This window comes from Dermochelys coriacea, chromosome 3 (assembly GCF_009764565.3).
Source record: "Dermochelys coriacea isolate rDerCor1 chromosome 3, rDerCor1.pri.v4, whole genome shotgun sequence".
Taxonomy (NCBI): Eukaryota; Metazoa; Chordata; order Testudines; family Dermochelyidae; genus Dermochelys; species Dermochelys coriacea.
Window position 1 is genome coordinate 3,588,468 of NC_050070.1, and position 266,610 is coordinate 3,855,077.

Here is a 266,610-nt window from a genome sequence, read left to right on the forward strand (position 1 = left end):
TACCCTGGTGAGCACCAGTTATGGCGAGCGGGGCAGAGAGGAACCTGCATGCCAGCTCACCAGGGTGCAGAGTTACTAAGGGCAGCATGGATGAGTTCCCTGGTGCTTTGGAATCTGTGACTCCCCCTCCTGCTGGACTCGCAGACGGAAGGGCTGCAGAACGGCCTGTCCAGGAACTCTGAGGATCAGGAGGAGCAGATCATGGCCCGGAGCCTCGGCATCACAGCCTGGCTGGAGGCCAAGTGCCCTTTGCCATGGACCCTAGCAAGTTTGTAGGGGCAGGAAGTGAAGAGGGAGCAGGAGCCATGCAGCTCTCTCTGCTCCCACTGCGCCGCTTTATTTTGCACATGCATGCACACTGGCCATGGCTGGGATACGGTGCCTTAGAGCAGTGGTCTCCAAAGTGGGGTGTGCAAGAGGATCCCAGGGGGTGCACGGACGGCACTCTGCCGTTTTTTTTCCTCGGTGGCAGCTCTGCACGCCTGCAGCAGGTCTTCCCTCCTTCTTTCTTCAGCGGCACACCTGTGGTAAGTCTTCCTCTCTCCTTTCTTCGGCAATACCGTGGGGGTGTGCGATCCAAAAACTTGGGAGACCACTGCCGTAGAGAGTTGGGATCCTGAAGAAAGAGAGGGATGTTGCTGGTGAGGTCGAGAGAAGGGGTGCGTTGAGGAGCAAGAAGATGTCAGATGGGAGGGAGCGGAGCAAGAGGAGGGCTGCTGGGGAAAGAGTGAGGAGGAGCTGGCTGATGTGGGGAGGAGGGAGCAGGGACTGTGGGTGGGGAGGAAAGAATCAGGGGTGAGGGCTGGAAGTAACTGGGACTTGGTTGGGCCACTGGCCGAAGTCAGGTTCTGGGGAGGCCAGAAGGAAGGGGCTGGAGCCTGCTGGAGAGAACAGACCTGACCCTTGCGTGGGGCCTCTGAACACAGCCGGAACCTCACTACAAACCATCTAGGGGCCAGTGTAAGGACACGCTCTCGGGCTTCTGGATAGACTTGAAATTAGCAGGCGGCCCCGGTAGACACCAGAAAAAATGATCAGGCTCGAAGCAGGCGGGAGAGGGGCCGATTCTGAGCAGCGACGCTGGCTGGGCGCGGCCGCGACGTGGACCCTGGACCCCTAGGCCAGAGCAGGGGTAGAGAGAAGGGCCGGGAGCTGCAGTCGGGCCAGGGGAGCCAGGCCCCTGGAGCTGCAGGGAGGCCGAGAGGGATTTGCAGGGTGCACGGGGCAGGCCACGGAACCGGGATCCAGGCCAGCTGCAGGGAGGCTGGGGGCAGCGCGCGAGTTTGGAGGGACGGGGGCGGGGCCGGCTGGGCAGGGGGGGGGGCCGGGGCGCGCGCGGCTGGGCAGGGGGCGGGGCCCGAGCGCGCGCGGCTGGGCAGGGGGCGGGGCCCGAGCGCACACTCCCGAGCTCGCGCTCCGCCCCCGAGGCCGCGCGCCGCGTTGCTTAGCGACGCTGCGGCCTGGCGCGGGGCCGCCATGAGCCGGGCGGCCCTGGCCGAGGGGGAGCCCGAGGGGCCGGGGGAGGCGCGGGCGCGGCTCCCGTCGCTGAACTCGGAGGAGCAGGAGGAGCGGATCGCGGCCCGGCGCCTCCGCATCGCGGCCCGGCTGGAGGCCAAGCGCCGGTGAGAGCGGGGGGCCGGGACCCCCGAACCGGGGCGAACCCCGAACCGGCCCCGGACCGCCCCCCGCAACTCCAAACCAGCCCCCCCCCGAACCGCCCCCCAACTCCGAACCGGCCCCGCCCCCCCGAACCGGGCTGAACCCCGGACCGACCCCGCCCCCCCAACTCCGAACCGGCCCTGCCCCCTCGAACCCCGAACCAGGTCGAACCTTGCCGAACCCCGAACCGCCCCCCCAACTCCAAACCAGCCCCCCCAACCCGGCCGAACCCCGAACCGGCCCCCAACTCCAAACCAGCCCCCCCCGAACCCAGCTGAACCCTGAACTGCCCCCCAACTCCAAACCAGCCCCCCCCGAACCCAGCTGAACCCTGAACTGCCCCCCCAACTCCGAACCGGCCCCGCCCCCCCGAACTAGGCTGAACCCCGGACCGCCCCCGCCCCCCAACTCCGAACTGGCCCTGCCCCCTCGAACCCCGAACCAGGTCGAACCTTGCCGAACCCCGAACCGCCCCCCCAACTCCAAACCAGCCCCCCCGAACCGGGCCGAACCCCGAACCGGCCCCAGACCGCCCCCCCAACTCCGAACCAGCCTCCACCCGAACCGGGCCGAACCCCGAACCGGCCCCCAACTCCAAACCAGCCCCCCCCCCGAACCCAGCTGAACCCCGAACTGCCCCCCCAACTCCGAACCGGCCCCGCCCCCCCGAACCGGGCTGAACCCCGGACCGACCCCGCCCCCCCAACTCCGAACCGGCCCTGCCCCCTCGAACCCCGAACCAGGTCGAACCTTGCCGAACCCCGAACCGCCCCCCCAACTCCAAACCAGCCCCCCCGAACCCGGCCGAACCCCGAACCGGCCCCGGACCGCCCCCCGCAACTCCAAACCAGCCCCCCCCCGAACCGCCCCCCAACTCCAAACCGGCCCCGCCCCCCCCGAACCGGGCTGAACCCCGGACCGACCCCGCCCCCCCCAACTCCGAACCGGCCCTGCCCCCTCGAACCCCGAACCAGGTCGAACCTTGCCGAACCCCGAACCGCCCCCCCCAACTCCAAACCAGCCCCCCCGAACCCGGCCGAACCCCGAACCGGCCCCGGACCGCCCCCCGCAACTCCGAACCAGCCCCCCCCCGAACCGCCCCCCAACTCCGAACCGGCCCCGCCCCCCCGAACCGGGCTGAACCCCGGACCGACCCCACCCCCCCAACTCCGAACCGGCCCTGCCCCCTCGAACCCCGAACCAGGTCGAACCTTGCCGAACCCCGAACCGCCCCCCCCAACTCCAAACCAGCCCCCCCGAACCGGGCCGAACCCCGAACCGGCCCCAGACCGCCCCCCCAACTCCGAACCAGCCTCCACCCGAACCGGGCCGAACCCCGAACCGGCCCCCAACTCCAAACCAGCCCCCCCCCCGAACCCAGCTGAACCCCGAACTGCCCCCCAACTCCGAACCGGCCCCGCCCCCCCGAACCGGGCTGAACCCCGGACCGACCCCGCCCCCCCAACTCCGAACCGGCCCTGCCCCCTCGAACCCCGAACCAGGTCGAAACTTGCCGAACCCCGAACCGCCCCCCCAACTCCAAACCAGCCCCCCCGAACCCGGCCGAACCCCGAACCGGCCCCAGACCGCCCCCCCAACTCCGAACCAGCCTCCACCCGAACCGGGCCGAACCCCGAACCGGCCCCCAACTCCAAACCAGCCCCCCCCCCGAACCCAGCTGAACCCCGAACTGCCCCCCAACTCCGAACCGGCCCCGCCCCCCCGAACCGGGCTGAACTCCGGACCGACCCCGCCCCCCCCAACTCCGAACCGGCCCTGCCCCCTCGAACCCCGAACCAGGTCGAACCTTGCTGAACCCCGAACCGCCCCCCCAACTCCAAACCAGCCCCCCCGAACCCGGCCGAACCCCGAACCGGCCCCCAACTACGAACCAGCCCCCCCCGAACCGGGCCAAACCCAAACCTGCCCCCCCATACTGGGCCGAACCCCAAACCGCCCCCCGAACCAGCCCCCCAAACCAGCCTCTCTGAACCCTGAACTGCCCCCCCGTCCCAGGCCGAACCCCGAACCACAAACCGCCCCTCCCGAACCCAGCTGAACCAGCCCCTCCGAACAGGGCTGAACCCCAAACCGGCCTCTCCCCCCTGAACCCGGCTGAACCCCGAACCGCCCCCCTGAACCCCAAACCGCCCCCCCAAACTGGGCATGGGCCTAACCGCGAACCATCCCCCAAATCTTTCTTGTCTGAAAGTCCGGAGGAGTGGGAAGGGGGCAGCCTGGGTGCCCAACTGCGGGTTGGGGGTGGTGGAGCCGGCGGTCTATCCCTGGGAACCCAGGGACAGATTCTTCCCCCTCCTGGCGCTCTTGTCATTTGCTAGCCAAAGTTATTGCTCGCGTCCGAGTGACGGGCTGTGGGAGCAGCAGCCTTAGAATTAGGGGACGGATCCAATCGAAGACCAGCCTTCTTTGCATTGGGTCAGATGGGCCGGTGCTCCTCTGAAATCACTGCCAACCGTCTTGCAAATGAGATCTGGACCCAAACACAGAGCAATCCACTGGAGCTCATAGGCAGGAGCCTCCTCACGGGGCACTGATATGGTCTACCATGGCAGTAACCCTGTCGTCCTTGCTAACCTCTCATGCCATGATGTGGGGGACCCAGTTATCTCCTGTCAGAGTCTGAGAGCATCTGGGTCCCTCTTCCATCCGAGCACTGCGCTCACTCGCCCTTGTGGGATCTTACAGGATCACAGAACCAGGTGGTATGGCTCCAGGGAGATCTTTAAGCTATGGAAGATGACATGTTACTAAAGAGTTTCTCCTCCCGGTGTCCCCACACAGGGAGGCCCTCGGAAAAGATCCAGATGCGAAGAAGGCTGAGGCAGAAGAACTGAGCAGGAGTCACAAGCAGATAGAAGAAAGCAGACAGGTTAGAACTAAGCTATGGCGATATAGATCAACATAGGCAAGTCAATTAGGGCTTCTGAATCACATTTGGCTCTGGACTCCTATTCGGGTAGCCTTTGATGTCACAGCCCAGAGTAAACCAATGGATCTGTGTGTTTTGACATAGCCTGATCACACAGGCTGCTCAGTTGGGGACTAATGTTTGAAAAACATGTCCATATGCCAGGGAGATCTACAACCATAAGCTCATGAGAAATGTTCCATCTGAAGCACCCAGCTTCTTCTACCTCTTCACTTTTAGGAGCTCCTGAAAACAGCCTCCTATTTTCAGCTCTGCAGCTAAAGCCTGGCCAACGCACAGTATACTGAGCTTCCAAGTACAACATGTGTTGTGAGGTGCCCTCTCATCACACTAAGGGCGCAGCGAAGCTAGGACGCACTGTGAAGGACAGGTCCTCATGGTGGTCACAATGATTCTTCGAGATGATGACCTGCGTAGAGTTGCCCAGTGGGTGACACGCATGCCTCGGACGCATCCGGTTCCTTCCTACATAGCGAGAATCTGTTGTAAGTCTCTGACCTAGAGAGGAAGGAGGGTGGGACATGTGGGTCCATGCTGGGAGTCATCTCGAAGACCCACAGTCACCAGGGGACATGAATCTTCTTTTCTTCTTCAATGGAAGCAGCAGGTGCACAGGCTACTTGTATTTAGGTACCTAAATATGTATGTAGGAGCCAGACTTTAGACACCCTGGCTTGAAAAATGCTAGCCAAGTAGTCCTCCAGTGTAACGAGTTTGGGCCCCTTTGCCTATCATTTTGCTCTGTCATTTTGCTGCGTTCACAGAGGCTAGCTAAGCTGCTGAATGATGGTACGCAGCTAGTGACAAATATCCAGGTGGCTGCAGATGCAAGGGAGACCTGGAGGAGGGCTGAGGAAGACGAACTGAAGCGACAGAGGTAAGAGATCCCACAGCTCTGCTGTGTCACTGGCAGGAAGATCTTTGTTCCTGTGCTAGGCCCTAAGCATCCCCTGAAAGCGCCAGCTTGGGCCGCCCACATGCCAATCAACTGGGGGCTGCTTTGGCAACTCACTGGCAGGCGAGAACTGCGCTTAATTTACATAAACGAGCAAGTTGCAGCCACCCTCATCTGTAATATGCAGAGGTGGCGTGGAGAAGCTGCAGATCCCTGCATGCAATGCGGCCTGCCTGATTGGATCTGGATGGAGCATTGCATGCTGGTGTGTATAGCTTCCCCAGCCCGCACTCGGGCACAGAAGGTGATGATGATTCCTTGTGAGAGCCCTGTGGCCTGCAGGTTCTCATTTAGCCACCACCCCTGGTTTAGAGGAGCCAGCACTGGCCTCTTCTCTTTGGGATTGAAGTAGAGAAGCCTGGTTGTTCAGCCCCATCTCCCTGTTGTCGGACTTTCCAGTTGTCATGAGCAAACAAGTCCAGCATTGCTGAATGGACCCTTGCCTCTTAAGAGCCCTCAGTCATTTTCGTGGCACTCCACAGGAACATACTGGGACCGGAGAGCAAGGGGACTGCTATGAAATTGTGAGCCTTTCACTTGTGGGTCACTTTGGGAGGGGACTGTGTGCAATGGTTTTGTTTTGGGCTAGTTCTTAGGTGACGTGTGTCCATCTCTCGGCTGGCAGCCTTGCTGGAAGTCTCATTAGGAAAAGCAAAACCCCTCAGTCCCCGGTGATGGCCCACTGGCAGGGCATGTGTGTGAGGGAAGCGTGTGCTGCTGCTGTGTGTGAACTGTACCTGCTCCATGGATGAATGGAGATCTTGGGTCCCTAGTGTTGCAGATCCAGCACCTTCTGCTAATGCTAACCTTACTGGATCAGTGACTGCTGTTGGAGCTTGGCTTCGTGGCCAAGCCCATTGTCAGCAGTGGTAATGGTGTGGGGTGTCTGCTATGCTGGCCTCCTGACAGACCCAGCTAGCCAGACAAGCATTTCCACAGCCAATTTGTTCTGACCAATTTTTGCTTGTGTAATGTGCTCCCTTTGAATCCAGTGTATTCCCAGGGCTCTGATACGGAGACCAGTCCTGAAGCCATATTTGTAGTGTCCTCTGTATACTGGCTGCAGAGTCATCTCTCTTAGTGCATGGAGTCTTTTCAGATCAGAAGATGGAGCCTATCGTCAGGCTACAGAAAAGCTTGTTGCCCCACTAAGATCTTGTCTACCCTTTGGTTTAAAACTGATTTAGTCCCTAAAGCTGGTTGTCCATGAAGACAATAACATGGCTGGAAATCTCCGTGTGGATGGGGACAAGGGCAGCTGCTGAATAATCCACCAGTCTCAGTTCCATTATCTGCCTTGTGCTGGCTGCTCTCTGCAGGCTCGAGAAACTGGAGAATGAATCCAAGACTAATCAGGACAAGTTTGAAGAGATCACCTCGAAATGGGGCTCAGCCAAAGAGAAAACCATCCCACAGGACCTCTGGGACGTGCTCAACCAGCAGCAGCAACAGTGTGCTCTGCTCATCGAAGAGAAGAACAAGCTCATCAGTGAACTGCAGCAGGTAGATTGCCAGAGCTGGTGGTTGTATGTGTGGACAGCTTTGGGGCATAAAGGGTCTTGTTGGAGCATGTTAATATTAGAGGGACATTGTCCAAGAGTAAGAAACCCAGAACTGGCTGTCAGTTTTTCCAGGGCACTGTGCTACCCTACAATAACAAATCCATATACAGACTCAGCATTCACTTATGTCCTGGCAGTAACAGACCAGGACCCAAAAAATCCTGTTCCATACTTTTCCCACCCATTCCCAACAACCCTCCAAGTTCACACCCAGGCTCCTTCCCAGCAATTTACTTCCCTCTCCCTCAGCTCCTCCGTTACCCCTGACTCCCCCAAGCCTTTGTGCTGCTGCTGAGGGGTGTGGGAAATACGGTTCTGGATTGTAGTTTAAATGAATTATTACTCAGAGCTCTGTATTTATATGCCTAGTAAGGAATTTATTTGTCAAAAAACATTTACTGAGTCTTTTTAGTTGTCTGTATTGTTACGGATGTACTTGCTGACAAGTATTTTGAAATAACTGACCAAAAATAATTGAAACTGGTTTGATTATATTGTGTTATTTTGACAGATAAAATATGCAGAATTTTGCAGAATTTAAAAATATTGTGTGCAGAATTTTAATTTTTTTGTTGCAGAATTGTTGTTTTTTGGCACATAATTCTCCCAGGAGTAATCTCCCTGCCAGTGCATGATTGTTCCTATAGTTTACTCTTGGGGCTTTCTAGTCCTGCCCCCTTTAGTCCAGACTAGGGTTAAATAGCTCAAGCATTGGGGCTTCCTTCTCCTTGCTAGCAAGTGTAGTAGATCTTCCCATCATCTCTTCTCTCTCCTAACCACTGTTCTGTTCCTCAGTTCTCTTCCCTAGTCACTTTCCATAACGTCTGAAGGGGCTGATGCAGGGTATTGATTATTAGGTTCTCTGGTTTGTGATGAACCTCTGTAGAGCAGCATTTATCAGTTCAGTGTCTGCTCTTCTGCAGGAGCTGAAAAGCAAAGATGACCATTATGTGAAGGATCTCAAGAAGCAGTCAGACGACATTAACCTGCTGGTGGAGAGAATGGAGGAGCAGATCAGAAACCTAATGAAAACTTACCGTCGGGAACTCACGCAGATTGAGGTAGCAAATGGCTTCATAGCAGGATGGGAGCAAGCAGTGAATTATTCCCACAATAAATCCACCAGGGAGTTCTCCTTAATGGAATTATCTCCGGCAAAGGGGTCTTTTGCTCATTACGCTGGCATTTCAGCAACGCTGGGTTGTGGGCTGCAGTCAGATGTTTATGTGGATCAGAGTTCTCACTTTGCTAGGTAGAAATAAAAGTGGAGATGAACTGAGCGCTGTGGGTCCAGGTTATGTAATTATTGGGTCTTTTCCTCTCTAAGTTACTGGGGATCCAGTGCAGCCCAGGTCAGTAGAGACTGAAAGTTGCTTCTGTTGATGGCTGTTCATTCCCAGATGTTTAAAGCCAGAAGGGACCATTCTGATTATCTAGTCCAATCTCTTGTAGAATGCAGGCCAGAGAATTTCACCCAATGGTCCATGAGTTTTGGTTGAGCTAGAGCGTTTCTTTCAGTTTAATGTAGCGGCTTGTTGCGTGAACCAGATTTCATCCTCGCACCCACGCTAAACTGTTCAGAGACATCTTCCTACAAACTGAGAGAGCCAACAGCCCACTGAACCCCAGACCCAGTTACACCAGCCTTTATACCTGGCAACTGCTGGGTCCGGGTTGCTGTTGGGGCAATAGGGAGCGCACGTTGTCTCATGGTTAGAGCAGCACGCTTAGAGTCCCGAGGACTGGTTCTCTTTCCAGCCCTGCCACTGAACCCTGGTGTGACCTCTGGCGCAGGGAGAGGATGCTGTGCCTATGTCTGGGTGGCACCTGGCGGCAATCTGGAGCTGGCTTCTGTCATGGAAGCCTTTTGCTGTTGCTCCCAGAGCTTGACCCGATAAACAAGGCTCGTTTAGCATGGCAGAGCTGTCAGCAAGCAGGGAATGGGCCTTGCGTTGTGCACGGCAACCTGCTCACTGCACTGTCTCCTTCTCAGAAAGCTTTCGAGTTGGAACGGCGAGAGCTGCTGAGCAGCAATAAGAAGAAATGGGAGCAAGCCATGCAGGCCCACAATGCACAGGAGGTAAGGGCCCCAGGGGGAATTGTGATCAGCGAAGGAAGGCTCCTGGGCCAGCAGCTGCTCCTAGGCACTGAGCAGTAGCACGTCTCAGTCCCTGTGCTCGCTCTTGACATTGGAGAGCCTGGGGTCAGAAGGGGCCAGGTGTGGGCAGAGAGCAGGTGGGACGAAGCCCAGTCCTTGGCAGGGCTTCACTCTGCCCCCCCTCTGGTAGGGTTCATGCTTGCTATAGGGCAGCCGTAACTCGGCAGCCCAGCAATGCAGGATCAGGCTGCCCTGCACTCCTTGTCCGTATTGCTCCGTACCTTGAAGAAGACATGGGAGGCAATTTTCCTGCTCTGCTCAGCGCTGGTGAGACCTCAGCTGGAGCACTGTGTCTGCTGGGCGCCATATGTTAGGAAAGATGTGGGCAAACTGGAGAGTCCAGAGGAGAGAGACAAAACTGATCAAAGGTTTCGAAAACCTGCCCTGTAGGGAAAGGTTAATAAAAGTGGGCCTGTTTAGTCTTAAGAAAAGAAGATTGGGGTGGGGAACCTGATAAGTCCTCAGATCTGTTCAGGGCTGTTATAAAGAGGACAGGGATCGATTTGTTCTCCATGGCCACTGAAGGAAGGACAAGAAGTGATGGGCTTTATCTGCAGAAGGAGATTCATGTTAGTTATTAGGAAAACACTCTAACTCTCTGTGTAGCTAAGCTCTGGAATAGGCTTCCCAGGGAGGTTGTGGAATCCCCATGACTGGAGGTTTGTAAGAACAGGTTGGACAAACCCCTGTCGGGGATGGTCTAGGTTCACTTGGTCCTGCCTCAGCACAGGGGGCTGGACTAGATGACCTCTCGAGGTCCTTTCCAGCCCTATGTTGCTATGACTCTGTGATTCTATATCTCAGAAAGTAGGGCTGGAAGGGAGATCAAGAGGGCATCTAGTCCAGCCCCCAACGCTGAGGTAGGATGAAATATACCTCAATGTGAGGAGGAGTACTAGACTACGTTGTGCTAGTACACACAGGATTCTCACTTCCTTCTGCCCTGCCCCCAGTCACTTCTGCCCCTTCAGCCAGGGCTGGGTGCTTTGCTCTTACTATGGAGGCCAGGAAGTTGGGAGAGCCACCTTGGAGCTTGGAGTCTGTGCAGAGACAGCGAGATACCTTGGTGATGGGCAGACTAAAAACGAATGAACAGAAGGGGGATCCCATATATGGTTGGTCTTTTTCCACTTGTTTTTTGTTTGATTGGCTGTTAGGCCACATCCTCAGCTGGTGTAGATCTGCTGAGCTCCCACAGACTTCAGCGGAGCTGTGCAAATTCACACCAGCTAAGCTCTGGTCCTGGTTTTGTCCACGAACTCCTTGCTGCACTGGGGCTTCTTGGTGGCTGTGATGTGTCTGGTGAAGAATCACAGTAGAGCAGGAACAGCCGGCGTCACTTCAGACGCCTGAAAGGAAAGGGATGGAATGGGTATCCAATTAGCCTGGCTAACAGCATGTATCGGGTGGGCAGGCATTCAGGGACTAGAGCAGGTGGCTGGCCCTGTACCGCCTAGTCCACTCACACCCGCATTACACCCTGCATGCACTGGGTGTCAGGGAAAGACCTAGTGTTGGTGTCTGAAGTAAAGACTGCCTGGTGTTGGGCACAGGGAGTGACACTCCTGCCTGGTTCGCTGATAGCCCAGGGACCATTGTCCCCACTAGGCTGCTGCCTGGGAATGATCCATATCCCTCCTTGCTTTGGACTTGCCAGGGCAGCTGGGCTCGGGAAGGCTGAGCAGCCAATCAGAACCCTGGCGATTCTCTGCGGTCCTTTGACTCTCCGCTGGTCTCCTTCTGCCCTCAGCTGGAGAACTTGATCACCCGCATGCAGACAGTGGAGGAGTACGAGAAGCAGCTGAATCAGCTGCGGGTGCAGGATGCCAAGGAGTACGCTACCATCAAAATCCAGCTGGAGAACGATGTACAGGTGGGGAGAGAAGGGGCCCCGGGGAAGCAGAGACACAGGACCCCACTGAGTGCATAGAGCGACAAGGAGAACACAGCGACAGCTCTGTGGCTGTCATGGGGAAGGTCTAAGCTAAATGGCTTTTTAGGAGGTCTAAGCTAAATGGCTACATTTCCGTAATTGCACAGCTTGTACTGAGGCGGGAGAGAAGGGCAGGAGAATCAAACACTCTCAGCCTTTCTGGGGCTTGGCTTCAGGGTTCAAAAGTTAACAGTAGCAGCCGTCCCCCGCAGCTGGGCTATTCCTAGGGTTCCTACCTCATGATTGCTCAACCTGCCCGCTAGATCCTCTCAGACAGTCACTTCCAGCTCTCTTATATCCAGAAGGAGTAATGAGCCACATGTATTAGTGAGTTAGCAGTGCTTACTTGCGATCAGCACCTGCTAATAGGGTGGGGGTTTCAGGCAAACACTGCCTGCCTGTTACAAAGATAGAAACCTTCATGCATGTTACCTTTTATCTGATTAGGCTCAGGAAGGCACTTCCCTCTGGATAGATTATTTCAGAATTATCTGTGATTGTGGCTTCCTGTGAAGCCACTGGTACTGGCCACTCAGCCGAGAGACTGAACTAGCTGGATCCCTGGTCTGCCCGGCACAGCAATTTCTGTCTTCCTAAGTAATCACCATTCATATTGCAGACCTTGTGACTGAGAAGTAAAATAACCCTCTTCTTACCAATGCATCTTCAAGTGCTTGAATGACAACATGTCCAATAGGAGGGAGGCAGAGAGATTCTCACACCTGCACCTGGATTGTGCAGCTTTAGCTCAGACAGTAGATGCTGCCTCTTGCCTTGTGCTGCCATGACAGCTGAGGGCCTCTTAACACTCACGCTGACATCGCTTAGCTGGGGGCTGCTGGCAAGGAGTTTGGAGCCTGTGACTCTCCTTGCCAGCTGATGGAACAGGGCCTAGAGGGCCTGGGGCATGCCTGTCCATGCTGCTACCTGAGGGGTTGGCATGGGGGTGAGGAAGGTGATGCACTCTTTCTCCATGGCACTGAGACGGTGCGTGACAGGCTAAATTAGAGGCTCTATAGCATGTCAGTACAGTGAATGTCTGTAGCCCCTTTCTATCAAGCAGGGCTTTGTACAGGGCTCGCCCTTTAGAGAAGGAGCTTCACTGTAAGACTTCTGCACTGTCTGCTAGAGCCTGGGGAGTCCGTTCTAGGCCCCCTCTTTCGAGAGCCCCAGGGCAAGCCATGGGATGGCAGGGAGGGCTCTGTACTTGCAAACCTTCCCTTGGATATAACAGAGGATGGCTTTTTATTTTGTGTGGAATCACAGATCCTGGAGCAGCAGCTGCAGCAGATGAAAGCCATTTACCAGCTGAACCAGGAGAAGCTGGAATACAACTTCCAGGTGCTAAAGAAAAGGGACGAGGAAAACACCATCATAAAATCCCAGCAGAAACGGAAACTCAACCGGTAAAAGATCAGCCCAGTTTGTGTGGGGTTGGGGCAATGCCTGCAGCCATACTCAGCACTCTCTGGGTCACTGTCCATGTTCTCACTGCAGGCCACAGCTCTCTCCCTTCCCCCACAAAGACTGAATATAATCCCATTTTGCACAGGGGCTCTGTGAACAGAGTCCTTCCCGCTCCGGGGTGCTGCAGCCACTGGGCTGGGGCGGGGATTAGGAGTGGCCCATGTTCAGGTGCTAGGACATGGTTGCCCTTGTATGTCTGGCTCTGGATGTGTGTATGGATTTATTTACTCCTGGGGGAATTCTGCACAGGTACATAATTTATGTCCCCTGCAGATTTCTTTGCTTCCCCACAGAAAAATGACTTTCTGATGGGGAAGCAAAGGGAAGCCACAAGAGCGGTCATGCAACCTTCCCAAGCAGTATGTTTCGGGTGCCCAGGGTAGCCGGCAGAGAGGTAAATCACTTGGGGCAGAGGGCGGGAATGGGGAAGACCTGGCTGGTGGCTCCTACCCTGTGCTGGCTGGGCTGGGGAGGACGGGACTTCCTCTTCCCCTGCACGGCATCTGGGGCTGGGTCAGACCCGCCCCCAGATTTCTTCCCCAGCTGCAGGAAACTCTGTAAATTCCCCTCCCCCCACATTTCCTGCACCCATCACTCCTCAGCTGCAGTGGGAGGGATCCCTGTACAGGGAGCTGCTACCCCATCCGCCCAACTCTCATGCATCCAGAACCCTCATACCCAGACCCTCCCACTGAGCCTTACCCCCCTGCACTCAGAACCCCCCACCTGATGATCCCCACTCCCCCTGCACCTGGACCACCCCAACGAGCCACCCACACCTGGATCCCCACCCCACCGAGCCTCAACCAGATGCACCTGGATCCCCACCCCACTGAGCCCCACTCCCCCAGTATCTAGCTCTCCACTGAGCCCCCCCAGGCCCCCCACCAAGCTCTATCCTCCCCCATACCCAGACCCCCCTGCTGAGCCCCACCCATCTTCACCTGGACCCTCCTGCAGAGTCTCATGTTGCACCCAGAACTCCCCAATGAGCGTGCATTGAGATCCCCCCGCACCTGGATTCCCCATTAAGCTGCTTGCACCCAGATTGCCCCACAGAGAACCCTCTCAACCCACACCTGGATCTCCCTACTCTAAGCCCCTCCAGACTTGGATCTTGTCTTGCTGAGCCTGCCTGCCCACACCTGGTGCACCCGGCACAGAGGGGCAGGGCTGTGGGGTGTTTCTGGGCAGATCTGGTCCTTGCGCTGTGTCACAGTTGGGTGCAGCCTCACTGCTGAGTCTGTGTTCCGGGATGCAAGGGGGAGCTGCACAGTGATCTCCCACCTCTGTGCAGCCTGTGGCCTGTGCTCCCCAGAGCCATGCTGGAGCCCCCACATTTATTTGACAAATAAAATTTGCAGAATTTTGCAGAATTTTAAAATATTGTGCACAGAATTTTAATCTTTTTGGCACCGAATTTTTAATTTTTTGGCACAGAATGCTCTCCGAAGTAATATATTGTTGTTAACAGCCTGCTCTCCTCCTCAGGCTGCATGATGTGCTCAATAACTTGAGAATAAAACTGGCCAAACAGATAAAGCAATTCCAGGAGGAGAACCAGAACCTGACGGCAGATTACAAGCGCATAGTGGAGCAGTACAAGGATCTGCAGAGAACGATGAGGTATGGTGTGTCCCAGAGACAGTCTCTCTTTGAGCAGGGCAAATTCACTTGGGCACTGAAGGGCAGCTTGGCGGGACCCCCAGGGCCTCATCAGTTAGTCCAAAGAGAGCAGATAGTAGCCACTCTCCCCTGGCTGCTTGGCTCAAAGTGCAGCATTGCTGGGGGGGCCAGTAGTCTCTGGGATCTGCTCCACTGTCTTAAAGTTAAAGGCAACTGCAGGCCCCATTGTGGTCCTCAGCGGGCAGCTGTGGGGAGAGAGGTTACTCTCCGAAGCCTGTGACTGAGCACTGTCAGGGGGCTTCTGACCCACAGAGGCACCCCATTGCTCCAGAGCATGGCATGTGGCATGGCACAAGCCTGACTCACAGGCAGAGGCCTTCCCCCTCTCGGCAGACACTTTGCCGTCATTGATGCCCAGAAGTTCCTGGAGATCTGGCTGATGAACGAGGAGGAAGCCAAAGGGCTGATGTGGAAAGCTCTCGAGGCCGATCGCGTCATTCACACCCAGCAGCTGGGGCTCCCCTGGGTGGAGCCTGACTACTGGTTCCTGGACAACATGGGCCCCATCGTGCACCGCAAGGCAATCAAATCTGCCAGCAAGGTGGCCCAGGAGATGATGGCATTAACAGGTGGGACACATGGTGGCTGAAATTCCCCGAGGATATCAAAGCCCTTCCCATGCTCTCACTGCTGACACCTCCCTGCACCCCATCTCGGAGGAGGAGGCTGAGGCCCAAAGGGGTTCAGCGACTTTCCAGGAGGACTCAGTGAGTTCCTTACTAGGCAGGGATAAACCCCCTAGCTCCCAAATCTCAGTGCCCTGCTCTGCTTTGCCTCTCCAGGGTGTGGAGGGAAAGCAAAGGGACCTGTTGTCATTGTAAAACCCCTGGGACCGCCAGAGCAGATCTCTTTCTAATGACATGCACCTCTGCCCGCTGGCCGAAGCTGGGGTGGTGTCACAGCCAGCCCTGCACGTTCTCTGCAAATCCAGTTTTAAAATGGAAACTCCTCTGCTCCCAACCACCCCGTACCCACCTGCTCCTCATTGTCTCCAGTTCCTAGAGGCCAGTGCAACATCAGATGCACCTGCTGCTTGCCAAGGTTTGCATCAGCTGCTGAAGTGGTAACCACACGAGGTGGCCTCCAAGCATCTCCCCTTTCACAGCCCTCTGACTAGATTGCTGTGCTGATTCCCTGGGGGTGGTTACCTGTGCCAGGTGAGGAGTGCAGCAGGCAATGGGTCTTCTGAGCTTCCCTCTCCCCTTGTGCTTCAGAAAGCAGCCAGCAGGAAGAGGAGGAGGAGGCGGCGGCTGTGGTGGAAGGAAGAAAAGAGATGGTGGAGGCTGGAGAGGAAGTTAAACCTCCCCGGCACATCTTGGTGAAGTCTGTCAAACACATCCTGGAGCTCCTGTGTGACGAGTCGGTGAGTTGGGCTGGCCAGCTCCGACCGCAGAGGGCTCTGCGCTGGAGAGGATGTCGGCCCTTAGCCGGGCTGCTCCTTCTCAGAACAGCTCCTTGGATCTGAGGATTGTCTTCTTTTCCTGAGCCCGCACTCTGGCTTCCAATGGGTTCAAACGTCATCCGAGCCAGGGCCAGGTCCCCATGCTTTCTACAGCAGCACCTGGCACAGTGAGGCCCTGACCCTCTGGGTGCTATTTTAATGCTCCTAATCATCCAGCTGTCTCAGTGGAGGGGTCACCATTCAGGGCGACTCAGATCCTTTAGCTGGGCGTTCGCATGGGGAGTAGACAGGAGTGTGAGTGCTATTGTGTTGCCAATGTATCTTAGCCCCATGCGGGGCTTTCAGGGTCTGATCTGCAACCTGCCCGTGCAGCATCTCTTGCTGCAGAATGTGTGTGTGAGGGGAGATGCTGATACATGCTTGGTGCCACCTGCCTGCCACACCTCAGGGGAGGGGGTAGAATGGGGCTGGCGCAATATGGGATGCACTGAAATAGTAATTGGCTAAGCTGCATTTGCAAGAGCTTGTAGGGATCTAAAAATGTCCTTCCGGGGAGTGTCCTATGGATCGGCAGGGTCAGACAGCTGTCGCACCATGGCACGAGCCCCATGAGATCCCCCTGCCAGGGTAAACACAGCCCTGCAGCCCAATGCCCTCAGCTCTGCCAGCTGTCAACAGCAACTCAGTGAGCGCGAGCCCTGCTGGAGACGGCTCGGGCCATTCGTTAGTGGTGGCACTAAGCTGCAAAGCAAGGGGTCCGCATACTTCTGAGTCGGTGACACCTTCCACATCAAACAGCTGCTGGCGGGGGTGTCACAGCTGTCACGCACGTACCAGATGTGGCCGGCTTAGAGCTTCCGCCCCAGAGGGATACCCGGGATGTTTTCCCCCAAGTGCATGTTAATACGCTGCCCGCCGTGGCTGTCACCAGCTCCCGTGAAGAGGGTTATACCTGGTGCCACCTACTGGCACTGAACAGTGTAATTCAGTTTGGCATCTCCTTACATCCTGTCCCAGCTGACGCCCATCAGACACACTAGAAAGTGATTTCCAAGTGCACGGGGGACGTGATTTCTGAGGTAACCAGGCCCAGTGCCCCACGCTTGTCCTGCTGTTGTGTGAACTCTAACCCACCGTGAGATTGGGCTTTTCCACACCCAAGTCTGCAGCAGGTTAGGGGGTGTGCAGCGGGATTCAAATCACCATTGCAAACGTTATTTAAAAACCTCTCTTAGTTCGCCCGGGGCAGGAGGTTCTGAGCTGGGAGCTGTGCTGTATTCTAGATCCAGATGAGAAATGGTCCCATCCCTCCGGATCACTTGAGTCCCCGTTATTTGAGCGTTGAGGTTAGCACAAAGTAACTGTGCTGTGGCTGGTTCTGCCCATTGGGTGAGTTAGCAGTTCGGGGATCCTAGTATGAATTGAAACTCTCGCTCCTGCGAACTCAGCGTCTTTTTGTGATTTCCTTCCAAGGGCTTCCTGATAGAGAGCAAGCTAGTGGGACTCCTGCAGCCCCTGGAGAGACACGAGCACTCCCTGATGAGGCTGGACGCAATCTTTGCGGTTAGTGGGGCGTCTCGCACAAAACATATGGGTTAGGGGCACTGCAGGAACACACCCCAGAACCATCCCCAGTGCCCGCGGGCTGAGAGCTTTTGACGGATGATGCGGCTCCACAAGGGCGGACCTGCTGAGACATTGCCTTTAGAAGGGGGGGAGGGAGGAGGGGCATGGTCCATGCACATGTGACTCCCCGTAGGACTCAGCGGGGTGATCTTGTGTGCTCTGTTCCAGGAGTTTAGCTGGGGAAGGTGTGGGGGGAGGCTCCCTTCCCAAGGGGGATTGCAAGGCAGAAAGAGTAAGAGAGATGGGATGTGGCTGAAGCCAGTTCCTTCCTTTGCCACCCCTAGTGCTGTCAGCTCCCACTCCCCTGGCACTTGCTCCCACTGATCCCCCATCCCCAACACACTTCTGGGCCTTCCGGCTCCCACCCTGTCCTGTGTCATTCCCAATAGAGCCCTCCATCCCCCCTGCAGATATCCCTGCTGTTGTCACTAAGACTCCACATCTCACATCACCTTCCCGCCGGGGCCTACCCTCTTGAGGTCCTTTGTGGCAACCACCCTTTTGCCCAAAGAGAGCTGGGCTCTTCTCCCCTTCTTTGGGAAGAGGGATGGGTTTGGAGCCGTGTGGCGTACCCTCTTTCCCTGGGGAAGCATGTGCTGCTGCAGGGCTCCCAGCGTCTGACATCCCACTGAGAGAGACCAAGAGCTTGACCTGAACCTGGTCTTTCACTTGCCCCAGCTGAGCTCTCCTGCTGGTACCGCGCCAGCCCCCTTCACATTGGGAAGGGAAGGGCTGTGAATTTAGTTCAGGCCCACAGGCTGCTCCTCTAAAGGAATCGGGAAGGGTCCAGAGCAACATCTCGGAGTCGCAGCTGCCACCCAATCTGCTGTTTCTCTGCCTTTCTCCAGGCCCTCGAAATTGACAATGAAGACGACGTGTATACGCTGGTGGATTTCTTCTTGAAGTTCAAAGCCCAGCAGGTTGTCTCCAACCAGGTACGATGAACATGGGCATCGTGGGATGAGACCCAGCAGCCCCGGGAGGAGATGGGGCTTGTAAAGCCCCCCGCGGGGGGAGGGAGTTGGTGTTGCTCTTACCAAGAGAACCAGCGTGGTCCAGAGGCTGCAGCCATGACACATGGAAATGGGTGAAGTCTGTTTCCACCAATGCTGAATTTGGCCCCCATGCCCCTGTGCTTTGTGCCCAGTGAATACAAATGTCAGTCATAGACACTAAACCAGGGCTCCAGATGGCTGGAAGCCTCCCGAGTTTGCAGGTTAGGGTAGAGGTGCTATGGGCTGGGGGGAGCATTACCGGGTTAGCTGTGGCTGGAGTTCACTCACGATGCGTGTGGCTGCTGTGCAGAGTAAGGAGCGGCCAGTGGAGGAGGGCCCTGAGGAATTTGCTGTGGATGCAGCGAAGGACGATCAGGTATCCGCTGCCCCGAAGGAGGAAGGCATGGCCCATCAGAGGTCAGCAATGTCACTGTCCTCTTTGCTCTTCCATCACGATGACGTCCTCAAGGCCCTCAAAGCATTTGTCCGGGACTTCCAGAAGTCGAGGTGAGCAGAGCTCGTTAGCTGGGAATGGGGTGGGGGGGCTGGGCCACGTAGGCTGGTTGGGAATACGAGGAGTAGGAGAGAACGGGCTGCAGGAGTAGCCCCATGATCTGAGCGTGCGAGCTGGAGGAGGGGCAAGGCACGGGAACCGCGGGAGTGAGGCTGGGGAGAGCGGGAGGCGCACTAGGCTGGGGATTGGCTGTGAATGCACTGGGCGGGTGTGCTGGGCTACGGCGGCTGGGCTGGTCCGCTCAGCAGCGGGAAGGTCCCCGCCGTCTCCGCCAGGAACAACTGGTTTCTGTAGGCGACGTTGACAAGAGGTAGGGCAGGGTGGGTTCCCCACAGTGAGTGGAGTTCATTCTGCCTGGGACAGCTGTCCGGTGGGGAGCAGGTTGGATTGGGTGGGGTGAACATGGTGGGGCAAGGAGGGGCAGGCAGACGTGAATGAACAGTTGTGGAGGAGAGGAGCCAGTTGCTGGCAGCAGGGAGCTGGGAGGCTAATGCCAGCGCTGCCCCAAGCCATGGCCCCTCCTTTCAGACCTGGCTGGGTGACCGAAAGGGTGGGCCGAGCAGTGCCGTGAGCCCAGGGCTCCTCTCTCTGTCCCTTAGGGACAAGCGACCGCAGGCGAAGAAGGTGATGGAGGAACGGGACAACTCCAAGGACTCTGAGTATTGGGAGGCCCTGGCTCATGTCATCCCAGAGCCAAAGCTGAAGGTTTGGGACGCGCTGGAGGCTGCATTGGAGAAATACTAGTAAGTGCCCCAGCCAGGGGCCCCCAGCCATCCCACCCTCGGGTGTGAAGGCACCAGGCCTGGCAGTGCTGATGGGGCTTGTCATTAGACCTGCGGCAGAGCCCAGCAGCTTGCTGGGACGCTCCTCTGGGCCGCTTGCCCCCCGCCCCCAGCTGCCAGTGCACACGTGGGGGGCTTGTCTTCACGTGCCCTGAGGGCTCAGCCTGGGGGAACCTGCAGACGGTGCCTGTACAAAGGGTTACCTGGCCATTAATGGACTCGAGTGGAGTCCAGCTCCCAGTGGGGAAGCGCTGGTTCCTGGCCCCAGAGACCCCCTGCTGGGCGGTGGCTGGAGGTAGGGTGACCCCTGGTGGTGGGATAGTAGAAGATCAGTTTCTTGTATCTGGTTGATTCATGTTGGGCTCATGCCCATCCTTGAGTGCCCTGTAAGTGACCAGAGCATGACTCTGCAGCGCTGCCTCCTTTGACGGAGGTTTTCCACCAGTGACATTCACAGCATCAGCCGCTCGAGCACGCAGAACGCTCCCCCCAGCTGAGCTTCCCAGCCCCTGGGCCCCCTGCAGTCAGGAGGGACCGTGCTATGTCAGTGGCGTTCTCCGGGGTGCACTCAGTCGCTCCTGTGTGGCCACGGAAGGCGAGCTGGGATGAACACGGGATCTAACTGAAACACTGGGGCAATTTGTGGGCAACACAATCAATTTAGCCAGGCTGGGGCATCGCTCATCCCCTGTGTCATGGAGTCCCCAGGCGATGCTCTGGAGCTGCTCCCTACGAAGCCAGTCAGGACTCTGGGGAGTCTCCTCTCTGGGAGCAGCCTGTCTGCAGGACGCACAGCTCACCCGGCTTCCCCCTTCCTGGGTCTGACCTCAGAGCATTCAGCATCCTTTGCCTCCCCTGCGCTTCCCACAGCGAGTCCGCCCAGGCGGGGTCCTGGGGAAGCCAGAGGGTCCTGTCCCCCAACTCCGCAGTCAGACGTGACTCTCAGCCAGCCAGTAAAACAGAAGGTTTATTAGATGACAGGAACATGGTCTAATACAGAGCCTGTAAGTGCAGAGAACAGGACCCCTCAGCTGGGTCCACTTTGGGGGCCAGTGAACCAGACAACCCCATCTGCACTTCACTCCACGTCCCCAGCCAGCCCCAAACTGAAACTCTCTCCTGCTCCCCCGCCCCCCCTCCGGGCTTTGTCCCTTTCCCGGACCAGGAGATCACCGGATTCCTTTGTTCTCCAACCCTTTAGCTCTCACCTTGCAGGGGGGAAGGGCCCAGGCCATCAGTTGCCAGGAAACAGGGTGTCGGCCATTCTCTGTGTCCAGACCCCTGCACACACCTGCCCTCTAGGGCTCTGCAACGATCATACACCCTTATCCCACCCCCTAGATACTTAAGAACTGCATAGGGGAAACTGAGGCACCCCCACAATCTTCAGAGGAAACATTAAGAACGGTCACGCTTCATCACACCCTGCTCTTGAGAAAAGTGGGGCCACAGCTATATGTGTGAAATACGAAGGACCTGTTAAAAGCCAAGCCCCCAGTCCCACGGGGAGGAGCTTTGCCGGCGGGAGGTTTGACTCATTTCCCTTCCTCTTTGTGAAGCTATGTTCTGAGCCAGCGGTCGAAGCTGCTCACCGATCTTGATGGACTCCAGCAGCAGAACACGGAGCTGCACATGCTGCTGAATCAGTACCTCACCTCCAAGGTGAGCGGGAGCTGGTACCTCACTGGGCCTAGGGCCTCCGGGCAGCTGCACTCGCTGGCCGTCGGAGCACGACGTGAATGCTTATTGCTAAGGCTGCCAGACGCCCTGCATGGCAGCTGCCCCCATGGCCGGGAGCAAGGGTGAGGGGAGGTGATGCAGGGTGTAGCCGGCCCGGCTGACACCTCACAGGCTGCAGGCAAGCAGAAGAGGTGATTTCTGAGTGGTGGGAGATGGAACAGGCTGGTCCTTGGGGCTGCAGCCAGGGCCTACCCATGCATCCTCTGCCAGCCAAGGTGGGCAAATGGATAGGTGGAGAGATGCCAGGGGGATGGGCATAGGGCCAGGAGGGGCTCTGAAGGCCAGCAGAGGGTTGGGTAGTGGGGTGGACCCAGTACCGACCTCTCCAGGGGGGGTGAAGTGATCGTGTGTGTGCAGAGAGAGGATGCCATTGGGACAAATGAGCAGAGCAGGAGGGGAGAGAAACCAGCCCTGCAGTGTTTGGACTGAGATGGGCAAAGGGTCCTAGGTCCCTGGTGTGCATGTTCCCCCCGGCGCCCCAGCCGCTGGCAGGTTGCGGGGGGGCATGCAGTACGTCCCATATTGTTCCAGGACGTGAGTATTCAGGGCTGGGAATCCGGCACCCTCCCAGACGCAGCACTCGCTGTCCCCGGAGAGGAAAGGTGGGACTGAGCAGGGGACACTCACTGTCCCTGAGCCCTGCTGTGCGGCAGAGTCACCTCCCATGGGAGTGGGGAGTCCCAGTACTAGTCAGCCTGGACCTGGCCAGGGAACAGAGTAGCTCTTCTCCCCATTGCGGCTCGGAAGCGGAGTGTAACGCCAGTGGGCAGAGCATAGTGGCACCTCGTCCCCACCCAGAGTGAGGGCCCCGGGGACTTTTCCAAGCCAGTGGGTGTGGTGTGCCCCTGAGAGCACCGTCACCCTCACTGTGGCCTCGGCTTGTCCTGGGGCAGGTGAACCAGGAGCTACTGATTCCACCCACTCGCGTGGTAGAGCTGATGACGCCGTGACGCTCAGGAGGCCGGCAGCCAGCGTGAGGTCCCTGCCGTACGCCCCTCCCCACGAGCCTGCGGTGCTGGATCCGGGGCATTCCCTGGGTGGCAGCGGCTGGAATAAACCCTCCTTTAAAACAGCCAGGCTGCAGGTGTGTGATTGCTGAGGAGAGACGCTGCCCTCTGGGAAGATGCCAGGGCTGGCTGCCCTCTCTCATGGAGCAGCAGGGCTCAGGCTGGCAGCGAGGTGCCCCTCACTGTCTCTGCTACCTTGACGCTGTGTGAGCGGGGTTGGCCCATTTCCCTTCCCGCCGTCTCCCATCTGTTTTACGTTGGAGCAGTCAGTGGCTGACGGGGTACTCACACAGGGAAGATAAGGCTGATTACGTCTGGCTCCCCAAAACCCTGCCCAGCCACCCCAGCCTTAGCCCATCAAGCACCAAGCCCATCATCCACCTTTCTCTGCCTCTTTTGATCAGCCCTGCCCCGCATGCAGCAGTTACCATGAGCCTCCCCCCATCCCGCCCAGCCCTGGGGTCAGCCCTGGTCTCCCTCAGTGGGGCTGGGGGGTGGCCATGTGCGGGGGGGGGGGTGTTATTAGAGAATGCTAGGCTGAGCGGTGGGCCGTGCAGTGGACGCCAAAGGTCACGTAGGTTCAGTGCGGACAACACTCCTCAGCCCCCTGCATGAAGTAACAACCGCAACCTGGAGATGCATACAGTGCCCGGGCATGTGCTGTGCAAAGCGAGGCACAGCTCTGCAGGCAAGACATGACGCACGTGCCTTGCACGGCTGGGGAGAGCACGTCCCTGCTTCACTAACTGACATGGCTCAGACCCGCGGGGGCCCTTCCCTCACAAGAGCTGAAAGGGCACCAGTGACCAGGGGGCAGGGCAGTGTGGGTGGGTGCACCTGTGCTTAGTTACTACTGGGCATGCGAGAGCATGATCAGCTGGGGAAACTGAGGCACTGAGCGTTTGTGACATGTCCAAGCTCAGGTGCAAGGGCAGCAGCAGAGCCAGGAGTTCTAGCACCAGTCCCTGGCTGGGTCTGAGTGCTAAACTCGCCCCGCCCTTCAAACAAAGACAGGCTGGATGCGCCTCTTCCCAAAGCCTGGGCCTGCCACCAGGCCAGGGCTACCCCCAGGCGCTGTGCTGGTTAACGGGTCCTGCTCAAGTTAGACTGGTACCGTCCCCCCACCCCCGCTCTCTCCCCGGGGGGACGTAGGTTGTTCTAGCCGACTGGTAGAGCTGGGCCTGCAGGGAACGGGGGCCTATGCTATGCCCGTGCTTTATGTATAAAGCTGTGTCCACACCAGGGGCCGCCCCAGCCTAACAGCATCAATCAAATCACCGCCCGCCTCCATGCTACAGGACACTGGTACAAAGTGGGGGCGGGAGGGGGTACGTGCAGGCCACAGCCTGGGTATCAGGCACATGGGCCTAGTTTGGTCATTAACTGCGTGAGCCCCGTGATTTGTGAATTCCTGGCTAAACAGCCGCCTGGCTCGCTGAGATCCGGGCACTGGGGCGGGGGGCACTTTGGATTCACGTGACATGCTACAAGTGTAGACGCTACCTACGCTGACAGGAGGTGGGCTCCGGTCCCCACAGCTTGCGTCTCTCACCCTAGGGCTGGCGTCTTCCCCATGCCCCTGCACGATGGCGCTACGGCTCCCGGCCATGCTAGTGGCGCCCAGGCCCTAGTCTGCTGCAGCAGGCGGTGGAAACGCAGCAGGGCCCGGTGCTGAGCCAGCTCCACCCCCCACGTCCAGCTGGGGCAGGGCCTGCCCAGTGCCCTGCTCCCAACCGGTTCCCATTCAGCGGCAGGGCCTGGGCCCAGTGCCTGCTGCAGGGGCCAGGGTTCAGGGCTGGGCCATGCGCTGCTCACTGACCCCCGCCCCCACCAGGTAACCATGGAGCTGCTGTGCTGAAAGGAAGGGGGGGGAGGGAGCCCCACCAGCACAATTGTGCAGGGGCGCCCCCCACCCCGGTCCATTGAGGCACCCAATCTGGGCACGGGGAGGGAGCGTGAAGTAGGATCCTGTTTCCCAGGCCTGTCCTGACCACTAGGCTGTGCTTCCCCCCCCACCCCCCACCGGTGCACGGTGCAGTTGTGTTGCTGGAATTTGAGGGGCATCCGTCTGCCACCACGTCTACGCAGTGAGTGGCTAAGCCATGCTCCAAAGGGCAGCTGGTGCCTTAGGCATGGGCCCTGGGGTGCTCCAGGCCCACAACTGGGACGTTTCAATTTTCTTTCCTCCTTTTTATTGTCAGATGAAACACAAACATCCTAAAAACAAACGAAAGAGGCTCCCCCCCACCCCCGAAATGGCCTCGGGCTGGCTGCTCTCGTCCCAGCAGCGAACTGGCTCAGCCCCAGGACCAGAAATCAGTGAACACCAGACGCACGCGTTCTTGTGCCCAGGTGGGAAGGGCTGAGTGTTGGGGGGGGGGGGGAACAGCTGTAACACATCAGGCCAAGCATTAGGAGGGCTTGGGGCCAGCAGGGCCCCTCCCAGGATCCCCTGCGGTGACTGGTCCCGCTGGGTTGCGGTTACTGGCCATCGGCGCTAGAAAAAGGACCGGCTGGGTGGCCCTCCAGCCAGCACTGACGGGGTTCCCGCGCAAGCCATGCACCGGCCCAAATGGAGCGGCTGAGGGCGGGAGGCTGGAAAACGGGCCCAGGCTGGGTCCCACCCACCCCCCACGACGAGGGCAGGCAGCCTGGAGAGCTGGCCGCTCCTCACGGCCTGGGCACGTTTCCCCCGGCTCTGCTGCTGCTTTCTCCCCCGCCTGGGGGCAGGACGGCCAGGGCCTTGGCCACGGGCAGCCTCAGAGCCCGCCTGGGGGCTTTTCTGGAGTGTCCCACGGCTCCTCTCCTCAGGCTGTGACCGCTCGGTGTTCAACGCCCCCGTTCTCCCTGGCACCGGTGCCCCAGGGTGGCTCCGGCCGAGGAGGGTGTGGAACAAAACCAGAGCCGCATGCCCCCCCCCCATGCAGGCCAGCCGTGATCGTGGGAGGGTGCGACTGGCCTCCTGGGGCTCTGGCAGCCAGAACCGGGGCAGGGCTAAGAGGCTCTTCACGGTGGGGGCTGGACGCCGAGGGAAAGCGCAAAGGGAGCCCGGGGCCCCAGGCCCAACTCTTCCTTCCCCCGGCCTCAGGCGAGACATACCCAGAGGGAGCCCCGCAAGCAAGGCGGAGCCGCGGGCGTCCCCCGAGCCCAGTCCCGGCGTCGCCCCAGCCGGGCCGCTGCGCATGGCGAGCGGGTGCGTGGCCCCGGGCCCGGGCGGCCTCAGGCCCCCAGCAGCTTCTTGACCATGTAGCCGGGCATGGAGTAGAGGAAAAGTCCCACCATGATGAGGAGCAGCAGCGCCAGCACGATCTTAATGATGAGCCACTTGTAGCGGGTGCAGATCAGGTACTTGACGGACTTGAGCGGGTTGAGGAACCAGATGAAGGAGGTGTCGGGGCGGCTGGCCAACGGGCAGAGGCAGCAGGAGGCGGGGGACGGGACGGGACGGGGAGGAAGAGATGCACAGCCCAGGTTAGCAGCGTTGGACACAGCCAGGCCCCTGTGTAGGGGAAGGGCCTTCTCCCCACCCCACGGCCAGGTCTTTGTGCCTGCGCCTGCGGCCCCCCCTGCCTTGGGCCGAGCCAGCTCCCCTGCCAGTTCCCTCCTCCCAAGGCTCAGCGGCTCGAAAGTGGTTCCCAATTCCCCACTGCGCCCTCCTTGCCTTAGCCCAGCTGCTCATCAGCCCCGGGAGACCCAGCTGGCCGGTCTCCAATGAGTCGCATCTGTTCCCTGCCCCTCCTGAGACTGACCAGGGCCCCTGGCAGCCCGGCTATGCCCCACCTTAGTCCCCTCCCGCGCACCCAGCGCCTCACGGGCCCCTCCAGTGATCTCAGCCAGCAAACATGCCCCAGGTGTTCGGGGCGGGAAGTACCATGAACAAAGGGGATGGTGCCCTCAGGCCCCCAGAAGCTTCTTGACCAGGTAGCCCGGCATGGAGTAGAGGAAGACGCCGACCAGGAGGAACGCAAGGAGGAGGAGGAGGAGTTTCAGGAGGAGCCAGCGGTACGTGTGCCAGATGAAGTAACGGATGGACTTCAGGGGGTTCAGGAACCAGATGAAGCTGGTGTCGGGGCGGCTGGGGGGGTGCAGGGGGGCGGCCGGAGTGATGGGGAGGAGGTGAAGAAAGGCAGGAAAGAAAGATTGACAGACGGACAGAGAACTGGATGTGTATGGGGGGAAAACAGCCCGTATCATGGGGTGTCCCCACCACCTCCTTGCCCTGTAGCATCAGCTCCACGCACCTAACTCCCCTCTCCACTGCCCACCCCCCATCCTCAGCCTCAGCCTACACCCCCCCTCAGGACCCTGCGGGCTCAGGCGTGACGTTCGACTGTTGCCCCTCGCCACCCCGTCACTTACTTGGGTTTCTCCAGTGGGTCGGGCTCGTTGCGGGCCAGCCCCGCGGGGGATTTCTCTGCCTCCTCCACTGTCAGCAGGTGCAGCTCAGCCTCCACCTTGCCCTGGGGGGAGCACAGAGCTCCTCAGTCCCGACCCGCAGCCCCCCACTGGCCTGGTCCCGGGCTCCCCACCCCCAGCTCTGCCAGCGCCCCTCCGTCCCGACCCGCAGCCCCCTGCTACCGCAACCCTGGGCTTCCCCACCCCCAGCCCTGCCAGTGCCCTTCCTCGGGGTGAGTGATGCCAGGCCCACACTGCGGTGCTGCATTCCCCAGTGACCTGCTGCCCGGCATCCTCACCGTGAGCTCCAGTTCGTCATTCTCATTCCTGGCCACAAAGGGCCACCAGCCCTTCACCCTCTTCTGCTTGAAGATGGAGACCAAGGGCAGGTCGCCCTCGTTCGTCACCATGTCCATGCTGCATTGCTTCGCCGTCTTGGCGCCGCGCGGGAAGCGGTTCAGGTCCAGCTCGATGGCCCCTGTCGGGGAGAAAGAACAGCAGCCTTCCCAGCATGCTGGCACTGCCGCCGGGTGCACGGCGCTGGGGTGGGGGGGTCAGCTGCAGCTCCAGGGCCAACACCCAGAGCCTCATGGGAAGTGCCAGAGGAGCTTGAGCCAGCTGGTCCCTTGGACCTCATCCCCTGATCTCCATCTCCTCTGAGCTCCTGGGGGTCTCCCCTGCCCTGATAGATCAGCATCTCCTTTGGTGGCTTCTTCTCCCTCCCTGACCCACCAGGTTCTCGCCTGGGGCTGCCTCCCTTCTCTCTATCCTCTCCCGCCAGCCTCGCCTGCCCGGCTGTGGACAGCAGAGAGTGGATCCCCAGATGGTGGCCTGGCGCTGCACGGCTGGGTGGCTTTCCCTGCCCCACCACAGCCTCATGCCCAGGCCTGGCAGCGCGTCACCCCTCCCCCACAACGTGGGGCCAGACCCCCTTCACTACACACCAAGGAAGTCGTCAGCCGAGAAGTGGTCGGCGTCCCAGACTTGCAGGGTGAGGCGAGCCGGGATCTTGTACTCAGTCTCGTCCCAGGAGAACATGGACTCCTTCTTGGAGATGACAATCTTCTCCTCTGCCATCAGGTAATCGAAGGGGAAGACGTAGCGCCAGTTGAAGTTGCCCTCGCCGGTGAGCGAGTGGTAGTGCACGTCCGTGTCCTGCTTGTCCTCTTGCTGGCCCTTCAGCCACCTGCAGGGACCAGACAGTTGGGCAAGGGGATGGGGCTGATCACGGGGAGTAACGGGACAACCAGACACACACACACACACACACACACCCGTGCCAAGGAGCTGCACCTCAGCTGCGGCACGTGGCCCAGAGACGCACACAAAACGGGAGCAATGACCGCAGCAATGGGCTGGAGGACCCGACGAATGGGGCAGATCGCGTGGAGCTCAACAGGTGAGCACTAAGGGCAGGGACCCAATGACTCTCTGGAAGGGCCTGCAGGGTCCACAAGCCCAGGAGAACCTGGGTGGTCTAAGGGGACCTGACGAGGAGGAGGGTGAATGAGATTGAGGAAGGAACATGTAAGCTGGTACCAATGATTGTCTCCTGGTGGGCAGATGTGCGGGACTGCGCTGCATTCCTAGAGAAGGGGGGGCACCTACATGGCTTGCAGCCAGGGCAGAGAAGGGTGCGTGCATGTGTGCATGTGCGTGCGTCTCTGTTCCTCCAGCAGCACTGCCAGCAAACAGATTCAGCAGTGAGCTGGGACCTGCCAACAGCCCGGCCCTGGGGGACACTGGCGCAACCATCGGCTATGCTGTCCCCACACAATGCGTCTATGCACCTCTGCCCCCCGGAGAGGAGACCCCCTGGGATATGGGATGATGCCACTCCGCCTGCAGGGACTCTCTGAGGAGCCTCAGGTTATCGTTAGCAACTCTTGCTTCAGGGGACTGCCCCTTTGGCACAGAGGGGCACCAGGTGGCTGTGGGCAGGGCGGGTTTGCAGATTCACAGAGCCCAAGGGACCACTGTGATACTCTCATCTGACCGCCTGGATAACACAGGCCAGGGCACGTCCCGAGAAGCCTACCTGCAGCGTCTCCTTTAGAAAAACATCCAACCTTGACTTAAAAATTGCCAGGGAGCAGGGAGTGCCCAGGCTGAGCACAGGGAGTGCCCATGGAGTGGCCGAGATCAGCCAGAGCAGCTCTCAGCAGCTGCTCACCGTGTAACGGCAACTGCTCTAACTGGGCGCCAGACGCAGAACTAACCAGCCACCGAAATCGTCAGGCATCCCACCGGGAATTAACGGTGCCTAATCGGGCCCCAGAAAGGGAATGAACGTGGTGTTGCCACAGACACTAACCAGACACCATAGTCCGGGCTCCGTGCTGGCACCATGCCGGCGTGGGGAGTTGCACTAACAGGCCCTGGAAGCAGAATTCACCCCCAGCTGCTGGGACGTATCATGACAAGGAACCCAGCGGAGTCTGGAACTGGAGTTAACTTGGTGCTGGAGCTCAAGCTGAGTGGGCTTGGGAGGAGCCAGGGGCCAGACCTGGCTGAGCCCCCCGAGATCCTCAGGCTGTGGGTTTGGGTGGGGTGCTCCCGAGGGGCAGCGATGAACGCCTGGGACACTCGGGACACGTTGTGTCCCTCTGCACAGCCCGCAGGGGAGGGGGCCGGGCGGCAAGGTGTTGGCCGTTACCCCCGGACATAGATGTCAGACATCTTCTCTCCTGCCATGAAAGCATCATCCTCCAGCAGCACCTCGTCCGTGTTCCAGATCACCACCCGCAGCTCATAGCTAGGCGGCCGGCAGGGCGGGAACACAGGGACAGACCACACCGGGCGCGGAGCAGACACGGCAAAGGGAGGGGGGACACAGACAGAGGCAAAACAAAGAAGCAGAATGTCTGTTATTCACCCCCATGGCCCCCCAGACCAAGCGCCAGCGGGATCCCGGAGCGAGGCTGCAGCGCCGCGAGATGCTCACGCGCACGGAGGAGCCGGCTCGCCGCGCTGTACCTACCCCCTGACAAAAATGTCACTGGATTTCTCCCCAGTGAAGAAATCATCGTCCTCCAGGATTACCTCATCTGTGTTCCACACTATCACTCTAAGCTCATATCTGGCAGGGAGGAAGGGAGACAAGGAGGTGAGACGAAGCGGGTGGGGAAATCCGGGGCAGAACGGCACAGACCCGGTGGGGCGCTGGGATCGGCTCCCCGGGACAAGACCCCTCTCCTGGGGGGAGCTATGGTGCAGGGCCAAAGAGGAGGGCTCAGCCGTGAGGGCTCAGTCCTCCCAGCTGTTTCAGACCAGAAGGAATCAGTAGGATCAGCTAGTCAGACGTCCTGCCGATCGCCAATCGCCGCCGGCCAGGGGACCTGGGCAGGCAGCCCACTCCTGGGCTTGGGGCAGCTTGCTCCCAGCTGTGGGGCTGGAGCAGGGCAGCCTGTTGCTGCATCAGCTGCTGGCACCTGGGCCCACAAAATTCACCTCCACATGATTCAGCTGAAGTCTCTGGGGCTGCACCAGGGCCCAAGGGGAACTGAATTGCCCCTCCATGCTCAAACCAGCAGCCTGGCAGCCCACATGTTCCAGCAGGGCCCTGCCACCTTGCTCAGCTGGGGTCTGGGGAGCTGGGAGGAGCCAGAGCCCATGGGCTGTGGGTTTCATACCTAGGGAGCCCCCACTCCTGTAGGCTCATTTGGGCAGGGGCCCGTCCGAAGCCCCTAGCATTCTGCTGAGTAACATAATAATTAATAGTTGAGGGTTCCAGCAGGTGTGACCTGGGGTGGCTCCTTGCAATGGTTCCTAGCCAGGAATGCTGACCCACACCAGCTGATGATAATACACATCACACCCTGGGCTGCAACGCCCCCGGGGCTGCAGCCTCATCGCTGATGGACGGGGACCCGCGGGGTTGTTAAAATGCTGGCCTGGCTTGATCCGCAGTCTCTGTCTCACATGCAGGCCGGGCACATTCACACCCACACGCGTGCACAGAGAGGGTGGGGGCTTTGCTGGGACTTTCACATCACTCAGGTCTGGCCTGGCCACAAGTCGCGATCGGGAACAGACGGCAGGGCCCCGGCTCAACTTTCCCGGCGGCGGGCGGGCGGAAGGCGCTTTGGCGCTGGAAGCTGTTGAACGCCTTCCCTGCCCCCACCATGGTGAGAAGGGCCCAGCACTGGTTCACGGGGTTCTGCTGATCACCGGTTCCTCCATCACCCTCCCTGCCCAGCCTCTCTGTCCCCGCTCCCGCAGCTGGATCATGCCCTGGTCCTTAGCTTTCCTGCTCCCTTGGTAGACCCAGCCCAGGGCCAGCAGAAGGAGCCTCATTGATTTCACTGGGCTTCGGATCAGACCCTTATCTCTCCGGCCGTGGAAGCTCAAGGCCCTGCAGGCGCTAACTCGGCCTCGGTGCCCCGCTGGGCCCCGCACACCACCTCTCTGTGAGCAGACAGTGGGAGCAGATGGAGGACATCACACCTCAACTCCCAGCCACCTCCCAAATCAAGGGACCAGGAGCATGGGCTGGAGGGATCGCTCCTTGCGGGGCAGGGGAGGGAAAGAAAGACAGATCCATCCAGCTGAGGGTTTCCTATAGATCTCAGCCCAAACCAGGAGCTGGTTAGGAGCCCCAAGGTGGGCCCTGCAGCCCTCCCGTTAGCGGCAGCATAAGGGGTGACCGACGTGGGGCCTGAGCTGGTCCCAGGCTACCATTAGGTTCGTTACCTCTTTGGCTTCCTGGGAGAGATATCGATGGCAGGGCCAGGTGCTGGCATATCCATGGGGAACATGTCCACCCACATCTCCAGCCGGCCCTGCAATGTGGGGAAGACCCAGTTAGCTCCCTCTGCTGTCTCCTCCCCTCCCTTTACGGGGTTCCTTCCCGCTCCCATCTGGCAGTCACCAGCCTGACGGTGACAGTCGCACGGAGACAAGGCCATAGCAGAACGTGTTTGCAGAGAACTTTGCCAGCTTGGGGGCTCAGCTGCACCCCCTTCCCCCCACAGAGTGTCTCCTGCCCGCGGAGCAGATGAGAGGCAATAGACGAGGTACCGAGGGGACATGGGGTACTGTGGGAAGGGTGGGAAGAGGTGTGGCCATGGGATGCGGATGTAGGGTGGAGATGGAGGGGAAACAAGCGCACGAGGGTAGAGAACAGGGTCCGGGGATGAAGAAGGCAGCCAGAGCCCTACAGCTGTGGGCTTGGGAAACACAAGGGAACAGGGCCTTGGGGAGGTATGGAAAAAGGGGGGAGCTAATCAGACAGGCAGAGATAATTGCTATTATTGCTCCCCCGGGGTGATTTTTTGTGGGAAGGGTCTACCCCTGCAGGATTCACCTGCTGCGGGGATGGGATGGGGCTAGTCCGCTTGGCCTTGGATTTGCCTTGCACGTGGGAACCCGAGGCTCAGCAGGGCTGGCGTTCCCCGAGGGTTAGACAGGGTGCTGCGTTCACCTCTTCGTCCCACCACCCGCCACCGAGCCAGTGACCCCGATGCCAGGAGAGCGGACGGTACCTGTTCGATGCCGGGCTTGTCGGGATTCAGCAGCGGCCGTGTCTCCACGTGCTCCGGGACGAGCTTGCAGCCCACCCGGGGGATCTCCTCCCAGTGGCGCAGGACCGCCAGGGCCAGGTGCTCATCCGTCTGCTTCTTCTGACCTGCGTGCGCAGAGCCAGCGCTGAGCCGGGCCGGCAGGGCCAAGGTAAAGCAGCCGGGCCACGCTGTCCGCGGCCAGCCTGAGGCAGGAGAATGCCACCCCCCGATGGGTAGGGGCATGGAGCATGGGCTGTCTCACCTCTTGGGCGTGACCAGACCCCTCCCCCCAGCCAGGCCAGGCCGACCCCCACCCTCCGTCTCCCCATTTGCAAAGCAGGCGCTCGATTTTCCGGCACGCTCCTGGCCTGACCTGGGGGGTGTGTGTGCTCATAGCTGTGGAGGCGTGTGCAGGTGCCTGCCAAGGCCGGCCAGGGGGTAGCTGCAGAGAAACCCCCCCGGCGCAGGAATGGCGGTGCTGCCGCCCCAGATCAGACACTGAGCCACTTTTCACGTAGCCGCTTAAAGCCAACTGACAGGCAGCGGGGTGGGGGAAGCGATGCCGGGGGAGTGCCACACCCTCGGTCCCATTACCGTTTTCATCCTCCATCTCCCTGGGGCCGGTGAAGACCCGGTTGGCGACTTTCACCCGCCCTCCAGGTCCGTAGTAGGGCCCATCCACCTTGCCCTCTTTGCACAGCTTGGAGAGGATCTGCGTGGGCTTCCCGGAGTCCCGCCACATGTTGTAGCCGTGGCTGTGAACAAAGGGCTGGGGTCAGGGAGAGCCGCTGCGGATCCAACCACTTCCAACTTGCCCAGGGAGAAGGGGCCTGCCCCGCTCCTCCAGGGCTGGGAGGAAGGCAGAATCGCACCGGCTGGAGCCAGGAATCATATGGGAAGGGACTATGCAGACCAATGTCCCCGACTCTCCCAGCCCTGAGCTCCCCACACATGGATCTGCCAACGCCCCTCAATCCTGAACTGTAGCCCCGTGTGGTCCCTGCCCTGGGCTCCTCATACACAGCTCTGCCAGTGCCCCCCAATCCTGACCCATAGCCCCCTGCTGCCCCAGTCCTGGGCTTCCCCACCAAGCTCTGCCAATGCCCCTCAGTCCTGGCCTTACGTGTCCCCTCTTTGGGCACCTATGCACACTTTGCTGATGCCCCTGAGTCCTGCCCTGCATTCCTGCTATTCCATGTGGGGTGCCCCATACAGGAGCAGACAGGGCCAGGGGGTCAGGAGCACACAACGCGTTTCCACGTGCCCTGCTGGGCTGGGGGGGTGGGTCTGGGCCCGGGGCTGTCTGTCTGCCGGGGGACAGTTTCATTCCCACGCAGTCGGGGCAGTGGGGTGGCAGGGCCCGAGGCGGGAGGAGTTTCCATACATGGAGTAGGTCTGTGAGATGCCGCAGGTGGCCCGGTGCTTGCTGTAGTATCGGTTCTCCAGGTCGATCTTGGTCTCCCCGATCAGGTCGTCAGAACCCACCAGGTCCCAGTCGTACACGGCCACGGTCAGCATGGACTCCATGGGGAAAGTGGCCTCAATGTCAAACGACCTGGGGATCGGGGAGGAGAGAGAACGAAAGAGCATTTACCCCTGGGCCTCGGTGCAGGCCCCACCCTTGCTAATGGCCCTGGCTCGCCTCGCAGCCTGCTCTGCCCCAAGGCTCTGCCCCACAGTCTGCCCTGAGGCCCCGCCCCCACTGTGCCTGCACTCCACCCTGAGGCCCCGCCCCTGCTCCGCCCACAGTCTGCCCTGAGGCCCCGCCCCCACTGTGCCTGCACTGCACCCTGAGGCCCCGCCCCTGCTCCGCCCACAGTCTGCCCTGAGGCCCCGCGCCCACTGTGCCTGCACTGCACCCTGAGGCCCCGCCCCTGCTCCGCCCACAGTCTGCCCTGAGGCCCCGCCCCCACTGTGCCTGCACTGCACCCTGAGGCCCCGCCCCTGCTCCGCCCACAGTCTGCCCTGAGGCCCCGCCCCCACTGTGCCTGCACTGCACCCTGAGGCCCCGCCCCTGCTCCGCCCACAGTCTGCCCTGAGGCCCCGCCCCCACTGTGCCTGCACTCCACCCTGAGGCCCCGCCCCTGCTCCGCCCACAGTCTGCCCTGAGGCCCCGCCCCCACTGTGCCTGCACTGCACCCTGAGGCCCCGCCCCTGCTCCGCCCACAGTCTGCCCTGAGGCCCCGCCCCCACTGTGCCTGCACTCCACCCTGAGGCCCCGCCCCTGCTCCGCCCACAGTCTGCCTGAGGCCCCGCCCCCACTGTGCCTGCACTGCACCCTGAGGCCCCGCCCCTGCTCCGCCCACAGTCTGCCCTGAGGCCCCGCCCCCACTGTGCCTGCACTCCACCCTGAGGCCCCGCCCCTGCTCCGCCCACAGTCTGCCCTGAGGCCCCGCCCCCACTGTGCCTGCACTGCACCCTGAGGCCCCGCCCCTGCTCCGCCCACAGTCTGCCCTGAGGCCCCGCCCCCACTGTGCCTGCACTTTGCTCTGAGGCCCCGCCCCTGCTCAGCCTCTTCCCCCCAAGGTCCCACCCCCCACTCACATGGGGAGGGGGCAGAGAGGAGTGAGCAGTGGGTTCGGGGGAAGGGTGGAGTGGAGTGAGCAGGGGGCAAGGCACAGAGGGGGTGGCGAGGAGCAATCAGTGAGCAGAGAGGAGTGAGCAGGGGGGGCGAGACGGGGAGGAGAGGAGCGAGCGGGGGGCGAGGCGGGGAGGAGAGGAGAGGAGCGAGTGGGGGGGCGAGGCGGGAGGAGAGGAGCGAGCGGGGGGGCCGAGGCGGGGAGGAGAGGAGCGAGCGGGGGGGCCGAGGCGGGGAGGAGAGGAGCGAGTGGGGGGGCGAGGCGGGGAAGAGAAGAGCGAGTGGGGGGGCGAGGCGGGGAAGAGAGGAGCGAGCGGGGGGGCGAGGCGGGGAGGAGAGGAGCGAGTGGGGGGTGAGGGGAGGATGAGATGAGTGAGCGTGGCAGGGAGGAGAGGAGCGAGCGGGGGGGGCGTGGCAGGGAGGAGAGGAGCGAGTGGGGGGTGAGGGGAGGATGAGAGGAGTGAGCGTGGCAGGGAGGAGAGGAGCGAGTGTGGGGGACGAGGCGGGGAGGAGAGGAGCGAGCGGGGGGCGAGGCGGGGAAGAGAAGAGCGAGTGGGGGGGCGAGGCGGGGAAGAGAAGAGCGAGTGGGGGGGCGAGGCGGGGAGGAGAGGAGCGAGTGGGGGGGCGAGGCGGGGAGGAGAGGAGCGAGTGGGGGGTGAGGAGAGGATGAGAGGAGCGAGCGGGGGGGGCGTGGCAGGGAGGAGAGGAGCGAGTGGGGGGGCGAGGCGGGGAGGAGAGGAGCGAGCGGGGGCGAGGCGGGGAAGAGAGGAGCGAGCGGGGGGGCGAGGCGGGGAAGAGAGGAGCGAGCGGGGGGCGAGGCGGGGAAGAGAGGAGCGAGCGGGGGGGCGAGGCGGGGAGGAGAGGAGCGAGTGGGGGGTGAGGGGAGGATGAGAGGAGCGAGCGTGGCAGGGAGGAGAGGAGCGAGCGGGGGGCGAGGCGGGGAAGAGAAGAGCGAGTGGGGGGGCGAGGCGGGGAGGAGAGGAGCGAGTGGGGGGGCGAGGCGGGGAGGAGAGGAGCGAGCGGGGGGGGCGTGGCAGGGAGGAGAGGAGCGAGCGGGGGGGCGAGGCGGGGAGGAGAGGAGCGAGCGGGGGCGAGGCGGGGAAGAGAGGAGCGAGCGGGGGGGCCGAGGCGGGGAGGAGAGGAGCGAGCGGGGGGGCGAGGCGGGGAAGAGAGGAGCGAGCGGGGGGCGAGGCGGGGAAGAGAGGAGCGAGCGGGGGGTGAGGCGGGGAAGAGAGGAGCGAGTTGGGGGTGAGGGGAGGATGAGAGGAGCGAGCGGGGGGGGCGTGGCAGGGAGAAGAGGAGCGAGTGGGGGGTGAGGGGAGGATGAGAGGAGTGAGCGTGGCAGGGAGGAGAGGAGCGAGTGGGGGGTGAGGGGAGGATGAGAGGAGCGAGCGGGGGGGGCGTGGCAGGGAGGAGAGGAGCGAGTGGGGGGTGAGGGGAGGATGAGAGGAGTGAGCGTGGCAGGGAGGAGAGGACCGAGCGGGGGGCGAGGTGGGGAGGAGAGGAGCGAGCGGGGGCGAGGCGGGGAAGAGAGGAGCGAGCGGGGGGCGAGGCGGGGAAGAGAAGAGCGAGTGGGGGGGCGAGGCGGGGAAGAGAAGAGCGAGTGGGGGGGGCGAGGCGGGGAGGAGAGGAGCGAGTGGGGGGGCGAGGCGGGGAGGAGAGGAGCGAGTGGGGGGTGAGGAGAGGATGAGAGGAGCGAGCGGGGGGGGCGTGGCAGGGAGGAGAGGAGCGAGTGGGGGGGCGAGGCGGGGAGGAGAGGAGCGAGCGGGGGCGAGGCGGGGAAGAGAGGAGCGAGCGGGGGGGGCGAGGCGGGGAAGAGAGGAGCGAGCGGGGGGGTGAGGCGGGGAAGAGAGGAGCGAGCGGGGGGCGAGGCGGGGAAGAGAGGAGCGAGCGGGGGGGCGAGGCGGGGAGGAGAGGAGCGAGTGGGGGGTGAGGGGAGGATGAGAGGAGCGAGCGTGGCAGGGAGGAGAGGAGCGAGCGGGGGGGCGAGGTGGGGAAGAGAGGAGCGAGCGGGGGGCGAGGCGGGGAAGAGAAGAGCGAGTGGGGGGGCGAGGCGGGGAAGAGAAGAGCGAGTGGGGGGGCGAGGCGGGGAGGAGAGGAGCGAGTGGGGGGGCGAGGCGGGGAGGAGAGGAGCGAGCGGGGGGGGGCGTGGCAGGGAGGAGAGGAGCGAGCGGGGGGGGGCGAGGCGGGGAGGAGAGGAGCGAGCGGGGGCGAGGCGGGGAAGAGAGGAGCGAGCGGGGGGGCCGAGGCGGGGAGGAGAGGAGCGAGCGGGGGGGCGAGGCGGGGAAGAGAGGAGCGAGCGGGGGGCGAGGCGGGGAAGAGAGGAGCGAGCGGGGGGTGAGGCGGGGAAGAGAGGAGCGAGTTGGGGGTGAGGGGAGGATGAGAGGAGCGAGCGGGGGGGGCGTGGCAGGGAGAAGAGGAGCGAGTGGGGGGTGAGGGGAGGATGAGAGGAGTGAGCGTGGCAGGGAGGAGAGGAGCGAGCGGGGGGCGAGGCGGGGAGGAGAGGAGCGAGTGGGGGGTGAGGGGAGGATGAGAGGAGCGAGCGGGGGGGGCGTGGCAGGGAGGAGAGGAGCGAGTGGGGGGTGAGGGGAGGATGAGAGGAGTGAGCGTGGCAGGGAGGAGAGGACCGAGCGGGGGGCGAGGCGGGGAGGAGAGGAGCGAGCGGGGGCGAGGCGGGGAAGAGAGGAGCGAGCGGGGGGGCGAGGCGGGGAGGAGAGGAGCGAGCGGGGGGCGAGGCGGGGAGGAGAGGAGCAAGCGGGGGGGGCGAGGCGGGAGGAGAGGAGCGAGCGGGGGGGCCGAGGCGGGGAGGAGAGGAGCGAGCGGGGGGCGAGGCGGGGAGGAGAGGAGCGAGCGGGGGGCGAGGCGGGGAGGAGAGGAGTGAGCGGGGGGGCCGAGGCGGGGAGGAGAGGAGCGAGCGGGGGGTGAGGCGGGGAAGAGAGGAGCGAGTGGGGGGGCGAGGCGGGGAAGAGAAGAGCGAGTGGGGGGGGCGAGGCGGGGAGGAGAGGAGCGAGCGGGGGCGAGGCGGGGAGGAGAGGAGCGAGCGGGGGGGGCGAGGCGGGGAGGAGAGGAGCGAGCGGGGGGGCGAGGCGGGGAGGAGAGGAGCGAGTGGGGGGTGAGGGGAGGATGAGAGGAGCGAGCGTGGCAGGGAGGAGAGGAGCGAGCGGGGGGGCGAGGCGGGGAAGAGAGGAGCGAGCGGGGGGCGAGGCGGGGAAGAGAAGAGCGAGTGGGGGGGCGAGGCGGGGAGGAGAGGAGCGAGTGGGGGGGCGAGGCGGGGAGGAGAGGAGCGAGCGGGGGGGGCGTGGCAGGGAGGAGAGGAGCGAGTGGGGGGTGAGGGGAGGATGAGAGGAGTGAGCGTGGCAGGGAGGAGAGGAGCGAGCGGGGGGGCGAGGCGGGGAGGAGAGGAGCGAGCGGGGGCGAGGCGGGGAAGAGAGGAGCGAGCGGGGGGCGAGGCGGGGAAGAGAGGAGCGAGCGGGGGGTGAGGGGAGGATGAGAGGAGCGAGCGGGGGGGGCGTGGCAGGGAGGAGAGGAGCGAGTGGGGGGTGAGGGGAGGATGAGAGGAGTGAGCGTGGCAGGGAGGAGAGGAGCGAGCGGGGGGCGAGGCGGGGAGGAGAGGAGCGAGTGGGGGGTGAGGGGAGGATGAGAGGAGCGAGCGGGGGGGGGCGTGGCAGGGAGGAGAGGAGCGAGTGGGGGGTGAGGGGAGGATGAGAGGAGTGAGCGTGGCAGGGAGGAGAGGAGCGAGCGGGGGCGAGGCGGGGAAGAGAGGAGCGAGCGGGGGGCGAGGCGGGGAGGAGAGGAGCGAGCGGGGGGCGAGGCGGGGAGGAGAGGAGCGAGCGGGGGGGGCGAGGCGGGAGGAGAGGAGCGAGCGGGGGGGCCGAGGCGGGGAGGAGAGGAGCGAGCCGTGGAGCTAGGCGAGGAGGAGGGGAACAAGTGGGGGGGCGAGGTGGAGAGGGGGCGGAGAGGCTGAGTGGGGGCGGGGACACAGTCCAGGCAGTGTTGCCCCTTCTGAGTGTGGGCCCGGTGCCACTGGCACCATTGTAAACCCGGAGTGGACAAAATGGAGACAGGAAGCCTGCCTTTGTCCCGCTGCTCTGTGGGGGATGGGCCAGTGCCTAGAGCCCCGGGCTAGCCCTGGGCTCTCTTCCTGACCCTGCTTGCCTTCTTCAGGCTCCCACCGTGCATCTGAACTAGCCCTCGCCCAGAGATCTCAGCTGTGGCCACTAGGTGCTACAGTAACGCCCACAATAACACCGCAGTGCCTTACTTCCCAAAGATGGGGTTCAGCTGCTTGGAGATGTAGTTCTCCTTGTCTCTGATGTCTGTCTTGCCCAGCTTGATGGCGATATAGGGATCAGCTTTCCCGTTGATGTCGGCTGGGTGCAGGTCAGTGGCCTGTGAGGAAGACGCGAGACACACCGTGTCCCCTGGGCACACGTGGCCCACACCAGCCAAGTGTTCGCTTTCTGCCGTGTGGCTGCAAGTCTCTTGCTGTTCAAACCTCCCCTCCCTCCATTTCCTCCAAGAGAAAACTGACAAACTGCAACTTCACTTCCCTCCACCCCTCGGAAGAACGTAACCGGGTCAGCCCAATGGTCCATCTAGCCCAGTATTCTCCCTCTGGTCGTCAGAGGCTAGGGACACCCAGAGCATGGGGTTGCATCCCTGACCATCTTGGCTAATATCCATTGGACTGGTCCTCCAGGAACTGATCTAATTCTTAGAATCATAGAACATAGGGTTAGAAGGGACCACAAGGGTCCCCTAGTCTAATTCCCCACCAAGAGGCAGGATTTGTTGTGTTTAAACCATCTTTTTTGAACCCAGTGATACTTTTGGCCTTCACAACATCCCTTGGCAATGAGTTCCACAGGCCGACTGTGCGCTGTGTGAAGAAATACTTCCTTCTGTTTGGTTTAAATCTGCTGCCTATTCATTTCATTGGTTGACACCATGGTTCTCCTACAACTCTCGCAGCCTCCTCCCGGCACAGGTGCAGAAGTTTCTCATCCACTCTCCTCCTATAACACCTCCACTTGCCCCAGTGAGCCCATCCCAGATCATCTCCTGAGCTACCTCATGCCCAGCCTCATCCCCACCCTCCTCTTCTTCGTAACCTCTTGCTCTCCTCTGGCTCTTTCCCCTCACAATATGACCACGCTCTCTTCGATTCGTAGATCCCAAGGGCAGAAGGGACCGAAGTGATCATCTAGTCTGACCTCCTGAATAGCACAGACCTTCCCCCAAACAATTCCTGTTTGAACTAGAGCAGAACTTTATGCAAACCAGCGAGTCTTGATTTTAAAATGTTCAGTGATGGCGAATCCACCACGGCCCTTGGGAAATTGTTCCGATGGTTAACTATCCACCGTGTTAAAAATGTACATCTCATTTCCAGTCTGAATTTGTCTAGCTTCAACTTCCAGCCCTGGGATTGTGTTAGACCTTTCTCTGCTAGACTGAAGAGCCCATTGTCAGATATTTGTTCCCCAGGGATTAAGCTCTTTGAGTCTATCACTGTAGGGCAGGTTTCTAATCCTTTAATCATTCTCATGGCTCTTCTCTGAACCCTCTCTAATGCATCAACATCCTTCTTGAACTTTGGGCACAGAACTGGACACAGGATTCCAGCAGGCGTCACACCAGGGCCACATACAGAGGTAAAAGAACTTCTCTGCTCCTACTTGAGATTCCCTGTTTATACATCCCAGAATCTTCAGCTGATTCCATCCCCCTCCCCAAATCTTTTTCCGAGTCACTGCTTTCATCCGGTAAGTGCGGCCTCATTCTTTGTTTCTAGATGGATACATTTACAATTAGCCATATTAAAACATATTGTTTGTTTGTGCCTGTCATGGAGTATGGGGGAGTCCGGGGCCTGCACCCCTCTTCCTGGGATTCACTGTGACTCTCAGCCAGCCAGTAAAACGGAAGGTTTATTGGACAATAGGAACACAGTCTAAAACAGAGCTTGGGGGTACAACCAGGACCCCTCAGTCAAGTCCTTCTGGGGGAGCAGGGAGCTTAGACGCCAGACCTGGGGTTCCCTGTGTTCCACCATCCAGCACCAAACTGAAACTAACGCCCCCCCCCCCGCCCCCAGCAGGCTCTCTCCTGCAGCCTTTTGTCCACATTCCCAGGGCAGAGGTGTTACCTCCCCCTCCTGGGTCAGGTTACAGGCTCTCAGGTATCCCATCCGCAGGGAGTGAAACTCCCCTGCCACATTCGCAGGTCAACACTCCCCCTCCCTGCTGCTTCACATCTCTCCCCCCTTCAAGACTGAACTGATCGGGGCCACTCTGACCAGTGACATGGGGAAGTTCAGGGCCCCCTCTCCGGAACAACGCATCCGCTCTCATGTTGGCACTTCCCTTCACATGGACCACGTCCATGTCATAATCCTGCAGAAGCAGGCTCCACTCCAGGAGTTTGGCGTTGGCTCCTTTCATCTGGTGCAGCCAGGTCAGGGGAGAGTGGTCAGTGCACACGGTGAAGTGTCGCCCGAAGAGATAGGGCTCTAGTTTCTTGAGGGCCCACACCATGGCCAGGCACTCCTTCTCGATGGCCGCATAGTGTTGCTCCCGGGGTAGGAACTTCTTGCTCAGGTACATGATGGGGTGTCTCTCCCCCTTTTCAACCTCCTGCATTAACACCGCCCCCAGTCCCGTGTCCGAGGCATCTGTGAACACCGTAAAGGGCTTGTCAAAGTCTGGGTTTGCCACAACTGGGCCACTGGCCAGAGCCTCCTTCAGCGCCCGGAAAGCCTCCTGGCACTGCTCAGTCCAGACCACCTTGTCTGGCTTCCCCTTCTTGCATAGCTCGGTGATGGGGGTGGCTACGGCGCTAAAGCGGGGCACAAACCTTCGGTAGTATCCTGCCAACCCAATAAAGGCTTGGACCTGCTTTTTGGTGTGGGGAGCGGGCCAATCTCTGATCACTTCCACTTCAGCTGGTTCTGGCTTTAGGCAGCCGCTCCCCACCCGATGGCCCAGGTAAGATACTTCAGCCATCCCCACCTTGCACTTCTCCGCTTTACAGTCAGCCCAGCCTCTTGGAGTCGGTCCAGCGCTTGTCTAACCTGGGACACATGATCCTCCCAGGTCTGGCTAAAGACACAGATGTCATCAATATACGCCACGGCAAAACTCTCCATCCCCCTCAATAGCTGATCCACCAGGCGCTGGAAGGTGGCCGGTGCTCCCTTGAGGCCGAAAGGCAGGATGAGGAACTCATAGAGCCCGAGAGGGGTGATAAAGGCCGATTTCAGCCGGGCATCTGTATCCAGCGGCACTTGCCAGTAGCCCTTTGTAAGGTCCATGGTGGTAAGGTACTGAGCTCCTCCTAATTTGTCTAGGAGCTCATCAGGCCTGGGCATGGGGTAGGCATCAGCTACAGTGATAGCACTGAGCTTCCAATAGTCCACACAGAACCGGATCGACCCGTCCTTTTTGGAAACCAGCACCACCAGCAAGGCCCAAGGGCTGGCAGATGGCTGGATCACCCCCAAAGCCAGCATGTCCCTGACCTCTCCTTCCAGGTCCTGAGCCGTTTTCCCTGTGACTCGGAAGGGGGAGCATCTTTTCAGCGGGTGCGATCCTGTCTGCACCCAGTGGACAGTCACATTAGTGTGTCCAGGCTGGTTGGAAAACAGCTGTCGGTACGGATGCAGCACCCCCCTGATCTCAGCTTGCTTGGCAGGGGTGAGCTGATCAAAGAGGGGGATTGTTTCCAGGGAGGAGCTAGCTGCTGTCTCATGGAATAGATCTTTTAAAGGGTCGTCTCCCTGCTCCTCCCAATGTCCACACACGGCCAAAACCACATTCCCCCTGGCATAATATGGCTTCATCATATTCACATGGTACACCCGGTGGTGGTGGGCCCGGTTCGACAGCTCCACCACATAGTTTACCTCATTTAGCTGATTGACAAACTTGAACGGGCCCTCCCAGGCAGCCTGTAGTTTGTTCTTTCTCACAGGGATGAGAACCATCACCGGATCCCCGGTGGCGTAGGCTCGGGCCCGCACCGTACGGTCATACCAGACAGTCTGCTTCTTCTGGGCTCTGGCCAGATTCTCCCTGGCCAGGCCCATGAGTTCAGCAAGTCTCTCTCGGAAGATCAGGACATACCCCACCACTGACTCTCCATTGGGAGTGGCCTTCCCCTCTCATCAGGTCCAGGGGGCCCCTTTCCCTCCTTCCATATAACAGTTCGAAAGGTGAAAATCCGGTAGACTCCTGGGGTACCTCCCTGTACGCGAACGGCAGGTGAGGTAAGTACTTGTCCCGGTCCTGCGGGTGCTGGTGCATAAAGGTTTTCAGCATCATCTTTAGTGTCCCATTGAACCTCTCCACCAGCCCATTGGACTGGGGGTGATACTCTGAGGCCCAGTTGTGCCGGACCCCACATTTCGCCCACAAGCACCGGAGCAGGGCCGACATGAAGTTGGATCTTTGGTCTGTCAAGACTTCCTTGGGGAACCCCACTCGGCTGAAAATGGTCAGCAGTGCATCTGCCATGGTGTCTAATTCAGTGGAAGCTAAGGGCACTGCCTCGGGGTAGCGGGTGGTGAAATCTACCACCACCAGAATGAATTTCTTCCCCGACCAGGTCGTCTTGCTGAGAGGCCCCACTATGTCCATGGTCACCTTCTGGAAAGATTCCTCTATGATGGGCAAAGGTCTCAAAGCCGCTTTCCCCTTGTCCCGGGCCTTCCCCACCCTCTGACAGGGGTCACAGGATCGGCAATACAGCCGGACAGTGGTAAAGACCCCAGGCCAGTAAAAGTTCTGTAGCAGCCTCTGCCGGGTGCGCCGGATTCCCTGGTGCCCTGAGCGGGGGATGTCCTGGGCCAGGTACAGGAGCTTGTGGTGATACTTCTGGGGGATCCACCAGCTGCCTCCTGACCCCACAGGACTCCACTTCCCTTGGGGGAGCCCATTCTCGGGACAGGAATCCCTTCTCCCAGAGGAACCTCTCCTGGCAACCTCTCCTCATGGTCCGTACCACCCTGAGGTCGGCCAGGTCCCTGAGCTTCCGCAAGGAGGGATCTTTCTGCAACTCGGCCTGGAACTCGGCGGCTGGGGAAGGGATGGGGCCCGGTTCCCTCTCACTGGCTGGGTCTGAGGCCAGAGCCTCTCTGAGCCATGCCCCTCGGCGCTCCCTCCTCACCAGGGTAGGGTCCTGCGCCTCCGGTGTGGTACCCTCCCCAAGGTCAGGCTGCAGTGCCCCTCGCCAGCTCTGGCTATGGGTATTCCCACCACCACCAGGGCATTCTGGGGGTTGATTGGCCAGTCCTCTAGGTCCCCCCCCATCAAAACCTCATTGGGCAAATGGTGGTACACCCCCACATCCTTGGGCCCCTCCTTGGGCCCCCATTTCAGGTATTCCCTTGCCATGGGCACCTTGAATGGGGTCCCACCCATCCCCGTCAGGGTCAGGTAGGTGTTGGGCACCACCCGATCCGGGGCCACCACCTCAGGCTGGGCCAGCATCACCTCTGTGCCCATATCCCAGTATCCATTGACCTTCCTCCCATCCACCTCCAGGGGAACAAGGCACTCGCTCCGGAGGGACAGCCCTATGCCCCCCCTGTAAACTGAGAATCCTGAGTCCAGAGCCTCCAGCCCTCTGGCGGAGTTGGCCTGGGGTACTCTTCTCTCCTGAGCAGCTGGTAAGCTGGCAGCCCCCCTTGCCTGGGTCATCTGCCCCTTGTCCAGCTGGGTCCCTACCCAGTTAACCCTGGGTAGGTTGGGTCTGCTCAGTCTGTCCCTGAGCCTGGGGCACCGGGTCCGTACATGGCCTCTCTGGCCACAGTGATAGCAGCTCAGGTCACGTTGGTCCCCTCTAGCAGGTCGGATGGTCCTGACGCCAGGCGTTCCCCTGGGGAGGGGGTTCTCCATATTTCCCCGCCAGGAGGTCCCATGGTGACTCTCTCTCTGCATCGTGGGGGGCCTGTTCTTTTGGGACTCCTCCCTGCTACCCCCGGACCGACTGTTCACAAACTCGTCGGCCAGCTGCCCTGCATGCTGTGGGTTCTCCAGCTTTTTGTCCACCAACCATAGCCTCAGGTCGGAAGGGCATTGTTCATACAGTTGCTCCAGTACAATTAGGTCAAGCAGGTCCTCTTTAGCTTGGGCCCCAGCTGTCCACTTGCGGGCATATCCCTGCATTCGGTTGACCAGTTGTTGGTATGTGACCTCAGGCGTTTTACGCTGACTCCGGCACCTTTTCCGGTACATCTCGGGGGTCAGCCCAAACTCACGGAGCAGGGCCTTTTTGAACAGTTCGTAGTCCCCTGCCCTCACCCCTTTCATTTGGCTGTACACCTCCACGGCTTTGGGGTCCAGTAAAGGGGTGAGAAACTGGAGCCTGTCTGCAGGGTCAACCTTGTGTATCTCGTAGGCATTCTCAAAGGCTGTCAGGAAGTTATCTGTGCCCTCCCCGTCCTTACGCTGGGCCAGGAAGCACTGATCAAAGCTCCTTACAGTCTTGGTCCCCCTTCACTCACCGCAGTGGGGGCCCCACTGCTCCTCAGTCTGGCCAGTCCTAGTTCATGCTGCCTCTGTTTCTCCTTCTCTTCCCGCTCATGCTGATGCTGCTTTTCATGATCCTCCAGCTCCATCATTTTCATCTCCCTCTCCCATTCCAGCCGCCTCCACTCCAGGGATGGGGAGTTCTGCTGGGGTCAGGGTGCCCTCGATATTCGCTAGGCTTCCCCCAGTCCCTCCCCCAGCCATAGGTAGGCAGGGTCTTGGGATGTCCTTGGCAGCAGTCTGACCCCTCCCAGACCGGTCAGGCCCCAGGTCCCATGCTGCATCCACCAGGCGGCTTCCCTCAGGGACAGGGATCGGGTCATCCAAGCGATCCCTCTCCTCCAACTGGGCAATCAGCTGTTCCTTGGTGGACCTCCCAATGCACAGCCCCCTCTGCCTGCACAGCTCCACCAGGTCGCTCTTAAGGCGTTTAGCAAACATCTCCCTGCTGGCCACTCGCAGGCCTGGGCAGCTTTCCACGGTTTCCAGGAAGAACCCCTAGGGTGCCAGTCCTTCTTGAGGTCACCACCTCTTTGCCAGGGTTGAGCTGCAGACTCCTCCACCCCTGGCACCACTTGCTGTAATCCCCCAGGGGACCCTGTTACTGCAAAAGTCTTTCTCTCTGGTCATACACTCCCAGGGGTTAACCACCTCCTGAAACCGTCTCTCTCTGAATCTTCAGCACACCTGGTCCCCGTCAATCCCCCTTCGTTTTACTGGTCCCCAGTCACTTACTGCAGGAAGCGCCATTCACAGGGTGCAGCAGATCCCACTGCTACCACCAGTTGTCATGCAGTGTGGGGGAGTCTGGGGCCTGTACCCCTCTTCCTGGGATTCACTGTGACTCTCAGCCAGCCAGTAAAACAGAAGGTTTATTGGACAATAGGAACACAATCTAAAACAGAGCTTGGGGGTACAACCAGGACCCCTCAGTCAAGTCCTTCTGGGGGAGCAGGGAGCTTAGACGCCAGACCTGGGGTTCCCTGCGTTCCATCACCCAACACCAAACAAACTAAACTGCCCCCCAGCAGGCTCTCTCCTGCAGCCTTTTGTCCACATTCACAGGGCAGCGGTGTTACCTCCCCCTCCCGGGTCAGGTTGCAGGCTCTCGGGTATCCCATCTGCAGGGAGTGAAACTCCCCTGCCACATTCCCAGGTCAACACTCCCCCCTCCCTGCTGCGTCACAGTACCCATCTTACCAAGCGATCCAGAGCAGAACAGACCTGTCCTCATCATCATTTACAGATGTATATAGAGATACTATGTAAGGAATTTGAATATATACTGGAAATATGTTTTAAAGTCTGCATCAAAGTATTAGTCACCAGCAAAGACGAAGAACAGGTTTTGCATAAGACACGAAGTAAGAAATGTGTATTTTTCTGTTGGGATGTAAATTAAGTAGCATAATCTAACACAACGGATGCTCATTTTACATATAAAGTCAAATGTTAACGAAGAGATGTGAGGTCAACAGGGAAAGCAGCACACAGGCAAAACAAGTCACAGGTGGTTATCCTGTCTGTGAGGAAAGACAATGAAATTTGGGGGTACACTGAGGAGGCAAATAAGACCCCCACCCTCATCCTGCACCTAGGAAGGAAACGGACAGAGTGTTTACATTCATGAAAAACGGATCTCAGCCAACCTTGGCTGCAGGGGACTTCAGGTTAGAGAAACTTCTTTAGACAGGAAGTTAAGCTGGTAGTTTAGTCTCTAGAAAGTATGTTGTGCTTTTGTTTGCTATGTAACTCTTTGTTTCCAATATCCTCCCTCACTGTCTCCCAAATCTCTAGTCTTTGGTAATAAATTTATTCTTGTATCACTATCAATATATCTCAGAGCGGTGGTGTTCAGCAGAGTGCTGGCTGAGCTGAATCTTTCAAGCTGTCCTGTCCTGTTCCTTTGGGGATGGCAGCCCTGCTAATTCTGTGAGTGTTCAGTGGAGAGGGTGCTGGACATGACAGGGAACGCTCAGAGTGGGCCAGGGGTTGGCATATGCACAGAGAGAGTGAGACCTGCAGAGGTCTGGAGAGCAGGGCTTGTGTTGCCAGCGGCTGGTGGATTCAGGGAGCTGTTTCACAGACAAGGCTGCCTCATGTTTACAGGCAGGTGGTGGTGAGGTGCCCCACAACCGTGGGCATTGTCACATGGGGACCTCACTAGAAACACACCCGCTCCATGATGTGAACAAATTGGAGAGAGTCCAGCGGTGGGGAGAGAAAATGATTAGGGGGCTGGGGCACATGACTTTTGAGGAGAGGCTGAGGGAACTGGGATTATTTAGTCTGCAAAAGAGAAGAGTGAGGGGGATTTGGTAGCAGCCTTCAACTACCTGAAGGGGGATTCCAAAGAGGATGGCTCTAAGCTGTTCTCAGTAGCGGCAGATGACAGAACAAGGAGTAATGGTCTCAAGTTGCAATGGGGGAGGCCTAGGTTGGATATTAGGAAAAACTTTTTCACTAGGAGGGTGGTGAAGCACTGGAATGGGTTACCTAGGGAGGTGGTGGAATTTCCATCCATAGAGGTTTTTAAGGCCCGACTTGACATAGCCCTGGCTGGGATGATTTAGTTGGGGTTGGTCCTGCTTTGAGCAAGGGGTTCCTCCTGAGGTCTCTTCCAACCCTAGTCTTCTATGATTCTATGATCTATAGTCCATAAAATCATGGTGATTGGCATTAATTACATTATCCTCCTTTAGTTCTTTATTAATCAAGTCCCGGATCCAGCTGTTCCATTATCTTACCTGGGATCAATGTCAGGCTGACTGGCCTATAACTATGTAGGTCATCCCATTTACCCTTTTAAAAAATTGGTACATTAGCTTTCTTCAAGTCTTCTGGAACTTCCCCAGTGCTCCAAGACTTATTGAAAATCAACACAAATGGCCCAATGCATTCCTCAGCCAACTCTTTTAAAACTCTTGGAGTTAAGTTATTTAGACCTGCTGTTTAAAAATGTCTAATTTTAGTAGCTGCTCTTTAACATCCTCCAGAGATAGTAGTGGAATGGAAAGAGTATTATATGATATGACTACACCATCTGTTTTTTCCCAAATACAGAACAGAAATATTTATGGAAAACGTATGCCTTTTCTGCATTATTAGTGATAATTCTACCTTTTAGATCTAGTAATGGACCTGTACCGTTGCTGGGATTCTTTTTGTTCCTAATATACTTTAAAAACTCCTTGTTGTTCTTCTTAACTCTGCTGGCCATAGATTTTGCTGTGTCCCTTTGCTTCCCTTATCAATTGTCTACAATTACAATTTATATTCATTACTATCAATTTCCCATTTTTTCCATTCATTATAGCTGTCTTCACTTACCCTGTAACTAGTTTGGTTTTTTAACCAGTACAGACTTCTTCACTGATGGTGGAATTACAGCTTTTTGGGTATCTAGTAAAGTGTTCTTAAACAATTCCCAATTATCATTCACATTTTTCTGATTAAATTCTTCCTCCCCACTGATTTGGCTCATGCTTTTTTTCAGTGTTGTGAAACTGGTCCTTTCAAAGCATCAAGCATATATATCCTGGTTCAGACTTTATTCTATTTGCACATTAAAACTATGATCAAGTCATGATCACTTGTACCTACCCTTCCATTAATTTTCAGTTCTATGGTCAGTGCCTCTTTATCTGTTAGGATAAGGTCTAATATAGAATTCCCCCATGTTGGTAAAAACACTTTTTGAGTTAGAAAACTGTCATCTAGACTATTACGAAATTCCAAGGATTGTTTTAGCACTGGCAGCATGACACTTCCAGCATGTGTCATTGAAATCAAAGTTCCCTGGGACCATACAGCATTTTTACCTACACTTTAGAGCAGCGGTTCTCAACCCGTGGCCTGTGGGCTGAATGTGGCCCAATTACCACACAGCTGCGGCCCAGCTCAGCTGTGTGCCAAAGGCCACAAGCTCCAGCCTCCTGGCTGCCCTCGCAGCTTGTTCCCTGCCCCACGCCCTACACCCCGCTCTCCACTCCTGGTCCCACTCTGTGGAGGGGTCTCTGGGTGGAGGGTGATGAACGAAGTGGTTTGTGGGCGGCACTGTGGGTCTCAACCTGCAGGCCAACTAACACTTTGTGGGCTACATATGCGCCCTACAATGATAAATAGGTTGAGATTGATCCGTGGCATTCAAGATCATCTTCATACATGTTGGCAGTGACTTGGAACCAGGGAATACCATTTTTGACATAGAGCACTCCTCTTCCTCCCCTCTTGCCCACTCGCTCCTCCTTGAATAGGTTAAAACCATTGATTTTAACACATCCATGGACTGGACCACATAGCCCATGCTGTCCGGCAGGTTACACTCACCCTCACGATGTACACTCGGACCAGCACATTGATGGGGTCATTGTTTGGAATCCCCTGGAACATGCCGAAGTTGGGGTCGTATCCAGCCTCCTTGGTGATGTCGTCGGGAAGCGGCACTTTGTAAACACACATGGAACCCTGGTGCAAGGAAAAACACATCCTGAGTGGGATTCCACCCTAGGGCTCACCCTGAGCACCAAGCAATCCTCCAGGCCACATTCTGATCGCCGTTATCCCGGGGTGAACCCAGAGCCATGGCGCCCTCGGCTCCAGACGTCACACCTCTGAGTTAAGCTGAGGTGGATTCAGAGAGCAAATGAGAAAATAGCATCAAGGATGGTGAGTCCTGTGAAAACAGTCCACAGTCTGATTGGCTAGGTCTGAGGGCCGCGGGAGTGGACGATACACTGAACCACTGAAAATCCGGCCAATAGCCTGCCTCTAGCTATGACGGTGACAAGGTAGGTTAAATTTTGAAGCTTCACCGAACTTGCAAGTATCCCTGTTTTATGGAATCGGAATGAGGAAAACAAAATCCAAGTGAATGAAGTCTGCAGGATGGCTGGACTGTCTAAGGCTGTCTCTTCCATTGACCTAGCTGCGTTTATTCTGGGGGTTAGGTTGGCATAGCAACGTAGGTCAGGGTGTGGTTTTTTCACACCCTTGAACAAGGTAGCTATGTCAACGTAACTTTTAAGTGTAAGCCGAGTCTCAGCATCTGCAGGTGAAAGCGCTGAGGGAGAGCTCCATGAAACCTAAAGCAATGGAAGGAGAGGAGAACATCTACTGATGAGCCAGAGAATCCAGGACACACCACAGGATCTGCTGCTTTCCATGTCCCTGAACTTACAATATGAGACAGGTTGAGCAACTGCCGGCCAGTTTTTTCTGATGGAAATTCATGGCAGTAATTATGAAAATTGCCACTGGAACTGGTTGGAAAATGTTTGTGGAAATCGTTTTCCATCAGAAATGTCTTGTTTTAATATTTGCAGAACAAAAAGTTTTGATGTTTTTGTATCAAAATTGAGTTCGATTTAAAAAAAAATGTAAAAGGGCCAATATAAAAATGAAACAGTTTGAACATATCTGAACAAAACATTTCCATCGGCCAGACACACACTTTTTGTCAGAACTTTGGTTCACAATAAAAATTTGTTGTTTCCTCCCAACTAGGGATGAGTTCCTCTCCCCCTTCCCAACAAATCTTACCACTTTTGGCAAGACAGAAAACCTGTTTCCCAACCAACCCTGCTTGTAACGGACTGTGATTCAATACCTGTGTGAAATACCTTTGAGAGAGGGCCAGTCTCGTAAACCCTTCCTCGCTCGAGTGAGTCTTGCAAAAGCTAATAGCCCCAATGGCGTCAACAGGGCTACATGTCTGAGTTGAGAACAGACCAATGGAGGAGTCACAAGACTGGCCCATAATCTGGGAAGCCTGGGGAAGGGAAGGATTTGCTGAGGGATACACTCTGGGTCTGGGCACTGGCTTTATGTGGCCGCCAGCCCTTATGGATACTGCAGGAATTAAAGAGACACATCACTGACTGACTGAGGCAAGTTGTGACCAAGGGAGGGTTACCCCAAGGTGGGCAGGGCAGGCTGCATGGTTCCACCCCTGCACTCTCCAGAAGCAGCTCTGAGCCCAGAATAGTCCTGCTGATACATCCGCTGGAGGTCTCCCATCCGTGTACTGATCTGTCTCAGCCCAGGAGAGCTTACTCAATCTAACGGGCTAACATGCCAAGGGAGCAGGGTTGAAGGCACCGTAGCAGGGTTCAGTTGGGTTCCCTGTGAATTGATTTCTATTGTATCTGATCCATTTCCCTGCCTGCAGGAGAGTCTCCCGGCTGGGCCAGACTCACCTTGAACCTGCCCACTATCCGCTCTTCCTCCGTCGTGGTTTCATCGTTGTCCCCGATCTTCCCCCGGAAGAGACTGAATGTGTGCAGCCAGTCTTCAAAGCTGTCAAACTCCATTTCCAGTTCTTTGTTGTAGACCTATGAAGGAGGCATGGAAAGTCATGGGGCGCACATTCCCCATGCCAACAGCAGCAACCCAGACTGGGAGCCCAGAGCGCCCTAGGGCAGTGGGCTCCCACATCCCATTAAATGCCATTGGGGATTGGGCACCTAATGCTAGTAATTCCCAGCCAACAGCAACAATGTGTGGGATGACTCACTGAGCCACTCCCGAGCTTCCCAGGGAACTGCAAGGCCAGACATGGCCACAGAAAGCAGAGAAGGAAAAGCCAGATTACAGCCCAGCTCCTCCCATAGCCAATGCAGGTCTGCTTCCTGCAGGACCTTTCCCGGGGCTTTATCCAGTCCCCTTGTAACTGGAGCAAGTGAGGGAGTTTGCCTCCATTCCCTTGGGAGACTGTGCCACAGTGTAACACATCTCACTGCTAGGCATGGCAGAGCCCCGAGAAACATCCTGTGTTGAAACTAGCCTTGGTTTCCCCATGACCCGCACAAATAACGAGAAAAACGCAAATGGCAATGACCACTGGGCTCTATTCTATTTGGGTTCTTATTTCCTCCTCCCCACATTATCTGAGCCCTTTCCAGTCCTAAGAACATAAGAACGGCCAGACTGGGTCAGACCATGGTCCATCTGGCCAGGTGTCCTGTCTCCAACAGTGGCCCGTACCAGAGCTCCATGGGGAGTGTACAGAACACCAATTATGAAGTGATCCACCCCTGTCTTGTACTTGCAGCTTCAGTCAGAGGTTTAGTGTTGCCCCAAGCTTGGGGTTGCGTCCCTGACCATCTTGGCTAATAGCCATCAATGGACCTTCCTCCATGAGCTTATCTAGTTTTTTCTTGCGCCCAGTTATACTTTTGGCCTTCACAACATCCCATTATAATAAGTTCCACAGGTCAGTTGTGTGTTGTGGGGAAAAAGTAACTTCCTCTGCTTTGTTTAAACCTGCTGCCCATTAATTTTATCGGGTGATCCTTGGTTTTTGTATTGTGGGAAAGCGTAAACCACACTTCTCTCATCCCCTTTGCCACATCCCTCACAATTTTATACCCTCCATCACATGCTCCCTTAGTTGTCACTTTTCTAAGCGGAACAGACCTAATCTTTTTAGTCTCTCCTCGTTGGAAAGCCATTCTGTACCCTTGATCACCTTTAAAAGAAAAGGAGTACTTGTGGCACCTTAGAGACTAACAAATTTATTAGAGCATAAGCTTTTGTGAGCTACAGCTCACTTCATCGGATGCATTTGGTGGAAAAAACAGAGGAGAGATTTATATACACACACACAGAGAACATGAAACAATGGGTTTATCATACACACTGTAAGGAGAGTGATCACTTAAGATAAGCCATCACCAACAGCAGGGGGGGGAAAGGAGGAAAACCTTCCATGGTGACAAGCAGGTAGGCTAATTCCAGCAGTTAACAAGAATATCAGATTTCAGAGTAGCAGCCGTGTTAGTCTGTATTCGCAAAAAGAAAAGGAGTACTTGTGGCACCTTAGAGACTAACAAATTTATTAGAGCATAAGCTTTCGTGAGCTACAGCTCACTTCATCGGATGCATTTGGTGGAAAAAACAGAGGAGAGATTTATATACACACACACAGAGAACATGAAACAATGTGTTTATCATACACACTGTAAGGAGAGTTTTAGAGTAGCAGCCGTGTTAGTCTGTATTCGCAAAAAGAAAAGGAGTACTTGTGGCACCTTAGAGACTAACAAATTAGCCTAAGTTAATTGTATCCAGTTTGCAAATTAATTCCAATTCAGCAGTCTCTCGTTGGAGTCCTAAGACTCCAGACCTAAGAGTGGCTATACTTCAACAAAAAAGCTTCAAAAACAGACTCCAACGAGAGACTGCTGAATTGGAATTAATTTGCAAACTGGATACAATTAACTTAGGCTTGAATAGAGACTGGGAATGGATGAGTCATTACACAAAGTAAAACTATTTCCCCACGGGGCCTCTCCTTTTGCCCGTCCACCCCCACGAACATGATACAGTTCTGTGGTGACCTAGAATCCTATTTTCGACGTCTCAGACTCAAGGAATATTTCCAACACACCTCTGACCAACATATTAACCCACAGAGACCTTCCTGCCAACACTACAAAAAGAAGGATTCTAGGTGGACTCCTCCTGAAGGTCGAAACAGCAGCCTGGATTTCTACATAGACTGCTTCCGCCGACGTGCACGAGCTGAAATTGTGGAAAAGCAGCATCGCTTACCCCATAACCTCAGCCATGCAGAACACAGTGCCATCCACAGCCTCAGAAACAACTCTGACATCATAATCAAAAAGGCTGACAAAGGAGGTGCTGTCGTCATCATGAATAGGTCAGAGTATGAACAAGAGGCTACTAGGCAGCTCTCCAACACCACTTTCTACAAGCCATTACCCTCTGATCCCACTGAGAGTTACCAAAAGAAACTACAGCATTTGCTCAAGAAACTCCCTGAAAAAGCACAAGAACAAATCCGCACAGACACACCCCTGGAGCCAGGACCTGGGGTATTCTATCTGCTACCCAAGATCCATAAACCTGGAAATCCTGGACGCCCCATCATCTCAGGCATTGGCACCCTGACAGCAGGATTGTCTGGCTATGTAGACTCCCTCCTCAGGCCCTTCGTTACCAGCACTCCCAGCTATCTTCGAGACACCACCGATTTCCTGAGGAAACTACAGTCCATTGGTGATCTTCCTAAAAACACCATCCTAGCCACTATGGATGTAGAAGCCCTCTACACCAACATTCCACACAAAGATGGACTACAAGCCGTCAGAAACAGTATCCCCGATACTGTCACGGCTAACCTGGTGGCAGAACTTTGTGACTTTGTCCTGACCCATAACTATTTCACATTTGGTGACAATGTATACCTTCAAATCAGCGGCACTGCGATGGGTACCCGCATGGCCCCACAGTATGCCAACATTTTTATGGCTGACTTAGAACAACGCTTCCTCAGCTCTCGTTCCCTAATGCCCCTACTCTACTTGCGCTACATTGATGACATCTTCATCATCTGGACCCATGGAAAAGAAGCTCTTGAGGAATTCCACCATGATTTCAACAATTTCCATCCCACCATCAACCTCAGCCTGGACCAGTCCACACAAGAGATCCACTTCCTGGACACTACGGTGCTAATAAGCGATGGTCACATAAACACCACCCTATATCGGAAACCTACTGACCGCTATTCCTACCTACATGCCTCTAGCTTTCATCCAGATCATACCACTCGATCCATTGTCTACAGCCAAGCGCTACGATATAACCGCATTTGCTCCAACCCCTCAGACAGAGACAAACACCTACAAGATCTCTATCATGCATTCCTACAACTACAGTACCCACCTGCTGAAGTGAAGAAACAGATTGACAGAGCCAGAAGAGTACCCAGAAGTCACCTACTACAGGACAGGCCCAACAAAGAAAACAACAGAACGCCACTAGCCATCACCTTCAGCCCCCAACTAAAACCCCTCCAACGCATCATCAAGGATCTACAACCTATCCTGAAAGACGAGCCATCGCTCTCTCAGATCTTGGGAGACAGACCAGTCCTTGCTTACAGACAGCCCCCCAATCTGAAGCAAATACTCACCAGCAACCACACACCACACAACAGAACCACTAACCCAGGAACCTATCCTTGCAACAAAGCCCGTTGCCAACTCTGTCCACATATCTATTCAGGGGATACCATCATAGGGCCTAATCACATCAGCCACACCATCAGAGGCTCGTTCACCTGTGCATCTACCAATGTGATATATGCCATCATGTGCCAGCAATGCCCCTCTGCCATGTACATTGGCCAAACTGGACAGTCTCTACGTAAAAGAATGAATGGACACAAATCAGACGTCAAGAATTATAACATTCAAAAACCAGTTGGAGAACACTTCAATCTCTCTGGTCACTCGATCACAGACCTAAGAGTGGCTATACTTCAACAAAAAAGCTTCAAAAACAGACTCCAACGAGAGACTGCTGAATTGGAATTAATTTGCAAACTGGATACAATTAACTTAGGCTTGAATAGAGACTGGGAATGGATGAGTCATTACACAAAGTAAAACTATTTCCCCATGGTATTTCTCCCTCCCACCCCACCCCCCACTGTTCCTCTGATATTCTTGTTAACTGCTGGAATTAGCCTACCTGCTTGTCACCATGAAAGGTTTTCCTCCTTCCCCCCCCTGCTGTTGGTGATGGCTTATCTTAAGTGATCACTCTCCTTACAGTGTGTATGATAAACCCATTGTTTCATGTTCTCTGTGTGTGTGTATATAAATCTCTCCTCTGTTTTTTCCACCAAATGCATCCGATGAAGTGAGCTGTAGCTCACGAAAGCTTATGCTCTAATAAATTTGTTAGTCTCTAAGGTGCCACAAGTACTCCTTTTCTTTTTGCAAATACAGACTAACACGGCTGCTACTCTGAAACCTGTATTTCCCCATGGTATTTCTCCCTCCCACCCCACCCCCCACTGTTCCTCTGATATTCTTGTTAACTGCTGGAATTAGCCTACCTGCTTGTCACCATGAAAGGTTTTCCTCCTTCCCCCCCCTGCTGTTGGTGATGGCTTATCTTAAGTGATCACTCTCCTTACAGTGTGTATGATAAACCCATTGTTTCATGTTCTCTGTGTGTGTGTATATAAATCTCTCCTCTGTTTTTTCCACCAAATGCATCCGATGAAGTGAGCTGTAGCTCACGAAAGCTTATGCTCTAATAAATTTGTTAGTCTCTAAGGTGCCACAAGTACTCCTTTTCTTTTTAAGAATATCAGAGGAACAGTGGGGGGTGGGGTGGGGGGAGAAATACCATGGGGAAATAGTTTTACTTTGTGTAATGACTCATCCATTCCCAGTCTCTATTCAAGCCTAAGTTAATTGTATCCAGTTTGCAAATTAATTCCAATTCAGCAGTCTCTCGTTGGAGTCTGTTTTTGAAGCTTTTTTGTTGAAGGATAGCCACTCTTAGGTCTGTGATCGAGTGACCAGAGAGATTGAAGTGTTCTCCAACTGGTTTTTGAATGTTATAATTCTTGACGTCTGATTTGTGTCCATTCATTCTTTTACGTAGAGACTGTCCAGTTTGGCCAATGTACATGGCAGAGGGGCATTGCTGGCACATGATGGCATATGAGGGCAGAAAAGGTGGGGGAGTAGCACTGTATGTAAGGGAGCAGTATGACTGCTCAGAGCTCCGGTACGAAACTGTGGAAAAACCTGAGTGTCTCTGGATTAAGTTTAGAAGTGTGTGCAACAAGAGTGATGTCATGGTGGGAGTCTGCTATAGACCACCGGACCAGGGGGATGAGGTGGATGAGGCTTTCTTCCGGCAACTCACGGAAGCTACTAGATCGCATGCCCTGATTCTCATGGGTGACTTTAATTTTCCTGATATCTGCTGGGAGAGCAATACAGCGGTGCATAGACAATCCAGGAAGTTTTTGGAAAGCGTAGGGGACAATTTCCTGGTGCAAGTGCTAGGGGAGCCAACTAGGGGGAGCGCTTTTCTTGACCTGCTGCTCACAAACCGGGTAGAATTAGTGGGGGAAGCAAAAGTGGATGGGAATCTGGGAGGCAGTGACCATGAGTTGGTTGAGTTCAGGATCCTGACGCAGGGAAGAAAGGTAAGCAGCAGGATACGGACCCTGGACTTCAGGAAAGCAGACTTTGACTCCCTCAGGGAACAGATGGCCAGGATCCCCTGGGGGACTAACATGAAAGGGAAGGGAGTCCAGGAGAGCTGGCTGTATTTCAAGGAATCCCTGTTGAGGTTACAGGGACAAACCATCCCGATGAGTCGAAAGAATAGTAAATATGGCAGGCGACCAGCTTGGCTTAATGGTGAAATCCTAGCGGATCTTAAACATAAAAAAGAAGCTTACAAGAAGTGGAAGGTTGGACATATGACCAGGGAAGAGTATAAAAATATTGCTCGGGCATGTAGGAAAGATATCAGGAGGGCCAAATCGCACCTGGAGCTGCAGCTAGCAAGAGATGTCAAGAGTAACAAGAAGGGTTTCTTCAGGTATGTTGGCAACAAGAAGAAAGCCAAGGAAAGTGTGGGCCCCTTACTGAATGAGGGAGGCAAGCTAGTGACAGAGGATGTGGAAAAAGCTAATGTACTCAATGCTTTTTTTGCCTCTGTTTTCACTAACAAGGTCAGCTCCCAGACTGCTGTGCTGGGCATCACAAAATGGGGAAGAGATGGCCAGCCCTCTGTAGAGATAGAGGTGGTTAGGGACTATTTAGAAAAGCTGGACGTGCACAAGTCCATGGGGCCGGACGAATTGCATCCGAGAGTGCTGAGGGAATTGGCGGCTGTGATTGCAGAGCCCTTGGCCATTATCTTTGAAAACTCGTGGCGAACGGGGGAAGTCCCGGATGACTGGAAAAAGGCTAATGTAGTGCCCATCTTTAAAAAAGGGAAGAAGGAGGATCCTGGGAACTACAGGCCGGTCAGCCTCACCTCAGTCCCTGGAAAAATCATGGAGCAGGTCCTCAAAGAATCAATCCTGAAGCACTTAGAGGAGAGGAAAGTGATCAGGAACAGTCAGCATGGATTCACCAAGGGAAGGTCATGCCTGACTAATCTAATCGCCTTTTATGATGAGATTACTGGTTCTGTGGATGAAGGGAAAGCAGTGGATGTATTGTTTCTTGACTTTAGCAAAGCTTTTGACACGGTCTCCCACAGCATTCTTGTCAGCAAGTTAAGGAAGTATGGGCTGGATGAATGCACTATAAGGTGGGTAGAAAGCTGGCTAGATTGTCGGGCTCAACGGGTAGTGATCAATGGCTCCATGTCTAGTTGGCAGCCGGTGTCAAGTGGAGTGCCCCAGGGGTCGGTCCTGGGGCCCGTTTTGTTCAATATCTTCATAAATGATCTGGAGGATGGTGTGGATTGCACTCTCAGCAAATTTGCGGATGATACTAAACTGGGAGGAGTGGTAGATACGCTGGAGGGGAGGGATAGGATACAGAAGGACCTAGACAAATTGGAAGATTGGGCCAAAAGAAATCTAATGAGGTTCAATAAGGATAAGTGCAGGGTCCTGCACTTAGGATGGAAGAATCCAATGCACCGCTACAGACTAGGGACCGAATGGCTCGGCAGCAGTTCTGCGGAAAAGGACCTAGGGGTGACAGTGGACGAGAAGCTGGATATGAGTCAGCAGTGTGCCCTTGTTGCCAAGAAGGCCAATGGCATTTTGGGATGTATAAGTAGGGGCATAGCGAGCAGATCGAGGGACGTGATCGTTCCCCTCTATTCGACACTGGTGAGGCCTCATCTGGAGTACTGTGTCCAGTTTTGGGCCCCACACTACAAGAAGGATGTGGATAAATTGGAAAGAGTACAGCGAAGGGCAACAAAAATGATTAGGGGTCTAGAGCACATGACTTATGAGGAGAGGCTGAGGGAGCTGGGATTGTTTAGTCTGCAGAAGAGAAGAATGAGGGGGGATTTGATAGCTGCTTTCAACTACCTGAAAGGGGGTTTCAAAGAGGATGGCTCTAGACTGTTCTCAATGGTAGCAGATGACAGAACAAGGAGTAATGGTCTCAAGTTGCAATGGGGGAGGTTTAGATTGGATATTAGGAAAAACTTTTTCACTAAGAGGGTGGTGAAACACTGGAATGCGTTACCTAGGGAGGTGGTAGAATCTCCTTCCTTAGAGGTTTTTAAGGTCAGGCTTGACAAAGCCCTGGCTAGGATGATTTAACTGGGACTTGGTCCTGCTTTGAGCAGGGGGTTGGACTAGATGACCTTCTGGGGTCCCTTCCAACCCTGATATTCTATGATTCTATGATTCTATGATATATCACATTGGTAGATGCGCAGGTGAACGAGCCTCTGATAGTGTGGCTGATGTGATTAGGCCCTATGATGGTATCCCCTGAATAGATATGTGGACAGAGTTGGCAACGGGCTTTGTTGCAAGGATAGGTTCCTGGGTTAGTGGTTCTGTTGTGTGGTGTGTGGTTGCTGGTGAGTATTTGCTTCAGATTGGGGGGCTGTCTGTAAGCAAGGACTGGTCTGTCTCCCAAGATCTGAGAGAGCGATGGCTCGTCCTTCAGGATAGGTTGTAGATCCTTGATGATGCGTTGGAGAGGTTTTAGTTGGGGGCTGAAGGTGATGGCTAGTGGCGTTCTGTTGTTTTCTTTGTTGGGCCTGTCCTGTAGTAGGTGACTTCTGGGTACCCAGCAACCACACACCACACAACAGAACCACTAACCCAGGAACCTATCCTTGCAACAAAGCCCGTTGCCAACTCTGTCCACATATCTATTCAGGGGATACCATCATAGAGCCTAATCACATCAGCCACACTATCAGAGGCTCGTTCACCTGCGCATCTACCAATGTGATATATGCCATCATGTGCCAGCAATGCCCCTCTGCCATGTACATTGGCCAAACTGGACAGTCTCTACGTAAAAGAATGAATGGACACAAATCAGACGTCAAGAATTATAACATTCAAAAACCAGTTGGAGAACACTTCAATCTCTCTGGTCACTCGATCACAGACCTAAGAGTGGCTATCCTTCAACAAAAAAGCTTCAAAAACAGACTCCAACGAGAGACTGCTGAATTGGAATTAATTTGCAAACTGGATACAATTAACTTAGGCTTGAATAGAGACTGGGAATGGATGAGTCATTACACAAAGTAAAACTATTTCCCCATGGTATTTCTCCCTCCCATCCCACCCCCCACTGTTCCTCTGATATTCTTGTTAACTGCTGGAATTAGCCTACCTGCTTGTCACCATGGAAGGTTTTCCTCCTTTCCCCCCCCTGCTGTTGGTGATGGCTTATCTTAAGTGATCACTCTCCTTACAGTGTGTATGATAAACCCATTGTTTCATGTTCTCTGTGTGTGTATATAAATCTCTCCTCTGTTTTTTCCACCAAATGCATCCTATGAAGTGAGCTGTAGCTCACGAAAGCTTATGCTCTAATAAATTTGTTAGTCTCTAAGGTGCCACAAGTACTCCTTTTCTTTTTGCGAATACAGACTAACACGGCTGCTACTCTGAAACTTGATCACCTTTGTTGCCCTTCTCTAAACCTTTTCAGTTCTGCTATATCCTATCTGAGATGGGGTGACTAGAACGGCACGCAGTATTCCAGGTCTGGGAGCACTGTGGGTTTCTAGAGTGCCTGCCTCATTTTCTATCCCTTTCCTAACAGTTCCTAACCTTCTGTTAACCTTTCTGACTGCTGCTAAGTATTGAGCGGAACTTTTCATGGAACTATCGACGGTGACTCCAAGATCCCTTTCTCAGATGGTAACATCGTGTCTGTAGAGTTGGGATTATTTTTCCCAGTGTGCATTACTTTGCACCTTACCAGGTGTAACGCTTTCAGGACAAATGGCTGAGCCCATGGGCCACCAGCCCCTCTCCAGGCTGGGATCTGGCACCCACCCTAGCCCCTGAGCGGCTGGCACTCACCTTCAGCTCGTCAATCTTTTGTTTGTTCTTCTTCTCAGGAGCCTCAGGTGGCTGTTGCTGCTTCTTCTTCTTGTCCTCTTTGGGCGCCTTGACCCTCTCCTTGGTCTTTGCTTGGCCCTTGGAGCCTTTCATAGGAGAGTCATCAAGTTTGATTTCTGAGTCCAAGGGGAGAGACGGATGGGAAGGAGGTGGAGATGGGGATGGGATGAACACAGGACACTCAATCATGGTGTGCATGAAAGCTGACAGCCAACAGCTAAACCTACAGCTTATGGCTCACATGGACAACCCCCATCCCAGCAAGTCAGTCGGCACAACCTCGCCCGGGGACATAACGTCCCATTTGCTGACGGACCAGTGGTTAAATGTCCTTTTGGTCTCAAGAGCTCTCACTAAGGGCTGGATTCCCTTCTCACGTGAGTGAGATCTAGGGGCAACTCCCTGGAAGTCACCATTGCTACACTGGAACAAGTGAGAGGAGAACTGACTTTTAAGTCTCAGTTGAAAGAAAAATATCTAGGGCACCTTATTTACCGTAATAGGTCTTGTCATCCCACTGCCCTTGAGCAAAGTAAGTCTCCATGCCCAGCACCCATGATGCCTTGCAGCATGGGGAACAAACCCCAGCATGGGTTGTCAGCAGGTCTGAAGCCTAGATCTTCAGCTTGCAGCACAGAGCTTGACCACTGGAGCTAAAGGAGCAATCCCATTAGGTGGCAGCAATAGTCGGCTGTTACCCTCTATGCAGAGCAGCCACGACACACACTGAACAAGTGTGTTACCCAGGCAGCCAACACAGGTTTGTTCAAAAGGGACCTGTGGACACACTTTCCCAAGATCTAAGATTCCTCCAGCCCCAGCCCAAAGTCTTTGGGGGTTTCCTTTTCCTTTGCTGTCTCCGTCTTGCCAACTTTCATGGCTTCTTTGCCGTGCAGATGAGAACAGACAGACTGGGACAGAAAAATGCGCAATACGAAAGAGGGAGGGTAGAGCATGCGGGGCGGAAGCTGACCGTGGCCAGGCTCTGCTTGGAAATGGCTGGCAAAGACAGGGGAGGGAGGCCAGAGACACCATGCCAAGAGCAGCCAGAGTGACCTCGCGACTGGGATGAAGAGACTTGGAGCCAGGGCTGAGCCCCGGGGGTTCTGCAGGGAGCAACCTGGTGGTTTTCATGGTGCAGAGCCCAGGGACTGAGCTGAGACCAGGCCCCTCCTCCTGACTGGCTGCTGATTCCATGCACCCCAGTACACCAATGACCAGCACCCAGGTACACCCAGGCCCTCGCTCACCCAGATGTCGGCCACGGGCAGAGACCACATGGCAGCTGAATCGCACTGGATGCAACAGGCCACATCCCCAGCAGGTGCAAACAGTGTATTGCCACTAATGGCAACGGGCCAGATCCACAGCTGGTGCAAATCAGCCCACCGGGGCCAGCGGAGCTATACTGACTCCCAGCAGCTGAGGGTCTGGCCCCACATGGTGAGAGGTGCTGGGCCGACGGCCTCATGACTGCAGGCTTCCTCCCCAAAGAACAGGTATAGATGAGAGCAGCACAGCAAACTTCCTCCTCACCAACCTCCCTGCCCGCAGCATGATGGGCCAGCCAGCAGGGAGCTAAGCAGTACCATCTATGGGCCCGCCCTAGAGTCCTACCCACATGAGCGGCTCTGCGGCAGCCAGCGGGGATTAGTTCCGTGAGTAAGGAAGAGTGGATCAGACCCTATAAGGGGACTGCTAAGAGACACCCAGTCATCCCAAGCATCAGTCCTCCAAGGGGAACTGACCAGGGCCCAGAACTCAGAGGTGAGAGTCCCTACACCCCATTCCTGGAGCCCCCTCCTCAGCCTGATGCATTCCCGACGTACCGACCGTTTGCTGCACAGCCTGGACCGTCTTTGGCCAGTTAGACATGGCCACTGACATTCGTAGCCAGCATGGGCTGCACTAGTTCTTCCTGCTAGTCTGAATTAATCCTCTGGCGACACATGGACGGGGCCTGCCTTTCGCAGCAGGTTACTTAACCTCAGAACCTTCATATTATTAAATAACCTAGCAAATAGGTGTGACCAGTCGGCTGGAGCAGCAATTGCAGGGATCACAACCACCCTGGGCTCCTCACCCGAGTTGTGAGAGAGATCCCATAGGGCTCGACTCCTGGAGGGGCCAGATCCACCCAGCTGGTTCTTATTGCTACGGGGAGGGGGATGGCAGGGGTGCAACTGACGTGATCAGCAATGCCTAGTGGGAAAAGCACAGGGTTGGGCGTAAAGGCTCCTGGTTCTGTTCCTGGCATCATCCACAGACTAACCGTGTGATCTTGGGAAAGTCACTTAATCGCCCCGTGCCTCAGTTTACCCATTTGTGAAATAGGGATTGTGACACCTCCCCAGGGCAGTGTTAGGGCGGACACCTTCGGGGGTGTGAAGTGCTTGGAGATCCACAGGTGGCATGCACTAAAGAAGCGCACGTCCATGTCTCAGGGCAGCCTGGCAGGGCCGGCACTGCTGTACGCTAGTCCCTGAGCTACACTACCCTGTGAATTGCCCACAGCCTCCCTGAAGGCAATGACATCACACCAGCGTAACAGGGAGTAGGGTGCAGCCCAAGGGGATATAATACATCTGAGAAACAGGCCATCCTGCTTCCAGTATGGCTGTCCTGGGGGTGAGGGCTGGACAGGCTGGGAAAGCCTGGCACGCTGGATTATTGTTAAGAATAATACTTTCCACTTCTATAGAGCCAAAGATCTCCGAGCGCTTCCCACACACCAGCCAGAGGACCCCGGGAGGAAGGGATGGGCAGAGAGACTAAGTGGCTCTCCCAAGGCCACAGAGCAAGGCAATGACTCAGACTAGACGCTAACCACTAGACTGCATTGTCTCCCTGCCATGTCACATCTACACCAGGCAGGCTGGGTCTGACAGACATCTGCGCCGTAATCCATCATCGCAAGACGATGTGTGTCAGGTTTGGCCTCACTGAAATATGTGGTGAGACCCCAACCCGCAAGCTTGGAGCCAGAGGTACAGAACTTAGCAGAGGCTCTGATTTTGGTCTGAACTTTCCGAATGCGGCGAGAGATCTTAGCACTAAGCCTGGTTTTATCAATCTCTGCGTCGCTCTGGTAGCTCGCTTTCAACAATTTACCCTCTGCAATCTCCAGTTCCTCCTTCTCCTCAGCTTCTGCTGCAGCCACTTCCTGCTGCCGGAGTTGCTGGAGAGAGACGAAACGGGCAGTGAGATGCAGAGAAGGGCAGGTACAGGAACGACACATTCTATTTCTACAAATACCTTTCAGCCTGGAGCCTGCTAGAAAACATAGAAACATAGCAGCCCTGAAATGCAGCCAGCTCTGGGGTGAAGCACAGCGACTGTATAACAGCACGCAGTCACCTTTTAGGACAGGAAGTGAAGATCAGCTAACATTGTATGGGGAGTTTTATGCAGGCAAAATATAAGCTGGAATTTGTCCAAGACTTTGGGGATGATGCTAGATCTGGGTGAATAAAACTGATTTTTCAATTCGCTGGCCATTCCGAAAAATTTTTAAAAAATTTTTTAATGAGCCAAAATTTTTTTTTAATTATTATTTTGGATCAAACAAAACAGTTTGTTTCATTTTCAAGCTTTCAGCTTTTTAATTTTTTTAAATAAAACAAGTAAATTTCACAATGAAAAGTCATTTTGAACCGAAAAATCTCAGAACGTGTCAGAACAAAATATTTTCATTTAAAAATTTTTTTGGGGGGGGTGTTTTTGTTTTTTTCCTGACTAAAGCGATTTGTCAAATTTGACATGAACTTGCAAAATATTCAGTTTTTCAAAAATCTGGGGGTTTTTTTTGACCAAAAAAGTTTCAGATGAAAAATGTCACCCAGCTCTAGCTCTTTGTGGCAAGGACTCTCTGGGTTTGTACAGCGCCAAGCACAGTGGAGGCAAAGTCTATAACTGAGACTCCTTGGTAGTACAATAATAGAAATACTAAATAATAATAGTTAACACCCATTACTGCAGTAAACAAAACAGACCAAAAAGTCCCATGGACCTTTCCTAAAAACAAGCGGTCAGAAGCTCAGTTTTACTTCTGTTCCCAAATGAGACACCAGCTGCAAACTCCTCTCTCACGCCCACAAGGCAGGAAGAGAACGGAGAGGGGGCTGTGAGGAGTGAGTTGGCTTGTGTGAGAAGGAGTAAAGGAGGCTTTAAGCCACTTTAGCATCCCATAGGCCTTTGGGCCCAGCCATAGAGCCAGAGCCAGAGCCAGAGCCCTGTGTAAGTTGTGCAAGTTTGGCCAGAGCCCTGTGTAAGTTAGAGCTGACTTGAGGCTTCTCTAAGTTATGTTCTGGATGCTGGGGTAGCTCATGATGCTGGAGGCATTTCCTGGCTGGGAGAGCCTCTACTTTGAAGGCCCCTGTATGCTGCAATGGGGAGTCGGCTCAGAGCGGATAAGAATCAGTGACCTAGAGACAAAAAGCTCAGTATCTCATTGTCAGCTTCGATGCTTCTGCAGGGATAATGCATATGTCCATATCCTCTGCTGGGAACTGCTCCAGAAATGCCCAACCTTTGCGCTTAGGGGCCAGATTTGCCAGGACCTTGGCACCGCTCTAGTGTCACCTAGCAGCCAAGCTACCGGAGCCTGTCGGGGAATCTGGCCCTAGAATGTTAACCTGAGGAGATGAAATAGCCGCTCAGCTGCGCCTGGCAGTGGGAATTCTCCCATGGGCTGGACCGCATGCCCCCTCCCTCCCTGCCCCGCGCCTACCTCCTTCATAGTCTCAATGGAAGCAAAGTACTTGGACCACCAATCCAGCATGCTTTCGTCTGGCTCCTCTTCCTCTATCTCCTCTCCCCCTCCTTTCTTCTTCTTCTTTTTCTTCTTCTCCTTCTCCTCTTCCGACTGCCGGGGCGGGAGGAGCACAACAGAGGGAGAGAAAGAGCGAGAGAGAAGAGGGGAGAGGCTTAAAGAGCCCTGCAGCCAAGATGGGGAAATAGATCCCTCCCAATCCATCCTGTGTACTGTTAGCTCAGGTAGGGGAAACTGAGGCACAAAGCAGTGAAGTGACTCATCCAGTCACACAGGGAGTCAGCGGCAGATTTGGTGCTGTGCTTGGAGACCACAGGTCCAGCCCAGTCTTGGGACATTTTAGCTACCGCTCAGAGCCCAGCTGTGAAGAGTGGAGCCCAAAGCTGCAGAGGTCAAACCCTGAGCTCGAACCCACTGGCAAAGTCTGAGGTGCTGGAAGCAGAGGTTTGGGTTGGTGCTCCTTGCTGCTCTGAACAGCATCCATTGCCAGCCCCCTGTTCCCAGGCAGCCCGCCAAGGGCCAAACCCCGCAGCACTCCTGGGGTCAGAGTCTCAGCCGGCGTCACTCCAGATTGCTCCATTGATGTCACGGAGCCCGCTGAGGATCTGCACTTCACTGGGAGCCGGGTGGGCGGGTTTGGTGGCCGTAATAACCCCACTTGGGGCTTCCATCCATTGAGGTCATGCTGGCTCTGGGCTCACTGCACCGTCTACCCCAGGGGTTCTCAACCTTTTTCTTTCTGAGCCCCCCCCCCCCCCCCCCAACATGCTATAAAAACCCCATGGCCCACCTGTGCCACAACAACTGGTTTTCTGCATATAAAAGCCAGGCATTAGGGGGTCACAAACAGGGCAATTTCCTGGGGCCCCACGCCACAGGGGCCACCACAAAGCTACCCCAGGTGGCAGGGCTCAGGGCCTCAGGCTTCAGCCCCATGCAGTGGGGCTTCAGCTTTCTGCCCTGAACCTCAAGCAAGTCTAATGCTGGTCCTGCTTGGCGGACCCCCTAAAATCTGCCCGGGGCCCCCTAGGGGCCCCGGACCTCTGGTTGAGAACCACTGGTCAAGCCCCATGGCTCCAGCTGTCACTGACGCTGCTCATCACAGATGTGCACAGGAATGGGGTCCAGTGCCCAGTGAATAGACAGGAAGGCCTCCCTTGATGTCAATTGGCTGTGGGTCAGGCCAATGCTGCGTGTGTGCCAGCTGACTCAGCCTCCCGGCCAGCCCCATAACAACAGCACCGGTGAGGGCTCTGCAGCAGGCCAAGCAAAGCCGAGGGTGGCTTGCTCAAAGCCAAGCAGAGGGCAAGGGCAAGGCAAAGCCCAGTACTTACCACGTCAACCTTCACCACCGCATCGGAGTTCTGCCACACGGAACGAGAGGGAACAGGGGAGAACATAGAGTTAGTGCAAATGCACAGCAGCGAGCCAGGATGCACCTCTGTGCTTTGCACACACATGCATGACACCCACCCACCCACAATGAGTTGGGAACAGAGACGCACGACACACACACACACCCCCCAAAGAAATGAACAAGGCGTCTGATGTCCTGAAATGAACAACTGCAATTAATAAAACTGAACAGGCACGGACACCTCGAGGGAAAGTTTGGAAGATGATCCGTTGGGAGATGCTTCTTCTCCTGTTCTGCCAGTTAAATATCACGGTGCTAGATAGCAGGGTGATGGGCTCGGAGAAATGCATGGATCCACAGAGCAGATACAGGCATTTTCCTCTTCTTCAGCTGTGCATGCCGGTTTATTATGGTAGGGTTGCTGGTGAGCGTACCCTGGTTTGTATATGTGCTGGACTGTGCATGCTGGTTTGTTATTGTAGGGTTGCTCATGGTTGCATGCCTGGTTTGTATGCGTGTTGTGCTGTGCGTGCTGGCCTGTTACTCTTTGAAGCAGAATTCCAATATCTTTGTGCTCTCAGTCCCGAACGGGGGCTCTCTGTGCAGGCAGCACTGTGTGCATCCACCCAGGCCAGCGTGGGGGCCAGCCTACGCCTTTCACTCAGGGCATCAGTTTGGTTGCACGTCCCACCAGATGGGTGGCCCCTGCTTTGGGTGGAGCACCCCCCGGGGGTCTGTAGCATTGCGAAGAAACACACCGCTCATGGAATGAGCTTGGCTGCTCGGATACTCACAGCCTCCAACTTCACCGTGGTCTCCATCTTCTTGATAGGCACCTCTGGTTCCATGTTGATGACAATTTCACCTGGGAGACGATAGTACGGGCCTCTGTTTGCCAGGGCCAAATAGCCGTTGAGCAGTTTAGCTGGACAGAGGACAGAGAGAGAGAGAGGCAGAGAAGAGCCAGTGTAGAGGAGACCCGAAGAGATCAGAGAGCAGGAATGCGAGGGAGGCGGGTGATGAGGAAGAGAGACAAGAAATGGGAACTGTCCCGGAAATAAGAATCGGGGAAAAGGAAACACCTGCCCTCAAAGGAAAACCCAACTGTCGCTGGAGTTGCTGTTAGGGGACGGGCCACATGGATGGCATTCACACCAGCAATACCAGCTAGCACACATGTGGATGAGTGAGAATTTCATGCTGGTGCACGGAGCTGGGGGGACGGCCTGGGGAACGGGCGGTTTCTACCTATCCACAGCACAGGTGCCATGTGGATGGAGGTGTCGTCCACTGCTGATGCTGCCCCATCCCAACCCAGGGGGGCTAGGAAGCGAGAGAGGAGTTCAGTCCCCTTGGCCTCTCGACTGAGGCCACTGTGGCCTCGCTAAGGAGGAACCTGCATGGCTGCACCAGAGGTGGCCTTTGCCCCTCTAATCCCCGGGGTTATTTCTTCCTCACGCGACGCCATCGGCACGCACAGAGCTTTCCTATGCGGTCCCTGCCCCGGGGCCAAGTGGAGATGCTGCGGCTGTAGGGAACTGGCCTGCACCGGCCCAGAGCTGGGTTGTGTTATCTGGGCCTGGGTGGGTTCCACAGGGATACTGACACATTTAGTAGATATCGACCCACTGAACAAGCCCGTGAATCTCCCACCCATCCAACCCCCTGCCCCTTGCTCTGACCTGATGCTTCCTCCCTGGAGCCCTGCCTGGCTCTCGGCCTGCCCTCTGCTCAGTTAGACGCTTTAATGAGCAGGGAACACCACGTCCTGTCTATCACTCTCTGCCCATCCCTGCCCGGCTCGGTAGGTGGCCGGGGGCCACACGCAGCCCAGGGAGTCTGCCCCCCCAACTGGTACCTGCAGTGTTCCAGTGCTGGGATTTCTTATCCAGGGGCCGGTGGATGAACCTCCGCAGGGAGCTGATGGCGTGGGAGCCCACCAGCGTGTACCGGCCAAAGGCCCGGCAGTCCACCACCCGGATGTTCAGGGGTGGGTGGAGCAGCTCATTCTCTGGGAGATCCTGGGAAGGAATGGTCCCCATCGCAGGGGGTCAGGGGTTATTTTGGGGGAGGGGATAAGCCTCCTTCCTGGCTCAGACCAGGATCCCATCCGAGGGTGAATGCTAATTCAGTTTCCTTCCCAGCCAAGCAGGACTCACTGCCATCAGGGGAAGGGCAGCCCTCAAGAGACCCCTGGGTTTGGGCCCCTCTCTTGGCAGGGGAGAAGAGGATTGCTTTCCAGTGGGGGAGAGCGCAGGGCCCCAAATCACGTGAGTAGGAGATGGGGCCCTACTAACCGGCCTATGTTAATAGAGGCAAAGTGCCAGTTGGTGCCTTCGTGACACGGTGCTGCGCGTCAGCGCTGCCAAACAGAGCCCCGCAGCCCTTATCGGCCCAGTGGGAAAACTGAGGCAGAGAGGGTCAGTGACTTGCTCATAGCCACCCAGGGAGTCGCTGCCCAAGTCAGGATAAGAACTCAGGAAGGAGCTGGATCCCAGGCTAGCGCAAAGGCTACTAGCCCCCCGCCCAGACCAGCTGCTCTTGCTGGACCCCCCAAGGCTCCCAATCGTAGCCCTGCCCAGGAGGGGTAGGAATGGCCCCTCCCCGGCCAGGCAGGGCTCAGCTATCCCCCCTCCCCCAAAGCAGGCTGGACTCACCACTTCAAACCACTTGACAAGGGTGCTGAAGTTGGGGTTTTTCTTGTAGTTCTGGATCAGGGCCGACTGAACACCCTTGCCGGCGCACTCGATGTCCACCCGGGGCCGGTCCACCTGGGCCAGGTTCACCCGCTTCAGGTCCCGCAGGCCCCAGAACAGGATCTGGGCCGAAGGGAAGGCGCCGAGGTGAGGAGCGGAGAACCGCCCACGGCCTGCCTCTGACATCCGGAGGTGGCACTGGGAGCTGGTGCAAGGGGCCGGAGTGCCCATGGTAAAGGGCTGTGGTGTGATATCGGCTGCCTGGCCCTGGCTGAGAGCCTCCCCCTCTGACATCCAGCAGCGGAGCAAGCTTCCCTGCTCTCCAGCCATGCCAGGGTACCCAGCGCTGAGTCTGGACCATGCCCCAAACATTATAATGGGCTCTCCTAAGTACCTCCGGTCCCAGCCGAAACAGCCCCACGTTGCCTCTGCCATGCAATTAGGACGTGGCCATTTGTGCCACTTATTGACACCATTGGGAACCCAAACACCAAAAGCCAGTGACCCAGGAAGCAGCCTGGCCTGTGGATGAGCAGCATCCCCGGGGTTATTACCTCCACTCTGTATTTACTCAGCACAGGTCGGATCCCCAAGGGCACTGGCAGGATGGGACCCTGCTCCGTCTCTGTCGGCCCATTGAGTGGAGGCAGGTCTGACTTGCCAGCCGGGCCGATCTGGAAGAGACACGACACCGATTAGGAGCCGCTCCATCGACACGCCACACAAGCGTCTGGCCAGCGCCTCCTTCGCCAGTTCCCCCGTGACCGGTCAGGACAGGAGGGTTTTACGCTCCTGCATTCGCTCCTCAGCGTGTATTGCTCCATGCCCAGATGACTGAAGCCATCCCAAGTGAGGAGCACTGAGGAGATGAGGTTCAGCTACAAGACACCCCGTCCCGACAGACATGCAGCTAAAACCCTGCCAGGCAGTTCCCCGGCATGGTGCTACGAGACATGCTCCTCTGTGTGTGGCATGCACTCACAGGGCTGCACCCCCAAACAGAGGCGATTGGCCCCCAGCTGGCTCTCAAACCTGGGACCCTCATGGCTGAAAGAGGCAACTCTACTGTTTGAGCTCCAGGAGACTTGCCCGTTGGCACCTGCCATGACAGCACCGGTGTACTAGAGTTGGCAAGAGGCAGCCAGCGGGCAGTGTTAGCACCGGGCGTCTTTACCAGCGCGGGTGATTAACCACTGGAAGAAACACCCAAGGGAAGGGGTGGGTTCGCCTTCCCTGGGCGTCTTCCAGTCCAGGATGGCTGCCTGTCCGGGAGGCGCGCTAGCCAAGCGCAAGTCGTTGGGGTCCGTCCAGGGGTGACTGGGTGACATGCCAGGAGCAGACCCCACCCCAACATGCTGCCCCCTGCTGGCCCATTCGTCAGCATAAGCCTCACCCCAGCCAGCGGGAAGCGGGGACTTGCTGAGTGAGGACTTAGCCTAGACCCACTGCTGCACCTCCACCAGGAGAACCTGCAGGCTGAGCTGGTAGGGGCTGTGCTCGCCCGTCTCTCCTGGGAGCATCTCCAGCTCACGCCCACGGCGATACACGAGTTGCATCCAGCACCCCGCGTTGCCGGCGCAGCTCCCAGTGCCCTGGGGAGGGGGCTCGCCCAGGGTGGAATTATCTGCTACCTCGCTCCGTGGGCTGGGCTCTTACCTGGAGCAGCTCGAAGGCGGCCAGCAGGTCCCCGGCTGTGGAGTTGCCCCGGTAGATCTGGTAGTACTCCAGCTGGGGCGGGAAGCGCGGGGGGCCGTAGTCCTCGTCCGACATCTTCACCACCGGCTTGGCAAAGGTGCGGCCCATGAAGTCCGCCTTGCCCTGGAAAGGCAGGGAGAGAGCTTGGGCATGTTCCGGGAGGCTACTTCCCACCCTCCAGCCCAGCCCCATGGCTCCCCCCAGCCTGGGCGGGCAGGTTTGTGCGGAAAGCTGATCGGCAAGTGGATCGAGAGGAAGAGCCGGCAGGACTCGCTGAATCAAGAGATTCTGCCCAGTTCTCCAGGGGTCTGTGGATGCCAGGATCACTTCATGGCTGGCACCTCCTTATTATACAGCGACCCCATGCCCCTGTGTGTGGGGAGCCCTGTGCTGGAACAGCCAGGGGGCTGCAGGTCAGGATGGAGGGGCCTCGGCAAAGCTGGGGGGCAGGGGTTGATAGCAGGGGGCTGGAGGTCAGGAGGGAGGGGCATTGGTAGAGCTGGGGGACAGGAGCAAACAGCAGGGGGCTGTGAGTCGGGATTGAGGGGCATTGGCAGAGCTGGGGACCAGGAGCGGATAGCAGGAGGCTGTGGATCGGGATTGAGGGGCATTGGCAGAGCTGGGGGCCAGGAGCAGACAGCAGGGGGGCTGTGGGTCGGGATTGAGGTGCTGTGCAGAGGTAAAGGCCTGTCTATCGTCTCCCTGCCTTCGGCCTCACAGTCGCTGACTCTCTCTCACATCAGCAGTAAATTTCAGCTTCTCCATGCCATGAAGCAGCCTGTAACAAGCAGCACCGGCTGTATAATTGCCCCAGCCTTGGTGTTCTGCAGCTTCTTCCTTCTGTGTGGGAGGTGGTGCCCGGGGGTATTTAGGGACGGTGCCGGAGGACAAGTGGCTCTCCACAGCCAAGACGAACACGGTGTGTGCCCGTGAGTAATCCGCCACCCCGGTCCCTGGCACTGTGCTCCAGAGGGCCGGGCCAGGGCGCTCCCTCACCACCGTGTCCTGGTCGTAGATCTCAATGACGATAATGGGGGGGTCGTCCCGCATCTCGTGGGCCTCCCCGTAGAGCTCCACGTTGTCGAAGACCAGCAGCTGGTCCCAGGTCGGGCACAGTGTCTCGTTGAGCACCTGGAGGAGCAGGAAGGGGAAATAGCACCAGGACTGTGGTTACAGGGAGGAGAGGGGCAGATGGACTCTCCTGGTACTTCCCGCACCAACCCATTGGAGATACAAGGTGGCTGCTTTAAAATTATGGCATCGAGAAGGCGGGTCCCTGAGCCAGGAAGCCCGGAGGCAACCTCCTCTCAGCTGGCAGAGCTTTTCCTGTGTTGGCCACATCGTGAAGCCTTGGCCACATCGTGAAGGCCGCAAGTGAAGGAGAAGTGAGGTCTAGTGGCTGAAGCACAGCACTGGGAGCTCCCCAGAGCTCCGACACTGACTCTCTGTCTGATCTCAGGCAGGTCCCTTAGTCTGTTCGTGTATCAGTTTCTCTCCGGTGTAAAATGGGGATCACAACAGTACCCCCAGGGGAGTTGTCAGGATGAGTCAATTGGTGCATGTCCAACGGCACCCAGCAGGGTTCAAACCCCTGATCTTTACAGCCCCAGTGCAGCCCACCCTGGCTTGAGGTAAAGGGGAATCTCCATCAGCTAGCAGCACTAAGTAAACTGTTATCCCGCTGTGGGCCAGGCCCAGAGGGCACCTCTCGCACTTTGCCAGAGTGTTATACGTCCGGGCAGCACTTGATGTGCGGTGTTTTCATTACCCCTCCCGCTTCCACCAGGTTTGCTGCAGTCTGGCGGCCCAGAAATTCAACCCAGCGAGTTCAGACGCACACCCGCCCACCTCCCCGTCCCCGGTTTAGGGGCCTGTCTCTTACCTCAGTGCACTGGCCCTGGGTGATGAAGAAAACCCGGGCAAAGGGGTCGGAGAGGCCGCTGCTGTCTGCGGCGAACAAGCTCCTGGCCTGGTACATGTGAGCTCGGAGCTGGAACACCTGCTTCTCTGGGAAGAAAGGAGGAGGTGAGACTCCCGGGCAGCTGCGTAGCAGGCACCAGAGATGTCCTGAGCCGCAGAGCTCAGAGCAGGACACCCTGGGGCATTCGGGGCAGGGATTAGCATGGACACCGGGGAGAGATGCACAACATGGATCCAAACTTCCCTGGGACCGGGGCGGTTTCCGTCTCTGGGCTAGGGCTGCTCCGGATGGAGTGGTGCATGCGGGACGGGCAGCGTGCTGGGGCTGCCTTGCAGATTTCTGCTGCACAGAACCGGCTGCGGCAGGCGTTCGGTGCAGAGCCCGCACTGTGGCCTCTCCTGACCCATGGCTGATTGGCTCAGTAGGGACGGGCCATGTGGGGCAGGAAGGGCACCAGGACAGTCTCCCCGCAGGCTTCCTGTGGGGCAGCATGGCTCCCCACACCAGGCTGCCGTCAATCCCCCGTGGCCCTGGGAGTGACTCCAGGGTCTAGCCCAGCCGGCAGCAGCCGGCAGCCCTTGCCCAGCATGGGTCCCCAGGAGCAGGACCCAAGGGAGCAGAGGGAGAGCGGGCAGCTCTTACTCGTGTAGAGGAGGCTGATGGGTGGGAAGGGCTGGAGGCCAAAGCCCTTGCTGGCTTTCTTCTCCTCGAAGCCGCAGGGCAGGCCGCTCAGGAAGTCCTTGCACTGCTTGTTGAGGCCCAGCCACAGGTAGATCTCCATCTTGGCCTGCACCGTCCAGCCGGCCGGCCCGAAGCCCCTCTTCCCGGGCAGCTGGCCACAGGGAGAGAGCTTCAGCTGGGGCACAGGGCACGCCAGACCAGACCAGACCCACGTCCTGCCCTATGGGCTCAGACCCACCTCCTGCCCTATGGGGTCAGACCCAAGGCACCATTCAGCCCCATTCTCCACCTCCTGCCCTAGGGAGTCAGACCCACCGCGCCATTCAGCCCACTCTCCACCTCCTGCCCTATGAAGTCAGACCCCCCTCCTGCCCTATGGGGTCAGATCCACCGTGCCATTCAGCCCCATTCTCCACCTCCTGCCCTATGGAGTCAGACCCCCCTCCTGCCCTACGGGGTCAGACCCACCGCGCTGTCCAACCAGCACTCACCTCCTGCCCTGTGGGCTCAGAGCCACCTGGCATTTTTCATTATCTTCCCCACCTCCCCCTGTTGCGTGTAACCTAGCAGGAGGCCTCCCACTCTTACAGCTCAGATATTGGTACCTCACCTGCAGCAGCACCCAGTACCTGACCCTCGGCTCCTTCCTGCCCTTCCCCCAGCCTCCATGCACCTCCCCTGCCTCTCTTCACCCGCCCCTCTTCCTCCTCTTTCTCTCTCCATCCCCCCTGTCTTGCGTGGGCCGTGGTGGCCCCATCCGAGCGCAGGGTGGTTACCCTCAGGAAGACGGTCTTCACTTTGGCACAGTCCTTGCCGGTCTCCTCATCCACAATGGAGTACAGGATGTCCTTGGAGGGGATGCGGGCATAGGCGATGCGCTTGCCGTTGCTCATCATCCAGAGGAAGATGTCGGGGATGCTGTGCTGTGGCTGCAGACCCCAAAAAGGCCCCGCTTAACTTGGCGGGCGTAGCCGGGCACCCTGCTCCCATCTCATTCCTGACACTGCCTGCGGCTCCAGGGGATGGACTTGTCTAGTGTCTCCCCGGGCTCACTCACCATAGGGTCCCCCACTCCCTTCTTTAGGGACGGTTTTAAGCCTCCCCTTGTGGATTCATAGATTCCCAGGCCAGACGGGACCATGGTGATCACCCAGTCTGGCCTCGTACAGAGCATCCAGGCCATGTAACTGCCCTGAGTTAATTTCGGGGGGCCTGACAGGTCCTCAGGGTCATTAGCAGAGGGGTGCTGTGACGTTATTGACATAATCTGGGACCATATAGATCATTGTTGCAACCAAGTCCCTGTAGTGGCACCAAATCTTGTATAAAGGGGTCAAATAAGGTGTCTAAAACAAGGTTATGGTTGTCTGGTTCTGATTATGCTATCTCTGGGCATGTATCATTTTTGTATTTAGAGTTATAAGTATTGACTCTATACTGTCTGTAGTTCAAACTTGTGCTGTGCTTCTGGGCGATACCCCAAACAAGTTGGCCTCAGCTCTGCCTAGCCTGCTTGATGGCCCATTAAGGACCATCAGCGACACAACTGACCCGTTGAGAGAAGGCAGACACGCCTTGGGACGCAGCGAGGCAGGCAGGGACCTGCCTAGGGACAGAACTCTGAGGTGTTTCCAGGCCGTGTGAGGGGCAGCTTGTCCTTGGGACAAAGAAAGAGACGCCACGTGGCAAGAGATTATAAAAAGCTGCTGCAGCTCCTCCTTCTTGTCTTCAATCCTGCTTCATACCTCTGGAGGGACTTTGCTACACTGAAGCTTTGAAGGAAGGACTGAATGACCCTCCCAGCTGGGGATGTTCTCCAGAGACTTGATTTGAACCTGCAGTTTATTCCACCACTGCTACAAGCCTGAACCAAGAACTTTGCCATTACTGTATGTCATTGATTCCATTTAATCAATTCTAGCTCTCATCTATATCTTTTTCCTTTTATGAATTAACCTTTAGATTTTTGATTCTAATGGATTGGCAACAGCGTGATTTGTGGGTAAGATCTGATTTGTTTATTGACCTGGGTCTGGGGCTTGGTCCTTTGGGATCGAGAGAACCTTTTCTCTTTTACTGGGGTATTGGTTTTCATAACCATCTGTCCCCATAACGAGTGGCTCTGGTGGTGATACTGGGAAACTGGAGTGTCTAAGGGAATTGCTTGTTTGATTTGTGGTTAGCCAATGGGGTGAGACCAAAGTCTTCTCTGTTTGACGGATTTGGTTTGCCTTGGTGTGCACAGAAACCCCAGCCTTGGGCTGTAACTGCCCTGCTTTAAGCAATTTGTCCTGAATTGGCACTCTCAGTTGGGTCCCACCAGAACCAGCATCATTACAGGGGCAGCGCACAGATCTCACGCCGCGGTGAGGCCTCAAGGAGCTTTAACTCTCTGGCTGTGCCCCCAGCAGCACACTGTGTGTATAGTAAAGCTGGGAGGAAAATAGAGTTTCCATCCCATGGGACATTCCAATATTCCATCCTTTGTTTTTGCCCCAAATTGACATTTTAATTTGGAAATGTCCGAACGTACCGTTTTTATTGGCTTGGTTGATAATGAATTGCCTCTGCCGAGAGCCTCAGGGGAGTTCATAGATTCAGAAAGATCAAGGCCAGAACAGACCATTGTGATCAGCGAGTCTGACCTCCCATATGACACAGGCCAGAGACCTGCCCCATAGTAATCCCCAGAACAGATTTTTTAGGACAACATCCAATCTCGATTTAAAAATTGTCCAGTTTATCCACATCCTTCCTGAATTGTGGGCACCAGATGTAATTCAATCACATTCTTCTCTGTCGGCTGAGCTCCCTGGCCAGACTACATTTCCCATGATACACTGCAGCCACGGAACTCTGACACCTCAACCAGAGGGGGCACTGTGATGCATCATGGGAAATATACTCCACCCAGGGAGCCTGGTCCATAGAGGAGAACGGGAACACAAGGCACCAAAATTAGAACTCCCATGAGGCACCAACAAACCGAAATGTTTTGACTCCCCGTGAAACAATTCTGCATAACGGGAATTTTCCCAGGGAAAATGTTGGTTTGGTGGAAGCTGCATTTTCCATTGAAAAATATTTGAATGGAAAATTCCCGGTGAGCTCTCCTACATAGGGCTGCTACAGCCCCTCTCCTGGGTGGAGTCTCATGCTGTCAGGAGCAGGGACCAGGCTGCCTCCGCTGGCCGATTTACGACAGACCTTCAGCCCTGTTCCAGGCTGGTGATTTATGAGAGTTATTAACATCATCCCCGTTTTCACAGCACCACTCCCTGCACTCTCTGAGTCCCCTCCTGAGCTCCACTCTGTTCAATAGCTCCCAGCCCCCATTCAGCCACCAGCCTCCCCACCAATTCTCCCCCTTCGGGCCAAGCCTATCAGAGGGCAGAATTGGCTGCGTGTAACCCACGTTAACACTGTATGGCTCTTTGTCCCTCTCTCTAGCAGCTGGTACATATGAAGAACTTCCTGGAGGCTAATAGCTCAGGTGCTAGCAGCTCATGCATTTACCTGCAGAGGTTCCAAGTTCAATCCCTGCAGAAGACCCAGCCGTTGCTACCTGCCCATTCAAATCAACCAATGCACTTGTGTACAGTAGGAAAGTCAACGAGGCCCAGACACCAGCGTGGGTATCATAAGAACATAAGAACGGCCATACTGAGTCAGACCAAAGGTCCATCTAGCCCAGTATCCTGTCTGGCGACAGTGGCCAGTGCCAGGTGTCCCAGAGGGAATGAACAGAATAGGGAATCACCAAGTGATCCATCCCCTGTCACCCATTCCCAGCTTCTGGCAAACAGAGGCAAGGGACACCATCCCTGCCCATCCTGGCTAATAGCCATTGATGGACCTATCCTCCATGAACTTATCTAGTTCTCTTTGGAACCCTGTTATAGTCTTGGCCTTCATAGCAACCTCTGGCAAACAGCTACACAGGTAGACTGTGTGTTGTGTGAAGAAATACTGTCTTTTGCTTGTTTTAAACCTGCTGCCTATTCATTTCATTTGGTGACCCAGAGTTCTTGTGTTCTGAGCAGGAGTAAATATCACTTATCTACTTTCTCCACACCAGTCATGATTTTATAGACCTCCCTTAGTCATCTCTTTTCCAAGATGAAAAGTCCCAGTTTTACTAATCTCTCCTCATACAGAAGCTGTTCCATACCCCTAATCATTTTAGTGGCCCTTTTCTGAACCTTTTCCAATTCCAATATATCTTTTTTGAGATGGGGGCGACCACATCTGCACGAAGTATTCAAGATGTCGGTGTACCATGGATTTATATAGAGGCAACATGATACTTTCTGTCTTATTATCTGTCCCTTTCCTAATGATTCCCAACATTATGTTCACTTTTTTGGCTGTGCTGCACATTGAATGGATGTTTTTAGAGAACTGTCCACAATGTCTCCAAGATCTTCCTTGAGCAGTAACAGCTAATTTAGACCCCATCATTTAATATGTAGAGTTGGGATTATGTTTTCTAATGTGCATTCCTTTGCATTTATCAACATTGAATTTCATCTGCTATTTTCTTGCCCAGTCACTCAGTTTAATGAGATACTCTTTGCAATCTGCTTTGGACTTAATGAACTTAACTGAGAGCAGAACACGGACACCTTTGAGGAGAAGCAGAATCCACCTGGAGTGTACTGGGCTGTGGGGCACCTTTGCCCCATACAGGCTTATAAAGCCTCAGTATGCCGGTTTCCCTGGCCCTCAGCCTAGGATTGATGCACAAAGCAACAGCCACCCACAGAGGCTGCTTGTTTCCTTCCCCCGGGGGCCAGCCAGGCTCATGCCCAGGGTCAGTGTGGAGAGATGGTTCCTGCTCACCTCGTCTGCCAGGAAGCGGAGCTTTTGCAGGAAGTTCTGCACCAGCTTCAGCTTGTCCCTCATTGTGTTCTTCTTCACCTGCGACCGCAGGGTCTTGGCTTGCTGGCCCATGTTCTCCTGCGGGTACAGTGTCCAGTGCCAAGGGCATAAGGTGAGTGAGTGGTAAAGGAACCAGAGAGAAGGGAAAAAGACAGGGCAGGTCTGCATGCAGTGAGGAGGGGTGGAAGGATGGTGCCTCACTTTTCCCATCTATAATAAGGGGATGGCGATGCCGACTTCACAGGCAGTAAATTTGTTAACACCTGTCAGATGCAGGGAGGAGCTAAGCCAAGGTACAGAGAAGGTCGCCCTAGTGAAAAGGGCTGGATTGGCAGCCCTGGAGACCTCTATACAGTGATTAGGGACAGCCTGGGAATTGACAGGGCAAGTCTCTCACCTGTTCACTGGGGGAGCACAGTTCCCATACTCCGTATGGTCCTGGAGGCTGCTGAGCAAGGGCCAGGGAAGCCAGAAGCAGTGGTGGGTCGCTGGGCTGCCAGTCCCATCTCACTGAACACCACCCACAGTTACAGATTTCCCACTTGGGTGCTGGGCTCCATATCCCATTGGCAGCGCCCAGAGTCCCCCCACCCCTTGCTTACCTTTCACCCTGCCCCACCCGCCAGATGCTCTTACCAGCTCCCGCATGCAGGATTTGAGCCGCTCTCGGTCCAGTCGGGTCCGGACGGAGAGGCTCTGGTCTTTGTTGGCGAGGGTCACAAAGCGGCTGGCGGGGGAGAGAGACACAACATCGGCAGTCATATGGGGCTCAGGAGAGGAGAGATAGCAGCTGAGGGCGTGGGATGGGCATAAGAGGGATGGATGTCGTGCACTGGCAATGTTCAGGGTGAATTTCACTCAGTAGGGACAGACCAGGATGCCTCCAGCAGGATCCCCGCTCCCTGCCAAGGATCTCTGCAGCAGGTAGATCGCCTAGCCACCCACCAGACTCCCTGCAATACAGCTAATGGGCAACTGGCTTATTGGCTCATGCTGCTGGGGGTGGCATGGCAGGGGCTGCCCTCCACATGAGGCTGTAACTCTCACAGAGCCCTGGTGACTGAGTCCTTGAGACTTTCCGCCGTGTCTCTGGCTGGGCCTCTGCCTCTTTCCCTTCTCACTTCCAACTCACAAGCATCCGCTGCTCAGCTCCTCCAGGACCCCTCGGAGCCGGCGCTCAGGGTGTGGCTTCTCCGTCTTCATCATCTCCTGCACGTCATTGAGCCCCTCCTCCTGGAACGGTGAGGAGAGAAGGAGGCCACGTGTCACTGGGGGCAGGACGGAACTGCAGCTCCCCTGGGGAGAGCCACGTTGGGAGCGAGAAGCCCCTTCCCCTCTCTCTTCTGGGCCGGGGCTGGGGAGTCGGGGTGCCCTGTTCAGTAAGCCAGCCAGCCAGGTGTAGCTGGCAAGGACTGGGGCCGGCTCGGTGCTGCTAGCTCACACAGTCAGAGGAGACCAGTTCTGGGCCTTCTCTGGGGCTTTCCCCAGCGACTTCATGCCTCCTTGGGTAGGGCTTCTGAGATCTCTTTGGGGATCCCTCACCATTAAGCTAATGAGGCCAGTCTCTGGAGCTTTTTGCTCTCCTCAGCTTCGAGCTGTAACTGGGGCTGCCCCCCATATCCTTCTGGACACCAGGGTCCCAGGCTTTGGCTCCCTATGCGGCTGGGTTCACCAGCATGGTCCCTGCGATGGGACCATTCATGCACCATGAGCAGTGGTCATGCAGCTGCAGGGTGTGGACACAGGTGTCAATGCAGGGGAACTAGGTGTGGTGTCTGCTGCCCCCCTGGGCTCCTAGTCCCCTGGGAGCCCTACCCCATCCTCGGACTGACCAACTTGTCCGCGATCTTGTCCATGATGTTGGCATTGTAGAGTCTCCGTCTTTGGTCCTGCCACCAGCTCTTGATGTAGATGCAGGGCTTCTTCTCGAAGTAAGGCAAGTGGAAGTAGTTCCTGCAGGGAAGGGAAGGAAGGATACATCAGAGCGTGAGTGCACCTGGGAGGGCACTGCTGGTGTCCTGACAGCATGAGGGCGCTGATCCCGCACAGGCTTCATGGAGCCCACCAAGGAGAGCACGGCGGATGGAGCGGAGGTCACACTAAGCGCTGGAAGCCTCTTCCAAACCCACTGAAGTCAACGGAAAGACTCCCATAAACTTCAGGGGGCTTTGGGCCAGGCCCCAGGATCAGACAGCTGCCCTGAGCAGAAGGAAATTGCTGGTTGCTCGCTTGCAAATAGCCTCATCCATTGGTTCATAGATCCCAAGGCCAGAAGGGACCATTGTGATCATCTGGTCTGATCTCCTGTATGACTCAGGCCAGAGACCGGCCCCAGAATAATTCCTAGAGCAGAGCTTTTAGAGAAACATCCGATCTTAATTAAAAACTTGTCAGTGACGGAGAATCCAGCACGATCCTTGGTAAATTGATAATTAGCGTCACTGTCACGCATCTATGCCTTCCCATCTGAATTTGTCTAGCTTCAACTTCCAGCCATTGGATCCTGTTAGACCTTTCTCTGCTAGACTGAAGAGCCCATGATTAAATATTTGTTCCCCATGTAGATACTTATAGTGTGGGATCAAGTCACCCCCTAACTTTCTCACTGCTAAGCTAACTAGACTCAAGGAGCTCAACCTATCACTGTAAGGCAGGTTTTCTATTCCTTTAAATATTCACGTGGCTCTTCTGTGATCCCTCTCCAGTTTATCAACATCCTTCTTGAATTGTGAGCACCAAAACTGGACCATTGTAATCATCTGGTCTGACCTCCTGCATAGCATCGGCCAGAGAGCTGCCCCACAGTTATTCCTGTTTAAACTACAGCAGATCTTTCAGAAAATCATCCAATCTTCATTGAAAATTTGCCAGTGACAGAGAATCCACCCAACCTTTGGCAAATTGTTCCAATGGTTAAGTACTGTCAGATCAAAAACTTCACCTGTTCTCAAGCTCTCAAGGTACGAGTGTGGACAGAGAATAGACAAGGCAGAGAAGACTTAGACTAAGGGAGGAAGGACTTCCCAGTGGTTAGAGTGCTAGCTTGAGTCTCGGGAGATTTGGGTTCAGTTCTCTGCTCCAGCAGAGATTCCCTGGACCAGTCAATTAGTCTCTCTGGGCTTGTCTCCACTGCAGTCAAACACCCGCAGCTGGCCTGTCTCGGCTGCGGGCTGGAGCACAGATCAGAAGGGACCCTTCAAAGCTGCCTGGAGCTCCACCAGCTTTTCTGCCTGGAGGGCCTAACCTGTTGTCCTGTAACCCTGCTGATGGCTTGGAAGGCAGTATCCTCTTCTCAGTTTGAAGCACCAAACTCACTCTACACTGCATTGTATTGTACCCTAATGAAGCCAGCAGGGCGGGAAGAGCCCAGACACTCTGCTTCCAAACTGCCTGGAAGGCAGGAGACCCCAAATTCTGTTTGATCTAATTACACACCACAAGGGTCCCCCCTCTTTTATCTTCCCTCCCAACCTTCAGCAACACCCCGTCCCAATGACCAGCCCGGCACACTTGCCTGTCTGTGATCAGGGGCTTCATTGGCTGAGTCGAGGAGACAGAGACCAGCTCCCCGTCATCATCGGCTTCGTCCTCGCTCGAGTGCTGGAGCAGCTCAGAGTCCTCCTGCTTGCCGTCCCCGCCCTCCTTCTTCTTCTTCTTCAGGGTGGGCTTGGCCGTGCCATCAATCTGGTTCCCGTAGTTGCCTTGGGAAGAGGCCGGCGAAAGAAAACCCTTACCCTCGCAGCCCACTGTGGGTGGGACTTGCCCCAGGCTCCATCAGTCACCACTGATTTAGGATGGGGAGGAATTCCCCCCCCCCCAGGGATCCTGGGGGAGGTCAGGGAGGTTCAACGACTGTGAACACTGACCGGGGCTCATATCCCGGACCCCTGAACATCTTCTCTCCCTCCTTGGTATTTATTTAACACCAGGATGGATTGCACCAAGTTCTCCAGAGCTAAAAACAGGAGCCATCACACCTTGAGCTTAATGACTTCTGGTCCGTCTACACCGCCACAGCATGTGTAGACCTGCCTGAGCTAGTTTGGATGGAGCTACTTCCAACAGCAATAGCAGCGAAGCTGGGGCAGCAGAGACCACTAGCCACTTACATACATAGTTAGGGTCTCAGGTGGACTTGCACAGCCCGTGCTGCCATGATTTCACCGCTATAGTTACTGGAGCTAGCCAGACAAAACTAGCTCAGGTACGTCTACACGTGCTGCAGTTTCACCTCTGATTGCAGTGTAGACAGACCCTACGTCTGCCAGCTGGGATTCCTTTGGCCCTCGATACTGCATCCTGGGCGACGGCCATTTCCTGGGATTTCATCAACTCCATTAACTGAAACCCATTTCACAAAAATACCAACCTATTGTGACCTCAAAGTTGATGGGTTTGTCCCCGATCTTCCTGTCAATCATGGTCGCTTCCAGGAAGGCTCCGAAGAGAAAGAACTCTTCCATTTTGCCAGTGCAGTTCTGCAGGAGGAAGTACAGGCTGTTAACATGGGGGCAGTAGAGACTGGCTGATGGGACTACAAGGTCCCATTCCCACTTAGCAGTTGGGAAGCCTGCCGACTGGCAATGCGTTTTGGTACCCACAGTAGCTATCAGTTCTGGGGAGGCAGCTTTGTTGGTTTCCAGTGGACTTTATTGCCAATAAAAGATGCCAGATTCACAGGCCTACAGACTGAAGGCCTGTGTTTATTCACAGCATGAGCAGTAGCAACCTAAGCTGCACTACTAATGTACCTTAATCTTGATCTGTGGAGCACCCCTCTGGTTGAGAGAGGGTAGCTTAGTCTCTCTTAGGACTTCAGGGCCATGCTGGGATTGGTTATAAGGACAGAGCTGGATGAGTAACAGGCTTCTCAGTTTGTTTGCAATTTAAAAAAAATCATTTTGGATCGGACCAAAAATGAACATTTTTGGAAACTTTTCAGGACTGGAAAGGTAAAAATTCCAAATGCTTCAGGTCCCACAAACCGGTTTGGTTTTGATTTGGAACATTTTTCAAGGTTTTTGATTTACAAAAAAGAAATAAAGGAAACTTTGAAACCAAAAGGCATTCTGAGCTGAAAAATGGAAATGTTTCATTTCAAAAAGGCTGAAACAAAAGGATGCCATTTTTCAGAATTTGTTCTTAGTTTTTTTCTCCCTCAATGAACCATTCAGTGAAATCAACACAAAATGGCACAATGTTTTGGGGTTGCCAAATCTCTCTATTTTTATTTTTTTGCCGAAAAAAATGTTTGTCGAAAAATGTCGTCCACCTCGAGATACGGAGCCTTTCACCGCTTGGTCACGGGTTCAGTCTCCGCCAAGAGGTGGTGGTGGGGGCAGGGCAGACCGATAGCTGTCATCACATGAGGGCTATTTGGTTGCCGGTGCGAAACAAGGGTCTCTGGTGACCTGTTTCTAACAGAACAGATGTCTCCAGATCCCAGAAACCGCGCCCTGGCTGGCACTAACTTTTCCTGTTGGTGGCCATCCCAATAGGGGCAGACTGCCCCTGCCCCATGCTCGCTGCACTGAGAGACAAGGGATGAACAGGCCTCGGAGGGGTGAAGCAACCTGACCATCAACTTGCAAGATGTGGCACGGGAGCTGGCTAGGGAAATGGCGGGGTTGACTCACGTCTGCGACCGGTGTGGCCTGCTCCACTTGCACCTCTGTGGAGCTGGTGATCTCCGGGTTGCTGGTGTCCAGGATCTCCACGGCGAGGCTGAGGAGCAGCCGGGCACGGAAGGAGACGCCCTCGCCCAGGCCCTCGTTCAGGTCCTGGTGCTCATCCATCAGGGTGTAGTTCCGGGTGGAGCCATACATGTTCACCCAGGCTGGGCCGAAGGTGGGCAGGAAGCCTGCAGCAAAGAGAACACGCCAGGTGAACGGGGTGAGGGCAGTGCAAACACCAGGACATGGCCTCACCTGAGTGGCATGGGCATGGAGGACTGTGTGAATGTGCACAATTGCACCAGTGCGTGCCTTCATGTGTGCCCAGAAGTGTGTGTGTGAGCACAGGCTGCCGATGCACAAATACTACTGCCTATCATCATGCTGACCAATATCACCTCACCGTTTCCTTGTGCTCCCCCACCTATCTGTCTCCGTCTGCCATCTGTCATCTTACACTTAGCTGGGCAGTTCTTTGGGGCAGGGTGGACTTTTTGTTCTGTGTTTGTACAATGCCTAGCACTGATTGGGGTTCACAGGTGCTACGGTAATACAAAGAACAACAACAAGGTGGGAGCGTATCAGATTTGCACCTGCCTGTGGCAGAACTCGTGGAAGTGACTAGTGGGCTTCGGGGCCCAGCTGGAGATGTCTTACAAGGGCCCGATTTGCAGAAGATGGGTGTGCAGCACTTTCTGAAGCGAAGTCTCTCAGACCAGGCACCCAGGTTCACTAATCTCTAGGCCGAAGGGGGAGGTAAGTGGCGCCTATGCCGTCATGTCGGCCTTTTCCAGCGGGATGGAGGATCAGCCTCCGGGCTTTACCTTTGTCCCCTTCGTTGGAGATCTTGCGCAGGTCGATGAAATGGGTGCCGATGGCCATGTCGTTGACCTTGTCTGAGTCCCGGATCTGAACCTTGAGCCGCTTGCACAGAGGGGGAAACATCTCCGTGAAGATGATCTGCTCGTTCCACAGGGGCTCATAGCTGCTCTTTTGCACTGACGTTTTCCCCTGCCAGACGGGAAGAGCGGGAGAAGGATGGTGGAGTGGCCTAGGCTAATGACCAACAGGCTGCCTTCACCTGTTGCCCCTGCCGGTGGTAACCAATGGACCATGCACTGAGCCAATGATTCTCTCCTCCCAGCATATGCAATGGGACCTTCCTGCGACTGGTGGCTATTGCAAAGCGCTCAACAAAATTGTTCATGTTGTTTGGACACAACAGAGGAACGTGGCAAACAGAGAAGCTTTGCCCAGTGATTGCCTTTCCCAGGGCATCTCCCAGTGCCACGGCTCAGCAAATAACCCGCTTACCTTCTGCCCTGCAAACAGCACCTGGACGTAGGGGTCCACCAGATCCTTGTTCTCCCCGATGAATGCCTTCTTCACGTTGGCCATGAGGCTGGTGTTCATGCGGGGCAGCCCCTCCGCGCGGTAGATCTTGATGTAGAAACGGGCCCACTGCCGCTCTGGAGGGATGCCATCTGGAAGAAGCAGGTTCCTGCAACGTGGACACAGACAGACAGGGCTGGAGGGGGTCACTGGGCCCAAGGGGAGGAGTTGGCTAGTTGTGCTATGGCTGAGGGACCGACTCTGGGGGGGCAAGACTTTCAGAAGTGGGCGCAGCTTCTCCTGCACGCTCTGTGTCTCCCTTCGGCACTGAAGAAGAACATAGATGAGTGACCACGTCTGGAGCCAAGTTGGCTTCATTGCTACATCTCTGCCAACCCTCCTGATTCGGCATGGAGACTGGCCATTTTACGGAGGGCTCCCCATGGATCTGGTCTTGCAATGCATGTGACCAATGGGCTGGATCTCATGAACGGGTTCTCATCTATATGGTCTCTGGTCTTGCTATTTATTTCCACCCTGAGATCTGTCCAGGGATAAGTCGCTTAAATGGGTGTAGTCCTGAATGGGGAACGAACGGAACGCCCCCGCCAGTGCGAACTCCCACGCACCAAGCAGACGACGCCATTTTGCTCAACCAAATGGCGTCTTCCATGTAGTGCGACCATCACGCTGAACGGAGGATGCCATTTTGAGAACAAAACGGAATCCTCTGTGTGGCAAAAGTGCCAGAATGCTGCTCCAGCCCCACAACCACACTATGTGGGTGGGGGAAACTTCCTGGCTACATCAGTGGACAGCGCTATCTTCTGGCTAAAAATGGGCCAGATTGCACCCTCAGTCACCCCCCTGCAACCTCAGGGATGTCAGATGGGGCCAGAATAAAGCCTGGGGCGGTTGCAGCAAATGGCGTGGGACATCCCTTCTAGCCTGGTTGCCAGGGGTGTTGTATAACCAGGGGGATGCTAGGTAACCAGACAGGGACCCGAGGTTTGGCTTTAAAGGCCCCAGGCACCACTCGAGCCATTTCATTGGTCTATCACTGTGGGGTGAACTAAGTTTTGAACCTCATGGACTTTTCTCCTGAGTATTTTGTAGGGATTTTCAGTGCTCTGCATCAACCCCTCTGCAGGCTTCCCACCTCTGTGTCCTTCACAGACCCAGGCCAGCAAGGGGAGTGGCAGGACAGCTTCCCTGCAGTGCCCTGACAATGAGTTTAAGCAGGGTCTGAATGAAGTCCCCCTCCGACGGCTAGTTCTGGAGGGAGAAAGACTTTAGGAGCAAACTGTATTTACATGAACACACCTACTCTGCCTGCATATCCAGCAGACAGGAGCTGCGTAGCTCCAAGTGATCAGCTTTGGCTGATGTTGGGTTACAAATCCCTTTAGTACTGAGTGCAGGGATAGTGAAATGCTGTTATCAATGTTGTTATCTTCCTTGTATGACTAAAGGGGAGCAGAACTGTGCTGAGCTTGTCCCGACTGAGAGGTCACCCTCCGCTGAAAGGAACTTACTAAGCCAGGGGCTCAAATGCCAGACCCCCGTGAAAGTAAGAGGGGTGGGGACAAGTGTTTCAGAGAGGATGTGGGGATTCCCCCCTAAACGTCCTTGGTCTGATTTAAGCTGTTTCTACCCACTGTTAAAAAATAAAGCTAAATAGGTTTCCTTGGGAGCCTTTTGTTATGTTAAAGTGCTCAAATGGGAGCTGACATCACTGGCGATGGGGCAGTGTTTCTGCCCAGCCTGCACAGAGCTGATAATCATTAAGAGATGAATGTGCAAAGGTCACAGCAGAGAGGCAGGTGGCAGCAGAAGGTGACTGATGGTCGGACAGTGAATGAGCAGCTGGCGAGGTGGCCAGGCTGCCAGGAACTCACCCACATGCACCTCTGAGCCCCGGGTGCTCACTGGCCAAGGACAACCACTGTGAGTGGGGTGTGGTGAGGGGGGCATAGTAAAGGAACTATTGGCTGTAGAACTCAAGAACTTGGGGTGGAAGGCCCGGCCCCATGCACTCTGGGGGGGGGGGAGAGGGCGTCCTGCTCACAGTTTTATGTTTATGAATCCCACTTGTGGCATTTTCCCTAATTAATGTCGGGTGACTTTTCTCCTTTCATTCAAAGTTTCTTTTCTATACTCAGACTCTGTGCTTGCAAGTGGGGAAGTATTGCCTCTCAGGTGCCCAGGGGTGGTGTGTAAATTTCCCAGGTCACTGGGTGGGGGCTCAAGCTGGTTCTGTGTTGTATTGTTGAAAAGGAACCCCTAGATATTGAACCCAGCCATAGTTGCTGCTGGCTCTACCTGGCAGAAGCTAGAGCAACCCCCTTTTCTAGAGGAGAAGACAGCCTCCCTGGCCCATACAGTCTTTGGCATCTTTGCTGAGTCTGCCCACAACGTGGCCTGCTGGAGCAGTGGTTTAACAATGCAGGTACTAGACCGAGACCTCTCAAAAGTGTTTTGCCAACAGACGCCAACTTGGCTGTCAGTCATGACCGCCCTGGGCTGGACTGGAAACCTGGCAGTTGAAGACCTGTTACAAATCACTGAAACCCATCAATCTACCCCACATGGATCTGTGGCACAACGATGGTCCCTGAGCTGTGAGAGACGGCAAATGTTTGGAGGTGGCTAATTCCAGAGTGGTGAACCCGGTTCCATGCTGCCTCACCCCTCGATGTCATCCTCGTCTGTCTCGTTGGCTTTGTGCGGGGTCTTTATGTTGTCCCCTTTCCCCACCACAGCGATGTCACACTTCAGGTACCCTTTCAAGCCGGCTGTGATGTCCTCGGGGTCGGACAGGATGGCCCATTTGTGGTAGAACTGATGCTCTGGAAGCCAGGAGGCAGGGAAAGTCAGTCACCGAAAGAAAGTTCAGGGGAGTGCATGTCTCAGCTCCCATGAGTGTGAGGAATACAGATGGCACTCCATGCTTTTTATGCTCAAAATCTTTCTCAAAGGGGAAAATCCCAGTGATTTAGCCTGTAAAATACTAGCTGCCCATTCTCTGAAGCTCTTCTGAGCCCACCCCAAATGCCTATATATTTTGAAAACTATATCGGGTTTTGTGTAGTGCCCATAGCTTCTCAGTGGAGGTGAAACCCATAGATAAACCGTGGGGTGACTTTATCAACTGCATTTTTTCACACCCTTTTGATTGTTTCACCTGCACTCTGCCTACCAATCCAGCTCAGCCAGGACAACCACTAACACGCCAAAGTGGCTGTCAGTTTAAAAAAAAAAAAAAAATCAATCTGCCACAAACAGGTTTCCCTCTTACCCCACCCCAAATGTGACATTTCTCCCCAGTTTCGCATCGGCAATGGTGCCGGATGGGTGAGATTCAGTTCTGGACAAGAGGCAGGGTGGTGGTCCACTATTTTGTAAAGCGAGGCAGTGCCAGAACAGAGTGAAAGGGCCATGGCCTAAAGGAAAATCAAGTCCCTATAAGTGTGGAGCCTTTTCCAATGGGATACAACCTTTGGCATATTGTGACATTTTGCACCTTAAAAATTGCACCATTATTCTGTATAGAAAAAAAAAGTAAATTTAGGCCCTTTTTAGAGGTTTCTTAAATGTGTTAGCTATGATTTATCTCCTTCCAAGGCAAGCCCACTGTGAACCATGGGTCTAGATAAGCCCTGGGATCCAGGACCACTTGATGCCAACTGGCAAAAGGCATAAGGGGTACATAGGGATTTATAGGGATCCCCTGGATCTGATGTCTACATAATAATGGACCAAAGGGTGGAATGTGAGGTCCCTACCAACAGCCAGAGCTACGCTAATCATCAGGGAACGTACGTAAGGATCCTATTTAATCGGTTAAGTATCTGTACTGAAAACTATGTTCTTAAGGTAGGTGAGTTAAGGCAGGTCAGCTGAAGGTGACAAACAGTTTCTGTTCAGGCAGGGTTAGGAGACACTTCTCCCTCCTTGGCTGACCATTGTGTATGTTGTATCTTACGACAAGACTCTTTGCATACAGAGCCATCAGCTTATCAAGACTGTGGAGACAAGAGATCTCAAAGCTTACAGGAAGGAAGACACAACAGGAGAATTACAGAATTAGTCAGGTACATCAGGAGAATACAAGGGGACACATGGCTTCCTTCCCCTAGGAGATAAGCTGAGAGCGTAAAAAGGGATCACAGCCAACCTGGCAGAAAAAGAGCGGGAGAAAGATTTTGAGTGAGCTAAACGTCCTTAGAGAATCATAGAACTGGAAGGGACCTTGAGAGGTCATCTAGTCCAGTCCCCTGCATTCAAGGCAGGACTAAGTATTATAGAGAAGACGGTGTCTTGTTAGTTAAGTCTAGACTCTAGAAGGTGTATTATGATTTTGGTTTAGATGTCACAAATTGTTTCCAATACTTCTACCTACCTGCGATTATTTGAATCTTTGTTCTTTGTTAAATAAACTTCTGCTTGTTTTCACAATAAAACATCGCTAAGCCCTGTATGCAGTGCTGTTGTAGCCATGGCAGTCCCAGGATATCAGAGACAAGGTATATAGCCCCAAGAAGCATCACCACCCTGCCTTGCCAGCTGGAGGGACGGGCCACATAAGTCCCAATAGTAACATTTCTGTTGCGTGTGTGCAAACACACTGAGGGGAGAATGCAGATGGGCAGACATTTCCTTGACAGGCCTATCAATCAGCTTCTTCGGTCACTGACGTGGCATAAACCAAACATACCATGGGATGGGAACGGCCCGAAGGTTTTGTCGGCACATCCTTTGTGAGCACGGCAGCCATCCCAAACAAGCGCTGATAACACCTTAAGCCCCCACCCCCTTCTCTCCATTTCAACTGACCCACAGAGAGGCCAACCCCTCTGTTAACGAAGTGGGGTTTGAGCACAGATGTTTCCCAAGGCATGAACCACCCCCCCAAGCCACTGCTACGTACCAGGCTGCGTGTAAACGGTCCCAACATCCATTTTGAAGGAGCCCACTAAGGTCCCACTGCGCAAGAGGTTCTTAGAGTGGATGACCTTTCGATCAACAAAGGCACAAGCGAGTCAGTACGCGCTGAGCTACTGCACCGCCCCCAAGCCCAGCCATGTGGGGAGTGGGGCAGCAGGTCCCAGAGGGCGGATTCAGCCTCCCAGATCTGGGAACGTCATGAACGAGATGGGTGCATGGGGGAGGGTTCTCTTAGTCTCTCTTGAGCATGGGCCCACACACGGTGAAACCTGGCGTCTCTGCCAAGGACCTGAATAGCAGAAGGAAGCTGGGGATCAGCATGGAGGTGCATTAGCAGAGCGGCGTGTGACCGGACTGGAACAGCAGGATGGGGCTCAGGTGAATGGGCTGGGAGCGAGGTGCTGAGACTGGAATTGCAGCATGTGCTCTAGTCTACAAGCGAGCCCTGTGTGGGCGTACCAAGGCCTGGAATAACGGAGGGCCCTGGACTAGCAGAGGGGGCTGTGGGACAGGAGAGAGGGACACCGGCAAAGCTCTCGCTCAGGGAAGCTTACACAGTGGCTGACAGCAGCATCCCCCAGCTCCTTCCCTCACTTTCCACCTGCAAATGCCACCGGCAGGTGAAACGGGCTCTTTCCACCCATACTCTGAAAGGGCAGTGAAGAGGCTGCACACACACGCGCACACGCTCATGCACGCTTACCGACAGTTTGATGACTTTATCGAACATGACATCTGGGGGCACGTGGAAATCAAAGACGAAGTACTGCAAAGGAAAGGGAAGCCGTAAGGGAGGGAGAACAAAGGTGTGTGCCTTTTGGAGGCAACATCAAAATGGCTGCCAACGACCAGCCCTTGTTACCAGAGACAACCATTGCATGGGACTGGCTCCGGGCGACAGAAGTTGCTGGGGAGGTGGGGTTGGGGGGAGAAGGAAGATCCAAATCACCTTAGAAAATGGCAGTGTTTGTGGTCAAATGGAATGGAAAATACGATCTGCTATGAAAACTGGGTAAATGGGACAAGGGTCAGTAAATTCAACATAGATCAAGCGAACAGACGCTTTCTCTCATTGTAAAAGCACTCCGAGGCATTGGCTGCTTTCCCTGGATTTTCGCTCATCCTAGTCGCGCAGGTGCAGTCGGGGCAGCTCGGATCTGGTTCCGAATTCCATCCCCCTGACCCTGTCAGGAAGCAGAACCAGTCTCAGGGTGACCTAACGAGCACAGGTGGCCTGCACAAGGCTGCCTGATGGGGTGGAAGAGTCAACAGACCGGGCTGCTCAAAGCATTTGCCCCTGGCTTCGATAGCGCTTCGGTCTGCTTGTTTTCACCCTTTCCTTGCTCCATTTCTGGCCCTGGCTGTAAGGCCCCCAGGGGTCTAGAACCCAAGGCTGCAGAGCCACCAGGCAAGAGCCAGCTCCAGGCCATCACCCAGCGGCAGCCGCAACTAGCTCGCGCTCCACTGCCCATGACTCACAGTGGACACAGACCACTGGAAGTCCTGCCTCAACAGTTGTGATAGGCAGCAGCCTCCTGGCTCCTGATTGGCTCCCTGCCCTATATAAACCCAAGGGGCGGTCCAAGATGTGTCCATGCAACCGTGTGGATCTCCTGTATATGCCAGGACCAGTCCTACTCCTGAACTGGCTTCAGGCTCGATTTGAACTTTGTCTCCTGACCTGGACCCTGAAACCTGACTTGAACTCTGACCCTTGGTGTCGACCCTGGCCTGGAACCTGACCGCAAACTCTTGCGCTACTCCCAGCCTCAGGTTTGACCCTGCTCTGACCTTTGGTCCTGACTGCCCTTGATAGGATCCTGAGCCTGGGCTCTGATTCTTGGCTATCGACTCCTGCTCCAACCACTGGCCTGACTGCCCATGTCCCGGGCACTCACAGACCCAACCCGAACACAAGGACACGTATGTTCAAAGTGGACGGACCCTGGGTCAGGTACTGCCTCATTCACATGGAAAGACCACAGCCAAGCAAGCTTTGAAGATCCAGCGTTCTGCTGGAACGTGGGGCAGGTCCCACGGTCTCTCCTGCCCCAGGCAGCTAGTCCCACCAGGCCCGTAGAGCAGTACCGGAGGGGCATTTAATCCCAAGTATTTGGCATGTTAGGCAGCAAGGCAGCAGTTCTCCAAGTCCAGTGCAATACCCTGAGGCATCCTGTGACTATCAATGGCTAGATCCCACCTTTATCTTTTGCGAACCCTGACCTGAGAAGGCAAAAAACCACCTCAGTCTAGTCTCTACATCCGCCTACAGGTGTGTGTCTCGGCACACCGAGCCCGGAGCCAGGTCTGGAGAGAGGCCAGCTCACCTCATTGTAGTAGGGGCAGTTAGTTGACTCCTTCATGGATGTATATTTCTTCTCTTCCCCCACCTCCACGCATACCACGGGGTCCATGTTCAGCCCCACCAGCTGCCGGGCCTCGATGACTGTGATGCTCACCTGGGGAGGGGAGATAGGGACACCCACCCCTGTGAGAACTGGGTTCGTTGCTTCTCCGCGGTACCCACCGGCCTGCATTCGTCTGCCGACGCGAGATCAGTGCTGGTGGGGAGGTGCCAGAGCGACAGCCTGAGACCCCAGGAAGGGTCAGCTTCCCTACCCCAATGCTGCTGATGTCCTCACGCCCTGGGCCTGGAGTGGACATGAGCTTATTTAGGCCAGGGCCTGTCCTCTGAGGCTTGGGTCATGAAGTTGCTCTCTTTTCACTAATGGAGTGAAGTTAAACTGATTTAGTTCGGCCAGTGCAGTTTTGCATGTGGACACTCTCCACTGGTTCATACCTGGGACACACTGGTTTAGGGTACCCCACATAGTTGCACCAGTTGACCTATGTCAGTTCATACCATTAGTGAAACTGATACAACATCTGTGCATAGACAAGCCCTGAGACTCTCAGCTGACAATGATGGCTGGGTCTGTATGAAATGGCCACCCGCCCAGCGAGAACTGGACTGAGACCACCTCTGTGCCCCACCTAATTAGCAGCCTCCCAGATTAACAATTTCTCCTCCTCTCTCCCCGTCCTATCTGTCATATTTTGACTGTTACCTGCATCTTTCAGAAGCACTGTTTCAGACTGTGGTTCTCAAATGTAATTGATTTCCTACAATTTTTAGGCGTTCAGCAAAAGCCAGTTTGTTATGGAAAATGGATCTACCGAGGGTTAGCAAACAAGCCGCATGTGCCCCCGTCTGTGTTTTGTCATTGCCAGTTCTTCTACACCTCAGAGATGAGCTATTCTAGACTAAGTCACGTCTCCACACCCTCGTGATCTTCTCCATTCCAGACTACGCCGCATCTCCCTTGCCCTTGCAGGACCACAATGATCTCCCAGCTGGCCTGACCGCTCTTTCCATCTCTTGCCTGTGACTGGTTCAGAATTTACCCACAGGCTGCATTTCCCCTCTACCCCATGACACTTCCATTACGCCATTAATGACTGAGCTACACTGGCTCCCCGTTAGCCTCACAGTCCGGTTTAGTTTATAGTCAAAGCATTTCAGTTTATATCTCCATTGTATTTGCCTAATTTCATTTGGGCTGCTGCTCCTGCGTGGGACTGGCAATCTGCTGGCGATGCGTTCCTGGGACATGCTCCCATTTGGTGGAATGCTCAACAAGTCCACCTGTGGCCGAGCGAGTCACTCGTGTCCCTTTCTCCTGACCAGCTGTGATCTAGATGTTTTAGGGCTCTCTAGGCAGTTGCATGGTATTTGCAAAGGGCCATGAATACAATCCAGCCAATCAATAATTACAACATCTGCTCAAAACAGGAATGGTCGCGGGCATGCGGAGTGAGAGCAGTCAACAGCCAGACTTCCCCAGTACTCCCTGGAATGAGGTACCCTCCCCAGGCTGTTTCAGAAGGGTCATTCAGAATGACCAGACCCCTAGGTGGGTAGGTGAAGTGCTGCAGTCCATACATGGATAGCCAGGCATTGCCGCCCTCTACCTGAAACAAGGGGAAGATGGAAACATGGGCTCATGTAGATGTCAGCCCTTTTCGGCCCCTCCCCCTAAGCAAAGGACCCTCTCCCAAGCTGCCCGAATGAGTCTTCTCTTCCCTTCTGGAAAATGTCTGGCCTGCACATCCTCAGCCTTTCCTTAGGCACTGGCCTGCACCGTTTTCGAGCCCGTGCACAATAAACTTCCCAACCGGCCTGAGAGCGGTGAGGCAGATGGCTGAGTTTGGAGGTTCCCCCAAATGTTCGCAGGGAGTCTCTTCCTCTCCCTCCCTCTTTTAATCTCCCCACCAGGGCATTCTTCTCCCCCCACCAGCCTCTAGCCCCAGGAGCATGTGGAGGATAGGAAAGGGGTCACAGCAGCCCCACTTACTTGGTAATCCATTGGCCGGCCAGCACTGGGCTCCATTTTAATGTCAGGCTTTGACCTTGGAAAGGGAGGAGAAAAATCAATGGTGATAAAACAAAGAGATGAGCAGCGTATTCTGGCTGCTGCAAATGTGGAGACCTTGACAAAATATTTGCAAAGCTATTGAGCCTCTTCCCGCCTCTCTCTGTCTCTGGATCTAAGCGATATGAAACCTCCTCCCTCCCCCCGCCCAGAGTTTTGCCTTCTGTAAGTGGCAAGATCTCAGGCAGGTCTTTAAAGAGCCATCGCGGTAACAACCCTGGCTCATCACCCCACCGAACGCAGGCAGTGTGCGCATCTGGACTGTGGGCCGTGTGATGTCACTTCCTGTCTCGTATTGGCTCAAATTCCATCCCTCACCTCTTATTCGACACGTTGGTGGTAACGGCTGTGACCGAAGCCAGAGAAATGGTGTCTGGGTCGAGGCCTCCTCTGAGCCGCCTGGCTTTCCGGTCCAGGTCTTCTGCCTCCAGAATGGCAGGTTCATCTGATGGACGCACACAAACACAGACAAAAGAATGACTTTCCCTCATGCCCGTGTCTCCCCTATATAATAGCACGTTAAATACCGAACGGCTCAGCGAAGGCCAGTCAGTGACTCCTATTCATCCAACCCCAGAATGCAAAGGCAAGGGTCACTGCATCAAATTACAGGCAAGCATTTTCAAACCAAGGGAGAGGAAGCAGGCTTTCGTGCTGCATATAATTAACCTGTGAAATTTACAGCTGTCGAATGTTATGGAGGCAAATATCTTAGGAGGATTAAAAAACACAAAGGATCAGACATTGAAATTAGCATAATACCTGAAGTTACAGTGGCCAGGAGAAGAGTTAGAAAGGCTAGCAAATCTCATAATTCAGGACTTGGTGGGTCAAGAAGAATTTCCCCCTATGGTTCAGTGTTACTCAACTAGATGGATGATGGGTGTTGCGGGGTCCCATGCTCTGTCCTAAAGTACCTGGCATTGGCCACAGCTAGAGAAAACATACCAGACTTCATGGACAGCAGATGTGACCCAGAGTGGCATAAAGAGGGATACAGGTGGTTCCTATATATATATATATAAGGTGAGATGCTGAACCAGATGGACTGTTCCTCTGTTTGGATGTGGCAGAAAGTGGAATACCACACTAGATCATAGATGTTTGAGATGGGGGAATCATAGAAGATTAAGGTTGGAAGAGACCTCAGGAGGTCATCCAGTCCAACCCCCTGCTCAAAACAGATCCAACACCAACTAAATCATCCCAGCCAGGGCTTTGTCAAGATGGGCCTTAAAAACCTTTAAGGATGGAGATTCTACCACCTCCCTAAGTAACCCATTCCAGTACTTCACCACCCTGCTAGTGAAATAGTTTTCCCTAATTTCCAACCTAGACCTCCCCCACTTCAACTTGAGACCATTACTCCTTGTTCTGTCATCTGCCACCACTGAGAACAGCCAAGCTCCATCCTCTTTGGAACCCCACTTCAGGTAGTTGAAGGCTGCTACCAAATTCCCCCTCACTCTTCTCTTCTGCAGACTAAATAACCCTAGTTCCCTTAGCCTCTCCTCATAAGTGCCCAAGACCCCTAATAATTTTCGTTGCCCTCTGCTGGACTCTCTCCAATTTGTCCACATCCTTTCTGTAGTGGGGGGCCCAAAACTGGACACAATATTCCAGGTGTAGCCTCATCAGTGCCAAATAGAGGGGAATAATCACTTCCCTCGATCTGCTGGCAACGCTCTTACTAATGCAGCCCAATATGCCATTAGCCTTCTTGGCAACAAGGGCACACTGCTGACTCATATCTAGCTTCTCGTCCACTGTAATCCCCAGGTCCTTTTCTGCAGAACTGCTGCTTAGCCAGTTGGTCCCCAGCCTGTAATGGTGCATGGGATTCTTCCATTCTAAGTGCAGGACTCTGCACTTGTCCTTGTTGAACTTCATCAGATTTCTTTTGGTCCAATCCTCCAATTTGTCTAGGTCCCTCTGGACCCTCTCTCTACCCTCCAGCATATTTATCACTCCCTACATCTTAGTGTCATCTGCAAACTTGCTGAGGGTGCAATCCATCCCATCATCCAGATCATTAATGAAGATGTTGAACAAAACCGGCCCCAGAAGTGACCCCTGGGGCACTCCGCTTGATACCGGCTGCCAACTAGACATCGAGATGTTGATTACTACCCGTTGAGCCCAACAGTTTTCTATCCACCTTATAGTCCATTCATCCAATCCATATTTCTTTAACTTGATGGCAAGAATACTGTTGGAGACTGTATCAAAAGCTTTGCTAAAGTCAAGATATAGCACGTCCACCGCTTTCCCTATCCACAGAGCCAGTTATCTCATCATCGAAGGCAATCAGGTTGGTCATAACTTGCCCTTGGTGAATCCATGGTGACTGTTCCTGATCACCTTCCTTTCCTCCAAGTGCTTCAAAATGGATTCCTTGAGGACCTGTTCCATGATTTTTCCAGGGACTGAGGTGAGGCTGACCAGTCTGTAGTTCCCAGGATTCTCCTTCTTCCCTTTTTTAAACATGGGCATTATATTTGCCTTTTCCCAATCATCCAGGACCTCTCCCATTCACCATGAGTTTTCAGAGATAATGGCCAGTGGCTCTGCAATCACATCAGCCAACTTCCTCAGCACCCTTGGATGCAATAGATCTGGACCCATAGACTTGTGCATGCCCAGCTTTTCTAAATAGTCCTGAACCTGTTCTTTCACCACTAAGGGCTACTCATCTCTTCCCTATACTGTGCTGTCCAGTGCAGCGGTCTGGGAGCTGACCTTGTCTGTGAAGACCGAGGCAAAAAAAGCATTGAATATTTCAGCTTTTTCCACATCATCTGCCACTAGGTTGCATCCCCCATTCAGTAAGGGTCCCACACTTTCCCTGACCTACTTCTTGTTGCTAACATACCTGTAGAAACCCTTCTTGTTACTCTTAACATCTCTTGCTAGCTGCAACTCCAGGTGTGATTTGGCCTTCCTGATTACACCGCTGCATGCTTGAGCAATATTTTATACTCCTCCCTAGTCATCTGTTCACGTTTCCACTTCTTGAAAGCTTCCTTTTTGTGTTTAAGCTCACTGAAGATTTCTCTGTTAAGACAAGCTGGTTGTTCTTTCTGTACATCGGGATAGTTTGTTCCTGCACCCTCAATAAGGCTTCTTTAAAATACAGCCAGCTCTCCTGGATTCCTTTCCCCCTCATATTAGCCTCCCAGGGGATCCTGCCCATCTGTTCCCTAAGGGAGTCTAAGTCTGCTTTTCTGAAGAGCAGGGTCTGTATTTTGCTACTCTCCTTTCTTTCTTTTGAACATCTAATCCATTTTCCCTAGGCTTGTTCTCTACAGCACATGTCTTATCTGGTCTAGTTTGAAATGTTTCCTGCAAAGGGGCTTCCTTCTACCATTTCTCCTGGGAGCCTATTCCACAGTCTAACGCATCAGTCTCTCTGTAATGAAGATTGTTGTGATATTTACCTTGAGTTTCCTTTTTCCAATTCCAAATCATGATCCCTAGTTACATCCTCCAGTACCATGTTAAACTATTCCCCTCCCTCCCAGGGATTAGAGCTTTCAGAAACCCATCGTCATGTCTCCGCTGAACCTAGCCAAGCTAGATGGGTGCTCGGTCTGCTCCAGGCTGGGATACTGGATAAGATGGACCAGCTCTGGGACAGCATGAGGTGGGACACCAACCAGAGGGACCAGTGATCTGTTTGGTATGGTGGGAAGAAGGTGGGACTCTGTGCCGGATGGACCATTGCTCCGCTTATTCACACTGGCCAGTCTGATGCTTCTCTTCCCGCCCGTGTTTTGTTGCAAAGGAGGCTGCATTACAGAGCATTAACCTATCGTGTGACAGCACCCTCTTGGCTCACCCGCGAATGCTCGACCCAGTAGTGACATGGTAAGTACCGCACAGTGTATTTTGATATTAGCGCAATGCAAGGCAAGCGGCCTTGTAATCACAGGGTGCAACACACACGTCTCCTGGCCTCTCAGCTGCCAGCACCGAGGTGACAATGTAATTACACCTTAGCCAGGTGAGCCCACTACAGCCCTCTTGAGCTGCCGGTGGTTACATAAGCAGAGAGGCATCTGCAGCTGGTAACACAGAGCCATGGGGGGGGGGGAGAAATGGGTGGATGGGGACAGGATATTCCTCCATCAGACCCTGCACTGATGCTGCACACGGTACCCAGCCCCTGCAGCCCAGGTGTGACAACAGCCAGGAAGAGAATGCCCTCCAGGCACAGCCTGCCCTCACCCGTGCATCCTGCCCAGAGATCAACACTTGACATGCCCTGTTGTCTTAACTTCCTGTGTGTTCTGAACAGCAACGCAGGGCAGGTGCCGAGGGGTGTATCAGTACCGTGTTGCTATAGCTCTTTCCTTCTCCAAAACTCTAATCAGAGAAGCATAGGACTGGAAAGGGACCTTGAGAGGTTGTCTAGTCCAGTCCCCTGCACTCAGGGCAGGACAAAATAATAAATAGACCACCCCGACAGATGTTTGTCTAACCTGCTCTTAAAAAGCTTCACTGATGGAGCTTTCACAACCTCTCTAGGTAATTTGTTCCAGTGATTACCCACCCTGGCAGCTGGGAATTTTTTCCTAATGTCCAACCCAAACTGCCCTTGCTGTAATTTAAGCCCATTGCTGCTTCTCCTCTCCACAAAGGCTAAGGAGAACAATTGTCATCCCCCTCCTTGTAACACCTTTTATGTCTCATTTCTCCTACCAATCCTTTCCCTGTGGCTCTATTTCCATTGACGTCTGCACGCATGGGGAAAAAAATCCTAACGATGCCGACAGATCTCTCTGCCTATCCATCATTCGGGCTGGCTGGCAAACAGTAAGGATTTTCCAGGGAAAATATTTGAAAAGAAACAAGATTTTTCCCTCTTCCAAAATTTGAATTTTTTTCATCTAAATGAAAAAAATCGGTTTGACTTGAATTGAAAGAAAATGAAAAAAAAATCTGTTTCACTCACCCCGTCTTTTCCAGGGGGAAGAAGAAAAAACCTTGAAAACGAGGGTTTAATTTGATTTTGACGAAAAATTGAACATTTTAAAGAAAAAAGATGAAAAACATTTTTAAACATTCACCCTCTCTCTCTCCCCCCACCCCACAGTCAGTCTGTAATATGCAACATAAAGAAGCAATGGAGCATCACAAGTTCATTGCATGTCATTGCTAAACTCAGCCAGCAGCTGCCTGGCCAGCCAGACTTTTGTGTATTCTCACCCAGCTCTGCACAGCTGCACATACCTTGCTTTCGGTGAGGGTCTTCCTTTGGGGGCCGTATCTTGCCCAGCTTCATGGCTGAAAAGACTCCTTTCCCAGCTCTGCAAGAAGTGGGGGCGGGGGGAGGGGGAAAGGCAGAACTCACTGAATACAGTAATTGCAAATATTTTTGTCTGGGCATTTCAGCTCTCTGGGGGTTAACCTACCCCAAACTAGGACACTCTACTCTGGGACTACAGATTTTCATCTGTACATCTCAGAGTGTTTTACAGAGGATGCCAATATCATCAGCCCCATTTCACAGTTGGGAAAATGGAGGCACAGAGCAATGATGTGATTTACCCATAGTCACCCAGCAGAAGAGGAGGGAATAGAACTCAGCTCTCCCAAGTCCCAGTCCAGTGCTCTATCTACTAGGCCACTCTGCCTCTCTCATGCAGTAACCATACCCCAAACTAGGGTGAAAATATCAGCTAAAATATTCCACTCTGAGTGTTAACTACTAATCAGCCTATCCCAGACTAGAGCCAGAATACCCCCAAACTGGGGCTAAAACACTAGGCTGAAATGGGGCCAAGACACCCCAGATTGATAATGGTTACGCGCCATGTGCCCTTTCAGCCATGTAACTCTTTTCCCATAAGCTGCCTACTGGCCACAGGTCAGCGGGGGGTGGATTTCCCAACGCAGAGGGGCCAGCACAAGCCCCAGGCACCACTGACATCCCACATGGTTGTGCTTGGTCTCTGCACGGGGGGGGGGGGAATTTTCACCCTGAATCATTTTGAACAATAAGACTTGGCCTGCAGCGTGTTTGCCAGCCGCTCTTTGCAAATATTCAGCATCTGAGGCTGGCTCCTTAACTGGTGCGAGTTGTCCTAGAGCGCCATTCACTGCAATGGAGCTGCAACAATTTATAGCTGCTGAGGAGCTGGCTCCTGAAAGCCAAAGTGTGTTGATTACTTTGGATTAACTACACAGATCACATGGTATTTTTTTATGTTGCCTGATTGGATGAAAATGTCTCAGGTTCCTGGTATACATATTCTCACTTATGGATTCAAAATTCACTTGCTGTTAATATTCACTGAAAACTCATCAGCCCCACTGTCAGGGTTCCCTCCCCACTCTAAACTCTAGGGTTCAGATGTGGGGACCTGCACGAAAGACCCCCTAAACTTATTTTTACTAGTTTAGGTTAAAAACTTTCCCAAGACACAAATTTCACCTTGTCCTTGAACAGTATGCTGCCACCACCAAGTGATTTAGACAAAGAACAGGGAAAGGACCACTTGGTATTCCTATTTCCCCAAAATATCCCCTCAAGCCCTTACACCCCTTTTCCTGGGGAGGCTTGAGAATAAACAAGATGAGCACAAACCAGCCTTGGATTTTTAAGACCCAAAAACCCCAATCAGATTCTTAAAAAAAACAGAACTTTTTTATTAGAAGTACAAAAAAAGATAAGAGAACAACTCTGTAAGATCAGAATGGAAGATAATCTTATAGGCAGTGAGATTCAAAACATAGAGAATCCCTCTAGGCAAAACCTTAAGTTACAAAAAGACATAAAAACAGGAATACACATTTCCTCCAGCACAGCGAACTTCACAAGCCAAAACAAAGAAAACCTAACGCATTTTCTAGCTAGATTACTTACTAACTTTACAGGAGTTGGAGGGCTTCATCCTTGATCTGTTCCCGGCAAAGGTATCACACAGACAGCAAAAGCCTTTTCCCCCCCTCCAGATTTGAAAGTATCTTGTCATAGAATCATAGAATCATAGAATATCAGGGTTGGAAGGGACCCCAGAAGGTCATCTAGTCCAACCCCCTGCTCAAAGCAGGACCAAGTCCCAGTTAAATCATCCCCTCATTGGTCATTTTGGGTCAGGTGCCAGCCAGGTTACCTGAGCTTCTTAACCCTTTACAGGTAAAAGGACTTTGCCTCTGGCCAGGAGGGATTTTATAGCACTGTATACAGAATGGTGGTTACCCTTCTGAACCCTTTAGATTTATGACACCCACTGACATTCCTGCCAGTAAAAACGCTCGCTAGAATATTTTGTCAACACTTGCTGATTTATAATGGCATTAAAAATGGGGATCGGGGGGTATTCTGGCTACCTTAGACTCATAGACTTTAAAGCAAGAAGGGACCATCATGATCAACTAGTCTGACCTCCTGCACCTCGCAGGCCATAGAACCCAGCCCACCCCCTCCTGTAATAGACCCCTAACCTTTGACTGAGTCACTGAAGTCCTCAAATCATGGTTTAAAGACTTCAAGTTACAGAGAATCCACCATTTACACGAGTTTAAACCTGCAAGTGACCTGTGCCCTGTGCTGCAAAGGAAAGCAAACCCGCTCTCCCTCCTCCAGGGTCTCTGCCAATCTGATCTGGAGGAAATTCCTTTCCAACCCCAAATATGATAATCAGTTAGACCCTGAGCATGTGGGCAAGACCCACCAGCCAGACATCTAGGAAAGAATTCTCTGTAGTAACTCAGAGCCCTCCCCATGTAGTGTCCCATCTTCAGCCGTCGGAGATATTTGCTGCTAGCAGTTGCAGATCTGATTTAAAACTACAACATACAACCAAGGCAAAGCTAGGCATAAAGTGGGTTCAAAACACAGCCAACGAGAATTTAAATGGATATTCATGGCAAACATTTTGCGGTGTTTGTGGCTGGTTCAGTGTAATATGCTAGTCTGATATAACAATAATTTAATATACTGGCTCCCAAGCTGAACAGAACTTGGTATGCAGGGTTAATAAGATATAGTTCTTTAATACACTGACAATTTTAGCACTGTAGACTGGGTTCATTTCATCTGATGGCATAATAAATATGCAGAGCTTGTCAAGTAATATAACAACTGATTGCAAGTATTTTTGCTCTTTGGTTTCACTGTTATTTGAGTTGGGGGAGAGCTAGGTGAAATTTTTCAACCAAAATTTTTTAGGTGAAAAATTCTGATTTGACTAAAAGGTTTCACAAATTCCTGTTGATTTCACCAAATTGTTCATTTCAAAGCACCGATCCCCTACCCCAATTTTAAAAAAAATCAAAATGTTTCATTTCAACATTTTCAAAATGAAATGTCTGGATTTTTCACTTGGAAACAACTTTTGGTTTAGAAATTTCATGTAATTTAAAAAAATCAGAAAACTTGAAAAATGCTTGAAATTGAAATGAAACATTTAGCTTGACCCAAAGCATTTTTTTTACTTTGGTTTTCCCAAAATATTGAAAATATTTCACATCTCTTCTGCCCCAAACCATTCTTTTGTTTCAATTTTTCAGAATTGCCAGCGATCCAGAAAAATCCCTTATTCAGCCAGCTGTAGCTGGGGGTTCACTGTTACTTGTGGAATCATTTTATCTGCTGTTGGTCGTGGACGGGCACCAGTTATCTTGGTGAAAATATTACTGAATCTGGAAAGTTTCATGACTTTTTCACTTCAAGAATGATTCAGTTGGAAATTGGGATCAGAAAGAGTATTCTTCACCAAGGGAAGGTCATGCCTGACTAATCTAATCGCCTTTTATGATGAGATTACTGGTTCTGTGGATGAAGGGAAAGCAGTGGATGTATTGTTTCTTGACTTTAGCAAAGCTTTTGACACGGTCTCCCACAGCATTCTTGTCAGCAAGTTAAGGAAGTATGGGCTGGATGAATGCACTATAAGGTGGGTAGAAAGCTGGCTAGATTGTCGGGCTCAACGGGTAGTGATCAATGGCTCCATGTCTAGTTGGCAGCCGGTGTCAAGTGGAGTGCCCCAGGGGTCGGTCCTGGGGCCCGTTTTGTTCAATATCTTCATAAATGATCTGGAGGATGGTGTGGATTGCACTCTCAGCAAATTTGCGGATGATACTAAACTGGGAGGAGTGGTAGATACGCTGGAGGGGAGGGATAGGATACAGAAGGACCTAGACAAATTGGAGGATTGGGCCAAAAGAAATCTAATGAGGTTCAATAAGGATAAGTGCAGGGTCCTGCACTTAGGATGGAAGAATCCAATGCACCGCTACAGACTAGGGACCGAATGGCTCGGCAGCAGTTCTGCGGAAAAGGACCTAGGGGTGACAGTGGACGAGAAGCTGGATATGAGTCAGCAGTGTGCCCTTGTTGCCAAGAAGGCCAATGGCATTTTGGGATGTATAAGTAGGGGCATAGCGAGCAGATCGAGGGACGTGATCGTTCCCCTCTATTCGACACTGGTGAGGCCTCATCTGGAGTACTGTGTCCAGTTTTGGGCCCCACACTACAGGAAGGATGTGGATAAATTGGAAAGAGTACAACGAAGGGCAACGAAAATGATTAGGGGTCTAGAGCACATGACTTATGAGGAGAGGCTGAGGGAGCTGGGATTGTTTAGTCTGCAGAAGAGAAGAATGAGGGGGGATTTGATAGCTGCTTTCAACTACCTGAAAGGGGGTTTCAAAGAGGATGGCTCTAGACTGTTCTCAATGGTAGCAGATGACAGAACGAGGAGTAATGGTCTCAAGTTGCAATGGGGGAGGTTTAGATTGGATATTAGGAAAAACTTTTTCACTAAGAGGGTGGTGAAACACTGGAATGCGTTACCTAGGGAGGTGGTAGAATCTCCTTCCTTAGAGGTTTTTAAGGTCAGGCTTGACAAAGCCCTGGCTGGGATGATTTAACTGGGACTTGGTCCTGCTTTGAGCAGGGGGTTGGACTAGATGACCTTCTGGGGTCCCTTCCAACCCTGATATTCTATGATTCTATGATTCTATGATTCTATGATTCTTCGCTATTCTCTAGTCACCAAGAAGCAGAAAAAAGGCCACACGGCACAGATGGCCAATCCTATGCCACAAATACCGAAGAGCAAACAGCTGCAGTTACAGAGTGAACTACTTGTGACCAACCCAATGGCTGAAGTTTGTTTGCTAATCTCTGAGTAGGAATATGCTTGAGGATCACACATACATCCACAGCACTAAGGATCGGGGAAAAAAGGATTAATTGGATAATTTGTACATTCATGATGAGTGAAACTCACCCTGTGCTGTAGGGCAAGGCACAAGACCCATGACCCACATACATGCAGTGTTTAAGTGGGACTAAAGTGATGGAAGAAGGGTTAAAATCAAAGGGCAGATTTCTCCTTGCTGTTACTCCACCGCATGTGAGTTTGTCTGGAGGTGATTGAGGAAGGAGCAGAACTGAAAAGCAGTTTATAAATCTGTACTGATCTCTGCTTAACAACCATCTTCTATTATTCAGCTTGCAAAGAGCTTTTGCTTTAAGAACGTCATTCTCTCCAACATCCTGCTTCCACTTGGCAGCTGGAGAATTTCAGCAGATTCTGAGCATTTGGGCAGGACTGCAATTATTCCTCCCAATGTAATTAAACATCGTTCTTTTTAATTAGTCGCTCCAAACTCCAAATCCATCTCCGGCCCAGGGTGGTACAAGAGAGCCACTTACTGGCAGTGGATTAGCACATAATGAACAGCCACTGAAGCCATGTTATTAAATATTAAGGTTTGTTTTAATTTGGGAACAAAAAAGAAGGCAGAGGGTGTGTGCGTGCGGGGGGTAGGGGGGACGTTGCAGCACTGCAGGGTGGAATCAGAGAAGAAAACAATGCTCCTAAAGCTCCTCTATGTACGGCAAAGAAAGGACTCATTCCAATGGCATGAATTGGAATCACAGCTCCCATTCGGCATAGCCCTTCAGCACAGGTCTAATCCGTCTCAGCAAATCAGTTCAGCACTGGCTTCCCATTAAGCATGTTTGCATACCCTTTGCTGAATCGGGATGGGTGGAAGTGTGTGGCTGAAGGTTTGCACATGGGAATCACTAAGAAAGGGAGAGGTAATAAGACAGACAATATCATGTTGCCTCTCTATAAATCCATGGGACACCCACATCTTGAATACTGTGTGCAGATGGGGTCGTCCCATCTCAAAAAAGATATATTGGAATTGGAAAAGGTTCAGAAAAGGGCAACACAAATGATGAGGGGTCTGGAACAGCTGCCATGTGAGGAGAGATTAATAAGACTGGGACTTTTCAGCTTGGAAAAGACGACTAAGGGGGATATGATAGAGGTCTATAAAATCATGACTGGTGTGTTAGTCTTTAAGATGCCACAAGTACTCCTTTTCTTTTTAAAAGAACTAGGGTCACCCAATAAAATTAATAGGCAGCAGGTTTAAAACAAACAAAAGGAAGTATTTATTCACACAACGCACAGTCAACCTGTGGAACTCCTTGCCAGAGGATGCTGTGAAGGCCAAGACTATAACAGGGTTCAAAAAAGAACTAGATGCACCCGTGGAGGATAGGTCGATCAATGGCTATTAGCCAGGATGGGAAGGGATGGTGTCCCTAGCTGCTGTCTGCCAGAAGCTGGGAATGGACGACAGGGGATGGGTCACTTGATGATTCCCTGTTCTGTTCATTCCCTCTGGGGCACCTGCGACTGGCCACTGTCAGAAGACAGGATACTGGGCTAGATGGACCTTTGGTCTGATCCAGTCTGGCCGTTCTTATGTGCTTCAGTGCTTTGCTAAATATTTCAAGGGAGGACTACAAATAGCCCCCTGTATTGTCTGACATTTTCTCTAGGGGGCTGTCATGATCACCCCACCACTGCCCTCAGCGTTCCCTGGGGACCTTTGCAACTCTCTCCATGGACCTCATCCCCAAGCCCAGCTCTCTGCCTCATTCACCCACCCTCTCAATCAGGTCAGCAGAGGACACCCCTGTGCTGGCACAGGGGAGCCAGATCAGCTTCATTTAAAGGAGACAGCTCCCCTACGACAGAATGCAAATGGGGGCTCCAAAATATGTGTCTTGCCTTAATATCCCTCCCGGATCTTCTAGCCCATGCTGGAGGAGAGTTCCCAGCCCTGGCTGACCGACAGGGAGTAGGGTTTATAGGAACAGGAGGCTTCCCCCATGAAGATAAGAGCTCAGAGTTAGGACCTGCCACACATGTGCCTCCCTTCCCCGCGCCTTCCATTCCCAGTAATAAATGAGGCAATTTTCCCTTCTTTCAGTCTTTTTTCTTAAAGGCCATGTGCTCCTGGGAGCGAGGACGCAGCAAACTGCCAGCCACATGACAACTGAGAAAAATTCCTACTTTCCAGAGAAAAAAGAAAGAGCGAATGAGAGAGAGAGAGAAGCATTCAGGGCTGACACATCCTCGGGACTGCCAATGACAGAATGCTCTAGCTAACTCCCCCCGCCCGTCCCCAACCCTCCCATCGCTCCAAGTCCCACCTGTCACCCTTTCAGGTCAAAGTAAAGTGAGAGATGGCAAATACCTCCCCCCTTCCCCGGACCCCTCATTTCCATGCACGGCCCGGTTCTACCTTCACCAGCTGACAGTCCACAGTCCGGCTTTCCCCGAGAGATGGGCAGAGACAGGAGAGCGCCTACCTGGCTACTAGGGCGCTTGACGGCGGCTTTACCTGTGCCGCCCAGCAGCCCGCCTTAGAGCGGGGGCTACGAAACCAGCAGCAAAGCTTCTGGCCGTGCTGGGGTTGATTTGGGGGCAGACGAGGAGGGGATCTCCCGCCGATTCTCTGCTCCCACCTGCCTCTGGCTCTTTGCTGTATTAAAGAAAGGTTAAGCCCCCCAACCCCAGGCAAAGCGGGGAATGGAAGGGAGCTGGCTGGGCAGGCGGCGGTGGAGAGCTGACACCGTCCCTGCATGAATATTGGATGAGGGCCCGAGAACCTGAGATGTCAGGGCCTGCTCTGGCAGTCGTTGCACGCGGCACCGGCCCTTTGCAAAGGGCTCTGTCCTGGGGTTTTTCCGGGTCACTTTGAAACCCAGCCTCCCGGTTCCCCTCCCTGTCTCTGCCACTGGGGGTGCAGATAGAGAGGCGCCCTGGGGGCATGAGTTCGTGCAGGGGGCGCTGGCCGCCTCTCCCCACAGCCTGTGTCCCCGCCCTGAGGCCTGGATCTGGTTACAGGCTGCCACTGAATTATTCACAGCTGACTCTGACTTTTTAATCATCACTTCTTTGAGTGGGGAGGGGTCACCGGCGCCTTTCATCTAGTCGTCCATGATAGTGCCTTAAAGAGACAGGATGTCAGCCGAAAACCAGTGGCTGGCCCCCGTACCCCCATCGAACTCCCCCCACCTAGCAAAGCCAGTGGGTCCGGCCCCCCTGAGGATTTCCCCTACGTATGCAAATCTTTGCATGGTCACAGAAACGCCATAACTGCTTCTATGCCACCTCCTCCTGGCACAGAGCGCTTGGCTGAGGGCAGGGGTGGCGGTCCGAATGTCTACGCACCCTGGCAATTGTCCACAGATAATGGCCTGGCTCCTTGGGGCAAGGGACAGCCAGGTGTAAATTAGAGCAGCCCCAAGGCTGCCAAATCAGAATCCTCCACTCATTCGTACCAGGGTCAGGGTCAGGGTCAGATACCAACCTGGCACTGGGGAAGACGACAGCACAAGATGCAGGGCCACGGGAACCAGACCCCACGTCTCCAGTATTGTTCCTATTCCTTCTTTCATAGTGGATTGAAATTCTCTCCAGCGCAAAGAGTAAGCACCAAGTAAATCCAGTGGGACTGTGAGCTGGCCTTTGCATGGAGTCAATTTCACCCAGTCAGAAGGTGAGAGGCCAGGGGGTGGGCTAGCACCTACAAATGCTACCATAACCTGTCACCTCATTCTCCTTGGGCATGCCAAAGGCGTCACAGACACGGTAAGCCATAGCCACCACAGCTCAACCGGAGAGCTCAGAAACCAGCCAACGGCACCCTCTGAGTGGCCCCTAGAAAGCCAGGGATCGAGGTGGAGCAGAGCCACCAAATTTGCTCTCTAGCCTCCAGGGAGCGCTAGGAAGTTATAGAATCATAGAATATCAGGGTTGGAAGGGACCTCAGGAGGTCATCTAATCCCACCCCCTGCTCAAAACAGGACCAATCCCCAACTACATCATCTCAGCCAGGGCTTTGTCAAGCCTGACCTTAAAAACCTCTACGGAAGGAGATTCCATCACCTCCCTAGGGAACCCATTCCAGTGCTTCACCATCCTCCTAGTAAAACAGTGTTTCCTAATATCCAATCTAAACCTCCCCCACTGCAAGTCCTCACAGCAAAAGCCAACTCTGAACAAGATGGAATGGGAAAGCTGAGAAATGTGGATGTTACAAATGAGGGAGAACAAGTTTGCTTAGATTGACTCTGTCTTGGAGAGAGCTGGGGGAGAAATTCTATCACAACAGGGAAACAGAATATGGCTTTGAAACATCTTAGTGCCATTTCTTATCACACATCAGAGCAAGTGGGTTCTTTGTCCCTTTCTATCGGCTGGTCCTTGTAAGAGGATAAAAGCCTGCTACTGCTGCCAGCTAATGGAGCTACTCCTTTAGCTCCATAAGTAGAGGCTCATGCTTTTAGCACTTAAGATCCCAGGCTCAAACCCCACTGTTGGCCCTAGCAGGGTCTCCCTCAGAAAAAAGCCCCCAGGCCTGGCCTCTTTCTTTGATCAGTGCTCAGCTGACAGCCCTAAAGACCAACGACCCCCAGCCCAAACACCTACACTGAGCTCTGCCAACATGCTTCCACCCTGCCAGGGCCGGGCTGCCGAATGGAGAGGAGATGGGGAGATCGCTCGACAGGCTCACTCCGACCTGGAGCCCTCTGCTCACGCTGCCAAGAGTGGGGCCATAGATTCATAGGAGATAAGGCCATGATGCTCATCTCGTCTGTCCTAGATGACGCAGGCCCTAAAACTGCCTTGTTTTAATTCCTGTCTGTCTAGAGCGTGTCTTTTAGAAAACCATCCAGCTTCCCAGCCACAGCCCTTCGAGAGAGAGCTGGTTTTCTCTGTGCCCTGGGCCCGGCGACTGGAGGCTGAGACAGTTGGAGAAGAGGAGCGCCTCAGGGGTCAGCTCAGTCCCACCAGTCATACCTGGGAGATAGCGCGAGCACGCAGAGAGAGGGCACCTACTTGTGCTCACCGTCTTTGCCCCTTTCTGTCTTCTCTTTGCCTTTGCTGAAGCGAGCAGCCGGGCAGCGAAAGAACAAAAGGGAAACAAACCAGTGGGTGCCATTTACAGATTGATCGCCAGCACCAGCCAGTCGATAAAACATACACGGGGCCCCCTCCCTAGCTGCTTTCCCAGTTCCTTCTAACTTGGCAGGTCACTACGTGGCGCTGCCATCACTCAGAGCCCCATCCCCAAATGCCCCTGAACGCTGATGTCACTGGGGTCCAGGTTCCGACGTTGCCCCTTGCTACCCAAAATTCAGGGACCAAACACCCCAATACGTGGAGGAAGTTTGGGTTCAGAGGTCACCTTTATGATCTGGATCTGTCTCTCTAAGTCTAACCCCCCTTAGGCCTCTGAATGAGCCGCCACTGAGCATCTGCCATAGGGATGATGCGGGGACTGCGTGACAGAACAGTGGAGCTCAGTGCAGATGGAGGTGATCTGCAGATGAATGAATAATGTGTGTGTGTGTGGTGTGTGTGTGTGCACGCACGTGTGTGTGTTCTCCCCACCCCAGGCAGCATCACCTTCCTCACCCCATTTTACACACCACAGGGCCCTCGCACAATGGATCACAGTCCCTCCAAGTGAGGCTGGAATTTGGGACACCATGGAGATGTGAAAGAATTCAGGATGTTCTTCCGGATCCACGCCCCCATTCCCAGAACCCTCTGGGTTTCCACCAGGGCAGATCAGAGACGGGAGGAGTGAGGAATTGGTGGGCCCTGTGGTGCCCTGGTTTTCATCAGAAAATCCTGATCCTGAACATGCCCATCACCATGGTATCCGGGCCCTGACTCAGTGCTCTGAATCTCAGCACATTGTCTCTACTCTCCGCCCACAGTGCTGCTTCCTTTCCTTGTGTCTTTCCTCTCTCGTTCCCTTTTCTCTGGTATGTCTACATTCCTTTAGTCTGATCTTGCCTCCTTTCTCCTGCCCCTCCTCTTTTCCCTTCCTTTCCCCTCCTAATCCCTGTCTGCTCCCACCCCTGTGCCGCTCTGCTCCTGGAGCCCCTGGTTTGCCCCACAGCCGCGTGGAACAGCAGACGTGCTCTGATGTGCGCTGGCACTTTGGGGAAATTTCTTGTCACCCCCTGCTCTTCTCAGCCTCGAACTCTGGCTCCATTCAGCTGCCGCAGGCAGAAGAGCGAGGGAGTGGGTGGAGAGAGAAATGAACACATTCTAGTGCTAACGGACCTTGCTGATTATTAATTGGAGTTTGCTGCTCTGCTCCCAGAAGCTGGACGGGGGCAGTTGGTGAGGAGGAGTGGGGCAGATGAATTCACTGAGCTCCTAGATAATGACCTTCCCTGGGGACCCTGAGAACAGCACATGAGCCTAATACACACCGTCCCATTCCTGGCTTGAAGCTGCCTAGCCTAGTCTGGGTTCCCTTGGGGTGAATTTTACCCTGTGCAAAGAGGCCGGTACAAAGTCTTGAACTGGCACTTGGCACAGGGGAAATTTCACACTTTGTGTCTCACCAGGATATGCTGACAGGAGCTGGTCTCCATCCAGCTGAGCCCGTTGACACGAGAAGTGAAGCATGCAGAGGAGACTCATAAAATCAGCCCCGTAGAAGTCGGCTGAGCTATTGCTGCTAAGTGACCCAGCTGGGAGGGCCTGGTGGCATTTCTTGTTAGGGTGACGGCGTCTCACGCCACGTCTCACGCCACGCCACGTCCAGGCAGAGTGAAGGAAGGGAATGAAATGCACCTTTACGTACTCACTCATGCCCCCTGCTATACATGGCAGAAGCTCCCTGTAAACATCTGCAAGGCCACCTGACTGTCCTTAAAAACCTCCACACTAGCAGAGTTGGCAACTCTCACAATTTTATCACCAGCCTCCTGCTATTTGGGGTTTTGTCTTAAACCTCCAGCTCCTGGAGTCACATGAATCTCTGAGAACCAACTTTCATTTTAAAAAAAAAGTTTTTAGCCCTCCTGATTGTGAAGAAATGTGGGAAAACGTGACACCCCCCCTCCCACAAAGACACAGTCACCAAAATCCAAATATTGTTGGATTTTTAAGTAAATCTCAGGATTTGGGGGGCATGTCTCATGATTTTGGAATGTGTGGGGTTGGCAATACTGATGTGCTGAGACCACTGCCTGTCACACAGACCAGCTCTCCATGAGTCCTTGCACTCCCTGTCTGTCTGCCTGTATCTCTGCCTCTGATCCTACACTTAGATTGTATGCTCTTTCAGATAGGGACTGGTTTTTCTGTGTTTTTACACCTAGCACAATGGGGTCTTGATCTGTGAGTGCAACCCCTAGGCGCCGTGGTAATACAATAACAAAAACAATACATGTCGAAAACACCTAAAACCCCCCCGAAGAAACAACAAACAAAAGAAAACGCTTCCCCCACCCCCATCCCATGTGTTTAGATATTTTAAAATATCTCCCAGAATCCTTTGGGCTTGCTGCAGCGGTGTGGATCATGGCACGTCCCAGTGCTAGGAACACTAGAACATCTTGTGCTCGTCCGCTTGCCCCTCGTGGGACCAGCCCGCAGTCTCACTCCATTACCGCGAAGCGGAACGCAGGACTCTGACAGCCTGGCTTCCCTGGACTCCTGGGAATTCGGGCACCAGAAAGACCCAGGTTGACAGGGCGAGGGTGGAAGAGCGAAAATCTTCGCTCGCGCCCCGACTCCCTGCAATCTGTCCCGTGTCAGCTGCACTCGTGCATGCACACTGCTGCCCTCTGCTGGCGGCAATCAGACACGCTCAAGCGCTTTTGGCGGCTATGTCTCCCTCGAGTGGATGGAGGTCCACATGGATGATCTAAGACCCGGTACTATGAATAGCTGATGCAGATTGCCCCTCAGAGGCCTGCGTTCTGGAGCAGCAGGTGCTAAATTCTGCTCTCCTTGCAGCCCAGGCTTGGCTAGAGCCCACTGGGCGTGGAGTTACTGAGCACAGACTGTTGGGAGGGTCTCATGCCAGCTGACGGCACAGTGCGTTTTCTCACACAGGGACTCTCTCTCTAAGGAATCACTTTCTTCTCCCTTTTCCACTTTGCAGAATGTCCAGATTTGACTCACCTACTCCACAAGGGGACGTTTCGCACCCCTCTGGGCTACCCGGCCTCTTCCCTGCACCCTCGCCGCCTAGCAGAACTACTGTTCCTCCCGCTGCCTCCAACCAACACTGGGCTTTTTGTACTTGAACCCTGGTGGAAGGACGGACGGACAACGGGAGAGACGCACCACCGGCCCATTGACACAAACAGAGCCTCCCCGACTCACACCAAAAGGAATTTGACCCTATGTATTTTCATTAAGTTAAATTAAGACAACACCAGAGGAGTTGAGACTGGAGCCAAAGCTCATGAGAGTCTTTCCCGTGACTTCCGTGGGCTATGGATTGGGCCCTTAAACCTCAAAAACCACACTGAAAGAAGCAGCAGCTCATACTGGTGCTGAGGAAGAAATCAAAGTAGCCTCAGGCATGAAATAAGCATCTATAATAAATGGCTCACTAGCAGCTTTGCATCTATGCGTGTATATATATATATAAATATATTTATACAAGTACTCATCAGCCAATAACCAGACACAAAAGAGAACACAAAAACTAACCTATATACATACACATGCCAAAAGATGGCAACTCAGACATATGCATATATGCCATATATACACACACGCACGCTAAAGGGCTTGCATTCTGGGCCTTAAAAGGTGAAACGTAATCAGTCACATTTGCTTTTAATACTCAAAGGGTTAAATATTCATAGTTTTGTTGTGGTCACAGTTCAGCAGCCCTAGTCCCGTAGACAGGAAGGAGCCAGTTAAATCCCCACAAATGGCACTTAATAAGTCTGATTCATTTCTCTCCATCCAGGTGTGTGTGTACCTTCCCGCACACATGCACATGGGTGAACATGAGCGAATTTAAGTGTGCTGTGTCCCTGTCTAGTGGCCAGTTCCTCTAATTGATAACAATCTACTGCTGCTGCCAACGAATGGAGTTTCTCCTTTAGCTCAAGTGGTAGCTTTACACGCTTTTACTTTTGAAGAGCTAGGGGACAAATCCTGCAGGGAATCCAGGAGAGGGGCTGTCCTGCAAAGGCGTGAAGCAGCAGGCTACATCAGTTAGAAAAAAGAAAAGGAGTACTTGTGGCACCTTAGAGACTAACAAATTGATTTGAGCATAAGCTTTCGTGAGCTACAGCTCACTTCATCGGATGCATTCAGTGGAAAATACAGTGGGGAGATGATTTATATACACAGAGAACATGAAACAATGGGTGTTATCATACACACTGTAAGGAGAGTGATCACTTAAGATGAGCTATTACCAGCCCGGGGGGGGGGACAGGAAGAAAACCTTTTGTAGTGATAATCAAGGTGGGCCATTTCCAGCAGTTGACAAGAACGTCTGAGGAACAATGGGGGGGGAATACACAGGGGGAAATAGTTTTACTTTGTGTAATCACTCATCCACTCCCAGTCTTTATTCAAGCCTAAATTAATTGTATCCAGTTTGCAAATTAATTCCAATTCAGCAGTCTCTCGTTGGAGTCTGTTTTTGAAGTTTTTTTGTTGAAGGATAGCCACTCTTAGGTCTGTAATCGAATGACCAGAGAGATTGAAGTGTTCTCCAACTGGTTTTTGAATGTTATAATTCTTGACGTCTGATTTGTGTCCATTTATTCTTTTACGTAGAGACTGTCCAGTTTGACCAATGTACATGGCAGAGGGGCATTGCTGGCACATGATGGCATATATCACATTGGTAGATGCGCAGGTGAACGAGCCTCTGATAGTGTGGCTGATGTGATTAGGCTCTATGATGGTGTCCCCTGAATAGATATGTGGACACAGTTGGCAAGGGGCTTTGTTGCAAGGATAGGTTCCTGGGTTAGTGGTTCTGTTGTGTGGTGTGTGGTTGCTGGTGAGTATTTGCTTCAGGTTGGGGGGCTGTCTGTAAGGAAGGACTGGCCTGTCTCCCAAGATCTGTGAGAGTGATGGGTTGTCCTTCAGGATAGGCTGTAGATCCTTGATGATGCGTTGGAGAGGTTTTAGTTGGGGGCTGAAGGTGATGGCTAGTGGCGTTCTGTTGTTTTCTTTGTTGGGCCTGTCCTGTAGTAGGTGACTTCTGGGTACTCTTCTGGCTCTGTCAATCTGTTTCTTCACTTCAGCAGGTGGGTATTGTAGTTTTAAGAATGCTTGATAGAAACCTTGTAGGTGTTTGTCTCTGTCTGAGGGGTTGGAGCAAATGCGGTTGTATCATAGAGCTTGGCTGTAGACAATGGATCGTGTGGTGTGATCTGGGTGAAAGCTGGAGTCATATTGGTAGGAATAGTGGTCATAATCAAAAAGGCTGACAAAGGAGGTACTGTTTTCATCATGAATAGGTCAGAATATGAAAAGGAGGCTACTAGGCAGCTCTCCAACACCACTTTCTACAAGCCATTACCCTCTGATCCCACTGAAGGTTACCAAAAGAAACTACAGCATTTGCTCAAGAAACTCACTGAAAAAGCAAAAGAACAAATCCGCACAGACACACCCCTGGAACCCCGATCTGGGGTATTCTATCTGCTACCCAAGATCCGTAAACCTGGAAATCCTGGACGCCCCATCATCTCAAGCATTGGCACCCTGACAGCAGGATTGTCTGGCTCTGTAGACTCCCTCCTCAGGCCCTACGCTACCAGCACTCCCAGCTATCTTTGAGACACCACTGACTTCCTGAGGAAACTACAATCCATCAGTGATCTTCCTGAAAACACCATCCTGGCCACTATGGATGTAGAAGCCTCTACACCAACATTCCACACAAAGATTCATAGATTCATAGCTACTAAGGTCAGAAGGGACCATTCTGATCATCTAGTCCGACCTCCTGCACAGCGCAGGCCACAGAATCTCACCCACCTACTCCTACGAAAAACCTCACCTATGTCTGAGCTATTGAAGTCCTCAAATCGTAGTTTAAAGACTTCAAGGAGCAGAGAATCCTCCCTCAAGTGACCCATGCCCCATGCTACAGAGGAAGGCGAAAAACCTCCAGGGCCTCTCCAATCTGCCCTGGAGGAAAATTCCTTCCTGACCCCAAATATGGCGATCAGCTAAACCCTGAGCATATGGGCAAGATTCACCAGCCAGATACTACAGAAAATTCTTTCCTGGGTAACTCAGATCCCACCCATCTAATATCCCATCTCAGGGGATTAGTCCTATTTACCCTGAATATTTAAAGATCAATTACTTACCAAAATCACATTATCCCATCATACCATCTCCTCCATAAACTTATCGAGTAGAATCTTAAAGCCAGATAGATCTTTTGCCCCCACTGCTTCCCTTGGAAGGCTATTCCAAAACTTCACTCCTCTGATGGTTAGAAACCTTCGTCTAATTTCAAGTCTAAACTTCCTGGTGGCCAGTTTATACCCATTTGTTCTTGTGTCCACATTGATGCTGAGCTTAAATAATTCCTCTCCCTCTCCGGTATTTATCCCTCTGATATATTTATAGAGAGCAATCATATCTCCTCAACCTTCTTTTAGTTAGTTCTTTTAGTTTAGTTAGTCTAAACAAGCCAAGCTCCTTAAGTCTCCTTTCATAAGACAAGTTTTCCATTCCTCGGATCATCCTAGTAGCCCTTCTCTGTACCTGCTCCAGTTTGAATTCATCCTTTTTAAACATGGGAGACCAGAACTGCACACAGTATTCTAGGTGAGGTCTCACCAGTGCCTTGTATAACGGTACTAAAACCTCCTTATCCCTACTGGAAATGCCTCTCCTGATGCATCCCAAAACCACATTAGCTTTTTTCACAGCCCTTTCACATTGGCAGCTCATAGTCATCCTATGATCAACCAATACTCCAAGGTCCTTCTCCTCTTCCGTTACTTCTAATTGATGCGTCCCCAACTTATAACTAAAATTATTGTTATTAATCCCTAAATGCATAACCTTACACTTCTCACTATTAAATTTCATCCTATTACTATTACTCCAGTTTACAAGGTCATCCAGATCCTCCTGTATAATATCCCGATCCTTCTCTGAATTGGCAATACCTCCCAGCTTTGTATCATCCGCAAACTTTATTAGCACACTCCCACTTTTTGTGCCAAGGTCAGTAATAAAAAGATTAAATAAGATTGGTCCCAAAACTGATCCCTGAGGAACTCCACTGGTAACCTCCCTCCAGCCTGACAGTTCTCCTTTCAGTAGGAAAGGATGTAGATGGACTACAAGCTGTCAGGAACAGTATCCCCGATAATGTCACGGCTAACCTGGTGGCTGAACTTTGTGACTTTGTCCTCACCCATAACTATTTCACATTTGGGGACAATGTATATCTTCAAATCAGCGGCACTGCGGTGGGTACCCGCACGGCCCCACAGTATGCCAACATTTTCGTGGCTGACTTAGAACAACGCTTCCTCAGCTCTTGTCCCCTAATGCCCCTACTCTACTTGCGCTACATTGATGACATCTTCATCATCTGGATCCATGGAAAAGAAGCCCTTGAGGAATTCCACCAGGATTTCAACAACTTCCATCCCACCATCAACCTCAGCCTGGACCAGTCCACACAAGAGATCCACTTCCTGGACACTACGGTGCTAATAAGCGATGGTCACATAAACACCACCCTATACCGGAAACCTACTGACCGCTATTCCTACCTACATGCCTCCAGCTTTCACCCAGTTCACACCACACAATCCATTGTCAATACCCACCTGCTGAAGTGAAGAAACAGACTGACAGAGCCAGAAGAGTACCCAGAAGTCACCTACTACAGGACAGGCCCAACAAAGAAAATAACAGAACGCCACTAGCCATCACCTTCAGCCCCCAACTAAAACCTCTCTAACGCATCATCAAGGATCTACAACCTATCCTGAAGGACGACCCATCACTCTCACAGATCTTGGGAGACAGGCCAGATCTTGCTTACAGACAGCCCCCCAACCTGAAGCAAATAGTCACCGGCAACCATACACCACACAACAGAACCACTAACCCAGGAACCTATCCTTGCAACAAAGCCCGTTGCCAACTCTGTCCACATATCTATTCAGGGGATACCATCATAGGGCCTAATCACATCAGCCACACTATCAGAGGCTCGTTCACCTGCGCATCTACCAATGTGATATATGCCATCATGTGCCAGCAATGCCCCTCTGCCATGTACATTGGTCAAACTGGACAGTCTCTACGTAAAAGAATAAATGGACACAAATCAGACGTCAAGAATTATAACATTCAAAAACCAGTTGGAGAACACTTCAATCTCTCTGGTCATTTGATTACAGACTTAAGAGTGGCTATCTTTCAATAAAAAAACTTCAAAAACAGACTCCAACGAGAGACTGCTGAATTGGAATTAATTTGCAAACTGGATACAATTAATTTAGGCTTGAATAAAGACTGGAAGTGGATGGGTCATTACAGAAAGTAAAACTATTTCCCCATGTTATTTTCCCCCCTCCCCAAGCCCCCATTGTTCCTCAGACATTCTTGTCAACTGCTGGAAATGGCCCACCTTGATTATCACTGCAAAAGGTTCCCCCTCCCCCCAGCTCTCCTGCTGGTAATAGCTCATCTTAAGTGATCACTCTTCTTACAGTGTGTATGATAACACCCATTGTTTCATGTTCTCTGTGTATATCAATCATCTCCCCACTGTATTTTCCACTGAATGCATCCGCTGAAGTGAGCTGTAGCTCACGAAAGCTTATGCTCAAATAAATTTGTTAGTCTCTAAGGTGCCACAAGTCCTCCTTTTCTTTTTGCGAATACAGACTAACATGGCTACTGCTCTGAAACCTGTCATTATGCTACACCAGTTGTATTCAACTTTTCCAGGCCATTGCACCCCTTTACTAGACTCAGACCCCCACTGTGCCAGGCCGCGCCCTCTCCCCTGCTGCTGTATGTGCCCTAATGTGCTAGATACTGTGGCTTATAGAGCATGCTCAGCTGAGCAGGAGGCTGGCAGTGACCCAGCGTGGTGGCTTGCTGAGAGGGCAGGCTGGAGCTCCGTGATTGCAAGGGTGACATCGGTACCCTGGGCAGGGTCTGACCGCCCCTCTCAACTCTTCCCTGCCGTCGGCCAACGTTCTCTGTGGGGGGCCAGCACCCGTGGTCCTTGGCGGTGCCCAGTGTCGATTCCATGCCTGGGGCTGTCCCACACCGTCGAACAAGGAGCAAGGCACAAGAGAACACAGGGGGCTTGGGTCTGACCTGTTATCCTCCACGTGCCAGCTGTGAGCCTGGATCCAGCCCCAGAAGATGGGCTCACTGCGGCCCGCTCAAGACCACAGATTCTGGCCTCACAAAGACCACACACTCTGGCCCTTCTTATCCAGAAGGAAAAGGGTTTCAAGCCAATCAGAAACGTGGGGAAGAGAGACCAGCGGCAGCCCTGCTACTGAGGGCTGAGGCTGGGGAGGGAGCACCGACCCCTGCTAGCAGGGAGATGGGGGGGTAGGGTCAGGGTACCTGAATGGCATAACGAGATGCCTTTTCTCTCTCCCCTTAGCTCTGAAATCACAAAGATCAGTCGATTCAGACACAATCCGCTCGGTGGCAAGAACACAGACCTCACCCCGCACACGCCCCCCGAGCTCATGCGCCAAGCAACCAAGCAAAGCACAGCAAACCCTCACCGCAACGGCACGCTCCCGTCCACGAGGCAGGCCAGGGCACCGGGACTGAGAGAGCAAGGCAGAGAGACGGCAGCACCCGCAGGGCCCAGATACAGTGGGGAGGGGTGTGGCAGGCAGGCAGCCAGACAGATAGATATGCATGGAAGCCCCACACCCCCAGGGCAAGTGGGGAAAAGCGAATGAGTGCAAGGAAGCCCTTGCCCCCATTCAAGAGCCTGGGGGAGAGGAGCAAATGGAAGCCCTGCCCCCACTGAGGTGGGGGGAAGGGAAGGGGTGGAAGGAAGCCCCTCCCACTTTGGTCCCATGCGGGGAGGGGAAGCAGTGCTCTGTGCAGGCTTTTCCAAAGTCACGCCATGCCACGTGCCACGCCGGGGCCGACACCCCAGCACACACACCACCCGCCATGCATGTGCCGCGGCGAGGGAGGCCTTGTGCCCGATACCTGGGGTCTCTATGCGGGTCGCTGTTCAGGAGAAACACCATCGACGGTGTGAGTGGCAGGGAAGAGCAAGGCCAACCCCACCCCTCCGCATCCTTCCCCTGCGCCCTCCGCCCTCGAGCACCCACAAGAAGAGGGGAAGAGGCCCAGGGCTGCAATGAACTCCAACAGGATGGCTCCCTGCTCGGGGTGGGATGTACTGAGAGCAGCTCAGAGCCCCCCGTTGGGGAGCCAGATGCCTGCCCAGAGCACCCATTAGGCTGAGACTCCATCACTGCCTGGGGGAACCTCCTCCCAGCTCACTGGTGCCGCATTGGCCCCCATATCTCAGGCTGTCACCCCCAATGGCTTGCCAAGTGAAGGCCTCTCCCCTCCCTCTCCTGTGTAACCCCCGGCCCCTGCACTGCAGGGCCTGGAGGTGCAAGTCTGCAAAGCCCTCAGGAGCCCGTCAGCACTGCTCGGCACGCCCAACACAGGGAGTGCTGAGCAAGGGGTGCGGGTACGTCTGTTGGGACCCAGGTGTGTTGGTTCCGAGGAGCTCAGGTCCACAGACACCCAAGGAAAAAATCTCCTCTCTGCCCTCTGGCGTGCAGGGGAGCTCTCCCTCCCTGCTGCATGCGCAAAGGAAAGAGATGTCACTGGTGGGAAGTGTTTTCCGTTGTGAAATTCAGTTTCCCTGAATTCAAAATCTTTCCCAGCAACGTGTCAATTTCAATGGAATTTTGGACAGCACAGAGTTGAAATGAACCATTTTGCCCTTCTCGTTCCGTTTCACTGACGTCAAAACATTTCGTTTTGATAAAGTACAAATGTTTACTGTCGGCTTCATTGTTTCAATTAATTTTGGTTAGACATTTCTATTGTATTAAAATATTTATATATCAGTAAAATCCTAGAACCACAGGGTTAGAAGGGACCGCAAAGGTCATCTGGTCTAACCCCCTGCCAAGAGACAGGAGTTGTTGTGTTCATTATGTTTATTTCTTTATATTTATTATATCTATAATCTATTTAATGCTATAGAATATAAGAGATGAAACAAAATAAATCAAAACAACAAAGACAGACCAAAACATTTCAATGGTTCCAAATCAAAATGGTTCCAAATTTTCGTTTCACGGGAAATTTTGTAGTGTCTACTTGTTCAATTCAAAATGAAAAAACATTTTGAGAAGTCGGAATATCCCACAGAACAGAAATTCTCTAAAAAGAGGGTTTGTGCCTCTGCCCCATCCCCCCAGCCACCCCTTGGAGCTCAGCGTGTGTGATTTTCCTGCTGCTGAATAAGGCACACGATTCACATGGACATGTAGAGCACTGGCGAAGCGCCAACTTTCCCCATGCTGCCCTGGGATAGTCCAATCTCTAGTTCCGTTCAGTCCTGGGTCCTCTGCAGGGGGACTAAGGTGGTGGCTCTTAGACCAAATACACAGGGGAAGTGGATGCCAGCTCATTGCACAGGGGCTGCTGATCAGATAAGCCAGGTGGTAATCAGATTTACTGAGACCCTGAGTGTATTTCTACGCAGAGTCATACGGGTTCACAGGATCATAAGGGTGTGGAACAGGTGGTGTGTGGGAGCAACCCAGAATAACACAGGCATAAGAAGATGGGTGGGGTCAGAGAGAAAACCCGCCTCCGAAACTGCACACAGCCTCCCTCCAGACACAGGGTAGTGGTACCTTGCTACTGACTTGTATCCGTCATTGAGTTTATTCCTCACTTCAGACATGTTGCTGAGTTAGGTGCAGAAAGGGGGGTGGGGGAGAGAAACAACATCACATTGTCAGATTTAAAAGCATCCCACCAACAGCAAGAAAACCATTATCCCTAGGATGCATCACTGGGCCTGATCCAATCGGGTCTGCCCTTGCCAGATCAGATCTGCTCTTAGCAAGACAATCTATAATGTTGTGCCTTGTAATGATACGTGTACTTGTAATCATATTACCCAGCCACTAGATAGCTCTTTGTGCTCTACAGAGTTATAGGCAGAGTGTGGTTTGTGGTTAACAACACAGACAAAGCTGGGACTTAAGCTGTGTAGAAGTTGGCCTATTTGTGTCAATAGTTTGTAGCTGTTTCTTTAATAAATGCCTTCTGTGTAAGATGGACTGTGATTCCATATGCCATGACACCTCCCAGGCAATGGCTGAACAGGATTCTTGCTCAATCATTTGAGACCAATCCCTGGAGAAGAGATTGCGGGGAACAGTTATGCGCTGGCCTGGATGGGGGTGGATTGTATGCCCCAGTTCAGTCCTTCTTCTCCTCCCAAGACCAGATTGCAACACTCAGAACATTGGATTGCATCGTGGTTCATTCATATCAAACATCCTCTCTGTTCCTGTGTTTCTACAGTCTCTACATGCACGTGGTGGCCTGCTGGACGCCTAGACTGTGAGCAATTCATTTGGCTGACAATGTTTGCCTTTGCAATTGAGCACACGAAGGTGCTAGTCCAGTGAGCTGGTTTGTAAGCACAGCCAGGGAGTGAAATGGAGATACTCCCCAGGTGTGTCTGAAATTATGAATGCAAACCTGTGCCCCCAGAAAAAGAGGCTTCATTGAGAAACCAGGTCCTGTTTATCTCAGAAGGTGTCGCTCAAGCCTATGAATGAATGAATGAATCCAGGGGTTCTAAATCCAGATATAAATATTGACAGACACACCCGGGGGACTCATTAAATGGTCCCAAATCGCTGCAAGAATCTGCGGCCGGGGCTCAGCAACCCGTATTGTTCAGCCTCCTTCCTGTGCATTCGCATAAAGGGTTCATACTCGGGTCCCTGGCTCAGAAGCAACCAGCCCACTGAGCTCATTAGCAACGGACGGAGCTCACCGAGCAGCCGAGCACAACTTGGCTGCATCAGCAAAGCCAAAGAAAGGGAAGCATCAATAATTCACTCCGACCAGATTGCAGTCGGCTACAGAGCTCCGTGCCCCCCATGCATTTTTAAAGGCAAACAGCTATCAGGTTATGCTTTTTGGTCTCTTGTTTTGTGCTAGCTGGCAGCCCACTCGCTGCTCTGACATTCTGGCTCTGTCTTAAATAAGGAGCCTGAGAGAGAGGCTTTGACGCCGTCACTCTCAGCATGGCTGGGTCACTGCTCAAGGGAGCTGGGCCTACACGTCTGACAGTCTAGGAGGTTTTGTTCGTTCCCTCTCCCGTGCATCCACACAGCTATTTACCCAGAATTCTCCTCTTCAGCATCTTCTCCCAGGCTTGGGCATTACAGATGTATCAAAAATACAATGAAAAAGAGTCAGTCACAGAGGGTCTCTCTCTTTTATAAGCATTACTTGTTAAAGGGGGACACATATTTGACTGGGAAAGGACCATTAACATAGCACACAGAGATAGGGAAAGAACTCCATGCATATGGGCACCTCCCAAAAAACTTTCTGCTTCTTCCCAGAGCTTTGCACCCAGCCCTGCTATGCATTCTGGATAAAACATATGCCAAATGGCAATGACATCTGGACATGGGCTGTGAGCCCAAAAAAAGAGGGAATCCCTGTGTAGCGGGGTGGACACCCACTCGGGCCCAGAGGGGTTTAAGACAGCCCTGGGAGAGGGCTGGGACAGGGGAAGAGCTGGGCTGATCAGCAGAGCAGCTGCAGGTGGGGGCCACACCCCAAACAGACCTTATAAAAGCCAGGAGGGAAGAGCACCCTCCCTCTCAAGGGAGAAGGGCCTGGCTGCAAGGTACCGAGCAGGACACCTAGATTGGAGCAGGGCTGGGGAAAGGCCAAGGGAGCTTTGGCCTAGGAAAGCCCCAGGCTGCAGGCCTGGGATGGCCTATTAGGTACGGAGGTTGCAGGGGCAGCCACGGGTAGGCAGAGGCAGCAGGTCCAAACTCAACCTTGCCTGTGATGAGTGGCTCATTCTGCAGTCTGCCCCAGGGCGCGGGGGCAAGCTGGTGACTGGCAGGAGCCGATGACTGAGGCAAGGTAGGGATGGGGGGGGTTGCCCTGGGAGGGGGAGACCCAGAACTGTGGGGTACTGCCAGGGGGCAAAACCCAGTGAAAGGGGCACTGGGCTCCTGGGAGGGACACAGGAGCCAGCAGCAAGGCGAGACACCGGCCTGAAGAGGGCGCTCCGGAGGCTGGTGAGTTAATTCCTGGAGACCAGCAGGGGGCGCTGCCGGTGAGTCTGCTCCTGGTTACACCCTGCTAAGTCCAGCTCGGGCCCACCCAGCTGAGAACGCCATTGTGGGGCCCTGATCCTCAGGAAAATTTGTCATTATTTTTCAGGCATCTGAAAGTGCACTCAGCCCCTCCCAAAGCAAAGGAAAACACTGCAATCAAATAAAGACACTACTAGAGTTTGCAAACCAAAAACGTTCATGCACCTGCTTAACTTGTACCACGTGAGCCAGTCCCATTGACTCCAGTGAGTCTCCCCATGAGCTTAAAGTGAAGTACATGAGTAAGTGTTTCTGGGACGAATTACTACTTGTGTCTTGCTTACAACACTCCTGCTAATACATCCCAGAATGATGTTCACTCTTTTTGCAACTGTGTTACACCGATGACTCATATTTAGCTTGTGATCCACTATGACCCCTGATCCCGTTCCGCAATACTCCTTCCTAGGCAGTCATTTCCCATTCAGTATGTGTGCAACTGATTACTCCACTGACTAAAGAGCACTTTGCATTTGTCCTTATTGAATTTCATCCTATTTACTTCAGACAATTTCTCCAGTTTGTTCAGATCATTTTGAATTTTAATCCTATCCTCCAAAGCACTTGCAACTCCTCCCAGCTTGGTATCATCCGCAAACTTAATAAGTGCACTCTCTAGTCCATTATCTAAACCATTGATGAAGATATTGAACAGAACCAGACCTAGAACTGAACCCCCTTGCAGGACCCCACTCTATATGCCCTTCCAGTATGACTGTGGACCACTGATAACTACTCTCTGGGAATGGTTTTCAAACCAGTTTTGCACCCGCCTTATAGTAGCTCCATCTAGGCTGCATTTCCCTAGTTTGTTTATGAGAAGGTCATGCGAGACTGCATCAAAAGCTTTACTAAAGTCAAGATATACCACATCTACTGCTTCTCCCCTATCTACAAGGTTTGTTACCCTGTCAAAGAAAACTATCAGATTGATTTGACATAATTGTTTCTTAACAAATCCATGCTGACTGTTACTTACCACCTTATTATCTTCTAGTTTTTTGCAAATTGATTGCTTAATTATTTGCTCCATTATTTTTCTGGGTACAGAAGTTAAGCTGACTGGTCTGTAATTCCCTGGGTTGTCTTTATTTCCCTTTTTATAGATGGGCACTATATTTGCCCTTTTCCAGTCTTCTGGAATCTCTCCCATCTTCCATGACTTTTCAAAGATAATTGCGAATGGCTCAGATACCTCCTCAGTCAGCTCTTTGAGTATTCTAGGATGCATTTCATCAGGCCTTGATGACTTGAAGACATTTAACTTGTCTAAGTAATTTTTAACTTATTCTTTTCCTATTTTAGCCTCTGATCCTACCTCATTTTCGCTGGTATTCACTATGTTAGACGTCCAATCGCCACCAACTTTCTTGGTGACAACCAAAACAAAGAAGTCATTAAGCGGCTCTGCCATTTCCACATTTTCTATTATTGTTTTTTCCCCCTCATCGAGTAATGGGTCTACCCTGTCTTCCTCTTGCTTCTAATGTATTTGTAGAATGTTTTCTTGTTATCCTTTTTGTCTCTAGCAAGTATGATCTCGTTTTGTGCCTTGGCCTTTCTAATTTTGTCCCTACATACTTGTGTTATTTGTTTATATTAATCCTTTGTAATTTGACCGAGATTCTACTTTTTGTAGGACACTTTTTTGAGTTTTAGATCATTGAAGATCTGGTTAAGCCAGGGTGGTCTCTTGCCAGACTTCCTGTCTTTCCTACACAGTGGGGTAGTTTGCTCTTGCGCCCCTAATAACGTCTCTCTGAAAAACTGCCAGCTCTCTTCTATTGTTTTTGTCCTTAGAGTTGCTTCCCATGGGATCTTACCTACCAACTTCCTGAGTTTGCTAAAGTCTGGATGCTTGAAATCCATTGTCTTTATTGTACAGTTCTCCCATCTTCCATTCCTTAGAATCATGAACCAGTTACTCCCTATTTGTCAAAATCAATAACAGTTTTAATTCCAATGCTTGGCACTTTTCACTGCTAGAGCTCACACTTCTCTGCACACCAAGTATAATGCGACAGATGGGGAAACTGAGGCATGGGGCATGGCAGTGATTTGCCCAAGGAGACACAACAGGTCAGCGGCAGAGCTGGGAATAGAATCCAGGCCCCAGGGCCTCCACTGTGGTCTCTTTGCTCCAGTGGCAGAAGGGTATGACAGCCAGTGCAGGGTCGCTGTTCTAGGTCCATCTACCCCTCGTGGGATGGTTGCCCTGGCTGGAGAGCTAAGCCATAATACTCAGGGATGGACTGCCCTGGGCAGCTTGAGGGCAGGAAGAAAGAGATCCCTTATGCCCCTGCACCCCCTGCTAGCCACAGACATCAGCACTGCTGGCACTAGCTTGGCAGAAGGAGTTTCAGGTAAAATACACCAGTGCTTTGGAGACAAGTGGTCAAAGTGCCACCTAGTGAAGACAGACCATCATATTGAAGAGTGCTGTAGTAAGTCATCTGGGTCACCCCTCTGTCTCTGGGGCCCCTGCAGTGTGGGAACAACCCCTAGCAAATATGCCGTCCTTGGAGTCACACGCATTGCGGCTGTGTTCTCTCTCTCTCTCTCTCTCCATTTTTTTTGTCATTACCAGACAAGAGTCCTGTCCTGTCCACTTTTCACCATGGCCCCTCCTGCCCACCTCGACCAGGCCGAACCACCACCGGCACCACTGACCTTTTATCTGCCTGGGTGGGAGGGGGCTGAGAGCAGCCCCTGACCCATGTCCCTGCTCCCTGGGCCCCCCACCCAGGGTAGTGGAGGGGCTGCAGCTCCTCACAGCTGCCTGCGTGGCTCTTAGCATGGCCAGGCTGTGGCTCCAAGGCCCTGTCCCCTGGCCAGAGCTGGGTCAGGTAAGAGCTGCACGGGCAGCTGTGGGGAGCCATGAACCCTTCTGCCCTGGGCTTGGGGCCTGCTGGGTGGGGACACAGGCTAGGGGCTGCTCTTGGCTCCCCCACCCCAGGCAGGTGGGGGATCCATGGCTCCTGGCCCACTCCGGCTTCAGCTGGGCCGGAGGTGGGGCCTCGTGTGGAAGGGGCAGGGCCATGGAGGGGGTGGGGGGCCTGGCCTCTTGCCTCCCCACTTTTGGGAAGGCTCCACTGCCCCTGCACTTAGATACTATGGTCATGAGTGTGGTGTAACAGCCGACACAGAACAGAATAGTAGGCAGCAGCCCTTGGGCCAGGCAGGTCTCTGCCCTGACATCCAAAGCCCTTCACAGGCTCGGCTTGTGCTACCCAGGAGATGCCTTTCCCTCCGCCACCAGGACCTTCTACAACAGCTCCCTTCCCTGGGACACTGAACCTGCCAACCACTAGGGGGAGGCTTCCAAGGGCAGGAGACAGGAACTTCCACAGGGGCTGGTCCGAGCCTGTGGAACTCACTGCCACAAGCGGTAATGACGACCCCGGGCTTCTGTGTATTGAGAACTAAATGCAGCATGGTTTTGCACTGAGACAGCAGTGTCTCTGAAATGAATTGGCTCGATCAGGCTTATTGCCTGGAGCCTTGTTTTTCAATATGCCATTTGTCTCTGAGTCATTAGTGATGGTGAACCAACTTCTGAGCATTGGAGATGCCTCCGGCCCCTTCTGTCCAGTTCCTTGATGGATTACTTAATTCTGACTCCCAGGACCAGGGGTAGGAGATAGTGATGGGGCTGGGAGGGGTGAGAGACAATCCTGGAGGCGAGGGAGCCACTGACATGTTTTGCTCCTGCACAGCCTTGTTATGAATCCCGGCTTGTCCTCATGGAGCGCAGATGTCTGCAGAAAAGGACCTGGGGGGTTACAGTGGACGAGAAGCTGGAGATGAGTCAGCCGTGTGCCCTTGTCGCCAAGAAGGCCAATAGCATTTTGGGCTGCATTAGTAGGAGCGTTGCCAGCAGATCGAGGGAAGTGATTATTCCCCTCTATTTGGCACTGGTGAGGCCACTTCTGGAGTATTGTGTCCTGTTTTGGGCCCCCCACTACAGAAAGGATGTGGACAAACTGGAGAGAGTCCAGCGAAGGGCAACAAAAATGATTAGGGTCGGGGCACATGACTTACTAGGAGAGGCTGAGGGAACTGGGGTTATTTAGAAGAGAAGAATGAGGGGGGATTTGATAGCAACCTTCAACTGCCTGAAGGGGGGTTCCAAAGAGGATGGATCTAGACTGTTCTCAGTAGTACCAGATGACAGAACAAGGAGTAATGGTCTCAAGTTGCAACGGGGGAGGTTTAGGTTGGATATTAGGAAAAACTTTTTCACTAGGAGGGTGGTGAAACACTGGAATGCGTTACCTAGGGAGGTCGTGGAATCTCCTTCCTTAGAGGTTTTTAAGGTCAGGCTTAACAAAGCCCTGGCGGGATGATTTAGTTGGGGATTGGTCCTGCTTTGAGCAGGGGGTTGGATTAGATGACCTCCTGAGATCCCTTCCAACCCTGATCTTCTATGATTCTGTGTCAGAGCTCAAGGTACTGATGGCGAAGAGGCCCTTTCCTGGCAGGGAGGGATTTGGTGAACAATTATGCAGCACCTTCTGGCACTGCTTTGCAAAGGGATAGACAGGCTGCCATGCAGGCTCACATCTCTCCTTCATGGGGCTGTATTCGTCCTGCCAAGGGGTGCACTTGGCTTGCTTTTAGCTGGCATGATGCTTCAGCCAAAGACTGGTCTCCAGGTAACATGCTGGCAAAGGGTGTGCACGTATCATGCCCCCCTGTATGGGCTGGCCCACTACAGGATAACAGCTTACTACTGCTACCTTCCATATAGAGAGAGCCGGCCGCAGGAGCCTACAGGTATCTTACCAATTCTGAGAGGGATGTCTGCCAGGCTACTGAACTACACACACATTTACACTGGACAGAGCCAGTCAAAGTGCTGAGCCCCCATGCTCCCTGCCCGGCCAGGAGAGAAGGAAGGAACAAGCCACTCAGAAACAAACCACTTAATTTCTGCCAAAAGATCTGCTGATGGAGCTAGATATAGACCCTTAGCATAAGCCATTGTCCTGGGCTTCCTGTCTAAGGTGCTTATCACAGTACCTGAGCATCTCACAGTCTTTAATGTATTGATCCCCACAGCTCCCCCCCCACGTGACACAGGGCAGTGCTATGATCCCCATTGTACACATTGGAAACTGAGGCACAGAGATTTACAAAGGGAGTCTGTGACAGGACAGGGCCTCGAACCCCTGGGACGTAAGCTATAGGTTAGCACCCTAACTGCCGTCCATCCTCCCTCTCCCCAGAATCTGCGTCTCAGCTTGCCTTCTCGGCTGACATCCAGTTAACTGGCTGTCACCAAGCTTCATTGCTGGACCCGTCTATCTGGAATGTCTGCCTGGGGCCAGGCCTCCCTGATGGTTCGCCCCAGGGTGCAAACTGATCCCGACACATCCCCGAGCGAGCGGCAGAGCCCTGCCTATAAACGACTTGTCTTCCCCTTCCCTGACGGACAGCTTACTCTGGATGTTCACATATGGGGCCGACTCCAGCCAACTGACAGCAGTGTGTGAGCCCAGACCATGCACGAAGCAGGCGCTAATCAGTTCTGACTCGATCCATGCAGCTAACAGGGCGGAACATGCACGCTGGGAAAGCCAGTGACCCTAGGAGGCAGGACAGCCTGTGACTGGACAAGAACTTGCGGGACACACAGAGCGATTTATAAATTCTTTTCTTTTCAGGGTCTTTATTTTTCCCCCTACGGGACAGAAAAATCAGCTGATTAATGTCACATCTTCCCAGTGATCTGGGACAAGCGGTAAGTGGCTTTTGAATGACGTTTGCAGGCAAAACTAAAGGCTTGAGCCAAAGCCACAGAATCAAGAGGGATTTTCCCCACTCGCTTAGTGGGCTTTGGATCAGGCCCATGACTGGGAGTTACAGCTAATAAAACCGCTAGGACATGGAAGGATCTGGAGAGATTGGAAACACAGGTAGAAAGTAACAAAATGGGATTCGAGCCAACGGCCTGGGGGAAGAACAAGCTGAGCCCCAGAGATCCCGTGGGGAGGGGGAAGCAGCAATGCTGAGCGAGAGAGGGGTGAAGCTGCTGTCTTCCTGCCTCTGCTGGACTCCCCCAGTGGGCTGCCTCTGCTCCGCTGCTTCCAGGTGAAGGTGGGTCTTTTCAGACACATCTCTTAACCCTGGGTGCCCAGCCAGATGCCCGGGAGGCCTGATTTCCAGAGGTGCGGAGCTCCTACAGCTCCCTCTAACAGACCTCACTGTAAGTGTGAGAATGTAAGTGTAAGAATCACTAGTCACCTTTGAAAAGTTTGGCCTAAACGTCTCCTGCTGGCCTTGGAAGCTCTGCACAGCTGCCCGAGCCCAACATCCCTTCCTCTGCCACGTCACCCTCTGGCCCCACTGCTGACACCAGCAGCTATAACCTGCTTAGCCACCTTGCTCGTAACTTAGCCCGCGCCACTCCCTGCGCATGGAATAACCCGTCTGAGCTGGCGCCTCAGATCCCTCATTCCAGCCCTTCCTTAAGAGCCACTTCTCCCATCAGCCCCCATGAGAAGCAAGTTGACCTTCACTTGGGTCATTTCAAAGGAGACAGTCAGGACCAGGGTGGCCCTGGGCTGGGAAGGGGATGGATTACAGGCTTCTTGGGTCCTTTTGTCTCATGGTTCAATTGCAACCATAGCATTCATTAGGAAAAAGCTTTATGCCCAGGGCCAGGTGCATGTAATTTGCAAAGTAAATATCAGCTGACTCTGCACCAGGGCCCCCAGAGATCACTCCCGGTTCAACAGGATACTGCTCTACACTGGAGAATTCAGTTATGGGACTGTAGATTGAATCACAGTAGAAGGGGCAAGAGAGAGCTTACTGGACAAAGGAACCAGGAAGATTTAGGTGATGGGAGAATTAAGGCAGCGTACAGACTGGGAGCAGGGCCTGTCTATGACGGTATATCCCCCAGATATACCCTGTCTATGACGGTATATCCCCTGTACGTCCCCCAGAGGGAATATACCATGGAGAGTGCAGCCCTCTACCCACAGGCCAGGTGCAGCGTGGGGGGAAGGCTTCCCCCATGCTGTCTTGCCACTGTGCTCCACCACTGAGCCAGCGGGACTGCCCACGTCAGACAGGGAGTTCAGGCTCGTGACTCATTCAGCCCTGGGCCTCTTTGTTGAGGGCACTGATGGTGGTGACTGGAGAGTGGGCGTCCCCCTCAACAGCCGGGCTGAGCCCTCCAGCTCTTTCCCACAGGCCACCCCACAGCCATCAGCTGAGAAGAGCGTTTGGTCAGCCCTGGTCTGGTTGCACTGGGACCGGTGTTAGAAGGGTGGACGGATCTACAGTCCTGGAGACCCCTCACCCCGTGCTCTGAACTCCTGTTAGAATAGAGCGGCTCCATCAGGGCTGCATCCGCAACTGGTGCTGGACGTGGGGGGCAGGTGAGCAGGGAAAGCCCCGGCCTTTGTGACAGGACACACCATGCACAGCACAGCACACTGCAACCTGACAGCCCAGGCCCGGCCTGGCCTGATACCTCGTGTTGAGGGAGCCCTGGCTCAGGGTGTCTGCCTCGCCCAGGAGTTCGTCCTCGCTGTGATAATACATGTCGTCCTCTTCAGACCTGGGAGCAGCAACGTGGCGCACGTCAGCCTGCTGCGTTCAATCCTCAGCTCCGCCAGCGAGGGCAGCAGGGTGACCGGGATGGGGACATTGGTAATAACGCAGCCGCTGGGTTGCCAGGGTGCAGGTGGACCAGGACATGGCAGGGACAGCCTGCAAACCCTCAGCATGGACGGCTGCTGGATATTGCTTGCTTGGGTGCAATTCCTGAATCTCATTACAATGCTCAGCCACGAGGGAGTGTGTTGGGTGAAACCCTGGCCCCACTGAAGTCAGTGGGAGTTTTGCTGCTGATTTCAACAGCGCTAGGATTTCACCCATTCACGCAGGCAGCTGCAGTGGCATCCTATGACCCCAAACGCTTTTCAGACTCTGCGTACAGGGACCAGCATTGAAATGCAGACACTTCTGGGGTGGCACATGGCAGCTGGTTAGCAGTGAGCATGCAGCAATGCTGCAGAGCCAGAGCGATTTAAGGGAGACAGGATGGAATTACCCACATTCAATTTGCTCAGGACAGCAGGCCTAACACCTCCCGTCTTGGGGAAAGTGCCACAGGAACACCTTACAGTTTGTAGTTTGCTAGCTGTGATCATGAAAAAACAGGAAAGTGCTAAAATACTCCTGTTTCATACACAGAGCAGGGGCCTGATCCTGAAGAGTCCCAGGCATCCGCCCCTCTGAGCATTAAGGCCTACACAGCAGGTTGGTCACTGCAGGGCATTTTAGTGATCTCTGAATGGGGGTAACTGAAGACAAACTTTATGGGGCCTTTGTACGATACTTAGGAACTGTCCAAGCAGGGATTGACTCCCCCATCTGCTAGGGGGCACTGACGTTTTAGGGCAGACTGCATAGCAGTAGATAGCTACAGGTCAGCAGCCCTGCATCCTAATGGTGCTAACACTGGGTACTAGAGTGCAGTTTAGCCTCCGAGTCCCTCAGCCATGCCTCAGGCACTAGCTGGGCTGTTAACTTTGTGTCTGACTCCAATTGACTGCACACAGTGTCTGTCACCCTGAACAATTGCTCTCAGTGCCACCAAAATGCAGCCAGCTCTGGGATGGAGCCAAATGTCACCCAGCAACAATACACAACACTGAGGAAAGAAGGGAAATTTTGACCCTGGGCATGGTTCCTTCTCTGGTATCTTCACAGTCCAGATGGAGCAGATCGGACACTGATTTAGAAGCTCTCCTCTGAACAGCTGATCTATTGTAAGCTACATGGCTCTGCGTGTACCTATGCCAGAAGGATGGAAATGGGTGTTGATTGTTCCAGGATTTCTCTGCTTTTGTAGAGATTATAAATCAAAAACCCAGGTTACTAAATCCCCAGCTACTGTTACACAATGTGCACACTTGACAAACAGCGGTGCTAGCTCCCTTTGAAATCCATTAGCATCTTCACTGTACAAAAATGTATTGTGTATTGAGCTGGGAACCTGATCTATGGTTTCAATTAGGCTGGAAATCCACAGGGCACAGCCCAATTCACCGAGTAAATTAGCTGCTTGCCAGGGCATTTTGGAGCCTCTGGGATCACCCTCCCGCAGCATTCTGCTAGGAGGAAAGGACAATTTCCTCCTTAAGTGGTCACGTAGGAGACAAATCTCGAGAGAAAAACCAGGCAGCCTAAGTACAGAGAGTGTGGGTGGGTCTGTGAGCTACGTGGCAGACACCCGACTGGCCCTTTGCGGCAAAATTTTTTTCCAAATGCCTGTGCAAAAAAGAACACGGCTCTAAATCCTACAAACCGGATCTATTTCTAAGGCACGCGATTGGCCACTGCAAAGCTAGCCTATTGCCTGTCTCGCGTGGGACGGGTACTGTGTTGCTCTGGATATACCCTGCACGGTGCCACCTTCAGTGAGGGCCCTTAGGAACCATCGTATGATAAAGCAGGGAATAGGCCCTCTCCCGCCCTCATGGGAGAAGAGGCGAGACAGCAGATCCTAGCTTGGACGTCTGAGAGCTGTTTCGCTCCGGTCCTGAACAGGGCTGGGACCCCATTTTTTGACAGTTTCCCTGGAGCTGCCACGGGGTGAGGTAGACGTACCACAGTGGTGACTCAAGCCCCCATCCTCCAAGCTATTTTCAGTCTATTCAGGTCCTATCAGCTCTCTGGGCCACCTTAACATGGGAAGAAGAAAAGGAGTACTTGTGGCACCTTAGAGACTAACGAATTTATTTGAGCGTAGCTCACGAAAGCTTATGCTCAAATAAATTTGTTAGTCTCTAAGGTGCCACAAGTCCTCCTTTTCTTTTTGCGAATACAGACTAACATGGCTGCTACTCTGAAACTTAACATGGGAGTCACTGATCAGCACCTCCCTAAATAGACAGCTCAGATGAATTCCTGGGTCTGCTCCTGCTCTGATGCGCCAGCGTAAACCTGAAGGCCGAGACATTCACCCAGCCCAAGTGGGATCAGAATCAGGTCCTAGCCCCTCTGGCTGCAAAGAGCCCTCTGGCTGAGCGTAACTTGCCTTCGGCTGGTGTGTGAAATGGGTGCAATCCGCGCCCAGGCGTTATTCCAGAGAGGCAGGACCTGGCGCTTGGCTGCATCTGGCTCCAGCAGGGGAACTGGGACTCTGGGGTCTTTTTCTCCCTGGCTGGATGGAGCAAATCCTGGTCTCAGCCATGCTGCTGGGTGTTCAGCACGACTCAGTGGAAGTCGGTGGAGCTGCTCCAGGTTTCTGGTGGTGTGAACGAGAACAGGAGCCCTCCTTGTACATAGATGCAGCATCAGCTTCCTCTGCCTTGAGAATTCACTCTCCATGGCCCATTCAGCCCCAGCCTCTGCTGAGACTGACAGCCTGAGGGTCCCCTTTAGTGCCCGCTGTGTGCAGGTGGGTTCGGGTCATGAGGATGAGGAGCTCTGTGTTCTCTTTTATCCCCATAAAGTGGCCATACAGGGCGCAGGTTCCTAGTTTCTCTTTCTAGCTCGCCTTGAATTTTTATTCTCCATCAGCGATTTCCACAGCTGGTTTCCAAAGCCAGGCAGGCCGTTTCTCTCTCCATATCAGCCTTGCTCACTCCGCTAAGTCACTGGGAAATCGGCTCCCATCCTTCCTGCTTCTGGCATCACCGCCAGCCCAGCTGGGTTCAAGGCCAAGAGCTGAGCATGGTTCTGCAGGGCTCCCTTTGGGGATGGTTTGGCTTCCCCCCCGCACCCCCCCCAGAGCCAGGTGAAATGTTTGGATCAAAACTCGGGGACCTTGAGACATTTTGTCAATTTGTGTTTATGTCGCTGAACTGTTTCAGCTGAAAAAACCCTAAAAAAGTCTCAAAAAACCCAGAAACTTGTCAATTTTTCAATTCAAAATGACTTTTGGCTTTGGCATTTCATTTCATTTTTTAATTTAAAAAAAATGTCAGATGTGAAGAAATGCTCCTAGTCCCAATACAGCCTTTTGTTTGACCCAAAGTGATTTTTTTTTTACTTTTCAATTTGTTGAAAATTTCGAAACATTTCCCTTTCTGTTCCACCTGAAACAATTCTCCCTCCACCACTCAATTGTTCGGAAATGCCAACAAACTGAAAAATCTGTTATTCACCCAGCGCTAGGTCTTGCTGCCAGCTTCCAACACAGGGTTACCTAGATGGGATTACTTCTGTCTCTTCTCTTTAACCTTCCCGTGTGAGCACCCCTTACCTGTTCATGCATGCGTGAACCCAGGCAGAGCTCCCCACCTCCCGTCCCTCCGCACACATGCAAACTTGGGAGTCCATGCCTGTGCCCCACCATAAGCCCCACATTCACATGTCATTTCATCTTCACGCCCATGTGCATGGGCCCGGCTCCCATCCAAACTGGCTGGGACATCTAGTCACTGGGGTGAACAGTGCTGAGTGCTTTGTAAAGGTCTGTATGAGCAGCTGCCCCAGGGGTGTGGAGTCAGCAGGAGTCAAATTAGAGCAAAACAAAACAGCAAACAAACTCTGGGCAAGAGCTTCATGGGGATTTGATTGGGTACAGAGCAAAATCCGTTCCAAAGCTGGCTGCACTTCTGCCTGCGCATCTCTTCCTTCCTGGCTGGCCAGCTAAGCAATAAGCTATTCCGAGCACAGGCAATGGATCAGGAGGAAGAACTTCTGACACGGATGCAGAATGGTTCAGGGAGACTAAGGAGCAAGGAATAAATCTATGGCTCTATAAGCGTAACATGCTCATAAAGCGTGTTCGCAAAAAGAAAAGGAGGACTTGTGGCACCTTAGAGACTGACAAATTTATTTGAGCATAAGCTTTCGTGAGCTACAGCTTGATGAAGTGAGCTGTAGCTCACGAAAGCTTAAGCTCAAATAAATTTGTTAGTCTCTAAGGTGCCACAAGTCCTCCTTTTCTTTTTGCGAATACAGACTACTACTCTGAAACCTGTCATAAAGCGTGTTGGGTCCCTTGCTGGTGATACGGCCTCGTAGCGGATAGCGGCTGGCTGCGGATGCGCATTAGAGGAGTTACTCCTTTAGCTCTGTGGTAGAGGCCGGTGCTGTAGTATAGCAGGTTCTGAGTTCAAATCCTGTTGAGGATCCATGAGAAGGGAAAGGCCAGGAAAACTGCATGGTTACCACTATGTCACATACAACCGCTACTTGGAACATCACAGTATTTACCAGGGATAGAACTTGGATCCTTCTGTTCCAAAAGCCCAGGTCATTGGGGGGAGGGGTTACGATCTCATCAGAAAACCAAGGCTCCATTTGCTCAGGGTGCACGATAAAAGTTCAAAGGTGCAAGAGCTTGCCCTACACCCTGGACCAAAATATCCCAATTTGATCTGTCTAGCTAGGTGTTTACACCATGTCCATCAGCTCACTGTGATAGATGAGCATCTGTTTTGCTGTGCACTTGTCAGCTAAGCTGCCGCTCCCAACCCAGACACAGCTGCATGTCAGTGATGCTGTAACCCAGCTGCCAGTTCCCACCCAGAAGTAGCTGCACATCAACAGCACTGTAACCCAGCTTGCACTCCAGAGGTGGCTGCATGTCAGTGGCACTGTAACCCAGCTGCCAGATCCCACCCCAGAGGTGGCTGCATGTCAGTGATGCTGTAACCCAGCTGCCAGATCCCACCCCTGAGGTGGCTGCATATCAGTGGTGCCGTACTCTGTCTGTGGAATGCTGTGGGATCCTTTGGGATTCAAGACGCTATAAAAATGCCAAGTATTACAATTCCATCCAATATGAAGAGGCCTAATCAACAGCCAGCCACCTAATCCCCCCCACATCTGTATTTAATTATATTTGCATTTCTCACTCCTCCCGGACACATTACAAACCTCAGTAACCGGTTTGCTTTAACACTCAGCTCCACCCCAGGGCCTAGGAACTGGGCTGACTGGTGTCTAGGAAATCACTGGCTACTTAGGTCCAGCAATGACTTGACATTTTGAATTCATGCCTAACCGATTCTCAGTGAACAGTCGGAGCTGGTCTCCTAATGGCCATTGAACGCCTCCCATGTGCATGTGTCTGCACGGGACAGCCCTCACCCCCCCGACATTTACATCTGCGCTGCAGTCCTCACCTGGAAACCCAGAGAGCAGGCAGTGTAAACATCACACCCTTGAGCAAGCTGCTGCTCGCTGCTTCTCCTCCTGGCCTGAAACCGCACCCAGCACCCGGGTTATATCCCTGGGTTGCCGTAATACTGCTGCATTTGCCAACAGTTAGCACCTGGTGGCAGCTAATACCACCACAGGTTTCCCTTCTACTTAGCCCTGCGGTTACGGTGTGTTAGAAGTGCAGTATCTGTTGACAAATGTTGCGCCCCCTCCCCCCCGGAATTAGCCTGTAACCCATGTCTCTTGCAGGAGCCATCTCTCAATGGGCAAAATCTGGCACTGAAGCAGACTGGACAATGTGTCTTATTGCAAGGGGCAGGGCCTTAGTCTCAGGGGCAGTGCTTGGCTTCCGAAAGCGCGGCACGGCCACCAGGGAGGCAGGAATCCCAGAGTGAGTCTGTCTGGCTAATTTTCTTCTGTGTTTTCCAGCCATTTTTTTTTTTTTGGCCTGAGTTTCGAGGCAGAGGAGAAGCAGCCGCAGCCGTGTCCCGCCACACACCCACCTGCGCATCGACCTGTTTAAAATGAAGAGGGCGGATACGCAGCTGGAAATGCAAATCCAGCAACAATGCGGAGGTGAGACGCATCTGCGCTAGCTCGTACATCTATCTCCCTTCGCTGCAGCGTGACATGAAGACAGTGGCGCTATGAACAAGGACAAAGAGGGCCCCCCTCCATAGCCATATTGAGGAGGGCTCATTGCCACTGCACGCTCATGCCAAGAATTCTGCCCACACTGGGCAGTGCCTGGGATCGAGTTGGTGCCGCGGGTGGAATGTTACCTCCTGAAGTTCCTCTCTGCCGGTTTCAGGCTGGGGTTGGATTTGCCTGGAGACACGGCCGAGCCCTGCCGGTGCCCGGGGAGCAGGCTTTCTGTCTCCCACGGGCCTTCGCCCTCCGACCGGTAGTTAGGACTCTCCAGAAATTCCCCATCATTCCAGGAGCCCACGGTGCCATCCATGGCCTGGTACCTGATCTCTATGGAGACGCTGGTCTGGAAAACAAACCAAACACACACTCAGCGAGTGAGGCCAACGCGCTAGCATGCAGGTAAGAAGATTTATTCCTAAATACTAAGGCCAGAAGAGACCATTAGATCATCTCAGGTTTCAGAGTAGCAGCCGTGTTAGTCTGTATTCGCAAAAAGAAAAGGAGTACTTGTGGCACCTTAGAGACTAACAAATTTATTAGAGCATAAGCTTTCGTGAGCTACAGCTCACTTCATCGGATGCATTTGGTGGAAAAAAACCCCATCATCATCTCACTTGATCTCCTGTGTAACCTGACGCCTGCCTTGAGCCCTCCACTGGGCATTTGGCTAAATCAGTGATATGCAGACCAAGGCATGCTAAATGGCTCTTTAATGTGTCTCCGGCAGCTCTTTGCAGCACATGATATTAAAACACGGTGTGATTGAATTATTAAGCGATCTAAGCTATTAACCAATCAGGATGCTTTCATTAGGTTATTAACCAATTAAGTTAACTTGCACTAGGTTATTAATATATGGACAGCGGGTGAACCCCACCTTTGGGGAGGCTAGCCCCCCGCCCTGCCCCTTCTATGCGAGGCTGTGCCTCTGACCTGCCAGCGCCCCATACCTGCCTCGCAGCCGCCCAAACCACTCCGGCTGCCCAGCTGGCCTGACCCCCAAGCTGCCTGACCCCCGGGCCAGCCCAAGCTTCCCCAGGCCACCGGCTGGCCTGCACACCAACCCAAGCCATCCCTTGCTGCCCCAGCCCCGAGCTCCAGGTTGCTGGCTGGAGCTGAGCCCCTGCTAGCTTCAGGGGAGAGGAGGAGTGAGGGCGGGGCCTCGGGGTGGAGTGTGTGGGGGACCACAGCCTGGGTTAGGGGCGGCTTAGCCTCCCCTGGCCTTGGATACCCGCCGCTCATGTTATAAACTAAATATCTCCCCGGTCATACTATTTAAATATGACTATGTGGTACTTTGCTATAGTAAATGAAGCCATGAATTCACACACCGGGGGCTCATTTGGGTAACACTGATCTCTAATTTGGCTCCTGAAACACGGAGGTTTGAGTATCACCGGGCTAAAGCTTCTTCCAGACTGGCAGCCTGGATTCAAAAAATTGGAGAATCCACCATTTCCCTTGGTCGTTTGCCCTGATGGTTAATCACCCACATTGGTAAAAATTGGTGCCTTATTTTTCATTTGAATTTGCCTGGCGTCAGCATCCAGCCATTTGGTTCTTGTTCAGTGTCACTCTGCTAGATTAAAGAGTCCTTTAGTACCTGGTATTTCTCCCCTCGAAGGTGCGTTTACACTGTAATCAAGTCACCTCTCAATCTTATTTGGAAAAGCTGAACAGATTGAGCTTATCATAGAATATCAGGGTTGGAAGGGACCCCAGAAGGTCATCTAGTCCAACCCCCTGCTCAAAACAGGACCAAGTCCCAGTTAAATCATCCTAGCCAGGGCTTTGTCAAGCCTGACCTTAAAAACCTCTAAGGAAGGAGATTCTACCACCTCCCTAGGTAACGCATTCCAGTGTTTCACCACCCTCTTAGTGAAAAAGTTTTTCCTAATATCCAATCTAAACCTCCCCCATTGCAACTTGAGACCATTACTCCTCGTTCTGTCATCTGCTACCATTGAGAACAGTCTAGAGCCATCCTCTTTGAAACCCCCTTTCAGGTAGTTGAAAGCAGCTATCAAATCCCCCCTCATTCTTCTCTTCTGCAGACTAAACAATCCCAGCTCCCTCAGCCTCTCCTCATAAGTCATGTGCTCTAGACCCCTAATCATTTTTGTTGCCCTTCGCTGTACTCTTTCCAATTTATCCACATCCTTCTTGTAGTGTGGGGCCCAAAACTGGACACAGTACTCCAGATGAGGCCTCACCAGTGTCGAATAGAGGGGAACGATCACGTCCCTCGATCTGCTCGCTATGCCCCTACTTATACATCCCAAAATGCCATTGGCCTTCTTGGCAACAAGGGCACACTGCTGACTCATATCCAGCTTCTCGTCCACTGTCACCCCTAGGTCCTTTTCCGCAGAACTGCTGCCGAGCCATTCGGTCCCTAGTCTGTAGCGGTGCATTGGATTCTTCCATCCTAAGTGCAGGACCCTGCACTTATCCTAATTGAACCTCATTAGATTTCTTTTGGCCCAATCTTCCAATTTGTCTAGGTCCTTCTGTATCCTATCCCTCCCCTCCAGCGTATCTACCACTCCTCCCAGTTTAGTATCATCCGCAAATTTGCTGAGAGTGCAATCCACACCATCCTCCAGATCATTTATGAAGATATTGAACAAAACGGGCCCCAGGACCGACCCCTGGGGCACTCCACTTGACACCGGCTGCCAACTAGACATGGAGCCATTGATCACTACCCGTTGAGCCCGACAATCTAGCCAGCTTTCTACCCACCTTATAGTGCATTCATCCAGCCCATACTTCCTTAACTTGCTGACAAGAATGCTGTGGGAGACCGTGTCAAAAGCTTTGCTAAAGTCAAGAAACAATACATCCACTGCTTTCCCTTCATCCACAGAACCAGTAATCTCATCATAAAAGGCGATTAGATTAGTCAGGCATGACCTTCCCTTGGTGAATCCATGCTGACTGTTCCTGATCACTTTCCTCTCCTCTAAGTGCTTCAGGATTGATTCTTTGAGGACCTGCTCCATGATTTTTCCAGGGACTGAGGTGAGGCTGACCGGCCTGTAGTTCCCAGGATCCTCCTTCTTCCCTTTTTTAAAGATGGGCACTACATTAGCCTTTTTCCAGTCATCCGGGACTTCCCCCGTTCGCCACGAGTTTTCAAAGATAATGGCCAAGGGCTCTGCAATCACAGCCGCCAATTCCCTCAGCACTCTCGGATGCAATTCGTCCGGCCCCATGGACTTGTGCACGTCCAGCTTTTCTAAATAGTCCCTAACCACCTCTATCTCTACAGAGGGCTGGCCATCTCTTCCCCATTTTGTGATGCCCAGCACAGCAGTCTGGGAGCTGACCTTGTTAGTGAAAACAGAGGCAAAAAAAGCATTGAGTACATTAGCTTTTTCCACATCCTCTGTCACTAGCTTGCCTCCCTCATTCAGTAAGGGGCCCACACTTTCCTTGGCTTTCTTCTTGTTGCCAACATACCTGAAGAAACCCTTCTTGTTACTCTTGACATCTCTTGCTAGCTGCAGCTCCAGGTGCGATTTGGCCCTCCTGATATCTTTCCTACATGCCCGAGCAATATTTTTATACTCTTCCCTGGTCATATGTCCAACCTTCCACTTCTTGTAAGCTTCTTTTTTATGTTTAAGATCCGCTAGGATTTCACCATTAAGCCAAGCTGGTCGCCTGCCATATTTACTATTCTTTCGACTCATCGGGATGGTTTGTCCCTGTAACCTCAACAGGGATTCCTTGAAATACAGCCAGCTCTCCTGGACTCCCTTCCCTTTCATGTTAGTCCCCCAGGGGATCCTGGCCATCTGTTCCCTGAGGGAGTCAAAGTCTGCTTTCCTGAAGTCCAGGGTCCGTATCCTGCTGCTTACCTTTCTTCCCTGCGTCAGGATCCTGAACTCAACCAACTCATGGTCACTGCCTCCCAGATTCCCATCCACTTTTGCTTCCCCCACTAATTCTACCCGGTTTGTGAGCAGCAGGTCAAGAAAAGCGCTCCCCCTAGTTGGCTCCCCTAGCACTTGCACCAGGAAATTGTCCCCTACGCTTTCCAAAAACTTCCTGGATTGTCTATGCACCGCTGTATTGCTCTCCCAGCAGATATCAGGAAAATTAAAGTCACCCATGAGAATCAGGGCATGCGATCTAGTAGCTTCCGTGAGTTGCCGGAAGAAAGCCTCATCCACCTCATCCCCCTGGTCCGGTGGTCTATAGCAGACTCCCACCATGACATCACTCTTGTTGCACACACTTCTAAACTTAATCCAGAGACACTCAGGTTTTTCCACAGTTTCGTACCGGAGCTCTGAGCAGTCATACTGCTCCCTTACATACAGTGCTACTCCCCCACCTTTTCTGCCCTGCCTGTCCTTCCTGAACAGTTTATAACCAGTTTATAGCTTCTTAAGTCTCTCACCGCAAGGCATTTTCTCCAGCCGTTCAGTTATTTCTGTGGCTCTTTTCTGTACCCTTTCCAGTTTTTCAATTTTAAAATGTGGACACCAAAACGTGATGTGTTATTCCAGTACTGGTCTCACTAATGCCGTAGACAGAGGTCAAAATCAGCTGCCTGAGTACTCCTAGGTTTAGAATCATAGAATCATAGAAGATCAGGGTTGGAAAGGATCTCAGGAGGTCATCTAGTCCAACCCCCTGCTCAAAGCAGGACCAAAAGGAGTATGTGCCTGTTGAAGATCTTGGAGAATGCCATAGGGGGAGAGACTCCCTGCCATAGGGGGAGAGGCTCCCTACCACAGGGGGAGAGGCTCGAAGGATCACATTGGCCCTTCTTTGTTACTGCATTTTTGTCATTTTGTCACACTTTGTCACTGCAAGTGTGCCCTTGTTGCCAAGAAGGCTAACAGCATTTTGGGCTGTATAAGTAGGACCATTGCCAGCAGATCAAGGGAGGTGATCTTTCCCCTCTATTCGGCATTGGTGAGGCCTCATCTGGAGTATTGTGTCCAGTTTTGGGCTCCACATTACCAGAAGGATGTGGAAAAATTGGAAAGAGTCCAGTGGAGGGCAACAAAAATGATTAGGGGACTGGAACACATGATTTATGAGGAGAGGCTGAGGGAACTGGGATTATTTAGTTTTAAGAAGAGAAGAATGAGGGGGGATTTGATAGCTGCTTTCAACTACCTGAAAGGGGGTTCCAAAGAGGATGGATCTAGACTGTTCTCAGTGGTAGCAGATGACAGAACAAGGAACAATGGTCTCAAGTTGCAGTGGGGGAGGTTTAGGTTGGATATTAGGAAAAACTTTTCCACTAGGAGGGTGGTGAAGCACTGGAATGGTTCCCTAGGGAGATGGTGGAATCTCCTTCCTTAGAGATTTTTAAGGCCCGGCTTGACAAAGCCCTGGCTGGGATGATTTAGTTGGAGATTGGTCCTGCTTTGAACAGGGGGTTGGACTAGATACCTCCTGAGGTCCCTTCCAACCCTGATATTGTCTGCTTCTATGCATCACACCCCTGATTTCTGTTTGAGCTGCAGCATAGTCAGTCATGATTTAGAGACTGCAAGTGATCAAGTGATGTAGAAGTCACCAGGATGCAAAGATGAGGACTTTGCTTCTCACCAACAGACCTCAGAGCATTTCACAAACACTCACTTAATTCCCATTGCTACAGTGAAAAGATTTTGGCCAAAAATGATAGGTTTGTAGAAAAATAGATTTTGTTATCTAAATGGAACTTTCTGTGGGAAATACCCATTTATGATCAGACTGTAGGGGTTTTGTCATAAAAACGAAAACTTGAAAAATGTAGTCAAAAAGCAGAAAAAAATGTTTTGTCTATATTTTTCAGGGATCTACTCACAGCTCCTCAGGGAGATGGCTGAGTGTCATTATTAGAGCTAGTCCAAAACCACTAATTATGTTCTGAAGGAAATTTAGAAAATTTTCCATTTAAAAAAAAATCCTGCCCCTTTTTTTGATTTGTTTTTCTATGAAAAAAATTTGAACCAAAACCTGGGAACAAATTAGTTTTCCAAAAATGCTTTCAGTTAAAAAAATAAAAATTGGTTCTAGTAAAACGTTTCTGTTTTTGTAACCCCCCCAAAAAAGAACCCTCACAATTTTTTTAGTGATTTGTTTTCTCAGTGAAGAGCTGGAAAAATTTGACCATGAACAGTTCATGTTGCTCAAAAAGCCATTTAAAAAATCAGTCACCACCGATCATTATCCCATTTCATAGATGGGGAAAGTGAGGCACAAAGATGGGACGTGACTTGTCCAAGGTCACCCAGAGAGTCAGTGGCAGAGAACAGGTCTCCTGGCTCCCAGCCCGCTGCTCTGACTATGCTACTGTAACAGCTTTGCGTCCGATTGCCTCTGGTCCCCATATGGGAACGGTCTAAAATTGCAGGTGACACATTTCTATGACTGACAAAGGAAATAGCATCTTTCAAAGCCTGGAGAAAATGGGTCTCTTTCCAGCTCTGGTGATTACGTGGTCAGCTCTGAGAGGAGCTACTCAGTCTGGAGTTGTTCACAGGGCTTGCATCCTCACTGCCTTATCCCTTGCAGAGCGCCATGGGATGTGTGCTTAGAGCAGCAGTTCTCAGTCAGGGGCACGTGTACCTTGGTGCTACGCAGAGGTCTTCCAGGGGGTACTTCAACTCATCTAAATCAGTGTTTCTCACCCCCGGGGGGTCGTGGGATGGGTTTAGGGAGGTTGCAAGTGCAGGGCAGGCATTAGTGGGTAGCAAGCAGGGCAGTTGCCTGTGGCCCCACGCAGGGCCGGCTCCAGGCACCAGCGAAGGAAGCAGGTGCCTGGGGTGGCCAATAGAAAGGGGCGGCACTCCGTCCGTCACCGGGGCGGCACATCTGGGTCTTTGGCGGCAATTCGGCGGCGGGCCCTGCAGTCCCTCTCTTCCTCTTCGGCGGCACTTCGGCGGCAGCTCAACCAGGCTTGTTTTTTTGTTTTTTTTCCTTCGCCCGCTTGCGGCGGCCAAAAAGCTGGAGCTGGCCCTGGCCCCATGCCACAGGGAATCCTGCGATGCTAAGTTACACGCTTCAGCCCGAGGCACCAGGACTCAGGCTTCACACGTCTGAAAGGGGTATAGTAGTCTGGAAAGGTTGAGAACCACTGGTTTAGAGAACCCACCCTCTCCCCCTATTTAGCACAGTCACTGGAGCTGCAGCAGAGGGGGGGTTAGAAGGAATTTACATGGCTAAATTGCCCTTTCTGTCATAAGAAGTTGCCATGGTTACTGCATGGGAAAAGGCAAGTCTAAAATTCTGCTTAGATCATATACCCCCACCAACGCAACCACTCCGGCGCAGCCCCGATTAACGGGACCGGAACACAAGAGTTCAGACAGAGGGCGTCAGCAATTAAGGGACAATATATTCCAGGGATGTTACAGTTATCCCAGAGCAAGCGGTTTGAACCCAGGAATATGAACATTAGATATATATCAAATGTGTTTCTCTCACTCACACAGGATGCTACTCCAAGGACTTACTGAGGGACCTATGGGGGATCTAGATGCTTTTCACTCTATCATTCTGTCTGCCAAACATTTATGCCAAATTCCCAGGAAAAGATAGTTTGGAATTGGCAGTGGGGCTTTATATGTTTTTCTAAGAATGGCACAAACGCTGGCTCATTAATCCTCACAATGTCCCTGGCAGCTGGGGAAACGGAGGCCTCAAGACCAGATGTGACTTGCCCTGGTCAAACAGTCAGTCTGTAGCGGAGCCAGAGTTAGGTCACTTCTCCTCTTGGGCTCCAGTCCTGCACTGAGTCCTCTAGTTACAAATTAATAGAGTTTACAGCCAGAAGGGACCAGTAGGTCCTCACAAGTCACAGAGTTTCACCCAGGTAGCCCATCCTGAGCCCAATGACTTGTGTGTGGCTAACACATCTTCCATAGAGGCCTCCAATCTGGATCTGAAGACATCAAGAACTAGAGACTCTCCCACTTCCCTTGGTAGTTTGTTCCAATAGCTAATAACCCTCCCCACTGAAAATGTGTGCGGGATTGCTAATTGGAATTTCTCTGGCTTTAGCTTCCAGCCATTGGTTTTTTGTTCGTCTTTCTGCACCAGACTGAAGCATCCTTTAGTACCTGGTATTTGTTCTCCAGGAACATCCATATATATAGGCTTGGCAGAATTCAATTTTTTTTTAACAATTTCCATGGATAATATCGATGTTTATTTTTAAGCATTAAAATAGTTTTTAGTTATTTAAATTTTCACAGCTGTGCAAAATCATGGGTTTTAAAGCATTTTTTCTCTATTTTTATCAATTTAAGTTTTCACAGTTGCAGGAAATTGGGGGTGGGGGCAGACAATGTAGGAGATCAGACAAGAATTACTTAATGACAGGAGACACTGAGATTCAAAAAGTGAAAACTTTATAACCGTTAAAACATAAACGTGTAAACATCACAGGTCAAAACATACAAAGTAAATATCCTCAGATCAAACTAAGAAGTCCTCAAGCAGAATTTTCTTACGTTGCCTACCTGTCAATGTCAAGTATCCTGCATGAAAATATTTTCCCCTGGGTTGGTGCGGGTATGGTGAAATCGACGTTTATCAACATTTACTAATAAAAATCTAATGCTTCCCAACCTATTTACACCCCATGCTCAAGTCACCTCTCCATCTCCATTTTGGTAAATTAAATAGATTGAGTTCTTTAAGTCTCTCACTGCAAGGTGTCTTCTCCAGCCCTCGACTCATTCTTTTGGCTCCTTCCTGTCCCCTCTCCAATTTTTCAACAGCCAGTTTAAGGACTGGACACCCGAGCGGGATGCAGTATTCCAGCATCGCTCTCACTCTTGCCGCATACAGAAGTGAAATCAGCTTCCTAGTCTTCTAGTTCTCACGTTTGCTAGCAGCTGGCACACCGGAAGCACTTTCCCCCTATGTTTTTTAAATTTATCAGGAAATTATGTACACCTGTTTTTCAAAATGCCAGCCTTTTTGCATAGAAATAATTCAGAAGATGATGGGCAGAGTGTATAAGAGGCCTGGGGAGGCTAAGCCTCCCCCAAAACGGCTGGCCATGCAAGAGGGCAAATGCGGATGTAGCATGGGTCACCTCCCTTTGGAGGCGCGTCGGCCTGCCTCCTTTGGAGTGCCGGAAGCGAAGCTCCCTAGAAGTGTGTGTGGGGGGGCATTGGTGCCCAGACCATGACCCTGTCCATATTCTGGCCTGAGGCCCTGCCCCTTCTCTGCCTTCTCCCCCAAGGCCCCACCCTTGCCCTGCCTCTTCCCCCTAAACCCCTCTCCCATGACACAGAGGAGTGGGCAGGCAGCCGGGCCTTGGGGGAAGAGGCGGAGAGGAGTGAGTGGCAGAGGGGTGAGGTGGGCCTCAGAGGAAAAGGTGGAGAGGAGTGGGAGGAGTCTAGGGGGGACGAGGCAGAGTTGGGGAGGGGCCATACTCCAGGCACCAGTGGCCCCCCCCACTTCTAGGGAGCTGTGTGTCAGCCTCCCCAAACGGAAGACTTACTTGCCACCTATGCAGAAGACGCTTAACTTCCAAGTGTCTCATGCAGCCCAGCAGGGAACAGCTGTTAGTGGATTCAGTTTGACAAATACATTTTAATAATACCGGGTTAAAAACACAAGGGCTGACCCGAAGGCAGTCGGAGTTTTCCCCACTGACTTCAGTGCGCTTTGGATCAGGCCCTAAGTCATTAAAACATAGTTTTCATACCTACATGGTATGGAACAGCGGGAAATTTCATCATTGCCAAGGGCACACAGTCGACTGTAGAGATGGGACGGAGTAGCGTCTACAAGTCCTTGTTCCCAGGCTTCTAGTCTGCCAGCAACGGTGCGCTCTGCTCTGCTCTGCTTGTTTCTGGGGAGCATGATGCGCCAAGGTGCATTTGACAGGCCATGTTAGCTCCCTGCAGATCTATTCTGCCATTCCCTGGAGCAGCGTAGAGCTCAGGGCTCTGATAAAGCCATGGGACCATGTATTATGCATCATCTGAAAGTACCCCATAAATGGGGTATGTCTGCACTTCGAGCTGGGTGTAATTCCACTCAGTTTTCAGCTTGCTAGCATGATCAGCACTCGCACAGGTAAAAAGAAAAGGAGGACTTGTGGCACCTTAGAGACTAACAAATTTATCTGAGCATAAGCTTTCGTGAGCTACAGCTCACTTCAGCGGATGCATTCAGTGGAAAATACAGTGGGGAGATGATTTATATACACAGAGAACATGAAACAATGTGTGTTACCATACACACTGTAATGAGAATGATCACTTAAGATGAGCTATTACCAGCAGGAGAGTGGGGTGGGGGGGAACCTTTTGTAGTGATAATCAAGGTGGGCCATTTCCAGCAGTTGACAAGAATGTCTGATTTCAGAGTAGCAGCCATGTTAGTCTGTATTCGCAAAAAGAAAAGGAGTACTTGTGGCATCTTAGAGACTAACAAATTTATTAGAGCATAAGCTTTCGTGAGCTACAGCTCACGATGAAGTGAGCTGTAGCTCACGAAAGCTTATGCTCTAATAAATTTGTTAGTCTCTAAGGTGCCACAAGTACTCCTTTTCTTTTTAAGAATGTCTGAGGAACAGTGGGGGGTGGGGGGCGGAATAAACATGGGGAAATAGTTTTACTTTGTGTAATGACCCATCCACTCCCAGTCTTTATTCAAGCCTAAATTAATTGTATCCAGTTTGCAAATTAATTCCAATTCAGCAGTCTCTCATTGGAGTCTGTTTTTTGAAGTTTTTTTGTTGAAGAATTGCAACTTTTAGGTCTGTAATCGAGTGACCAAAGAGATTGAAGTGTTCTCTGACTAGTTTTTGAATGTTATAATTCTTGACGTTTGATTTGTGTCCATTTATTCTTTTACGTAGAGACTGTCCAGTTTGACCAATGTACATGGCAGAGGGACATTGCTGGCACATGATGGCATATATCACATTGGTAGATGCGCAGGTGAACGAGCCTCTGATAGTGTGGCTGATGTGATTAGGCCCTATGATGGTGTCCTCTGAACAGATATGTGGACACAGTTGGCAACGGGCTTTGTTGCAAGGACAGGTTCCTGGGTTAGTGGTTCTGTTGTGTGGTGTGTGGTTGCTGGTGAGTATTTGCTTCAGATTGGGAGGCTGTCTGTAAGCAAGGACTGGCCTGTCTCCCAAGATCTGTGAGAGTGATGGGTCGTCCTTCAGGATAGGTTGTAGATCCTTGATGATGCGTTGGAGAGGTTTTAGTTGGGGGCTGAAGGTGATGGCTAGTGGCGTTCTGTTATTTTCTTTGTTGGGCCTGTCCTGTAGTAGGTGACTTCTGGGTACTCTTCTGGCTCTGTCAATCTGTTTCTTCACTTCAGCAGGTGGGTATTGTAGTTGTAGGAATGCATGATAGCGATCTTGTAAGTGTTTGTCTCTGTCTGAGGGGTTGGAGCAAATTCGGCTGTATCATAGAGCTTGGCTGTAGACAATGGATCGTGTGGTGTGGTCGGGATGAAAGCTGGAGGCATGTAGGTAGGAATAGCGGTCAGTAGGTTTCCGATATAGGGTGGTGTTTATGTGACCATTGCTTATTAGCAATGTAGTGTCCAGGAAGTGGATCTCTTGTGTGGACTGGTCCAGGCTGAGGTTGATGGTGGGCTGGAAATTGTTGAAATCATGGTGAAATTCCTCAAGGGCTTCTTTACCATGGGTCCAGATGATGAAGATGTCATCAATGTAGCGCAAGTAGAGTAGGGGCATTAGGGGATGAGAGCTGTATTTTCCACTGAATGCATCCGATGAAGTGAGCTGTAGCTCACGAAAGCTTATGCTCTAATAAATTTGTTAGTCTCTAAGGTGCCACAAGTACTCCTTTTCTTTTTGCAAATTCAGACTAACACGGCTGCTACTCTGAAACTAGCACAGGTGTGTCTCCTCAAGCTGGGAATTCCACTGCCAGCTCAAAGTGTAGACACACATCCATAGTTTCATACCTCTTGACCCTGGATGAGCCTTCATGAGAAATCAGTAAAGACTGACGGGGAAAGGCTGCCACGATTTGGAGATTGCGGTGCATGGGTGGACACTAGAGTGCGACAGTCTCACATGCACTCATGCAGCTCTGTCATTCCCCCTAGCAGGAGGCAGTGGTGCCACATGCGCACATTGCGGGAGGACAGAAAGCGGCCACTGTTGTGTGTCACCTACCCGAATGGCGGAGTTATTGTCGTCTATTAAAGTGTCCGTCACCTCCAGCTGGCCTTCCTCCACCACCTTCTGCAGGACCATCCGGAACGTGCCGATGAGTCTAGGAAACAAACGGGAGAGGGGGTGAGGAGCCACAGGCTGGTCGAATTCCTGGGCCCTAGAGAGACGCGGTGAATCCCCGCCAGCCCATGGCGGCCATCGAAGGGAAGGGAACTCCCCTGCCCAGCTGCCATTGGAGCTGGGGAAGGGCGTCTTTATAATCAGAGGCTTCATTTCCATTGCCACCTTGGTATATATTTGCCTAGCTCTGGGGGAGACTTTCAAAAGGTGCAGGATCCAAGGACAGTCCAGGATGCTCCCTGCAGCAGGTGCTGTCCGCAGCCAGGTGCCCATGGCTGGGATAACCCATTACGGACACAAGCAGAAGGCACAGGGTGCTGGAAACCTCCCTGAAATTACTCAGGAAGGCAGGCGCTTGGAGGCAGAACATAAACTGGCTAGCACAGGGTCCAGTGAGTTAGGGAACTGCCAGGAACAATCAGCCCTGGATTGGTCACCGGGGCTGGGGAGGGATGGGACCAGCTGGGGCCGTTTTCCATCTCTAATTCCTATAGGCCCGTAGGAAACATACTGGCGTGGCGTATCTGAGCACCATCTGGTGGCTGAGCCCACAGAACGGCTCTGACTCCTGCTAGCGAAGGGAGCTTAAGCTGTAGCGGAGGCCTGAGGACCATAGCTCTCAGCCCAGCTCCCAGGTGCGTCATCTCGCTCATCCTTTCCTCCGCGGTTGCACCGGGGGGGGGGGGTCGCTGCAGCGTGCAGACGGGCTTGTACAATCAACGCCCCCCCTGGAGTCAGTGGCCACAGTGCCTGAGCCATAGGGTGACCAGATGTCCTGATTTTATAGGGACAGTCCCGATTTTGGGAGCTTTTTCTTATATAAGCTTCTATTACTCCACCCCCAACCCCCATCCCGATTTTTTACACTTGCTGTCTGGTCACCCTACTGAGCCAGCACTGCAGAATTACACCCCGGTGGCCAGATGCTGTGGCAAACTGGCCTCTCATCCTCCAGCGAGGCCCCTCGGCTCTGCAATTTGCTAGCGTGGCAGCCTGGAACTCGGGCCTCATTGGCAAGTAAATTAACCAGCAGCCATGTCTTTCAGATGACACGGGAAACTAATACAACGCTTAGCGTCAATGCCCCTGGGCTGTCTCAGCAGGAGTGGCAGAAGGTCCCTAAAAGTGTGTGTGGGGGGGGGGGCACTGGTGCCCAAACTGTGGCCCCAACCCCCTTTCTCCCTAAGCCCCCACCTCCACACTACCCCTTCCCCCAGGCCCTTCTCCCATGCCACCTCTTTCCCTCAAGACCCTGCCCCCTGCTTGCTCCTCTCTGCCCCCTCCCCCCTGTTGCTTGCCCTCACATCCGGTAAAAAGTGGGAAGGCCTAGCGCTCCCGCTTTTAGAAGTGGGCCGGCCATGGTGCCCTCACTCTCCCTGTTCTGGTGCTCTTGTATCTCAGCATCAGTTCAGTTTATTTGATGCTGCTCCGTTTGAGGCTGCTGTTTCCGGCTTTACATTTTTGGCGTGGCACCAAAGTGAGCTGTGTACCTCACCAGGCAATACAAAACGAGCAATGTTGCAAACGAGGCCACCTATTAAACACCGAGCTGCTTATAACCCGGCAGAAGGTCTGGCACAAAGCATGTGCTACACTCTCCCTTGCCGTCGGATCTGCAGTGCTGATAAAGATCCTCCTGCTATCCCAGAGCTACAGACAATGTATTTGGAGGGCTTGTCAAAAATCATTGCACAGCGCTCAGCTAGCTGGGCCAGTGAGAACGCTGCCATTAATTACAATCTCTTCCTTCTTCCTTGTAAGCCTCCGGGCATTGTTCAGTCACAGGGCAGTGATCTATCTAGCCATTGTTTCACAGAGGAAGGAGAATCATAGAATCGTAGAATATCAGGGTTGGAAGGGACCTCAGGAGGTCATCTAGTCCAACCCCCTGCTCAAAGCAGGACCAATCCCCAACTAAATCATCCCAGCCAGGGCTTTGTCAAGCCTGACCTTAAAAACCTCAAAGGAAGGCGATTCCACCACCTCCCTAGGTAACCCATTCCAGTGTTTCACCACCCTCCTAGTGAAAAAGTTTTTCCTAATATCCAACCTCAACCTTCCCCACTGCAACTTGAGACCATTACTCCTCGTTCTGTCATCTGCTACCACTGAGAACAGTCTAGATCCAACCTCTTTGGAACCCCCTTTCAGGTAGTTGAAAGCAGCTATCAAATCCCCCCTCATTCTTCTCTTCCACAGACTAAACAATCCCAGTTCCCTCAGCCTCTCCTCATAAGTCATGTGTTCCAGTTCCCTAATCATTTTTATTGCCCTCCACTGGATGCTTTCCAATTTTTCCACATCCTTCTTGTCTGTAGACCCTGTAGTGTGGGGCCCAAAACAGGACACAGTACTCCAGATGAGGCCTCACCAATGTCGAATAGAGGGGAATGATCACGTCTCTCAATCTGCTGGCAATGCCCCTACTTATACATCCCAAAATGCCATTGGCCTTCTTGGCAACAAGGGCACACTGTTGACTCATATCCAGCTTCTCGTCCACTGTAACCTCTAGGTCCTTTTCTGCAGAACTGCTGCCTAGCCATTCGGTCCCTAGTCTGTAGCGGTGCATGGGATTCTTCCGTCCTAAGTGCAGGACTCTGCACTTGTCCTTGTTGAACCTCATCAGATTTCTTTTGGCCCAATCCTCTAATTTGTCTAGGGCCCTTTGTATCCTATCCCTACCCTCCATTGTATCTACCTCTCCTCCTAGTTTAGTGTCATCTGCAAACTTGCTGAGGGTGCAATCCACACCATCCTCCAGATCATTAATGAAGATATTGAACAAAACCAGCCCGAGGACTGACCCTTGGGCACTCCACTAGATACTGGCTGCCAACTAGACATGGAGCCATTGATCGCTCCCCGTTGAGCCCGACAATCTAGCCAGCTTTCTATCCACCTTATTGTCCATTCATCCAGCCCATACTTCTTTAACTTACTGGCAAGAATACTGTGGGAGACCGTGTCAAAAGCTTTGCTAAAGTCAAGGAACAACACGTCCACTGATTTCCCCTCATCCACAGAGCCAGTTATCTCATCATAAGGCAATTAGAAGGCAATTAGATTAGTCAGGCATGACTTGCCCTTGGTGAATCTATTCTGACTGTTCCTGATCACTTTCCTCTCCTCTAAGTGCTTCAGAATTGATTCCTTGAGGACCTGCTCCATGATTTTTCCAGGGACTGAGGTGAGGCTGACTGGCCTGTAGTTTCCAGGATCCTCCTTCTTCCCTTTTTTAAAGATGGGCGCTACATTAGCCTTTTTCCAGTAGTCTGGGACCTCCCCCGACTCACTGGGCTCACTGGGCTTCAGATTGGTCCCCACGCTGGCTAGCTAATGAATTTAGCTGGTCCCACACATCATAGTATCTGAGCACCTGACAGTCTTCACTGTATGTATCCTATGGGCTGTTACCCCACTGTACAGATGGGAAACTGAGGCAGAGAGAGACTAAGGTTAGGTCGACACTGCAAAAAAAGAAGAATATCCTGCAGCAGTGAGTCAGGGTCTACAGATTCCGGCTCACGCTACAGCGCTAAAACCAGCAGTGTAGGCTTCCCATGTGGGCTGGAGCTCGAGCCCTGAACTCCACCCTCCTCACTGGGTTTCACAGCCTGAGCAGGCCCATCGACACAGCTGGCTTAGCACTATAGTGTGCAGGACCGTAGAGCCAGACTCTCCGACTTGCTGTCACAGGGTTTTTTCGCAGCGTAGGCAGACCCTGCATGTCTTGGCTAAGGTTGCTCAGGGAATGTGCAACAAAGCAAGGAATGAAGCCTGAGTCACCCAACTCCCAAGCCAGCGGGCCCTTCATCCTTCCCGTCACCAGCCCAGCTCTGCTCTGCAATGAGACACTGCTTCTGAAAAGCTCTTAGATCATCCATCACTTGCCCCTCAGGCATGTCTACATGATACCCCTCCATGCAGCCGCCCCAGTAATTACATCGCTCCTGTGCGTCTCCTCTTTGCTCCTTGTATTGGCAGTATGTGTCCTCACCAGGAGCGCTTGCTGTACTGTCAGCGGGGGCCATTGTGAGATGGCTCCTGGAGGCCAGTGTCTGCATTAACACTGTGTCGATCTAACTACATCGCCCGTGACTCTACACTGCTCAGGGAGATGGAGTTATTAAGTCAGTGTAGTGGGGCAGTTACATCAGCGGGAGCCAAATTTAAGTGTAGACACGTGCAGAGTTAGGTTGACGTAAGCTGCCCTGTAGTGTTGAGTAAACCAGACCTCAGTGACTTCGGATCCAGGCTCAAATGAGACCTTCAGCCTACCTCTTCCAACCCCTTTGCTATTCCCTCTGCATTCACATCCATGGAAACACCATAGTTTGCCTAAGGGTTTGGAGACTGGCTGCTCTTCGCACCAGTCACTGTGGTCCTGTGTGAACACACTCATGTAGCCAGGTCAGACCAGGAGAAGCCTTTATGCGTTATTGGCTAGTCTCACATTTTTTAAAGTTTTGGTTATCCAATCAGGGAACAGAAATAATACCATGTGACCAATCACAGGTCCGCTAATTGAACTGTTCATGAGCAACAAAGATGGTAGAGATGATTTGACCAAACCACCTGGCAAAATGTGCTTGTTTGGCCAGCACCATCCAGCCATAGCAATAGGGAGATCCTGCCTGAGCCCTTGTCTCAGAACCCAAGATGATCCATCCCTCCAGCCTAGTGACATGCCTTGTAGCTGATGCTTTAGAAGAAGGCAAGCCCACCTGTCCAATGGAGCAATGCTGCCCATTTGGTGGGAGACTCTTCCTGTATCGGAGAGATCTATTAGTGTCACGTGCGAGGGACCCTTTGCCATCTCACCCCTGAGATACCATGTTGAGCGAGCTCAGAGATACCAGCGTTCAGCTGTTGTGTATTCATTTAAGATGCCATGTAGCCCATTAAATATGAATTGCATGTGTATTTCATTCCGCTGTGTATGCAATGAATAATGCATAGCCACCTCAAACAGGGACCTGGATCTTCTTTCAAGTGTACTTTCAAATGTCATGAGAAAGGCTCTGTATCAGTCTATATTTCCCCCAATGGTCAAAGAATTGGTAATACTGTTTGTAATACTAGAGCCTTGCTAAAAGCTTGAAAAGGTTTCCTCGATTAAATGCATTTATTGGCTTAAAATTCCAGCACGTGACGGCCCTAAGGGAGTAAAAACACAGTCTTGGAATAAATTCACACCCACCTAGGACTTCACGGATGTCACTGGGCTGCACTCCACAGACTCTGGGACCTTCATGGAGCCAGTGAGGACAGAACTCAGATGCGCCTACCCCAGAAACCCAATCCCCTGCCACTCAAATGAAGAGAGGCTCCATTAGCTGTTAGCAATATAGTGCCTATGACACACATAGTTCTGATTCCTTCCTTTAGATGGCAGTGGAAGCATATGAACATTATGCTTGCGCATTACAATAATGCAGCACTTTTCATCTGAGAAATGTAAAGCTCTTTAACAAGCATCAGTTTCACAAATCTTGGGTAAGTAATATTAACCCCACTGACAAGTGGGGAAACTGAGGCACAGAGTAAGGTCAAGTCACTTGCCTGGTATGACACATGGAGGTAGTAACAAAGCTGGGAAGAGAAGCCAGGACGCCTGACTCTTGTCCCTCCAGTGCATGGGGTCAGGTGAACAGTGCAGGGAATCAGATACCTCTGCTGATGACCTGTAGCTACATTAACCATCCCGCCAGGCAAAGGTACTTGCCCTGCGCTCCAGCAGCTCACAGAACACGCCAGACCAAAACCCTGGAATGCAGCAGCACAAACTCTGCACAAAGCCAACAAGCTGGCCTGGATCTGAACTCAGAAACACAGGCCCATGGGATACGCTGATGGGACGGGAGGAGAAGCAGAGAAAATCTGAACTTATCTGGCCTGCTGCATGAGTCTAAAATACTTGAAGACCTGGAGCTAGGGGCCCAGATTTTTAAAGGTATTCAGGTGCCAAACTACCATTGAAATAAATGGTTTTAGGTACCTAAACACCTTTAAAGAGCTGGCCTAACTTACTACACCAGAGGCTAGTGAAACCTTCAGGCCAGGTTCACCCTTGCTGTAACGCCATTGAGTTCTAGCTGTAGGAGGGCAAAGCAGAATTGGTATTTGCAGTGCTCGCAACTGAATATAACATAAGAACGACCATGCTGTGTCAGACCAAAAGTCCATCTAGCCCAGTATCCTGTCTTCCGACAGTGGCCAATGCCAGGTGCCCCAGAGGGAATGAACAGAACAGGGAATCATCCAGTGATCTGATAACAAGTGATCAAGTGAACTGAGAACAACCTGTTAGTGGCAACGCATGACTCCACACAGAGTACTGCTGGCTGTGTCGGGCCTGGGAGCAACATGTGTCAGGTCCGGGTCACTGGGTACTTTGGCAGGGCATGCCCCAGAGTCACGCTGTGGCAGCCCATCTCAGCTTCTACTAAGAGCTCGAGAGAACGGTGCCCAGGCTGCCTGCTTAGTCTGCTCCTGCAGCTGCTGCCAGGCAGAGTCCGGACACTCAGACACTCACCTGCCGCAGCGGGCAGGATGCCCAGTGCATAAGCTGAAAGTCGTAGGGGTGAATGGCTAATTCAGTTAGACTATGCTGCTGGCTGGCTGCTCCATCGGCTTCGCTAGCACGGACCTCTGTGTGTGAACAAACCCCAAAGGGACCCCAGCACAGGCTGGAGAGTCTGTACTTCAGATCCAGCTGCAGGAGCGGCTCTTAGCCTCTGTGTCTTGGTTACTTCATATATGAAATGGGAATAATGATACTTGCCTTCGGGAGGGGCAAGTACTTGTGAGGGCACCTCTCTCGAGCCAGTTTCATCCCCACTATAATCCCATGCCCCATCGAGGGAGTTACACCAGGAATAAATTTGGCCCACTAGTCTCTATCAGGCCAAATTTTCATGCCCCCCACCGCATGCCCACCAGTCCTGCTGCCAGCCCTGTCTGGGGAGACTCCAAATGCCTCATACATTCCTTTTCCCTGTGCAGAACGACTTCTGTCGGCACTTTTGGTATAATAATTAACTACTGCAGTAGAGCTATTATTATCGACCTATTGAGCGTGCCCTGCTATCCCACTTGTTTCTCAGCTTCACCACGAACATCATCTACAGCTGCCTGGGAAAGCTCCTGGAGCAGAGTGGGCCCAAGGGATCCTGTTGGGGAATGTACAGCAATGGAGGAAGGCTCCATCCATTGAGCGCAGACACCACTGGTTGCTACAAGGGCGTATTTTGCCCAGGGTGCAGTTGTGCTCAACTGCAAACCCCAGCTGCAGAATCGCAAGTGCCTCACGACGTGTCAGTGTAAGCAAGGTCTGCGTGAGCTCTCCCCTGACATCTAGTGATGAGCTGGGGGAGAAGACATCATGAGCTGACCTTGTTTGCATAGACCCGCCCACTCTGCCTAGGTGCACAGCATGATGGGGCTGCTTTGCACAAATGATTGCTTTTGGCTGGTGTTGGATCACAAGTCACTTTGTTATTGGGACAGGGATAATAAAGGGTTATGTATCCTTGTAGTGTGAGCCAGGGGCAGCAGAACTGTGCTTGGCCTACCCTGATTGAGGGACTCACCCTCAACTAAACTGCACTTGCTAGGCCAGGGACATGGGTGTCAAAGGCCAGTGGTGCTGAGAGAGGGTATTTGTGCTTGGCTGTGTGGGTATTTAGCGGACGCTGTTTGACCCTTTCTATCTCTGTGTAATAACAGACCTCATTAAGATTCAACTGAGAGTCTTTGTTGTAAATCAGCAGAGCTGAAACCCCAGATAACCAGGTCTAACTATTAGAGCTACTTTGGGACAGTGTCTCTGATACAAGAGACTACCCAATCAGGGCCTTGGGGGGAAGAGGCAAAGAAGGGGCAGGGCCTGGGGGAAGAGGTGGGGCCGGGGGAAGAGGTGGAGCGGGGGGGGCTGGGGGAAGAGGCGGAACAGGGGATGGGGCCGGGGGAAGAGGCAGAGCAGGGGGTGGGGCCAGTGGAAGAGGCGAAGCAGGGGGTGGGGCCAGGGGAAGAGGCAGAGCAGGCGGTGGGGCTGGGGGAAGAGGCGGAGCAGGAATGGGGCAGGGGGAAGAGGTGGAGCAATGTCGGGGGCTGGGGAAGAGGCGGAGCAGGGGGTGGGGCCAGGGGAAGAGGTGGAGCAGGGGGTGGGGCCAGGGGAAGAGGCAGAGCAGGGGGTGGGGCTGGGGGAAGAGGCAGAGCAGGGGGTGGGGCCAGTGGAAGAGGCGAAGCAGGGGGTGGGGCCAGGGGAAGAGGCGGAGCAGGAAGTAGGGCTGGGGAAGAGGCAGAGCAGGGGGTGGGGCCGGGGGAAGAGGCGGAGCAGGGGGTGGGGCCAGGGGAAGAGGCAGAGCAGGGGGTGGGGCCAGTGGAAGAGGCGAAGCAGGGGGTGGGGCCAGTGGAAGAGGCAGAGCAGGCGGTGGGGCTGGGGGAAGAGGCGGAGCAGGAAGTAGGGCTGGGGAAGAGGCAGAGCAGGGGGTGGGGCCGGGGGAAGAGGCGGAGCAGGGGGTGGGGCTGGGGGAAGAGGCAAAGCAGGGGGTGGGGCCGGTGGAAGAGGCAGAGCAGGGGGTGGGGCTGGGGGAAGAGGCGGAGCACGGGGTGGGGCAGAGGGAAGAGGCGGAGCAGGGTCGGGGGCTGGGGAAGAGGCAAAGCAGGGGGTGGGGCCGGTGGAAGAGGCAGAGCAGGGGGTGGGGCAGGGGGAAGAGGCGGAGCAGGGTCGGGGGCTGGGGAAGAGGCAAATCAGGGGGTGGGGCCGGTGGAAGAGGCGGAGCAGGGGGTGGGACCGGTGGAAGAGGCAGAGCAGGGGGTGGGGCAGGGGGAAGAGGCGGAGCAGGGTCGGGGGCTGGGGAAGAGGCAAATCAGGGGGTGGGGCCGGTGGAAGAGGCGGAGCAGGGGGTGGGGCCGATGGAAGAGGCGAAGCAGGGGGTGGGGCAGGGGAAGAGGCAGAGCAGGGGGTGGGGCCGGGGGAAGAGGCGGAGCAGCAGTGGGGGCTGGGGAAGAGGCGAATCAGGGGGTGGGGCCGGTGAAAGACGCGGAGCAGGGGGTGGGGCCGGGGGAAGAGCCGGAGCAGGGGGTGGGGCCGGGGGAAGAGGTGGAGCAGGGGGTGAGGCCGGGGGAAGAGGCGGAGCAGGGGGTGGGGTCGGGGGAAGAGGCGGAGCAGGGGGTGGGGCAGGGGGAAGAGGCGGAGCAGGGGGTGGGGCCGGGGGAAGAGGCGGAGCAGGGGCAGCACCTGGGGAAGAAGTGAATCAGGGGGTCGGGCTGGGGGAAGAGGTGGAGCAGGGGGTGGGGCCGGGGGAAGAGGCGGAGCAGGGGGTGGGGCCGGGGGAAGAGGCGGAGCAGGGGGTGGGGCAGGGGAAGAGGCAGAGCAGGGGGTGGGGCCGGGGGAAGAGGCGGAGCAGGGGGTGGGGGGGGGAAGAGGTGGAGCAGGGGGTGAGGCCGGGGGAAGAGGCGGAGCAGGGGGTGGGGCTGGGGGAAGAGGCGGAGCAGGGGGTGGGGCAGGGGGAAGAGGCGGAGCAGGGGGTGGGGCCGGGGGAAGAGGCGGAGCAGGGGCAGCACCTGGGGAAGAAGTGAAGCAGGGGGTGGGGCTGGGGGAAGAGGTGGAGCAGGGGGTGGGGCCGGGGGAAGAGGCGGAGCAGGGGGTGGGGCCGGGGGAAGAGGCGGAGCAGGGGCAGCACCTGGGGAAGAAGTGAAGCAGGGGGTGGGGCCGGGGGAAGAGGCGGAGCAGGGGGTGGGGCCGGGGGAAGAGGCGGAGCAGGGGGTGGGCCGGGGGAAGAGGTGGAGCAGGGGGTGAGGCCGGGGGAGAGGCGGAGCAGGGGGTGGGGCCGGGGGAAGAGGCGGAGCAGGGGGTGGGGCGGGGGAAGAGGCGGAGCAGGGGCAGCACCTGGGGAAGAAGTGAAGCAGGGGGTGGGGCTGGGGGAAGAGGCGGAGCAGGGGGTGGGGCCGGGGGAGAGGCGGAGCAGGGGGGTGGGGCCGGGGGAAGAGGCGGAGCAGGGGGTGGGGCAGGGGAAGAGGCGGAGCAGGGTCGGGGGCTGGGGAAGAGGCAAATCAGGGGGTGGGGCCGGTGGAAGAGGCGGAGCAGGGGGTGGGGCAGGGGAAGAGGCAGAGCAGGGGGTGGGGCCGGGGGAAGAGGCGGAGCAGGGGGTGGGGCCGGGGGAAGAGGCGGAGCAGGGGGTGGGGTCGGGGGAAGAGGCGGAGCAGGGGGTGAGGCCGGGGGAAGAGGCGGAGCAGGGGGTGGGGCCAGGGGAAGAGGCGGAGCAGGGGGTGGGGCAGGGGGAAGAGGCGGAGCAGGGGGGGGGCCGGGGGAAGAGGCGGAGCAGGGGCAGCACCTGGGGAAGAAGTGAAGCAGGGGGTGGGGCTGGGGGAAGAGGTGGAGCAGGGGGTGGGGCCGGGGGAAGAGGCGGAGCAGGGGGTGGGGCCAGTGGAAGAGGCGGAGCAGGGGGTGGGGCAGGGGGAAGAGGCGGAGCAGGGGGTGGGGCGGGGGAAGAGGCGGAGCAGGGGCAGCACCTGGGGAAGAAGTGAAGCAGGGGGTGGGGCTGGGGGAAGAGGTGGAGCAGGGGGTGGGGCCGGGGGAAGAGGCGGAGCAGGGGGTGGGGCAGGGGAAGAGGTGGAGCAGGGGGTGGGGCCGGGGGAAGAGGTGGAGCAGGGGCAGCACCTGGGGAAGAAGTGAAGCAGGGGGTGGGGCAGGGGGAAGAGGCGGAGCAGGGGGTGGGGCCGGGGGAAGAGGCGGAGCAGGGGGAGCACCTAGGGAAGAAGTGAAGCAGGGGGTGGGGCTGGGGGAAGAGGCGGAGCAGGGGGTGGGGCCGGGGGAAGAGGCGGAGCAGGGGGTGGGGCCGGGGGAAGAGGCGGAGCAGGGTCGGGGGCTGGGGAAGAGGCGGAGCAGGGGGTGGGGCCGGGGGAAGAGGCGGAGCAGGGGGTGGGGCAGGGGGAAGAGGCAGAGCAGGGGGTGGGGCCGGGGGAAGAGGCGGAGCAGGGGGTGGGGCCGGGGGCAGAGGTGGAGCAGGGGGTGAGGCCGGGGGAAGAGGCGGAGCAGGGGGTGGGGCCGGGGGAAGAGGCGGAGCAGGGGGTGGGGCCAGGGGAAGAGGCAGAGCAGGGGGGTGGGGCCGGGGGAAGAGGCGGAGCAGGGGGGTGGGGCCGGGGGAAGAGGTGGAGCAGGGGGTGAGGCCGGGGGAAGAGGCGGAGCAGGGGGTGGGGCAGGGGGAAGAGGCGGAGCAGGGGGTGGGGCGGGGGAAGAGGGGGAGCAGGGGCAGCACCTGGGGAAGAAGTGAAGCAGGGGGTGGGGCTGGGGGAAGAGGTGGAGCAGGGGGTGGGGCCGGGGGAAGAGGCGGAGCAGGGGGTGAGGCCGGGGGAAGAAGCGGAGCAGGGGGTGGGGCTGGGGGAAGAGGTGGAGCAGGGGGTGAGGCCGGGGGAAGAGGCGGAGCAGGGGCAGCACCTGGGGAAGAAGTGAAGCAGGGGGTGGGGCTGGGGGAAGAGGTGGAGCAGGGGGTGGGGCCGGGGGAAGAGGCGGAGCAGGGGGGGGGGCAGGGGAAGAGGCGGAGCAGGGGGTGGGGCCGGGGGAAGAGGTGGAGCAGGGGCAGCATCTGGGGAAGAAGTGAAGCAGGGGGTGGGGCAGGGGGAAGAGGCGGAGCAGGGGGTGGGGCCGGGGGAAGAGGCGGAGCAGGGGCAGCACCTGGGGAAGAAGTGAAGCAGGGGGTGGGGCTGGGGGAAGAGGTGGAGCAGGGGGTGGGGCCGGGGGAAGAGGCGGAGCAGGGGGGGGCTGGGGAAGAGGCGGAGCAGGGGGTGGGGCCGGTGGAAGAGGCGGAGCAGGGGGTGGGGCAGGGGAAGAGGCAGAGCAGGGGGTGGGGCCGGGGGAAGAGGCGGAGCAGGGGGTGGGGCCGGGGGAAGAGGTGGAGCAGGGGGTGAGGCCGGGGGAAGAGGCGGAGCAGGGGGTGGGGCCGGGGGAAGAGGTGGAGCAGGGGGTGAGGCCGGTGGAAGGGGGGAGCAGGGGGTGGGGCAGGGGAAGAGGCAGAGCAGGGGGTGGGGCAGGGGGAAGAGGCGGAGCAGGGGGTGGGGCGGGGGAAGAGGTGGAGCAGGGGGTGGGGCCGGGGGAAGAGGCGGAGCAGGGGGTGGGGCAGGGGGAAGAGGCGGAGCAGGGGGTGGGGCCGGGGGAAGGGGGGAGCAGGGGCAGCACCTGGGGAAGAAGTGAAGCAGGGGGTGGGGCTGGGGGAAGAGGCGGAGCAGGGGGTGGGGGGGGGGAAGAGGCGGAGCAGGGGGTGGGGCTGGGGGAAGAGGCGGAGCAGGGGGTGAGGCCGGGGAAGAGGCGGAGCAGGGGGTGGGGGCGGGGGAAGAGGCGGAGCAGGGGGTGGGGCCGGGGGAAGAGGCGGAGCAGGGGGTGAGGCCGGGGGAAGAGGCGGAGCAGGGGGTGGGGCCGGGGGAAGAGGCGGAGCAGGGGGTGGGGCCGGGGGAAGAGGCGGAGCAGGGGGTGGGGCCGGGGGAAGAGGCGGAGCCGGGGCAGCACCTGGGGAAGAAGTGAAGCAGGGGTGGGGCTGGGGGAAGAGGTGGAGCAGGGGGTGAGGCCGGGGGAAGAGGCGGAGCAGGGGGTGGGGCGGGGGAAGAGGCGGAGCAGGGGGTGGGGCCGGGGGAAGAGGCGGAGCAGGGGATGGGGCTGGGGGAAGAGGTGGAGCAGGGTTGGGGGCTGGGGAAGAGGCGGAGCAGGGGGCGGGCCTGGGGAAGATGTGGGGTAGGGGGTGGGGCCGGGGGAAGAGGCGGAGCAGGGGGTGGGGCCGGGGGAAGAGGCGGAGCAGGGGCAGCACCTGGGGAAGAAGTGAAGCAGGGGGTGGGGCTGGGGGAAGAGGTGGAGCAGGGGGTGAGGCCGGGGGAAGAGGCGGAGCAGGGGGTGGGGCTGGGGAAGAGGCGGAGCAGGGGGTGGGGCCGGGGGAAGAGGCAGAGCAGGGGATGGGGCTGGGGGAAGAGGTGGAGCAGGGTTGGGGGCTGGGGAAGAGGCGGAGCAGGGGGCGGGCCTGGGGAAGATGTGGGGTAGGGGGTGGGGCCGGGGGAAGAGGTGGAGCAGGGGGTGGGGGGGGGAAGAGGCGGAGCAGGGGGCGGGCCTGGGGAAGAGGCGGAGCAGGGGGTGGGGCCGGGGGAAGAGGCGGAGCAGGGGGTGGGGCCGGGGAAAGAGGTGGAGCAGGGTCGCGGGCTGGGGGAAGAGGCATAGAAGGGAGCAGGGCCTCAGAGGTCCAGTTACGAGCCATTAGAAAGGTAGCAACCCAACTCATCTCCAAGACGCCACCTTCCATGCGCCAGATTGCACCCGTTGCTCTCGGCTGCAGGCGCGGCTAGGGCTGCTCATGGCCTTGTTACCTCCAGGGTGGAGCAGTGCAAGGAAAGGGCCATGGCATGAGGAAGCTGCAGCTAATTCACCCCAGCCGCCTCTCTCCTCGCTGGGGCCAGCTAAAGAAGGGTGCTCGGGCTGGCTTGCACGCACCGCTGGATCCACTGGAGGGGTCTGGTGTTGATCAGGGAAGGCTTTACTGCACTAGATCCACTCTGTCTTGCAGGATAGGCCACAGCAGCTCCCACTGGCCAGCACCCACTTGACGCAGGCCGGGAGATTGAGAGGGGGAGCCCATCTCCAAGAGCATCTTCAATGGAGCTACGCCAGGGATGAATTTAGTCCATCGTCTTAGCTGCCTTAGATGCAGGCACTCCCTGGTCCCCAAGGGTCCGTGTTAGCTTTGCTGCCTCCCCCTGGCACAGGTGCTGGGGGAAGGACTATCCGTGCAGACTGCTTTGGTGGGGCAGCTGCGTGATGACGAGTCAAAGGGGCTGGTTTTGGGTGAGCTCAGGGGTAAGTGTGCACAGTTTTGCGGTGTGCAGGCTACTGGGCCAGGGGGATCTTTAATCTGAATGCCCCACGGGTGCCCAAGCAACATGTTTCTGGCTCTTCCTGGGGAGTCTAGTCTAGGCAGTTGTCTATCAGGTAACATCCGGCCTGACTCCCAGTGAAGCGGGGAACCAGGGTTCGCCTCGGCCAGGATCCCAGACTATTACAGTCTCAAGCCTCTTTGAGAGCAAGAGGTGAATTCACCAGTGTTCCTGCTGGGATCATAGTAGGGGATGAGAGAGACGGTGAGTGTATGAGCATTTCCACCACTGTCCCATTCTGGAGGGAATCAGACCTGCTCAGCTCTCTACCACTAAGAGCTAACAGAGATTTTCCTGTAGCTCAAGGGACAGGGGCCTGTGATTTAAGAGCAGGAGGGTCTGAATTCTAGCCCTGCTTTCACCAGGAGCAAAGCAGCAAGTGTGACGTCTGTGCTGGCCTGCAAGTGTTACACGATACATTTCCCCCCTGGACATTCCAGCATCGTTTGAGCTTCTTGTAGAACAGGCACAATGCTGCTCCCAGCAATGGCTAATATAAAACCGAAGCAAGCCGGTGTCCATTTCTAGCTTGCCCCCTTTCCCTTCGGAGAGAAGACCGAGCCTCCTCGGCATGCCGGTCTGCTTTGGATCTGATATATCTGGGGACACAAAGCCAAGGAAATAAAAACATCCATCAGCCAGTTCTTGCTGCGGTGGGAAGAAAAGCTGGGCTATTAGAGATGGTGCTGTCCTGCCGAGTTCGGATGGTAGCCGATTACATCCCATTAACCCACTGTAAACAATTCCTCTCCCTTCATGGGCCATTCAAACACTCTGTCCCCCCTAGAGACATTAAGCCAAGCTAGACACATTCAGGTACCGATACCTTTTCCCTTCTAAGCCAGTTCCTTTAACCCCTCTCCTCTGAATCCTCCTCCTCTACATCCCCAAGGCCCAGGCCTGGCTTTGGACTTTAGCGTGTGAATTATTGAGGAAGTGCTGCCTCAGTGTTTGGCTTGTGATCATCCTCCTCCCACCCTCCCTCCCCCCGGCCAGGCAGGAGAGGATGAAATATTCAGCAGCCATCTACACAAGATGTTACTTCCAAGTGTTTCATAATTCCTGCAACGCCCCGCTCCGTGCCTATCTCCTCTGCTGACAGAAAGGCAAAGACTTCTGGGTCACTCCGGACGTCTGCTGTGTCAAACACGTTCTCGCTGCCAGCTTCCTCCCAGGGCTGCAGATTCTTCTCCCCTTATTAGTGACCTCCTGGAACCTCTGCCCCTTTCAGGGGAGCAACATGGGGGCCTCTTGCCAGACACCTGGGGCCTGCATCTCTCTGGACTGGGACTTTATCTTCCAATGTGTTTGTGAATCAGCGTGCAAGATAATCACCTCTCACACGCCTGGTGCTCCAGCCATGCTCTTGTCCTGGTCACTGTCACCCACACGGGACTTACCTTCTTTCAGTCCATCCCTATACTAGCCTAACATGACTCCCCTGGCTGAGTCAGCGGGGGCAGGTATTGAACTCAGGACCTCTGGATCCAAAAAGCACATGTCTCTGGAGAACCTATCTCCTTTAGCTCAAATCTCTAGCCATGGACTAGCCCCCACAGGGGGCAGAGAGCTGCCCTGAGCTAGCATAGGTGAGACCACAATCAACCGCCCCATTAACCTGCATCCCCTTGCCCCACCCACCCCAAAGCCCAGCTGTCCTACAGTTGATACCTGCTACAATCACCCCATTCTGCACATGCTCTGGCAGCATGGGAGCTTCTAGGACAGGAATCCATTCTCTTTACGGCACAATGACTTATTATAAAGTCCTGGTAAATGACTGCTAGCACAGCACACCTCATCCCCCCGTCACTTTACTGCCAAACACCCAACACGAGGTGGGTGAAGAGATCAGGTTTTAAGCTCAGAAGAACCAGGATGCTAAAGGCCAGATGCTCCGTCCTGTCCCCAAGGGCCAGGTTTGGTTTGCATGCTCTGATTGATTGTGTTAGCTGTAGCAAGGTCTGAAGCCAGAACCCTGGTTCTGAACCTCTTGCAGAGTCAGAGCCAAACCCAGAAAGGGCAATTTGCCAGTTCTGATTCAGCAGAAGTCTTGCAAGTATGGCTTTCGAGTTCATGTCAGTGTCAGCTCAGAACTCAAACCTAGTCCTGCTCCAGCCTTGAGCCCTGAACCCTAGACTTCATTCATCCTTGAACACCCAAAAGTGAATCTTGATTGATTCATGAACCCCAAACCTCAGTCCCGATTCAGCTGTGAATCCCCCCAAACCAGCAGGGATTCCACCTTGGACCTCAGCCTCAGCTGCCTCCAAGCTCACGAGCTGAACACAGCCTTGTTAGCCTGCCTCTAATTGGCTTTTCGGGCTCCCATGAACATCCCAGCGCTGGTTGTGGGTAAGAGCATAACCATTCATTGTTGTAAGTGGATGTATTTAGCCCTAAACTCCAGCACTACCACGTTCTGGTAGTAAGGGCTTCTGGGACGTGCAATGCACGGGGGATGGCTGGGAGTTACGGACTACAACTGCAAGGCATGCTGGGTGGGGAGATTAATAGATTATAAAACCAAACTGCACCATTGTGGTCATCTGGTCTGACCTCCTGCCTAATGCCAGCAAAAATGTCCTTTTGAACTACAGCAGACGTTTTAGAAAATCATCCAATCTCAATTTAAAAATCGCCAGCGACAGAGAATCCACCACAACCCTTGGCAAATTGTTCCAGTGGTTAATTATTGTCATCGTTAAAAATTACACCATCTAGTCTAAGCCCGAGCAGCTTCATTGGACCTTGTTATTCCTTTGTCTGCTAGATTGAAGAGCCCTCTGTTATGAAATTTCTGTTCCCACTGCAGGCACTTCTAAACTGTGTTCAAGTCACCCGTGAAACCTTCTCTTTGACAACAGAAAATAATTGAACTCCTTGAGTCTATCGCTATAAGACAGGCTTTCTAATTCTTTAATCCTCATTGTGGTTCTTCTCTGAAACCTCTGCAATTTATCAACATCCTTCTTGAACTGTGGGCACCAGAACTGGTTACAGGATTCCAGTGGTCACACCAGTGCCAGATACAGAGGTCATCCTCCTTCAGATTCCTGTTTATACATCCAACGATCCAAGCCTTGTTGGCCACCATGTCACATTGGGAGCTCGCGTTCAGCTGATTATCCACCAAGACCCCCAAATCTCTTTCAGAGTCACTGCTTCTCTGGATAAAGTCCTCCATCGTGTAAGTATGACTTACATTCTTAGGTCCTAGATGTATACATTTACAATTAGCCATACTAAAATGCAAATTGTTTGCGTGCCCCCCAGCTTACCAAATGACCCAGATCACTCTGTATCAGTGACCTGTCCTCTTCATTATTTATCACTCACCCAGTCTTTGGGGGATATTCAGATTTTATCAGCAATTATTTTGTTTTCATCCACATCATTGACAGAAACGTGAAGTAGCATAGGGCCAAGAACCGATCCCCACAGGACCCACTAGAAAAACGCACTCTCGATGAAGAGTCCTTGTTTACAATGATAATTGAGGCCTATCAGTTAGCTAGCTTTTAATCCATTTAATGTGTCCTATGTTAATTTTGTGCTGTTCTGGTTTCTTAATCAAAACGTCATCCGGTACCCAGTCAAATGCCTTACAGAAGTCTAAGTCTATTACAGCGACACTATTACCGGTATCAACCTAACTTGTAATTGGGCCCCAGGTGGGAATTTATTGTAAACCTGATGAAAGACTCTGGGACCAAAGCCTGGGGCAGGTCCTATTGATTTGGGCTTTCTTTACCAGGCACGGGGAAGAGTCTGGGCTCTCAGGAGAAGTGGGGGAAGGAAGAGCCCTGTGAAGGGGTACTGGCCTTTCATTCACCCCCAAAGGGGAAGGATCTACTCGAGAGCTAACCCAACCAACAATCTGGGGAAACTGAAGCAATGGTGGAGTGGCAAGCCACGGCCACTGTCAGCAAGAGCTGCTGCTCAGGGAGATCGGTGTACGCAAAGCACTTCTCGGCCCAGCCCATCACATGCCGGGGCAGCTCATCTCCAAAAGCATCCCTTCACCACTGACCCATTTCCATGGAGATCACTCTGGGAGGGCGGGAACGGGACGTGCGACTGTGCCTGCAGAGTCAAGGCTGGAGCCACGCTGGGGTGAGATTGTCGAATATGATTCCTGCAGCCACACTGAGTGGGGATGTCAACGAGACAGGGAAAGCTAGGAGAGACAAACCACCCTCATCTGTCACACAACAAGGGGGCTGGGGGACCCTTAATACCATAGAAACATAGGAGCTGGCAGGCTGCAATAGACCACAGGCCCATCTTCCCTGGCATCCTGTCTCCAAGAGCAGCCAGCAGAAGGCGCTCCAGAGGAAGGTGCATGAAACCGCAGTGGGCATTAACAGGATAATCTGTCCCCAGGGGAAACTTCTTTCCTGGCCCCAATAATGAGAAAAACTTGAGGTTTTTTAATAAGACTTACATTCTTTCTAAGAAGCTCTGTGATGAATGAAAAACGAATCATCTCTCGTAGTGCCATTCCTTCCCAATATATCCAAGACACTGCTTGACTTCCGACCAGCGACACTCGCTTGGGCCGACGTAAAGCAGCCAACCTTCACTGAAGTCAACGACACTCCCCTGTGCTACCCCTGCCAGGAGTCTCTAATTAAACAGGATTTAATTGGGGGAAGTCCTACATTACACAGGAAGTCACTGCAGCAACTTCTTATCTCCTGAGGTTGCTTGGAAGAGTGGCCGTCATCCCGTACATTTTACCACACACTTTATTCCAGCCATTTCAAAATAATAATGTAATGCATTTTGCAAACGAAGCACAGATGTGGGAACTAAAGCGGCTGTGCTGCAAAGGGGATAATTACTGAGGGAAACAGCTCAGTAAGCTTTAATTAAAAGGCTCTGACAGTTATGCTTGCTCTAGGGGGGGAGATTTACTGTTTCATTCTGATTCAAGCTCCAGGTCATAGACAGACTGACTGAGGGTCAGGAGGAAATGGAGCAGTTGAGATAGTGCTTCATGTAGATCTAAGTACTGAAACTCCCAGCATCCAAAAAATCAGGTAAGCCCCTGCCCCCCCAATCATGACACTAAAAAATAAAACAAAAAAAACCACTTTGGGCTTTTTTAATTTGCCTTCTGGTTTTTGAGTCTAGGCTGTTTTTGCACAACCACAAGAGCAAGAGATCTACCTTTTCTATTTAATGAAAGCAGAGATTCTCCTGCACTTCCATGACTGCAGAAGCTGGGGATCCAGAAAGACACCATCTTCTGCGAGGACTTATTTGCAAAACCCAAATGAAACATGAAAACCTTGATTTTTGAAATCTGTTGAGCTTTTTTCACACGGAGCTTGCAAGATGCAGGGGACAGGACGCCCCAGGTCAGGGGAAAATGGGGCTTTCCCAAGAAAATCTCAAGATGGTGAACAAAATTGTAACCATCTCAGCAGGAGCCTGGGCAGCATCCATTTTAAAAGTCAGCCGGCAATACATAAATGTGTATGTCCATAAGCACTCTGATCTGTTTCAGAGTAGCAGCCGTGTTAGTCTGTATTCGCAAAAAGAAAAGGAGTACTTGTGGCACCTTAGAGACTAACAAATTTATTAGAGCATAAGCTTTCGTGAGCTACAGCTCACTTCATCGGATGCATTTGGTGGAAAAAACAGAGGAGAGATTTATATACACACACACAGAAACATGAAACAATGGGTTTATCATACACACTGTAAGGAGAGTGGTCACTTAAGATAAGCCATCACCAACAGCAGGGGGGGGGAAGGAGGAAAACCTTTCATGGTGACAAGCAGGTAGGCTAATTCCAGCAGTTAACAAGAATATCAGAGGAACAGTGGGGGGTGGGGTGGGGGGGAGAAATACCATGGGGAAATAGTTTTACTTTGTGTAATGACTCATCCATTCCCAGTCTCTATTCAAGCCTAAGTTAATTGTATCCAGTTTGCAAATTAATTCCAATTCAGCAGTCTCTCGTTGGAGTCTGTTTTTGAAGCTTTTTTGTTGAAGTATAGCCACTCTTAGGTCTGTGATCGAGTGACCAGAGAGATTGAAGTGTTCTCCAACTGGTTTTTGAATGTTATAATTCTTGACGTCTGATTTGTGTCCATTCATTCTTTTACGTAGAGACTGTCCAGTTTGGCCAATGTACATGGCAGAGGGGCATTGCTGGCACATGATGGCATAGATCACATTGGTAGATGCGCAGGTGAACGAGCCTCTGATAGTGTGGCTGATGTGATTAGGCCCTATGATGGTATCCCCTGAATAGATATGTGGACAGAGTTGGCAACGGGCTTTGTTGCAAGGATTGGTTCCTGGGTTAGTGGTTCTGTTGTGTGGTGTGTGGTTGCTGGTGAGTATTTGCTTCAGATTGGGGGGCTGTCTGTAAGCAAGGACTGGTCTGTCTCCCAAGATCTGAGAGAGCGATGGCTCGTCCTTCAGGATAGGTTGTAGATCCTTGATGATGCGTTGGAGAGGTTTTAGTTGGGGGCTGAAGGTGATGGCTAGTGGCGTTCTGTTGTTTTCTTTGTTGGGCCTGTCCTGTAGTAGGTGACTTCTGGGTACTCTTCTGGCTCTGTCAATCTGTTTCTTCACTTCAGCAGGTGGGTATTGTAGTTGTAGAGTGGCTATACTCTGGGTGGCCCTTACAATGGCCCGGTGGCAGGGGGACGAGGAGGAGTTTGGAGGCAGGGCCTTGTGGTGAGGGTCTAAGGCCCACCTGAGCCCCCCACCAGGAGGAGGCTAGTGGTGGCCTTGAGCCTCGGGCAGGAAGGGAGCAGTGCCGCAGGGAATCCAGGACAAATATTCCCAGAATCATTCAACCCGGGACTGGGACTTGAACGCCATATTTCGGGATTGTCCCCCCCCATTCAGGAGGGGTGGTCACCCCACTGCCCTGTGAAGCAGGGTTAAGTAGGTCTATGGGTGTTAGGCTGGGACACTCAGATGTCGCAAGCCCTTGGCAGAGAATTCCTCCACCAAGAAGCAGCGTCGCTAACAAAGACAATGATCCCCATTCACTGATTAAAACAAAACCAGCACACCTAGCGGACAGCCAGGCACTCGGCCTTCTGGGAGCTTGCAGGAGGGCAGCCAGGATGGCGTGACGAATCTGGTCGGGGGGAACATGCCCTTATGGGACAGACGAGCCAGATCTCTGTGCTCGGCTTTGTGCAAGAAGAGAGAGTTCGTTGCTGGCTGGGAGAGACGTCAGGACTGGAACGGAGCATGTGGCGCGTTCTCATTGCCGCTGCTGACCGGGCAGTGCCCATGCTGCTGTCCGAGCTGCAGACTGTGCATTGGACCCATCCAGGCCGGATGCTGCGGGAGTGGGAGCCCTGCTATTCTATATGGGTTTGTATACCACGTACATCACTATAGTATTTAGTGCCTCCCAGGCGTGTGTGAGACAATGCCATTTACCAGCCTGCTAGGGGTTAATTTAGCATTTCAGCGTCACCACAGCACACAGAAAACACACCATTGCTTTGTAGGGTCAGTGGAGGCCTCCTCAGGCCCCTGTATAAGCCCAGCAGGGCCGAGTCTGAGCTGAGCAGGGGCAATGGGGGATCCCATTTTACTCCTTACCCCCGCCTCTTTGTCGAGGCACAGATCCCTGCAAATAAGTCACATGTATCCCCGAGCAAGGACAGGGCAGGGCTGCCAAGACAGCCCTTTCTCCGGGGACAGCCTTAATATTAACTCAGAATTAAAAGTGCAGGAAGGGGACTTGTAGCAGACACTTTCATTCAATTCCTGGGCTAGAGGTGAGAGCACAGGCCTGGGAGCCAGGCGGGAGCCTGGAATTCAAACCTCTGCTACTGACTCATTGTGTGCCCTTGGGAAGGTCACTTTGCCTTTCTGTGCCTCAGTTTCCCCCAAGTATAAAATGCAGAAGATAACGCACATCACAGAGCCCTAAGTGAGGCATAGTTACAGTGAGGCATTCTGAGATCCTCAAATGGGAAGGGTTGGGGAAGCATTCAGGTGTGAATTCCCAGCTGAGCCAGGCTGGTGTGTGGTCGGTCTTTTTGGAAATACCGGATTAGGTATTTCTGAGGCCATCCAGTGACAGGGGCTGGATGCCACAGGGAGATGTTTCTGGAGAGCTCGGGAACTGAAGTATGCCAAGGGTTAACCTGCAAGACTAACTTTGGACTGGCAGAGTCCACAGGAGTTTGTTTGGCTGGCTAACAGACTGGGGTAGCAGGAGTTTACACCAACAAATTCCTCTTTTGCTAAAGCAGGAGGTAACAGGATGATAAAGCTCTGAATGCCCTGGGCTGGGACATTCAGAACCACAGCACCACTCTCCACCACTGGAATTCAAGGGGTAATTCCATTCACTGGCAGCAGTATCAGACTGTTATCCTCTCTGTCACATCCACCTACACTACATTGATCAATGGTCCCAAGGGTGGTTATCACTGATTGGGCTCTCTATCAAGCTGTAAAGCTGTATTTGTAGCCCTAATGCCCAAGGGACTGGTCAGGAGAAGTTGCTTTAATGGGGCCTGAATGGCCCATGATTCCTGGGTTGTGTCCAGATACAGAGACAGGTATAAGAATCTCTCTAAGTAACCAGCCAGCCCTAGGGTTCAGTTAATAGAGTTTAAATTAATACTTATTTATTTACCAGCTCAGGGTGCCTCAGCCATGCAGAGTGAAACGTAATGATAAGGAAACGGCAACAGTAAATATAGGACTTAGAGATACCAAAGGCCTATTAGATCTTCCAGTCCACTGGCTGCTCCTCCCAGCCCTGGCCAGTACAGCATGGCGTAGTGTTTCGCCCAGCCCAGGTTTAAACCATGGGGCTCTCACCCCTTCTCATGGGATGCTGTTTCCTGTTGGCTTGAGCCTTCGACTGCGTCTGTGTCAATCTCAGCTGCGCCTCGTCCTACACAGGCAAACGGATTCTCATTCTACCTGAAATCTTCCATGTCGTCCAACATGTCTCACCGTCAGGAACTGCTTCTGGCAGTTCGCCTGTATTGTCCTGTTCTGCATTTAACTTCCATGGCTCCCAGTTAGATTGCACCCTGAACACGGCCTCTTTCCAGGGGTGGATTGACAGTTAGTGGGGCCCCCTGGCCCTGTGCACAACTTCATTTTTGGGGGGCCCCCTGTGGACCCAGCCAAGAAAAAGAACATTCTCTCTTATCTCCCCCACCATTTGTCATTCTTTTTTTTTCATCCTCCTCCTATATTATAAGTAATGGGAAGTGAATGAAAATGAAGTGAGGGACCTTGTGTGATGAAACAGAACTGTTCTTAATGTTTCCTCTGAATATTGAGGGGGTGCCTCAGTTTCCCCTATGCAGTTCTTAAGTATCTAGGTGTGGGATGAGGGTGTATGATTGTTGCAGAGCCCTAGAGGGCAGGTGTGTGCAGGGGTCTGGACACAGAGAAGGGCCAACACCCCCTGTTTCCTGGCAACTGAGGGCCTGGGACCTTCCCCCTGCAAGGTGAGAGCTAAAGGTTGGAGAACAAAGGAATCCGGTGCCCTCCTAGCCTGGGAAAGGGACAAAGCCCAAAGGATGGGGGTGGGAGAGAGTTTCAGTTTGGGGCTGGCTGGGGACATGGAGTGAAGTGCAGACAGGGTTGTCTGGCTCACTGCCCCCCAAAAATGGACCCAGCTGAGGGGTCCTGTTCTCTGCACCTACAGGCTCTGTGTTAGACCATGTTCTGTTGTCTCATAAACCTTCTGTTTTACTGGCTGGCTGAGAGTCACGTCTGACTGCGGAGTTGGGGGGCAGGACCCTCTGGCTTTCCCAGGACCCTGCCTGGGCGGACTCGCTGTGGGAAGCGCACGGAGGGGCAGAGGATGCTGAATGCTCCGAGGTCAGACCCAGGAAGGGGGAAGCCGGGTGAGCTGTGTGTCCTGCAGACAGGCGGCTCCCAGAGAGAGACTCCCCCAGAATCCTGCCTGGCGTCGTAGGCAGCAGCTCCAGAGCATCGCCTGGGGACTCCGTGACACCTTGATTGGGGCAGGGGGTTGCGGTACAGAAGGGAGTGTGGGGGTTGGGCTCCAGGAGGAAGTTGGGTGCTGGGTGCCAGCTCTGGGCTGGGGCAAGGGGGTTAGGGTGTGGAAGGAGGGGTGAGGGGTGCAGGCTCCAGGAAGAAGTTGGGTGCTGGGTGCGGGCTCTGGGCTGGAGCAGGGTGTTGGGGTGTGGAAGGAGGGGTGAGGGGTGCAGGCTCTGGGAGGAAGTTTGGGTGCTGGGTGTGGGCTCTGGGTTGGGGCAGGGGGTTGGGGTACAGAGGGAGTGTGGGGGTTGGGCTCCAGGAGGAAGTTGGGTGCTGGGTGCGGGCTCTGGGTTGGGGTGTGGGAGGAGTGAAGGCTCTGGGAGGAAGTTGGGTGTTGTGTGTGGGCTCTGGGCTGGGGCAGGGGAGTCAGGTGTGGGAGGAGGGGTGAGGGGTGCAGGCTCCAGAGGAAGTTGGGTGCTGGGTGCGGGCTCTGGGCTGGGGCAGGGGATTGGGGTGTGGGAGGAGGGGTGAGAGGTGCAGGCTCTGGGCTGGGGCAAGGGGTTGGGGTGCAGGAGGGGTGCGGCACTTATCTCAGGAGTCACGGCTGCCAAAGCGACCGCCCCCCCCCAACTCCTGCAATGGCTCCTAGGTGGGGGCAGGAGGCAGGGGGTCTCCACGTGCTGCTGCTGGCAGACACTGCCCCCGCAGCTCCCATTAGCAGCAGTTCTCAGCCAATGGGAGCTGCGGAGTCGGCGCTCAGGGCAGGGGCAGGACGCAGAGACACCCACCCGCCCTGGGGCTGCAGGGACAATCCGGCCACTTTGGGGAGCAGCGTGGCACGGAGGGAGGGAGGCAGAGTGGGCAGGGAGCCGCCTTAGCCCTGCTGTTGGCACGTCTCTGTGCGGCCCTTGCGGGTGGGGGGCTGCAGGTCTCCGTGCATTGCCTGGGGTGGGGGCAGCGCGCGGAGCCACCTCCCCCCTGCCAGGGGTGCGCAGAGACGTGCCAGCAGCCGGCTGCTTCTGGGAGCGGCATGGGGCCACCGGCCACGGCATGCAGGCAGCCTGCCTGCCTGAACCCTGCTGTGCCACCGGCTGGGACTCAGGGGCAGGTAGTCAGATATTTGTCCTGCATTTTGGGGACCTCCTGTCATTGGGGGCCCTGTGCCACCGCATGGTTTGTTTCATGGTAAATCCTCTCCTGCCTCTTTCTGTTCACCCCGTCCAAATACAGCACTGAGTGGTCAAAATTTCTCATGCATAACAATACCCAGTTCAGTTCAGCAGTTAAAATTATTTGCACTGAAATGGACGTGCTCTTTCTCTCTCTCTCTGACAAGCTGTCATGTATCAACCTAGTTCCAGGCCCCCTAGCCAGGATTTCCCCAGGGTGGATCTGTGTAAGAGTAAACTGCTAATTTCTGACTGGATTGATTTTCACTGGGGCTGGAAGCAAGGAGATTTCTGCGCCTCGTTTTTGGGGATCTGAGCGTGGGAGAGAATTACAATCAGCGGTGGCAGGTTGTCACTGAACATTACTGACTGATGCCTTTCTCTTGCTGCAGTTGATGCGAAGGCCATGTTCAATGTAAGCTTGTAGAGTTGCTCTGGGAAAAGTGAGGGATCCATGTGAAATCGATCCAACAGGGAGGGCGACGGTACAGTAACGTTTCAGATCAGTTGCATCTACCGCCGGCTTTGTCCCCCACCCCTCTTGCTTCTGGAGTGGGGGAATCGAGCCCTCCATGGCCTGCAATCATAACATAAATCACAGCTTTGTGGCTGATGCAGGAGGCAGATTAGAATCCAGCTCTGTCTCCCTCAGCCTCGCAGATTCTGTGGAGCTGCAGATGGAAAATCTTGTTCCTACAAAAAACTCTGGGGTTTATTGCACGACGAGATCCAACCACCACATGAAAAGCAGCAGCTTTCAGCTTTCCTGGCAAACTCCACATGGAGACCAAGTTTCAGGGAGGTTTGAATGATCCCAGAGCCGCTCTAGGGTTGGGAATGAAATTGCCCGGATTTCACTGCTCTGCATGGTTTCAGTGAGTCGCCTGCACGTTGTGACTGAGTTTTTGTATCCTAGAATACCGGATCACTCAGTCTGACCTCCTGTATATCACCGGCCCCCAGCCCCATCCGGCACACCAAACCCAACGTCCAAAACTAGCCCAGACTGTTAAAACCCTCAGAAGACTAAACTCGTGTTTTGCTCTGCAGCTTAACGTGTGTCCAAACCCCAGACTAAGAGGAGACAACCCACAGGGAAGGAGGTGGAAGAAAGGCACAGGTCTCTGCAGAATCAAATTACTAAGCATCACCCACATAGAACCACCCCCATAGAATCACAGAATACCAGGGTTGGAAGGGACCACAGGAGGTATCTAGTCCAACCCCCTGCTCAAAGCAGGACCAACCTCAACTAAATCATCCCACCCAGGGCTTTGTCAAGCCAGGCCCTAAAAACCTCTAAGGAAGGCGATTCCAACCCCTCTCTAGGGAACCATTCCAGTGCTTCACCACCCTGCTAGTGAAATAGTTTTTCCTAATATCCAACCTAAACCTCCTCCACTGCAACTTGAGACCATTGTTCCTTGTTCTGTCATCTGCTACCACTGAGTCTAGATCCATCCTCTTTGGAACCCCCTTTCAGGTAGTTGAAAGCAGCTATCAAATCCCCCCTCACTCTTCTCTTCTGCAGACTAAACCATCCTTCAGCAACGCCGAGGAGACTCCAGAGACATTGCGGGGAGTGGAACTAGCATGGGCCACCTCCCCAGAGTCACTCGGCAGGGCTAACGGGACCAAAGGGAGCAGTGCAGCAGTGAGCAAACCCCACATGACAGAGGCACCAACTTTCTAATGAGCCGGGGGGGTGTTCCCCCTGGCTCCACCCCAGACCCTGCCCCCACTCCTCCTTCTCCCAAGGTCCTACCCCTTTCCTGCCTCTTCCTGCCCCATTCCGCCCCTTCCCCTGAGCACCCCGCCCTCACTCCTTCCCCTTCCCCGCCAGTACCACCTGCAGGCTGTGGAACAGCTGATCACGGCGGGCGGGAGGCGCTGGGGGGCAGGAGGGGGTGCTGATTGGTGGGGCCTGCTGGCAGGTGGAAAGCACTGGTGGGGAGGGAGAGGAGCTGATGGAGCACCCACAGAGTCAGCACCTGTGCTACACAACACCAGAGGGGCGAAATGAAATGCACTATCTTACACAGACAGAGCAACGCACCAAAAGAATCCAGTTTCATCTTACTCGCTGCTCGCTCAATTCAGCCAAATTACTGCACAACACCCAGGGCTTAATTTGGGCAAGGGCTTGCCAGGGCTGAGCCCCACACCTCTAGGCTTGACAGTTCACAGCCCCGGCACCTCCGGGCTTGGCAGTTCACAGCACCGGCTCCTCCGGGCTTGGCAGTTCACAGCCCCGGCTCCTCTAAGCTTGGCAGTTCACAGCTCCGGCTCCTCCGGGCTTGGCAGTTCACAGCCCCAGCACCTCCGGGCTTGGCAGTTCACAGCCCCAGCTCCTCCAGGCTTGGCAGTTCACAGCCCTGGCTCCTTCGGGCTTGGCAGTTCACAGCCCCGGCACATCTGGGCTTGGCTGTTCACAGCCCTGGTGCCTCTAAGCTTGGCAGTTCACAGCCCCGGCTCCTCTGGGCTTGGCAGTTCACAGCCCCGGCACCTCCGGGCTTGGCAGTTCACAGCCCCGGCTCTTCCGGGCTTGGCAGTTCACAGCCCCGGCACCTCTGGGCTTGGCAGTTCAGAGCCCCGGCTCCTCTAAGCTTGGCAGTTCACAGCTCCGGCTCCTCCGGGCTTGGCAGTTCACAGCTTCGGCACCTCCAGGCTTGGCAGTTCACAGCCCCAGCACCTCCGGGCTTGGCAGTTCACAGCCCCGGCACCTCTGGGCTTGGCAGTTCACAGCCCCGGCACCTCTGGGCTTGGCAGTTCACAGCCCCGGCTCCTCCGGGCTTGACAGTTCACAGCCCAGCTCCTCTGGGCTTGCCGCATCCATTATGAATGTAAAAAAATTGCTTGAGCCCCAGCACCTCTTTCATTACAAATGAAGCCCTGACAACACCCTAATCAGATACTTTCCACCCCATGCCCTGATTCTGCTGATATTTTCCAACAAGTTAAGAAAGTTTAGGTTTAAGGTGAGGAGTGACAGAAGAATCTAGCAAAAGAAGGGAAGATTTTAGATGCTGTTTGGGTCATGCACATGCTATAATAAAAAATTAATCATAGAACCATGGGTTGAAATGAAACACAGCTCTTTTCATCAGTAGATCTCAAAGGAAATCAGTACTAAGATCCCCATTTTACAGGTGGGAAAACTGAGGCACAATGAGGTGCAGTGATTTGCCAAAGGTCATCCAGCAGACCAGTGGCAGAGCCAGGAACAGAACCAAGGTCTCTGGAGTCCCAATGCTACGCGCTATCCAACAAGCCATACTGTCTTCCACCACTGAAATGCAACCACCTCTGGGGGCAGAATATGGGAGCTAGTTTAAATAGTGCACGACAGCACTATTGAAGACATGTCCCATGCAATGCTATATCCCAATGAAACTGCACTGGGAAATTTTAGGCAGGCAGATTGGAATTACCCAAGCTGGAATTGGGTCAGAGGATGAAGAAAACATTTCTGTTCCGCAGGAAGTGCTCTGGGTTCTTTAACGACCATAAGGGGTCAGAGCCTCTGTTTTATTAAAAAATGCATCCGATGAAGTGAGCTGTAGCTCACGAAAGCTTATGCTCAAATAAATTTGTTAGTCTCTAAGGTGCCACAAGTCCTCCTTTTCTTTTTGTGAATACAGACTAACACGGCTGCTACTCTGAAACCTGTTTTATTAAAGCATCTTCAGTGGCACAGCACCTCCTAGAGCCCTGGCCCAAGCACTAACTCAAGGGGACAAACGGCCCCCATTGAAACCCAACCACCCCGTCCTGGATTTTCCTTCGAGGTCTCCCATCCAAGCGTGGACCAGGCCTGAGGCTGGGCAAGCCGGGGAGAGCTGCCAGGATCACAGCTGGCAGAGAGACGACTTTTCATTTCATTTCCCAAGCTGGGCTGTTTTCGCACATTCTGCGGTTGCTACTGTGATGCTGCATTTGATCACGCATTCATTCTCGGTGACCGAAATGGCACCAATTGGGAGCCCAGGCCTGAAAGCCTTGGGGAAGGCGGTTTGAGACGAAGGAGCTGAATTCTGCAGCGATCTTCATAGCCAGAGATGCCTTACTACAAAGACCCAAACAAAGCCCCTTTTTACACTAGCGCAACATTCAAAGCTCTTGGGATTAGTTGCTTTGTTGCTCCAGGTAATGAAATCCAATCCTCAGCTATTGTCTCCTGCCCTGTCTCAGTTGCATGTAGGTGGAATGCTCTTTGCGCCCGCCCCTGCACCCGGTTCCCAGTGCTGACACATTCACAGTGCAGCTTGGAGCCAGGGGGCAGGTGGGACTGCAGCTTCCAACAGTGGAGAGGGGGAAATGAGCTCTGATAGAGCCCTCCCCGGTCCTAGATCTCACTGCACCACACAAAGGTGGCCGAGTATCATTAGCCCCATTTTATAGATGGGGAAACTGAGGCACAAAGCAATGGAGTGACTCACCGAAGGTTGCCCAGTAGAGTAGAATCCAGGTCTCTGGACCCTCCAGGTCTAGGACACTATCCATGGGACCATGCTGCACCCCTAACCAGGAATAAGTCTAAAGAGGTGTGACCCCACTGCTAACCTTCAAGGTCCTGATTTACTGTTCTTACTCAGGTCTGATTGCCCTAGCCCCTCCCTGTGTCCCCCCAGGCATGTGCTCCCCCCCTTCCATTCACACACCCCTTCCCCCCCATCCCAATCTGGCGCCTCTTAGGGCACGTCCCCATGGCAAGCAGAAACCCGGGGCAGCGAGTCGCAGAGAGCCCTGGTCTGTAGGCAGCAAAATGAGCCGTGTTGACCCTGGGGCTCTGGCTAGTGCTCAGAGTCTGAAGCCCACCCCTCTCCCAAGGCTTCAGCGCCTGAGTGTCTGCACAGCTCATTTCAGTGCCATGGGGCAAGCCCCGCAAACCTGAGTCTGCAGAGCTGGGCTTTGCGGATTTCCCCTTGCTGTGTAGACGTACTGTGCATGTCTGGTGCGTACACCTCTCCCCCGGGACCCTTCGCTATGGCCCCTCCCCCACCAGGTCTCTTGTTCACACCCACTCAGGGCTCCTGCACGATGCGCACTGCCTGCAGGTTTCCACTGCCCGTGCCCACCTGACTGCTCTTCTCCGCGCCTCCGTCTCACTCCCCTGCCCCTTCCCCCTGCGTGCGTGGCACGGAAACACCTGCTCACAAAGGATTTCGAGGTTTGCTCTGAAATGGAGCAAAACCCCCACATTTTGAAACTCTCCACAAAGGAAAAGCCCCCCCAAAATGTTTGTTTGGGGTTGTTGAAACGCTTTTTTTGATGTCAACTCTTTTGACCAGGTATTATGCTATCAACACGCACCACAACGTGAAATTAAAACATTCTGCAACAAAAAAAAGTTGTTTCACAAAGGAAAACAGAAACGTTTCACGTCAAAAGTGTCAAGCCAGGCATTTGGATGTGGTGGGCACCGGCTCCCATTTCTTTTTCTACACAAAATTCTGGCCACAGAAATCAGCCCGATTTCACAAAGCATTTTGATTTCGATGGAACCACAGATTCGGAGGGAAAATGGTTCCATCAGAGTTTCTCCATCCAGCACAACTTGTAGCCTCTTTAATAGATTAGGACAGGACTCGGGGGAAGGGGCGGCCCGAGGGTGGGGAGTTTGGGGGGAATGGGTGGCGCGAGGGTGGAGGCTCAGGGAGAAGGGATGGTGTGGGGGAAGGGCCTGTGCCTCCCCCCCTTTAGGATGCTTCTGCCGCTCCTGACTAGAGCCAGTCTTTTAGAAAAACATCCAAACTTGATTTTAAAATTGCCAGTGATGGAGAATCCTGCCCATCCTGAGGCTAGTTGTTCCAATGGTTAACTACCCTCACTACTAAACATTTACTCCTTGTTTCCAGTCTGAATCTGTCTAGCTTCAAATGTCCGGCCATTGAATCATGTTAGATCTTTGTCTGCTACACTGAAGAGGCTTCTATTGTCATATTTCTGTTCCCAGAGTCATAGAATCATAGAATATCAGGGTTGGAAGGGACCCCAGAAGGTCATCTAGTCCAACCCCCTGCTCAAAGCAGGACCAAGTCCCAGTTAAATCATCCTAGCCAGGGCTTTGTCAAGCCTGACCTTAAAAACCTCTAAGGAAGGAGATTCTACCACCTCCCTAGGTAACGCATTCCAGTGTTTCACCACCCTCTTAGTGAAAAAGTTTTTCCTAATATCCAATCTAAACCTCCCCCATTGCAACTTGAGACCATTACTCCTCGTTCTGTCATCTGCTACCATTGAGAACAGTCTAGAGCCATCCTCTTTGAAACCCCCTTTCAGATAGTTGAAAGCAGCTATCAAATCCCCCCTCATTCTTCTCTTCTGCAGACTAAACAATCCCAGCTCCCTCAGCCTCTCCTCATAAGTCATGTGCTCTAGACCCCTAATCATTTTCGTTGCCCTTCGTTGCACTCTTTCCAATTTATCCACATCCTTCCTGTAGTGTGGGGCCCAAAACTGGACACAGTACTCCAGATGAGGCCTCACCAGTGTCGAATAGAGGGGAACGATCACGTCCCTCGATCTGCTCGCTATGCCCCTACTTATACATCCCAAAATGCCATTGGCCTTCTTGGCAACAAGGGCACACTGCTGACTCATATCCAGAGTGGCTCCTTCTAGGCTATGATCAAGTCACCCCTTAGCCTGCTCTTTGTTCAGCTGTATGGACAGATATACAATGTGCTGCCAACCCATCCTTCCCCTGACTGGCTTGGCATAACATTTGGGGGGCCTTAAAAATGGTTCTCCAGGAAGACACTGCGTGTCCGGCCATTGGCTCTCGAAGAGCCAGGCCACCTGGTACAATTCCCTGCCCTCCCAGCGAGCCGGCAGACAAGTGGCTGTCATAATCCACTTGGGCCCCATGCCCAGCCCAGAGAAAGGATCATTTTCCAAACTAATTAGCTGTGTGGCAATTGCTACCCTGGGATGGAACAAAAGCCCCACAATGAGCCATGCACCAGCATCTCAGCCGCGGCCCTTTCAATAATTCACATGAGCCAGCGTCGGGTGTCATGCCTTTATCTGCAAGTCCAATAGCTATCCCTTACCAACACCTGTCAATTATTCAGGAGAAACAACTGTTGCTTTCCCCAACATGGAGAGAAAGCTCTGTGCCCTGCGTCGCCTCGTTCCCCCACCACTGTAGGATTTAACCCCTTCGGCCTTTTCGCTAAAGCTCACTTGTGGGGTAGAAGCTTGCTCTGCTGTTAAGACATTGGGCTAAGACTCAGGAGACCTGGGGTCAGTTCCTGGCTCTGCCACACACTCCTGGTGTGAGTCCAGGGTAAGTCCCTTTATCTCTGCATGTCTCAGTTCCCCAGCTGTGAAATGGGGGTAAAAACCAAATACTAACACACTTGTGCGGGGGCCGGCAGTGTTATGTGGTCAGTATGTTCACCTCACCCAGCACAGCAGCCTTGGGCTGGGAAGTCCTGGCTGTTTAAGGACCCCCACAGATATACCAGCAAGGCAGCCAGACCATGCAACAATCAATGCCAAAACACAGAGCTCTACCGTATGCGCTACAGGAGTGCTCCATCCCAGGGAAAATAATGGTAAAGTTCATAGGGGATTTGATTAACAAGGTATAAAGGAGAGGAATATAATTCATGCCAGTCGATGCGGTTTTATGGGGGAAAAAAAAGTCCCGTCAAACAAGCCTGATTTCATTCTTCGATTGCAAGTTTGATTGATAAAGGTAACAACATAGGATAAGAACCAACGGCTCGAAGCTGAAGCCAGACAAATTCAGACTAGAAATAAGAGCTTGTCCACACTCTGGAGCACTCCTACAGCCCCATAGCTATGCGTACAGGGCCATAGCTGCGCTGCGGTAGTCTCCAGATGTAGACACACACTATGGCAATGGAAGAGGTCTTTCCTTCACTGTAGGAACTCCACCTCCCCGAGCCAAGGTAGACTTGGAGGATGGAGCTGTTCTCAGTGGTGGCAGATGACAGAAGAAGAAGCAATGGTCTCAAGTTGCAGTGGGGGGAGGTCTAGGTTGGATATTAGGAAACTCTGCTTCACTAGGAGGGTGGTGAAGCACTGGAATGGGTTACCTGGGGTGTGGTGGAATCTCCTTCCTTAGAGGTTTTTAAGGCCCGGCTTGTCAAAGCCCTGGCTGGGATGATTTAGTTGGGGTTGGTCCTGCTCTGAGCAGGGGATTGGACTAGATGACTTCCTGAGGTCTCTTCCAACCCTGATCTTCTATGATTCTATGTCCATGGAAGCATTTGTCTGTCAACCCTAGCTGCATCTACACTAGCGGCTAGGTCCACAGAGCTACAGTGCTCACCCGTGTGAATTTTTCCCACCCCTGTACACAGTAGCTATGACGACCTATGTTTTAAGGGCAGAGCAGGCCTGAGGCACATGTTTAACCTTGCGGGTGATTAACCTCTGGAACAAACTGCCATGGGGAGTGGTGGATTCTCCATCTCTTGATGTCATCTTCCGAACCAGACTGGCTGCCTTTCTGGAATATGCTTTAGCCAAACACAAGGTACTGGCTCGACGCCGGGGAAACTGGGTGAAGTTTGAAGGCTTGTGATACACACAGGAGTTCAGACCAGATGATCCAAAGGTCCCTGCTGTCCTCACACTCTCTGAGCATCATTCCAGGGTTTCGTAAGACCGACAGAACTTCTCATTGGTGCCCATTGCGCACGGCTTTTGCGCAGCCCTTTGCCAAACTCACAGTGACCTCAGGAGGAGTCTGAGGATCAGAATATCCTGAACCCTGCCTGAAAGCTGCTGTAAATGGGGGAAGTTACGCTGGAGTCCAAATAGCTACATGAATTTGTACCTACTGAGAATCTGGCCCTGTTTATTCTGAGCGCAGTCAATCCAGGACCATGCTTTAGCCAACTGGTGAAGCTAGCAATTTGCTTTATTCTGGAGAAAGGGGACAAGCTTGGTTTACACGTCTCTAAGCAGCAATGAGCGTGAAACAACTAGACTATCTGGCTGAAAAGTGGTAGCCAGTGCTGGAGCTCTAACTCCTGGCTCCAGGCTCTGGGAGTGGATCCTGTTTCCTTACCTATGGAGCAGCAAACCCTGGTAGAGGCCTCTCAGCTGGCTCCTCGTCCTCATTTCCAGCAGCTTGTATAGACATTCACATTGACTTACAAGTTCTTTTCCTTAGCGTGCGAGCAAATGTTGAGTCTTTGAAGAAATGCTGCATTGTTAGCTGTGCAATTTGCTGTGCAATGATTCTTTGCAGGAAGCAGTGATAGGCAGTTTGCTCTTTATTCTCCATACTTGGAGGCAATTTTTGACACAGAGCAGTTGCCTGAGAACTGGTGTGCGGGCTGAGATGCGGAGGAAAGGGAATTGCCTCTGTTCTAGGTTTGGTTTATGTGTGCAAATAAAGCAAATCACACTTAGATTATTCCCAGGCTCCATGTCAAATGACTTCTCCTCCAACGGGAAAGCTGACCTGCAAAGCCCTGGAAACAGGCTACTGCTTGGTACAGGGGCAATTCTGGTGCTAGCAGTGGTATACTGGTGCCAGAAGTGGTCACACCAATATCTGTGGTTCATTGCAAACAATCAGTCCATTGCAATACTTTGTCCATTTTTGGCCCTTTTCATCGCAGAATCTCACAGCATTTTACGGACATTAATTCTCACAGCATCCTCATGAGCTGTAGATCCCGTATTATCACCCCTATTTTACAGAGGGGGAAATCAAGGCTGACTTGCCCCTGGGACCCACAGCAGGGCAACAGAACTCTGATCTCCCGACTCCTAGTCCCCAGACATGAGGGAAACAAACACAGTAGAAGAGAGCACTGTTCATTTGCACCAGAGACAGGCTGAAGGGAAATAAAAGGATGCAATAGATCTGCTATTCAGGGTCAATGGAGCTATGCAGATTTACTCTCAAGAGGGGGAGTGTGGAGCAGAAGCAGCGCTGGTTACTAAAGTGATGTCTACACTGGAGCTGGCATTTCCAGCTCTGGGCGGTGAACACACACTAGCTTTAAATAAGGCAAGGCCCTGAAGTTAGCAGTGCAGCTGTGGCGATATCAGGGGGCCATTCTGGGACATACCTGTGGTCTCAGAGGGGACTGTACTCGAGGCAGCTAGAAAATGAGACTTATCGTAAAGGCAGCATGTCTCTGGCTAAGGTTACTTACCTGACCTTTATTACCATAGTACCATCCTTCCTCTCTGCATCAGCCTTGCAAGTAACTCCCTCCCACCCCACAACACACAGGGGTTGGAGCTATCTGGGATATCTTCAGTTGCTCCCAGAGCTGGGGTGGGCTCTGCCCTCAGGACAGCGACTGAATAAATATGCTCAATTGAACAGAGCCAGCACGCAGCATAATTGCTTAGGGCCTTGAGCAGCTCCAGGGCCCCCACTATTAATTATTAGTATGTGTTGTGTAGGGGGATCCAAAATATTCCTGCTTAGGGCCCCCGCTGGGCTAGCACTGCCTCTGCTCAATTCAAACTCTCGTGTGATTGTCCAAAACTCTCAATGAACCTGAGACACAGTCAGGTCCAGTTTGATATTTTAAAGTGATTCATATTTAGCATCCCTGCCCCAGGAACCATCTGTCTGTATCATCACTTGAAACAAGTGTCAGCTCTCCCAGCTGGTGGCTCCGAAGACCCAGACTGGGGGTGAGACCCTGCTTAACACACTGGCTTTTAGGCTTTTAGTTTGTGTAACTCTTGCCTGTGTTAGAGCAGCTCCTAGGAACCTCGGCTAAGATCTGGGCCCCACTGTACTGGGTGCTGCACAAACACAAAGTGAGAGCCACTGCCTGCCGCAAAGAGTTTCCAGCCCAAATAGACAAGACAAAGGGCACGAGAGGAAACAAAGGCATGGACAGATGCGACGAACCCAAGGTCACCCAGCAGGTCAATGGCTCTTCACTCCCAATCCAGTGCTCTGCCCATGAGTTCAGATGTCTCCAGTGAGTGGCTGTCCCCTGTTGCTTTCCCACATCTAACAGAGCTCTATATTAGCTCACACAGTGAAGGCAGCATTTGTTATGCTAAAAGTCTTGGGTTCAATACCCACTGATGGCTTGTGGTACCTATATGTGTGGATGACCTTATTCTAGGGTTTGCTTCCCCCATCGGAGACTCATGTATAACTCAGGAATGGCTGCGTACTTAAACAAAGCTGATGTCTGAGCAGTGGTGCAGAGCTGTGCGTAGCATGTGGGGGCGTTCTCTGGACAGGACACTGCCTAACAGGTGTATCATCCAGCATGGGCTTGTTCATGCTTGGGGGTTAGGTGCTGATTTTTGGTGTATAGTTTGGGCTGGGAGGTGAGCTGCTGCCCATCTCTTTAGCTCTTTCCTCCGACACATTTAGTGCAGGCCAAATCCACGTACCCCCAATGATCATCCAAACAGCAGCTTCCTCCCGGCTCCGAACCCAAATATCGCACCATTCGCTCACACCTGTGAGCTGTGTGCCTGTGTGCCTGTTCCCCGGCCAAGGCAGGATAACAGCCTACAGCTGCTACCGGCTAATGGAATTTCCTCTTTTAGTTCCAGTGTGGATAACTTGTTGGGGCAGGTTGTTGACTTATATATGCTGGCTAGCATATGTTTTATATATATATAACATATGCTAGACAGCATATATAAATCAACAATATATATAAAGCATTAAACATAAATATTAAGTATTAATATAGCAGTTATATATCCCAGATTAGCCTGTACCTTTGTTATAATCCTGTTCATTTATGCTAAGCATCCCCTAATACCTTGCAATAGTTTCAGTAAGATTTGACTTAAGAGATGGGAAAATTTTTAGTAGCAGGATCTATGATTATTTCCTTGTAGCAACAGAAAGTGAGTTACCCTCACAAGCCTGACATAGTGTCTTCATGCCTCTTAGCATGTGGAATGTATGTACCCGGAACAAAGCTAAGGGTGCATCATGGTAAACACGGAGGGTATACAAGGATGGCTTTAGAGGTGTACCTTTGGGAGCACACCATCTGCGTAAGGTGAACGCGACATCGCTGCACAGGAGACCTGTGTGGTATAGCATAGCGGTGTCCAATACCTTCACCACTAGCCACATGTGGCTAATAGGCTATTGAATTGTGGCTAATGCATGTGGCTTTTTTATAATGTGGCTAATAAGAAAAATTCAAAACCACAAGTGTGGCTAGCAGTGTGGCTAGCATTGAATTTCTATTGGACACTGCTGGTATAGAACCTTTTTCGTGCCTGTCATTGGTTATTTGGTCTCTCGAGTATATTTCATAACAAACCAAAGTGCGGCCAAGCAATTGACTATACAATTTATCAACCAGGTGGAGTCGTTACACCTACTTTGTGCTTGGACAGTTACAGATGAAAAGCAATCACTGGAAGCCTGCTAGATAGTAAGCCTTTCTTATTACACTGAACTAGATGGCTAACACCAGGTGGGAGTATGACCAGCGTTGTTAAATGCCACATAGTATGTGCTGCTAATTTCTGCTAGGGGCCAGATTCAGTATGGCCTCTGCTGGTGCATGGGCCAAAAGGCAATATCCCCTCTCCCCATGTGCTAAAGATACGTCCACATTCAGGAGGATGGCCCTGCATTTCATCACTGGGACACCAATAACTGGCAAAGGCAGAGAACTGGGAGGCCAGTTAAAGATTAGCAGAGATGAGTGAGAAGGAAAGATTAAAGGAATTTAATATGTGCAGGCTGGAGAAAAGGAGATCCTGGGGAGTGATTGGATACGAGGGTGCAAAGGGCTGGAAGCCAGTAACAGAGCCTACCAGAAGGGGAAGGGCGTTGATCATGCCTGAGGCTAGGACCCACGAGCGATGGATTCAGACCAACAGGATCCAGGTTAGAAAAGAGTTTCCAAAGTTGGGCTGGCCAAGCCCAGTCAACTGCTTCCCACGCTTAGCGATAGCAAAACGGGGACTCAGTCTAACACTGCCATTTTATTCTGCTTCTTATGCCAGTGCCTATCCCTGCAGTGTCTGATCCCCATTAGCTGGGCAGAGGGTAATTGAGGGTGAACTCCTCCCATGGGCATGGGAATGGGAATGGCAACATGTAAGTCCCACTTCAGGGAAGTGGGTGGGTCAAAAGCTGATTTTACAGCCATTCTGTGGGTTTCAGCCCAATGCAGGTGTCATGGAGTCCCCGGGCGATGCTCTGGAGCTGCTCCCTATGAAGCCAGGCAGGATTCTGGGGAAGTCTCCTTTCTGTGAGCAGCCTGTCTGCAGGACACACAGCTCACCCGGCTTCCCCCTTCCTGGGTCTGACCTCGGAGCATTCAGCATCCTCTGCCCCTCCGTGTGCTTCCCACAGCGAGTCTGCCCAGGCGGGGTCCTGGGGAAGCCAGAGGATCCTGCCCCCCAACTCAGCAGTCAGACGTGACTCTCAGCCAGCCAGTAAAACAGAAGGTTTATTAGATGACAGGAACATGGTCTAACACAGAGCTTGTAGGTGCAGAGAACAGGCCCTTCAGCTGGGTCCATTTTAGGGGGCAGTAAGCCAGACAACCCTGTCTGCACTTCACTCCATGTCCCCAGCCAGCCCCAAACTGCTTCCCCCTCCAGCCCCTCCTCCTCTGGGCTTTGTCCCTTTCCCGGGCCAGGAGATCACCGGATTCCTTTGTTCTCCAACCCTTTAGTTCTCACCTTGCAGAGGGGAAGGGCCCAGGCCATCAGTTGCCAGGAAACAGGGGGTGTTGGCCATTCTCTGTGTCCAGACCCCTGCACACACCTGCCCTCTAAGGCTCTGCAATGATCATACACCCTTATCCCACCATCTAGATACTTAAGAACTGCATAAGGGAAACTGAAGCACCCCCACAATATTCAGAGGAAACATTAAGAACAGTCCCGCTTCGTCACAGCAGGTAGAGAACCACCGTCATAAACCGCCCCCCTATTTTGTCCGGTTATTAGCTGCTTGTTAGTATAAGCAGTATGTGGCCTGTAGGAGTGCAGATCTTCCTCTCCCCTTCCCCCGTAGTGGGTATAATGACTGCAAATTTTAGCTCTGATTTCCAGGCCATAGACTCAGCATGTTTCAAATTCAGGTAATAAAGATTCCAGAGAGCTTGGCTTGCTTGTCCCCTTGGAAGATCTAGTAACCACCCCCTCCTCTCTCCAGCCTCCAAACAAAACCATGACACATGGCATGGGACTGGCCCCACAACAGGGGAAGAGAAGGACTCGCTCTCACCTGTTGGTGAAGACTTTGCTGTAGTTGAACACCTGGATCTCCAGCAACTCGTTGCCATCGATATTGCTGGCGATTGGCCATCGGAAGGTCTGCGGGAAAACAACAGAAGGAGAAAGTTAGGGTTCTGCTGGGGTTTGTTCCAAGGGAGAGGTTACGTTGGTGGGTTTTTTGCACCCACAGGAATCAGATCCTCAGCTGGTGGAAATCAGTAAAACTTCCTTTATTATATTATCTGTGTTACAGTCACTCCCAGAGGCTGCAGCTGAGATCAGTGCCTAGCACAGTACATAGAAAGTTAGTACTAAATAGCTAAGGGCAGACAAAGGGTGAGTGGAGACAGAGGCAGGAAATGACTTGGAAATGTGAGGAACCATTAGGAAAAGAATAAACAATAAGACAGAAAATATCACATTGCCACTGTATAAATCCATGGTGCGCCCAGAGCTTGAATACTGCGTGCAGATGTGGTCGCCCCATCTCAAAAAGGGTATAGGGGAACTGGAAAGGTTCAGAGAAGGACAACATTGATGATCAAGTGTACGGAACAGCTTCCATATGAGGAGAGACTAAAAAGATGAGAGCTGTTCAGCTTAGAAAAGAGACGACTAAGGGGGGATAATGGAATTGTCTATAAAAGCATGACTGGTGTGGAGAAAGTTAGTAGAGAAGCGTTCTGTGCTGTTTCCTACAGCACAAAAACCAGGGGTCACCCAATGAAATTAATAGATGGGAGATTTACAACAAACAAAAGGCATTATTTCTTCACACAACGCACAGTCAACCTGTGGAACTCATTGCCAGGGGATGCTGTGAAGGCCAAAAGTATAACTGGGTTCAAAAAAGAATTAGATAAGTTCATGGAATACAGGTTCTCCAATGGCTATTTGCCAGAATGGTTAGGGATGCAACCCCCTGCTTGAGATCACCGTACACCAGATGCTGGGAGGGGAAGGCAGAGGTGTATCCTTCCAAAATTGCCCTGTTCTTTACACTCCCCCAGAAGCTGTGCTACTGGTCATTGTCAGAAGACAGGACACTGGGCCAGATGGATCTTTGGTCTGACCCACTATAGCAGGTCCTATGTTCTTACAGCCAAAGTTACATGGCAAGTAAGTGGCAAAGTGAGGCACTGAACCCACATCTCTAGAACACCAGACCAGCATCCTGCCCACTGGGCCACACACCCTCTCTGGCAGCCCCTAGGTCGTCTTTACCTGTTCCTGGTAAAGGAGATGACTTTATTTTCTCTTATATAATGTCACTGCATTTCCAACAAAGTTTAATGGGGGAGAGTGACCCAAGACAGACAGGCCAAAAGGGGTATCCACTTGCAGTCCCCATGAGGAAGCGAACGAGGGGCTCTTTCAACAGAAGTCGCAGTGAAAACACCGGCCTAGTGCTGATAAGGTTTCATTGTCAGTGCTTGGATTAGCATAAGAACGGCCATACTGGGTCAGACCAAAGGTCCATCTAGCCCAACATCCTGTCCGACAGTGGCCAATGCCAGGTGCCCCAGAGGAAATGACCAGAACAGGGAATTACCAAGTGATCCATCCCCTGTCACCCATTCCCGGCTTCAGGCAAACAAATTCTATTTGTATTGTTTTTTTTTGCAAGCCAAGCAATCAGCCTGCTGGGACGGTTCACACAAGGAACTTAAAAATGTTATCCGATTGTCCAAGACATAATCCTCTCATGCCCACTGGGAGCTGAGGAAACCTTATTACCGAACTGCAAACAATTCATTATAGGAAGGCAGCTGCAGTGAGTGAATCAGAACAATGCTGAGTGCGAAGGCAATATCCCGAGCTGCTGAAACATCCCTGCAGTTCTCTGGCTTTATTGGAGGAACACAACGATAATTATGTTCAAAGGGGTGAAAGGCGACGGTGGGGGGTTATCAAGACATCATCCAGTGTTTGGAAGCTCCTGGAGACACAGCCAAAGCAGAAATGGCCAGATGGGTCTATTTCCCCTAACTGACACTCACACTAATACACACAGAAATGTCTGTAAAATTTTCTGCGGAGCTGTTATTGCCACATGGAGGAAAGGAACAAATCGGGTTGTGATTCCAACTAAGTGAGAGGAACTGGTGCAGTGAAAGAGCATTTAATTTGTACAGGATTTGTATTTCTAGGTAATTCTTTTTCACTGCCTGGCAATGTATCCCCATCATAAAGAGTTTGGCTGAATTTGGAAATGATACCCCTATGGGCTTGAATATTTTATAGACACAGACACAAACACAGACACAGACACACACACCCACACACAAGAGAGTCACTAGATTGTTGGCCCTGCTCCAGCTGCTTTGTTTTGCAGTAGAACCTCAGAGTTACGAACACCTCGGGAATGGTGAAATGTTATGAACACCTCGGGAAACTCTGAAATGTTCGTAACTCTGAACAAAACATTAGGGTTGTTCTTTCAAAAGTTTACCAGTGAACATTGACTGAATACAGCTTTGACCCATGGGAAGGAGGCCCTTGAGGAATTCCACCTGGATTTCAACAATTTCCACCCCACCATCAACCTCAGCCTGGACCAGTCCACACAAGAGATCCACTTCCTGGACACTACATTGCAAATAAGTGATGGTCACATAAACACCACCCTATACCAGAACCTACTGACCGCTATACTTACCTACATGCCTCCAGCTTCCATCCAGGACACATCACGCGATCCATTGTCTACAGCCAAGACCTAAGATACAACCACATTTGCTCCAATCCCTCAGACAGAGACAAACACCTACAAGATCTCTATCAAGCATTCTTAAAACTACAGTACCCACCTGGGGAAGTGAGGAAACAGATCGACAGAGCGAGACAAGTATCCAGAAGTCACCTACTACAGGACAGGCCCAACAAGGAAAATAACAGAATACCACTGGCCATCACATAAGAACATAAGAACGGCCATACTGGTTCAGACCAAAGGTCCATCCAGCCCAGTAGCCTGTCTACCGACAGTGGCCAATGCCTGGTGCCCCAGAGGGAGTGAACCTAACAGGTAATGATCAAGTGATCTCTCTTCTGCCATTCATCTCCATCCTCTCACATACAGCCCCCAGCTAAAAGCTCTCTAGCACATAATCCACAATCTACAACCTATCTTGGAAAACAATCCCCCACTCTTACAGACCTTGGGAGACTGGCCGGTCCTCGCTTACAGACAGCCCCCCAACCTGAAGCAAATACTCACCAGCAACTACACACCACACAACAGAAACATGAACTCAGGAACCAATCGCTGTAACAAACCCCATTGCCTACTCTGTCCTCATATCTACTCTAGCAACACCATCATAGGACCCAACCACATCAGCCACACCATTGGGGGCTCATTCACCTGCACATCTACTAATGTGATAAACGCCATCATGTGCCAGCAATGCTCCTCTGCCGTGTACATTGGCCAAACCGGACAGTCTCTACGTAAAAGGATAAATGGACACAAATCAGACATCAGGAATGGTAACATACAAAAGCCAGTAGGAGAACACTTCAATCTCCCTGGACATTCAATAACAGATTTAAAAGTAGTCATCCTTCAACACAAAAACTTCAAAAACCGACTTCAAAGTGAAACTGCAGAGCTACAATTCATTTGCAGACTTAACCCCATTAATTTGGGCTTGAATAGGGACTGGGAGTGGCTGGCTCACTACAAAAGCAATTTTGCCTCTCTTGATATTGACACCTCCTCATCAGCTATTGGGAGTGGACCACATCCACCCTGACTGAATTGGCCTTGTTAGCACTGGCTCTCCACTTGAAAGGTAACTTCCTTCTCTTCATGTGTCAGTATATTTATGCCTGTATCTGTAATTTTCATTCCATGCATCTGAAGAAGTGGGGTTTTTTACCCACAAAAGCTTAGGCCCAAATAAATCTGTTAGTTTTTAAGGAGCCACCAGACTCCTTCTTGCTTCAACTGAACATGAACTTCCAGTGCTGCGCTGTAGGTAAGGGTGCACACGTGAGCTTGGGGTGTATAAACAGGGAAATATCAAGTAGGAGTAAAGAGATGTTATTATCTCTGTATACAGTGTTTGACGTGAGACCAATACGGGAGACTGGGTCCCGTTCTGGTGATGCTGAAAAATTGGAAAGTGTTCAGAAAGAGCTACAAGAATGGAGTGAGGTCTGGAAATTATGAGTTCTAATGAGAGGCTCAGAGAAGCTCAATCTATTTAGTTTATCCAAGGATGAGACCTGACCAGTCTGTAATTAGCTGGAACCAAATAACCAGCCAGTCCTCCAACCTAAAGCAAAGGGATGTGATTTGCAGTCCCAAGTTCCCATTGCTTACTGTATGTTCTGTTATGCTAAAATCATGCAACCTTGGCCTGCAAACCTGCCATCTCTTCACAGCTGGGGCCTGGGACTGGGAAGCAGACCTCCAAGGCAAACCAAACAGGGCAGTAAAAAATGGTAATTCAGTAGGTGGCCAGTAGTGAGCCAATTCCCTCTCACAGTCCTAGGAGGTGCTATGCTGCTGCCCTTCCGATGGGATGTAAAGTGCAGATTCATGGTCACTGGTGTCCCCATAACGCTTTCCACAAGAGCCTGGTAGTGTACTATTGCTAAAATCCAGTTTGAGTTCTTCTGTCCCACTCCCTACTAGCAGTGTCAGCTGGATATGGGACTTCCCTTCCTGTCCTGCACTGTAGCCGGACATTGCTGCTGCATTCCACCCCAGAGACAGCTGCATTTCATAGGTAGCAGAAATGATTCCTTCTTGTAGGAATCATTTGCAAACTTCTTCCCTAGGAAAGGCTCTATGCAAGTGCCAGGTTTCACTGTTACTTTTACAGCGCCTGACCATTTGCTGCTTTTCCAGGCCCAGAACCTCCCTGTGTTTCTCACGCTGAGAGCAAGAACTTTCCTTCCATAACCAGCCTGCATTCTGGGGACAAGCCGGCTGGGTTCTGCTTGACTCCTCTCCTCCTTCCCTGCTGCTTTGGGCCTCCTTGTCACTCTAATGAAGCCTTAACTTAGCCATCTGCACCACTCTCCTTACCCTTGGCAAATGCTAGACCATGCCATTGGCCCACCCCTGCCTGAGGAAGAGAACAAACCACAACATGGACATTAGCGGCTCCTTATTTGCACTAAAGCTCTAACAGAAACAAGAGGTTCTGAGACACGACAAAAAGCTGAAAGCACAGACTAGCCAGAATGCATCTACAGCCAAAGCGGAGTTCTTCCAGCTGAGCCACACAGGTGAAGGACCAAGTTTAGCACCTTACAACTCGCAGGCTTGCAAGGTGCCACTGTGTCTCACGAGGGAAACTACAGATGTACCCAACCTCTGGACCCTGGTGTCCCCCAGGTTCAAGGATGCTTGGGCTGAGCCCATAGCTGCAGGGAAGGATCGCTGATGGAGGGGTTTTTGGATGCGTCTGATTTCTGAGAGCACCATGAAAACATTACAAATAGAGGTGACTGGAATTCCCCCCCACCCACCCCCTGAAAATTGCAGTGTAAACCAACAAGAAGTCAGTTTGTCCACATTTGTAGTTGAAATCTGAATACTGAAACATATTGGCTGATGACTGGGGGGAAGGGGGAATTGGCTGAAATTGACCAATTTTGGGGTTTTGGATTATTTGAGGAAAACAATGACAAGATCCGATACGGTGCCCGGCCAGGTTTATTGTCATCAAAGCACAGCAATAGCCCCTGGCAGACTCTACGAGGAGACTAAGTCATGTGTGCTACAGAGGTTTCCCTCTCGATTTCTGCACCGAGAAAGAGATGGAAAAGTTCGGATGCTGTCTCTGCCATACGGGAGAGCAAGTCAAAGCATTTACTTTAATTGGCTGAAGAGAGACTAAATCAAAATGCAGATTAGATTTTATTTGAACTGGTGACTTTTCTCATTTTCCACTGCCATTTTCTTGAGTCATTCATCTCCTCAGGTCAAAAAAAAAAACCGATCTGTAAATCCCACTACAGACTTCAGCAAAATGGGAAGAGAATATGCAGGCAGCTTTGTCCAGGAAGCTCATCTGTGTGTTCAGATACCAGGCTGCTGAGAGCCATATGAGTACCTAGGCAGAGAGCTGGGATTCTACAACCTGTGCTGGATTTTATGGCAGTCCCTTCGTGGACTTGGATCTCTGCTGCATGCTCACAGTTCCTGGACTGACTGGGAAAACTTGGGATGTGAAGCAGAATCCCCAAATGCAGCAGGATCACCACAGCCAGCTGCTGCTATTTAATGACTAGAGGAATTTACACAAAACTGGGGGAAGAGGGGTGCAAGGGTAGGCAGTGTGATCTGGTGATGAGAACAGGAATCTGGGAACCTGCCAGTGAGCTACCAGCAGCAAATCATTTACCCTCTTTGTGCCTCAATTTCTCTGCCTCGTAAAGAGAAACTGACAAGCCCATCTCTCACTGTCCCCCCCTCCCCAAAGGTAAAGAAATAGAACCAATGGTGAGAAGGACGTTTATACTTTTAAGATTTAATGTTGAATCATTTGAAGTGTTGTGCGGAGCACAGGCAAAGAGATACATCTTTAAAACATCCACTACATTGAAACCGACAAGTTGCGCCTTTGTTTTGTTTCGGATCTGGATTTAGCTGCCTTGCTATAGGCACTGAAGTTGGAAGATGTTGGCCTTGCAGAGACCGTGTCAGCTTGAAATTGAAACAATTGAAAGAAAGAGTTAAAATGGTTTCAGGTCCTTCCTCTGAAATCCCAGCTTTTGTGGGGTTGACTTGCATGTTCCTAGTCTGAGAAGTGCTTTGCTCGCCTCACTCAGGTGCTGTGTGAAAGACCCACACAAACCAGACAGGAAACACAGTGACCAAAGCTCACAGAAATCTATGGGAGATGCCCATGGGCTCAGCATCGGACTGTAACTGACTTACACAGAAAGAAAAGGAGTACTTGTGGCACCTTAGAGACTAACAAATTTATTAGAGCATAAGCTTTCGTGAGCTACAGCTCACTTCATCGGATGCATTTGGTGGAAAAAACAGAGGAGAGATTTATATACACACACACAGAGAACATGAAACAATGGGTTTATCATACACACTGTAAGGAGAGTGATCACTTAAGATAAGCCATCACCAGCAGCAGGAGGGGGAAAGGAGGAAAACCTTTCATGAAAACCTTTCGTGCTGCTGGTGATGGCTTATCTTAAGTGATCACTCTCCTTACAGTGTGTATGATAAACCCATTGTTTCATGTTCTCTGTGTGTGTGTATATAAATCTATACTCCTTTTCTTTTTGCGAATACAGACTAACACGGCTGCTACTCTGAAACCTGACTTACACAGGTGATGTTTTCCGTCCTGCCCTCTTTCGCCTCCCAGAGACACATGGCCTCCGCTCCAGTCCACATCAAGTGCAGCTGTTTCAGTGAGCTTCCTCCCCCATCAGTGGCATGGCATTACTCCTCTATTGGAATCCCTCCGTCGGGTCCCCATGTGTTACGGAATCACTCATCTATGAGCATATGTTTGATCTAACTGGTATTACTGAAACCTGGTGGGATGAGTCGCAAGATTGTCAGAATCAATGGTTATAACCTATTCAGGAAGGATCGGGTGGGCAAAAGGGATGGGGAAGGGGTGCTCTATGTCAGAAATAGTGTTGCCTGTTTCCAAGTCACTGATAACTCACACGAAAATGATCTTGAATGCTTAAGGATCACTGTCCTAACAGATAAAGCACAAGATGGGATATTCATTGGTGTCTGTTACACACCACCAAAGCAAATGAGGGAACAAGATGACTGGCCCCTTTGACACCTATTTAAAATGGTAGGCAAAAAGGCTGTGTGATCATGGGGGACTTCAGTTTGGAAGACACATCCTGGAGGACTCATGCTGCCAGTATGAAAGCATCCTTGGAATTTCTGAACACTTCAGATGATAATTTCCTTACTCAAAAAATGTTGCAGCCAACATGGGAAATTCTTTATTAGGCTTTATTTTAACAGACAGAGAGGACCTGATTACAGAACTAAAAATTAGTGGTAGCTTAGGTCCCAGTGGTCATGACTTGATCACATTTATAATGTGTAAGCAGAATAAAGTCCAGGCCAGTAATATATACACTTGCTGCTTTAATTTCACAAAGCTGAAAAAAATTATGAGCCAAAAAAGCTGAGAGGCAGAATTTAACCTGAAAAGTATGAATAATTGGAAATCATGTAAGAACTCCTTCTTAGATGTCCAAAAAGCCACAATCCCACAATTGAGGAAGAAGGGTGGGCTGGTTAAAAAAACTGGCTTGGTTTAGAGGGGAAGTAAAGGCAGATATAAAAATATTTAAAAGTAATATATAACAAAGGGAAGAAAGGGGAATTTGATAGTAATGAATATAAACCAGAAGTTAGGAATTGTAGAAAATTGATAAGGGATGCAAAGGGACACAAGGCAAAATCTATGGCCCACAGAGTTAAGGACAATAAGTAGTTTTTCAAATATACTAGGAACAAAAAGAATCCTGACAATGGCATTGGTCCCAGATGGAAATGGTAGAATTATCAATAATAATGCAGAAAAGGCAGAATTGTTCAATAAATACTTCTGTTTTGTATTTGGGGGAAAAACGGATGATACAGTCTCATCATATGGTGATAACACTCTTTCCATTCCACTAGTATTTCTGGAGGATGCTAAACAGGAGTTATTAAAGTTAGAGGTTTTTAAATCAGCAGGTCCAGATAACTTGATTCCAAGACTTTTAAGAGAGCTAGCTGAGAAGTTTGCTGGACTGTTAATGATGATTTCAATAAGTCTTGGAGTACTGGGGAAGTTCCAGGAAACTAGAAAAAAGCTAATGTTGTGCCACTTTTTAAAAAGGGTAAATACGATGAACCAGGTGTGTGACCCTGACATCAACCCCAGGCAAGATAATGGAGCAGCTAATATGGGACTTGATTAATAAAGAACTAAAGAAAGCTAATGTAATTAATGCAAATCGACATGGGTTTATGGAAAACAGATCCTGTCAAACTAACTTGATTTTTTTATGAGATTACAACTTTGGTTGATAAAGGTCATTGGGCTTACATAATATATTAAGACTTCTGTAAGGCACTTGACTTGATACCGTATGACATTTTGATTAACACAGTAGAATGATACCCAATGAACATGACACACATTAAATGGATTAAAAACTGGCTAGTTGATAGGTCTCAGAATGTAACTGTAAATGGGAAGTCGTCATGAAGCTGGTGTGTTTCCAGTTGGGACCCGCAGGAATCAGTTCTTGGCCCTATGCTATTTAATGTTTTTATCAATGACCTGGAAGAAAACAAAATCTTCACTGATGAAGTTTGCAGATGACACAAAAATTGGGAAGTGGCAAATAATGAAGAGGACAGGTCATTGATAGAGAACAAGCTGGATCGCTTGGTAAACTGGGCAAGCAAACTATGCATTTTAATATGGCTAAATGTACTCTTCTAGGAACAAAGAATGTAGACCATACTTACAGGCTGGGTGACTCTACCCTGGGAAGCAGGGACTGAAAAAGATTTGGAGGTCCTGGTGGATAATCCGCTGAACACAAGCTCCCAGTGTGATGCTGTGGCCGAAAGAGTTAATGTGATCCTGGGACGTATAAATAGGGGAAGCTCGAGTAGGAGCAGAGAGGTTATTTGACCTCTGTATTTGGCACTGGTGCGACCGCTGCTGGAATCCTTTGTCCAGTGCTGGTGCCCACAATTCAAGCAGGATGTTGATAAATTGGAGAGGGGTGAGAGAAGAGCCACGAGAATGATTACAAGATTAGAAAACCTGCCTTGTGGTGATAGACTCAAAGAATTTAATCTGTTTATCTTAGCAGAGAGAAAGTTAAGGGGTGACTTAATCACAGTCTATAAGGGGAACAAATATTTAATAATGGGCCGTTCAATCTAGTAGAGGAAAGTGTGACATGACCCAGTGGCTGGAAGCTGAAGCTAAACAAATTCAGACAGGAAATAAGTCATCAATTTTTAAAAGTGAGGATAATTAACCATTGGAACAGTTTACCCAGGGTCATGGTGGATTTTCCATCACAGACAATGTTTAAATCAAGACTGGGTGTTTTTCTAAAAGCTCTGCTCTGGGAATTATTTGTGGGAAGTTCTCCCGCCTGTGTTAGACAGGAGTTCAGACTAGATGATCACAGTGGTTTCTTCTGGACTATGGGTCTAGGAATCCCATCAAATTTACGCTTCTTGTCATCACCTTCAATGTTGTGCCCCTCCTTGCTTGATCTCGTCACCTGTGCGCTGCCAACTTTGCAACTGTCACCTGCCCATTCGCCAGCATCTCCCACTGTTGCTGTCAAGCTTTCTTCTGCATGGCCTCTCTATGGATGGTCAGTCCACTCTGAACTCATCGGTAGGGCCCCATCCTGTCCACATTTAAGTGCTACTTAAAGGATAACATCTCCCATGCTGTCTACAGTAAATTGGATCAACCTGTAAACAGTTCCCTATTTGTTTGTTCCCCTTCCCCCAAGCTGTTTACTTGTCTGTTTGTCCTTTGACGAGGTGCTCTTTGGAGCAGCAAATGCCTCATCTGGAATATGCCTAGCACTCTGTGAGTGCTACAATGAAAATAATAAATGCAGCTGATGATTTATACTGTGTCATCAAATGCACAAAGTAAAGAAACTGAACAAACCAAAGGAACATTCATTTTCTTTCAGTTACAGTCATCACAACAACAGTAAGGGAAACATTTCAGAGAATTATGGTTTAAAGTCAGCGATTTTTTTAGAGCCAGACTGGGCCATTATGATCAGCCAGTCTGACCTCATGTAGAACCCATGCCTGAGGATTTCACCCAGTGGTTTCTGAATCAAGCCCATATCTTATGGTTGAGTTAGAGTATATCCTTTAGAAAGAGACATCCAAAATTGATTGAAAGACTTCAAGAGATGGAGAATCTAGCAAATCCCTAGGTGAATTGTCCCAATGGTTAATTACTCTCAATGTTAAAAACATGGGGCTTATTTCTTCTTTGAATTTGTCTGGTTTCAGCTTCCAGCCACTGGATCCAGGTCTGCTTTTGTCTGCTAGATTGAAGAGCGCTCTACCATCAGAATGTCATCTCAGAATGTGATGGTGTCCTTTTCACATCTGTGGAGACACCCTGAAATAGCTGTCCTTGGTCCTGAAACTACAAGCAGCCAGGGTAGATTCACTTGTAAATGACAAATGTGTGTTTCTTTGATTCCTGCCCTTAAAACAAGCCAAAGAAGGTCTGAGTATGGAAACCACTGCTGAGTTTTCAGCTACTCCAAAGGAAGCTCCTCTTCCTACCGGCAAGAGCAAAACTGTGAGGGTGTTTCTAAACTCAGGACATTTTATTAGTAGGTGCATTGCATTCAAACCAAGGGGCTGCAATCAGGATCGGGGCCCCATTGTGGCAAACAGACAAAAATACAGACCCAGCTCTAAGGAGCTTACAGTTTAACAGGGGAAAAATGCTGAGGGAACATAACAAACATTCAGAAGGAAGAAGGGAAACAGCCATAAGAACGTGTCTGTGTAGATCAGCTATATTTGCATTTTCCTACTAAAAGCCAACAGCTTTGAATGTGCTGAAAGCAAGTGCCTTGGGCTCTGAAACGTCTTGCATAATCTCATTGCAAATTTATGTTACTCTCCTCATTGCTAGTTCTGTTGCACGGCACCAAGGGACTTAAGCTGCACTCTCAGAACCGCTTCTCTTTGCAAAAAGGGTTTGATTTTCTTAATGCAGCAGCTGAGTCTGCAGGAAGTGAGGTAACAGGGCAAGAGTTTGGGGCTCACATTGGCTGAGCTGCAGGTAGCCCTGAGATGGTAACTCCATCCTTGGCCAATTCAGCCTCACAAAATGCCTGGAGGGTAGGAAAGTAGCTCCTGGCCTTTAAATCAGTTGGGTAAACTGAGGTGCACAGATTTGCCTACATTGAATTGCAACTCAATGGCACAGCTGGAATTAGAATTCAATAGTCCTCAAACTTACGTTTTATCCACTGCCTCATATGCCTCTTAAAGAGCTAAGAGCCAACAGCAATGTGCCCGGTAGTACAGTGACTCTGAAGCTAAGGAGCCTAGGACAATACTGGCTGGCATTCATGTAGTGCATTTCATCCAAAGATTCGAAGTGCTCAGCAAACATTTACTGAGATCACTAACCCCGCCTTTCAAATGCGACCACTTCTGGGGAAGAACACAGCAGCTGTTTAACACCTCACAGCAACACTATAGGATAGTTTAGGGGAAGAAACAAAGAATGGTATGACAGAAGGGGATTTAGGGAGGCAGAGAATTGGGATTTCAGCAGGATGTAAGAAATAATGCCCCAACCTTGCAAAAAGTATCAGGAAACTTTTAATTATCAGCATTGGCCAGGACCTTGGTTTTAAGTCTCATGTGAAAAAAGGCAGAAGCACAGTGCCCCCTAGCACTCATCTGGGGCTTTGGTTTAGTATTGACTCAGAAGGAAGAGAACCTCCTATTGAATCAGAAGCAAGGATGTGTGTTCCTAAAGGCCTCCCTCCTATCCAAACCCTGTCCGGAGAAGATCACCACCCGGCGTGAAATGGCTGCAGGCGAAGGACCTAGCTATCACAGCAGTATGGTTAGATATGAAATATTCCTGAAGGCAGGGGCCAGGAGGAAAGAGCACGTCTGGCCTTAACAAAGCCGAACAAGTGGCTGCTCACATTAAGATGTCACTGCAGGGGAAATCACACGATGGAGAAGCCGATCATTAGGAGACAGGCGACAGGCTGCTTGCTGCTGGAACTCATGCCTGTTCTGCACAAGCAGGAAAACCTGCTCCAGCGAGGATGTAAGAGCTAGTCAGAGGGAAAGAAGCCACAGGCTTTGTAATGCACGCTGATGCAAATGGACACTGATGAGGTCTGAAAGCCCAGAGTTGGAGCTGCATAAGCCCCTTAGACCAATTTGCAAGGGATGTGCATTCGCTTCATTTCTTCTTTTCAAAACAAAAGTTGCAACGTGGAAGGTTTTTTCCTTCCAAAATCATTCAGTCCTGAGCAACCCAACACTAATATACCAGCATACAAAGCTCAACCCTCTTGACCAACCTGACAATAACAAACCTGTTTGCTTGTCCACATGATAAAGAAACATTCCATTTTCCAAGCTTCCAAGAGGAGGTTATAATCAGGAAGCGACAAATATTTTTAAAAATTCTGAAAAGATACCTCACCAGCAATGTGCCTTCTATTTCTATGGGGAGATGAGCATCAAAGCTTTTGGGGAAACATTCATGTTCTGCCACCACAGACGCAAGTCAGGAAAAAGAGACTGCACGGAGAAATAAACTTCAAAAGTTGATATTTAGATGGTGGAACTCATTGCCACCGAAAGTTGTTGAGGCCAAGAACTTAGCAAGATTCAAAGAGTGATTGGAGGTTTATGTGGCTAACAAGAATATTCAGATTTGTTACCATTAGTGATAACAAAACATTTGGAAAGGAGATTAAACCTTGTGCTGGCTAGGAGACAGGGTACTGGACTAGATGGACTGTGACTCTGATCTCGTCTGGCAGTTCCTATGTGCCCATGGCTCTACCTATTGTATTGGCCAGGTCTACACTACTGCTTACATCGATGTAAGTTACGTCACTCTGGGGGTGTGAAAAAATCGCTCCTTTGGGCGACGTAACTTACACTGACTTACCCCGGTGTCTACACAGTGCTATTTCAGCAGGAAACACTCTCCTGCCGACATAGCTTCCATTTCTCATTGAGGTAGATTAATTACATTGATGAGAGAATGTGCTCCTGTCGACATAGCGTGTCTTCACCAGATGCACTAAATTGATGCTGCCACATCGATTGCAGTGGTGCTGATTTAGCGGGTGAGTGAAGACAAGTCCATTCTCTCTCTCTGCCCTAGCTCTTTTTGGAGCAGGCGCATTGCCCTCTGAAGTCTGTAACGAACCATCCCCTCCTCTGGCATTATACAAATAAGACATATTTAATAAAATAATGAAATCTAGTAATCAAAACAGTTCCATGCTTTTATGATCTCATAGAAATTTATATTTTAATTGCAATAGATTCACATCCGTCACAATCTGTCCCCCAGGACAGATCTTTTCCATTAGCACAGTTTAATAAGACATCCCCTTTGCTAGATCATGCTTCACTGTCACCTGGTGAGCCAGTGTGTCTTTAATGCCAGGCTAACCGCACTGTGCTTCTGACTGTATCCAGACGGCTCTGTGGTGCCTGGCAGCCAGAAAGGATTTTTACCAAATAGCTGACAAATTGCTTCCATGTAGCTTTGCCAAGGAAAAAGCAGAGGGGACTGGTTGGGTTAAAGGATCAGGACTGGGGATACAAAACCCTTTGGCCTACAGGGATCTGGCCCACATCACAGCGATCCTAGCTATACTAGCTCTTACAGGTGGAAAATACTTTTGGCGTCATCCTTCAACAAGCTAATCAGTGGTGAAAACAGAAGAAAGGCTGCCCAATTAGAGTGGAACAAAACCATGGCTGACCAATCAAAGTGGAGCAAAGAAAAAGGACCAGCCAATCAGCAGAGCAAAAAACAAGCAAGCCAAACAGCAGAGTAAAATCGGATGGCGATTCAGAGTGGAATAAAAGAAAATCCAAGCGGAACACTGGTATGGTGCCCCCCACAAGAAGGAACCGAGGGCAACCGACCTACTCACCAGCCCCTTGAAGCAGCCCTGCATATAGCTTGATCCAGATCTCATTGGTACAACTTCAAGAGTTTTACACCTGACAGGAAATGTCGTGATCCCATTTTACCAATGGGCAACTGAGACACGCTTGGACACGGTCTCACAGCAGGTCGGTTGAGCAGGGGGTGGCACTAGATGACCTCCTAAGGTCCCTTCCAACCCTGGTCTTCTATGATTCTACAACATAGCTGAGAATAGAACCCAGGTGTCCAGACTTCCAGTCCAGTGCCCTCCACCCCCTGGGCCACACTGTTAGCGAGTGCAACCTGTCCATGTCTGGCAGGTGATTAGTCACTTATTTGACATGAGTTTAGTGGAGTTTGGTCCAGTTCCACTGTACACATAGAACTAATGGGGCCTCTCTGTCTGCAGTCCCAGCAGAGAGGTCAACAGCTGCACGGGCCAAGGAGCCTTCCTTCTCTTGCTAGACGGGTTGTGGCACCCTGTGCATCAAAGCAACGCCCTGGAACCTCCATATTCACCATTGTCATATCAGTATGACAGGTTGTGTAGAAAGGATGCCTTGTGAGGTAGCATTTTAAAGGTCTTGATCTGCTGAACATTACTATCCTGTTGGATTGTGTGTGCTGTCATCGGATGGGAAGTTATGAAGTTTTGCTCTGTGTGTGTTACTGAGATATGTTGTGAGGTTGGGAACACCCACAATCAGGCTTTCAGATACAACCATGGGGCAGCCAGACATGCTGATGGCCCATTAAAGGGAATCCACCCTCCCAAGGCTATCCCAGGATCTGTATACAATGGAGACTTCTCAGAGGGGGCACACAGACAAGGGAGACTGATTGACTCACTTCATAGCAAAGGCTCTTTCCAGCAAGCTGGAAGAAACTGTAAAAGAGAAATGACACCATTACTTAGCCTCACTCCCCTCACAACTCAACACCTGGAAACCCGTCTGGAGGACAAAGATCTCGAACTGGGGAAGTGGTCCCAGGCAGGAGAAGAGTTCCAGCCTGTGTACTGAAGATCTATAACCTGCTTGTTCAATCTATCAGGGTGAGACATTGCTTGCTTCAAATCCTGTTTAGTTTATAGAACTTAGATTGTGCACTTATTTTTATTTTCTTTGGTAACCATCTCTATCCATTATGCCTTCCACCTATAATCCCTTAAAATCTATCTTTCTTTAGTTAATAAACCTGTCTTATATTTTACCTAAAACAGTGTGTTTTGCTTGAAGTGCCGGGGGAACCTCTGCTCAGTGTACAAAAGCTGGTGCATGTCCTCTCCACATTGAGGGAGGGGTGGACTGGGTAATAAACTTACACTGGTTAGGCCTCTGACCAGGGCAAGACAGTACAGCTCTGGGGTCCTAGGCTGGGGAGCTGGGGGGAACTGGCTGGAGTCTCTCTATTGTTATGATTGGCTAGGAGAAGCATTCATGTAACTCAGCTGGGTGTGTCCCTGCCTGTGGATGCCTGTGTGTGTGCTGGAGAGATTTGCAGCTTGTCACAATATCACAGTGTGAGAGAGCGCCCAGCTTTCTAAGCCAGAGGGCTCAGCAGTATCCCAGTTCCAGGTGCACCCCAGGAAAACCCATCACACGGGTTTCCTAGGAGTGGGAGAGAGGGATGCTTGCAGAGAGAAGGGTGTTTGTGTGTGCATGCAACATAGGATGTTTGCTGCATCCCCCTTTAACGTCTGATCCTCTAGGGGATAACAGCCTACTGTTGTTACCAGCCCAACACTGAACTCAAACCCCACTGTCAATCCATGCCCATCTCCTGTGAACCAATAGAGAGCTGCATCTCCCAAGGCTGTTGATCTGGGACCTCCGCCCAGCACAAAACTCCCCAAAAGCAATGAAGAGAGAGGGAGCAAAAGCCTTTTGTCTGGTACCTTGTCTGTTCTGGGAAGAGCTTACACAGCAAACAGGTTGGAGAACTCCTGGGGGGGGTGGGTAATTGGTCTCCCGTGCCTGGCAGAGCTATTAAAACACCAGGCTCTATTTTTCTCCCAAACTGTCTCATTCCGATTGGTGAGGCTCTCACAGAAGTGAGTTCTTCCACGCTTTATTGATTTTCTCCCCCTTTTTTAAAGTTAATGGTTTAAAATGCCAGTGGGGCAGAACAAGGCCCCTTCTGACTGATGCACACACATTTCGAGTCCGGGAGGCCTGTTAGTTAATGCCTGGCACTTGGCATCACCAGAGAGCCCTGGAAATATCAATGAATCAGCACAGCCCAACCTTTGACTATTGACTCCCATTTTACAAAAGGAGAAGCGACTTGTTCCCAAGGTGAAGTTCACCCCAGCACATGGCCCCGTGGGCTGAAGTGTGACTTATTCCAACAGTCATAACTAGGCCATGTGCTGGCGCTCCACCCAGGGGTGAATTTCACCCACAGGGGATCTGTGCCCCCATATCTAGCTGGGTCTGCCCCTCCAGCCCCATGCCCACACTGCCTTCCCTACAGCTGAACTCACAAGCTGCCTTGCACTCACATCCAAGGTGATCAATTTCACTTTCACCCCTTTTTAAAGGAACAGAGACCCTGCGCCCTGCCCCGGCAAAACATGCAAACTACTTATCTGCACAACCGACCCACCAGCAAACCTGGTGCTTGTGCAAATGTTCCTGGCACCCTTCCAGAGGCTCCCTTGGCGTGTTGGCCCTTTAACACCTTTCACAGAGAGCTGAGGAGTGTTAAACCTCTCAGCAGCAGCAGGTAACAATGGGGTGGTTAGAAAGTGTAATTGGCTGTTTTCCTTAACAGCCCGCCTTGGCATCAAGGCATTCATCTCCCTTTGCAGGCTTTGGGAAATAGTTCAAACTGAGGGTGAATTCGGATGCAGAGCTTGGGTGATGCGGAAGGTCACCGCAGCAGCTTGGTCTTTGATGGCAGAAAGAATCCAACAGTGATTAGAAGAAGGTGCAGGTGGGAGCAGTTTTGCTCTGTCATTTAATTGCCTTAGTGCTCGTTACTGTGCCTAAGCCACATGGAAAGGTTTTTATAAAGAGAAAGTCTCTGTAATCTTCTGTAGCTTTAACAATTCCAAAAGGCTGGGAAGGGACCCCCATTCCAGTAAGGCTATGCCAGAATAGTCCCTGTGTGAGAGTGTGGACACTCCAGTCTGGAATCAAATCACTTTTATTCTGGAGTCACTCCAGAGGAAATGCTTATTCTGGTATAGCTCTGCCAGTCAATTTCCCCATGTAGACAAGCCCTTGGCATTGAGTAGGGCCCTATCAAATTCATGGCCATGAAAAACACGTCACGGACCATGAAATCCGGTCTCCCCCGTGAAATCTGGTCATTTGTGTGCTTTTACCCTGTACTATACAGATTTTACGGGGGAGACCAGCATTTCTCAAACTGGGGCTCCTGACCCAAAAGGGGGCTTCACAAGGTTAGTGTAGGCGGGTCATGTTAGTACCACCCTTACTTTTGCCTTTGGAGCTGGGTGGCCGGAGACCAGCGGCTGTTGGTCGGGCCCCCAGCTTTGAAGGCAACGTCCTGCTAGCAGCGTAGAAATAAGAGTGGCAATACCAGACCATGCCCCCCTCACTTCTGCTCTGCTGCTGGCAGCAGCCTCCGCTCTCTGGCCACCCAGCTCTGAAGGCAGCGCCCCGCCAGCAGCAGCCCAGAAGTGAGGGTGGCAATTCCATGACCCCCCTCTGATAAACTTGTAAACCCTTTCCCCTTCCCCCGCACAACCTCCTTTTGGGTCAGGACCCCTACAGTTACAACACCATGACATTTCAGATTTAAATATCAGAAATCATGAAATTAACCATTTTTAAAACCCTATGACTGTGAAATTTACCAAAATGGACCGCAAATTTGGTCGGGCCTTAGCATTGAGCCATGCAGCCTTCCTGCACTGGAAATTCTCCCCGGTCCCGGGCACACACTCCCTTCTCTCCACCCAACCGGCCGCATAATGAGCTCTGGGCACTGCAGGCTCACAGACATCGTCAGCAGTTGCATAGCATGCAGCGAACCCAGGGCCTTCCAGCTCCAAACACGCCAGGCCTGTCTTCACTGCAAAGCTGAGTTAGGGGCAATGCTGGCATTGAACCCTGTCCACACCCAAAACCCCTTAGTCCAAGCATGGTGGGTGCTTTTCACTGGAGTTGGCACAACTCATCAGCTGCTAACACAACCGCCGTGCACTGCTAACACCATCACATTGGCAAGGTCCAGTGTGATTTCGCACCGCAGCCCCTCTCACTTGAGCTTGGCTCTCCTGAGAGGAGTTAACCCTGCCATGAAGACACAGCCTAGGTTAGACTTCTCTGCCCGTGCCAGCAAAGGGACCACTCCCTAGCTTTGGCTAGGATCGCGATGAGCTCAAGCATTCCCCTCTGTCCTTGCCCTGGGGCAGTTTATGGGCACAGGGGGCGGCGCTGAGTTTTGGTCTCCTTGATGCTAGCAGCACGTGCCATTTTCCCGCGGACGTGTAACAACCAGCAGCTCCCCACAAGCCTCCATAAAGGACCGTCAGGGTAGCCTGGCAACCAGGAGGCCGTGGGAGCAGGGGGCCCAAAGGAAGCTGTGGATGCGTGAACAGAACCAGGCTGCTTGGATCTGCTCAGGCAGCTAATTGCCACCAGTCCTGGCCGCTCAGCAGGGCCAGCACAATATGCCGCAGGGTTTGGGGCGGGGAGCCCAGGAGAGAGAGTCGGCACCCGCAGGAAACGCTGCTTCCTTGTACAAGGGCGGGGGTGAGGAGCGACTGGCCCCTGCGGGGCGCTGAGTGTCTGCACCACCAGGCAACACCAGGGTGAGCTGAGGAGGCTCAGACTCTGGCAGGATTGGGCCCGCAGTAAATCTGGCCATGGCCCATACGAGAGCTTCAGGAGGAGTGTACAAAACAGCAGTTAGGGGTGATCCATGCAACTTCCACTCCTGGCTTCTGGCAGTGAGAGATTTAGGGTTGCCTCAAGCCTGGGGTTACATCCCTGACCGCCTTGGCTAATAGCCATCAATGAATCTACCCTCCGTAAACTTATCCAGTTCTTTTTTGAACCCAGTTATATCTTTGGCCTTCACAACATCCTCTGGCAATCAGTTCCACAGGTTGCCTGGGAGTTGAGTGAAAAAGGACGACTGAGTGTTTGCACTAAACCTGCTGTCTGTTAATTTAATTGGGTGACCCCTGGTTTCTGTATTGTGGGAAAGGGTAAATAACACTTCTCTAGTCATGTTTCCCAGACCATTCATGATAGTATAGACATCTATCATAGCCCCCCTTAGCTGTCTCTTTTCCAAGCTGAACAGCCTTCCGGTGCTGGCCAGCCAGAGCCAGGAAACTTGGCCAGATGGGCCCCAGGTCTGATCTAATCTAGCAACTCCTACACTCCTAGGATGTAAAAACTTGTACGCACTGTGTGTCCTGCTATTGTCTCTTGTCTTATATTTAGACTGTTAGCTCTTTGGGGCAGACCCTGGAGCTTCTGTATTTGTACAGTGTGTGGCACAGTGGGGTCCTGGCCCTTGCCTGGGGCTCCTAAATGCTACATCAATCCAAATAATACATAATAAGTATGTGTTGCTCTCCCTGCTCTGAAGACAGTTCACAGGGAGTTCAAGTGTTTCTGGGGCCGTGTTTTAATCGTCCAGCTGTAGGATTCTGCCTGGCAGGGTGAGCAACTGAAGCTGAGGCTGGATGGCAAAGCCATCCCGTTATCTGCCACGCCTGTCTCACTCCAGCCCAAATGCAGATTGCACACCAAGAAAACAGATGCGGTGCAGCCCCATGGTATCTGAAATTTCGCGGTGGCCAGGCCTGCTCTCGGTATAGTTAGAGCGAAGGAAGAAGAAATACTCATCCCGGCAGAGGAGGGGAAAGCAAATGATTCCACCCCCACCCCTTCAATCTCATCACATTTAATTTCATCTGCAGTAAAGAAGTTGCTAATTAGCATCTCAATGATAGCACAGCCCCAGATCTGCACAGACCCTGGCTCTGCAGGAGCCCGTCCCTTCGTTCATCTGAAATGCCAGACGAGGATGCTCTATGGGAGCACCATTAAAGGTGACTGTCTGCTTTATTAGCTCTCAATCAGCAGAAATTGTTTGTATTCTCATTAGTTAGTCAATTGCACAAAACGAATCAAAGCAAAAACGCCTGGAGGGGAGGTTTGCAGCAGGCAGCTTCATTCCCTTTCTTTCCCTTCCTAGACATTCTGGGGGGCAGGTGAAAATGAAGGGGGTGATGAAACTGGGAATAGCCAGGCATGGGGGCTCGTGGGCGGTGAGTAACCTCCCTTCCCCTCATCCTGCCCCACTGGCCCCCTTTTTCCAGACTTCCGGCACACCGCTCTGCCAGTGGACCAGGAGACTTTGGCAAACCAGTAAAGTGCCTGAAACCACCATGGCTTATTGCTAAAAGCAGCCAAGTCAGCAGGCTGTAAATTGGCCAAGTCAGCAGGCTTAGCTTAACCAAGGCAGGAGGGGAGGGGGGGGTTTTGGGTGCCACAGAGAGGGCAGCTTGACCCCGCGTCCTTCCTAATAAGAATTGCATTGAAGTGGCTGATACATGCATTTTAGAAGAGCAGGACGTGCCCCAGGACTGTCTTTTGGGGCCTCAAGGCTGCAAATCCTGAAAAACCCACACCTGGTTAATCGATAATCAGAAGGAACCTCTCGCTTGACCATTGAAACCGTTTACTTAACAAGTTGCTTTAAGGGACATATAATTCTATTACTAATGTATAAATAAGGGAAAAAAGTTTGAGGTAGGGAGACTTTTCAGGCCTGGACTCTCCCTCTGGATGCACCTGGTATTCCCCACTGGCAGTGTTGCCCCTGTGCCACTCGAGAGCCACACTCAGCTTTGGTAATTATCAAGGATTGGGGGTGTTTTATTCACCTGTTGCAGACGTGTGTGTAAGTGCTTGAGACTAAGTAAAGTTTAGTTTTAAGTGAAAGCCCTCTTGTGTTGTCCTGTTTGTGCCAGCCATCTATCCATCCCATGTCTCCCCTGATTTATTTCCTGATCCCACCTCGCACAGAGTAAAAGTTACCAAGAGCTTTGGGTTGGAAGAACCCTGGGTAACACCAGTGCCCCTCAATCCTGACCCGCAGCCCCCAGCCTTTTTCCCCAGTGCTGGGCTCCCCCTAAAGCTCTGTTTTGATGCCCTCAATCTTGACCTGCAGTGTCCCTGTCTCTGCTATTCCCATATTGTCCCCTCCCCAGCTCTGACTGACCCTATTTTTAACCCTAATGTGCCCTGTCTCACCCTCATCTATTGCTTCATCCGTCCTCATGCCACACAACCTCCCCACAGTGATTCCATAGCGCCTGGCTGAGATCGGCATTCTAGCCCCGTCAGTCTCTGATTTCTAAAGTCAACCCCAGAACAGGACAGGGGGAATCGGACCCTCGCTGGCCTGGCAAGGCTTTGGGGTGAGATGAGGACTCTAGCTGGCCACACTTTACACATGGAAACATTCAAAGTAAAAGGAATTTATTTCTATGGGTCAGGAGGGAAATTCCAACTCAGCTTTAACTATCCAGGATCCATGCGTGAGCATTTCACACGTCGCACAGGAATTCCTGGGCTACCCCAAGGAGTACCACAGTTCCCACAGTGCTGGTGCCAACACAGACCTCTGAGGAACCGGCCTATGAACCTCACTCTGCTGTGAGCAGCAGCCGTTCATGGCTGGTTTCTTTCCACACACGTTCGTTTTTTAACACACGTCTTCTGTTCCTCGCCCGGGGGTTATTTAGCTTCCTTAATTGTTTTTTATGAGTTACCCTTTGAAAAGCTATGCAAAAAGCCAAGCCTCCGGGTGGCCTTTATCTATTTGATTAACTGAAAGCCCCCTTGCCAATTAGAATGGATGATTCGCCTCCTACTGAATCTGCACTGGCTTTGGCTTGGGTTACGTTCAGACTCACTCAGAAGCCGGATAGAAACAAACCATACTCTTGCTGGAAGGTTGCAATGTCACCCTGCTTTATCCCTTAGAATTCAGAACAATACGACACAAGAACCCCAAAACAGAGAGGGACAAAGCAGGCTGCTCCCTATGGCCAAGAGGCACTGCCCACCCTGCCTTATTCTAGGCTGGCACGGCGCAGACTGACTGCTGAACACATCTGGGAAGTGCCAGCAGATCGAGGGACATGATCGTTCCCCTCTATTCGACATTGGTGAGGCCTCATCTGGAGTACTGTGTCCAGTTTTGGGCCCCACACTACAAGAAGGATGTGGAAAAATTGGAAAGAGTCCAGCGGAGGACAACAAAAATGATCAGGGGGCTGGAACACATGACTTATGAGGAGAGGCTGAGGGAACTGGGCTTGCTTAGTCTGCAGAAAAGAGTGATGGGGGGATTTAATGGCAGCCTTCAACTACCTGAAAGGGGGTTCCAAAGAGGATGGATCTAGACTGTTCTCAGTGGTAGCAGACTACAGAATGAGGAGTAATGGTCTCAAGTTGCAGTGGGGGAGGTTTAGGTTGGATATTAGGAAAAACTTTTTCACTAGGAGGGTGGTGAAGCACTGGAATGGGTTACCTCGGGAAGTGGTGGAATCTCCTTCCTTTGAGGTTTTTAAGGTCAGGCTTGACAAAGCCCTGGCTGGGATGATTTAGTTGGGGATTGGTGCTGTTTTGAACAGGGGGTTGGACTAGATACCTCCTGAGGTCCCTTCCAACCCTGATATTCTACGATTCTATGATTCTATGATTGCACCTTTCCCTACAGAGCCCCCTAGCCTGCAAGTAGGACCAGAAACTCTTAGGATTTAAAGTGACGGTGTGTAATTTTTACAGATGTCAATGCACCACAGCTCTTCACATGATAGGTAGCCAAGTGTTGCACCCTTCCGTACTGCCCTAGACAGCCTTAGTTTCCCCAGCAACCAAGAGGAAGGTCCCCAGCCAGTGATGGCCCACATCCCGTTTGACTCCTGTTTTTCCATCAGCCGATTAAGCAACACGGAACACGAGGTCAGGACCTCCTGCTCTGAGCAGATTTCCTGCTAGTTGGAATTAGTGTTCACAAATGCTATACAATCCTAGACATTTACAGTTAGGCTGCAGTTCTAAGACACAGCCCATAGTATGGGACAGTCTGTGGCTTCTCCACCCCAGGAGCATCCCAGAGCAGGAACTGTGGCTTAGGGAGATGTAATTCCCCCTCTGCTGCCCCCTTCGTGCCATATGGGGTAGTGCCGCTGGCTTTCACCAGCATGTACTCCAGATCCCTGCGGTGACTAGCAAACAAGGGGGTGGAGTCAAGGCTCCTCCTGTCCTCGCCCACCTATCCCAGCTGGCACACAGCTCTCACAGGTGCCTGGACCCAAGATCTGATTAACCCTCACAGAGATAGGTGTGTGTGGGGAGGAAAGTTTCCTATTCCCCGAGGTGAGCATGTACTCCTAACTAGCCCTTAGTGTTGGATGGCCATATTTGCCAAAGCCTCTTTATCCACTGCTCACTACAGCCTCTGAAGAGACCCAATGGATGGGTGCAAATTCCTCCATCTCCTGACTTGGCAGCCAAGCTCGGCCTAGCTCTCCAGGAAGTCTTGTCTCTTTGCAGATAAAGCTCCTCAGGGAAAGGCTCTCACCTCTCCATACATTTGAAAAGCATTATGTCACGACCCAGGCCTGTGCAAACAACAGAGCAGAGGCCACGAGAGAACAGTCAGGACTCTGGGGTTCCCCTTTCCCATTTCTTTCCCTGACTTGCTGTGCCCCCTTGGGCATGTTACTTCACTTCCCTGCACCTCAGTTTACCCATCCGTACCAGGCGGATTGCGGGGCTCACTTAAACTTTGTGAAATGCTTTCAGGAAAGAGACAGGTGGACTGCAAAGAAACGGTGCTACACAAAAGCAAAGCTGTCTAATCACGCTGCATTCCTACGGCCCCTTTAATCCAAGGACTCTCTGCCTGAACGCAAACCTCTCAAGGATCCCTTCCTACAGAGAATTTTAGATCCAAGTGAGTCTAAACACACCCTAACCCTGAAGAATGTTCTCTTCTGATCAAGAGGTGTGGCAGATAATGCTACTGCAGTGACTCTTCCTGCCCAGGCCATGGAGTGGACTGAATGACCCACGAGGTCTTCTCAAGTTTTAAACTGCTGTTATATCGATGGGTGCTCTTCTGTTATTATTTACATTACAGGCCCGGACATGCTAGGCACTGTACGTACAAGAGACATGCCACAGAGAGCTAATCTGACTAGACAAGACAGTCAAAGGGTGGGAGGAAAGGCTTATTATCCCAATTTTACCAAAGGGAAACTGAGGCACAGAGAGAGCCCAAGGTGACCCAGAGCTCCAGAGTCTAAATCTAGGGCTTTAACCACAGCAGTCTTCCCCTCTGCCAGTCGCATTGGATAGAGCAAAGCAGCCCTGTTTACACATAGGAAGACCCAGGGGCTTATTTTTCCTGAGCTTCAAAGAGACACAGGTTTTGTATAATTTATTAAGAAATGAATAGCAACAACAAAATATAAAACTTTGGAGCAGCCAAAGTACTGACTGGAAGTGGATTTGAGGGGGATTTTAAGAAGTAGCAGGATGAATTAATTCCTGATTAGCTCCCCTCGTTCAAGGGGGGCATCCGGACCCTTTAGTGTCTTGCAGACTGAATGCAATTATCTTTACTTGTTAATCATCCTGGGCTCTGAGCTGAAATGCTGAGCATCATTCTCTCATCTTAACGCACCGGACTTTACCTGAGATGCAGGATGCAAATGCTGATGCTCTACGGGAAGGAGACTAAGCTCCGGGTGCTGGATGGCAAAGAACTTTCCGGCTTTGTTCTATGCAGGGTCCTTGCTATTTCATTTTTTGGGTGTCTGGTTCATAAATAATCAGTGCCGCATATGGCGGTTTGAAAAGAAGGCAGATAGTGCCAGATACGCTGAAACAAGAAGCTGGTTTGCCCCCACCCAAAGTCATGCCTTGAATATTCAGAGAATCCTAGAAGTCAGAGAGGGACTTGAAGGCTTGGCTCGTTCAGTGAGTCGATCTCCAACTTAGCCATGATCTTGGGGTTTTTGCTGCATTAGGCCCTTGCAGTTCATTTCCCAGAGGTTTTAAGTCAGGACCGAGGCCAGCGGCAGAGCCATGTGTGGGATGCACCAACCGTGACTGCCTAGCCTGGACTTGGCGCTAGCCAGCATCTATCTTTCCCTCTTATAGTGAGGGTTAAACCTGAATGCTACTCACAAGATCAAGCAAGTGTAACACTGACAGACCCCGGTCATCGGTGGGCAAGATCAAACCTGGGACCTCTGGAGCTAAATGCATGAGTCTCTAGTGCATGAGCTAAAAGCCACATGGCCTTAGGTAAGGCTGTAGCAGACTCAATCTTTCTCTCTCTAAGTGGTCTTGGTGCCACTAGATGGGACAACGTGCCACATCCAGAAAGTGTGTGGGTTACACAAGCAAGCAAGCAAGCAAGCAGTGTGTTTCCCAGGTACCTGATCCAACATCCCATCCCCCCTCTCCTCTCCTGGCATATGCATCTCCTCTATAAACGCCCAGGCTCTCTTATTTCCTAAACCTAATGCCTTCCCGCCCAGCTGCCCTTCCTCGCTGCAGTGCCCCAGCTCGCCCCCATCCCGTGCTGAGCATGACGGGAGAGCTGCCCAGCGGAGGTCGGCTAAACACACAGCCTGGTTGTCTAACTGGGCGTTGGACCCTTCTCCAGCAGCAACCAAAGGCAGAAGGGATGCCAGCCATTAATACCCCTCCCCTTCCATGCAGGCGGCTGGCGGTAAAGCCGGTTTGTCATCCCGGGTGACAGTGTTCTCGCCGTACTGACCGGCCTCGGGGACAGGCCAGTGCAAAGGAATGGCCTTGTCATTAAATGTGCCTCACCCCTCCAGCACCAGGCTGGAGAATCAGTCCCAGGCTTATACAGAGGGGAGAGGACCAGCTGGTGCACAAACAGCATGCCCATAGATTTTCCTTCCAAGTACTGAGCTGCCCAACGTTGCAAAGCTTCCGCCGTAACAGTCCTCCTTGTGGTGGGAGGTACTGCAGCAATGCTTACAGAGGCGGAGCTACGTACGTTGCGGGAGCCAGATGGGATGAAATCAGAGGGCCCGCAGGACAGTGCATGTGAGCGGCGAGTCCCGGGCATGGCAGAACACAAGAGCTTGAGGACAGATTGGTTTTGTACTGGGGGAGAGTACAGTGCTGAGCATCAGGAAGGGAAGGCACTGCCTGGAACAGGAATCATGCTTCGTGTGTGCTCCTTGTCAGTGGTCCCTGGCAGGGTACCTGAGATGTTACATAAACCTTCTGTGCTACAACCCTTACATAACGTTCTCCTCCCCTGCACTGCAGGCTGCAAGGGTGTGAGCTGGCTCAGGCTGTTAGACCCAACTGCTCTGCATTCACTATTGCCAATAGCACATTTCCTTTGGCTTCCCTGGCAGTACGGATTCATTTTCTATGTGCCAGGAATAGCTTCCCCCTCCAAATCCCTGCCGAGCCTTGCAGCGCTAATGAAACGTGTAGACAGGTCAGGAGAGCGTTTTTTCCTCTGCCCATTGTTTGATGTGACATACAAAGCAGGATAATGACTGCCCATGACATTAGCCAGCTCGGAATGACATTCATTTGCCAGTACATACACAGCCCACCATGATACCTGCTTCTCATGGGCACTCTCGTTAGCTAATTAGCTTTGAAGAGTCCAGTACAGATGCTGACTGACTCACACCAAGATTAAACACCTCCATCCCCATTGCACTATGGTCAGCAGTCAAATGGGTCTGCGTGGCATTGTGTTTCTTTTGCTAGCACGGTAGAGGCAGGCTGGGCCAGTGCTTAGGGAGAGATCCGGATTCAATTCTTTGCTCCACCACCGGTTTCCTGTGTGAACGTGGACAAGTCACACAGGGCATGTCCCGACTTGGAGCTGGGGGTGAGATTCCCAGCTCGAGGATACATCCTCTACGCATAGGGTCTGACTGGGTTTGTACTCGAGCGGCTAGCCTCTCTCTCAGCTTCCTATGCTATCACGGTGTCACTACAGTTTTTAGCACACTAGTGCAATGACAGCTAGCAAAAATATGTCTCTTCAAGCGTGGAGTCACACCCTTAGCTCCAAGCGTAGATACACCCTTAGTGGCTCTGTGCCTCAGTTTCCCTTCTGTACAATGGGCATCAGAGCACTTATAATAATAATACCTCACAGGGGTATTATGAGCATAATAGTGCCATCTCCTGGCTTTTCCATGGCTGGACAGAGCTTTGTGGGTTCTTTCAAAGCAGGGCTTCCCAGGCTAACCTAGAAAGGAGGCAGACCCAACCCAACGCAAACCATTCTGGGTGGCTATTTATGCCTAGTACCGGCAAGGTAATCAGAGAGCCCTGGGATCTCTGAAGGTCTATCTGGACCACAGAGCTGTCACTGTGTACCAGTGATCATGGGGCTGGAGGGATTAACTGATGAGCTGCTGAATTCATCTAGCTGGGTTGAGTGACAGCTCCAGTAGGGACAGGGGGAGAGAGGATAACCTGGAAGGTGTGAACATCATGGAGCGGGGAGGTGTGATCCAAGGGGTTAGAATCTGGGCTGATGGGACAACCTTGCAGCCCAGCCCTGGTCCAGAAAATCCTTTCAATACCCGCTTAGCTTAAGAAGCCACTGGGCCTAGCATGTGCTTAACTTCTAAGCACACGCGACACATACTGTGCTGGATTGGGGCCAGCACACACAGCACTTTCCAGCCTCAGGGCCATAATGAGCACATGGATGAACACCAGGGACAACTTCCTCGGGATGGGAGCTGCCAGGCTGTGGGATAGTTTTCCCAGAATGGAGGAGACGTTAAAAGCTAGGCTGGGATAAACCACTGGGGTAACAGAGCAGAGGGGCAATCGGATGCTGTAGAGCCAGAGATTTTCGATCCCCAACCTGTAGGAAGACAGGTTAATTCAGATCTGGTCCTTGCACCTAGCCCAGGTTGGAAGGGTGAAATTCACCCCTGTGCACAGGGGTGCCAGAAGGCCAAAGAAACCCCCTGAACCTGCCGACGTGAGACCCCAGCTCCCATGCACACAGACAGACAGACAGACTCTTCCACAAGCACGTCCATCCTCTGTACTGCAGCATCCTCAGGCTGCTGGGGCCGGCTAGGTCAGAGCAGGGTGGTGGGCTGGCCAAGCTGTGCTCTGTGGCCAGCGCTCAAAGAGGACTAGCAGTGGGACCCGGCGCTGCTGGGCACCGAAGCCTGTAGCACGGTCAGAGGTCAGCGTCTCCAGGCCATGCTGTCCTTGGCAAAGATCGGGCACCACTGCAGCGGCTAATAACACACAAAAACAGGAAGGTGGGGAGAGCCCATCCAGCGGGTCTGAAACCCCAGCCCTGCTCCCGGCACTTCTGTGGGAGCCTCCTGGGGAAGAGTCATTCCGGGGGCTTTATGGACCAGCAAATGCCCCATGCAACTAGGCCTGGTGCAGCCATTTACCATCCTGTTTCTCAGTCTCCCCAGGTAATCGCTCCCTCCCAGCAAACTATTTAACCGTAAGCCAGTGAGTGGGGCCACCCTGTACCTCAGTTCCTCCTGCTCCCTCTCCACCACAGGGCACAGCAGCCAAGTCCTGCTGACGATTCATGTCCCTAGAGACCTACCCACCTCCCAGCTCTTGGACCCTCCCGCCCTCTCTTCCACCATTACCCTCCTGCTTCCTCTCGCCCTGCACTGGGGACTCTGATTGTCCCCAGCCCGGCACTCTGGGCCAGATCTAGGGGAGGGAGGCCAGCGACACGAGGGACACACACACTGCGGATGCGGGAAGGTTTCCAGCCATGGGGGGTAGGACTCTGCTCCAGACAAGAAATCCGAACTCCCTGATGCCTCCGTGAGCCCTAGAGAAGTCTTCCCGTCCCTGCAGCTGATCTTACTCAGCTCCCAAATGGCACAGCGCTTGTCCCCCAGTGAGCAGCATCCATGCCCCCGGACTGCCAGAAACCCCTCGCACCCCCCAATCTTGCATACGTCAAGTCCCTAGAGCATCACCCACATGCCGTAGCTGGACGGTGAGTGAGTGTGTGGAGCTGGTGGATTATATGGCTCAGGCTCTTTATGTGCATGTGTGAAAGTCCCCCAAGCGCTGTTCTTTCTCCTCCTCCATCGCCAGCCCGTGACCGATGGATCTGAATAAACGAGGGAGAGGAAGGGCTCAAGGAGAGAGCTCACTTGGAGACGGAAGGCAAGGCAGAGCTAAGCCACAGCTGGTACTATTCACATGGTCCCCCCGCCAGTTCCCAACTATGCTTCCTCCTGCAAATGTCTCTTTCCTTCAGGAATGCCCTGCCTCAAGTGTCTTCTGTGTCCCCGTATGGATTTCTATTGCTCCCATCATCATCCTAGCAGCGGAGCCAAGCACAAGTCCAAGGCCCGGTCTGCATGCAGAATCACTCCAGTTTAATTACAGGTGTGATTGAGTTACACTAGTGCAGCGTTAAACTGATTTAAACCCAGCTTGGGTTGATAAATTCACAGGCACAAGCTAAACAGATATAACCAGTCTGACACCAATACGAACGCATCCACACAGGGGTCTGCACCAATTTAGGTTAAATGGATGCAAACTGTGTGTGTAGACACGCTCCAAGTGACACCCTTTTTGTACCATTCTCCGCTTCTCCTGAGCGAGGGGCTCCACAATCTTCTCACCTTGGAGTGTGATGTCCGCCAGCCTGGTCAGCACTCGGATGGGTGACCTCCCAGGAGCGCCCGGGGTGCTGCTCTAAGTGGTGTTAGATACTAGATGGCATTCCTCCTTCTGAGTCAGTGAGCCAATGCCCAAGGCTGCTGCTGGGGAGCACTGTGATGTGCGAGGCATCTTTGATGGGTTGAGTCCAAGACCGTCCTAAAGTCATGTCGTCATTCAAGATCCCATGAGTCTGTATCTGGGAGCTGAGGGGTTACACTCTGGCGCCCCGGCAAAATTCCATTTTGGGACATTGCAATTTACCTCCGAACACTCGTCCTGTCATTTCTATTGGGAACGGTGTTGTTCTTCTCTTCCTGGTCTAAACTGCTATGCACTGGGATTCCTCCTCCAAATCACTTCTTTCCGCCAGCTTCCCGTCGGTACCTTTCTCCCCAGCCTCCCCTCCAGACACCATCTGCCCACACTATTACAATCAAAGGAAATAATTAGATGTGTATGTAACATCCCCCCACCCCCTGCCTGGCACAGATCATCAGAGGATTTGAATTCCAGCACCATCAGAACTGGAGCCAAAGGGTTAAGTCCATTAGCTGATAACAGGAGTAGGCCATTATCCTCTATATGGACCAACTGCTAGATGGCTAGTAGGCCATTATCCTCTATATGGACTAACTGCTAACTCCACATGACACACATTGTGGAGGGATATTACACCATACATGACAATAAGCTTTTTTCGCCATCTTTCTCCTTTAGGGTCCTTGGCCTTCCATACCCGATTCCTGACTCTTGCCTATTTCTATCCTTTGCTGTTTTATATCTATTTGAGATCAGAAGAGTCTCAGAGCTGAGGTGTGGCACTCGTAGTGGGTCTGTACAGAGCCATGCACACCTATGGCACTATATGAAACTAATAAGTGCTGCTGTGCGCTGTTGGACAGCTGCCCTGTCCCACCTCAGAGGGGGCAGCATCTCTGTGGTAGGGGAAAGGATCCCTGTATTTCATTTGCAGAACATTTGGGGATGGAGGCTGCTCCATTAATGCACATTATCAGCATTGTAATAAATGGCCTCATTTCAGATCCACGGAAATTTGCATCCCATTAATCCAAATGGGTTCCTCACAATGATTCTGCTTTAAGAGTGGTATTTTTGGACTTCATCCCCTTCTACCATAGTGACTTCATTTTGTTAAACCAGCCAGCCCCTGCCTGTGAAGGTACTGCCCTCTGAGCATCTCCCCTAGACTTGGAAAGGGAGAGGGTGGCTACCACAGATCCGCCTGATCAAAGAGGGAGTGTTGCCTGACAATTACAAGCAGGGGTTGTGACCTAGTAACTACTCAGTTCTTGTTCCAGTCCTGCCACTGACTCCCTGCATGACCTTGGGCAAGTCCCTTAACCATGCTCTGCACCTCAATCTGCAATATGGGGATTAGCTCACCACACGGGGATGTGGTAGGCTCAATCTTCTGTGCTCGGAGACCCCTGGATTATCTCGTTCCCTTCTTCAGCCCACTTCGTGTGAGAGATTCTCTCTAGTCGGGTCTGAAATATTTTCTTCTGCTGTTTACCCAGTTGCCATGGCAACCCACTAGACTTAGCAAGTCCCATTTTGGGATCACAAGAAGGGTGGATGGGAAGGGCGGGCTCTTGGGTGAGCCTCTCGCTCCAAGGGAAGAGGACACCACCAGGATTTGGTCCCCAGCAAACCCTGGGTCCACAGCTTGAGAACCATTAAGTGAAAGGAGTAACTAGGTGCTAAGTGAGATGGGTTGCTGGTTGCAATTCCTTCCCTGTGGCCCCTGCAAGGGGGCTGTGATTGGGGTTCCCCACTCAACCCAACACGGCCCATGCACAATGCATGTTGTCTAAACTCACCCCTCCGCCTCCTCCCTCCCTGGGATTTCCCTCTATCCATCAAGTACCAAAGCCCTAAGACAGGATTGTGCCATACTTACAAACATAACCCATAGCTCCCTTCTGAGTGGGATGATTACAGTACCTTTCTGGGGCATCTCCTAGCTCCATCTTGCTTCTTCCTGCCTGGTGCTAATGAGACCAGCTGGTCTGGTTGTCAGGGGGGGTCAGTAGCGCTGACTCTCCATTCAGTCTGACACTAAGTTAGAGGGTGCCCAGCAAACACTCACGGGTTCTCCTTTGAATCCAGCTAGTGTGGGTAACAGCAGCTGTGAAGAGAGTGCCACGCAGCCTTCAGAGCAGGCAGCGCCAACCTCCCACAGTCCAGAGGGCCACTTGCTGGTGGGATGGCCTTGAACAAGTGACTGGCCTCATTTTTCAGATACCGATTTCAAGGCCAGAGGGGAGTCTGCGGAGCATTTAAGCTGACCTCCAGAAGGAGACCGGCTGGAGAACCTCCCCCGGTGAGTCCTGCGTGAAGGCCAGAACGTCCGGTTGGGCTAGAGCAGATCCTTTGGAAAGCCCGAGCCGTACCTACCCGTCTTTGTAAAGCACACGGTAAGTGCTAAGTATTATCCCAGGGAAATGGATAATGCAGCCTGAACCATGGGGTCACGGCCAGCTCTGCACCCCAATGATCACTGAGAGGCTTTTCTGTGCTGCTCCCCACTATAGCACCAGGGCAGCTGAAATCTCAATGGATGGGTTTAACCCCACCCCAGGCCTGAGCAGGAGGGAAGTCCTTTTATCCCCATTTTACACAGGGAAACTGAGGCTCTGCGAGACCGAGGTACATCTACACTGTAATGAAATACCTGTGACTGGCCCGGGTCCGCTGACTTGGGCTCTTGGGACTTGGGCCGCAGGGCTAAAAATTGCAGTGTGGATATTCAAGCTCAGGCTGGAGCCCGGCCTCTGAGATCCTCCCCACACAGAGTCTGGGACTTGGTGCCGCGGGGGGTTTTCTTGCAGTGTAGACATACCTGAGGGACTTGCCCTAATGCGTGTGGATCAGAGCCAGGATTAGCTCTCATGTCCTAGTCCAGAGATTGTTAAGCCCCAGAGCAACCTCCTTCTCTGGCAGGGACATTTCAAGGGAAGAGCCCACATTACAGCCCTCCCTTCGCATCCCTCCGACGGCTCCCCCTTCCCGAGCGCATCAAGCTGCTGGTCTTCTCTTTGAAGGCCCTTCTCTGTCTAACCCACCCTTCCCGTCCTCTCTCCTTCGCTCTCAATGTCCAACACCCACTCGTTACATTTCCAAGTGCTGTCTTTCCCCCGCTGCCTGCCCCTCACGCTTGGGAGGCACTCCCTGTAGCCATCCACCAACCTACATCCTCCTCCTTCCGACTCTCCTTTGCCTTGCTGCCTGGACAAAACTACACAACAGTGAAGCAGCTGGTGTGCTGAGATCACTGCCAACCATAGAGTTGCTTTGTTTCGTGATCATCCCCCCTTTGTCTGTCTGTCTTCATCTGTTGTCTCTTGTCTTATACGTAGATTGTAAGATTCTTAGAGCAGAGAAGAAAAGGAGGACTTGTGGCACCTTAGAGACTAACAAATTTATTTGAGTATAAGCTTTCGTGAGTTACAGCTCATGAAAGCTTATGCTCAAATAAATTTGTTAGTCTCTAAGGTGCCACAAGTCCTCCTTTTCTTTTTTGTGAATACAGACTAACACGGCTGCTACTCTGAAACCTGTTATTAGAGCAGAGACCAGCTCTTTGTTCTGGATTTGTACAGCACCTAGCACAGAGGGGCCCTGGTCCATGACTCGGGTTCCCAGGTACTATGGAAACGAAAATCCTTAAACAACAATAAACATTTAATTTCTCCAGCAGAGCCGCACTGAAAGGTACAAACTCAATGAAGCAACACTCTAAGTACCCGAATAGCAGTTATTGTAACTTGGATTGTGGCCGTCTCTGAAATAAAACCAGACGGTCACAGATGAACTGAAATGCTTTCAAAGGATAAAGAGTTTCAAGGTGTCACTCACATCCCACTTGTACAGTTTATCTTCTGTAAAAGATACAGTAGAAATCAAAGGAAACACCCACTCTCTTTTTAATACACATTTTCTTTTTCAGTGCGACATACTGGTGCTATCTTTAGTCCATGCTTATCTGTGATCTTATGTCATTGTACTCCGAATATTTCTGTCACAAGCGTTTAAGAGAAAGCTACATTTTAAAACCACAAACCCTCTGAAATCCAATTGCTCTTTCACATCCTTTCCAAGTGCCGCGCTGAGAGTCTGAGGTCAATAAATCTGGACTTTCAGGCCAAAAGAAATAAACACTGTCTTATAAAGCTGCGTGGGGTTGTGTGAGCACGTGAAAACACGCCCTGTTGTGATGGAGAGCAGCAAGCTGGGGCCTGAGGCATTTGCTCTGAGAATCTTAAACTTGGAATTTTTTCCCTTTTCTGCAATTAAAGATAGGAATGGCAAGCTGCATGTCCAGAATGGTTTGCAAAATCCAGTCCTGATAGCAATATTTTTCATGCCATTTCAGTGCAAACAGTGGGGATTTTTTCTTTAAAGAATCATTCCCCAAATGCACCAACACTGATCAAACTGGCACATGAAAACCTCTTTGGGATCCATTTCCACTGGAATGGCGGGTGTGTCTTATTGGACCGACTTCTGTGGGTGAAAGAGACAAGCTTTTGAGATACCCAGAGCTCTTCTTGTATAGGCTCGAAAGCTTGTCTCTTTCACCAAGAGAAGTTGGTCCAATAACAGATATTACCTCACCCACCTTCTCTCTCAAGGGTCCTGGGACCAACATGGCTATAACACTGTGTAAATGTAAGAAAGGTTTGGGAGTCATCAGTACACCGAATGCATTGCAGCCACTATCTCAGAAACCTCTGAGCATGTTGAACTGTAGCCACCTATGACACCCACTAGGGGAGAACCCTTGGGCCAGAGAAACAACTAGCCACAACCAAAAGACATACATCAATTTAAGCTCATCAGCTGTAACTAGTTTTGTTTTCTCTGCAGAGCTCTATCCTAATTATCTTTGCCTCAGACAGACAAATCAAGCCCACTTACACTCTTGGGATGGAGCTGATATGATCCACCTGGTCTGCCATCAGAGTAGGTCAGCAAAGAGAGCTCTGCATCTCTACCCAGGGACTTGACGTGAGGGTGAGTCAGCGAAAGTGCTCTGTATCTGTACACAACTATGAAGTTGATACCATGGTTACAGCTTTATGGCTTAATATTTGTTCTGAATACATTATAGTAAGGGGGGGAAATACATTTCAGAGGGTGTTAACATTTGAACAGGAAAAGAATTATTTAAAAAAAGACCCCAACCCATCCCTGCAAACCGAACGGTGAGAAGTCAATTGGCCTGAAGAATGGCTCGTCTCTTACCTCATCAAACCTGGCCTCATCCTTGCAGTTTTCAAGTACTCGGGTGTAGAAGGAGAGACCTGCGCAAAGCAGAGAGGAAAAGAGCTTTGTTACTTCAAACCCCGAGGGGACTGTGAGAGGGAGACTGTTAGCGGGAGGAGAGGGTGTCTGGGGGGAACGGAAGGAGCTGTCCTGAACCCAAGAGGACCTGCTAACAGCACTGTGCTACGGGAGTGCGAAGGGACCTGTGTCTGAGAGCAGGAGAGAGCGTATGGATGCAACAGGTGTGAGTCTGCACTGGTGCGCGCGGCCTCTGACTGTGAGAGGGTGGAACATTTGCAGGCATGAACATGAGTGAATGTTCTACCCTGAGCGAGCGGGCGGTGTGTTCGTACTCCCTCTGTACAGGGGTATGTGTACACTGAGCGAGTGGGTGGTGTATGTGTACACCCTCTGTACGGGGGATATGTGTACACTGAGCGAGCGGGCGGTGTGTGTGTACTCCCTCTGTAAGGGGGATATGTGTACACTGAGCGAGCGGGCGGTGTGTTCGTACTCCCTCTGTAAGGGGGATATGTGTACACTGAGCGAGCGGGCGGTGTGTTCGTACTCCCTCTGTACGGGGAATATGTGTACACTGAGCGAGCGGGCGGTGTGTTCGTACTCCCTCTGTACGGGGGGTATGTGTACACTGAGCGAGTGGGTGGTGTATGTGTACACCCTCTGTATGGGGGATATGTGTACACTGAGCGAGCGGGCGGTGGGTTCGTACTCCCTCTGTAAGGGGGATATGTGTACACTGAGCGAGCAGGCGGTGGGTTCGTACTCCCTCTGTAAGGGGGATAGGTGTACACTGAGCGAGCAGGTGGTGTGTTCGTACTCCCTCTGTACGGGGGATATGTGTACACTGAGCAAGTGGGTGGTGTATGTGTACACCCTCTGTATGGGGGATATGTGTACACTGAGCGAGCGGGCGGTGGGTTCGTACTCCCTCTGTAAGGGGGATATGTGTACACTGAGCGAGCAGGCGGTGGGTTCGTACTCCCTCTGTACGGGGGATATGTGTACACTGAGCGAGCGGGCAGTGTGAGCGTACACCCTCTGTACGGGGGGTATGTGTACACTGAGCAAGCACCCGGTGTGTGCGTACACCCTCTGTACGGGGGTATGTGTACACTGAGCGAGCGGGCGGTGTGTGTGTACACCCTCTGTACGGGGGGTATGTGTACACTGAGCGAGCGGGCGGTGTGTGCGTACACCCTCTGTACAGGGGTATGTGCACATTGAGCGAGCGGGCGGGCTGTATATGTACCATCTGTATAAGTCCCACCTCTTCTTTACCACAAGGGATGACAGACCTGGGGTGCTGGAACTAGAGGTGCTGAGTGCTACCGCACCCCTTGCCTGGAAGTGGTGTCCATCATAACCAGGGTTTACAGTTTGGTTCCATGGCTCTCAGCTCCCCCCCCCACTGTACAAATTGTTTCAACGCCCCTGTGAGAGACCCAGACTCTGGATCTACATTCTAACCAGAAAGTTTGCAGCTGAATTTTGATCGCTCCTATTTACTGCACTGGGGGTCTAATCTGGACATCTCAAACTTTGGGAGAGTTTGGGTTTGGATTTCCTACCTCCTGGCTCAGGGGCATTCAGCCCCAGGGGCTTGGCTTGGGGTCAATCTCTTCTCATGATGCTCATGAACCTTAGGGAATCATTTGACCAACCCACTCTGAGTTTATAACAAACCTTGAAACCGGGTGAGTTTTCACAGGGTTAGGCCATCCCAGGGAATTATGGTTTGTGTAGCTCTTACAATTAAATGCTGAAACACGGCTCTAGCCAATGGCCCCCCATCTCACTCTTCCTGCTTTACTGCTCAGTAAACCAATGATCCAAACAGGTCCAGGGAATGATGATTTAAAATTCCACGTCCTTACGTCCGCAGAAAGCATGCCTTTAAACAACCGAGAAGGCGCTCCCCCCCCCCCCATGGAAGCTGCTCCTGCTCCTTGTCTTCCGGTTGTTTGATCAGGTCTCATGAATTTCATTCACTCATTCAAAATAAACACGGAGAATTTGAGAGGTTTAGCTTCTCTGTGTCAGCGGGGATTACAACAGGTTTGAAAACGAATCGCCGGCTGGGAGGATGCAGACAGATGTGCCAGATTACCCCTCGGGATGGGCAAGGGGAATTTTTGAAATGGTTTTTTCCTTTACTGATGGCGTGAAATAAATAAATAAATCCGCCATTGGATCAAAGGATTCACATTGTGCTTTCGGCTGTTCTGGTTTCAATAATCTTTCTTACTTTGCAGAACCAATATTGTTATTTAATATCCACTGTGCAATGCTGCAGAAAGAGAAGTGATTAAAATGCTAATTTTAAGGCACTGAATCCAAACGAACCCTCTCTGTCTCAAAGGCAATAATGCTTCTTGGGTTATTAAATACTTACATGTTTCCAGCAGGGCAGGACCATGTATGTATTTGACCAGGGTCCAAAATTACCAGGAAATCTGAGCACCTGCAATAACATGCTCAGAGCTTTGTGGGGGTAACTTTGGGGCATGGAAAGTTAAAATGTGCTTTATTGTACCAAATATTGAGCTGTTATAACAAGGATCCAGGTTCCAGCATGTGATACTCTGCCCTCATTACCTTCCCCTTTCTGATTGAACTCTGATATGAGTTTACAAAATGAGGCAATTATAGCAGGGGACTGAGACTCTGGATTTCTGGGTTCTCTTTCTAAGGGAAAATCTGGCAGTGCTTTAGGCTTGCACAAAACTTGAGAGTTTTGTTTAAGTCTTTGTTTCATGAATCATTTCCCCTGTGAAATAGTTTTAAACTCCAGGAAAACTTAATAAATAGCACCTTTTCTAACTAAACAGCAGCCTGTTCTCCAGGAGTGTAAAGCGCCTGTGTGTACAGACACCACTGATTGCCAGTGGCGGTACGACCCCTAGGCTTTCAGTATTAATGCTCTTCAGGGCAGTCACCACATCTACCGCTGTACCTGTACAGCATCCAGCACACAGGACCCTATTCCTGATGTGTGTGTGGGGGGCGAGGGGGGGGCTCTTCTGGCCTTCAGACAACCCCCAACCTCTCCATGCTCATCATCAGAAACAACCTCCCCATAGACCAGGACACACCAGCTCAAAGCAGCACCAGACTCTGCCAGAACAACAAATGCGAAACCGGCAGACACATCTCCATCGCTACAATGATCAACACCCAGCACAACACACCTTTCAAGATCCATGGGTCCTTGTGATGGGGTGTACAAACCCCATACTAGGCAACAAGGGGTTAAGGGATTATTTTGGGCTCAGCCAGCCCTGCCCCGCCCCACCTGCAGCAAACGCTCCATTTGCTGGGGCAATTAAAAGGCAGGGATCAAGCTCATTTGGGGGCTGCCGTAACCATACAGCTAAGGGTAGCCTAGAATTCCTCCTTACCTGTAAGGGATTAAGAAGTGCAAATAACCTGGTTGGCACCTGACCAAAAGGACCAATGGGGAAAGAAGATACTTTCAAATCGGGGAGGGGGGAGGCTTTGGTTGTGCTCTTTGTTTGTGGGTTCTCTGGGGAAGCAGAGAAGCATCAGGTCAGAAAACTCCTTCTCCTATAAACCATCCTAAAATGAGTCTCAATATTGCAAAAAGAGTAAGTAATAAGGCAAAGTGCGTTAGATTATCTTTTGGTTTTGGCTTGTGAATTTTCCCTGTGCTAAGAGGGAGGTTTCTCCCTGTTTTTTGTAACTTGAAAGTTTTGCCTAGAGGGGAATCCTCTGTGTTTTGAATCTGATTACCCTGTAAAGTTACCTTCCATCCTGATTTTACAGAGATGCTTCTTTTACTTTTTTTCTCTATAATAAAGTTCTGTTTTTTAAGAATCTGGTTTACCTATTTGGCTGGTATATTACTCTCAAGACTCCCCAGGAAAGGGGGTGAAGGGGTTTGGGGGGATATTTTAGGAAAGAGGAACTCCAAAAGAAATCTGATGAGGTTCAACAAGGACAAGTGCAGAGTCCTGCACTTAGGACTGAAAAATCCCATGCACCGCTAGAGACTAGGGACCGAATGGCTCGGCAGCAGTTCTGCAGAAAAGGACCTGGGGGTTACAGTGGATGAGAAGCTGGATATGTGTCAACAGTGTGCCCTTGTTGCCAAGAAGGCCAATGGCATTTTGGGATGTATAAATAGGGGAAGATCGAGGGATGTGATTGTTCCCCTCTATTTGACATTGGTGAGGCCTCATCTGGAGTACTCTGTCCAGTTTTGGGCTCTACACTACAAGAAGAATTTGGAAAGAGTCCAGCAGAGGGCAACAAAAATGATCAGGGGGCTGGAACACATGACTTATGAGGAGGGGCTGAGTGAACTGGGATTATTTGGTCTGCAGAAGAGAAGAATGAGGGGGGATTTGATAGCTATTTTCAACTACCTGAAAGGGGGTTCCAAAGAGGATGGATCTAGACTGTTCTCAGTGGCAGAAGATGACAGAACGAGGAGTAATGGTCTCAAGTTGCAGTGGGGGAGGTTTAGGTTGGATATTAGGAAAAACTTTTTCACTAGGAGGATTCATAGATTCATAGATATTAAGACCATTCTGATCATCTAGTCCGACCTCCTGCACAGCGCAGGCCACAGAATCTCACCCACCCACTCCTACGAAAAACCTCACCTATGTCTGAGCAATAGAAGTCCTCAAATCGTGGTTTAAAGACTTCAAGGAGCAGAGAAGCCTCCCTCAAGTGACCTGTGCACCATGCTACAGAGGAAGGCGAAAAACCTCCAGGGCCTCTCCAATCTGCCCTGGAGGAAAATTCCTTCCCGACCCCAAATATGGCGATTAGCTGAACCCTGAGCATATGGGCAAGATTCACCAGCCAGATACTACAGAAAATTCTTTCCTGGGTAACTCAGATCCCACCCATCTAATATCCCATCTCAGGGGATTAGGCCTATTTACCATGAATATTTAAAGATCAATTAATTACCAAAATCACATTATCCCATCATACCATCTCCTCCAGAAATTTATCAAGTAGAATCTTAAAACCAGATAGATCTTTTGCCCCCACTGCTTCCCTTGGAAGGCTATTCCAAAACTTCACTCCTCTGATGGTTAGAAACCTTCATCTAATTTCAAGTCTAAACTTCCTGGTGGCCAGTTTATACCCATTTGTTCTTGTGTCCACATTGGTGCTGAACTTAAATAATTCCTCTCTCTCTCCGATATTTATCCCTCGGATATATTTATAGAGAGCAATCATATCTCCCCTCAACCTTCTCTTAGTTAGGCTAAACAAGCCAAGCTCCTTGAGTCTCCTTTCATAAGACACGTTTTCCATCCCTCAGATCATCCTAGTAGCCCTTCTCTGTACCTGCTCCAGTTTGAATGGATGGTGAAGCACTGGAAAGCGTTACCTAGGGAGGTGGTGGCATCTCCTTTCTTAGAAGTTTTTAAGTTTTTAAGGTGCTCAAATGCACATTGAAACCTGCCACCTTCTGGCCTGACTTCTGACTTAACTTCTTTCTTGCAGTCATAGAATCCTACAACTGAAGGAGCGCACAACCACTCAAAGCTCTGCTCCACACCCACGAGCAGCATTGCTGGGGAGATGGGGGTGGGCAAATGCCAGCTGCCAGCAAGAGAAGCTAAACAAAACAACCCACACCTGCAACACTCAGCTGGCTGTAACAATGAGAAAGAAGTAATAATAATGACTGGCATTTGCATAGCACTTTTCATGCAGAACCTAAAGCAAAATTACAACCGGCTGTGAGCTGCGTTCAGGGTTCACCGCTTCACCACCACTGAAATGCAACCACTTCTGGAGCAGAACTGGGTAGCCTGCAAACGGCTCACAGCAATGGTACACACATCGTTCAGGACAGAATGTGATGGGTACTGAAACCACAAAGGGCATGAATGGAATTATTTCGAGACACTGTGAATAACACGCCTGGTCCCAGGAAAGTGCCCTGGGATCTCTAATGGCCATGAGTGGCGGGATGTTGATGGCTCATTATTAGTAGTATTGCAGCAAAGTCTAGGAGCCTGAGCAATGGATCAGAGCCCCGTTGTGGAAGGTGTGGTGCAAAGTTACAACAACAAAAATGGTCCCTGCCCTGAAGAGGGTACAGTCAAAGTCTGAGACTGACAACAGGCGGATACAATCAGATGGGAGGAGCATAGGGAAAACATTGGACGATTGTGTTCACTGCACGTCGCACCTGAAAGACGGTAGCTCCACTGAGAACAGCGCCGCCCTGAGGCATTGGCTCAGTACCAACTCAGAGAGAAGAGTGCCTCTTACTGAATTTTCAGCACTGGTATTTTCCATCTGAGTTTTTCCTAACAGTTATCATTTCCCTAGCACTGTGTTTTACACAACAGGACAACAGACCAGATCCCACCCCATGGGGCCTACAGTTTGAAAGACAGATACATTGCAAGGCTGTGAGCAGTTTACTGAGTTTTTGAGGAATTAGCCAAGGCAGCAAGAAAGTGACGCATTCCTGGTTATTGTCTCCATCAATAAATTTGACAACAGTGGCCCAAACTTCTTAACAGCACAGAGGGATACAGAGTCATAGCAACGCAGGCTGGAAGGGACCTCAAGAAGTCATCAAGTCCAGCCCCCTGCGCTGAGGCAGGACCAAGTAAACCTGGACCATCTCTGACAGGTGTTTGTCCAGCCTGTTCTCAAAAACCTCCCATGACGGGGATTCCACAACCTCCCTGGAAGCCTGTTCCAGTTTAACTCCCCTCAGAGGTAGAGAGTTTTTCCTAATATCGAACCTAAATCTCTCTTGCTGAAGACTAAGTCCATTACTTCTTCTCCTACCTTCTGTGGGCATGGAGAACAATTGATCACAAACCCCTTTAGCAAAAAGAAAAGGAGTACTTGTGGCACCTTAGAGACTAACAAATTTATTTGAGCATAAGCTTTCGTGAGCAGCTCACGAAAGCTTATGCTCAAATAAATTTGTTAGTCTCTAAGATGCCACAAGTACTCCTTTTCTTTTTGCGAATACAGACGAACACGGCTGCTACTCTGAAACCCCTTTAGAACAGCCCTTCCCATATTTGAAGACTGTTATCAGGTCCCCCCTCAGTTTACCACGCCCAGTTTTCTTTAACCCTTTCTCACAGGTCCAGTTTTCTAAATCTTTGATCAGTTTTTGTTGATCTCTCTTCAATTTGTCCACATCTTTACTCAAGTGTGGTGCCCAGAATTGGACACAAGACTCCAGCTGAGAGAAGAGCAGGACAATTACCTCCCATGTCTTAAATACGACACTCCTATCAATAGATCCAGAAGGATATTAGCCTTTTTTGAACTGCACCACGTTGTTGACTCATATTCAATTTGTGATCCACTATCCCATCCGAATCCTTTTCAGCAGTACAACTGTTATTCCCCATTTTGTAGTTGTGTATTTGATTTTTCCTTCCTAAGTGAAGTACTTTGTAATTGTTTTTAATCAATTTCATCTTGTTGGTTTCAGTCCCGTTCTCCTGGAGGGTAACTCAGGAGGGGAAGGTGGAAGAATGCAAGAGCCCAGACAGCCGGTACATATTTTCAAGGAAAGTATGATTTAGTTGGGGATTGCTCCTGCTTTGAGCAGGGGGTTGGACTAGATGACCTCCTGAGGTCTCTTCCAAGCCTAATCTATGATTTTATGAAGCTGTAAAGGAAGGGAATTACCCAGAGACTTGGAGCAATGAAGGCAGGAAGCTAGAACTGGTCAAAAAATGGGTCCCCCTCCACCCACAGAAAAATTTGTTTTTTTGACAAAAATTCAAATACTGAAAAATATCAGGCAAAACCCGCAATATTTCTATGTGGACATGCTGTGGTGCCTCATGGGAATTGTAGTTCAGATTCCTCACACTCCTATTCTCCCCTAGAGGCAGGGCTCTCTGGTCGGACTACATCTCCCATGAGGCACCACGGTCTTGTCTCAGAGTGGGGAGAGGTGGTGCATCATGGGAGTTCCTGGCTCCTGGGGCCAGCCACCCCATGGGAGGGATGTGGAGGAAGGATCGTCCACTGAAAAGCAGCTTGGAGGAGCATAAAAATTAGAGATGGGAGAGACCTTTTGGGTGTTGATCGGTTCTGAGTAAAATTCACCCCTCTGCTGCATGCCTAGACATCCCTAGAAGGGGGATCATTTAGCACCTGGAGCCAGGATGAATGCACACTCATAAAAGGAACTTTTTCACACTAAAAAGTGAAAGCACGGCCCAGTGGGTAGAGCAGGGGATCTGATTCTAATCTCCTCTGACCCACTTTATGCCCCTTGGCAAGTCACTTTCCCTTTCAGTGCCTGTTTCCCCTCCTGTCCTGTGGCTGTCTTGTTTATTTAAACTGGAAAAGCTCTCTGGGGCAGGGACTGTCTCTCACTTGGTGTCTGTACAACGCCTAGCACAACAAAGTACTGAGCATAGCTGTGGCCGCTAGGTGCTGGGGTGATACAAATAGGAATATCCCTCTGGGCTTCTAGGTTTGAGGGTCTATTGATATGGTATTCCTGAGCTCTCCAGCAGCGAGAAATGCTCCCTTTCTCCGCCCCGGCTGAGAACTCATTTAAAGCGGCCAGGGAACAGCTGAGGAGGGGGAAGCAGGGAGGCACCAGTGAGGCCATCCGAGCCACAGCTAGCTCCTAACTCACCTGTTAGGACAGCCTGTGCGGGTGCCTGCACCACTCAGGCGGAGGAGAGGCGTCTGGGGCAGAGAAGGTACTAAAAATAGACCCGTCTTAGGGAGAAGCAAAGCAGCAGCAAGCCAGTCTAAGAGGCAGGCGAGAGAGAGAGGCTCTCTCAAGTTTCCTCTTAGTGAAGGAGAAATGAAAGGCCAGGAATAAATACGTTCGGTGAACAGCTTTTGCCTCCAGAGGAAGGCTGGGCCAGGGTCGGTACCAGCCGGAGACTTGGGACATGCACGTTCAATTCCCTGCCTTACCACAGACTCCCCTAGGCAAGTCACTTAGTTTTTGTGCCGTGGTTTCTCATCAGCCACATGGGGACCCTGGAAGGGTTGGTGTGAGGATTGATACATTAAAGATTGTGGGGTGCTCGGGTATCATAGTAATGGGGGCCAGATAAGCACCTTGACAGATAGATATCAATGATAAACTCTCCTCATGCACCCCCATCAGAGCCAGATGCTGAAATGAACAACCCGAGGGCAAAATTCAGCCCTGACGCGCTGGTGTATCGATTTGGACAGTGCTTGTGTCTCATAATAGAAGAGCAAGGGGACATCTGCTGAAATACCAGGGTGGCAAATTCAAAGCTGGTGGGAGAAAATATTTTTTTCACACAATGCCCAATTAGCTGGTGGAACTCATTGCCACTAGACAACACTGAGGCCAACAGCTAAGCAGGGCTCAACAAAAGATGGATAACAAGCATGTCCAGTGATATTCTAGGAAATACTGAAACATAATCAAGAGTTAGGAAGGGCCATAAACCTTCCTGCTTAGGGAATAAACTGACCTTTAACCAAGACACCCCCCCCCCCGGACAGGTTCTTTCATAACTTCTGACTGTGGGATTCTTTTTTATTCCTCTGAGGCATCTGGCGCAGGCCACTGTCAGAGACAGGACACGGAGCTAGATGGACCCTGGGTCTGACCCAGTCTGGCAATTCCTTGTTCCTATGCTGTGTTCCAGACCATGCCAATAAAGCTACTGACACAGAATAACACCCTTCTGTCTCATCCTGAAAACCCATCCAGAATGGGCTAATGCAGCCACCTCTGGGGTAGGACCCAGCACTGGTCACAGTGCATTAATAGGTGAGGAACGAAGAATGACCCTGCAGTTGAAATGACAATGGGAGGGGGACATAATAAAATTGCTAGAGAGGTCCTCCTAGTCTGTTCCTTTCCTTCCCGTGCTGCTTTGATGCTCACATTAGTCCCTGCCGGGGAGAGGGAATGGGGGGAGGGGAAGGGCTATTCATCACCTACTGCAAACAGCAATAACTAAATATTGGTCCCCTCCGTGCCGATGAATGGGGAGACACCACAAAAGCCATCGCTGCTCCACAGGGACGGGGTTACGCTCGACCCGGGAAATGCAGATTTCAGCCACCAGAGCCTCTCTCCATATTTCTCAGCAGCCGTGAACCGCCATGCCCCAGCGCTCCCCCAGAACAGAGTGAACAAAGACCACCTGCCTCACGCTGGGAGGCCTGGATCATGCTGTGATCGGGGACTCTGCCTGTTCCACAGAGTGAACCCCTTGAATTGCCTTGGGGGTCAGGCTGCCTGGTCATTTCTCAATAGCCCCACTGACATGCAGGGAGCCAAAGGCACAAGATTCATAGATCCCAAGGCCAGACAGGACCCTTGTGATCACCTAGTCTGACCTCCAGGATAACACCGGCCACGGACCTTCCCCCAAATAATTCCTAGAGCATCTCTTCTAGGAAAACCATCCAATCTTGACTGAAACATTGGCCAGCAATGGAGAATCCACCACGAGCCTTGAGAACTTGTTCTGATGGTTAATTACCCTCCCAGTCACAAATGGATGGCTTATTTGTCTAGCTTCAACTTCCAGCCAGGTCCCCGGCTTGATGGCTTTCCTGCCTAAACCAGCTGTGACGTTATTGACATAATCTGGGACCGTATAGATCATTGTTGCAACCAAAGTCCTGTAGTGGCACCAAATCTTGTATAAAGGGGGTCAAATGAGGTGTCTAAGACAAGGTTGTGGTTTGCTGGTTATGATTATGCTGTCTGTTTGCATGTATCGTTTTTGTATTTAAAGATATAAGTATTGGCTCTATACTGTTTGTATTCCAAACTTATGCTATGCTTCTGGGTGACACCCCAGACAAGTTGGTGTCAGCTCTGCCTAGCCTGCTGGATGACCCATTAAGGACCATCAGCGACACAACTGACCCATTGAGAGAAGGCAAACACGCCTTGAGACTCAGCGAGGCAGGCAGGGACCTGCCTAGGGACAGAACTCTGAGGTGTTTCCAGGCCGTGTGAGAGGCAGCTTGTCCTTGGGACAAAGAAAGAGACGCCACGTGGCAAGAGACTATAAAAAGCTGCTGCAGCTCCTCCTTCTTGTCTTCAATCCTGCTTCATACCTCTGGAGGGACTTGGCTACAAACGGAAGCTCTACAGAAAGGACTGAAAGACCCATCCCAGCTGGGGATGTTCTCCAGAGACTTGATTTGAACCTGCAGTTTATTCCATCACTGCTGCAAGCCTGAACCAAGAACTTCGCCATTACTGTATGTCATTGATTCCATTGAACCAATTCTAGCTCTCATCTATATCTTTTTCCTTTTATGAATAAACCTTTAGATTTTAGATTCTAATGGATTGGCAACAGCGTGATTTGTGGGTAAGATCGGATTTGTATATTGACCTGGGTCTGGGGCTTGGTCCTTTGGGATCAAGAGAACCTTTTTTCTTTTATTGGGGTATTGGTTTTCATAACCATTCGTCCCCATAACGGGTGGCTCTGGTGGTGATACTGGGAAACTGGAGTGTCTAGGGGAATTGCTTGTGTGACTTGTGGTTAGCCAGTGGGGTGAGACTAAAGTCTGCTCTCTTTGGCTGGTTTGGTTTGCCTTAGAGGTGGAAAAACCCCAGCCTTGGGCTGTAACTGCCCTGCTTTAAGCAATTTGTCCTGAATTGGCATTCTCAGTTGGGTCCTGCCAGAACCAGCATCGTTACACCAGCCTGATAGCGTAGGGAGATTTAAATGCCAGTAGACCAGTAGGTGGGGAGGGTAAGAGAGAGGTCACCCAAGGGAAGGGGGAGCTGATCTTGGTTAGGGTCTCTGGAATAAAAATAAGTGACCACCGGGTGGCTCTATGGGATGGAAAAGGGAGGACTCTCTGCATTGCAGGAGCCAATGCACGTGCTTTTATCAACCCCTGAAGAAGAAGAAAGCCACTTGTAGGGTGGGAGGTACCAGCAGATTGTAGCTGCCCAGAAGTGCTGTGTCGCTGAGTGACTTCAATGCAGCCTGCGTTTCCCTGTGGCCAGCACCAGCTACTTCAGAGGAAGGTGCAAGTGCACCCCATGCCTGCTGGTTGGGCTCTGTCCTCCTCTTATGGCACCTAGATCAGCTAGAAATCGATGAGCCTGCTACAGCCTTGGCTAATGGAGAGGTGTCTTTTAGTTTATGCAGTAGAGGTTCATGTGTTAAACCTCAGTAGTTAAACCTTGTAGTCAGTGCTACAAGTGGCAGCTCATCTGGGAGATCAACTGGGAAGACTCTGAAGCTCAGGACGGGCTTCCTCAGCTGGGGGACGTATGTAAGCCATGCCTGCTTTGTGTGGCGCTGTCTCCTCTACTGGTGCCTAAACCAATGATTGTTTCCTCTTTTTCTCCTCCACGCTCTTTCCCTGGAGGGCGGGTGTGGGGGAGAGGGGGAGAGAAGCATGACAACAAATGAAAAATTTTAATTAAAACCTAATTGAAAATTTTCACCTGATTGAAAAATGGAAAGATGCGAAAACAGTGAACAAAAGAGCACTCTTGCTTTTTAACTTTTCGGGGGGGGGGGCGGGGGGAATACGAGACCTGGTGGAAAGTTGTCCATCTAAACTTGTCTTTGATGGAAAATTAGGTTGTCAACCAAACGAAAGTTTCTGTGGAAAGTATCCGCTTTCTTCTGCAATTTCCAAGGTTTCGTTATGAAAGAGAATTTTTTTTCTTTTAATTTTTCAACAAAAAGATCAAAATTATCCCTGGAAAAATGCCCACCAGCTTGGATGGTTTTTGACCAGCACTACCTACCAGCCTGCTGTCGCATAATCATGTTGCCCTCTACTGACTCAAGGGGACACAAGATTCAGGATTAGCACAACTGGCAGAGATGAGTGCAAGAGACAGAGGCTTTGTCCAAGATTGTCCAAGCTGGGTATGTAAAGAAATGAACTTTCAGAGGCACTGAGGTTCCACAATCACCAGACAGCTGCGGGTGCTCACTCAGGCTCTCAGAAAACCAGCCCACTTATTTAAGTTAAAAACCTTGGCTTTGTCTTCTTGAGGCCAAGGTCCGAGATCAGTCTCCAGGGCTGCCTCTGTGCAAAACATGAGCCATTTTGGCCATGTGTGTGGCCATGGGTTTGATCTAATAGGAGTACTTCTGTGTTCCTGAAGATTACTAAGGACTGCTGACACCCACCATAGGTGTCCAAACACCACTGTGATGAGCAAATGCCTAGCTAGGGCGGAAGACAGATTAGTCAGACAGAACGCTGCATGGGTCCAAAGGTCATTTCTGAAGCAGGTTGGTGTGAAGAACAGCAATAACTTTGGTCCCTGTTCCGCGCAGCAATAATTCAGGAAGGAAATTTCATTTGTGGCGTTTCTGGAGACATCTACTGGAGGATAGGGACTCCCGCAATCTGGGGGTGCTGTATTCCTCTGCACAAGGGGTACAAAGGGGAACCTGGTGGCCTGTGTAATTACTTTGTGTTGATCTATCTAGGCACTTGTACAGCCTCCATCCCCTTAGCTTGTGAGAGTGCTTGCCAAGTGAGCCGTGCATAAGGTGTCCCATGGCGATGTCCCATGGGACCCTTCTTAATATGAGGTGGTGGTCTGGCCATTAGAGCTTGTAAAGAGCTTTGAGCCCTTCCCTGGAGAGACGAGCAAAGGGGCTGCTGTTCTCACCATTCTGGGGCTCCTGGGGATTGACAATGGAGCTAAGCAGCAGATGAAAGTTATCGCATCCATGTAGCGCACTGGCAGGGTGTCTGCAGCGTTGCCAGCCTCACAATTTTATTGCAAGTCTTGCGATCCGTGGCATTTTTCTTAAAGCCCCAGGCTCCTGGAGGCGCCTGATGAAGTGAGAATCTCAGGGTTCGGTTAAAAAATAGAGGTAAAGTTTAAAAATGTGACCTGTCCGTGACCTAGAGGCTCAGAAGGCAAAGCGGAAGAATTCCCCTATTGATTATTTTTAAAAATGGCATGAACTAAACCACTCTCAGGGGGCCTGACTCATGATTCAGTCCTGTCTGGATCTGGTCACCCCTGGCTCTGGCTGTCATTGATACTCCCAGGCTATGTCTACGCTACGAGCGCGGGGTGGGATTCCCCTACCTGTGTGCACAGGCTGGCATGCCCTCTCACTGAGCGAGTGCCAGTGTAAATAGGGATGTAACCATGGCAGTGGCGGTGGCATGGCTTAGCCGTGTTGATCACGTACCCACTGGTGTCGGGCGGGTTTGTGCTCAGCATGGCTAAGCCGTGGCTCCGATGCCAATCGCTGGGCGACCGCAGCTACGCTGCCTTTACACTCACCTAACTCCACGACAGCGACTGCGAGTATGTGCGTGTGAGCAGGGGAATCGCACCCCTCGCGTGGAATGTAGACGCAGCCAAAGAGCACTGCACGGAGACTTACAGTCATGAGGATTTCGCATTCTTTGGCCAGGCGGAAGGAGGAGCCCTGCTACACGCTTGTGACCCCTGTTATGTTTGCTCTAGCGACTGGCCCCCAATAAACAATGGGCCTCTGATCGCTGACAACACTGCATGACAAAATCACACCTAGTCCTCCCCGGGAACTGGCTGCCGGGAAACATCTGGGGTCCTGGCACTTCACAGCCAGGTCTGAATGGAAGTACAACCACAAAGCTCACTCCGTAATACCCGGCTGGAGCTCCTGTCTATTGGCACGCAGCTGAGTGAGCAACACCAAAGAGACTGCACTGCTGGGATGAATCCAGCAGACACAGGGACTCCCTGGAATAGGACACGTCGGCAGAGCTGGGAGTAAGGGAGTGAGCAGGATAGGATGAGCAGACGGACTGCTGGTCAGAATCAAGGGCCATTGGCAGAGCCATGGAGGGCGGGCCTGGGATAGCAGGGGGCTGTGGATCAGGATTCAGGGGTACCAGCAGAGCTGGGGGGGTGAGCCCAGGGCTGGGATAATGGGGGGATATGGGTCGGGACTGAGAGGCAGTGGCAGAGCTGGAGGGGAGTGAGCTTTTGGGAGCTGCCCGAGGTCAGTTCTGAACCCTGACCACCTCCTGCACCCCACCCCCCTGACTCAGCCTAGAGCCCGCACCGCCTCCCGTACCCAAACCCCCTCCCAGATCCCGACCCCCCTCCTGCACCCAAACTCCCTCCCAGAGCCTGTACCCCTCACTCCCTCACGCACCCCAACCCCCTGCCCCAGCCTGGTGAAAGTGAGTGAGGGTGGGGGAGAGCAAGCAACAGAGGGAGGGTGGTGGAGTGAACAGGGCGCGGGGCCTCAGAGAAGGGGCGGGACAGGGGTGTTGCCGCAGGGAAGGGGCAGGGCAGTAAGCTGGGCCAGGGTCTTTGGGTTTGTGCGATTAGCCAGTTGGCACTCTACCGGGCGGGCATGTGGAAGCCCTGGCCGTGCCGGAAGAGCGCGCCCAGAAGCGCAGCTGGCAGCTCGCTGGGCACCAGCCAGTGCAGGTACAGCACCACCCAAATGTCAGGCGGACCGTGTCTGTGCGAGCGCAGCTTGTGCGTGAGTGGGGGCCCATTGACTGTTTTGCCCTGGGGCCTGGAACTGCTGTCAGCAGGCCTGAACAAATGACATGGTGCTGAAAACATTTGTGTCCCATCTACACTATAGCTTCCTTCTGTCACTGCTCGAGCTGCACTGGGACAGAAAAGCACTTATCAATTACCCCAGGATTCCCGACCCCCAGTCCTGTAATCTAGCCACTACACCACCTCTGTGCATAAGGCACCACTAGATATTTCTTTGCACTGTTCCCTGCTGGAGTTACAACGGCTGCGGTTAACACATTGTGAGCGAAGCAGTGCTCCTCAGTTACAGTTATCCATCGTTAAAGTTAGAATCCTCTTCCCCTTTCCTCCACAAGGCTGCTGGCTACTATGTGAACCGTCCTCTGGGCCCAGAGCGGGGTACCAGTCCAGTGCTGCTGGTAATATGCTCCCCTAGATGAATTCAGTACTCCCCATAAAGGGTTTTGTGCATCTCCTTCTGGAGGATAGAATTCCTAGCGGGCTTAAGAGTGACTACGAATGAGGCCAGGAGAAAGCACTGTTGTGGGAATAAAAGCAGCAGCCCTGGATAAAGTCAGGTTCCCGGCAGGATCCAGGATCCACAACACATTCAGTCAATTTCATAACCCTGAGCCATTAACTTTTATTTGCAGGGAGGGAAGGGGCTGTGCAGTGATCAGACTACCTGGTTTAAAATCTTAAGACTCCATGAAGTGACTGGGTCAAATCCTGGCCGATCTGACTCAGTGCTGGCCCTTTCCAAAGTCCAGCACTTCCACCCAGTTCCACAGAGTTTGCTGCCTTTTTGCCATCCCGGTTCCACGGCCTATTTTGCCAGAACAGGAGTTTGTCGTGGGTTTCTCTGGCAAACCTGCTCTCTGTGCAGTGGCTGCTCTCCTACCCCAAAGGAGGTTACGCTTCAGCGGCTGCGTGCCCCATGGTGGGTACGATGCCGAGGGGTTCCCTGGGTTTGGAAGGTGCTATCAAAACATCTCACACCGTTAATCGGTGCACAACCCCCTTCGAGAAACTAGCAAGAGACTTGGGGTTATAGACTGGAAAGTGACCTGATGTGACAATAAGGACAGAAGTCAAGCAAGGCACAGTTGTGGGTCAGGATCCGGCACTTTGCCTGTCTTTGGCATTGTGTTAGCCCCTCCAGGGCAAGGGAGCTGCTGTGGCCTGAGCATTAGATCTGACCCCTGCCCTAGGAAGATGTCAGTGGTCCATAGGGCCACACCAGCAGGTTCCAAATTTTACTGGCTCGTGCGCCCCCTTTGCTGTGGCGTGAATGGAGGGCACATGGAGCTCACGTGTCAGGACCCCTGGGTGATTCTGCACCCTCCTCTGAGCATAGACCCCGAAGGTGGGTCTCTCCACCGCCTGTCTCGGAGCTGGTGGGGGGGGGGCGAGAAGGCAGCCAAAGAGGGATGAATCTGCAGCGTCCTCGGGGCGGGGGGGACGCTAGCCCCGGCCACAGAGCCCAGCTCAGCCCCGGGCAACACGGGACCCCCAGCCCAGCGGACCCAGCCTCTCCCCTGCCCCCAGCAGCCCCCGGCCCCGCGGAGAACTTTTCCTCCCCAGCGGCTCCCCCCTACCTCTGAACGCCGCCTTGGCGAGCCGGTCCCCCTTGCCCCGCAGCTCGGTCACCGCCTTGAGGCGCACGAGCAGCGCCATGGTGCGCCCTGGGCGAGCCCCTGCGTCGCCGGAGCGCAGCCTCCACGCCCGCCTCTCCCCCGCGGCCGGCGCCGAGGAGCGCGGCGGGGGCGCTGGGAGCAGCCGGTCAATTATTCAGGAGCTCCCCGCGCCGCGCTCCGTGGCCGGCCGTGCGCTCCTCTCCGGCGCCCCATCGCTCCAGCCGGCCCCCAGCGGGCGGGCGCCGCGCAGCCTTCCACGCTCGGCCAGGCAGCCGCTCCACGGCTTAGCTGCGGCAGGGAGGGGGCGCCTTTCCCGGACTCCTGGGTCCCTGGCCTTGGGCCAGTGGGGTCCCATTCCCTGCGTGACCGGCAGGAGCCAGGCTAGGGGTTTGCACCCGCACCCTAAAAATAGTTTTGAAGTTGCACCTCTCAGGCCTGCTGGGCAATTCCCCATCCACAGGAGGGGGCTCCTGGCACTGCCCTGCCTCAGGGGGCGGGGGAGGATAAACGCCTGAGCGCTTGGGACGTGCTTCGAGATCTCCCGGTGAAAAGTTCTCTGCAAGAGCCAGGTCTTGGCATTACCCCTTTCACAGAAGCTAGGGAAGGGAAGGCTGGGTGAGGTCTCACCTCCTCCGGCTCCCTGACTGCACTGTCCGGTGTTGCCTGTTTAATAGGGGAAGATGCTATTTCAGTGGGAAGTCAGCACATGCAGCTTTGTACGTTCATCTCTCCCTGCTTTCCAGTGCACAGACATGAAGGGACCGGCAACATCCCAGTGACAGGATAAGGAATCTCCTTGACAGAGGGGGAAACCGAGGCACGGAACTGTTAACTGACTTTCCCAAAGACACACAGGGAATCAATGTCCAAGCTAGGATTAGTCTCCATTTCTGGGTGCTCAGCTGGGTTTGAACCTGAGGCCTTCAACACTGCAGCACACATTTCTATCACTTGAGTTAAATGAGTAGCCCCATCAGCAGGCTGCAGCAGTAGGCTGTTATCCTGTAGGCAACCAGCCAGTAAAAGGTGACAACACACATGCTGGCACCAGCTTGGGTTACACCAGCCACAGGAGGGGCACATTCGTATCGTTTATAAACGTGTTGTCTGAGCCATAGATCAACATGGGATTTCGCCACCCTCCCCCATTGCCTTTTCCCCACAGCAGCTGCACCTGCATCAAAACCCCAGAGCCAAGCTATCGCAAACACGGGGGCAGTTTAATGTCAGAGCCAAACTCTCTGGTCCAGGCTGTTCTCTGTAACACACCCTCCCTCCCTATCCCTCTGAGATGGGACCCTGTCCCCTCAAACCCACAGCCACGCTGCCTCCTGTTGCCCTGGGGCCTCTGCTATTCCTCTGGGGTTTATTGAGCCTCCCCCCTCTGTTCCCCTTTCTGACTAAAGAGCGGGCAGGCTGCACCGAGAGGGCACATGCCTGTCCCAGCTCCCTGGCCCAGTCTGTTCCTTGGTCTCCTCTTCCCTTTCATGTGTTGTGATTCCTATTAGCAAAGCACCTACAAGCCTCAGTCACAGACCAGGACCCCCCTATGCTGGGCACCGCACACAGAACAAACACAGCCCCCAGACTGAGCCGCTGCCCTGCACCCAGAACAAAGTGCCTTTACTTCTGAAGGACATTTCAAAGCCAAAATGGAAGACCCGCAATTTATAGAACAAGCCCCACCCACAGGCAAGGGTCTGCCAATTGATGGAGCAGGAAGGTGGAGCTAAGTCCTTCCTGCATATATAGGGTGACCATATTTCCCTAGGCTGAGTACAGGACACCAGGTAAAATTTCTCATATTCAAGTTAATTCAATGGCAACTAATCAGAACTAGGCAGGACAAACGTTCAAATTAACATCAACCTGACTGAGCCCCTGTTATAAAGAAATACTGCATAGTTGGATTCTTTTTATTTACCTTCTTACCTTTAAGGTTTCAGGTTTCAGAGTAGCAGCCGTGTTAGTCTGTATCCGCAAAGAGAAAAGGAGTACTTGTGGCACCTTGGAGACTAACAAATTTATTAGAGCATAAGCTTTCGTGAGCAGCTGTAGCTCACGAAAGCTTATGCTCTAATAAATTTGTTAGTCTCTAAGGTGCCACAAGTCCTCCTTTTCTTTTTAAGGTTTTAGGGTTCACACAGGGAGGGGGTGACACACAGGGGACAAGGTTACACACACACTCCCGTACCCCTTTTTCACCCTGGAGGGTGACTGACTGACCGACCTGACCCTCCCTGCCCGGCACTCTCTGCCCTCCCTGCCTGGCTGGGCCCCCAGGATGGACCCACCTCTCCTGGTACCTGGGGCTGCATCTTCCTGAGGCAACACATGGGAGGGACCATGCAGGATCACATGCCCTCCCCAGATTTCTGCCAGGGTTCACACCAGCAGTAGCCTTTTGGCGCTGTGCAGGAGGGAAAAGGACAGGATCTGCTAACACCTCCAGGCTGCTGCTGGCCACCAACATAACCGAGCTACCTCCTGTGCCCTGGGCTACAGCACGGGCAGGAAGGGGTTAAGCCCTAAGGCTGCATTGGGCACCAAGGCCCAGGGAACCCAACTGCAGGGACTTCAGTGAACCCGGCCAGAGAAGTGGTTCAGCAGGGGAGGGTGCCTATGGGATGGAGCAGCCCCTCGTTGCTGGGGCAGGACCCGGGGCAGGGGCAGGGGGACTGGCGAAGAGGGTGCTAAGCCCCTGCTGGGGGGGCTGTTGTGAAGCCTGCAGGGTCGGGGCACAAACAGGCTGGAAATTGCTTCTCCCCGCCACTCCAGAGCTTAGCTTAGCAGAGGGGCAGAGAGGCTTCCCCATGCCAATGCTGTGCAGGGCTTTGGCAAATGCAGGGCTCGGCTCCTCCTGGCCAGCACCCCGGCTAAGAGGATCTTGGGCTTTCCCAGGGCACCAGCCCAGCCAGAGGCAGTGGGGGAAGGAAGGAGCCTGCCGGCCAGGCTGTTGGTGAGCTGAGTGCTCTGACCAGGGGCTGGTTCTCCCCACAGGGCTGGGAGTGGGATGCTCCTCTCGGGGGGGGGGGGAGATATTGAGGAGCAGCGGGGCTGGGGTGACGAAGGGGCCCAGAAGGGAGAGGACAGTGAGAGGGGAAGCAGGTAAAGGGATGATGGGTGGGTAACAGAATCATAGAATCATAGAATATTAGGGTTGGAAGAGTCCTCAGGAGGTATCTAGTCCCACCCCCTGCTCAAAGCAGGACCAACCCCAACTAAATCATCCCAGCCAGGGCTTTAGCAAGCCTGACCTTAAAAACCTCCAAGGAAGGAGATTCCACCACCTCCCTAGGTAACCCATTCCAGTGCTTCACCACCCTGCTAGTGAAAAAGTTTTTCCTAATATCCAACCTAAACCTCCCCCACTGCAACTTGAGACCATTACTCCTCGTTCTGTCATCTGCTACCACTGAGAACAGTCTAGATCCATCCTCTTTGGAACCCCCTTTCAGGTAGTTGAAAGCAGCTATCAAATCCCCCCTCATTCTTCTCTTCTGCAGACTAAATAATCCCAGGACCCTCAGCCTCTCCTCATAAGTCAGTGATGACACGTAACGGGCTGCTGCCTGGCGCCTGCCCACACACACCAGCCTCTGCAGGTGGCAGTCCGCAGTCAGCGCTGGCTGGAAATGGGATGGGAGGCAGGCCCCTGCTGACCAAGAGCTGGAACACAGCAGAGGCTGTGCTGATGGACCAACCGGGAGAGCGGCCGGCCTGGCACGCTGCATCTTCGGCCTGCCACTAGCCTTGCACACCCACCCCCATTGTTGGCCACTGGATCCCCCCTCCCTCACCGCTGGTGGGTGGGTGGCTGGCGAGCAGGGACCTGGCCAGCAGCAGGACCCGCCACTACTGATGAGGGTGGGGACAGAAAATAGGGGACAATTTGCCCATTTTAAAGAAAAAGTCGGGACACCTGCAGGACATCTGGTTACCCTATGCATATATATAGCTGGTGAAACGTCCTTGGACTGAATTTCAGAAAGAACAGGTTTCCCTCGCTTTAATCATAATTCACTCCAAATTTTCTCCCTTGGGCTGTTTCCCCTCATTCTCCAGTGGCACAAAGCATGTCACCAAGGCCTTGTCAAACGGTGGGGAACACAGCTGTGTCCTAACCATGTGATATAACATATTTTGGTTTTGCTTCTATAGACCTGACCAAACTGTTATACTCACGGCAAAGGAATGATGCTAATCGCTGCTCTGAGGCCTAATCTGCCTGGGGAAACTGACCAGCAGAACTGCAGCAGTATAATCAGATGGCTATATCTTTGCTAGTATATCTTCCCATGGGGAAACTATTCCAGAATAAAAATGGTTTTTATTCCAGTTTAATTATTCCACTTATACTGGCATGTCTACAGCCATACAATTATACCCCTGTAGTTCTGCCAGTCAGTTCCCCTGTGGAGATGAGTCCTAACTAAAAGAGAAGGTGGATCTTGCTGCAGAATTGCTATACGCAAGAAGACACATGGAGAAAGAGACCGTAGCTAGAGCACTCCTGATATATTAGATCTCTTTTTTATATCTTTTCACCTATTTGAAATAATAAATATTCTTGCTTTGGCAGTATCTTTGCTCACATGACAGTACTTAATAATCATGGTGTATTTGAGCAATGCAACTGCTTCATGTACCTTTTGCTTTCTGTGTGCTGCATCTTTAAATCTGAGGTCTACCAAAGACAGGCAGGCATAGTGGGAGTTAGGGGCCTAAATATCTTTGAGGGTGCCGTTGTGTTCAGTTTGGTGCAGACTGCCCCGGGCCTTAGGAGACACACATACTGCCTGGAGACTTTACTTTCATTCTTTCTTGTTTTCTTTTAGCTCAAATAAATCAATTTCCACTGAGAATATAAGGCTGCTGCTGCTATGTGGGAAAATGTGACAAGAGTGTATGTGTAAGGGCTTGCTGTCAGCCTGCTTGTGTCTCTGAAATTATAAATTTCCCTCACTTGCTGTTCGGACAATTCCAAGAAGTGTGATACACTAAGCTAGCCCAGGAGAGCCCTTTGTATTCTCAGATAGAGACAGGCAGGGGCAAAAACCCTCACTGATATACAACAGAACACAGGAAATAAGGCATCCTTCTCAATCTGTTCCCATCCACTTCTATCAGAGTGGAATCAGTTTTGATTCTTGTCATTCTGCCAAAGAAAAAAACCATTAAACTCATTCCTAAGTACATGTAAGTGAACTAACTTTGGATTAATACTGTGTCATTTTCTGTTAGGTTCATAATTATATCCTGGCAGCACTGCCGAAGTAAGAAAAGATTTTCTAACGTAGGAGGGAAGGGTTATAGTACATATGCCAGACTTCTGCTTGCTGTATATTCGGCCAGTGAGCGTTACACAGGATGGACCTGTATAACTGGATGGCACCACAGGCCCTGTTCTGCTAAAGATAATTCTGGCCTTATGCAGGGTGGTGTTTTCACTGCAGTAAAAAATCCACTGCACCGAATCTCAGAGCCGGGCCTGCTGACCGGGGCTTGCAGAGCTCAGGCTGGGGGCTAAGAGTAGCAGTGTAGATGTTTGGGCTGGGGCTGGCACCTGGGCTTTGAGACCTTTTCCACGCTCCTGGACTTGAATGTCTACACTGCAATTTTATAGCCCAACAGCCCAGTGAGCCTGAGTCAGCTGCCCCAGTCTTTTTAATCTCTCCTCATACAGAAGCAGTTTCATACCCCTAGTCAATTGGTGGCTGAACTTTGTGACTTTGTCCTCACCCATAACTATTTCACATTTGGGGACAATGTATACCTTCAAATCAGCGGCACTGTGATGGGTACCCGCATGGCCCCACAGTATGCCAACCTTTTTATGGCTGACTTAGAACAACGCTTCCTCAGCTCTCGTCCCCTAATGCCCCTACTCTACTTGCGCTACATTGATGACATCTTCATCATCTGGACCCATGGAAAAGAAGCCCTTGAGGAATTCCACCATGATTTCAACAATTTCCATCCCACCATCAACCTCAGCCTGGACCAGTCCACACAAAAGATCCACTTCCTGGACACTACGGTGCTAACAAGCGAAGGTCACATAAACACCACCCTAAACCGGAAACCTACTGACCGCTATTCCTACCTACATGCCTCCAGCTTTCATCCAGACCACACCACATGATCCATTGTCTACAGCCAAGCTCTACGATACAACCGCATTTGCTCCAACCCCTCAGACAGAGACAAACACCTACAAGATCTCTATTAAGCATTCTTACAACTACAATACCCACCTGCTGAAGTGAAGAAACAGATTGACAGAGCCAGAAGAGTACCCAGAAGTCACCTACTACAGGACAGGCCCAACAAAGAAAATAACAGAACGCCACTAGCCATCACCTTCAGCCCCCAACTAAAACCTCTCCAACGCATCATCAAGGATCTACAACCTATCCTGAAGGACGACCCATCACTCTCACAGATCTTGGGAGACAGGCCAGTGCTTGATTACAGACAGCACCCCAATCTGAAGCAAATATTCACCAGCAACCACACACCACACAACAGAACCGCTAACCCAGGAACCTATCCTTGCAACAAAGCCCGTTGCCAACTCTGTCCACATATCTATTCAGGGGACACCTTCATAGGGCCTAATCACATCAGCCACACTATCAGAGGCTCGTTCACCTGCGCATCTACCAATGTGATATATGCCATCATGTGCCAGCAATGCCCCTCTGCCATGTACATTGGTCAAACTGGACAGTCTCTACGTAAAAGAATAAGTGGACACAAATCAGACGTCAAGAATTATAACATTCAAAAACTAGTCAGAGAACACTTCAATCTCTTTGGTCACTCGATTACAGACCTAAAAGTTGCAATTCTTCAACAAAAAAACTTCAAAAACAGACTCCAACGAGAGACTGCTGAATTGGAATTAATTTGCAAACTGGATACAATTAACTTAGGCTTGAATAAAGACTGGGAGTGGATGGGTCATTACCCAAAGTAAAACTATTTCCCCATGTTTATTCGCCCTACCCCCCACTGTTCCTCAGACGTTCTTGTCAACTGCTGGAAATGGTCCACCCTGATTATCACTAAAAAAGGTTTTCCCCCCCCTCCCTCCGGTCTCCTGCTGGTGATGGCTCACCTTAAGTGATCACTCTCATTACAGTGTGTATGGTAACACCCATTGTTTCATGTTCTCTATGTATATAAATCTCCCCACTGTATTTTCCACTGAGTGCATCCGATGAAGTGAGCTGTAGCTCATGAAAGTTTATGCTCAAATAAATTTCTTAGTCTCTAAGGTGCCACATTTCCTCCTTTTCTTCTAGTCAATTGGGTTGCCCATCGCTGTACTTTTCCCAATTCTAATATATCTCTTTTGAGATGAGGCGACCAGATTTGCATGCAGTATTCAGGAAGAGGGCATACCATGGATTTATATAGTGACAATATGATATTTTCTCTTTTATTATCCATCCCTTTCCTAATTGTTCCGAACATTCTGTTTGCTTTTTGGACTGCCGGTGCACATTGAGTGGATGTTTGCAGAGAACTATCCACAATAACTCCAAGATCTCTTTCTTGAGTGGAAACAACTAATTTAGACCCCATCAGTTTGTATGTATGGTTGGGATTATATTTTCCAGTTTGCATTGCTTGGCATTTATCAACATTGAATTTCTTCTGCCATTTTTGTTGCTTCGTCACCAGGTTTTGTGGGGTCCCTTTGAAGCTCTTCACAGTCTGCTTTGGACTTAACTATCTTGAGTAATTTTGTATCATCTGCAACCTTTGCCACCTCAGATCATTCATGAATATGCTGAACAACACTGGTCACAGTACAGACCCCTGGGGGACAACACTGTCTACCTCTCTCCACTGTGAAAACTGACCATTTAGCCCTATCTTTTGTTTCCTATCTTTTCTGCCTATTTTGCTTAAGAGTCTTTCGCAAGGGACCTTGTCAAAGGCTTTCTGAAAGTCCAAGTACACTGTATCCACTGGATCTCCTTTGTCCACATGTTTGTTGACCCCCCTCAAAGTATTCTAATAGATCAGTGAGGCGTGATTTTCCTTTACAAAAGCCATGGTGACTCTTTCCCAACATATCGTGTTCATCAGTATGTCTCATAATTCTGTTCTTTACTATAATTTCAATCTGTTTGATCCTTTGTTCCCTTGATCATCTCTGATCAGCCTCAATCAGCCTTGTGATCACCCTCCCCCTGTGTGATTAATGACGGAGTAGGGCTGACCTACGAAGGAAGGCCTTAAAAGCCAGAGGCTAAGCAACCAAGGGGAGCTATCGAACAGGGGAGTTTGAGGGAGGGAGTATGTGGGAGGGAGATGTAATAAAATTGCAATGGTTAGGAAGGGCTGCATTGGCAGTGCCAACACTGCGCCTGTCTCCTTCACCTGCACTTGTAACCAGACAGAGAACCTAACCATGGATGCCTCTACCCAGATCCTGGTGTGGATTTGCAGAGACTGTGGCCTGCATTTCCCACTCACAGAAAGCCAGGCTGGGAGTACCACCTAGTTATCACATTAGTTATCCTCTAGTCATCTGGTACAGAGGCTGGTTTAAGCAATGGGTTACATTCCACATTTAGTAGTTCTGCAATTTCATATTTGAGTTCCTTCAGAACTTTTGGGTGAATACAATCTGGTCCTGGTGACTTATTACTGTTTAATTGATCAATGCGTTCCAAAATTTCCTCTATCATCACCTCAATCTGGGGCAGTTCCTTAGATTTGTCATCTAAAAAGAATGGCTCAGGTTTGGGATTCTCCCACGCATCCTCTGCAGTGAAGAGTAATGCAAAGAATTTATTTAGCTTCAACCTTGTCTTCCTTGAGGGCTCCTGTAGCCCCTCAATCATCCAGTGGTCCCACTGTTTGTTTATGACTGCTTCTGACTTACTTCAAAAAATTTTTTTGCTGTTACTGTATGTGTCTTTTGCTAGCTTCTCTTCAAATTCTTTTTTGGCCTGCTTAATTATACTTTTACACTTGACTAGACAGGATTTGTGTTCCTTTCTATTTTCCTCAGTAGGATTTGACTTCCAATATTTAAAAGATTTTTTTTTTTTTGGCCTCTAACTGCCTGTTTTACTCTGTTGTTTAGCCACGGTTGTATTGTTTGGTCCTATTACTGTTTTTTTTATTTGGGGTTATTCATTTAGTTTGAGCCTCTATTATGGTGTTTTTTATAACGTTTCCATGCAGCTTGCAGGCATTTCACTCTTGTGACTGTTCCTTTTAATTTCCATTTAATTAGCCTCCTCATTTTGTGTAGTTTCCTTTTTGAAGTTAAATACTACTGTGGTGAGCTTCTTTGGCTTTTCCCCTCCTACAAGGATGTTAAATTTAATTACATTATGGTCACTATTACTGAGTGGTTCCGTTATATTCACCTCTTGGACCTGATCCTGTGCTCCACTTTGGACTAAATCAAGAATTGCCTCTCCCATTGTGGGTTCCAGGACCAGCTGATTCAAGAAGCAGTCATTAATGGTGTCAAGAAATTTTATCTCTGCTTCCTGTCCTGAGATGAATGTATCCAGTCAATATGGGGATAGTAGAAATCACCCAAGTGTATTGGGGTTTCTGTTTTCATAGCTTATCTAATTGACCTGAGCACTTCGCAATCACTGTTACCATTCTGGTCAGGTGGTCACTAATATATTTCTACTGCTATACTCTTATTATTCAAGCGTGGAATTTCTATCCATAGAGATTCTATGGTACTTTTTGCTTCATTTAAGATGTTTACTGTATTCGACTCTGCTTTCTTTCACACACAGTACCACTCCCCCACAACCTGTTCTGTCATTCCTCTATATTTTGTACCATAGTATTACCATGTCCCATTGATTAACATCATTGGAATGCATTACCTAGGGAGGTGGTGGAATCTCCTTCCTTTGAGGTTTTTAAGGTCAGGCTTGACAAAGCCCTGGCTGGGATGATTTAGTTGGGGATTGGTCCTGCTTTGAGCAGGGGTTTGGACTAGATGACCTCCTGAGGTCCCTTCCAACCCTGATATTCTGTGATTCTATGATCATTCCACCAGGTTTCTGTGATGCCTGTTATATCAATATCCTCATTTGATACCAGGCACTCAAATTCACTCATCTCAGTATTTAGACTTCTTGCATTTGTGTTCAAGCACTTAAAAATTTTGTCAATATTTAGCTGTCTGTCTTTGCGTGATGTAATTGAAAGGAAGTCTTTTTCATTTGGCTGTATCTCTTCAATTCCTACTAGTACTTTATCAGCTTCTAGCCTCTCCTCTTTACTAGGGTATAGAGTATATCCTTTAATAAATCCTCTCTTAAGGGACGTTTCCTGAACACTTACTGGTTTCAGAGTAGCAGCCGTGTTAGTCTGTATTCGCAAAAAGAAAAGGAGTACTTGTGGCACCTTAGAGACTAACAAATTTATTAGAGCATAAGCTTTCGTGAGCTACAGCTCACTTCAAATGCATCCGATGAAGTGAGCTGTAGCTCACGAAAGCTTATGCTCTAATAAATTTGTTAGTCTCTAAGGTGCCACAAGTACTCCTTTTCTTTTTGTGAACACTTACTGGATGCATGAACAATCCACTTTCATCCACTTCCTAATCAAGAGGCACTGGGCTGCTTCTTGAATCCTCCGAGCACCTTGCTAGAATTCAATAAAAGCAACAACAACTAGCAGGGCCATCTCTGCTGGGCCCTGACATCGATCCAGCCCTTTCTACAGGTGATCCTGCCTAACCTGACAAAGATATTGTTCCACCAGCATTTCTGCAGTGCAATCAAATGCCCCAGATTGCTGTTCACTTGATTCGTCTGCTGTTTCTTCTTCTGGGCAGACCCCATCCCTCACCCCAGTGAGCCAGGGTCTATTCATAGGGAAATCATAGAATCATAGAATCATAGAATATCAGGGTTGGAAGGGACCCCAGAAGGTCATCTAGTCCAACCCCCTGCTCAAAGCAGGACCAAGTCCCAGTTAAGTCATCCCAGCCAGGGCTTTGTCAAGCCTGACCTTAAAAACCTCTAAGGAAGGAGATTCTACCACCTCCCTAGGTAACGCATTCCAGTGTTTCACCACCCTCTTAGTGAAAAAGTTTTTCCTAATATCCAATCTAAACCTCCCCCATTGCAACTTGAGACCATTACTCCTCGTTCTGTCATCTGCTACCATTGAGAACAGTCTAGAGCCATCCTCTTTGAAACCCCCTTTCAGGTAGTTGAAAGCAGCTATCAAATCCCCCCTCATTCTTCTCTTCTGCAGACTAAACAATCCCAGCTCCCTCAGCCTCTCCTCATAAGTCATGTGCTCTAGACCCCTAATCATTTTTGTTGCCCTTCGTTGTACTCTTTCCAATTTATCCACATCCTTCCTGTAGTGTGGGGCCCAAAACTGGACACAGTACTCCAGATGAGGCCTCACCAGTGTCGAATAGAGGGGAACGATCACGTCCCTCGATCTGCTCGCTATGCCCCTACTTATACATCCCAAAATGCCATTGGCCTTCTTGGCAACAAGGGCACACTGCTGACTCATATCCAGCTTCTCGTCCACTGTCACCCCTAGGTCCTTTTCCGCAGAACTGCTGCCGAGCCATTCGGTCCCTAGTCTGTAGCGGTGCATTGGATTCTTCCATCCTAAGTGCAGGACCCTGCACTTATCCTTATTGAACCTCATTAGATTTCTTTTGGCCCAATCCTCCAATTTGTCTAGGTCCTTCTGTATCCTATCCCTCCCCTCCAGCGTATCTACCACTCCTCCCAGTTTAGTATCATCCGCAAATTTGCTGAGAGTGCAATCCACACCATCCTCCAGATCATTTATGAAGATATTGAACAAAACGGGCCCCAGGACCGACCCCTGGGGCACTCCACTTGACACCGGCTGCCAACTAGACATGGAGCCATTGATCACTACCCGTTGAGCCTGACAATCTAGCCAGCTTTCTACCCACCTTATAGTGCATTCATCCAGCCCATACTTCCTTAACTTGCTGACAAGAATGCTGTGGGAGACCGTGTCAAAAGCTTTGCTAAAGTCAAGAAACAATACATCCACTGCTTTCCCTTCATCCACAGAACCAGTAATCTCATCATAAAAGGCGATTAGATTAGTCAGGCATGACCTTCCCTTGGTGAATCCATGCTGACTGTTCCTGATCACTTTCCTCTCCTCTAAGTGCTTCAGGATTGATTCTTTGAGGACCTGCTCCATGATTTTTCCAGGGACTGAGGTGAGGCTGACCGGCCTGTAGTTCCCAGGATCCTCCTTCTTCCCTTTTTAAAGATGGGCACTACATTAGCCTTTTTCCAGTCATCCGGGACTTCCCCCGTTCGCCACGAGTTTTCAAAGATAATGGCCAAGGGCTCTGCAATCACAGCCGCCAATTCCTTCAGCACTCTCGGATGCAATTCGTCCGGCCCCATGGACTTGTGCACGTCCAGCTTTTCTAAATAGTCCCTAACCACCTCTATCTCTACAGAGGGCTGGCCATCTCTTCCCCATTTTGTGATGCCCAGCACAGCAGTCTGGGAGCTGACCTTGTTAGTGAAAACAGAGGCAAAAAAAGCATTGAGTACATTAGCTTTTTCCACATCCTCTGTCACTAGCTTGCCTCCCTCATTCAGTAAGGGGCCCACACTTTCCTTGGCTTTCTTCTTGTTGCCAACATACCTGAAGAAACCCTTCTTGTTACTCTTGACATCTCTTGCTAGCTGCAGCTCCAGGTGCGATTTGGCCCTCCTGATATCTTTCCTACATGCCCGAGCAATATTTTTATACTCTTCCCTGGTCATATGTCCAACCTTCCACTTCTTGTAAGCTTCTTTTTTATGTTTAAGATCCGCTAGGATTTCACCATTAAGCCAAGCTGGTCGCCTGCCATATTTACTATTCTTTCGACTCATCGGGATGGTTTGTCCCTGTAACCTCAACAGGGATTCCTTGAAATGAACCCATGCAGGAGACCATAGAATCATAGAATATCAGGGATGGAAGGGACTTCAGGAAGTCATCTCGCCCCAACCCCCTGCTCAAAGCAGGACCTAATCCCCAACTAAATCATCCCAGCCAGGGCTTTGTCAAGCCGGGCCTTAAAAACCTCTAAGGATGGAGATTCCACCTCCTCCCTAGGTAACCCATTCCAGTACTTCACCACCCTCCTAGTGAAATAGTGTTCCCTAATATCCAACCTAAATCTCCCCCACTGCAATTTGAGACCATTGCTCCTTGTTTTGTCATCTGCCACCACTGAGAACAGCTGAGCTCTGTCCTCATTTCCTTCAGGGTGGAATTACGCATCCTGCCAGCTGCAGAGGAGATGCCCACAGTGCGCTGGCAGTGGCAGGGCGTCAACAGGCCAATTTAACTGCAGAAGAGAAGTATGGAACCATTACATGCCCGAGGCTGGAGCACGGTTGGGATTTTTTTGAGTGCGGCCGAAAAAGACGTACTTATCAGAGACAGCCCAAGCCGGGACAGGCGGCAGCTTTGTACAAGGCTGGAGAGCATTTAATTTTCCAGTGGGTGATTTTGCTAACAGAAATATCACCAGTCCTTTCTTCTGGGCTGGTTGTTCTTTAAAATGCTTTTAGCTCTGCTGCTTTCTAATGGGAGCTTGGTCACTGATTTCCACACCAGCAGGACTGGACCTTCAGCCCAATCCCGTTCTTCCCTTGGATTAATAATTGAAGTCACTTTTAAGGCCAGTTAACAACCCAGGGCCCCTAGAATAAATATGGCTGAGGCAACAGCCAGGCACCTTCTCACCTTATACTATCCTGTCCTTCCTGTCCAGAGGTGAGAGGGGAGGTCAATCTCCCTTCCCATGAAAGAAAGCAGCGGTGATGCTGGTTTCTAGGATGTGGACAGGTTACCAGCAAGTGTTTTGGTTCTGTCTATTCACGTCAGATTTGGGAGACTTGATGGTTCAAGGGTCTATCGTGAGACACGAGGCCTATCAGCTGCAGGCAGCCGGCAGATCCCACCAGGGTGGTGTGTGATGGAGAGATGTTACCAGCTGAGGGCAGTTTGAAAAGAGGTTGGCCCAGTGGGTAGGGTACTAGGCAGGGACTTGGAAGGGAATGGGGGCTCAATCCTTTGTCCACCACAGATTTCCAGTGTGACTTTTCCTGTGCCTCTTAGCCTCTCTGTGCCTCAGTGAAATGGGGTTAGTACTAGCACCTCACAGGTGTGTTTGGTGAATAAATACCATAAGGATTGTGAGGTGTGGATCTACAGTGGTAACGGAAGCCAGAGAAGAACCGTAGCCAGACTGTCTGCTTTCTCAGCTGGGATCCTTCCTGTGGATCATGCATGCCAAGTTTTATATACCTGAGCTTGCATGCTCCCTTCCTGCGTCTGTCCATCACCTTGCACGCTGGTGGATACATAGCTAAAGTATCATAACAATCTGTAGCTCTCCAAGTGCTTTACAAAGGAGATCACTATCTCTATTCCCATTTTACAGAGGGGGAAACTGAGGCACAGAGAGGGCAAGTGACTTGCCCAAGGCCACCCAGCAGCAGAGCTAGGCATATAATCAAGGTCTCCTGAGCCCCAGTCTCATGCTTTGTCCACAACCGATTATCCCCTGGTGAGCCACCTGCAGAAGGGCTCCTCCCAATTCAGATATCCCTGGCCCATACACAAGGTGGGAGGGCAGCCACTTCTGCAGCCCTGAGAGGGCTCTGGAACCCGTGCCGGGAGGAAGGAGTGGTGCAGAGGGAAGCACCTTGTCTTCCCCTGGACCCCTCAAACTCTGCAGGGAGTCTGCCCGAAAGGTCATGGGTTCTACGGCAGCAATGGAAGTGTGCTGCCCAAAGCTAAAGGGAGACTGGGCATAGATCCACAGGCCATACTCCCTGTTTCTCCCTGGAGAGGGAGAGCAAACCCTAGCTCCCAGGAGAGTCCACCGGGGGACTCCGATGGAGCTGCGGTGGGGCAAGTGCCTATCGGGGCAAGAGGACAGCAATACTGATCGACACCTTCAGCAATGAAGAGACTTTTGCCGCTTCCATACCTATGGGCCTCGGCCATCCTTGTTGTCTGTCTCCCCATTGTGGTGTCCCATGACTACAATTGTTTTGCAGTTTCCGCACATGCCATGGCTGCAGCACGGCACCTGGAAACCGAACGCAGCTTCTTCCTTGCACTCCTTAACGTCAATGGAGAACCCCCATCAACTTAACTGAAAGCAAGACTGGGCTGGAATACTTTTATTAGGAGAATAGCAACTCTTCAGGCATCTCTAATACATTTATTGGAAGAGCTTAAAGCACTTTACAAATGTTGCATAAGTCTCATGTCTCTTCTGTGGGGACCAGCCACATTAATGCAGCTTTACAAGTTGGTAAACTGAGGCGCATGTTGGTGACTGTACACTATTGACATGCTGGAGGCATGAGCCTAAACAGCTGCAAAATGAGTGCTCAAACCAATGCCAAGGAACAAGCAGAAGGAACTCCAGGGGCACCATTTCATTCAGTTTCACAGGGCCTCTCTCTACCTCATTGACTCACCATCTCTTTTCCGATATCAGCTGCAAGATTCTCTTCCCTCGCTTGCCTCATTTCACTCTACAGGGTTTGGAGGACGCAGCTGCCATGAATAAGGCTCTAGCTGCATTACGCTGCAATCTACAATTACGTGCGCCAAAGTGGGGGTTTTCTCCAGTTCTGAAAACGCCATGTGGGCGGTTTCCTTAGCGTCCATGCAAGTCTGAGTGGATGATGGGTTGGCTAATTATGGCTCATACGCAGTGCCAATCAATCCAAAAACGCTGAGGCTCTTCTTCTGTCTGCCTCCCTCCTGGGAATCCCCTTTACAACTCAGAGTCCTGTTTGGCTGCAAACCTGCAGGCCGTGCGGAGAACCAAAGTCTCATGAGAATGAGCTCTGGTCCTTTAAATACTAATCAGCCAAACATCAGCTCCCAGGGTGACACTGTGTTCAAAAGAGCTAATGCGATCCTGGAATGCATAAACGGGAATTGCAAGCAGGAGCAGAGAGGTTTTTTGACCTCTATTTGCCCCTGGTGCGATCACTGTGGGAATCCTGGGTCCATTTCTGGTGCCCACAATTCAAGAAGGATGTTGATACATTGGAGAGGGGTCAGAGAAGAGCCATGAGAATGATTAAATGACTAGGAAACCTGCCTTATGGCAGTAGACTCAAGGAGCTCAATCTATTTATCTTAATCAAATGAAGGTTAAAGGGTGAGTTGATTACAGCCTATAAATGTGTACAGAGGAACAAATATTTAATAATTGGCTCTTCAATCTAGCAGAGAAAGGTCAAACAGGATCCAATGGCTGGAAGTTGCAGCTAGACAAATTCAGACTGGAAATAAGATGTACATTTTTAACAGCGAGGGTAATTAACCATTGGAACAATTTATCAAAGGCCGTGGTGGATTCTCCATCACTGACAATTTTTAAATCAAGACTGGATGTTTTCCTAAAAGCTCTGCTCTAGGAGTTGTTGTGGGACAGGTCTCTGGCCTGTGTTATCCAGGAGGTCAGATTAGATGATCACAATGGTCCCTTCTGGCCTTGGAATCCATGAATCTATGATATAATAGCTGCTGTATTTGGACTTGCTCCTGCAGGCCAGCACCAACCCTCCCATTGACTTGAACAGGAGCACAATAGGGGCTCAAGACACCAGATTAAGGAAGGACCCTGTAACACCCTGGCACCCCACTATTCACCACTGTCATGTAATTAGGTTATGTTCTGTACAAAGTCTGCCTTGTGAGGTGTCATTCTAAAAGTCTTGACCTGCTAGACAGGCATATCTCATTGGATTGTAGGTGTTGTCGTCGTATGTGAAGTTATGAAGTTGGGCTATGTAGGTGTTACTGAAACATGCCGTGAGGTTGAAAACACCCACAAGCAGCCTTTCAGGTACAACAGTAAAAAGACCAAACAATGTTAATGGCTTATGGAGGAAATGCACACAAGCATCAGGATTACCCCAGGAACTGTGTACAGAGACAGCACTACACAATGCGAACTGTTTGACCCAGGTCCCAGCAAAAGAGCTTTCCAGCAAGTGGGAAGAAGATATAAAAGGGGGAAAATGACATCATGGGGGTACCTCATTCTCCCTACAACAACACACCTGGAAACACCTGAGGAATAAAGACTGAACAGGGGGGAAATGATGGTCCCAGGCTAAGGGATTTCTAGCCTGTGTATGAAAACCTGGGAAACCCAAGCTGAAAAGCCAAGGCAGCTTGTGCCTTAAGAATCTGCCAGCCTGTTTATCACTCATGGTGAGAAGTATGTTAAGCTCAGTTTGTGGTTTTGTTTATTTACTAGGTGATCTGCTTAGATCTGTTTGCTAGCACTTATAATCTATTCTTTCGTAGTTAATAAACTTATTTTATGTTTTAATCTAAACCAGTGAGCTTTGATTGGAGTGCTTGGGGAAAACCTCTGCTTGGTTACCTCAAGTGTGCATTGTCCTCTTCACATTGAGGGAGAGGTAGACCTGGTATTAAACCCCATATATTGGCCAGATTTGACCAGGGCAGGTACTGCTCTGGGGTCCCAGGCTGGGAAGCTGGTGGTTAGAAAGCCTATGTGTATTTGCAGCTGGGTGCGTCCCTACCTGTGTGAATGCTGGTGAACGTGCAGGCTGGAGGGCTTTGCAGCTTGCCACAGCTGTACAGTGTGAGAAGGAGCCCAGGCTGGTAGGTTGGGGGCTCAGTGGTATCCCAGTTCCAGGTATCACCCCGTGGCGAACCTGTCACAGACCCCAACAGTCCATTTTAGGGCTGCCAAAAATGCTTGAGGGGGCAATCTCCAAAGGCTCAAGATTTGGGTTTGTTTTGGATCAGTACCCCACAGTTGTTTCTCTGAACTATCCCAGCTGCTCAAATCTGCGACAATGGACTGCAGATCTCACCAAAGCAGGCTCATTTCAAAGATTCCCAGCTCCCCTCTTTCTGGTGCCAGCCCGGAACACCATGGCAGGTGCCTCTTTTTGTGGGATTCCATCACTTCCCATTCCAGCTAGAACTCAGAGCTCACGGAGATGGGAGACAATTCAAGAGCAACCCTAAAGGTTCGTTTTGAGTGCCGTTAGAAAGATGGTCGTGATTTTAACCAACCTGATTCACCCACATAAGGGACAGGCCAGCTGGGTGGCCAGACTGCCCGTGAGCTCTGGCAACTCCTGGTTCTGGGATTGGCTCCTTGGGGGTCACTGCAGGAGCAACACAAAGCAGCCCCGAGGCTACCCAAGTGGTGCGAGGTCTGAAACTGCCTTAGGCCAACCCCAGGACTGGGGTGGAATAAAAGCTCTCCCTCCTCTGCACCGAGCTCTGCATCTCCAGCTCTGTGGATTGCCTGCCCTTTAGCAGCATCAGGGTAGGGTGGGAATTGTGCAGCTTTCTCCTGGTGTATAAAATATTTTCCTCAAGCTGTTTCAGGGGTAGGGTGCTAACTGCTTTTCACCTTGCAAAACAATATCAGTCTGGTAAAGCACGTGTGTGAAATGCCTGAATGTCAGGCTGCATTAAGGGCAGATATGAAAAAGCTTTTAACAGCAAGCTGAGCAGGACAAAGAATTCCTTTGTCTCAACCGTACATTTGTCTGTGGGCTGTTATGAATTCCTATATATTTGTACCCTGCCGGGGATCAGCAGGCATCTCTGTGCAGCAGATTGGAACTCAGGGGTTCTATTTTCTCACCGGTCCCTTTATTAAACTTGCATGTGACTGAGAATAAAAATGCACAGTGATAAGAGCACAACTTGATCAATGAGGTTTTACACTGATGGCCACTGAGCCTTGAAGTGTCATTCTGCTCCGCGAAGTGGCTCTGCAAGATATCATTGCGGGAGGAGGGGGTGGCATTTCAACATTTGATATGGAAAGACATCCCAGCCAATCTGCTCCGTTTACATGCAGAGTAATGCAGTCCAATGCTTAGGCTATGTCCACACTGCACACCAGTGGCAGCGGGAGAAGCAAGCTGCGTCCACTCTGCGGCATGTGGCTACATGTGTCCGTGAAAGGCTCCGGAAAGGGGGAAGCAGCGAGGAAAGGGCTCCAAGAACTGCCTGCTGCTGGAGCCTTTCACTGCACGAGATAAGGCTCTGGCAGGGAGAAAGCAGTGGGGAAAACCACTGCAATAGGGACAGATATAAATAGCAGTGTTGATGGAGGAAGCACTGCTGGGGCCTATAGAGAGGTGTGGGGGGTATATACCCTAGGGTTCAGGCATGTCTTTATTCCACTCGCCTAAGCAGTGACTCTGTCTACACTGCTACTTATACCCATATGAGGGGTAGAGCATGTAGTGTAGACGTGCCCTTGGAAGTGCTGAACCCCAAGGCCCTGATTCAGGCCAGCACTTACCCGTGTGCTTACATCAGTGGGATTTACGTACCTGCTTCAAGTTAACCATACGTGTAGCTGCTTTCCTCATTCAGGGCCCAGGTGTTGCCGATAGCAACTGTAGGTGCTCAGCAGCTCTGAAAAACCAGGTGCATACTTAGAAAGCTAGATAACTGCCAGCCCTGCAAACTCCACCGGCCTCTGCTTAGGATTTAAAGGTGTCAGATACTCTTAAGTGTCATGTTCACAGCACACACAGAGGAGACAGATAAAAACATCAAATACTCTTGCTAGAAAGTTGTGCTGGGGCCCTGCTGTTGCACCCAGGTCCGTCAGGTCCCTAAAGAGCTTCCACAACCCAACAGTACATAGAACCATGGCCCCTGGCCAACAGCCAGCAGCTGCTCCAGGCCTGTAGTGCCCAACAGTTACATCCGAGGCCCCTGATCGGCTGGACACACAGGATTTTCATTGGCTCCCTGGACTATGTAAAGATCCCAGAAGGAAGAGGAAGCTGTCTGAGCAGCAGGCCATTACCCACTGGTTGCTGCTAGACCGCCTGTGCGTGACCTCACCTCGGCACCCTACTGCCTCGCCTGTCCCTGTTGCACTGGACCCTGCCCTGCTGCCAGAATCAGAGAGAGACAAAACAGGTTGCTCCCTAAGGCAGAGAGGCACAACTTGTTCTAGATCGGGTCTTTCCAGACTAACTCTGATTGCACACTTTCATACTGAGCCCCCTGTCCTGCAAGAGGGACCAGGAAACGCTTCACAATTAAAGTGACAGCCTACAATTCCAAGGCCCCTGCCTGGAACTGAAGCCCTTGGGCTTCTGCTTTGGTCCCCCTTGCCCGGGGTGGTGGGACTCAGGCTTTGGCCCTCCTAACCCAGGGTGGCAGGGCTCGGGTGGGTTCAGGCTTTGGTCCCCCGTCCTGGGGTTGTATAGTAATTTTTGTTGTCAGAAGGGGGTTGCGGTGCAATGAAGTTTGAGAACCCCGGTCTAGGTAATACTTAGTCCTGCCATGAGTGCAGGGGACTGGATTAGATGACCTCTCGAGGTCCCTTCCAGTCCTATGACTTAGCCTGACACTGTGCCTCTTCTCGTCTAGACTTTTCAGATGCGTTAGCTACCATGTTGTAACAATGCACCTTTTATCCTAGCCTAAGACAGGCTTGAGAGCCAAGCTCGGTTTGTTTTCCTTCTATCGATAATAAAGATTAAGTAGATCTTCATATACATCTGTCTGATCCCTCCCCCCTTGGAGCCCGGAGCGCACACACCCCGCGGCTGCTGGCCCCACCACACACCTCCAGCCCTGGGTGAGTGGCTTGGCCCCAGCACCCCCAGCGGCGGGTGGGTGGTGCAGTCCCAACGCCCCCAACCACAGCCCCGGGCCTTGCGAGCACAGGTCCCAGTCTGCCTGCCCCAGTCCCAGCCTCTGGGCCACAGAAGAGCGGGAAGAAAACTGGAAGCAGGCAGAAGGGGACCTAAGGTGGTGCGTGGGCGGGGCCACGCCAGGCTGTTTGGGGTGACACAGCCTCCCCCAACCTATGATACCCGGTGCCCCTGGTTCTGTTGATGACGTTTGAATGACAGTAGAATCCAGCTCCCTGGATTCATCGGGAACGAAAATGGATCCACCTCGTGAAACAGCTGGGCTGGCTCCGCAGGATGAAACAGAGTCAAAAGCAACAGTAGCTTATTGTAAAGTCAACATTTAGGACTCTGAATACACACAGGGGGCAGTTCTGTTCAGATCTTTTCAGAGGAGCAATGCACTCTCAGTCTAATAATTACCTGTCATCTACAACCGAAAGCTAAGCAGTTTTCACCATTCTGTGCTATTATTTATTAAGAACATAAGAACAGCCATATTGGGTCAGTTCATGGTCCATCTAGTCCAGCATCCTGTCTTCTGACAATGGCTAATGCCAGATGCTTCACAGGGAGTGAACAGAACAGGACAATTATTTAATGATCCATCCCCTGTCTTCAAGTCCCAAAATCTGGCAATCAGAGGCTTAGGGACTCCCAGAGCATGGAGTTGCTCCCCTGACCATCTTGGCTAATAGCAATTGATGGACCTGTCCTCAGGAGCTTATCTAATTCTTTTCTGAACCCAATTATACTTTTGGCCTTCACAACCCCCCCAGCACTGAGTTCCACAGGTTGACTATAACTGATTGGTGAAATTGAAGTATAGAGCTTCATAGCCAATTTGGGGTTTGTGCCCTGGTTCCTAACAGTCTGTCCTGAGGTTGATGCCCAGTCTCTTGAGTTGCTGCAGGCAACTTTACAGGGGAAATGGGCAGAAGAATCTGTGTCCACCATAGCACACTCCCATGCCAGAGCCTGGAATGGAAACCAGCATCCTGAGTCTCACCATTCCTCTGCTGTCAGCAAATATCAGTGAAACCCAACAGAAAGCGTGTGGCTCAACCCTCTCTTGTGCTGGTCCCCATAGCAGGTGACAGCCTACGGCTGCTGTCAATTACTCAGTTAGCTCAAATTACTCAGTTACCACTCAACAAAGAGATCTTGGAGTCGTTGTGGACAGTTCTCTGAAAACATCCACTCAATGTGCAGCGGCCGTCAAATAACTGAACAGAATGCTGGGAATCATTAAGAAAGGGATAGGTAATAAGACAGAAAATATCATATTGCCTCTATATAAATCCATGGTACACCCACATCTTGAATACTGCGTGCAGATATGGTCGCCCCATCTCAAAAAAGAGATATTGGAATTGGAAAAGGTTCAGAAAAGGGCCACAAAAATGATTAGGGGTTTGAAACGGCTTCCATACGAGGAGAGATGAATAAGACTGGGACTTTTCAGCTTGGAAAAGAGACAGCTAAGGGGAAATATGATTGAGGTCTATAAAATCATGACTGGTGTAGAGAAAGTAGATAATGAAGTATTGTCTACTACTTCTCAAAACACAAGAACTAAGGGTCACTAAATGAAATTAACAGGCAGCAGGTTTAAAACAAATAAAAGGAAGTATTTCTTTACACAACACACAGGCAACCTGTGGAACTCCTTGCCAGAGGATGTTGTGAAGGCCAAGACTATAACAGGGGTCAAAAAAGAACTAGATAAGTTCATGGAGGATAGGTCCATCAATGGCTATTAGCCAGGATGGGCAGGGATGGTGTCCCTAGACTCTGTTTACCAGAAGCATGTCTCTGGGGGCTGGGGGGGTCTCATGGCTCTGGGGGTGGGGGGGCCGAGGGCTGGAGGGTAGGGGGTGGGGGGTCTCATGGCTTTGGGGGCGGGGGGGCCGAGGGCTGGGGGGGCGGCGGCCAGGGGGGGTCTCATGGCTCTGGGGGTGGGGGGGGCCGAGGGCTAAGGGTAGAGGGGTGGGGGGGTCTCATGGCTCTGGGGGCGGGGGGGGCCGAGGGCTGGGGGGGCGGGGGCCAGGGGGGTCTCATGGCTCTAGGGGCGGGGGGGGCCGAGGGCTGGAGGGTAGAGGGGCGGGGGGGCCTCATGGCTCTGGGGCGGGGGGGGCCGAGGGCTGGGGGGCCGGGGGGTCTCATGGCTCGGGGGGCGCCGAGGGCTGGGGGGGCGGGGGGGCCTCATGGCTCTGGGGGCGGGGGGGGCCGAGGGCAGGAGGGTAGAGGGGCGGGGGGACCTCATGGCTCGGGGGGCGCCGAGGGCTGGGGGGGCGGGGGTCTCATGGCTCTGGGGCGGGGGGGGCCGAGGGCTGGAGGGTAGAGGGGCGGGGGGACCTCATGGCTCGGGGGGCGGAGGGGGGCCGAGGGCTGGGGGGCCGGGGGGTCTCATGGCTCGGGGGGCGCCGAGGGCTGGGGGGCCGAGGGCTGGAGGGTAGAGGGGCGGGGGGGGCCGAGGGCTGGGGGGCCAGGGGACAGGAGGGGCCGAGGGCGGGGGGGCCGGGGGGCCTCATGGCTCTGGGGCGGGGGGGGGCCGAGGGCTGGGGGGGCGGGGGGGCCTCATGGCTCTGGGGGCGGGGGGGCCGGGGGGCCTCATGGCTCTGGGGCGGGGGGGGGCCGAGGGCTGG

The 266,610-nt window shown here is 52.3% G+C and overlaps 2 protein-coding genes across 5 annotated transcripts; one reads left to right on the plus strand and one right to left on the minus strand.

Annotated features, from left to right (window-relative positions):
- The first annotated feature begins 1,461 nt into the window (after positions 1-1,461).
- On the plus strand, positions 1,462-23,009 carry DRC1 (dynein regulatory complex subunit 1). Of its 2 annotated transcripts, XM_038396685.2 has the most exons (17): positions 1,462-1,622; positions 4,462-4,549; positions 5,374-5,486; positions 6,884-7,067; positions 8,050-8,187; positions 9,120-9,206; positions 11,035-11,157; positions 12,484-12,623; positions 14,176-14,310; positions 14,704-14,939; positions 15,585-15,733; positions 17,246-17,335; positions 18,247-18,333; positions 18,704-18,900; positions 19,507-19,650; positions 21,249-21,351; positions 22,323-23,009. In XM_038396685.2, the coding sequence occupies exons 1-17, from the start codon at positions 1,477-1,479 to the stop codon at positions 22,377-22,379; spliced, it is 2,217 nt and encodes a 738-aa protein (XP_038252613.1). In that variant the 5' UTR covers positions 1,462-1,476; the 3' UTR covers positions 22,380-23,009. The 2 variants fall into 2 exon arrangements, with proteins under 2 accessions (XP_038252613.1, XP_038252614.1); XM_038396686.2 differs by lacking the exon at positions 9,120-9,206 and having other exon boundaries at positions 22,323-22,520.
- Positions 23,010-25,642: 2,633 nt separating this feature from the next.
- On the minus strand, positions 25,643-243,454 carry OTOF (otoferlin). 3 transcript variants are annotated; one of them, XM_043510006.1, is made up of 47 exons: positions 243,201-243,451; positions 226,119-226,177; positions 190,467-190,555; positions 151,103-151,202; positions 139,092-139,303; positions 100,911-100,987; positions 95,997-96,123; positions 95,601-95,655; positions 93,573-93,704; positions 91,949-92,011; positions 91,229-91,313; positions 88,988-89,147; positions 86,281-86,467; positions 85,791-85,977; positions 84,931-85,154; positions 83,664-83,772; positions 82,809-82,995; positions 81,127-81,247; positions 80,427-80,527; positions 79,931-80,021; positions 79,256-79,372; positions 75,190-75,342; positions 74,375-74,564; positions 73,694-73,818; positions 72,808-72,942; positions 71,773-71,934; positions 70,671-70,790; positions 70,078-70,239; positions 69,279-69,441; positions 68,215-68,345; positions 67,398-67,427; positions 66,022-66,156; positions 64,404-64,470; positions 61,254-61,378; positions 51,637-51,771; positions 49,769-49,906; positions 39,172-39,299; positions 33,717-33,887; positions 32,927-33,087; positions 32,315-32,457; positions 31,524-31,612; positions 29,812-29,910; positions 27,776-28,017; positions 27,131-27,309; positions 26,796-26,896; positions 26,308-26,511; positions 25,696-25,836 (listed from the first exon to the last, which is right to left on the minus strand). In XM_043510006.1, exons 1-46 carry the CDS (start codon positions 243,277-243,279, stop codon positions 26,331-26,333), a joined length of 6,027 nt encoding a protein of 2,008 aa, XP_043365941.1. In that variant the 5' UTR covers positions 243,280-243,451; the 3' UTR covers positions 25,696-25,836; positions 26,308-26,330. The 3 variants fall into 3 exon arrangements, with proteins under 3 accessions (XP_038252609.1, XP_043365941.1, XP_043365942.1); XM_038396681.2 differs by lacking the exon at positions 26,308-26,511 and having other exon boundaries at positions 25,643-25,836; positions 243,201-243,454; XM_043510007.1 differs by lacking the exons at positions 25,696-25,836; positions 29,812-29,910 and adding an exon at positions 29,488-29,586 and having other exon boundaries at positions 26,261-26,511; positions 243,201-243,454.
- Positions 243,455-266,610: the final 23,156 nt, after the last annotated feature.

Bases quoted from the DNA above. Each gene is read 5' to 3' on its own strand.
- DRC1 (XM_038396685.2), top strand. From the start codon at position 1,477: ATGAGCCGGGCGGCCCTGGCCGAGGGGGAGCCCGAGGGGCCGGGGGAG. The intron at 1,623-4,461 runs GTGAGAGCGGGG...GTCCCCACACAG, and splicing joins CGGCTGGAGGCCAAGCGCCG to GGAGGCCCTCGGAAAAGATC. The intron at 12,624-14,175 runs GTAAAAGATCAG...TCTCCTCCTCAG, and splicing joins CAGAAACGGAAACTCAACCG to GCTGCATGATGTGCTCAATA.
- OTOF (XM_038396681.2), bottom strand. From the start codon at position 243,279: ATGGCGCTGCTCGTGCGCCTCAAGGCGGTGACCGAGCTGCGGGGCAAG. The intron at 92,012-93,572 runs GTGAGCTGGCCT...TTTCCTTTGCAG, and splicing joins ACTGCCCCTACTACAATGAG to TACTTCGTCTTTGATTTCCA. The intron at 51,772-61,253 runs GTGAGTGCCAGC...CCTCCTTCATAG, and splicing joins AAAAGATTGACGAGCTGAAG to GTCTACAACAAAGAACTGGA.